The sequence below is a fragment of the Struthio camelus genome, chromosome Z (genome assembly GCF_040807025.1).
Source record: "Struthio camelus isolate bStrCam1 chromosome Z, bStrCam1.hap1, whole genome shotgun sequence".
Classification (NCBI taxonomy): domain Eukaryota; kingdom Metazoa; phylum Chordata; class Aves; order Struthioniformes; family Struthionidae; genus Struthio; species Struthio camelus.
In genome coordinates this window covers 33,462,149-33,750,506 of record NC_090982.1, presented here as the reverse complement: position 1 = coordinate 33,750,506, position 288,358 = coordinate 33,462,149, and the positions used below count along the sequence as shown (strand labels likewise).

At 39.2% G+C, this 288,358-nt stretch overlaps 3 protein-coding genes across 5 annotated transcripts; 2 read left to right on the top strand and 1 right to left on the bottom strand.

The window, feature by feature from the left end:
- Positions 1-73,579: 73,579 nt before the first annotated feature.
- LRRC2 (leucine rich repeat containing 2) lies at positions 73,580-263,638 on the bottom strand. 2 transcript variants are annotated; one of them, XM_068928708.1, is made up of 21 exons: positions 263,519-263,638; positions 259,949-260,067; positions 254,643-254,751; positions 224,567-224,698; positions 223,809-223,888; positions 217,520-218,181; positions 216,374-216,455; positions 198,395-198,440; positions 196,141-196,258; positions 184,744-184,937; positions 178,537-178,642; positions 178,353-178,448; positions 177,988-178,071; positions 122,258-122,403; positions 110,002-110,212; positions 101,920-102,076; positions 97,634-97,770; positions 80,509-80,654; positions 78,138-78,293; positions 76,965-77,101; positions 73,580-75,287 (listed from the first exon to the last, which is right to left on the bottom strand). In XM_068928708.1, the coding sequence occupies exons 14-21, from the start codon at positions 122,380-122,382 to the stop codon at positions 75,238-75,240; spliced, it is 1,119 nt and encodes a 372-aa protein (XP_068784809.1). In that variant the 5' UTR covers positions 122,383-122,403; positions 177,988-178,071; positions 178,353-178,448; positions 178,537-178,642; positions 184,744-184,937; positions 196,141-196,258; positions 198,395-198,440; positions 216,374-216,455; positions 217,520-218,181; positions 223,809-223,888; positions 224,567-224,698; positions 254,643-254,751; positions 259,949-260,067; positions 263,519-263,638; the 3' UTR covers positions 73,580-75,237. The 2 variants fall into 2 exon arrangements, with proteins under 2 accessions (XP_068784809.1, XP_068784810.1); XM_068928709.1 differs by lacking the exons at positions 177,988-178,071; positions 178,353-178,448; positions 178,537-178,642; ... (8 more) ...; positions 259,949-260,067; positions 263,519-263,638 and adding an exon at positions 122,552-122,884 and having other exon boundaries at positions 74,205-75,287; positions 110,002-110,247.
- Positions 170,657-175,636, top strand: LOC104148635 (cryptic protein). 2 transcript variants are annotated; one of them, XM_068927917.1, is made up of 6 exons: positions 170,657-170,925; positions 171,425-171,474; positions 171,576-171,752; positions 172,639-172,753; positions 172,864-172,973; positions 174,690-175,636. In XM_068927917.1, exons 1-6 carry the CDS (start codon positions 170,903-170,905, stop codon positions 174,812-174,814), a joined length of 600 nt encoding a protein of 199 aa, XP_068784018.1. In that variant the 5' UTR covers positions 170,657-170,902; the 3' UTR covers positions 174,815-175,636. The 2 variants fall into 2 exon arrangements, with proteins under 2 accessions (XP_068784018.1, XP_068784017.1); XM_068927916.1 differs by having other exon boundaries at positions 170,686-171,052; positions 174,690-175,635.
- Positions 244,869-247,844, top strand: LOC138064859 (protein FAM240B-like). Its single transcript, XM_068929092.1, has 2 exons — positions 244,869-245,014; positions 247,496-247,844. Exons 1-2 carry the CDS (start codon positions 244,869-244,871, stop codon positions 247,626-247,628), a joined length of 279 nt encoding a protein of 92 aa, XP_068785193.1. The 3' UTR covers positions 247,629-247,844.
- Positions 263,639-288,358: the final 24,720 nt, after the last annotated feature.

Sequence of the window (288,358 nt, the reverse complement as noted above, 5' to 3'; positions counted from 1 at the left end):
CTAAGCCATTTCTCTTCAAACCTTAATTTAATTCTGTGTCCCACAGATTTCTTGGTGCTCTGTTTCTTTATTCTATATCTTTTGTAAACATACTTGGAAAATGTGGTTCTACATGTCATCAAATAGGCCTTAGGCTACAAGCACCCACAGTCCGTGTGTAGGCTCAAGACTACAGACCACATCACATCATAGCTAAAATTCAGTCACAGGAAATGCACAAATAGACAGGTTTGCACTAAGTATTCAATTATTCCTTGAGAGCAAAATGAAGGTGCAAATCTTGCAGAAATAGAGAAGAGGCAAAGCTGCAAATCTTCATAAAATATCTGCTTTTCAAAAATACTAAAAACATTAAAAACCTGTTCTCCAGATCAATCATGTTGTTGCTCCTCCGTCCCCTCTTTATTCGTTCCTTTAAAAATGGATACTAGTCAAAGTTTTAGATCTAAACACAGTGATGTTTGATTGTGATTTTAACAGCTGATCTCTTCCTCAACGATCTAAAAATCACATTTGGTCCACATTTCTGTACCAGAGCACATATACATAATTTATTCTTTGCAGACTCCTAGCCAATACTTCTACTGATATGGATGCTTGCTTATGGATCCATTCTGCACCCTTTGCCAAGCTATCTTTGAAAGCCAAACTCCAAAAGAACAAATTCAGCTAAGTGAAAAATACCCTTGCTGTACAAACAGAAGCAGCATATTTTTCCACCAAACATTAAAAGCAGAATGTACTATTGCACTGATGTATACACATACTTTCTGCTGATGCATTTCAAGGGAATGATGTAATGGGATGTTGAGATATCCATATGCGTTTTCATTTAGTGGAAAGAGTTCTCCTCATCTCACAAGATCATACCATCAGCTCTGGAGCCAGAAGTCTCAAATAGCAGTGATCAAAATAAAGAATCTGTTTCATCAAAAACTACTAGATATTTATGAATATTAATTAAAGCATCTATATTGAGATTCAAGTTCCGAACTCTGGCCACCTGCAGGAGAAAATAATGGGCTCTAGCACACTGAAGTCACGTAAATGTCCTTAAGTTCTTAATATACAAGGAAGAACAATTGCATATCTGCATCCAGTATATTTCCACTTCTTGGGGAATTTCTATGGGAGGAAGCTTATGGGACAAGACATTCTTTTCCTACAGCATGTAATCACCTTTTGGTCCAGCATATTTATTTGGCTCAAAATATATTTGTCATTCCAAATTGATCCAGAAAGTAATAGCTGGATCAACATGGAATCGGACAGAGAGATGAAAGGTAGGTGGAAAGAGGAGACTGTTCTCTTTTCCATTCAGTCATTGAATCCAAACAACTGGGTACTCGTACAGTTCTTTTATACCAGATGTGGCCTCAAATTGATCCAGACAGGTACACTACTTCAACGGCAGCGGCCCAACCTGGGACTCCCTCATTTGACTTCATCCTTTCTTGAAACAACTCCAAAAGAATGAAAGTCTATTAATTAAAAACATTAAAACTGATACAAATCATATATTTTAAACTTCCTCTCAATCCAATTAGTTTTCCAAAGACAAAATAAAATGGACTTCTCACAGGCTAGGACTGAGGAAAGCTGGGAATACTGCTGTGCTCCTCCTTCCAGGTAGAAAGAAGCTTTCTCCCTGAATAGTTTGGTATAAGCCCTAATAAGCAGCTAGTTACTGATTACAGGCTAGCACTTAGCCATGAGTTTTTGAAAACACAGTCTTTAAAGTGTTTACCTATGGAACAGGCAAGACCAACATCATTTTTTGCTTGGAGGTTTACAAAATATATGTATTCAGCTCCTCACAGAAAAGTACAGAATCAATACTATAAGCAACTCTGTAGCAAGTTACATCTAGTAATATTTGATTTAAAGTTACGAAAAAATGATAATGACCTTTCAAAGACTATCATTTGTTTTACTGCCGTTCTCAGAACTAATAAAGGGGAGAGCGTGAAATGGTTGTATATGCATTGGCATTACTAGTACACTGCAGTTTTATGCTCCAGAAACTACTCTAAAGCAAAGATGTAGAGACCAGTGGAAGAGGATGATGTTACCAGTAAGTCTCCCTGAATATTATTATTGCTAGAAATACATCCAGAAATATCTTCTAATTAAGCAGTTGTTACTGGGATCTCAGCCAGTCACTTTGACTATTCAAGAGCCATAAGATAGTCCTAGAGACACTAGATCAGCAGTTATCAAAATGTTGTGCAGAATACTTTGTCCTTGCTTTGCCTGCAGGAACAACAGACTGCCTCCTCGTTTATCACATTAAGATATACCTCTCTGCGTTGTTTAGTTGCTTTAAAAGAAGCCCAAAATATCCAAGTTCCTTTTCCCATATGAGAAAAAATTTCAAAATAGATCCAATCTGGAACCAGATCTGTGGTCTGTATGTTAAATATGTTAAATATTAAGTCCACTATATTAAAACAAATTACTGAATAATTACATTTCTACTCTTTGACATTTGGCATCTGAGTAAAGGGTTCTCTCTAGATTTAGATTAAATCTAGATTTAATTTAAACTCCGGTCCTGCACCAGCTTACATGAAATCATCTTCACTAACAGCAGCTTCTAGAGAAATTTCAAGGTACCGAGACGCTAGAAGCCCGTGTTAGAAGCCTGTATCCCCAAAGCTATTTTCCAGACCTATTATTCTTTCCCTACTAGAGAATTCTTTTCCTCCATCAACAGTGTATTTTGTTAATTAATCAATTCTACACACAGGACTGATAAAATAATATCTTTTCCCAAAGCCTGAAATATACATTTACATTTTACATAACTGAAACAATGCTGTACAGAATTACAACCTGACACTTTTGTCTCACAGCTCTGTAAAGAAAGGATAATCACACGAGACCCAGAGAATTACGCCAGAGTGTTGACAGTAGAATGACAGGAGACTCCAGCTTCCAGGCATTTGGACCATTTCATATTTAGCCATCCACACGTATTTTAAAATTTCAAAGAATATAAACACAAGTGTAAAATATAGGTAGATATTATCAATAAATATCATTTCAGAATGTTGAGTTCACTACTTCATTGCTTTTTTCCAACTAATATTTATCCAGCTCCACAGCTGGTTTGAACTGGAGAAGCTCTACAAAAGAAACTGGCACAATTAAGCCAGAGGTAGATCCACATCAGTGGAAATGTCCTTTCATTCACATTCTATGCAACCCTGAACAAGTTCCTTAACCTTTGAGCACCTCTGCCATCACCTTCTGTGAAGCTGCAGTACTGCCAGCCAACTCCTTTTCGTTCAAATCTGAAAATCATTTGGGGTTCCTCAGATAAAAGGTGCAGTGGCAGTGCTAAGAAACAGTAGTAGTATAATTCATTTAGAAAGTCTCAGCTAAGCATTGCACAACCCAAAAGAAGTCAAAAAAAGAGAAGATGGCTGGAAGTCTAACAAGAAAATTGACAGTTAGGAACAGCATGATAATAATTAACAAAGGTTGTCTCCCATACAGAAATAAAATGCTGCAAATTAGGAAAGAAATTCATGGACTATTAATGCAACTAAGACGGACAGATCACAGCGCACAGAAAAACATAAGCCAGCCTCTATCCAAAACATGTCTGCACCAGATTGCTTCAATTGTGATAAGATTCTTCAATAAAATAAATAGCACAGATGCTATTCTGAAAGGTGCTGAACCCTGCAGTCCTAACCTAGCAACGTATTTCTGTACCTGCTTGATATTAAACATGTAAGTAATCTCAAAGACTCTACTGGAGCTACTAACATCCATAACGCCAAAAACATGCCTTTCATCAGAGCAGGACTAGGGCATTCAATACTTCCTGGCTGTATTTTTTTTTTTAAAACAAAATATGCCATATCTGAACACTAGGCGAGAGAGAGAGGGTGCAAACCTAGGTCCCTAGACATTAGGGAACCAGTGCTTGAAATGATTAAGCCAAGGGCTAAAAATAGACATATCCAGAGGTATTTTAACTTTAGAACATATCCAGCAACTATTACTGTAAATCTAGGGATTTTTTTTCTTGTTTCATTAAAAAAAAAAGCTAGCTGATTTATTGAGCTAAGAACTTGTTCTATTACACACAAACTACCTTTATTCAAATTAGCTTTACACAAAGGGAGTTCTAAAGTTTGCTTGAAAGCCTCAACTTTTACAGGTTCCTTATGCTCTCTTGCATGACAGAATCATATTATTCTGAAGGCTGCACAGTGACTCTTTGATCTTAAAGCTTGTACAGGCTGCTTCACATGCGCGTGTTCTAATATTTGCAGATAATCTGACTTGAACTTCAAGGCTTTAAGACCTTGGATCAGTGATTTGAAATTCAAGTGACTCAGGGGAAAAAAAGTTAGCTTATACTTATTAAGTGTTGTTGTAAAGCTATTACAGCCAGGTTTCTTAAGCAACTACCAAAGTTATGTCCAGGAATTTTACTCATACGCATACATACAGAAGGTCACCAATATCACTGCGGGCTCCCCTGGGTCTTTTTTTCCCTCTGTGCATAAGAAAGCTATTCAAGGTTTAGTATTTTGAATAGCTTTCACTCAAAAACACTAAAGTATGTTATCTAAGAAAATACGACAGAAAAATGTACTTCTCCAGCTGCACCCTGTAGCTCTGCCCCTTTATTACTATAAGACATTTTTCCTGGAAAAGAACTTGGGAACCTTCAGGCAAGGACTGTCATTATGTGGTGTGCTGTGCAGAAAAATAAAAGGGAAAATAGTCCTAAAAGCGCTTAAATTAAAGACATGAAATACTAAAAATCAATCCTGAACGTAGTGCAAGCCATGAAGTGACAGCTTCAAATTACCTGGGATTTGCTTGAGTAAATCCATCTGGCTCAGAAGCCAAGCCAGATCAACACAAGAGGTCCTCCGAGGCTCATCCCATCCAGCTGGGTATCAGGAGTGTTCTCAGAGCAAGGTGACTGCAGTGGGGGGCAAATTATATGCTGCCCCTAAGAAAACAGGAATGGGCCGAGTCCACAATTTCAAGCTCTGTAGAATAAAGTTATGCCAAAGCTCACTCAGGCTGACACACTATCATATTTTTTCTCTGCTTTTTCTCTGTCTCCTCTGGCCTGATATTTTACCTTGCTATCCCTTCTCATTCACAGCATGAAACTGTGAAGCCACTTCAGTTGATCAGTTTGCATTTAATCACTGTTCCTGCTTTATTTTAAAATTAGGAGTTTGCATCAGCAGTTTTTAGAACTACTGCCATGGGTGTGAGATTAAATATACCAACTTCTTGCAATTCATCTTCATGTTTCCCAGATAGCAACAACATATAAATTTGAACATTGCACTTGAAAGCAAATAATGGAATACAGGCAACAGTACTGAGTAAATACAAGGAAAACGACAAATGATGGTTATTATATGTTTTATAATATTCAACATTCCTATTTTCCTTTTCTTAAGTGCTCATCATAACAGTGCACTGAATGGAAGTAACATTCATCCAAAGGATATTGATAAGCAAATAAAAAGAATTCATTAGTTTTTGTGGTGCTCAGTCTAAAGAAAGAACAGACTAGAACCTCGAGGATCATGTGCAGCAAAAGGTCATTAACAATTTAAGACACTTCTGAGACATCAAATAGTAGCCTACTGTTACAACCTTTAATGTCACTAAGACTGGCCAAGACGAGTGCTAGGAATGGAAGACATACAACAGTAATTTAACAACTAAATCCTTCCTGTGTTTCAACAACAGAGTATTCATCGGAAATGAAAGCCTTACAAATACAGGATGCAACAAAAACCAATACAACAAACAATAAGATAAGACTACGGTTTGAATTAAAATCAGATTATAATGAGACTTTACGGTAAGAGGAGATTATATTGCTTCCTATTAGGTACAGACAATCAATAAACAAGCTACTTTCTATTTCTAAAGTAAGGTACTGATCACATATATCTCTATCTAGGTTTCTCAGATAGATAGCTGTACCTGGACTGATTTTTTTTTTCCTCTTCAGCAGCAATATCTTTTTGTACTAAGTGTTTTTAAGCTGAAAATCAGCCTGGGACTCTAAGCCCATCACAGCACAGGAATCAAGCAAGACGTTCAACCCTGAAGCTTGGCCTAACACCCCAGTCACACGTTCCTGCAGCATAGCTGGGGAACCAATTCCTCTCCCAGAGGTCTAGGAGAGCTTGTCTCCAGTAAAGCCTTTGATGCTCACTGTATCACAAACTGTACCCTACTGTTTAAAAGATCGGTTTCATTATTTGAGATAAGGTACATACATATTTGAAGATATAAAAGAACTGTACATTTTCTATACATTTTCTCTAAGGAGACCACCCAGGACAAAGGTCCTCAGCATGAAGCAAAGTCTGCAGAGGAGTTTGATATGAGAATATTAAATATGAAATCATATGATTAACAATTTTGCATGTGCATTACTGTAGGTAGGACTAGACCTTAAGATAGGTTCCATAACTTAAGGTAATTGCATTGTTCCATCATTGTTTTTTCACAGTTATTCAAATGGTCTCATAAGCATTTGGTACCCCCATATCTGAGATGTGTAAAAGCGAGACTTCTTTTTTCCTTTTCTTTTTCCTTTTCTGCTTTACTAACTCCATTCATTTTATCATTTGTCTATCAATTCAAGTGACCCCTGTACTTTCTATTTTTTTTGCCTTCTCTAGCTATTTCGTCTGTCATTTAAAATTACAGCTTCTTTAGAGTATGGACCAGGACCTAGATTCAACCATGATAAACCTTTGATCTTAGCTGGGTTTACACGACACTATGAAAATATTTAAAAAAAAAAAAAAAAAAGTAAGGTCCGGACAAGTAAGAGACACAAGCCTACAAGCTGCCTATAAGATCTAAAGGATAAAGGAATCCCATGTGCAGTAAGATACAGATTTGTACCTTAAATATGGAATGTAAACCCCTGCTTTTAATTCCATTTCATTTTCAATCAAAAGTTCACATACTCAAGTCAATTAATTTTATTTACTCTTCAGGGTCACGATAAGAAACAAACTTTGCGCTGTTCTAATACGGATTTGTCTAATGTGCGTATCTGCTGTCTTACAAGCCTCTTTCCTGCAAGGCACAAAAACTGAACATCTTATTCTCTGTAAAAGATAGCTGGAAGCTTTATGCATAACTGCTATGTGTACTAGAGATGAAATCCAAATTCAAATGTAATCAAGTGCTTGATACTTATGGAGACTACTGAATTCTTCTTCACACTAATTTTCATACTTTAAAAGTTAAATTTGTCTATATGCCAAAAAGCTAGCCATAAAAATGAAATTTTACTATTATACCATACAATGAATTTTTTTAAAGAAAAAAATATAAAATTATATACATCAACAGCCATTTCATTTATATATATTCTTATATTTGTCTTAGAGATTTGAATTTTATAGCACATATTAGAGCAGTTCTTCTTCACAGTTAATGTGTTTCAAGAGCAGGTCACATTAGACACAAGCTAGTTAATCATTTCTCTTTAGGATTCTGTTCTTGTTCATATAGCAACACAGCACATAGCAACACACAGAAAGTGACTAGACATTATTCGTAAAATGTATCAAATCTATAGGTACTAGAAAATATGAAAAGGGAGATTTTTTCCAATGTTACATTTTGCTGAAAAAGCGACATCTAACTTGAGTGCCCCCATTTATGGGTTAATTTCCCAATACACCAATTAAGAGAAATAAGTTTCTCCAGAAGATTTTTTTGTTAATGTAGGTATCTACATTTAGTTTCTTACGTTAGGAGGTACGAATATGACCTGCTACTAGTGATTTCCTAAGAGTCTTTTATTACACTCAGTTTATCAACTTACTCCATTCAAGATTATCTAGAACAAATTCTACGTACCTCCTACAGAAATGCAGGCACCTGCCAACTTCCCTCCTGTAAATTGTAAGGTAATATGATTTTAGGGTATGTTATGAACCCGACAATGCAGTCAGTGAGGAGACAGCAGCACTGCTTTGATTTCTCTAGTCCTCTCAGTGCCAGACACAGAAGAGCTGTTCCAAGCAAGGATCTCCACCAGAGCTAGTTAACCCCACACTGAGTTTTGCACTACCACCACTTGCTAAGATTCCTAGTACTTAATGATTCCTGGTTGCTAGTGCCTGGGCCCGCTCAGTCAGTCAGCTGAATAGCTGCAGTCTAAATTGCGCGCTGCTATATACAGAAACGATCACAACACAGGCCTTAGGACATCTAAAATGGCCTTAGACACTCATGTCTTCCTTACTCCCATTGTCTTTTGGGAACAGAAAAGGTCAGGCATCTTAAAGTGCATTTGACTTTTTCTCAATTCCGGTACCTACCTTCTAAGTTTGTGACCCTTTCAAACTATACAGTAACTGAATAGTCTGGCGGTTCATAAGCTAGCGCAGGAATAGCCACTTTGCAGGTCTGAGACTTTGTTCCCTCATCACTTGCCAAGGTGGTTTTAGTAGGGATTCTTCCAAAATCACTGTAAAAGGGCTTTGACAAATGGGGTCCCAAACCCCATACCTAGCATAATGGGACCTCTAGAATCATTGCTGTACTATAGCACTGTTTTTATGATCTCTAAACAGAAATAAAAAACTTGAGCAAAAATTTTTTTTTCAGTCTGTCTCATTCATTTTTCGTCCCTCTGTATTTTTCATTACGCAGATCAAAAGAAAATTAAACAGATCTAGAGGTTTGAATTTGGTATGCAAGGAAATAGTGAAATAGAAAGTAAAGGATGAAATGGCAAATTGATCAAAATACTTGTTCAGTTAGTATAGCTGGTGTCAGGTGATTTCATTTATAACATATGTCCTGATTAATGTGTTCCCTTCTTTCTCTCTTAAATGACAGTCATTCTGCAGTGAAACATCGGCACTGCAAAGTTTAATATACTATGGTAATTCCCAGCTGAGCATGAACTCTGACAAAATTCTTAGAAATTTTTTATGTTGTAAACTAAATGTGGTAATCATCTAACAACTAACACAGAGGAGAAGACTTAGAAGACATGAAAGGACATGAATTATTAGAGAAAGATACATAACCTATGTGCCTTGATAATATCTCAAGGCCATATATGAAATAAATTTCCTTGAATGTACCTGCAACAGCTGTCCACAACTGTTTTACCACATATATTTACAGTATGATTTTTCTAAACTGGCAATTCATGTTTTCCTAAGCCCACATTATTTAATGTATATATAAATTTTATCTTGGGAGATATTCTGTCTTTCTTAGGTAGTCAACTTTACTACAGATCCCAATGCTCTACAACGTTTACATGTTTTAAGAAGAATTGCTCTCCCACTAAGGCTAAGAGGATAACAGCTAGATCCACAGCATTACTTCAACACATAAAAATTCAAGTGCTTAAATCCACCTGCAAATTTTGACTCCTGCTTAACCCTAGCTAGCTAATGAATGTCTAAACGCCTTAGTACCTTAGCATTTACTTTCAGGTTTTCCACATGTTTAAAGTTCTGTCTCTGTGACCAGCATCTAGTAGTCAGTTCCGAGAGGACTTAGTGCCCCACTCCCATAACCACAAACTCTAAACTAGGCTATGGGTCAATGATTGCAAGCAACGGAGTTACCATGGTTTAACAACTTCCTGGTCGTTTGCTGAGAAATATGAGTTATCCTGTGCCAGACCACTGCAACTGCAACAGAAAACTTCATTTAAATACTTAACCGTGTGAAAGACATGTTCAGACTCTCAGACAAAGCTCAGCAGCTAGGTATCAGCTCTGTTTGAGTTTCCTTCACTTTTTTCCAATATAAAATTAAAAAAAATTGTAACAAGAAAGTATAATCAATCTATTCTAATTGAGACTGCTAGAATTCAGACCTCTTTGCCTACCAACAACTGATCATCAGTAATCATGAAATACTGCTAAAATATCTGGAAAGAAAATGAGATGAAGACAGAACAGAGACAAGGCTAGCATTGTAGTCTTAATTTCAGCCTCCGTTTTGAGAATATCCTTGATTATGTCCTTCTAAATAAACTGTAACCAGCATATTGGGTTGCACCTTTACTGCTAAGTATCTGGTTTTTAACAAAGCAAAAATCATGTTGAACAACATCTGCTTAAGTGAAAGCCTAAAGGATGCTGGTGTTTCCACAGCTTTTTCTGTCTCAACTGGTCAAACATCAGTAGAAGAAAGAATTACAAGGGGAAAAAGAGCAGAGGATTCTTGTCTCATACACAACCTGACCCTAAAGATTCAGAGAAGAAATAAGTTTTGTTGCCAGAAGACAAAGTATACAGATATTTCCTGTTTGCACATTGTGCCATAGGGATTGTGGTTGTGGACATGCATGCCTGCAGCACATTTGTTTCTAAAAGGAAGTTTCTGCCTTACTTCATCTGCCACCCGTTTCCAAAGGTAGCTACATGAGGGAATGAGTGGAGCTCTGGAAAAAGTACTAATCATGCCCATGCTATTGGGCATGCTTACTTTCAATACAAGAATATGATATTAAATTTCTACTGACTTACGAACATGTCCAGCGTCTACCAAACATTTCTGCAAATCCCATCTATCCCATCCCATTTCAATAATATTAATTCATATCACTGGTACAGCATCATCAACATTGTATCATAAGCTATATTATTTCCCTACCAATTTTTAGGCTGACACTCTGTAAGGGCTGCAGCTGAAATTCTTGTAGTAACAGCTCTTACTATTGGGTGTACTCAGTAGTGGCAAGTGCTTATGCCCTGTGGAAAGGGGTGTAGGTTATCCCACTAAGAGGGTTTTAAACCCCATCCTATCCCTTGCTGCTCAATGCTGCACATGGGCTTCTGGTCATGGCACAAGGATCCACCTAGCCAGCTGCACAGTCATCTCACACGGACTGAATTCATTGCAATGGTTGCAGAAGATATGAAATATTGACTAATATTCAAAACATAACACAATAAAACAATGGCTTATTCCAAAAAGCAATAGATTTCTGCTGTGCCCAACTCTGCTGTCCTGTGTATAAAACTCCCACGAGATTTCATGATAAGACACAAATATTTGTGGATTCTTGATGAGATATGAAAATCTAGGTAAGACTATACCCCTTCTAAAATGTCACTGCCACTAACATTGGCACCATTGGGTCCCAGATGGTCTTTTATACAGCCCGTTTAGAACTATGGCTCTGTACTGTGAAACCATCTTTTTACGCAGAAGACTAAAGCTTATTTTCTAAAGAATAGTAATATCATGGCCTTCTGAAGAGCAAACTGTCATTGCTGAAATATTTATCAGATCTCAAAAGTATTAAAAGTCAAAAGCTGCCCACCACTCATCCATACCCAGAGATACCTACTCTGAATTGAGTTCAGCGTTCTGAGTGGTATATGGCTATAAGTGAACACCAGTTTGAATGCAGTGGCAGTGATTTATGTTTTCTATCCAGAATCTTATTATTTATTTAAGAATATCTTCGGATCCAGAACTACTACTGAAATTGTTTCAGTTGTATTGATTGTCCTTACAGCACTGAGCACTTCTTATCTCTCCAACTCTCCTGTTCTGTAATTAGCCGCTCATCATGAGAAATGACGCACTTCAATTTAATTAGCTTTGAAAAACATCCGCATTCATCTGCTGATATTTTTCATGCAGAATGCCCACATAGACTTAGAGATATGTTACAAAGATATGCTTTTTACCTTTTTTTGTTTGTTTGTTTCTTTGTTTTCTGCATCACAAGGCTGGAGCAGAATCACAGTTGCTAACAGGTATTATTCAGTGCAAAAAGATTTTGCATAATTATTTAATGTCTTCCCAATTTAAGGAACCCATATTAATTATTTAATTAGCATTCTGCGATGATTAACTGAATGCTCACAAATCAATTAAAAGCTGCTTACCTTTTGCTAGCTCAGTAACTTCAAAGGAGCCTCCTGAGAAATGGTAAAATTTACATAGCTCAGAAAATCCCATCCTCACTTCAAAAGCTATGTTGGAAACACAGTATCCTGTCCTAGGCATTGCGCTGCAGTTCTGAGTAGCACAGCAGACAGCTTTCCAGCATTCTGATTTTACGGGCTCTCCTTTGTGAAACCAGTAATCACAGAAAATTCACTTGGCTTTCAGGCAGATGTTTCCTGCTCTTCCATGTTTATGCCATGATAATTACTCCCACTGAAGAAGAGAGAGGGCTCCAGTAACGGCTACTTTCTGATGTACCATGGATATTAGCATTTCAGACATTCTCCTTCTCCGTGTACATTTGAATACAGACAAATTTGGCCAAACACCCAGACCCACCAAAATTAAAAGCCAGTTAGGTGCAATATGGAGTAATTCTACAGTAAAATGGCTCATATTTCTCCGCAGATATTCACTACAGACCTACTGTCTGGCCTAGGATCTTGCAGTCCTTAAAAGCACAGAGACAATGAACCAGCCCTGTCATTAAAAAAATTCATGGGGTTTTGCATTAAAAAGACTTTTTAAAAATGAGTCTCTTTCCACTGCTTAGATTTTCATCAGCTGGGTCAGTAAGGAAAGCATTCATACACAACAGTTCTCAATCTATTGCAATTCTGTATTTTCCCCTCGAGCTGCCTACAAAAATGTAGGAAGAACTTGCCAAGCCTGCTAAGATTTTTGCTTTTGTAGCCCAGAAACAAGCAGAGGTGCCTTGGGACCTATTTGACAACAAACCTTTTCTTTTGAATTTAATGGGACTGACACTTACAGAAGCTTTTGCCAGTGATTTTAAGCTTTACTTTTGGAAAGAAATAAATTGAAGATACAAAATGAAAGGCAACCACTTTCATAAATGTTGATTAATTGCGAGTGTTGACAAAGGTCCAGGATGAGGGGAAATAATAAGCAGCATTTTTCATAAAAGCAAATTGGTTGATTTAACCATAGGCTTGATCCCAGGGATTGCTGCATTTGAGCTCCTAGGGGATCAGTAAAAGCAGAGGGCATTCACATTTTAAGAGCAATGCTCTCGGTCCAAATAACTAACTATATAACAAAGCAGCGTACTTCCCAACACAGGGATTTTGTCATGCTTTGGTAGAGTCACTATGATAAGCACTAGGTAAGACAATATATTCTACAAGGTATAAGCTCCTATAGCCATGCTGAACCTGATCCTAGCCCAACTTTTACTGCGCACTCATCCATATTTAAAAGTGTTCTGATATCCGGGAAGAACAGGAATATCAAGTGCCTGGTCCCATCATTTGGTAAAAGCTTCACTGCTCGGATTGAGTGTACCAATTTCTTCTAAGGAGAAAGAAATAATAAGGCTATCATTCTTGCTCAGGTCCCTTCAGCTAGAACTGGGACCCTTTGATAGGAAGAAATATGCTGAATGCAGTTGCTTAAAAAGTACACAGCAGCCAACGTATTAAAACTGTAGCACAACAAATTGCTTTTTCCCTCCTCATTTCTTTTGTATCTGATGTTGCATCTGATGATGCAAGGGTACTGTGACTGGAAAATAAATAACTCCTGTCTAAGATGAGAGATCCCTTTTGCTTCTTGGTGTATCATTTCTACTCAGGTAGAATGAAGTCAAAGAGGGAAGATACACAAGCTAGAAACATAGTGTTCATACACAGCATATGTTCTACCATGGGTTCAGTAATGTGCTATAGCTTGACAGAAAAGAGTGCATGGAAAAAATACAGGTTGCTCACGTTCTCAGGACAGCATGTTGCTCTAGAACTGTTCCCCATTATTAGGGTGCCAGGCTTCAGTCACATACTGTGGAAGATGATGAGCATAACCCTCAACCAAAAGCAGATGCAGTACTGTAAAGCAGACTATACTGTTGCTAAGAGATATCTGTGCACCTGAGAGAGGAAACAGCAGCAGAATCGATACAGAAATAGCAGAAGATGAGGGAGGAACAGCGCTTGGAGCATACCCGGGGGTACAGGGGTTACAATCACCCATTAGATGGGAGACAGTAAAGATATCTCTTTGGATTAGTAGTACTACCAGGAAAAAAGATTTAGAAATAAGGGCAAAAACCTGTCTCCTATTCTTTGATTCTTACTTGGGTTTCAGGAAACACGTACATCCTATTTGAATAAATAGTACTGCAAAAATATCTGGCCCTAACGTCAATCTGTCCTCCCAACAGAGACAACCTGATGTAAGAGGTCCAGCTGGTTCCTTCAGCCTGGTCCCCTGAACCAAACCGCCATATCCTAGACTTTCAGAGACTTCACAAACTACACCATTAGCGAGTTTAGCTTTTTGCCCCAATAAACCTTTTTTCTTCACTTTTCTAATGGTAGCAAACTAACTTCCAGATCACTTTAAGACCTGTTTATATCAGCCATCTACTAACATTACCCTTTCACCACAATAATTCTTCTCCCTCTTTTGTGCTTACCTTCTGACATATTTACAGGTATCTGTCATATCCCTCTCAACCTTTATTTTACAATACTAGACAAACCAAGCTCTTTAAAGCTATTGTCACGAACAAGCTCTCCATCCCCCTTATCTTTCTTGTAGTCCTTCTCCGGTAACATTCCAGGCCGAAATCCATCTTTTCTGAATGCAATCTGAACAGCAGGCAGCATTCTACACTTAAGTCTCACCAATACCTTATATAAAACATAGACTTTATTTCATCTCTTGAAGAAATATCTTCTCCTGATTCATCCTGGGAATACATACACATTTTACACTCTCATTACACTGGCAGTCACAGAATGACTCTGAACTGGTTAGTCAGCTAGGTTGTTCTCCGTGACCATCATTTCTAACTCATCAGGTTACAGCTGACTTATCATCAGCTTTGTAGTCATCCAGGTAACTTCTTTCCTCCCCAGCCTCATAAATACAGCCACTCACTATATTTGGTATTATAGGGTGCTCCTCTGTGGAAAAAATAAACATCCTACGGAAATAAGGCACAGTATTCACTTAATTTTAAGACATCATCTTAAATTGCTATCCTATTTCAGTGCACAGGGGCTTCCTTTCTTGTTTACTTTTTACATACACAACTTTTGCTTCTAGTTTTAATCGTTTGCAAGGTCTAATTCCATCGATCTGTAACAGCTCCCCGTTTTAGGGCTCATCTCTATTGCTTCTTGAACGAATACTGTTTTCAGGTGTGCACACTATGTACTTTTCTTTATTTCAACATTTTCCTGAGGAGGTTGTTTTATCAGATTTTGACAAGTCCTTTCCTACAGGTTTTTTTGCTCCTTGTTTGGAATATAGATGCTTGAGAGTATTAGTTCTTAATCTTTTAGAATTCTAGGGATTTTTGCTCTCAAATTCCCAAACTCCTAGTCTAAGGTACCTGTCCTAACCTAGTTCCTTTATCTAAATAATCAGTTTTAGTGAGAGTATTTCCACTGTTTCTCTTATCTTTTAAACTGAATTCAACTGTGATATTTTATTCAAAGTTATTATTCAAAGCCCATTCTTCTATAAAGTCCTGATCTCTTGCAAAAAATGAGCCCAAAGTAATAACACTTCTAACTGGCTCAGCCATTATTTGGTGAAGAAAAAGTAATCTCACTCAGGAATTTCAAGAACTACCAATATCAAAGCAGAATACATTTTCAAAAGTCTGTCTGGGAAGTTATAATATTAATGTAGCAATCAGTACCATTTATCCCTTGTGGCAGTTTGCATCACCATCAAATCTGAATTTGAAGGTCTATATTACAAAATGTCATTCACCAGAAATATTATTTCCATTTTTCCATGATTTTGACCAAAACTGATTTGTTCCTTTATGCCATCTGTGTTCACTTCATCATAGTCTATCAAAGCAAAACCATACAATGAACCTTCTTCCCTGAATTGTACCTTAGTGATGTCTTGCCTAGCAAGTACCTACCACAATGCACATTTTTCCACCACCAATACTGTATCACTGTGCTTCAGTTCTGCCTCTAATGTTACTGTCAACTCTAGCTGGCCACAGTGCTGGCCTTTGTGTACAAGTATTTCCATTATTTCTATTTTCTCAGCTATTTAACTAACCACATCATACACTTTACTGTCCTCAGCAGCACTCATCACTGGCCAGAAAAGGCAGAAAGAAAGTATATCAATGCCAAGTGCTTGTTCAGTAGCTTCTTCTTGTGATATGTTTTGAAAAAAAACAAACAAACAAACAGTTGCAGTGATACCTCATGACTGATTTGTCAGCCCAACCTCCCAGGCAACTGCAATCTGTTCCCAGATCTATCATTCAGGAAGAGTCCTCTCTTCAAGAATATATCCAACAGCTGAACAGCCCAAACCCATCCTTACAGCAACAGCTGGTATGATAACAAGGACTTTTGTATCTAAATAAATAAAGGGTTACCAATGAATGCACTAAAAGATAGTGTGTACTGCCAACAGTGAGCTGCTCTAAGACTCAAATTCTGCAGATGTTCCACACCAGTACTAGTTCACTAAGTGTAACACACTCGATTCTCACACAGGTCTCCCTCTTTAGTCAACCTGAAACAACATTCTTCAGCTGGACTTCCGATTCCTTTACAGTTGAACAGAGAGTAAGGTATATATATATTTTTTTTCCTATATATATTTTCCCAATAACATGTGAATTTGCCTACACCAAGAAATTCTCCATATACTACATAGCTGGCTATTACAGGTTTCTGTAAGGATCTCTTCAGGGAATCATCCTGGAGCCAAACTGGAACAGAACAGCTATAAGAGATTCATCTTTTCTACACTTAGAATGAACATTTAGTAGTATCACTCAGATTGTGTGGTTAGCTATTTGTTTTCCTGTCTATTGTTACTCTTTACAACCATTACAACAATAGCCGTACAGTTTGCCTTTAAAGTTTTGACGTTGTAAAACATGGTCTCAGTTGGTAAAACTACAAATATCACGGAACAGAATCTGGGTAAAGTAAAAAGCTATATGCAGATCCTATCAGTGGCAAAAGACACATGCCTCTGGGAAACGTCAGCCACTGTCAAATGAAACTAACAATAAATGATCTCTATATAATAAGTAAATACATAAACAGACACACACATAGCAAACCGAATTCCTAAAACTTTGCTAAACATTTAATTGGAAAATTTTTCAAAAAGAGAAGGACGCTAGTTTCAGCAAAGTATGTACCAGAGAACAAATGCAAGAATTTGCTATAGAAACACTAAGACAGTTTTGGTTTTTATGACCCTATGTTCTACAATAGTTTTGAACTGTCTCAAATCTCAAAGAAATTTATTCAAGAATCTGAGAATTATAATACTGAGAAAAGCATCCATCAATAAACTGTCTGATGGTCATGGGAAGAGAAAACCCTTTATCTGTTTACTACATTGATAGTCAAAAGCATGTCCTTGCTTAACTGACCTTTTCATTTTTGATACAACCAACCCTCATCTTCAAGACAGAGGCTTCAACTAAAAGGATTCATTTCAGCTTCCAGGAGGTAGATATTCTATTAGAGCTTGTATTTTTGAAAATGTCATTAACGCTGGCTTTCCAAGGGATCACTGTTTTCTTCCAGCAGGATCTGGAAAGAACTATATATTTATTATTTGTACTGCAATCATTCCCAGTGGCCACTGACACAGGGAAGAATCCCACTGTGCTAGACAGTGAACATGAATACCATAAAATAACTATCCTAGCATGGTCTATAACTCAGTGAGAAATTCCAGTTTCATTAGGTAGTACAAAAACATAGGACTGTATACAAGAGAGAAGAGTGGAACAGACAGACCATTTTTTTCATTCCTGTATTTTTTTATTATTAAGATGGGCTGGAAAAATGGCTGTTAGGTTCATAATGAGCGCATATTTTGAAACAAATCAAAAGACTCACTTCTGAATCCAAACCTAAAATCCAAGTGTATACAATACTTATGTTTGGCCTCATTTCTATGAACAAGGTTTGATGCGCACTCTAGATTTTGCAATAATTAAGTTTGCATTCCCATAATCAGATAGGTTAGCTGCCCAAGTAAACAGACAGAAGGCGGAATATATCATCTTTTATCTAAGTGTTTTTATGGATACCTACGTAAAGTATTCTACATTAAGTATTTTTTTCCACTTGTTTCCCCTGAGATGCTCAACAAGTATAGAAGAACTATTATAAAGTATGTAATCAAATTCATTGCTAACAATCACATGAATAAATGCAGTCAATTTTTATGCTGATAACAATGTCCTGCCTTGTGAGGAATGGTCACAAGGGAAATTTCTGCAGCTGCGCCACAGCATTCTGAATTTCACTTATTGATACAGATGAAAGTAACTTTAGTGTGCCAAATCAGATGATGCCAAGCTAAAAATGGGTGTCAAGGAAGAGAAGTGATGCCAGCAAATCCTAACGAAGAATCTCAGCCAAACATGTATTTAGTATCCAAGATAAGAAAACAAAACAGCATGGAAAACGTATGAAATGCAATTATTCAGAGCATATAATAAAGCTATGGTTACAGTATATGCACTTTTAAATGACCAGATGAGCAATCTCTCAAAGAAATTGCAGCACTCACTGGAGAAAGAAATAGACTAAATAATTCATCAAAGCATAAACTGAACTGCTTTTTATGTCCTATGCACTGAACATTTTGAAGGCCTCTGATAAACATTTTGCTCAGCTGCTGTGAGAAAGTAGTCAAAGTGGCTGTAGTCCCTGTCTCTTTGCAGTTATTTCTTTTCTGTTTTCTCTTTTCCATTTTTTAATGGAACAACATAGAAAACACTTTAAGAGCTTCCCACTAGAGCAACATCAAAAGGTAAAGATTTTCAAAGCCAGGGCCCAGAGGACAGTTGTCACAGTTCACTGACTTTTTTTCTTCCCTTTATCTCCATGAGGTTTATTCACTATAAGTTATATTCCACAGGAGTCTATACCATATACCAGTCAACACGCTGGTGTGCCTGAGAAAGTCCTGGGTTAGCTGATTATGGAAATCACTGCTATGACATAGAAATATGTCTAGCTGTCTAAAAAGTGTCTAAGAAAACTCACATGACCAAGGCTAGGACAGTTTCTGCCATGTTTAACACATTACTTGGATTATTTCTCCATCTCTACTCAGCTGCCACTGCAGCAATCTTGTTGATGCATTAGAGCTAGATACAGTACCTCAAGCTAACTCTGGAAGGACACACGCCAATTTCCATACCAGAGGCAAATTATCTTTAAATATAATACTGCTGCTAAATTGTGTCATAATACTATTTCCATGCAATGGTGTTAACTGTCATTACCATGTAGCTTATAACAATAAATTCCATCATAACTGGCTTCACTGACTTCTGTCATACTGTGTTGTATCATGCAGTGTGATTGGCATTTTCAGCAGCAGCTGCACACAAATACAGAAATAACCATACCTAACCACAAACCCTGAGGCACTTTCCATGCACTTGATTTTAAAATAGTTTTTCTAAGCACCAGTCTCAACATACATGCCTCAAAGTTTGCTAAACCATCCCTTAATTTTTTACGGTCAAGATTCTTCATGAATCTCCATTGTCACCAAGAATTACACCAATCCTCGACTGTATGTCAGGTTGCAATTTGCTCTCACACTCAGCAGAAGTTTCCCCATCCATATGAGTAATCTCCAATGAGTTTCCATTAATGTGATTATTTTCCCTTTGAAAGAGGAAGAAAACAAGTCAGGAAAAACAAAATCTATTTAAAACTGGAGGCCTAACCATGAAAATACTAGAAAAAAAAAGTATTGACACTATACAGATCATTGCAGATAGGTACTCTGCAAAAGAGTCAGGAGCTACATGGAGAAACCCACTGGCCCCCACTAACACACAGATTAAGTATGCTACTGTTCTTCTTGTGATTTGTCACACTATTTTTTCAGCATGGAACTAACATGCTAGAAGATTAAGCCCTTCTGTATATGGCATTATATATACCGACCAGTAGAAATACATAGAAAATTTAAAAAGAGACGTCCCAGTTAAGGAAAATATTTAGACACATACTTTTAACTATAACGATTAACATCAAGGCTGGACAAAAACGCTATTCATTACATCATGGCCTCTACTTCTCAGGCATGAAGTTTTCTAACATGTATTTGGGTCTGGATTTTGAATATTTCTGTAGCTAGAAGAGAGAGAGTCAGCAGTCAGTCATCTCAGTGTACCATCAGAGAATACTGTAATCCTTCCATCATCTAACAGGACAATTACTGAATAGCAATTTCACGAATAGCAGAGCTGCTCTTTTGAACTATTTGGAAACCTCAGGATTTGCTAGGAGAGTTCCCAGTGTGTAACTTGGCTCTATGGAGATTTTGTCAGAGTGGCTGGGTCACAGTCCCTGGCCCAGGAGAGTTTAGGGGATAGAAAAAGAAGCCAGGCAAATAATACACGAGTAACTTAAAAACAAAAACGTCAAGGAAATACAAACTACCAGTTTAAATTTGAAAATGATTTTTCCAGTATTTTTAGCATTCAGCTGCTATTCAAGCTGAGCTCCTCTCATTAAGCCAAAGTGAACAATTCTCACACCTTTACAAGGCTCCTAGAGACAGTGGCGATCTGTCTCGATGTAATGGTCATTCTCTGCTTTGGTTAGATGTTAGGCCTAACAGCTGCAGAAACTGGGAGGGGTTCTTGCAGGGCAGGTAGCGAGTCTTTGGTTTCCTTCTTCTTGTTTGAAATCCTTTAATATGCCACAATCCACACTTGCTACAAGAAAATATGTAATTTAGAAACACGCTTTTCTTCCCCTTGGTTTAGCAAGCAAAAAAACAATCACAAAGTTACAGAAATTGTATTTATCTTGCCTATTGCTAAGGACACAAAGTTGAAACGTATATAAATGTAAAGAAGAAGAAAAAAGAAGAAAAAAATTAAGATATAAAATCTTAATTGTCACAAAATCATGGCAAACATTTCATGCAATTTTAGAAATGCTTAGCCTCTACTCAAGAACGCAACAGAGAACTTTTCCGATCATTCCTCATTTTAGTTTGTCATTTGCAAGAGATTGCAAAGTCTTTTACCTGAAACAATAGATTTAGGTTAACCATTATCTTCAGGTCTTGACCAATACAGTACTAAGGGTCTAATCCTGGTTGTCTTTCTTTAACAGGCTTTAAATAAAGGGAGCAAGAGCTTTAGAGAGTCCAAATCTTGCAGAGTAATAGGGAAAAAGAATTCCTTTTCCTCAGCTATGAAAAGTCATTTCTCTGCGGCAGGGAAATAAGCATAAAGGATATGGATTTATGCGCCCACCAGCCTCTCACCTCTACCAGTTTGCAGTCATACCAACATACGAAGGGATTGAAGTGGCCGTTCCAAAAGCTCTTTAACTGCTCATCTGTCCCTAATTGGAAAAATTTATTTCCCAAAAACATGTGAAAAAGTTTCTCTGAGCAAGTAGCCTTAGTCTAGGAAAAGAGGAATCAAGGCAATGTTCTAATGTTCTGGTTCCTGCCTACCACACCTACCCCCTAGAAATATGTTGAACAAACATTGGGCATTTAGGGTTGTTTTTTTTCTTTAAATGAAAGCTTAATTGCAAGCAATGATCTCCACCTGCAGTAGCTACTCCTTCAGATTCCTGTCCAATAAAGCAGTAGCAATGTTTCTGGAAGCAAATATAAGTGAGGAGTGAAATTGCAAGAACTGTTCTCGAAGAAGGAAAGAAATGAGACATGAGTGCAAATGAAGACTGCGCCCAGTCTCTCGATTTTTCTTTTGTTGGCACAACAGTAGCCAGAGAAGGTCAAAGCATGAAGCAAAGCAGTTTCAGAAGAAAGTCGAGTCATCTGCAGGAAAAGTCCACAGGCACAAAGAGAAAGTGTTCGGTTTCACTCTTGGTGCCACAAAGTTTCCATTCAGTGTCAAGCAAGAGTTCTTGTGCCTACACAGCGGCTCCTCTGGCCAGAGCCTGTCCGAGCTGTGATTTGGGTTTTTTAAAGAAACTACCATGAAAAGTTTTCATGCTACAGGCTGTTTGCTTTCACTGCTTCCCAAACAGATTTTGTGATTAGGTCACCGATAAGTTTTCTGAGTAAAAGGATTTTAAAATGGGAGCATATCCAGCCATGACAAAGCAATCTGTGGCATTTACTAAACTTTTGCAACTTTGAAACCTTTTCACAAATTAAAAAAACAATCTCCAACTTTTTTGGAATATTTTCCTACACCTTTCTAAAATTAAAACACAATATAAGGCAAGATCAAACTAAAGCCTCCTACTTAAAACATTATCTGAGTACCACCTAGATAACAAGGGGTGAATTAATGTCAAGATGATGATCTTAAATAATTATTTGGAAAAAAAAGAAAAAACGCTTTTGCCCTGACCCACCAAACGGAATCCTTATTTATACCATTTCCTAAGTTAAAAAGTGGTCCCTCTATAACTATACCTTTACCAGTTTGAGTCCACAAGTTTCTCAGACAAACTCAGGAAAAAAAGATCCGCCTGAGAATGGCTGAATGGATAGCTCTATATATACACAGATCCTACACTGGTAGGATGCACTGGTACTCCACATCCCCCTAGGCTACTCTGTTCAGATCTGGCCCATTTTTAGAGCCAGTATGACGAAACAATATCAACTGAAAAAGGAAAACAGCAGGAAAATTACAAATCCCAGTGAAGCAAGCACCCTATCCCTTCTCTAATGCAAGCTGTGTTGCACTGTATCTCTGTAAAAAGGAAAGAGGATTAATTCAAACAGTTCCTACCATGCCCCAAGAACATTGCTCTGATGGCTGGACTGTCCTGGAATGAGCAGCCTTGTCAGAACAACTTATTTCTTAACACACATCTCTGCTAGAAACATGTCCAAGCTATCAGTATTTTTACTGCTCCAGACCACATGGGTGTCTAATGACAGATATCTTGCCTGAGAAACCTCATCAGTGAGATTTCAATAATAAAGGATAAATGGTTCCCTTAAGTAATGCCAAGAGAGGGGCAGTGCATAACCTCCAGGCAAGTGCAGACACAGTGTGTCTGAGAAAACTACAGTGCTCCAGGGATATGCCAAGACGTTATTTGTTCCTAAATACCCCAAACTTCTACATGGAGGCTAAAGGCCTCCATGCTCTCTTTCCTTCAGTACAAAGACTAAAAGAAAGAGGCTTACTGTAACCCATGAGCCCAGGCCCTCTCAGAGCATGAATACTTTATGTGGGTAATAAAAGGGAGAACAATAATTATTCCTTTCTCTCCGTGGAACAAGTGTTCCTCATCCCTTGCTAATCTCCACGCAACCACTCTGCCATCCCAAATTTTTCATCAACTAGTCATCTGAAGGCCAACAATTATTTTTATAGTCCACCCACAGTTGGTGAGGATTTCACATGCATCCTGCTCTTTAAATTTACATACTGCCAAAGCCCTCTGTCTAAACATCAAATAGCTTTCTTGGTAGAATGGAGCACTAGGAGCTGTGTTTTAGGTTAACTAAGAATGGCTGCAATAGAGATGATCGCTAGCAGGAGTAAGATGGTAATTAAGTTTATGAAATGTATAAAGTGCCAAATACATTTTATCACAAAAGACATTGAGAAAGATAACTTTTACTGCTGTGCAGCTCTTTAATAGGTCCATCAATTACAATTTTTGAATATCGTTGAGTGATAAATCACCATCTACCAGGAAAACCTCTGCGGCATTTTTACTGTGAATTTATGATCCTGAATGATTAAACATGAGAAAAGCTCTTGGATTTACCTCCTCCTTGTGCTTTCCCAGCTGGATTTTGCATTGACGTTTAACTGCTTAGCTAGTTCCTGACACCTTGTTCCACCTTCTTCTTTTTCTCCAGGGACAAAACAAGAACCGAGCATGGCTGTATGAGGACAGCCTGGTACATCTCCAGCATAAACGAGCGCTTAAGCTATTTCCAACTGCTGTACATGGCTATACGCATCCACTTCTCACATTAGACTGCACTCCCTAGGTGCAGCTGGCTCAGCACTTACAGTTCCTCACGGTCTGCTGCTCCTCCTTTATCGTAGAGCAGCAGTGCTGAGCTGCTCTGAATTTCGCAAGAGCTGATTCAAGTCTGGGTTGAGCCAAAGAGAGAAAACAGTTTTGAAGCTTCTTTCATGCTACCACTAACATTTTTGTCTCAAGCGCACGTCAGCTGAATTGAAGGCCTGACCCACCACGTACAGAATGGCTATAAGGGAATTGCATACTCCTCCAAAAGAATGAGAAAAAGGACTGTGCCTGCAAGATGCAATTACATATCTTTCCTCCTCTATTTCTTATACTGTGAATACGTCTTGTTCTGACAGCAACCCATAATGAATCCATCAAGACTTTAATGCAGCTAGTAGTTCTTTTCACTGTCTTTCCTCAGGACAGAATTCAATATATGGTCTTTATTACCCAGACTTTACTTCCTGACTAGGCCATTTTGCCGTATTTAAGAGAAGCCTAGCACTGAAAAGCTAAAAACGAGCACAGCACTTTCTTCCTTAGTGCCTGAAATTCACTCTCAAAAGAGATCAGCATCCCTTAGCTCTACTGCCTCAGACTGAATAGAAAAGTGTTGAAGCTTTGCACAAATCCAAGCCATTAAAGAAGCTCTATGTTTTGCTCTGGCTGAAAGCTGAACTTTCTTCTCCCACCTGTAAGCTCACCTACAGCTTTATTTCAGATTCTCCTTCTGACTAAAACTGATGCTCTTACTATTACACAATATACTAATTCCAGAAAACCCTTGTGCTGTTACAAGGCATACACAAGAAGTCATACAGACTGTGCAGTAGGTTCAGATACGACCTTACCCTACCTCCCTTTGCAGGCACAAGGGCTCCTTCCTGAAGCTCTTTATCAGCCCTGGTTGGGAGCTGAGCAGCCTCACTATACACTGCTTGCAGTTGGCCATGTATCCTATACCCACCCACAGGGAGTATGCTGGCTTCATTCCTGGAGACACTGTAATATACACATTTACAATGCCTCCAGCATTTCCAGGAAAGCATTTCCCAGACTTCTTCAATTTTAACTTCTTTAACACTTACCATATTTCTTCCCACATATCTTATAATGAATACCTACAAGCATTGTACTGTACTTAGGAAATATGAGAAAAACATGTTACCTAATATTAAAGTGCTAATTATTCTTCCAGTCTTGAATACGAGGGTAGCTACCCAAACAGTACGTTAAGGCCTTTTGATCAAACTAAGAATTCACTACTAAAATAGGGAGGAGAGAAGGGGGAGATTTTTCCCCTAGAGATCAGAATCCTTTAAAAAAAAAAAATTCCATTACACCACTGTAAAACTACAAAGAGAAACTGCCTGCTCAGGTGAGCAAGAAAAGGGTAGAGTTGTGGAATAACTCCACTCATATTTACCATGCTTAGTTCCTAGTTTAGACTTTCATCTAAAACTTGCATTTTAACAAGCCTTGCTACAGGCAATAGCCTGCTTTTATTAAATGGTTTTGCCAGTTGTCAAAACAGGATTTGAGATGTCAGTGCTTCAGGATGACTAGAACACGTGAAATGTAGAGCAACTTTGTCAGGTACAAAAGCAAATTGCTCTTTTTGAAATTCTGTCTTTATTACTATTAACTTGAAAGGACAGTGACAAGGACTTGTAATTAAATATATATAGACATACATACATACACACATATGTATTTCATATACCAGCCTGTGCACCTTCTGAAAGAATGGGTAAGTAAGCAACGCCCAACACTTCTTAACGAAAGATATTTTCACTAAAGAGAATTAGAAAAGAGGGCTCTTCCTAGTTTTAGAGCTGCTGCAAGTGATATGTGGAAATCCTTACTGCCGGAGCACCCTCAGGACAGAGGGTTATGGAGTGCACTGCAGGTATAAGCAACAGCTGCATGGGATGGGAGCATTAGGTCAGAAATGCAGACAGGAAGGTTTTCATAATTTCTGGCAATGTTAACTGCACCATACAGGCATTTCTGGCTAGAGCACTGCTCCTAGATGTTAGAAGGACTGCTGTGGGAGGATGCATGCTCTTATAATTAAAGAGGTGTAGCATAGGGAATCTTTCCTTCATTCCCCCATGGAGGAGCTTTGCCTTTGAAAGATACATGGTTGCCATGAACCCAGGCTCCAGCAGTGCAAATCCTTCCCCATCCCAGCATGGCTCAGTATTAGGAGAAGCATAATTGAGTACTCACACTATTAAAGGCAAAAAAAGTTCAGCTGGGATCTGATCCAAAACACACTGAAGTTAATGGAAAGAATCCCAATGATTCCAATGAGATTTTGTCAGGCCGCACTGCATTTAAACAAAATATTTTTTAGTTCTTTCTCTGCAGAATGTTCCATTTATAACAACAAAAGGCAGGAGAAGGAACTATGCAGAGATTAAGTAGTTTACAGGTTACCTTACTAATCCAGACACAATGGCATTAGAAGCTTGGTTTTCTAACATTTATGCTTATCCAGATTACAAACTAGTGGAGAAAATACATGAATCTTGTAACAATGATCTCTTTAGAGGACAAAAGAGTAATCAAGTGACTTAAAAACACAGCACTTGGCAAAAGAAACGGAGAAGGTGCCATGGGGAAGTTGTAAAAAGATCCCAGTTACTGGGCCATTGCAGAAGACCTGTCAAGCACTACAGTGTTTTCATAAATTGAGTGGATTTCTGAACTGGAAAAGAAGATGGAGATTCATATTTCATATTCTGTCTTCAAAATTATTCTGTATTTCTGCAGGCTGTGAATCTGTTTATGCAGCAAAGAACAAACACACAGCTAACCTGTGTCATCACAAAGCAAATGAAAATTTGGTATAAAAGGCTATTCAAGTCAGGACACACACCCAAATGCAACTGACTACCACAACGTACAGGGTAATGCTACGTTCTATTGAGAATATAACCTTTGTTTCCCTCTCAGTCCTCTCTCTTAGTCTTTCTGAAACTCACAGGTTTATAGTCACTCCTTGTGTTTGATAAATGACCATAACCGTATTCCTAAAACTCAGCGCACAGACTGTCCCTTAGCTCAGGCCAAGTTACTTCTTTCCACTAAGCCTCATCCGCTTGCCATTTTCAAGGACACACTCCTGGATGGCATAAAAAGAGCACCATAGTCAATGAAAGCAAAATTGAGAATCAATTCACCTCTGTCTTCTGATTTACCAACGCCTGACTAATCCAGCTACTGTATTGTTTCTGTGCATATTTAACAAGTACCATTCAAAAGCTCAAACTGCTCAGCTCTCGCATTGAGAAAAAGGGCCAATAAGGGCTTGGCACATAGAGTTTGAGGAGTTAGAAACATTTTAAAAATCACCCTTCTCAAAAAAACACATGGTAATAATGTTTCTAATAGATTTGATGAAACTGTTTCCTTTTTGCTTTAGCTTTACCTTTCAGATGACAATTATTCACAAGCGTATGTTCAATATAAAGCAGTCAACATTAAGATGAATGAATGCCTATACAAAGGCACAACATACGGAGAATCAGACACCCGCACTCCATGAACTTTCTGCGTGACCCTTCTTATTGCTAATCAGATGCACTCAAACAGTAACAGCAGAACTGCTTCTCTATTCCAAGTAATAACCATATCTGTATCCCCTTTGCTCAGCCTGATATGAGTATGCCCATATACAAATGAGCTATCTCATGAACAAGTATGGTGTTACATAACACTGCTTTTCATTGGTAGCAGCTTGCATATGTGCTCTGATCTCACAGCAGATGTTAACTAGCCTAGCCACACCTATCCTCAGGATGAACTACCTCACATTTACCAAGAAGTCAGAGTGGACATAAGCAGTTATCAGACACACTGCAAGTGCACTTCAGCTACTCCACAACAGCATGTTTGTATATATACACCTTCATGCAAGAGTAAGAACACACCTAAACGATCTCCCACTGAACAAAAAGTCATTTTCTCATGAAAATTGTAATGGTAACTGTGGTTCCAAGGAACCTTAATGGATCCAGAACCAAACTGACAGCCAATATATGACTAGAACAACACAAGCATTCTCTTATCACTCTAGCCTTCTAGAGAGGAAGGCCACCACATATCAAACCATTTATTTTGGACTGGCCTTCCAGGTGAACTGCAAGTGGAATGCATTGCAATTGTCCAATATGAAGGTGAAGAATAGGGGAATCACTATTGCCAGGCCTGCAACCAAGTGATAAGAGTTGCTAAGGGGTGGAAGCTGGTATTTTGGCTACCACTATATCCCGTGAATAAAGAAAAAAAAAAAGACTCTTACATTTACAGCACCCTCTCCTTTTCCATCTCTAATGAAGTGCTGCTGTGTCTAGAAACATCTCTCTCAGCCATAGTCCCCCTTGTATTAATTAGCAGCTCTTCCAACAGAAAATTTGAAGCAGTACAGAGTATTCAATCTCTCGTGGATGAAGTGAAACAAAAACTAGTATGTACACCTTTAAAGGAGAAGCAATAACAATTCCTTGTATTCTTGCAAGATTTTGTAGTGTAAGTTTTCAAAATTCCCTCAATAAAGCCAGGTCGCTAAGAGAAGTTGCTATAGCAGAAGAGTTTTTAAGACAATACATAGATAACAAAGCTATTGCTAAGCATAGGTTTACATCACAAGTAATATGGCAAGAGTTTCCAATGTCAGCCTTTGAGGCATTTTACACAAAACGCGTGGATGGGAAAGGAAGACAGATTTAAGGCTTTTTAGATTATGTAAATCACACAAAGTAATACCATCTGTTCTAGCACAATTACTAAATGCTATATTTGTTTGATCTAAGGTTCCTCTAAAAGGTCTCTGCACCTCCACCATCATAGTACAAATATTTAATCCTGAAGCAGGGTATCCCCTCCTCTGGAAGTTCATAAACTTCCCATGAGCACACTACCCTGCATCACACAGAGCTACGACACAGCAAGGCAGACTACAGGAAACAACTTCTTCCAATTAAAAAGAAAAACCACCCAGGAAATATCGCAGCCTGTAACACTCAGGTTGCATACATCCAGCGCAAGAATTTCCTTTTCTAAAAGCTTTAGAGAAAGTAATAACCGGACCAATGTCAGCCTAGCAAATGCAACCTTCGGTCTCTTCCTTTATCTGCCAGCTCATTCTTACATTAATTTGCATTTAATTTCTGGCTCCAAGTTTATCATTTATTTATCAGTCCTGACAACAAATAATCTCATTCTAAAATTGGTCCCTTGAAAATCTTAACCTTATTATTATTATTCATGATTTAAAAAAAGAGGCAGGTAACTCACAATTTTAAATTTTCCTTGTATTATTTACAGAATATATGAAAAAAACTGAAGTTCATCTCAGAAAAAATATCCTAAGCAGAAAGTAGGGGTGTGTAGGGAAAGAGTAGTGAAAGTTTGAGGTGACAGACCATAAACGACTTATTCTAATGCAGTGAAGAGTGGATATACCAAAAATCTTTACCATCATTTTACAACACTCTCCGAACCTCCAGTACTTCTCTTTAAATAAACCCAATACACCAAAAGAGACAATGCAATTATTTTTATGCTACAAAGTATACCTAACATGCCTAGTAACAGATGCTACAGAATTTTTTACAGAATTTTGTTCAGATCACAAAAAAATTACCATCACAACTGACACTAATTGGTGCCCTTACTGGCAGCCTGAGTAAAGAGACTGTGGTTCAGTCAAGCATAGGCACTAATTCTTGTCCCTGGGGAAAGTCTCTTCGGGTCAAGATTGATATATATTAATTGAACTGCATGGGCAGACTTGCACTGCTACTGCCTGCATTACAACTGTACTTCCAGTATGTTTCTCTCTTTCACTTACTTATTAAAGAGTATCTTTGTACCCCACTGAAAATGAAATCATGCCCTAGTTAGATAAGTTGTACTGAAGAGGAAGTGAACAGGAAGTGTCAAGGGGAGAACATATAGAAATATTAAATACTGTGCATACACCAAAAATCACCAAAACACTTTGCTGCAAACCAAGACAAGTCACAGACTACATTAACACATTGGAATAAGTCAGAGATGACAGAGAGCCACAGGAGGAAATCTGCCCACTGGCTGATTGGTAGGTACCAGTCAAGTTGCTGACATTTAATTCAATCAAAACATCTGAAAAAGTCTGCTCTCTTAGCAGTCCTTGAAACTATGATTTAAATAGGATAAGCTCAGTAACAATGATACAGACTACACCGTGTATGTCATTAGTCTTCCATACACTGAGATGTCAGCCCAAGACACTGCACAGCTCTTTCAAGAAGCTGCTTTATAATATACTTGTATTTCACCTTTCTGAACCTTTTTCCTCCAAATTCTTCAAATTCCAGGTAGAGGTAACCATCTTAGGAAACACTATAATCCTTCATTCCACGTTGAATGCAGCTGACTAAAATAAATCCACCTAAGAGAGCTGAAAAAAAATAGTCTGGGCCTTAGTAAGTCGTAGTAAGAGCAGATGCTATCCAAAGCTGATATACAGACTCTACCAAATTAACCTCGCCTCTAATTTACAAGAGCTCTAACAATCTCCTCTTGAGCCTCTGTTGAGATAAACTAGCTACGGAGGGGATGCTGCTTTTTAGCAGCTTAGCAAGACAGTACAAAATCCCACATCCCACTGAAGTCACTCCACCATTCCCACATCCTGCAGACATGTCTCACGTTGCAAGGCCAACATTAGTTTCTGTGTCCAGCACAACTGATAAAACATTTACTCAGTATAGTGAGAAACATCCTAATAAGTCTATTCTGCTTCTCATTATCTAAAAATATTTAATGATGGCATCCCAATTATCTTAAATATGCAACGGTGCCTACAGGGAATTTTAAATAATTGCTTTTCAGTTGTCCTTCCCCTCCACCAGCCCCTTATATTAAAGTTGCTTTAAGCATAGTTTTTATTAAGATATTTGCCAGAAAGTAAAAAGAGTTTTCTTGATTGGACAGCTTTCAACTACATTAAGCTTCCATAGTTTAGCACACAACTTTTATTAACAAAGATGCTGCAACTCAAAATGATTTGTGTATTTAGCCTTCTCAGACTCTAGCAGAGGACTCTGGCATTCTTGATTTGGGGGTTTTTTTTCCTCATTATTAAACAACACTTGCTCCATCTAGCGGTAGATCCTCAAGGAAGAAAAAACCCACACAACGGCAATAAGCATAAAATAGAGACTAGTAACAGAAGTCTCATCTCATATCAAAATCAGGAACGCTTCCATTCAGATAATATGACCTAATTCTTCGTCTTTTCCATTAATACCTACACAACAATAAAGCTAAAACATAGGATAACTTTTCATCCTTACCCCAAAATAAAAAGATAAAAGAATGCAGGGTGAAAATTCAGGTCGCTTTTCAAATAGCACCACTCGCAAATATATTAAAAATAATACTTCACGTTTTAACTCTACAAAGATGTATTGTACTTGTATTTAACATGCAGATTAGCTTCTTAAAATAACCTACTTCATCAACAAAATGTCTTACCTTGCCGACCCATCCAGCTCTAATTGGCAGGTGATGTCTATTTAGCTGGGCTTATTACCTGACAGCACTGCTTTTGGGTACACAAGGGAGAGGTTATTCTTAAACTAATTACACTGACTGCATGATGAGCAAAACCTCTTCTGGCCCAGTTTTGTCTCATGGCAGTCTCTTGGTAAGCAGCTGCCAGCAGATCTGTAAATTATTTTTTGATGGCAATAACCAAAGTGTTAATGAATGGAGATCAGTTTCAGCAATATTTCTGTTGATGACGTTGTTATTGTTAAAAACATCTTTCACATTAGTTAGACGATGTACTTGTTTTCCATCAGATAAGAAGTAGCCATTCGTACTGACAAAATCATAGGATACTTCAAACAGTCAATCTTTTTTGAATGTCTTCTGTGACAATGTGGTCTACTGAAACACAGGATTCATAATAGCATATCTGTACTCCTCTTAGCCCATTGATTCACTTTCTTCCTCCTTATCTGAAATCATGGAGAGGTATGGTCTACAACTCAGAACTTGAAATCAGATATTCTGTTTTCTATTTTGGCAGATTGGACAAGTCACTTAATTTCTCCATATCTGCTTCCCCATCTCTAACTTTTACAATGACTAGTGTGCATTAATGTTTGAAGAGCTATCGAAGATGACAAACGAAGAACAATACACTTAAAAGTTTTGCTATAGTAAGCCAGGCTACAAGTTTACCTAACTCAAAGTTTTAAAAAGGTTGGGAAAAGAAAACTACTGTCCCCATAAAAATGGGAATTTTCAAATTGATTTCAAGTAACATCATTTTAATTTCACTTGCTCATAAAACAGATTAAGCCAAAATGAAGACTACTCAGTTGAACAGACATACTATTGAGTATGGTGACCATAACATATCATAAACAATAAATCACTTTACAGACACGTTCAGATCCATCCCTGACCACTGCATCCAAAAGCAAAAGACAGTTTTCCTGTTTGCACGCTCTGCCATGCTCACTGAGTTTAGGAGAGACAAAACTGCAAAGGTACATTTCAGTGGATGCCTGACCAGCCGGCTCAGTTTAAGTGAGTGTCACTTCTCTGAAAATCCAATTAGAAAATAAATCCTTAAGTGCCCTTTGCCAAGGTGGCAATTATAACAACTCATGGTATAATATCCTGCCCCACTGAGTACCATGACACTTGTTAAAGTAAATGTTTCAAAAGTATAACTACCTTGCCAATCCAGGTTCAGTTACTGAAAGCTCACTGAGACAAAATTTTTATGCTTTGCTGTTTTGGGCATGTCAAATTCAGAGTATATTCACAGGTTATGAGAAATTCCAGAGTACTACAAGCACTACAAGCACCAAGGACAATCCTGGGTTTACTATTTGTAACCATTACAAACTCGTTTTCAAAGCCTCACACTTTTTTTATTATGTAACTGAATAACCAAGAAGCACAGTGACACAAAAAGAAAGATAAGAGTCAGAAGTTTGCAACCAAAATTCTTTTTCAAGTTTGCAGCTAAATGTTTGGGACTTAACACAATTTCTTTTTGTGCTCTGCTGACGTCAGAAAAGGAAGTTTCAAACTAAGAAAGGTAATATTTTGAACAAAAACAGAGGAAACCTACACCTTAAAAACTAAACATCAAGAAACTGATCTTCCAGTAACAAAACGGTAGTGGTAACTTTCCTCAGAACCAATATACGAGATGTGAATTTAGATCCCTCTTCCACCTGATTATCAGAAGACTCAGTTTTAAGTAGCTGTAAGATGGGATAGTGTCCCAGCCACAGGTTTAAAAAAATGAGATTTCTGCTGGAGATGATCCACTTTCCACAAATAACTATTTATTAGCAGAAAGACTGGAATTTAAGCATCCTCCATAACTATCAATGCTATAGGGAATGGACACAAGCACACAAACACATTCTCCTGTGTTGCAATGAAAATTTTACATAATGTGAAACTGTTAAGAAAGAGAAGCAAGAGACACCCCTGAAAACATTTTGCAGGAGCTAGCACGCAGGAGAGCCTTCTAGGAAGCAGGATCCCGGATGTCTATCTTTTTTCTTATCAGGAAATCTACATATCGCTCTAAGAGAAAAGGAGGGACAGCACTAACCTCTAATTTATGAATTGCCCACATCTCCTTTTTCAACCAGAGCCCCCAAATACCTACATTGAACTTGTGGGTTTTTTTTTATCATCTCAAAACTTTCAAAACCTTTTTTTTTTTCAGTTCAAAGTATCTGAATATTGACTGAAAACCACACCTTTGGCAAACAAGCAATCCAGTTTTTTAGAAGTACATTTTTAAAGCTTTGATGCCTAAATCTAAGCAAATCTATTAGTTTGAAAGGCACTTAAAGTATCTTTAATTTTGCAGTTATATGCTATTCAAAGAACTCTTTGGGAGCTGCAAGTAGTCTCTACCTCTGAGAAATTGATTTAATTGCTGAAATTAGCACAGATCTGTCTATCTTTCTGCCCATCTCTGTTTTTAAATGAGGATGTGTTTGTGAATTGCAAATAACCCAAGTAAGAGAAACTGATGGATTAACATGATTAAGCTGCATAGCAATTGTTCAGGCGGCTGTCAAAAAATTAGATACCAAAAAAATTCAGCAACCATTGCTTTTGATATGTAATTACTTTACCTCACTGAAACACATCAAGACAAAAAAAAACTCCTTTCTACCTAAGATAAACTAAAATCAGGTTTATACTTAGACAACTTTGGTTATTAAAAACATCCTCCTAGAGGGTAATGAAGATATAATACTCTGTCCCCTCAATCATTATGAGATTTACCTTAGATTACCCCTACTTTGTATCTTCTTAAGCGCTTACAATTTCTGTGTGATTGATCAGCAGCCTAATTACATTAGTCTTTTTTGACCGGATTAATCAAGCCAAACTGGAAAAGCCTATACATGGAGCTCACCATTAGGAGAACCCAGAGCAGTAAGGATCACTAGACCATTGAAACTGAATAGATGATCGCTCATTAAGTCTGTAAAAGAGAGACAAATGGTGTCTCACATCCACCTTGAAAAGTACATAATAATCCCATATCAACCCCCAGTTGGCACCAAACCAATAAAATTCCACTTTGCATTGCTATATACTAGAGTATACAAAGGACTGTTGTGTGCAGATGGCAGCAGGTTTAAAAGGAAAATAACGCTGTCACATACAGAGAAATCTGTAGCCTGCTTCTATCTTACATATGAATCTCCTAAAGCAAGCTTGCCTCGGGCACAATATCTAGCACCTCCTGTCCAAATTTCCACCATCTTGAGCTACCCACAGGCTCCACATTAGCTTCGACCCTGAACTTCTATTGCATTTCCAAAAACACTGAGAAAAGAATATGGTAACCTTCCTTTCTATCTCCTTCAGTTCACTGAAGGAACACAGCTACCCAACTGCATCCTTGGCTGAAAAATGCATTTCTATCCCTTTTCCATTTCAAAAGCTTGCAGTTTCCTAAAATTCTACTCCTTGGAAGTAGATGGGCGTATGGCAGCCCATTTCTACATACCTAAGGGCAGACTTTTGTTTCTCAATTCAGGATCCAATTTTCAATTACCTTCTACTGACTTTCAGCTATGCTCTTTGTCTTCTGCTCGCATATAACCCCTGACCTTTTGTGACAAGAATCACTGCTGCCTCATAAAATAACTATCTCTCATTATCATTTTATTTTCAAACTTATCTTAATACTTCTCTCCCTTGCTTTTATTGTAAGCATCTATCTTATTCAAGGTTGAATGATTTCGTTTATCCACTGAACAGTGCTTTTCTGCCATTTATCTGCAATTCATACCATGTTGTCAGCTGAACTGTTTTCTCCACACACACACTTTGACTATTTAAATGTGTTACTGTAAGGTCCCACCTTCATTTACCATTAAAGCTGAAAGGAGTTCATGATGATTTTTCTGCTACAACTTAAAAGACAGGTGCTTAAGTTTGGGATTTTTTTTTTCTTTTTTAGTTAGATTTGACAGTTGACCAATATAACCTCACTGGCAGTATGGCAGAACAGCTGGCTTCTCCAGCAGTACAACACTGTCAGCAAGCTGATGCAAGAGAAACTGGGAGTTCATCATTAGACTCTAGGTTACCATGCATTTGGATGGGAGTCACATAAACAGTACTTTTCGGAACCTCTCAGAAATGAAAGTGAAGCATTTTGCAGATGAGTTATCAGCAGTATTACAAAGCCCATGGAGGTGTCGTACTAGAGACTCCCATCCACACTGCAGGGATTGATATGCACTTAGAAAGAAAGCGCTCTCAAACTTTCCCATAGATCTTTTGTAACTATTAAAAGATTTTAGCACAAGGAACAAAAAAAAAAAAAAGATAGGTCAACAGATTCATTCAGATTTTAGAAAATCCTTGGTTCAAGTCCTGCACAAGAGGCTATGCAAAAGGCCTGATTGAGAGAAGCAATATTTTCTTATCATGGACTTCTTAGGAGACAGGCAGCAAAAGAAGAGGCTTAAAATGTCAATTTTTAAAATTGTTAAAAGTTAACAGTGCATTACTCAAGGGGCTCTTATGAGATCCTATGCTTTCAGTGACCTAGAAACAGGGGAAAAAAAAAAAAGAGAGATTTCTTTAAAACTGCAGGTAATAGAAAGCAATTTAGATTTGCTACAAACAGAAGATGCCATGAGAAACTTCAAGAGACAGCCTTACACAGGTTGGGTGAACACCTAAAAGCATGGCAAAAGAAATTCAATATTGACATATACAAATTATGCACACTAGAGGGAAAAAAAACAAACTATTCATACACCTCATCAACTCATAAAAAGCACCTTGCCACCTCTGCAGGCAGCACAATGAAAACCTTTCTTCAAGTGTTCCAGCTTCAACCCCCCAAAAAGCTAAATAAGATGCTAGTCTACATGGAATGAAACAGTGATAAAGCATTTTACGCTCATACATTGAAAGCAATGGTTCACAAAGCCATTTAAAAGAAATACTTTTGAAACATGATCTGTAATTAGCTGTAGAATGTTATTGACACAGCAAGTTGCAAAGGACAAGAATTTAAACACTAATGAAATGAATGAAAAGGGATTAGATATTCATTTGAACATCACAAATAGCCAGTGTTAGAAATGCAGGCTTTCTGCCAAGCACTGACTGGCAGCAACAAGGATTAGTCAGCTTTTAGGGGTCCTTATTAAATTGTGCAAGTAACAGTGGGTAAAGCTACCACCACAGGAGTGTGAATGTTTCCTAGGGTGTAAATTACACCACAGATAGTGTAATTTAAGGGTAGTACTTCTACACTCAAAGCCAGTGTTAAGCAGGCTTCAACATCCAAAAAAAGGATTTTATTTTCACTTGGAAGAGAACAAATACAATGTATTGATTTGAGCAACCCAAATTGTCCACAGAGAGCAAAAAATTCAGCTTCAAAATACATCTCCTCGTCCAGCAAAGGTGACTGACTGCAGGTAGCCAAGCCTAGGTTACTTTTTTTGCATAGCAGCCCAACCACATCACCTCAACCCTTCTGTTCTTCCCACTGGGTCTGCTGCGATCTCCTGGGCCACAGCAACCCTTCCCAGCATTTCAGTTCACAAGCGCAGTAACCTTCAGTATTCATGTGTGTCTTCCTTATCACAGAAAGGAGTAATCCCAATTTAGGGCTCTCTTTTCTTGTAAAACAACACTTACGCACACAAGAATATATTCCTAAACAATCTCCTCTCAAGAACATTTTCTTCATTCCAAGACTTCCCAGTTGGTAGGAGAAGGCAGATATGGCTGCTTTTCACAATGTAAATAGATAAATTAGAGAAAATAAAAGCTTAAATTGGCATAGAAACCACTCCTACTGTTTTTAACAGTCAATTCCTCCCCTTTCCAAAACCTCAAATCCTAAGTGCAAATTATGGCTGCATGGTCAGGTTCTCCACTCCAATTATTTGCTATCAGGGTCATTAAAACTGATGGGACCTTCATTTCCCTTCTCACAAAGAAGCTGCTATTCTCCTTGGGCTGCTGGTAAGCATAACTAAAGAGATATTGGAAAGGATATTCATCTTTTCATTCCTTAATGTCTAAGCCAACCTTTAACCAAAGCAGCCCACTAATTTTTGACTGAGACAGTTGCTGGAGAAAAGCGCCGGGTAGGAGGGGTCTGCACACCCTTGAAGCTGGACTGCTGCATGTTAAGCTGTTAAGAGGATAACCGTGAGACATATAAAGACCATCTTCCACTCAGAGAGGGCAAGGGCAATCGCACTGATAGAAAGCATTTAGAAACAGCAGCAAATGACAAAAAGAAATTACAGCAACAAAATTTTTAACACTCACAGTTCACCTAGGAAGGCCAATCAGCTGCATTACAGCAGTGAAATTTCTGCCTAACACTCCCACTTCACACAGGAAGGCTGAGCACTTGCATTTCTAACTATTAAATATTATCAAGAGTAAACCTAACATAACATCCTACTTTTGTCCAAGTTTCTTCCCACCTCCTGCCTTCCCCTGAGCACAGCTGCCCACACCACAGGAGTCAAGGCAGCAGACCAGACAGGGCCACTGGGTAAGGACTATAAGGAAGGGACCACTTTCCTTGAGTGACCAGCTACAAACTAATTTATATTTTCACGTATTTTTAAAGCACAGACCCAAATAACAAATCACAGAGAAGCAATAAAGCCTTTTCTATGAGAACTGTTTGATACTATCTCTGCATCATTATGCCGAGTCAACTTTTCTCAAAAATACTCCTACGTATGTGTGTATGTGTGCATATATATATATATATATATATATATGCATATATGGAATATATATCTTTTAAATATATATAATGCACACACGCACAGACATATGTATGCATCTCCGTGCTTCTCCCTTTCCTTCAGGTAAGAAGAAGGATTGCAGCAAAATTTATTTCATGTTATGTATTTTCCACTAAGATAGTACTCATTGCAAAATAGCTCCTACTCCTTTAGTCATCATTACATAAAATTTACCTACATTCAAATATTTTATTAATGATATTAAAAAAAAAGAGTTAACACAACATTTGTACAAAACAAAAGCTATCCAGTATTTCATGAAAGCAGACAATACATCGAAATACTAGAGCACAGATCAGGCATTAAGCTAAATGCAACTTTCACTACACATTCCTGGCATTCTTGAAACATATGAAATGTTCTTTTGTAAAATGATCCACATAAAAAGCGAAGGCATAAGGCCTGGCCCCAGATACAAGCACTGCATTTGCACGTTGCACAAAAAGGTAAACCACAGCACAGAGAGAAACGAGGATTAGTGGAAAAACTAAATGCTGCAAGTTCGTAAGAAAAATATAGAGCTCAGGAAATATATATATATATATAGGGTGTGGGGACGTGGCTGTGTATTTAATACTGACAAGAAAATATATTATATTTCTGCAGTTTGTTTCAACATTCCTTTGAAAGCTGTTGTAAATTTGTACCTTTAGATTACAGTAGAGCATCAGATTTGTCTCACTTTAATGTTTCCCAAGAGTTACATGCGGTATGAAAGCAGAAATTATCATATATCACATCTAGTTCAGTATTAAATGTTAATTAGGTTTTCTACCATGACTGTAAATATTTATTGGCTGAAGTTCACATTAGATCCATTTGAAAAAATGGGAAGAAGTTATACAGCTGTTCCTATTTCCAAAAAAATTACGCAGTAGCAGGAGCCAGTATTTTGGTATTCACAAGCGTGAAGTGTGTGTGAAAAGAAAGAATGCGCGAAAAGTTGGGGGAAAAAAAAGTGATCAATAAGAAGTACAAAGAAAGAATAAAGACGTCCAGGCCCTGATCCAGAGAAATGTCAATCCCTCTGCTGACATCTCAACTATTTTACAAGATGGATTGGTTCAACTGACTTTCACATAAACTGCAGACTGTGGCTAAAAGTTGAAAAAAATTTGGGAAAAAAAACTCTTAACTTAGAGTACCCTAACAAAACTCTAACTGCTCTTGAAATGGTGGATAGTTAATATGAGGCGTGTTTTGAAGTTCTGATAAGTGTGCAACATGCTTAAAACTGATTCTGAAGATTGTCAGAGATCAATTATGTCCAGAGAGACAACGGTTAACCAAAAAAAAAAAAAAACACATACAGGATTTCACTGAATAAATATTGCACTTTATTTGAACCATTTCTACTTTAATTTTCTTGTTAGGATTAAAAAAAAAGATAAGACTTGTTTTTAGTAATTCAGTGACTTATCCTCACACATAAACCTTAAAACATCACTGAAAAAGCATCTAGTCTGATAAACAGTGACATACATTGCAATCTTTTATAGGCACAAAGCTCTGAGCATCAACAGAACACAAAAAATTATTTCCTTCACCTATAGCATGTATGCAGCTTTGCGTTTCTAAAAATCAATGAATAAACTTCTCCTAATTTCATATTATGTTAATAAATTTAAAAATAATTACAGATAATATATAAAAAATAAAATAAATTAAATAAGTAAAAACATATTTATGTTCTATATAAATATAGAAATGTAATTAGAGTATTTAAATAATCACCTTTAGCTACCGAGCAATTTTGGTTGTTTCAATGAACTTTGATTTAATGGGAAGTGGACTAATTGTTCAGACAGCTCAAAGTCAGGCTCACGATCTCTTTTTCTTCCTTCAGATATTTCCAGCTGAATAGATACTGACCACTGATTCTTTGAACAAATTTTAAGTCTTTCTGTGTGCAGCCACTTTAGATTGAAGCTTCAGACGGAAATGTCAGGTACAGCCCTGGAACGCAGACATCACAGGTGGATTTCTTTGCCTGGATAACACAGGTCTTGAAAATACAATAAGACTACAGGAAAAAAATGCATCTCTTTTAGAAAAGAGATGTTAAACATTATTTAAACAAGTCAGTTTGTTAAAGATTCTCTTACAGCAAGAACGTCCTGTTCTCCAAACCATCTTCGCCCTAAATCCACTCTATATTTAAACAGATCTCCAGTTTTAAAGATGCAACTAATACCAACAAATTCAATGAAATGATGTGTTAAAAAAATTTAAGGTTCCAGGAGAACAGAGGTCTCTAACCGCATTTTCCCTGGATTGCGTAACAGACTTGCCAACAACAGAAGAGAGCAACCTAAAACAAGCTAACACAGAAATATATAGAAATGTTCAGGAATAGGAACGGGTTGGGATCTGAATGTTAGGGTGCACAGGTTGCTAGCCCTTTCCACACATTGTTAGGGAGTTCAGATAAAAAATTTTTTCAATCTAGTTCTGTTTCCAAAAAACTTACTTTACTGAGATTTGTATCATCTCAGGTAAAGTGATAGTGCCACAAAAATCTGAACTCATCTCAGTATTCCTCTGTACTTTGTCACCATAATAATTTCTTGTTCACATGAAACATAGAAAAAAGGCTTTTACATTTTGTGACTGCTTTTACATAAAATCAAGATCAAATACTAAACATGCTGAATAACTTTCTGTGTTAAGCTTTACATCACAGCAGCGACCCACAGACTGCTCACAAGTTGCTAGTTACCTGGACTGGTGAGTAACCTCACAATGAGTTTAACTGTATTGGCTTACGCTAGCACTACTGGCTAGAGTTAAAACGTTCAGTTCTCTCCAAGGAACGTTTCCATCCTTCTCCAAATATTTCATATCTAAATCAATTGCAGTGCTGCAACATCAAAATATTGAGGGAAGAATACTATTCAAGACAGAAAGTGCGGCTATCTGCAGAGAATTACTATTTTACAGTTGCCCTTTCTGCCACCTTGTCTCTTCCAGTTTTCTAAGTGATTCTAACATTTCCACGCTTCAGGCCAAAATATTAACGGTAAGAATACTTAGTGTTCATAATTGCTTTCTTTCTCTTCTGTAGCCAAGGAGAATGGGATTAAAAACAATACATAAAAATCTAAAATAAAACCCTACCTCAAGAAACCTAAATTGAGGAGCATTGTCTATAAACATCTCGTCACTTTCACTTTGCAAGCATCAGGACTTTGTTTCTAAGGCTAAGAAATCACTCTGCTTATTCTAAACAAAAAAACAATTGAAAATCCACATCCTATGAGCTTTACAAAGTAAACAAGCACAAGATTCTTTTCCACATGACAACAGATCATTGTCAATAATTGTCAATATTACTGACTCGGGGAACAAAGAAGTGTGAAAAAAATATTTTTTTCCTTGTATCATGAGAGGAACAGAAAAACTATCCAGAAGAGAACATAGCTTTACCAAATATTCCATTAAAACGTTAATTGTTCATGATACTAATTCACTGAGAATTTCTTCCATGGCTTTCAAAATACTCTAACCATATATATTCAGAAACCTGTGCATGCACCTATGTTTTTCTTCTGAAGACTCACATGCAAGAGGCATAATAGTGGCAATGTATACCTAACATGTTCCCTTTTCTGCTTAAGAAGTTGCTTTTCATTTCTACAGGCTTGCTTTACAGAGTCAGACAGGCATCTACACAGGCATTAAGGAGGTTACTTTGTAAACTAGAGCCACAGCAGGATCATTTTCCAACCAACTTAATTAATTCCAGCATGGAAATCACATTTTGCTTGGATGGCGCACCTTGATAAAACAAGTATATATCTTCTAATCTTCACTCTTCCCATACCCAGACCAGCACCAGCAAGCTCAGAGGCAGCTCAAGTACCTCCAGTGTGCGCAGCCCAGGACACCACCATTCGTGTTAACACCTTACTATACTACAAGTGAAGTATCTGTACCACTTAAAGTATTTTTTTTAATATTTTTAATACTTCTACTTCTTTCCCTTCCACATAAGATGAAAGGCAAACCACGGCTGACAGTCTTTCACCACAAAAAGCATCACCGGCTCCCTGTGCTCCTGCTGAAGCCAGTGTTAGAACTCCCACTAATCTCAGGAGTAGGTGGTAGAGCTAGGCCAACAGCAAGTGCTCTTGAAAACAACAGCCTTCATGTCCAGCATCTTGAAAACATGCACAAAAAGGATCAAGCTGCTGCCTTATGTGTGTCACAACATCTTCTGCAAGGGATGTCACTGATCCTTTCATTTAATAAGCTGTGACATTTGGTGGTGAAGTCAAACCTGTTGCTCTACACGTTTCTACCAGGTGAGCTCTGATGGAGCGAACAACTGAGGATTTAGATGGGATTTTTTTTTCTCATTCACACTACTGTACAAAAAAAAAAAAAAAAAAGATGGCATGCCCTTGCTTTCAAAGTTGCCTTTTCTTAAACATATATTTTATAGATAGACGGATAGACAGATTATCACCTCACACAAACCAGGAGCCCTACCTTCCTGCCTTCCCACAGGCTCTGGGGACCCCGCAGGCCAGCAGCCTCCGCGCCTGTGCTCCGGCTGCAGGCGGGCGACACGCCGCCGTTACCGCCGCCTCGACCTCGACCCCGCCCTCGCTGCTGCGGCCGCTGGGGGCGGCCGTTGGGGGCGGCCGTTGGGGGCGGTGCCGGCCCCGCCCCACAGCCGCGCTCGCTCCGCCTCCGCGGGCGGGGCGGTTTTTGCTGTTTTTCCACCGCGGCGTTGACGCTTCTGGGACTCGGCGTCGAGGGCGGCGGCGTGGGTGGTGGCAAGTAGGGGGAAGACAGGCTTTAAAAGCGCTGAGCGATATCAGTTCAGCTTCAAAACGCCTCAGAAATCCTGTCAAGAGGGAGAAAATAGAAGGCGCTCAGGGCACAAACAAAATAGGATTAGTTTAGCCTGATAGTTTATAATAAGAGGTGTGGACAGAGTTCGTTAGGGAAATTCACAGAGGGAAGTCTTAGGAGTTCATAGCTGAAGCAAAAAGGCTGCTGTGGAGTTTTCTCAGCTGATGAAAGACAACAGAAAATCATGCTCAGGACTACTGGGCAACAAAGAGGAAAAATAAGGTTTTTTGAAGGACAGGATTGTTTTTCGTATCTCCCATCTCATTTTGGAATGTTTCCTGGCACAAAAAAAGACAGACTCCTGGAAGGACGGACTGATAGTCAGTACAGCGCTCTCTGAAGCTTTATACTTCCAATACCTCAAAAAAAAAAAGGGGGGGGCAATTTTGTATTGGCTAGAAAATTTTAAATCTTCACAAAAAGGAAAAAAAAACCTTTCGTATGCCCAAAGATTACAAAGATACTATACACCTTTTCCCACTTCACCATATTTTAATTAGATCATTTACAAAACAGCAGCACAATAAAATTCAAACACGTGGTTTGAATGAGAAGACAGGTTGGCAGGGAAGGGCTTTTCTCTCTCGTGGTGGAGTGCTAGAGGCATTTGCTGATGAACTCAAGTTTACCTATGCAAAGCAAAGAAGCAAAAGCAAAAACACTGCGTTATCTAAACTAGGTTCTGTGTACTTCCACAGCTCACATCACTACACCAGCATATACTTTTTCCCTTCCCACAATCAGCTGAAATTTTATAATTCAAAAGAATGTTTATTGAATTTTAAATATTACTTGCGGAAGTGTGACAGCACTGCTGCAGGGAACAATCATGATTTTGAGAGTAAGGGCAGATTCTGCTTCCACTGAAATGCACAGGAAAACTCTTTTTGAATTTAGTGGCATGAGGATCAGATCTGCTAGTCTGTGTTTTTCACTTCAGCAAGACAAATTGCATGTGTCAGAGTACATCTGAAGTAGCCAATTTGCAATAGCAAAACATTTATATTAATATTGTTTCTACTGCCTAACCCTCCGGCTGTGTTACAGCACTGGGCTCATTATTTTTAATAGACTAAAAGTAAATGAATTATGTAGATAGTAACTCTAACTTAATAACTGGGTAAAATGAAGATTTCAGTAGGGAAAATTTGGGGATTAGTAAAGTATTTCTGCATGGTAAGGGAAAGATACAATTCTGTGGATCCCTCACACAAATGTCAGTAGGAGTATCAAACTGATACCTGATCATATGTTTTGCCTGCTTAGGCTTTTTTTGAAAATATTTGGTTAATAAACTACAATGGTACTACTGTTCATACCTTCCACCTCTGCGAAGTTTTTTCAGTAATAATTCAAATCTACAAATGGGAAGGCAACCAAATAAATACTGACATATTAGAACTGCTAAAGCAGTACAAATCTTTTGACATACAAGAAACATAAAAGTCCAGTAGAACACAACAAAGACCAGAAACAGATATTATTGACACTAGAAAAAGCCAAACCTTAGCTTCCCAGTGTGATGCAAATGTTCCTAGCAATGATCAACCATACAGCATGAGATAAACCCCCTCAAAAGCAAATTCTGCTCAGCATCAAACTAGGACTAATAATTCCTGATGATGCTAGAAGCTAAGAACAGGGACGTTCTGAGAACATTCCTTACCACAGACCTTCTTTGTTAGAAAAGGACAAAACACTTGAAAGGAATTCAGAGATTTTATTCTTCAAGTCTACAAAAATGACTCCAGCAGAGATGTATTAATCAGCAAATTGCAGAAAGGCAGAGAAAGGAACAACATGAATTTAACTGGCTGTATGGTTTTAGAAATTATACATTAAGTAAAAATAAGGCTTTCCCAGAGCAACATATAAATTGGCTCCTTGCTAAATTCCCAGAGTGGCTTCAGGAAAAAGCTATCTGCATTAAACCAGTACCCAGTTCTTAGAGTTCAGCTGACTTGTATAATCCAGCAAAAAGAAGTTATAATAAACTGGAGAGACACTCAGCATTTATAGAGGGAAGAAAACTAATAAGCAGAAAAATATCAGGTATGAATACTGACCATCTCCAAAGGATATATTCTGTCAAAATGAACATTAGCTGTCCATCCAAAATACAGGCTATCCATTTCGTACTAACACCGTTCATGTGTTAGCATGGATACATTCCATCAACTAATAAGTCAATAAAGAGAGTAAAGATGTTAAAAGTTAATAAGAACTTACAGAAAGAGAGAATACTGTAGAATAGATTCACAAGAAAAAAACTAGTGCTTATATATGGTGGTGTCTTGTAGCACGAGTGATTGTAGATAGAATATTAGTTTGCAGAGCGGTTGAACATTCAGAATAGGGAGAGACAGAAGAAGAGATAATTGGCTGAGTTGTCACAGAAACAGAAGAAAAATCACTACATAGTGGAAGCCAAGGCTATAATGGAAAAATGTATCCTAAAATAAGGGATCAAAAGCAAATCTTAAACATGCTTACCACGGTGATGCTTTATAATATATTTTAGTAGGAGTTTTAGGAATAGTAAATCAGAAAAGCCAGTTTCACTCAGTAGCCAAAAAAGATTCACCAAACCCACACATAACTATACACCGTTTATTGTTTAAAATTGTGTGATGTGTTTTTTTCACTTTATATTCTGCACAAGAAATGCAGGATACCCTGTAGAAACTTCACCTTTGAACTAAAACAAAACAAGGATTAGAAGACAAACATCCTTTTTACTCTTCTCTCAAAAAAGGGCTTCACTTCCTTTTCTACCATGCTAACACTAATAACACCTTGCACACTTTGCCTCCAGTTATGAAAGACAGACTTAAGAGAAAAGCATAGGTAGCATTCCTAATAGTTCCCATACTACCTTCAGAGGTGTGACTCTAGGATAAATTGTCCTTGAAAATAGTTAAAACTAATTTCAAGGTCAGAAACACCAGTTCTTTTCAGATAATGGTAATCCTATCATTTGTAAATCTATTATAAATTTTTCTCAACAAGATCAACACTTCTCAGGGTAAATTTATGTCATACTAGTCCTCTCAGAATGTAAGAGGTCTTCAGGTGACCTGCTATCACCCAAAAGAAAGGGTTCAATTAAATAACTTGAGTGGGCAGCAAAAGTCATTACACAGATCATCACACTTGCTGAAATCTAATTGTGACATTCCCATTTCTAAGACTTCAGGTTAAAAGAGTTTTGTGTAAAAAAATCACCCCTTCCTGAAATTACCCCTTCCCTGAAAACAGGGAGAACTTGTTGATATGAGAAGTTTTAAAATCATTTCTTCTAGAGGTAGAAGCATCTCCAATCTTTAAAGCCTTCAGATTCAGTATTTAAATGGTTTCTGAAACAGGCAGTGTATTTATGATTGTCTATAGCCCAAGATGACTCTAAACAGTTTCAAACCGAGCATGAACAATACCAGCCAAGATGTACATGTGATTTATTAGATGGAAGAAGGAGTTTGAAATTTAACAATATTAACTATAGGTAAGTGGAAGCATATAAAAATATCTGCTGTAAGAATAAGAAACAAAGATCTTCCGCATGCCTTAAACAAACGTATATCCTATATGGATCAACATATCAAAACCTTTATCTAAGCCAACATTTTGGCTGAATCATAATAGAGCCAGCCTTTGGATACAGCTGCTTTTAGTGTTAGAAATGATTTGTAACAAAGCCAAAAGAAAACAAAACAAAGCTACAGAAAAAGACAAGTCAGCCAGCTCTACTTGTGACAATTACAAGCTCTCGAGGACAATTATTTCAAAAATGCTCCTCCAGGATATTAAAGGTTAGATCCACAGAGGACCTTAGAGCAGTTAAATTTCCCTCACATTCAGAAACATAAGCTTAAAAACTCTTGCCCAAACTCATGAGTATTTATGGTTTTAAGAACCAGGTTCCCCAGACACCTGGGGCACATTGTTCAGGCACATTGTTAGAAGGGCTCCCATTTTGTTAGTGAACAGCCTACCAAGAATGACAAAATAGACACTTCCCGTCTGTGTCTCCCAAGACAGCAGATGCACTGAAAGCTGTCCAAACGCATGTTTGCTTTAACATAATCCAGAGTGGGTGGTTGTGTCATCACACTTCAGGATTTCTCCCTTTTATGTAAAGTTTGTCAGTAAGATCATCAATTTATGATGTAAATCACTGTGTTTTCTCCTCAGCCACAAGCATTTGAGCTCACAGTTCCCAGAAGAATAATCCCAAGCTGCAGACTATTGTAAAAGTCTTGGGAAGGAAAAAGGGAGGCCTTGGCCATCCCCTTCACCTTCAGCTACGTGCTAAAGACTTCTGAATCCCTTCAGCAGAGGAAGGACAGCTCTGCACCGTCCCAAGAGCAACTTCAGTGCCAGTTAGGGAATTAAAGGAACAAACTGCACTGTGCTATTTCAGCGATACAACAGAGTAATAAATCCAGCTCCATTCATTGTTTAAGTTCGGCTTGCAGCAAATACTTATTACTGTCAGGAACTCAATTTATATTGCAAGTTATTGAGGCTAGAAACTACCTCTTTCACTATATATTTTTGTGTGCAACACAAAAAGCTTCAGATTCAGAACAAAAAATGCCGCCAGAAGAGTGGACAGAGCCTACTAGTGAATCAGCTTGACATTTGCTTTAGCCAACTACTGGAGAGAACTTCTGTTTAACTTTGGGTCGTGTGATTAGATTCATAATAAGTATTTACAGAGCGAGCCTGCAGTGATTTTACATCATGGCTGGAAAAGATAAATGACAGCACTTTCCATATCAAACGGGCCAATGAAGTATTGTGCAGGCTTTGAAAGGATGGCGACAACAAGGGGAAAGAATAAAAACACCCCTTCCTGAACAATTTCTTCAGTCTTGCTTTTTTCTCCAGAGTTCAACATTTTCAAGTGTGGTAGGAGTTTCAAGGATGGTAGTAGTTTTGCTTCAGTCAGCAAAGCTGGTCTGGTAAGTCTAGCATTATGAAGAGCTAGAGAGTGCTTCACCTTATGGAGCTGTAAATCTCAATGTTATTCTTGCCCGCGTTTTCAAAAGTGAATGTTACATCTTTGTTTTTTATATGAAATATAAAACAATTTCAGATTGACTGGCAGGACAGGCTACAGGTCTAACCGCTTACAAAGTTTTCTGAAATATCAAATCAGAAATTAGTTTACTACACAAGCTATTTTCTTTCCTAGTGTAGGCAAAAATGTTCAAGCTTGAATAGAAGTCTTAGATCTCATTTTTATATGTAAATACATACATTCATATGTCAGGCGGTTCTGTATGTATTTTTTTAATATATATATATATATGTGTACACATATACATGTGAGACAGGGGCTTTGTGTGTACACACACAAACATAACTTTCCCAACACATACAGGGTTAAAAAAAAATCACTTTTTTTGAGGCAGCACTGAATCCTTCTAGGTTACTTCAGTGAGGATTCAGAGTGTGAAACAAACCCTTACCACCACCACCACATATTAGTGCTCAGATCTGCATTTTGATGTTTCAACCACGCTTCTGGCATCTCCTATGCTCTAACTAGCTATTTGTCAGCTTCCTGACTCAGCACCATTCCACAACTTCCAGGAAATTATTCTCAGGTTTTATCCTGTCATAAATCACTTAAGTCATGTCAGTAAATGATGAGTCTTTAGTCAGAATTGTTAGCACTGTCACACATTGCTCCGTGGATGAGGCTGTTTTTTTCTTTATAAATGCCTGCAAGTATTAGTAGCTGCAAAGCTTTTACAGAAAAAATCAGAAGGAAAGCACAGCTCCTTCTTCCAACAGCACATCTACTCAATTCCCAATCTTCCTTTCCCTGCCTAGCCTGTATTATTAAGGGACAGAATTTTTCTCTCTTCAGTTTTGTATATTAGGAGACCAGACACTTGAGAAAGATCTGCAGTTCATAAACTTTAACATAGTTTTCCAATCAGTTATGGCAACCGCAAAAAAACATGACGTTCCAAGTTCTCTCTTTTCCTTTTCCTTCTTTCTCCAATACAAAAATACAGAAAACATATGGAATTTGACAACTTAGGAAAAAAACCTCAAAGGGAAACTGTGGTCCATACAGATGTGGTCCATATAGGCAGCATACTGTAGCCTGGACCCAAAGCACGAGTACGTTTTGCCCAAATCTCTTAGAGGTGAGCAGAATCCCCCACATCCTTCAGGAAAACGATCTCTTTGCTTTCCTTCAGGCTCTCAGGGACCTACTCTCAGCTGTGCAGACACCATGTGGTATTTGTGGCACTTAAAAGAACTGCAGTTAGTAATCTGCTTCCTGCTGAGCAGGGTTCAGTAAAAGTTACTCCACAAATTGAGTCAGATGTTGGAAACAAGCAGGGGTCACTTGCACAGCCTGCTTTTCAAGACTTTTTAGTTGGGGGTGAGGATAAGGAAAAGAGGCCAACTAAAGCACCTGACTGCTTCCTCTTCTACAAAACAGACCAGTATGTCTTTATCCCAATACAATGCTTTGAAAGACTGGAAGTGGTAAGTAGTATATATGGTTTCACCTCATTAAACATATGTAGGAGGTCTTCAGGGAAATTAAAAGTCTATGTAGTCTGCTAGTTCTATGAAAAAATTCACTGCTGATAGAAAATCTTATATATAAGATTTCTCATATATATTTATTTCTCATATATATAAGATTTCTCATCACTAAGCATATGGAGGACAAGCAGGTGATCAGGAGTAGTCAGCATGGATTCACCAAGGGACAATCATGCTTGACCAATCTGATAGCCTTCCATGATGGGATGACTGGCTGGGTAGATGAGGGGAGGGCAGTGGATGTTGTCTCCCTGGACTTCAGCAAGGCTTCTGACAGTGACTCCCATCACATCCTCCTAGGTAAACTCAGGACGTGTGGGCTAGATGAGTGGACAGTGAGGTGGATTGAGAACTGGCTGGATGGCCGAGCTCAGAGGGTTGCGGTCAGTGGTGCAGAATCTAGTTGGAGACCTGTAGCTAGCGGCGTCCCCCAGGGGTCAGTCTTGGGTCCAGTCTTGTTCAATATATTCATCAGTGACCTGGAGGAAGGGACAGAGTGCACCCTCAGCAAGTTTGCTGATGATGCTAAACTGGGAGGAGTGGCTGACACCCCAGAAGGCTGTGCTGCCATTCAGAGGCTGGAGAGTTGGGTGGAGAGGAACCTCCTGAAGTTCAACAAAGGCAAGGGCAAGGTCCTGCACCTGGGGAGGAAGAACCCCCTGCACCAGGACAGGCTGGGGGCTGACCTGCTGGAAAGCAGTTCTGCGGAGGAGGACCTGGGAGTCGTGGTGGGCAACAAGTTAAGCATGAGCCAGCAATGTGTCCTTGTGGCCAAGAAGGCCAATGGCATCCTGAGGGTTGCATTAGGCAGAGTGTTGCCAGCAGGTGGAGGGAGGTGATCCTGCCCCTCTCTACTCAGCCCTGGTGAGGCCTCCCCTGGAGTCCTGTGTCCACTTCTGGGCTCCCCAGTACAAGAGAGACATGGCACTACTGGAGAGAGTCCAGCGGAGGGCTCCAAAGCTGATGAGGGGACTGGAGCATCTCTCCTCTGAAGAAAGGCTGAGAGAGCTGGGCCTGTTGAGCCTGGAGAAGAGAAGTCTGAGGTGATCTGATCAATGTGTACAGGTATCTGAAGGGGGAGTGTCAAGAGGATGAGGCCAGTCTCTTCTCCGTGGTGCCAAATGGCAGGACAAGAGGCAACGGGCAGAAACTGAACCACAGGAAGTTCCATCTGAACCTGAGGAAAAACTTCTTCACTGTGAGGGTGACAGAGCATTGGAACAGGTTGCCCAGAGAGGTGGTGGAGTCTCCTTCGCTGGAGATATTCAAAACTCGTCTGGATGTGATCCTGAGCAATCTGCTCCAGAGGACCCTGCTGGAGCAGGGGGGTTGGACTAGATGATCTCCAGAGGTCCCTTCCAACCTAAACAATTCTGTGATTCTGTGATAAGTAGAATCTTTTACTGAACATCTGCACCCACTGCTAACCTTGGCCACATTCACCAAGAATGATCATACTCACCTCATAAATATTTACATGACCTATAAAAACGTTTATAGACTCACTCTCAATTCCAGTAGCATCTTAGAATACATCCATTTAGTGCCCTGTAGCATAACAGTTAGCAGTGCAGATTCTTGCCAACTATAAAAAATGTGAAGTGGATAAACGATAATTGAGCAGTATAGTTGTGCCTGTCATCAGAAGAGCATAAAGGGTTTTATCCAGGTGATTTCTCTGCAGATACTGGCAGACATTTTGAAAGTCGTGATCTTACTGAAGAAATGCGCACACTCATATCATAATTTAGTTTCATCCGTTCAGAAATTGAATTATAACATGAAAATCCTTAGAAAAAAAATAACACAAGTAAAATACTATTTTCTTTAACTTTTGTAAAAATACAGCCAAGTGACGCAACTTCTAGCCTGCCTGCGTAAACCTGACCAACTTCCTTGGCTTCAGAGCTGCAGATTCAGTTCACTGTTCCAAAAAGGCTAACTCTACTCTTCTAGCACTACAATATCAATAAGTATGGGTCATCATAGATAGTAGTTTTGCTCCTGGAACTGCAGCCAAGAAATTTGCTAAGTAAACTCCAAATTCCTTGAATCAAGTCCTTCATTTTTTTACATGAAAATGTTGTGTCACCAGCAATTTGGGGAGAGAAGAGAATTAAGAAAACAAGGAGAAACTAGGACAAACAAAAGTTTTCAAAGCAGTTTATCACAAATCAGGCAATGGTATTTGAAAAAGAATGATCCTGGCATTATTGAAGTGAATTAACCGCATATTGTGGGAGCACCTGATGGTGAGGCAAGCCTATATAAGGCAAGTTAGAGATTGGCTTGCTGTCTTAAAGACAGATAAGGTTAAATATGTCGCCATTAGACAGAACTTGTTTTGCACAGGTGCAGCACTACTGGACACAATCTGGCTGTTGTGTACTTCATTTTCAAGAATAGTGGTATTACCTTTATTATTTTAATCACTAGAGGTCAAGTTAAGCATAAATGAACTAGAAGCTAAATAGTTAATTTACCTGTAATTTCTTCTAAAAAAATTGTAGCCAGAAGTCATAGCAAAGAAGAAGCATTTGTTCTCTTAGCCACAAAATGCCCACTCATGACTCGTCAAGAGGATGGAAAGATTATCCAGTCCTATAATCAAGAAGCACAGCAATTTCCCCTCTTTTCACATTTGGTAGAAGACATACTCCAGATGGGCTCAAAATTAATGAAACACTGGTTAATAAGTGTATGTCAACACGCCCTTCTAGGCCAGTTTCTTCATAATACTTCAGCCTGTTGCTATATTCCTGCACCTTTCACCACTGGGATGCATTTTCTTTTGTACAGCCTGTCAATATTATCTTAAGACTTTTCTTTCTGCTCTCAATATCATCCACAGCTTTACTTCAGTGCCATCTGCTGTACACCTTAGGACTCCCAATCAAAAGCCTTTTCCCTCAAAACAATCATTTGGAGGCATAAAATCCCCTACTGTGTTGGTATAATTTGGAAAGCATTATACAATCACAAATTTCATTTAATGTTTCTCCACTGACTATTTTACTTACATTTGTTCATCCATTTTTATTAGCATTTTGTGCCAAAGCATGCTAGATGGAATTATTCTCTGTTTTCCTGCTGATTTGAAAGTGATAAAACATAGAGAAGAAACAGCTTAAGGAGGGCATGTTAAATTTTCTGTTTTGATGGTACTCTGTTGTTTGGATATTTACGAAGAATGGTCACCTTTCTGGAAATCTTTGTCCTAAGTTCTCCAGATTTTAGGGACAGGAAAAGAGATAAGGATAATGTCTAGTGTTGAAGTGGCAACCAATTTACTGAATGAAGACAAGAATAAGTAAATTATTATTTCTTTGTGCACTCTGAAACAATATTTAGAAATATGCTAGGGTTTGATCAGCCTGAAATGGGTGACTTGTTTCAGTCATATCCCTCAAATTTGAAAGATATCTTTCCCAACCCTCCAAAATACTCTAAATGGAAGAAATAGAGTAGAGTCACATTTGTAAAGATACCTCAAAGGCAGCTTTACAGTGGCTCTGGGCCATGCAATATTAAGTCTCATGGAGCCAGAGGCTCAGCACCTGAGATGTGTGCACTTCAGATAGCATACAGGTACCTAAATTGTATCTAAACAAGTGAGTTTGTAGCAGACACATCTAGCAGTGACTGCACAAAGCTGCATATGATAAGCAGGTTAAAACAGCCTGCAAGCAGCTCCAGGCTGCCACAGGCATGATTACAGGATCTAAGGTAGCCCAGCTCCCTGTGTTTATTCAACAATCTGCACTGTAATCCATCCGTGGACAAACTGAGGACTTGAGAGCTTTGCTGAATTTTCATTAGTACCCAAAGTATAGTCTAATGTTGTATATGTGTGTATACAGAGTTTTCCCTGCTTCACAGTTCATCACAGCAAGAGCACAAATAGTCACTAGACCAGACAGCTTTGCTGCTAAATTAGCAGTCTTTCCAGCACATGGTACTTAACTGTGTCCCAATATCCCGTGCATCCACACAATTTCATTTTCTTTCATTTGCTTACATTTGCTTATTTATGCAGGAAATTATTAAAGGAAACATTAAATGAAAAATCAGCTCCAGCTCTGCTGAAAACATAACTGGATTCCTGATTTGTTGCACATTGTCAGTACTTTCTGTATATTAGAGCAAGTGAACAGCATGACATGATAATGAATTAATGCCCTGTTTGAGGAGGTATGACTGGCTAAACTGACCTAGTCTACCTGAAAATAACCAGAACAGTGGTAATTACCCAGCAAGCATTAGTCCAAAAAGCCAACAGCAATCAAACGCATTTGGACACACTATATATAAAATCATAATAGCATATTGTACATCAATGTTATACCAATATCAATAGATAAATTCAGTTTGACTGAAATAAGTCAATTAAATAAGACTCTATGAGTTGCTAAACAATGACTAAAACCTACAGCAATGTCAAACAGTTAGAATGACAAATTTATCTCACTTCGAAATGATTGTTCTAGATTTCCCCAGCTGTCATGGCCTAGAAATAGCAAAGATATTTCTGACCCCTTTTTTTTTTTTTTTCCCTTTTTTGGTTAGATTACTCTCTGCTATAACTTAGAGTTAAGATTTTTGCACCTGATCTTCATCTATACCATTCCTCATACATCTTGGAATTTTTGCATTAACTCCATAAATTTAAACACAAAGCCAAATTTGACTGGCTTAGACATACACACACAGAAGCATAGTATTCACCTCTTCCAGTTTTAAAGATTAGAAAGTCTTATATTTGCAGCTTTGTTTGATGGGAAAAGTAGCAAAACAAAGATCACCACTCAGTTGTTCAGTATCTTCCAATTTCTACACTCTCGTTCTTCTCAGTTTACTGTATGTATATACATCGACACTACGGGATTTCTGCCTTTTCCTCTTTTTGCTGAACAGACTGTTTCACATTACTGAACTTCCTTTTGTAGAGTTTGCAACATTTTTTCTTTTTTCAGTGTGACTGTATCTTTTAGCTTAATCTGTCCCGTTAAGTGTTGCAGCCCTCTTTGGAGCTTTCTGATATTTTCTCTATAAAACAGGAACATGGTGAATACAGACTTGCTTATTAGCAATATTTAGAAATTCTATGCAAGCATCTTAAGTTTCAGAAATTCTCCAGAAATAGATTTCAGAGTTACTTCAGGCTTTCCAGTTTGAAATTGTTCTTTTTGTTTTCTTTCCAGGAGATTCTTCAAATCTATTCTGAAAGGCAATTCTGAATTAATCACAGGGTAATGCCAATATCAGCTAAGGTTGAAATTTAACATTACTAGTGACTGAGAACTCAAAGGATCAGCAGTAGTAGATAAAGCACTTAACTCCTAGAGTTTTTTTTTTTAAACTTGTAAAATCCAAGTCAGCAGCAAGCCTGGAAAAGCTGCAAGAAAGTAATGTTTGTACTAAAAACACACAGGTAGTTTTCTGAAAATCCAGTCAATGTCCAAGGGAGAGCTCTGCTCTTAAGAGCCATAACTGAAATTCATATCCTTGTTGTAGTTTGAGCAACAAGTAGAGCTGGGCCTGCAGTAGTCTGAAAAGAGCAACGGAGAATGGCTAGCTCTAGAGTTTGGTCCTCCGTGAGAGTTAAGGTACTACAGCATGTTATGATCTATAGATGAAATTTGTATTAGCAGAGAGAAGTAGGAGAAAGAATTATTTCCAATTTCTTGTAGTTTTCAATAGAAGAGGAGAAATCAAACACTGCTACATTTTGGTTATTAATTTTTGCCTTTTGAAGTACTCTTGAAATATGATTTCCAGAAATATATAGGTATGCATAACTTCATATTCCACAGAAGTGCCGATCAGCTACCTAAGTATTGAGATATCATGACTTCTGAAAACTAGCTTCACTTCAGTAATAACATTTTTTGAAAGCTTCAGGATTTACTGGTTCGGCATCTCTTTTGAAGACTTTTGAGGCAGTAAGTTGTAGCCTTGTGCTCTTGGACAATTTCATAGACATCTGTGGTCCATAATCACCACTGGCTCTTTATCTTTCACTTCTTGTTCCAAGACAGTAATGTGCATCCTGTGTTGATTCCATAGCTTTTTCTTCTTGTGACACTCTGAGTCAGATTTTCTTTCTAAAGAGAAATACTTCTTGTTTAACCTTCTGATATTCCAATTAAATGAAGACACAGGCAGGAGACAGAGAAATAATGGAAGTGCTGGTTAAGAAGAATAGCAAAACAAATTCTCTTTGATGATTGCAGTTGAAAAGCATTCAGAAAAAGAGGGGGGAGGGGGGAGAAACAAAACAGAAAGCAGTTTGGTCTTCTTTATCCAAAGAATGAGCCTTTGAGAGTGTGCCTTACACCTACACTATTATCCGCTTAGAATTTTCCCATAATCCATCAACTTGTTTATGGTTCAGTGGGAACTTTGGACGAATTCATTCTACTTCCTAACATAGTGCCCAAAAGTGTAGGATGCTTCAACTCTATGACTCTGCAACTGCACCATTTTTTGGTACATTTATTACAGCTCCTAAGCAGAGGCTAAAACAGGTGGATGCAAGGTGTCAGTTAATGTTTTGTTTTTTTTTTTTAAATCTGTAAAACTTTCCTGAAAGTTCTTATCCTTAACATTTGGAAGTAACTGCTTAAGGTAAAGTTTCTGTTGAAGTCAATTTTCACTTATCAGAAAAGGAACGCATGTTAATCTTTTAATGAATTGAAACAGTTATGTTTTAGGTCATAATTCTCCCTTACCTCAGAAGTCAGCAGCACCCTGGTATGAATGGGAAACAAAAAAGCAGAGCCCTATTCAAAGGCAAGTCATCATGTTTACATGATAAGGTCAGGTGCCAGGCTTCCTACTAATGGAGATAGGAGGAGCTGGCTAGAAGTTGGAACCAGTTTGAAGAACATTTGGAAAATAAGAAAACCAAACAAAAACACAAACACAGAACACAGCAAAGTCACCCTGTGAGTATAATAATTTATGCTTTAAAACAGTAATTTCCTTGTTTGTTTTCTTTTTTGCCACTTTAAAAATATGGAAATCCTTTCTAAAAAGAGGGCCACCAACAGAGTAACCAATTTGTTTTACGGATGAATTCTGCTAAGAAAATAATAATAAAAATGGGAAACAGTTATTTCGTGTCAGCTTCAGAGTAAGTGTAATCTGCTCTGTCACGTGCCTTCGGTTAGACTGGCTCCTAGTACAAATAAGTGCTCGTTGAAATAGGAAAGAGAAGGAAAAAAGGAAACTCTTTCTAATTGCAAACATGTCTCTCTCTCTCTGCTCAATTAAAATTTAAACTAAGTGGAATAATTGTACATATGGCACGCATAATAATGACAGCGATAACATCCTGTTCAATTCACTGTAATGGAAATCTACTACTGCTGCTAATGGTATATAATAGCACCAAATTAAAAGAATTAAATGAAGTAGCAGGTAAAAAAAAAAATGGAGTTGCTCAAGAAGCCTCATGAGAGCAGTGAATCTGTACCTGGGAGGATTCAGCAAATAAGTTTGCCACTGTAAGATGGAATAAGATTTGGCAAATAAGAAGGAAACCGTTCTCTTCACTGCAGAGGCTTTAGTTTCCTGCTCTTTGCAGTAAAGCCTTCCCAACGTATAAGGCCCAGAATCCAATTGCAGCAGTGCTGGATTTCTAACCTGCACACACTCATAACTACAGCACAGTAGGAAAGTCAGATCTGGGGTCATGTCAGAGTACATAAAATGTCATGAGCTCTAGGATTAAAGGACACATAATTCAATACCGCAGCTCAGTTCAGGAAAATTTGACACCAAACTTTACTGCATCTCTTGCTGAGCAGCTAGCAAAAATAGTTCTGCTACCAATAGTACCATCCTAACATTTTTGATTGTTTAGAGCATCATACCTGTATAAAGTTGTTAGGCCTATTTTGCAAACCTGGCTGGTTCATTCCCCAACAAAAGACTTCTTTATTCAGGTCCTAGCCAATGAATATGCTCTAAACTCAGTCATTACTAAATTAATTGACCACAGCAATGAACATCTCGTTACTCAGTTTCTGGTTTGCTGACTAGTGTGATCGAGTATCCTACATCATTGCCTCCACCACCTCAATACTTTCCTCGTGTATGCCCATTCTCTCTAGTTTCTTGAAGCCTGGAAAAATTTTAGAACAAAAATGATTTTTATTTCCAAAAGCAGGTTGCAAGTGACTTAAAACCTACTTAACTCAATTTTTTTTAGTAGACAAAAATATTCCAAGCTACCAAGATGCTATCCCATTCACAAGACAAATGACAAACATGACTTTATTTTTAACCAGCTTTTAGTTCCATAGATAGATAGGTAGTCAAAAAAATGCTGTTTGTACAGCATTTTCATTACATTTTCTGTTCAGTTTTTGACAATATAATAAAAAAACATTTTTAACCTGGGTAGTGGTTTCAGTATTCAGACATCTAATCACATCCAAATTACAAACTTAGACTTCCATAAAGTAATATGATTAGGACTTTTACTTAGCTACCATCCATCCTGTAATCAATTGACTTCACAGGAAACCATATTTCATATTGATTATTAAATTCTAATTCTCTCTGTATAAAAAAAATTGTTGCCCTAAATTTGGCTTGATGACAACTTCTGTTTATTCTTATTACTTCTAATATCAAAGTTTGCCTTGGTCTCATGATTTTTCTTGTTTTATTCAAGCCTTTGTTTTTAGAAACCCATCAGATTTATTCAGATGTGCAACATGGTGCTCTGCACTTCCGGGTTCCAGGGAGGGAGGAATACGAGGAAGGGAAGGGAGAGAAGGAAGCAAAAGACATCAAGCAGTCAGTCTAAATTGATTAGGTTGCTGTCAAGGCTTCATTTCTTCTTCCACTTCTGAGGAAGTCATTTCTTCTTTAAATAAGTTGTATTTAAGTTTCCGAGGCAAAGAAAGGCATAGCAAGTATAAAAAAAAAGAAAGTTCTGGCATGGCAACAGAGGAAAGATGTTCTGATTGCTGTAGCTGGTTACAGTGGAAATATCTAATAGACACTTTATGGTTATTCAGAAATAACTATATAATAATTATGCAAATCAAGCCTTCCACAGTCAAAGTGCAGGGATTTGCATAATTGAGAAATAAATATACAATTATGGGTCAGTAGATGCACAGCATCAAGGCACATGGGAGGAAACCTTTCAGCATCAACTGTATTTAAATTAAAAATATGTAGTAATTGAAGGGAATAGATACAGTATGCCAAACCTGAATCTATAAAAATATGGCTGCTATGCAAAATGCCATTCTACATATCAGGGTAAAGAACCAAGTAATCTTCAGCTGTTGAGAGCCTACACAGCTCAGCTGCCTGAAAGGCCACCAATTTGTATAACATGACGTAGGTAGAATAGCCCAGTGTGCTATGCATTCAAGAAAATAATGATATGGGACCAGAACAATTTTCTCTTAGAGATTTACAGGATTTTTTGACTTCCTCTGCAGCAGGAAACTAGGTTTGCAGTTGGAATTACCTCTGATGTTACAGAGACTTTATTGAATCCCTACTGCTATGCAAGCTTCAAGCACTGACAGCATCCTGGCTCTCCCCAGCTCTCTTGTGGTGCACACCAGCATCCACAAGACTGAGGTGATTTAGGCTTAGAGGCAGGTATTTGGGCAAAACTTTTTTGCCTGCAGGAGACAAGATTAAATAATATAGTAAATGTCTTCTGGTATAATCTCTGTCCAGCTATAAAAGGTAAATGTCTGGCACATTTAGTTTGATTTGACATTTCATAAATGTTTAAAAAATGTTTTAAAGGTAAATATGACTTTTACCTGCATCACAATAGTCTATCATTTAAAAAAAAAAAAGAAAAAACCCACTAGATCTGCCCAACTGTTCATGGTGGAGTTGATGAAAACCTTGAATCTCAACACAGGAAAAAGGAATTAATGAACTCATGTAAACACATCAGATTTTACAGTCATGTTTTAAACCATTTAGTGAAAATTTAAAAAAGCATAGTAGCCTCAATATAACATTAATTAAAATACACTATATTTGCCCATTGGGGTAATCAGAAGGGAAGAGAAAAAGATTTCCCTGAGTGAAAGAACACAGGTTCACTTTCATTTTCAACTAATATATCATATCACAGATCATACTGGGATTTCCACCTTGACAGAAGTGGCTTTATGCTTACCTCTATAGCACTTTTCCCTTTTCTGCTGCGATTTCTTGAGTATACTTGTTAAACAATGAAAAGGAGCACGCTGTCCATTCATTTTGAAATTTATCTGGTTCCTTGCTCCTGCCTCACCTCCTCACAAAGCTAAAAATATCACAGGGTAATGTCTGTGCGTGTAGCTGTAGTATGTCTAAGGGACTCTTAGACATACCATTATCACATCAATTCACAATGTAGTGTCAGGTTAGCTTTGTTTAGTTATTTACCCTCTTGAAAAGACTGTTTCCTACCTGTGGGTCGCAATAAGTCTTTTCGAAAGTCCTTCTGCTCTGTGTAGTGTCTCCTCAAATACATTGCTTTCTAGCACACAAGCATTAAAAAAACTATAGTCATTAGACAATTCAGCTGAAATGTATGAATGCTTATTTGTCAATATATGAAACAAATATTTCACAATTATAAACTATTGGTTATGATACAGAATAACCAGTTACTTTACTCCTACATCAGTAGAAAAATAACTTTGTTTTATTTCATCATACTTGCTGAACAGCCAGATAATTAAAAATAAAGAATACGTAGGCCAGTAAGAGTTAACGACTGGAGAAACAGGAAAATGGACAGAGTTAAAAACAAACCTACGCACCATTTTTAGCGATTTTTTTTTTTTTTAAGAATCTCCTATTGAGATTTCCTTCCTTGTGGGCCTTTTTCTTCTACTACTTCTAGAGACATAAGAAACTTGCTCCATCTAATTCAAATCCACTCAGTGAACATAGATTTGTAAAGTATGCTAAGAAAGTAAAGCAAATTTAAAGCAAAGAGATGGTAGAAAGAGCCATAATAAAAAAGAGAATGTATAAATATACCATATAAGGTAGACATTATATCACTACTGATTTAGAAAAGTTTTTTTTTTAACTAGAAGGAAGCATTTAAATACAGGAAAGATATGTAATCCCATTATTTAGTTTTGTCATAGTATCTTCTTCTCCCACTGGCCTCATACTACCGTTTTCCAGTGCTGAAACTCATATTTTGATTAATCCTAAAAAGTAGAAAGCTACTATAATAAATTTAGCAGAAGTGCTAAAATCTGCATATACATTCATCTGAAAGCTATTATAAAACACAAGCCTGGTTTTTCTTTTATGTAAATGAATTTAAAAACTGAAAAAGCAGGAACAGAAGCAAAAAAAAATCCACCCTCTTCTTAGTTCCAAGACTTGCATCCAGTGAGACAGCAACCTTGCAGTTTGCATATTCACACTTCAAAAAGCCAACATAACACGACTTAGTTACTATACTAATCAAAAGTTTTAAAGTTTCTTCTCCTTTTACTCTTGAGATTGCAGCTGATTTTGCACATCTTAGTACAAAATTTCGTTGATAGTAACAGGTTGTCAAATGGAGTAACTTCCACAAATCGAACATTTGTAGCAGTCCAAACCTTGGCAGAACTACAGGAACAGCGAAAGGGCTGTCAGCTAATCCTAGTAGAAGCACTTTAAAATCAAACCTGTAAGCTTTTAAATGAGAAGGACAAGTTGCTTCCTGAGTTCACTGTCACTTCCTGGCTGACGTTTTAAATACTAGTGAGGTGTTTGAATGGATTGTCTTTTCGTTCATTTAAACATGCTTACACGCTATTCAAAATAGGCATGCTATAAGCTGAATTTAAAACCTAGATAAAAATAAAGATTAAAAGCACATAATGAAAAGCACTTAAAGCTATTAATGTTAAGATAGATCTCTGGAGACAGTGTGTTACATTTTAATAATCTGGCTATATGAAAAATAAATACTGGGTAAGGACAGTTTTGGCTGGCTAATATCATCCAAGCTACTGTTTGCCATGTACTATGCATTGGCTGACAGAAATATAACTGTAAGTATGAATTCTCAGGCCTGTAATTAGGAGTCTTTCTTATATTTTAGAAAATAAATACTAGCTCAAATCCAAATGAAGGCAAGGCAGGGTATTGAACATCACAGCACAACACTGTTGGCTCCACTGCCAGAGGCAGTGGCACCAGTACAGTATGCAGTTCCCACGTAGGAGACCTACAAGCCAGCTCTAACAAGCACACGAGGTTGTATGGAGCAATTCAGCAACAGCCAAAATGGTAGGAGCTTTCCTTCTGTGAAAGATCTTTCCTAACTTGAGATATTTTTATTTACTGTTAATTCAAGATCATTAGCACCTTTAGAAGATCTGTTCTTGACAATTACTAATCATGATGGGCCCTATCTAGCTGTCATATATATATATACATACACATATACACATATAAATATACATGCATACATACATACATATATATATATATAGGGCAGAAACTTTTGTTTATTAAATTAGCAAAAATAGGTCATCCATACCGGATTACAAACTTAGCTGGTAACTAAGAAAGAAGAGTTACAGAAGACTGATGGTAAAAGCAGATAATAATAAAAACCTTCAGTCTTTGGGTTTAAAGTAAAATCAGAATTATTCAGCATGAGGCAAAGAAAACAGCATTAGTTGCATTAGTTTGTAAGGTGCTCTCTCTAGGGACAGACATTGTAGGCAACCAACAAGAAACCTGCCCACTGCCAAAGGGGGAGAAAGGAAGGAACAAAACAGAAAGGTGGCTCAGAATATGAGAAGAGAAGGAAAGGCTAACATTGGTACGAAAGCAAACACGAATTGGCCAAGAATAAGGAAATAGAAGAAAGTTTCTAATTATGACAATAGCAAGGTTTGGCAACAGCACTTGAGAGCACTGATGACAAGTGCACTAGGGAAAAGAATAAGGAAAAAAAGCTCCTACAAAGATGGAGTATATCAGCTTACAAGAGGGAGTATTATGAGTAATGTAGGCCTGGAATTAAAAGCCTTGCCTTCCACATATCAAAATGCTATGCTGCCTGTAGCACAAAAATCAAAGGTATTATAAAATAACAAAACAAGACAGGATGGGATGCACTTCTCTCAGTTTGTAAAACAACTTACGATAGCTTACTTTGCTGTCTCTTAAAGGAGAAAAAAATATTTTACCTCTGGATTCTTCCTCTGTAATTACAAGTAAATACAAAAATAATGGATATTCATAATCTGTAATACACACAGCAAGTTCTTGTCAAACTTAGGCTTTACATATCCCGCATTGTACAGAGCAGCAGAGGCTCATATATGCAGTGAGAAAGAAACTCTCACTGAGAAAATACACTACAATCTGACCAAGAGATGCTTTAAATCACCTATCAGTTCCAGGTAAGAAGAAAAACATGTCATTGCAGTAATAAGGAGCACAGCAGGTAAACATTAAAAGAATAAATCTGAAAACATTTCTCAAAGATTGCAGGAATAGAGAGAAAAACATTTAAAAATATAGATTTTGTCTGTTGAATTGTGTCAATGCACCAAGATGTTAAGGTAGTTTACATTCTGCTTGGCTGAGGAAAACATACATTCATTGACTTTGGAAAAAAAGTCATAGCCACCAGAAGGCAGGCTGCTAAAACAATTTTTAACAATAAGACTTATATCAGCACTCCTGCAACAAAAGAAGTTTTGATTAAGAAGCATGGACACTAATATGTTAGCATAATGTAATGTGTACATGTGTAATGTGTACATGTATCACTATGAATCTGGATAATTTTATAATTATTGCAGGTGCCTTCTTAAAATTTTTAAAGATGCCACAAATGCCAAATATTTCAAAATGCTCAATAAGCAGCACTTTTTCAATGCTCGGTTAAAATGGAGGAATTAGTCTAGAGATGAGAGACCGTGTAGTTCAAACTTCACGGCACATTTTCTTAAGTTTGAGATGACATCTCAGGGGATACTGCAAAAAGTCTCCATTAGCATTTGGCATCAACACCTATACTGTCTTAAAAAAAAATGGCAACTGTTGACTTCAGAGAAGTAGGGCATTGTTTCTGCCATTCTCCCAATTCCTCCAGTTCTCAGGCTACTTTCTTTTTATATCTACAGAATTTGTCTTTACTAAATACATTAATAATATAATATTAATAATAAATCAAACCATTCTACAATTTCTGCAAAACTGTTTGCATAGTTTTTGAGAGTCAGTCTGGAGGAAGGGAAGGAGAGTCGCTTCTACAACCAGAAGTCTCAGCTTTGCAGTAAAGCCAGCAAGTTTCAGAGATCTTATGGCAAAGTCACTGAGATTGGTACTTCCAGTCTTAACAGTGGTAAGAGATACTCAGCAGAAACACAAAAGCACAGAGGATACTCATTTGTAGGATAGTGAGTCTGTAGGGTGGTGGTTTGACCAGAAAAATCAGTCACAGGATACTTATATGAGGAGCTAAATGCACTAGGAACCTAGGGACACCCTAAAGCTTGCAGCATACTCATATCCTACAAATCAGGAAATGATACCTTGTAGGACTGAGGGAGATAATACTGGCAAACACATAAGCTAGAGGGAAAGTGAAATGTTTGTCTGATAAGTTCTTCTGATGAGGTGCATCCGATGTAACCATGATACCGTGAATCTGCACTTAATTTTTATTTTGCCATTTTATAAGCATATTTGAGGGAAAAAGCCCTGCATTCCACCCACATAATGGCTTTGACAGTTTGTTTCACAATGATGGATGCTTCATCTAGATATCTTAAACTGTTAATTATACTACCAAATAACACCTTTCAATTAGTTTCATTGCTACAGTGTACTCACTGCTGTAGTCTTCTCCCTTTATGAGTCTTACTACAAACACCTGATTAAAAAATGTGAGTATAAAATTTATGCTATTTTCTTGAACTAAACTAATCTGGACAGATATTAAAATACAGGCTAGTGTCTAGCCTAAAGCTTGTTAATGGAAAATAAATTAATGTATATGACTAAATGTAATTTCCTGTCAATTTCTACTATAACTTCAAAAGCTGAAGTAGATCTTGAGAACCTTTCTCCATTGCCAAAGTGCCGCTAATTTCCAAAGCATGAGTTACATGGAATCGGAGTAATCACCGTGCTGCCTGAGAGCTTCCCTTCTGTTAAGCCTTTCCGCATCTAGAGCATGACACAGCCTTAAATTAAAAGGTAATCTTCAGTAGCAGTAATACTGGAGAGGAAAATATCTCCATTCTAACAGTGTACTTATTAAGCCTAATGATCAAAACCTGAAATAGTTGTGAAATAAGAGATAAAGTATACACCACATATTTGGAAAACTCTCCCACCTAATACAAATTCCAAGGATAAGACAAGCTGTGGTACTCATCATTCATGATGCACAAGACACTTTCCGGCGGGAGCTGCAGTTGCATATAGGACTGGGGCATAATTCCGTTTTCCAGCCAACCAAGACGTACGAAACGTCAATAAACTGATGTGCCAGCAACACGGTCTTCCCAGCCAGTGCTGCTCCCTATGTGTACTGCAGAGAAGCAGGAAAAATAGGGAGTTTAGCATTAACAGGAGGACTTGAGTTCTGCTTTGTGAATGTGGGGAGGGTGGCTAGGACAGGTAAATTGGCCTTCCGAGACAGTGCAGGGGACAGAGCAAGGTATGGGGACCAGATTTGAGAGCAGTCTGTATCCAGCTGAGCTGGAAATAGCTAGTACTCCTCACTCTGTCTACATGATTTCAGTACAGCTACATTAGTAAATGTGCTATTCACTTTCCAAAGGACAGAAGAGCTATGCTGATCCATGGAAATTTCTGCAGATAGGACCAATTTCCATACCTTCTACATACAAGCACAGCCTGCTGTAAAATTCAAAGGGAAACCTCTTTTCCATAAAGACAGAACCTTTCTTTCAGGATAGATTTCCCTTCCTGCTGCCTGAACTGTACTACTACTAATTACAAACATGTCTTGAAAGATAAAATGGCTAATTTCTATCTTAAAATGACATGAATGAAGAACAGGTAACAGCCTTCTGGGCTAAACAGCTGTTTAACACCTCAAAAGGAGAGCTCATGCACCTCTGAAGGTGTTTTTTTTAATTTATAAAGCATTAAGACACAACGTTAATAAAAGCTTCTTGAGCTGAATATAGAATTCAAGGTATCATCTCTAGAGCAGATGGCAGATACTTCTGTGAGAAAGAGAGAACCTATGCAACTGCAAAAAACATTGTCCTCAAAAGAGCACAGCTCCTGCAGCTTCTGCTGTCCCTGTGTTACAGTGCTTTTGCTAAATAATCATTTCCTGTTATTTGTCAACAGGTACTGAGATTTTGCCTACAGAAATAGCCAGATAAAAATCAAATTCTAATTAGCTGACTATATGTTCCATTTTGCTGCGGTTGTTGCTGCACCCAGCACTTCTAGCATGCTCGTTTGTCAGATTGAACAAGAAACACACTTGTCTTGGGAGCTGTTAAAGCAATAGTTTTATCTTGGATTTTGTTCTTGAAATATAGCTGTTGTTGCAGGTTAGAGATGAAAAAATTAAGGTACTCAACACAAAAACAAAATTCTCTTTCTTAAGTTCAAGGGTATTTTAAAGCTACACAATATGCTAGGAATAAAATAGTCATGGAGAAATGTGGGAGTGAGACAGGCAGAGAAGGTGAGGCTAAGAAAAAGAATATCTGATAAAGCTGTTTGACAAGGATTGATCTTGACTGAAATAGCCACCACAGCTTCCAAATAAAATAGTTCGTCTAGCCTGCATTTAGGTGTTGCCTTGGTTTTGTTGTTGCTTTTTCTAGCTTTTGCAAAAACTACTTCTGCTGGTAGGTTGAAAAAATATAAATTGCACTCTCATTTTATAAAGCCTTACATCAGAAATTAAGATAGAGAGCGAGAAAAATAATCCATTTCTAAATAGAAATTGGACAACTTTGCCTGAGCAATTATGGAGAGGAAAGAAGTGCATAAGTCATTCCCAAATTCTAGTGCACCTTTTAAATTAAAAAGCTTTTTGAGTTATTCCAGTGCAGGTTGAAAACCCTTTGGCCTTGGAGGTACACAACTATTTATGTATCAGAGTATTTGCAACCCTAATAAGAAGGAGAGCTCACAGACTCAGAAGCCTTCCAGCATTTTTCCAGCAACAGATCTCAGCACAATCTTCTCTTGTATTGGAATGAGGAGTAGACCATTTTCCCCACCTACTCAAGGAAGTTACATCCAAGGAGACAGAAAAAGGAAACAGTGCCAGCTACAGATGCTTGAACTGAAAGGGCAATTCTAGATAAAGACTTAAGTTTCTAATACTTCCCTAAATTCACCTCTTGCATTTACAGCCACTTAAAACCACTGTTGCCCACAAAACACAGTGAAAACTTTGAAGCACTAGAGCCATAGAACGTATTCATATAAGTTAAAACCTTTCCAAAATAAGGAAGCGTTTCCATAATATCTTCTATTCATACCTTCCAAATAATTCAAGGCAATTTATTTCATTCAAAAAACTCCACTTTTTTTTTCCAAATAAAGTGTTTTTTCCAAATAACCTGTTTTGAAGATTTTTATCTCCCAAAACCTCAGGTTTCTCCCTCCAGTCCCAACATTTGTCCTGCAAATACTTCACTTTGCATCTTAGAGATTTAGAAAATAAAACAGGAGAGAAATAGCATAAAATTGGAAGATCTTAAAAAACAGTAATAACCCTTTCACTTTGGAGTGCAGAAATGCACTGAAAACCTATTTGAAAGTACATATCAGCGTTTCCTTCCAATCAGCTGAACCATGATGCTCTACTCACAATTTAAGCCTTTAGCTCATCAGAAAAGCGGCAAGGACAAAAAAGTATTCACCAGTTTTCCCCGCACATCATCCACAAAATCAGTTCTGATTAAACTGAAGGCTGTGTTGGAAAACTGCTCCAGAAATGAGTTCATCTTTCTCTTAAGCAAGGAGAGTTCTAGGCACTCTATTCAAAGCTATCAGTACTTAAGGCAGTGAGTCTGCCTTGTTTGTGGGGGAGTCTTTTTTTTTTTTGTATTTTTCTATATGGTTTTAAATAGGTCATAGGGAATTGATTGGGAACTTCTGAGGAAAGGAAGAAAATCAATCGGATACAAAAGTTCTTGAAATTAAAAACTGCACAGAGTATGAGCAATAGAGTAATTCCCAAAATGCATCACAAGACACAAGTACCACAGATGTGCCTGAAACTTTGCTTTCCAGAGTTAACTTCTATTCTCTTATTATCAAGGTGCCAATTACAGTTATTATTCTGATAGTTCACAGCAGCATTTCCCTTGCCTATCTGTTAGATTGATTCTCACGACTTCAAGAGCCAAATCTAGCTAGATAACCTGGTACTCCTCTGTGCCCTGGCTGCTAATATGGCAAGGCTGCTGCAGTTTTGTGAACGTTTTTTTCAGGAGTCTTGGTGAAGTGTCTTTTCAGGAGAAATGCAATTCTCAGCCCCCTTCTAGTCCATACAGTGAAACAGAGTGAGGAACTGATCCACATTACAAATAAACCAGAAAAATCCTTAACCCATATCAGCTCCCTGAGAGAGCAGAAAGCAATACGAAGAGCTAACTATGCTGACATGGCCACGAAAAGGAATGACTGCCAAACAGTGACCAGGATAGCTTATTAATGCTTTCAGAGATTCCCTCTGAAATTGTTCTTCCCTTCAGTTAGCCTTTAAATTTAAAGTGACTTTACTGAGTCTGTCAGTGCTTCTCATATTTCAAATTGAATTTTAATTACATCCAAAAGGCTTTATTTTTACCAAAAGCCACAAACTCAGCTTCATGCAAAGATGATTCAGAGATGCTTCATGCAATCCAGAGATCACACCTTAGCTGGAAACACATTGCTGCTGGGAAGGGGACACAACACACACTAGATTCACCACCACGGCTTTCACAAATATACCATCCTTCTCTCCATGCAGCACCGTGAGGTACATGACTGAGGCCTGAAATGTTCCCAGAAGGGCATATTACTACAATATTATTGCAAATTCCTGCAGGATTTTCTTTGTGCTCACAAGTATTAATCTGGCAATCTGACACGCAGTACAGTGATACTGATGTCGGCAGCTATAGAGCACAGAGCAAATCACTCAGTTTGTTGAAATAGCTTGTAATATGCACAAATTATGATGAATGTCAAAAGTGTTCACTTATGACAAGATACTATTTCAGTCTAGTTCTCCTGAACGCATATCACATTATAGAAATATTCAGCCAGTTCCCCTAGATTTATACTCTGATGAGAGACTTAGGGAGCCAGAGATGTGCTTCAGTGACCATAGTTGACAAGACAGCAGGCAATGCTCTCCCATTAAACCTGCCCTGGTGAACCTGCTCCTAGGCTGTGCAAATGATGTTTCTGGGGTGCGCAAACTTAACAAGTGGAATAAGCTACATGGGGCAAGCCAGCTTTCAGGACATTTCTGTAAGATGATTGACACTAACACCAGGGGCTGGCTAGAAAAATTAAATCAGATCATTCTCCTTGCATCTGTGCCCAACTGCACAGTGACGACATGGCAAACACTCCGTTATTTTCTATTCATCGCACTTTCTTTCCCTGTTCAAGTCTGGCAATCTTCTGCTATATTTTAACTTATCAAGACCAAATAAGTCTGCCAACTCAAGAATCTAAAATCCCTCTAGTGTTTTCAACTGCATCATTCTTTTCAGGTTCATAATACACCATACTGTAAGTTGAATATTTATTGCTACAGCTGGGGTGAAATACAAAATTTCAGTGATTGATTAAGCAATCCAAACACACAGCTTGTGAAATGCCTTGGGATGAAACATGATACAGGCATTTAACAGACCAAGCACTGGTTAAATAGCAAATATTGGAGTGTTAATTTAACATCATACCTAGAACATCAAGCAACAGACAGGCAGGAAAGAACAGAAAAACAAGTGGGTTCTCTCAGCTAGGACATAATATTTCTCTGTTAAGTACTTTAACTAGCACACCAACAGTTGTTATACTCACAGCATGTGCCAAATGCTAACTATTCCAACTGATTTGGGGACATCCCAGTTTAGCAATTGATTTTCAGTACCAGTTAAGCAACAAACTCTTGAAAATTTAATGTCAAATATTTTTAAATTTTCAATTGCTAGATAAATAAGGGCCTGAAAAGCAAAGTAACAGTAGGAAAGGAAAAGACAGGCCAAAGAGAATCCTAATGTCTCCTTTTTACCCTGAGAGCTCCAGATAGGTTGGCTCTGCAAAATTTAACTTTACACTAGACCCAGAAGTATATTAGTGAGTAAAGCTATATCGCTGAATCTAAGAGGAAGGAGTAACCTGTATGGGAAAGCAATATCGGAATGGTTACAACTGCAAAAGATGGGAAAAGGGAAAGTACAGAACATCTGGCCAGAAGCTTTTCTTCAGCAAGATCTTCCAAAAAATTCAAAGCCTACTTATGACATAAAAGCAGATATATCTCAGTCACTTTCAACAATATCACAGTTTTTTCAGTGGTCATTTTATTGCAATTAAAATACTTGCTTTCTTTAAACCCTCACTCCTGAAATCATGGACTCCCTAAAAACACCATCCTCTTCTTGGACAAACAGGTCCTATAGCTGTAGCAAAAGGAACCTTGAAGATATGAACTCTTGTAAAATGTAAATACAAAAACCAGATTTACTTAAATAATCAAAAGGTCAATTTTCTTTAGGTGCCTGGGATGTTTCATATGATGCTTGCAGTTGCCAGTGTCTACACATTGGACTCACCTCCAATGAGCGTGCACTCAGAGGGTATAGCCCACCTGCTCCCATTTCCCTGGGGCCAGCATAGCATCACAAAGGAGTTGGGAGCAACTTATGTCAAATATTTTTTTTGGCAGAAAGTTATCTATATAACACAGGTGATATACCATTGCAGATTATAAACCAGCAAACATGCAATGAGAAAGAAGTATCAAATGACCTTTCATGCCATTCATAAACCTGTAGGAAGTCTGAATGAAACACGCCCTGGTGTTCCTCTGTGCAAAATGCAGTAAGTAGTGCCGCACAACAGATCTAACACATCCCAGGCACACTGCAGCTGCAGTACCTCTAAGGGGCAACACATATATTTAACCTATTAAGGCCATTCAGTGTAACACATTTCTTCTCATATTGTTTAATGACAATACACAGGGACAAAGGTTGACCAAGCCTCCACTGATTTGGACAAATTAAAACAATGTAAATGTAAATCTAGATTCAAACACTATTCTTGTAAATGCCTAAGACTTGATTTTAGTTCTCTAAACTGATATTCTTCCTTACAGACCTATCACCGTGCTTTGACAGCTAATTCAATTATTTTGTTGATTTTTTGGAAAAGTATGCAAGCATTAATGGGAAATACAAGATCTGAATATAGCAGAGGCAATATTTCAGATATAATTGCTTTTTAGATATAAAAAGCATTTTAGCAGCAAGTATTTTGCCAAAACTCATGTAATTAGGTTACAGATGGCACCACGAAAACAAAAGGTGCCAGAGAGAGGGGTAAGGGATTGTAAAGATCCTTTCACATTAACACACATCCACATAGAGTGAAATCCCCATTGGTATCCCCTATTTACACTCATACCTGTTAATGGAGTGAGGGAGAGAGCAAGCTTTAGGAATATGGTGTCATTGCAGCTGGAATCAGGCCAATTAAAAAATTCAGCTGATGAAGAGGCAGTGGAGACTCTTCATGAGCTGCCCAAACCCCTGTACATAGTACGGTTATCTAAGAGGTACATGACCATGCTGAGTTACCACGCTCTTCTTTGTATTAGCACTAGTCCAACTGAGGTCTCAAAATCAGAAGAAACTACTTTCGAGCCAGCTCCCATCCTCCATGGAGTAGGACCTAATCTATACTGAAATTCCCTGTCCACCATTTTGCTGGTTGTTTCCTTTCCAGAAAATGAACACAGTAAAACTACTCAGGTGGTGTTTAGATTTTTAAAGGAAAGTAAGGGATATGTTATCTCGTGTTCATTGATCTTTTTAAGGGAATCTGGTGCAAGACTGCATTATTCCTAGGTACTGAGTAATTAAATTTCACATTATTTGCTTCCATGATAAGTTTATCTTCCTTACTCAGCTGCCCTTACGAGCAAGACTAGAGTAATTCAGAACTAGGAAAAGCAACACAATAAAAACTAATTATCTGGTTTACTTTTGAACATTGCAACTGGTGATCATTTTATGAAGTATATTATAATTGCTCCCATTCTTGTCACTTCTGAATATTGGCTGCTTGCCAAGCAGAAGACAAATGCCAAATGTGAGGAAGTATAATATAGGGTGGCTGGTCATAGCCAATAAAAATGCTGTACACAACACATGCAGGTTGATCTCGCAGTTCAGAAGAACACACGCAGTACTTTCCTTTAGATACCTAGGTATCTAACATAAGTAACTTAAAAATAGCATAAATAATTGCCATTAGGATGTTAGAATTCTTTCCATTGACAAAATTATTCATTTTAAAAAATTTAAAAGAAGTACATGCTACCTGCCAGAAACACAATTCTCTTCTCTAGAAGTGTAATTTAAGTGAAAGATCATAGTGCAAAATAAAATTACTATTACACTGAACTGAATAGAAAACCAATAAAATTAGAACAAAGACAAGACACAGTATATTTTGACACATGCGTTTTATGCTGGGTTAGACTGACACTAATAAAATTATATTTAGCAGCCTGCAAAAAGTACGTTTTTGCAGTATTTTTGCTGAACAGGAAATCAAGGTAGAAGTGACCCACAGGTGTGCTAAAATTAGTGCAAGTTTCTGTTTTATCTGGCATTACCCACTGGACTTCTTAGGTATAATGGAGACAGTTGTATGTGAACACTATCTTCCCATTAGACATAGTTGCTTGACAAATTCTGTGACAAAAAATATCCTTTTTTCTATGTATAAAAATATAGGTAGTAATCTACACAAGAAGAAAACTAGAATCACAGAAGCCAGAAGTTAGCTTGGAGAACACTAGCCCAATACACTGTAGATATGGACCTTAGCATTTCCATGACTTAATTCTTGCCATAAATTTTTAAGGAAAACATTAACCTGACCTTGACGATTGCTAGTGATGGAGAATCTATCATAAATGTCCCAATGCTTACTTTTGCTGAAAAATAGGTATCTAGTTTCTAGTCTGAATTGTGCGAATACAAGTTTTGGTCATCTGCCTTGTATGTTTGTCTGCTGCAGTAAAGAAAATCCTTATTTCATGGCTGTGATTTTTCACTGATAAACTAAACAAATGGACTATTCATTCCATTGGCTTTCTTTTGAACATTCTCCACTTTATCAGCATGCTTCTTATCTGTGAACAGTAGAAGTGAGACAGTCTTCCAAGAAAGATTTAGGGCAATGCTAAATAGGTAGTAATACAACTTCTCTGTTCATTTATCTTCTGTCTACATACCCAGCACTTTTGACTCTAGAATTTGCACTGGAAACTCAAGTTTAGCTGGTATTTTTGGACATCTAGTCTTTTTATAGTTACAAAAGCTCAACTAATGGACATACCCGTGTAAATGTCTGATATTCTCCATTCCTGTGAGTTTCAGTAAATCATGTTAGAATATATTAGAAGTCCAGAAATAGATTTGTTTGCTTAGAGTTTCGTACTCCTTCTTCCAGATCATTGATAAAAACAGAACTGGATAACAAATCTCTAGAAACACCATACTCTGTTTGGTTGCCTAATCTTTTCAACATTGTAAGTCGGATTTGAACTAATACAAAATTAACTTAGCACATATTACTTTCATTTCCTGATCAAACTATCAGGCAATGCCAAATCAGATGTCTTACAGAAGTTTATTGCATCAACAGTGGTAGCTAATAAACCAAATTTTTAATTTCATCAAAAGAAAAATTAGTAGGGAAGTTTCAGATAAACTGTTTTCTACTAGCCCACCTTGATATCTACTATTTATCATACTTCAATTCTTTCTTAATAAAAACTCATTTAACCCATTTCAGATAGGTCATTGTTCTGTTTCAGATAAATGAAACTATCCCTATCTCTCTTCAAAAAAGGTGACACAGCATTAGTTTTCTTGTAATTTTTTTGGAACTTTCTCATTGTTCCAAGACTTACTAAAAATCAACATAAACACTTAGAGATTATCTCTGGAAAGTTTCATTCTGTGTAGCAATATGCAGGAGTTTGAATAGAATAAATAACACTCTTAGTTTTTACAGTTTCTCTTCTTTCAAAGAACTGATGCTAAAAAGTTAAAAAGGAATGAAAACATCAAAAGCAGTATTTTTCATATGAGATGAAGGGCGGAAGTCCTTTGTTTTGTTTTGTTTCTTAAATATGACTTCCTTTTAAGTGGCATTGTACTGCACAAGTTTGGGTACAGGTCATATTTACATCTTACCTTTTTCGTTACATGTCATTTTTCCTAACAGTTTCCTAACAGTTTAAGATGACTTAAATTGACAGTCTAAGTCTCAAGTCCTCTTAGATTAAAAAGTATTGATTTATTAAACAAAAAATGTGTAAAACTAAATTTCTGAAACTCCACAGTATACTAAATTTCTGAAACTCCATAGTATATACACTTACATAATTATATATAAACAGGTTATTAAATAGGAAACAAATAACTTTATATCCAGCAAACTCATTCTTAAACAACCTGGAAATTTCCAATCACACAAATATTCACAAAATCCTGTAATTTGGAACTATTAGTAGAAGACATTTTTCATCATTTTCCAGATGTTATTTGTTCAGATATTTTTTCCTTCAAAGCTTATTAAATTCACCACCATATTATAAGCCTGCTTAGCAAAGAAGTTTTCAGTTTTTAACCTGATTTGTAATCACTTAAAAGTTTATAATATGCTTGAAAAAAAGCAGCATTATTTCCATAGGTTCTACATAGAAAGTTACTGAAAATTATCTAAACTGAAAATCTCAAGGAGAACAGCATGCTTGAAGAACAGAAAGTAAACACAAACAACTGTAAGCCTATTTACCTTCTAAATATTGCAAAGAACTGTTGACTTATTTAGTTTTAAGAATAGATCACATGCATCTTCTAAATTAATTCTTCCCCTCTTACAAGATAAAATCTTTTTAAAGATGACTTATGTTCCACTGTTTAAACTACCACATACTCTGTCTTGATCCTGCAGGCAGCTATGCAACAAACACACTTTATTACTATGACTATTCACTTTTAACAGGACGATGTATAACTCAGTGCCTGTTGCTATGGGCCTGAAAATAAGTACATTGATTTAAGGGCTGAAACAGCATCTTATGAAGGCTCTTCTATTCTTTACTTTATCTGTAGTTACTGGGAGCAATTATAGCAAAAAATGAAAAAAGTCATGATTATTTTGAAGCGCTTCCATCAGTCTATGGCTTCAGTGTTTTCTTTTCAAGTAGCTAAAAACAGAATTATTCTGATATCCACTAGTGATTCAGAGATTTTTGATCTTCAGAGTTGAAGACTGAGTAAAACTTTCGTAGTGTAAGAAGGAGCAGAATCTGTAAGAGAAAACATACATCTCAGATTTCAGCTATATAATCAAGTACAAATAAATGGAGTCCTTGGCTAGAAAGAGCCGGGTCTAGTTTTGTTTCGGAGGTATCGTCCAAGTGATTTTTGTGCTACAAGCTATTTTTGTGCTAGCTTTCAGCTATTCTGTTGGTCCATATTATACGGCAGCTACTTCCTTCTTGATCTAGTTTTCAGAAGCTACTGTCAGCATCATCTATATCACGAGAGCTCAGACACAGGAAGTCCAAGAAGAATTCATGATCCAAACCGCCTCATAAATAGCACAGAGAAAAATTTTGTCTAGAAAGACAGGAAAGTATCACATTCTCTGAACTGCTTTGCCCCAGAGGAATATAAAGCTATCCTACACTTGACAGTGCCAACTGGGGTTTTTCACATAGCCTGGTAGCCATAACTGGGGACTCCACATTTTACGAGCACATTAATAAACTCCACCACCACATGTTTCGTGCACATCTCTAAAGCCAAATTACGATCTCAGATTTTCTCTCCTCCCTCTCTCCGTATTTTCGCCACTGTTGCTACTGTTACCAGAATGTGGAACTTTTCCTTTTGTAGTAGACTTGACTTTAGAAGCAGATGGCTAGAATAATAAAGCTCAGCTAAGAAACAAAAATCAAAACACAAGATCTTTTCAACAGCTACATCACAAACCCAGAGAACAGTTGGAGTCGGCAGGCACCTCTGGAAATAGTTTGGTGCAAGTCAAGCAGGGTCACCTCGAGCAGGCTGCTCATGACCATGTCCAGTCAGGTTTTGAATATCTCCAAGGATGAAGACTCCATAGTCTCTCTGAGCAACTCGGTCCAGTGTTTAATCACCCATAACCATATCATATGGTGTTTCTTTACGTTTCTCTGTTACCCTATTGTGTAGGACTACTGCACAGACCACTTATGCATAATGAAAGGAATGAAAAAACTTCATATAATTAAATCTACAAAAGTACACTCTCTCAAAAGAGATTTAAACAGACCCTTCATGGGTATTTTGGCTCACAGGGAATTTTTCCTTTGTTTCCTAACATATTTTACTAAACAAGACTAAAGACATTGCCATATTATACCACATATTTAAGATTATACCACATATAAGATAGAACACTGAAAGAAAGTAATATATAACCCTTCAGGTACTCTGTAATGAAGATAAAAGCAGTGGTTTTACTACACTAATTTTTCAATGGTTGAACAATTACTACATTGATACAAATAATTAATTAAAGAGTGCTGTATTAAGGCAAAGGGCATTTTATATAAACACACAGTGTTCCCTCTTGAGAGGAACAGCCTCTGCAGGAACTCAAAATCACTGAAGAGTAACTAATGCAAAACTCAAGACAGTTAAGCAAGTTAGGAGAATATGATTAATCATTGCAATAAATTATCACTGAATTAACATTAATGCATGTACAAACACACTATTAAGTTTGTATAGGTTTGTTCAGTTTCAAAGGTTCTAGAAATGGCCAAAACCTTCAACAAAACACATCTGAAATGTTTACTTTCAGTCTTATTTAGTACCATGAGAAACATTTAGTTTAAGGGCCTATTGTTGTACTCTCAAAAACTAATGCGCGCAGACTGCATATGTCTGCATTTATATCCAAGACAGCAGGAAGTTTACTGGAAGTTGACACATACCCCTTGCCTTTAGGTCTTCAATGTAAGCTTTCATAAATTCTTTCTCAAATTGTTCCCGTTCACGTTCACTTTCTATGATTTCTTCAGTGTCTTCACCTACAATAGTTTCAACTGGGCTGTCTTTGAGACTTATGAACCTGTAGAGAAAAATATTAACACACGTACATAAGCAACAAGCTTCCAAACGTCACTGGTCAACATGAATGTCACTTCAGAATTTGCTCCAGCAACCAGAAGGGGAAATCCAAGGAACATGTGCTTAAATTTTGCATTATAACTTCCTTAGGAGCCATCAATTATTAACCACATAAATATTTCAGATAGCACCTTCTCTATACTCCACTCTCCATAGAAAAATGATCAGATTCTCTCTCCTAGAGAGAGAATCTCTCTTAGCCGATGTACCTAAATCATTCTTTGCAATAGTTCATATATTTCTTTATTATGGACTTCTGACAAACCAATCTATTTCCACATTGGTTAATGATTAGTATAAACACCATCGTAACAAAATTGCCTTGCAATATGGAGTTTTGTCAGTATCTCTTAACTGATGATACATATCTCAGTTTTTTTGTTATGTTACTTCTCTGTTACGATGGATGTTTGGATGCGTATTATATCATATTTTTGAATTGCCTAAAGCCACATCTTGCAGGTAAAAAGCCAATGGTTACATAAACAACTCACACAATGGGTAAGTTAAATGTACAGAATTCTGAGAAATCTCTGATGGTATTATCACTCTAAGGAGAGAAAAAAAAATCAATAAAATGATTGTTACTTCCTTAAGGAAAATTGTTCCAATTAATCACATGGCTTGTTAAAATCTCAGTAATTGCTCTGTTAGTTCCAAATGGTTTCATACTCAAAGACTTAAATATCACCTGCAGAAGTGTAGGATCACTGTTATTGCAGACAAAAAGGCCTTTCAGTGTTCTACATGCAACAAGACACTGTTTCACAATGGAGAATACATGAATCGCAACTCATGTAACACCTATCCGTGAGATAATAAAGTTTCTCTAGAGCCTCTCTAGTGGCTCTGGTATGAGTGTGGTCAGAATTTAGCCACCAGGAATGGTAGAAATAGCTGTTTGTGAAACTATTTCTCTGTGGAATAGCTACCTCTTTTCTTAAGAATATATTCATTTCTCCCTTACTTTTACTTACTTTAAACCAGTGGTTGACTCGCAGACGGCTGTGGGTATCTCAACCAAGTCATCACCACTGACAACTAGTAAACTGAGTTTTGGCATATTGACCAGGGCTCGGGGAAGATAAGTCAACTTGTTTTTCTGTAGGAGAAGTGTCTGCAGTTGATCTAATCTATAAAAGTGTGAAAGATAAAGATAGCTTAAAGTACTTATTTCAGTCAGGAGCATACACCTAAAATAGCAAAACGAACTTAATCTTGTGGAGAAAAATAATAACATGCCCCATCTTTGGCTTCCCTAAAATTATGCACACCACTTTCACAAACATTTTAATAATCTTTAATAGACATTTTCAGTCATGATTCAACATCATAAGTATTAACAGCCGACCTGTTACGAGAACTCACAAGAACACCCAAGACAAAAGATTAAAAAAAATTATTGCAGACTTGCATACAGAAGATGTTGACACAATGTGACGTAAAGCCTCACCTTGGGTACCTCAGAAACTAATGGCAAACTTGGTCACCAGCTCACAACTTTGCCCAATGGTTGTTTTCTATGTATTAGATATGCCTGAGTTAGGTAGTATGTTCGTATCTATTGTTTTTTGCTAGTAATTAGTACTGTGGAGAGCAGAAGACACACCAAATCCTGGTCACACGGCTCCCACAAGTTGTCCCATTGAAATCAATTTAATGACAAAGCTTTGTGGAGTACGGCATCGCGCTGCTTTCGGCTTCATTTCCCCTGACTTCTCCTAATGAAATAGTAATTTATGGCTGCGAATGTATTCCTTGGCACAAATAGGAGACAAAAAGCATAGCAATTTGAAGAAATAAGTTTGTCCTCTTTTACCGGAAGGGTCTATTGCTAAAACAGTATCGCAGGCTATTGCTTAGCAGATCCATATGGTTTGTTTGCATTCCGGAAGGGAAATTAAGGAAGGATTCAGCTTACTGCTAACTTTTTTATTTATTTTTTTTATTATTATTGTTATCATCATCTGAGACCTCATGGTAATGATCAAAGTTCTTCAGTGCTGCAGAAAGTGTCATCCTGAGGCTGAATGAGAATCTCAATTTGGATAGCAGGGGGAAAACCTGACATTTCCTAATCTTCAGAGTGCACTTGAACACCAGAGCTTCCAAAATTCAGGAACCAAAAGATGGGAAAAAAATGTATATTATGGGGTAACATCATATGACTGTGATGTTTAATAGCAGGATTGGCAATTCCAAATGGAGAGGATGGGGTAGAAAAGAAATACTAGAGGTAAAGAAGCTTATACAGGTTACAGGTTATATGAAGAAAAAGATCCTTAAATTGAGTAGGTATCTTTCCATAAAATAAAAATACCATCTTAGAAGCTCTTTTAAGTTAATTAAATCTTTGCTCAAATTTTCTGGAAAAAAAATTGCCAATTTTACTCTATGGTGGCTAGAACACTTGTATAACTAATACAAATTAAGACTTCATTCCTGCTTTCAGAGAAATCTGTGATTGCACAATGTTCCAGAGAAGTCTCCTTTCCCAGCCACAAAGGTCCTGTGAATTTGAAGGATGAATGAGGTTTCCAAAAAGCCTCTTTCACTTCAGGGATCTCTATTCTCAGATCAACAGATAGTCTTTTTTGTTTATTTGTTTTTGCAAACACCAGTTAATGTGTGTTTTGGTTTACTTATGGCTAAAGCTTAGTAAACCAAGTTACAAGAGGAATTCAGAGTGAGCAAATAGGTCTGTTAGCAGACCTATTTGTAGCAATAAAAATGCTAGCAACACCCATTAAAAGGGATCAGCATGAACTTTTTGAAACTAATTCTAGTGGATCTCTGAATAGAAAGTGTGTGTGCACATATATGTTTCTGCATACAAGGGGAGGATTGTCAATGTTTCTTTTAATCTGACCAGGATTTTTTTGACTTCACTGCCAAAGTTGGTCAGGATCTTTCAGTAGCTTAAATGCCCTTTACTTCACATTTCCCTCTTTATCTCATCCACCCATCTAGGTCACTAGTGTGCTGCTGCCAATTCTGTACAGCGAGTCCCTTTTACTTAAACTAGGGGACAAGCATGGCTCATATACTTCCCAAAGAGCATTGCCTGGATATGAGGGCATATCATAACAAATGTATCAGAAAGTGTGATTAGTTAACTGCACAGTAGAGGCACTGACTGTGCAATCTATCAGTGAGCTAGAAAACGTAGGTTTTGTTCTGCAACCTATTCCAGCAATAACAGTGGTAAAGTTTACTTGCGACACTAATGCATTTCTGGATGTGAATTTTTCATGTGATTTTTCATTAAAAATGTCCGTTGGAAGCTTGTCACTTTGTAGGCTATCTTGCTAGTTCACAAGCATATCCATGAATTAAAACATAAAATACCTGTCTATGTCTTGTGGGAGATCTTTCAGGTTGTTGCTGCTAATATCCAACCACTGCAAATTAGACATCCGTAGTACACAGATTGGAATAGAAGGAAACTTGTTTGCCGACACATCCACAACCGTGACTTGTTTCAAATTACTTAGCTAGAAAGAAATGATGCTTTATTTTAGTTACATTTTGAAAACATAAGAAAACATTCCATTCTTCAAACATTCTTCAGAAAGAACTACCTAAGTGTTCATCACCTTTCTAATACCATCAGGAAAATGTTGAAAAGATGATACTGAATGACACTCTCATTCTAAGAAAACCTATAGTTTCAGACGCCACCAAGAATGGAACCAGTCAACGGCTCACTTCCTTCCTAGGTAATTTCTGAACTAAGTCCCAAAGTGCCAAATCATAGTTTTGATAATTAACAGATGTCAAGTTACTATTCTCAAAATCAGAGATTTTTTAACTCCCATCAAAAATACATAGATTTCCTTTGCTATAACCTTGTGTTATGCACTTAGAACATATTGCTCAGGGACTCTTACAAAATGAAACTGCCAGTTTAAGCCAACAGAAAATGTGGTTCAATATTTTTCCAAGTAAAAATTTAAAAAAAATACATCTTCCATGCTGCAAGCTAAATATATCATAAGGTGCACCAGAGCTTTTTATTTGAATACTTCTCAAAGGAATTATATTTTTAAGGAACTAACGTTTAGTGCAATGAAGGTTAACTACACATTTAAAATATACCTGTAAAAAAATAATTGTGTTAAAGCTCTGTGTACTGAATCAATTATTCACACTACCAGTGTTCATAAAACCGTGCAGCTAGCTAAAGTGACTGTCAAAGGAGCAAAAATGCACCTTGCTTTAAAAATGCTTTAGAGGGAAAATTATGTCTTCAAACTTCTAATCACATGTCAGCATCAAAACCTATCCCTATAGATCCTGATACTGAAGACAAAGTAGCAAAAAACTTCATAGGTCATTGATATAAGGTTGTTTAGAATGCAGAGAATAATTAGGAACCAAAACTCCAAAGCTAATATATTTTTAACTTCCAAAGTGAGTAAAATGCAAGCAACAGTATAAATTACAAAAAAATCGGAATGTTAGAAAATACATTCTGAACCCTTGAGAAGGATTTATTTTAGAATGAAGTTCTACTTTGTTATATTTTATGGCCAAACTTTAATTTACTGCAATGCTGCCAGAATTTCATCTGTGTTATTTAATTTGACCCTCCTCTCTTAAAATGCTCCCATTTGCAGCTTGGTGCTGTGTCAGAGCCCTGTCTTCTTTTCAGATGTAACCTCATATTGCTGCCAGAAGTTAGAATTTGGGGAAATCTGTTCAGGGAGATTTACTGAAGCTATCATATTGCAAAGGACTAAACAATTAAGTTTGCCTTTCAAAAACATAATAGGTAAGAGTCTCTCAAGTCAAAGAAACAGTGTTGAAATCTGCCCACTGCTGCATTAAAGCAGCTTTGGTGAGGCATGACAGCAGAAGTCTTTCACTCCCGGTTCAGAACCGGCAAGCACACATTTTACAGTGACACTTCTCACTTCCAAACCGTTTTATCATTTTGAGAATTGACTAGTAGTAATCAACGCTCACACTCCTGCTCTGTAAATTTTCCAGATACTGAATATCTTTTTCCAACAAAACAGAACCTTCCATTGCACATGGAGAGCAGAGGGACTACACTAGATAACAGCAATAATAGGATGCAGGAAACACTTGGCACCATCTCTGCATTGTATTTACATCAAATAACTTATTTTCATAACTCCAGAATCACAAGCAAATATTTCAAATTTCTCTACATTCAAGCAATTTGCTAAACTCTCAATGTATTTCTATCAAAGAAAGAACAAACGCTCCCCAAAAGGGATTCAGAAGGCACAGAATTAAAGCAATGGTCCTGGTACTTAGTTGCCACCCAAAAGGTTCCCAAACCATCCCCAGAGAAAAGACAGTGTCTAACCACCAAGAGGCAACGTGGAATATTGACATCACTGTTCACCTAAGTTTCTAAAAACTGTTTTCCCGGTCAGTCACCTACCATGCTGAAACAATTAGGTAAAATTAACACTCAGTGGTTAAAGGGAGCATCAATATAGCAGTATTATGTACCACTTATCATGCAGTCTTGAAACAAGATTGTTTTAAGACTTGATTAGATGAAAATTTATATTTTTCAGGAACTCCTCCCCCCGTGAAAATGTACCAACAAAACAAGGTGATGGACTGTCTTGATACAAAATTTGGTTCTGTATGCCACAGAGCATATGGAGTCATGATTATATTGCATAGGTTGCAAGTCCTCAGTGCTTGTTCTTTTAGGCTAATAATTAACAAAATCTATCTATTGTCTATACTATGTTGAAACTAATGCTGTTGATTTTTATTTAATCTCTCTCTGAAATGTTACCAACAAACCTCTGTGATATATGACACATTGGAAATTGCGCCATCTATCTATTATATTTCCTAGAGAAAACCCTGGGCTGATGGATTTTTGCACCTCTTATAACATTTCATTTTTAAATAAGTATGACTCCCTTATCTTTTTTACTTAAGCATTTATTTTTACTTGATGTTGATTTTTGCTATTTTCCGTTGTTATCTGACTTCAAATCCATCAGCATATAGGCTTTACGCAAGTTTCACTTTAACAAATAGCTACACTTGATAGTCTAGCTACCTGGACCCACTTATTGTGGTCCTTAGGTTTAATTGCAGCTGCTATCTTTATATGACAAACTACTCCTTTTTGCTTATCTTAATAATTTTACTCATAGCAATAAGCCAGATAACATTGTAGAACTCCACTGCTTCTCTTTCCCTCTGACAGTAAAAGTTTCAGTTGAAAGAAAAGGACACTATGTCCTGGGCTGAACCAGTAGTTTGATTAATGGATGTGTTTTTATTTCTGCTCTGCTTTTTGCCATGAAAGGGACATACTGGTAAGTTTGCATGCAAGTTTATCACAAGTTGCCTACTGCTAAGCATTAACAAATGAAGAGGTGTAAAGTCATGTCAAAGCTTTCCACAAAAATTCTGTTATTTTCTATTTATCTAAGCATGGTGTGACAGAAACAGCGTCTGATCAAAGTCAATATATAACAAGACATTATAACAGAGTATTAACCCAGAAATGCCTATCAGTACATTATAAACCTGCTTTTTCCCAGAAATTTCAGTCTCATTGAAATCAAAGGAAATTTGTACCATCTCAGTAGTTATAGCACATTTTATCTCCCCAAACATGGAGACTGGCACTCAGTACCTCAACAGCTTGGTGAAAGCACTACAGGGTATATGACAGAGAGCAGCCTAGGAGTGAACTTAGCAGTTGCCTCGTTAACTCATTGCGGCAACATATGAGTTGCCTCTCATATGTTCAAACCAAATCCCTAACTTTTATTTCACAAAGCTGTAGGTGCAAGCTCTTCTCTAATTTTATTAACATTCGTGGAGAAAAGCAGAACTAAGTGAAAGGTTACAAGAGAACCTTTAGAAGATCTTTCCTGCAAATATGCATGTATATCTAGAGTTCAGTTCACTGCTGGACTACCAAAATTGACTCTTAGCCTTAAGGAGGCAAAGGCATTTAACTAGCCATCCTTTCCCCTTCAGTACCCAGATGCTGTTTTATATATTTTGTGAGAAAAACCTGTCAAGCATAAAAGCGTGCAACTTCAGATCAGCCTTTAGCTTTTGTGTTACCACCAAGAGAAGTCCAAACAATGTAGGTAGAAGTAATTTTTCATCCAAATGACATTATTCTGATTTTGCAGTGCTCACATCCTAAACTTTTTGTGGAGTTAATCCACAGTCACAGTAATTTTGATGCCAGACTGTTTACTTACTGGTTTAACTTTATCCCTTTATCACTTAAACCCCTAATATTTCAAATATAATAGAATAATTATAGTTGTGATGATCTAAATATTAGAAGTTCATAGAAAGGAACAATTTCACAATTTTCACAAGCCTTTCATCAAGACTGCCAAGGGTAAGAAAGCTGGCTGCACGTATGATAGTCACAACAATATCAGGTACTGATCATTCACATATGATTGAAGAACCACACAGCAGTAAGAGCAGGACTATTCATACAGTTAAATTCCCTGAGAAACTGGATGATGTGTTTAGACTTAAGCATAGGAGTTGTTCTAAGCCGATAGATGAGGCACAGGCGTGAAATTACATACCTGATTAATTATTTTCTGGGCTGCAGCCATAACAAGCCTGCTGTCTCAAAAAATAAATTTATGTTGATTAGATTTGTATTAAATTTTCAGAGTACTACTACTGCAGCCACACGCAGTCTGCATACATTATTGCACTTTGCCATCATAAAGTCTTTTCTCCAAATATCCAAACTTTGAAAATTAAGAACACACATGAGGAGGGACTAGGCTCTACCAAAGTTAATGACAGGAGGCTCATCAACTGCAATGGATCCAGAAACCCACTTTGAGTGTGTATCCTCCATATCTTTTAATTAAAGCTGTTAGTTAGACCACCAATATCAGTAGCACACAAGCATTAAATGACCGCTCCAGAGTGCTCTTGTGGAAAGTGTCCTCTGGGTATCAAAAGACCCTTTTTGAAACATTTTCTGTTCCATCACCAAGTGATGACAAAAGTAGCTCACTTTGACAAGAGAACGGAGTCAAAGCTGACAATTATTTTCATTTTCTCTCCAAGAAGCAGCAGCAACCAAAGAAAAGATGCTATTCAAATGATGCATACTCGGTCATAATTTAAACATAGACAGCAATCCTGTTTTGCCATGACAATACACTGCAGCCTGTAAAGGTATTGTTTTAATTTAATAAAAGAAAAAAATTGAGCATGTTCATTTGAGCTTATTCGGAAATGCAAAGCAAATCAGTGTGTGCCAGAGGAGGAAATAGGAGAAGGGAAAAGAGAAAAATACCCAAAAGAGATGGAAAATTTAATTTATAGCTTCTCTAAATGGATATTATGGGCAAATACGACAACTGAAATAAAGAATTCTAAACCATGGGTTGATGGGTTTGTTCTACACTGATAGAATAGGAGCCATTCACTTTAAAGGAAAAGATATCAAAGGTATTTAAAGAGATAGTATCAGTAGAAAAGATCCAGGTAATGGCATAATATTGACAAAAGCAAAAAAAAAATCAAGAAAAATGATGAGAGAGAAACATTCAGCTGAAACTGAGAAAGGGATCCTATGTCTCCAACCTATTCGAGTAGCAACATTTTGACGATTGACATTGAAGAAATCATTTCACCTTATGCATACTGATGCTAGGCAGTGAACAATAGCTTTCTACACCAAACCGAACAAATGCAGCCTAATAAACTTTTGGAAACAAGACTTTAATGGAAAGTTTCTGGTCAGAAACCCGTTTGTCTATAAGAGTAAAGCTTATTCTAAAACAAAAAGCCCAACACATTATTTTTGTACTCATCTCTAGTGAGATTTTTGTAAAGGTAAAAATCATGTAGGAAGCAGAATACTAATGCTCCTGTCTTCAGCAGCAGAGGTCAAAAGATTTGAGGAGTGATTTGTCATCTGTCGGCTGTCTCACCTGATATCAGAAATAAAACTCCATTTTTTGCTTTACAAACAGAGTAGAACATTTTGCCTTGTTACGCAGTTACTTCATTAAAACGTGTGTTTCTTGGCTGTTGTGCTGCTGGGCACCATTAGTAGTTTGACAAATAGCACCAAGTGGACACCAAACAAGAGGACCCTGTAAGCCAGAATTCGATTTATCTATCCCTGAAGTAGATGTTTCATAACGAAAATCCCCAAATTCAGGAAAGACACAGAGATGAGTGTTTTGCACTCTGTGACATATCTGGTCTGGATTTAGACCTTCGTTAATTGAATAAAATGTTGCCAAAAGTCCATCACCAATATGGTGCTTGGGGGGCAGGGTTTAATGCCACAGATGATATGTACATGACACAGTACACAAACCTACAACGGACAACACAATTGTCACACAGATGTGACAATTCAGAGCTTTGTGGCTTGCCAGGATTACAGCAAAATTTCTCTCCATCCTCTTCTGCTTCCTCACAGCGCTCTTAGATACATACTTATATTTTTTCTGTACACACTTTGACACGATTGTAAACCTAGCAGGACATGCTGGAGCTCATTCATTCAAACTCAAAAGATTCTTTTCTTCCTACATTGTACCAATATTTGTAGGAGGGCTTACGTCCTGCTCTGCTACACAAACATAAAAATTGAAATGAAGCTAGTATTATTAAAAGACTCAGATATGGGGGAGATGCTTTTTTCCTGACCTGGACAAGAAAGCTGTTGACCTGAACAAGAAAGTTGAGAAACGGTGCATACATTGTAGTTGTGGTGGGGGTGGGGTTTGCACAAACCAACATGTGGCTGATTTCCAAGGACCTATTGCTGCATTAAAGAACACGAGGCCAAGTCTTCTTACAGTTTCTACTACTTCATTGCTATTCTACACTATCCAGCCAGGCTGCATCCAAGCAGCCCTCAGGAACAGATTAAATTATTATTGTTATTATTCAACGCTAATAAGAATATGAGTGAAACCTTATTCATATACTTACTTATAAAAGCTTATAATGAAGCTGAGCTTTCAAGACACCTTTTATAGGGAGGATTCCCCTGACCTGGAATTTGCCAAGACCTGGCACAGGCACTGGACAGTCTGCAGCCCTCCAGTAACACCACCCAGCCAAGTATACTTCTGCACTGCCCCACAACTGGGGATATGGCAAGCCTACAAGCTGCTGAGGAGACCTGATCTGTGTTTTACTGAAAATTCTTTAAAGAATATTTAACTTTTTTTTTTAATACAGACTAATGAAATACTTGCTGAAAATAGTATTTTCTAATAAAACTATCTGAACAGAAATTATCATGCCCAATCCCCAGTGTAGCCAAGAAGATCTTGTAATTCAGACAAGCTTCTAGGTCTAAATCAGTTAGGAGCTCTTTCATCAGCTTGGAGCACCTCAGGAAAGGCAGGCATAAACACAGCTGAATGCTCAGTGTATAATGCTCCTTGGATTGCTAAATTTTCTCCTCTGTCATTTAAACATATAGGGAAACTTTGTCTAAGAAAATCAGTCATGTTGTCCAGTCCAGCACAGTTACTCACCTGTGCATAATTAGGCCTCATTGTACTCAAACAATATAAACTCAAATACATTCTGTACTTTTTTTTTCTATGTCCTATAATCAAAAGAAGCAGCTTCCAAGTAAGTGTTTTACTACCCAGTCCCTTTCAGACCATATCCCAGGTCTTGTCATTGTATTTGCCTAGCTACACATTGCGGCTGGAGTCATATTCCCATAGTCATTTGCTTAACATTAGCTAATAGAAAATGTCTATGTATTCGTGTATACCCTTTACAGAGCCAGATAATATTTTCTGTGAACATGACATTTTAGAAATATCTACATAATGTTTTAAACATATAAAAACATAGATGGGAAACTGACTACTGAACAGACACCTAGATTGAGCAACATTTATTATTAACAGCATCCATCTAAGATGTCAAAATTTTCACAACTGAAAATAAAATCTAATGTGGAAATGTACAAGCTAATACAAGAAAAGTGAACCACGCACATTTTTTAAATCCACTGGCACCTGGGAAGAGATGGAAAAAGGCAATCGTATCCATCTCTGCTCAAAATACTGTAGTGGTCTAGAAAGTGGTTGGACATATGATACACAGTAATAATTTTGTAAATAACTTGCCATTACATAAATCAATTGTACACCTACATCCAGAACACCATAGGCACTTTTAATCAGTCTATCTCAAAGTACAAACTCAAAAAAAAGTACTCTCAAAGTACAACTGCTATCGATGTGACTCAAATCGGCAATGATCATTAAACAGAATGGACAGATTTGTATTATTTTTATTGATATTTGTCCACAATCATTCTGAAAGACCTAAATCAAGAGTAAGAAAGACTGCAAAGATTAGAACAGTTTAACCAGAAATGGTAAATACCTTGTTCTTTCTACTTTCACAATACAAGAGCAAGACAGCCGAAAGTAATGCAGTTCCTTATAAAGTGAAGGTTCTCCTTGAAAACAAGCTACAAAATCTGCAATAACAGCATATTTCTGAGTCTAAGAATTCTGCAGAATTCAGAAAGGATTTTGACATTTAGAGAAATAAGAAAACCATTTATTTCTAGAGTCACAATTCAAACAAGTCCAGTTTAAAATTTTTCAGCCTCAGAAGACAGCACAAGCACCTCACTGATGTTCTTCGGGGAAGAGCACCGAACGCTCTTGACATTCAGCTTACTTGTTTAGGTATTTCCAGTAGAAACTGCTAAAAGTTGAACTCTTTTGGAAAGTCAATGTACCATTGTATCCCAATATTATCATCATCTTTCTAGAAGAACCTAGAATTGCAGATAAAGCCAGGTGGTGCTATATTGCAGAAACACCTGTTGAGAGATCCCTGCTTTACAGAATTAACACCTTCACTAGTCCTGACAAGCAAATGGGAGAAAGGGAACAAAAATGGTGAGATGAAGTCATTTACCAAGGCCAACAATAAGGCAGAGAAAAGATGACACAGATTTCCTGATTTATAGTCTTGAGGTACTCGACCACTCCTCCAGATAGGTATTGTAATAACTGTCAGGCACCTGTCAAGACTTTCTTGGATTACAATAACGAGATTAATGGGAATTAAGAAAACCTATACTTTCACAACTTTCTTATTCCTTTTTTAAAAAAAAATTGTAATCCAAACTCCTACAGTCCGTAAGTGTCACATTAGGTCCTTGAATCAATTCAACCTTTTCATTGCCTCTAGCCCACATTTTAAAGTACATTTCGTATTACGCAGTAATCTGAAAAGTTGAAGCTAGCTTCTGAGAATGAAAAATCTTTCAATTATATTAAAAGCTGTCTTGGGTAACCTGATCTCCTCTTAACTACCTCCGTGCCCTGTAAGGAGTATATTCAAAAAGAAATAAAAAACTTAACAAAAGCAGGAACTGAGAACAGATCACGTCATGGTGATACCCACGTCTGACCCTGAAATACACATCTTCTAATTCATCCCATTCTCTGTACCACTGTGATCCCACAGGTCAGATGTGACTTTTCACTGACCAGCCCTGTATTTTGTGCCAAAATAAAATAGCAGCCTCAAGACAGGTTGATAGCCCATGTACCCCTCCTAAAAGGTTTGGCACAGGGAGTCATATTCATACATACAGTCATGCCTGCTCATCACACAGCTCCGCATGTAGGCAAGCGCTGGCCAGACTTATCTGGCATTCACACTGCCCATGCAGTCTGCTGACGAAGTCTCAAGTTTCAGGTTCAAGAAGTTTGAGACATCTGGATTAGCAGCATCAGTTCAGAGGGCTGTTGGCAGGAGTGGTTCAAATAAGGTAGGTGAGGGGGAAGCAACTAAAAACTGGGCCAATTAAAACCAGACAGACAGGAAGAACAGAATTTACAGAGATCAGTTTTGCAAAGTAAACAATGAGGGGAAAAAAATAAAATCTTATCCCTGCAAAGCTGTGTTTGCAGCATGAAGTTGCTTTAACTTTACCATCACCTCTGTTACTTTGTTACTTAAGTTTTTGTCGTTCATCAGCCATGACAAGCCATAGCAGTGAATTTCATGGACAGTCTAAATAGTAGGTGAGAAGAGGCTTTTTTCACATTTGTTCCCAAATTTCCAGCCATTATTTTCATAATCTGAAATACATTGAGCTTTGCACTGCAGTTCAGAAGCATGAAGGGACCCAGGTGCATGAGCTGAAGAGCACTTTGACAATAAAAGCAGAAAACACAGCACCACATCCTGAACTGATCCTGAGCTCCCATGTGTCTCCAGCAACCCTTCTGCTTCACGCGTACTGTATTTCTGCACTCTTTTACCCAGCACTAGTAAAACAGAAACCCTACCTTACTCATGCCTACAGGAGATTAAAAAAAAAAAATAGTATGGCATCTTCTTTGTACTGATAGGGCTGACTAGTCTTTAAGCTTTTCCCACTGACCAGTGGTGATGAATACAAAGTCACAGACAACCCTGTCAAGTATTGTTTACAGCTGTGAAGAGTTGATCAATCATGTAATTACCTATAATTAGTTAACAACTGAAAGGGATGCTTCAGTATTAATTAAATACATTAACTTCAGTTGGGATCTAAAGCCAGTTATGCTAACTTTATTCTTCTCGGAGAATAAAGAATAACTCTTAGTAGCTGCACTTTATGCAATAGCTTGCTTTTTCTCTCTCTCCGACTGCACCCCCCCTTTCTGGCTCCCACGCATCTACATATGTGGACATCAGAGACATCCTAATGTCTCCTTTAAGTTAAGATACGCAAATGTATGTATGTACTCCCTTTCCTGTTACATCTATTTAATGGTTATGTAAAATTTGCCTCATATTATCTGTGCTGATCGACAGAGAACACATATACTGGGATTTTGAAAAGCTCTGTTGCTATTGAACTCAGGGAGATTTTGAAATGTTTTCAGAGAAAGCAGAACTGGAAATGCTGGATAGACTTGCCTACTGTAAAAACATTCTTACAATTAGATTCACCTTTTGGAACAAAACACTCATGCTGTAGTGTTTGCATTATGCCGTCTTGCTCATTGGTAAGTCTGTAAAACCACTGCTCTGCCATCCCCTGCTATATAAAATTTTAGCCTGTGAAAGCTGGTATTACTTTCACTGAACTCAAGTGAAATGTAAAGGTCACTAGCACCAGGGTATGCAGGTAGACACTGATCACTTCTTTATTAAAGTGGGCAGTTATTATTAGCTGCTGACTTGCTCTGACAGCAGAGTGTTTTTGAAGTGATGCTGTATTAATCAGAAGACTTTCGAGGCACAGTGTCAAAACACTATCAACTGACACACTTTCCTGTCTAACCACATAGTCCCATTTCCCAACATAGAGTTGTGCCCCCTTGTCTATTAAAACATATAGGAGAGCTGCTGAAGCACTCAGGCCTCCCTGTATCTCCTCTGACACCTGACACTTTTGCACCTGCTCCTTCATTTTTCACACCCCTCCTGCTAATGTTTGATGTTACATTTTATACCACTTCCATAAAGCAGCTGTTTCTTAGCATGGATTGACAGCACTTTGGCGAACCGTGACAGAAAGCAACTTGCTAGAGTATCAAGCAAATCTGAAGAGAAAACAAGCACTGAGCAAAGAAAAGTGAGACAAAATTCCCTCCAACAGAAATGCATTTGAGCTAATCAGCTGCAAAAAACAGGACTTTTGCCAGCAATTTCAAAAGAACAGGAACTTCAACAGAGGTCAGCTTGCTGCTGGTGGCTTTGCAGTATCAAGTCAAGCAAGCAAGTCTATTACACCACTGCTCACAGCTCTGTGATCCTGAATTTATTCCAAAAGTAAAATTGCACAAATAAAATTCAGGAAGGAGCTAAGGGTGATGGTAAGCTCTCCCCATGCCTGGTTGGATGGTCAAACTTCTGGGAAATTACTGTCCTTCTGCTGATTTGGGGTTTTGATTTTATAACTGTTATACACAAAACAAAGAAATAGTAAGGCCAAAAAAAAGGCTTGAAGGTTGAGGGGTTTGAAGAATTACATGCTTTGTCTCTGCTCTTCCTGCTAAGTAGCATAAACATCTCCCTTTGCTGAATGGGACTGATCACAGCAAGACAAGCAGGCCAAAGGAAATCTGAAATCTCTCTGGCTGTTAAACCGCAGTTTAAAAATGTCTTCTGAAATTGTACCAATATCTAAAAGTTCTTTCTGTGTGTTTTGGATTCTGCTGTGTTTGAAAACATTAGGAAACTAACGTTAGCGCTAAATGAAGTGCTAACAGTTTTTCAGGGTCAGATATACTATCACTGTTGAAAGATGCAAGACAACTAACCGATACTGTATTCTTCAGGCAGCCATAAACAAAACAGAGACACTACACCAGCTGTAGCTCCAGTTACTCTCTGAATGTTTTGAAAGCTCCTCAACTCTCTACTTGCTGATATCAAGACTTAGCTGAAACCTCCTATGCATCAGAATTACAAAATAGGATTTTATTTGATCTGTTGAAAACATTGTGTGCCAAAACAGCCAGAAAGCATAACCTTGCCGTTTCGCTGAACTTCAAAGGTCAGCTTATATACGATTGACATGGAAACACTGGCAGACATACATACATATGCTCTTTCTTTGACAAAGGTTTTGTATGCTACGGCAGTCTCTATCGCATTTCTTTGCTTTGCACTCCGCAGACCTCATAAAAGAGAGGGAAAATACATACTGGTACTGAACATTGTTCAGCACAGAATAATTTTGCAATATTCCTTTTTTTTTTTTTTAATTTGATTTTGAACTTCTATCCTTAAACTATTTCTGGCTTGGTGCTGATGGTGTAAAGTAACTTCCCTGCCCTATGACTGTGGGCATGTGCTACACCAGATGGGACAGATGGAGGAAATGAGAATTTCCTCATCTTCTCTCCCTTCTCATTAAATGTCTTTTGGGTCACATCTATTGATACTCTTGGCTGATGCAGCATTACTAACAGAAGTTTACAGTATGGAAAAAGAACTGGCCCTTCAACACAGCAAAGTTATCTTTTTGAAATATCAACACAAAAGAGGTATTCTGCCATGCATAAGAAACTTTAATCAGGTGACGCAGTAAATAACTGTAGAAAGCAATAAGTTCTTAAGGAAGCGTACCTCAGATTAAGGCACCTATAGCTGAAGGTGTACCTAGTCTGTGACACTGTCTTTATTTCTAGAATAACATAACATATCAAAACAGCAGCAGAAGCTATATAACATACTAAAAATACTAGCATCTTGCCAATTCTTAATCTCACCTAAACACGCACAAGAAATACAAGAAAAACAAATGCTTCCCTTTCTCTGCAGCCCCAGCGCATCACTGCCAGTAAAATGCCGTTGTGCTAGGAGAGGGACTAGATACTAGATACCATACAGGGGATGCCTCTCCTGATCTGCTTAGCCACAGGGGCAATTTCAGCTCCACAGATGAGTCTTGTAAGCTATCTGTGTCCTCTCAGGGAAGACTGTGCCCTCAGCTCCACAGTTCAGCTTCCTCTACTGAGCCTAGTTTCTGTGATTCAGATGCATGTGTTACAAAGTGGTTGCATTAATGCAGCATCATGTAGGTTGCCTTGCCTAACATATACATTTGATTTCAATTCATGTTTTCACATATGGCTAGAGACAGACACTTTTAACTTACAAATAAGACCAAGACAGATGTGAATTCAACTGCAGATCCACAAACCTTTACTGCCAAAAGACTTACTTTGCAAGCAATCTAACCTTGAAGATAAATGGAACTTTTCAAATCTAAGAAGGCTGGAGATGCCAATAGTGCAAGAGAGAAAAAATAAATTTAAAACCAGACATTGAATCAACCTGCTCTTCCTTAGGCATAGTATGGTATACTATGAAATCCTTGAAGCCTTGCAAAACTGAAGGAGGACAGCATACACTCCCAAATTTTTCTAATGGAAAATCAGATCACTCCATTTAAAGACTAAGCGAGAAGAGGTACAGAGTGCAGGGGTGGCCTTTGGACATAGGGAAAGAGCATTTGCAAGAAATGAAAAGGCAAATGAACAGTGCATTTGTCTCCTGACTCTGCAGCACAAGGCTTACTGCTCAAGGTATGGCTACAGAGTGAAGCCAGACAGAAATACTCACAAACATCCAGCTACTGGGCACACATGTTCATCACAGGCTAGTTAGACACTCTATGAAACAGGTAGTACTAGCCCAAGCGTAATGCCATGCTTGAATTAAACCAGCTTTTGCACGATGAGAAAAGTGGACATATTGCTACCGCTATTGAACCTATTAACAGAGGATCCCTATCGTACTAGCACAGCTAGATCTTAGCACGCTTCAACTTAAAACAAAGGTGTTCTGTGTTGAAAAATGAAATCAGTAGATTAAAAAGGCAAAAAGTAATTATATGTTTAAATTATCTGAAAAGTAGTACAAGCTGGAGAAATAGATTCCTTTCTTGAACTGCCCCAAATTACCAAACTTATTAACAAGTTAACAGACTTAACAGGCTTCATAACAGTCTGTGAATTTCTTAGCTGGCTGACTGAGAAATCCACACGTGGAAACAACTGATACACAAGCAACAATTTGTGTGCAGGTAAGACAGTTATATCCCCAAATTAGGAAATCTAATTCAAAATGGATATCTGATGGCACCATATGATTTTGTACAGTGCACCTACATTCTCCCTCTGTTGTCTTGGGTAGCAATTACAGTCATGCGTTATGTGACCTATCTCCCTGAGATTGCACCCCTTAAATTAAGTCACCACATTGTATTTCATGTCCATTTAAAAATCTGTAATTCTATCCCCAAGAAAGCAAAAAAACCTAAATAATCAGATAAACTAAAAGCTTCTAGACTTCTCTATTTTCTGTACCTGTCATGAAGGAAACAGAAAGTGAGCAGGGAAACTGATTACTGACAATGTAATTCAGGCTCAGTTCTCATCATCTCATAAACCTTTACGGTGCTGTCAAAAACTCTTGACTGAATTATAAGCCTGTTATCAATCTTCTTCAATCCATTATCATATAAGTTATCAGTGTCTCTGTAGCCATTATTCTATGTACAAAACCAAGGTAAAATTACACTTTGATCATTTTGGCTGCATTGGAGTTTGCTTTTATTTCTGAAAAGTAAGTTTTACACAGGAGAATACGTTGCTTCTCTCATGCATTTCTTTACCTTTCCCAGAAGGAACTTTTAAAGATTTGAAAGTCCAAAAAAAAATTGAGCTTCCTAAAAGATGATAAGTAGGAAACAGTTTTACAAGTTCTCTAATTTATTTCATGCATCAGTTGTTACATTTTTTTTCCTAATATTGTAAAGGGATCCATCTACCAGAACAGAATTTCCATGTACTTGCACATTTGCACTCTCCAGTTCCCAGTACTCATACTGGAGAGGAGAACGACAAGCAATGAATATTTCACTGCATTAATAGATTTTAGAAATAAGTGTACTAGACAACTACATCTAATCCGTCTAACATGGAGTCACAAGCATTTCACAATGTCTCTCCACTTTCTCTTTTTCATCGCCTCAGACAGTTTAGATTAATTAATTAATTAATTAGTTTAGATGAGTTCTATACTTTTAATTCATGAAGTAGTTATTACCTGCCAGTGACTACCACCTTTTGTTCATCTGAGGACTGAACATCACATACCTCTTACATTGGTAAGGATACTGATGCAATTGCTCTGAATAACATCAGCCATATTGACCACACCGAAGGCCAGATGCCCGGTAGACTTTTAAATCATTTGATAAAAGGTGTTTGCTAAATTGTATGTGCAGCTTCTAAAGCTGCCCTTGAAACACTGATTCTGGGAAACTAATTTTATAAACTAAATCAGAAGAGTTTGTGTAGCCTGCCTCCTGGGTCACAGCAAAAATAAATTAAGTGCTGCCCTCCAGAGAAGCGAGGAAATAAAATAAACAATGCCAATATTTGTCTTTTTGACTTTGTAGACCACTCTAACATGATGTTGCTTCCAGTTTTCTACATGATACACAGCCATATACACATCTCAAAATTTTTCCCATCGTATGTAACTGAGCCATTACACAGTAGCCTACACAGTTTTATTGGCTTTCAAGCCAATTTGAATATGAAACTGCTAGAGGAGAACAAACAGCTTTCTAAGAGAAATACTGGCCTCTTGGGACTCAGGCCTGTAAAGATTTACACGTGCAGTTAGTTTTACACCCAAAGGCTACCCACAACATATAGCAATGGGTAAGCCTGTGCACTATAAGGCATTTAGAAACCACTGTGAAAATTCCCCTCGATTTTAACAGAACAATGATTGGGACTAAATACATTGATTTAGTCTTTGGGTTTGAATTCACTCACCTTTCTGGATCCTTAAATTTGACTCCTTTGCTTGTTCAGGATCTAAATCTTCCCAGTTCCATCCTGATTCCTTTTTACCTTTTACGTTCAACCTCTTTTTCAGCCCCCTACCTTTGCTATTCTGAAGGAGGAGGAAAGGAAAGAGGAGACCTGCCTCTGCGTTTTTTGTGCTGCAGTCAATGTTTCTACACAATGTCCACTCCTAGTGTGAAACTAATGTTTATCCTTATTTTGGTTTCCTTCACATCATTTCTGAACTGCTCCTCATCAAACAAACCGCCTTACAGTGAAAAGCTGGAGAGGGATTTAATTATTGTTTGCATTTCCTCAGAGCAGAACATGAACATGGCCAAACCAGATCTCACACAAGCGTAACCCACTTCAGCATTGCCTGGAAATCACCAGTAGCAGATGTTTGGCAGGGGGGGAAAGTAGAAATCAGCCAAGAAGAGCCTAACACTTCTCCCTAAATTTCCCTCCACCCATCCTCCAGTAATCAGCAGTTTAAGGACCTGGAAAACATTGATAGCATCTTAAACTGGTTAGGTTTAGCAGACTATTTTAATTTCTCTGTGAACAGCAAGTCTTGGAGCAGCCACCACACAGAGCAGCCAGTTATGCATCCAATATAAGAAACAATGTCATGCCTGGGAGTCCTTTCATGGGTCTTTAAAATACGTTCATATGGTGCTCCACACATAATATAGACCTACATTCCTGTCAGATAGTTATGACCATAGCAATATGCAGTGTTGTTCACAGACTTCCCCATACTCTTTTTACAGAAAAGCAGACAGTGGGACAAATTAAAGCTAGTATATGAATTTGACTGTCAAGATGCACTTTGCTTCCACTGAAAGTAGCAATTTGCAGCCTTCCACTTATCGCCACTGGGCAAAGTGCCTTTTGGGATCATGTCCTCCTTCACCTATCAGAATAAATATGAACAGAATTTAGTTAGTTACTTCAAAACTAAAACAGAGAAGCTTGGTCCTGTTAAACGGCTGTTAAGGTATTTTCAGTGATAGTACTCCTAGAACATTATTGCTAAAAACTGGCAGCAGTCTGATTTAATCTGTTGTGAGAATATTTTAATTCCATGATAAGACACCTTATAATCCAAACAAGAAAGTTACAATAAGCAGTTATCTTACTTCAAATGGAAGCTCTGTTATTTCCAGATTTCCAGACAAATCCAGTTTTTCCAGATTCTCGCAATCACCCAGTTCCGGAGGGACGGACTTCAAGTTATTAAAACTCACATTGAGCACTTTGAGGTTTTTTAAGCAGCCTGTTAGGGAAAGATATTTGAAATCAGTGCAACAAAACCACAAAGGGCAAATAAAAAGTACACTCAGTTTAGCAATGAAAAGCTTCTTCAACAGGATGGTGAATACGTCACGAATAAACACTTTCTGCAGCAGGCACTCATTACTGGGGGCAAAACTGCTGTGCTGCACTCCACACACAGCCTTCCTCTAGTCAGAAATGGGTCCAGCAAATCTTTGAGAGGAGGCAGCAAAGACTTGCAAAGACTTTAATTTTTCCAATTCCTATTGGAGAAGTTGGCTTTTGGTTCAGCCACTTCGGGAAGGACTTGCTCATCTTCTAACTGAGGAAGATCTTGAGGATCACTGCAGAGTGTGTTCGTGGTACACAGTTGCACCTACCAAACTTATTATTAAGAACTGCACCTGCTGCATCCAGTATCGCAGACTTTTGATTTAAATCCCAGTGATTTTAATAGTCAGGTCTGATTATAAAAGATAAGGGGTCTGTGCATTTGTTTCATTATTTACTTTACTACAGCCCGCCATCTTTGTCAGCTTAATTTTAGTGCCCACTGATATTTTAGGATATGTTTAGTTACATTGCACTTCCAGCTTCCTCTGTTTATAGCATTACATAATCTTCAGTAAAAACAGGTTTAGAAACATCATTAAAATGCAAAATACATGATACTGCAAAAATGCAAATTATACTGTGACATATTCAAAGGGGGAGGAAGTATGGCATTTAAACATACTGAATAGCTGATGTGTTAGCAAAGGATTCCTTAAACACAGGCATAACAAAAATGAGAGATTGTTCTGTGGACAGCTGTCCTACTATATTACATGGATGATCTTCCCCTCTCACCAGTGATCAAATACAGCATCATAGGGGAAAACAGCACCAAGAAACTTAAATGCAATTCAGCAGTTGGAAATAGCGGAGGGAACAGTGTCTTGTGTCAACAGGTTCTCAAAGCAGGCTACATATTGGCAAACTGAGTAAAGACATACAATAAGTGTTAATTTTTGTCTATAAAAGCACTCCATCATGTAAATTACCACTTAACTCATATTACAGATGCACAATTTCATATTATCTCATTGTCTTCTATTTATAATACAATTTTAAGAGAAAAGTCTGTTGTTTCATGGGATTTGAATAGCACTGTAGAGAATGAATGTCTCTACAGTGTATCGCAAGTGCTCAAAACAATGTCATAACAGTAAGCTTATCCTTAAGGTACTAATAGAAATTTGGTTAAACTCTCTCCAAAGCAGCTTTTCAGAGCTGCTCACCTTTTGCAATGTGTTAAAATCGTTACTGAAGGCCAGAACGTGCTTCTGCAGGAAAGAGCAGAGAAGAAATGTAGGGAAATGGAAGCCCTGCAATTTTGCTCTGAGAAACTGCTGTTGGCAGAAGCAACGCATAATTTGATGACTAATACTAGCAGTGCCCAAATCTCATGGGCCTGCAGCATTTTGCACAAACTTCAGGGATCCCCTTGGACACAGCATTTCTCTGAACCGCAACTATATCACCTAAATCTTTTTCCCAGGTGGCAGATAAGCCGAGCATGGGGAAAACTCTGCTGGATCAATCTCTGCAGATTGCAGGAGACAAAGTACACACAAGCTTCCACTCAGCTGAGTGAGCCTCCTTTCCCATCTATACCCCATCCTTCTGATTTAACACCCAATCCTCACTCCTTGCTTAGATAAAGCTCCCAAACTGAGCCCACATAGATTTTTTTCTGGGATAATTTAGCAGCTGGATTACTGAAGTCTGAGACTTTTCACAACTTGAAACATCATCCAAAAAATTCAAGGCATCACATTTTTTACAATAAGATCTTATTAAACTAATGACCACATCCAATACATGCTAATTTCTATGTGTGTGCACAGGCATATATAGTACCTGAAATAAAACCATGGCCATTCGGAAGCACACAACTTTATATGTCAACTGAGAGAGCATTGTTTGAGTTGAGAGAACCTCTCTATAATCTCTGCCATAACAAAGGCAGCTGTGCTGCTTTACTTACAAATGGTGTATCAACACAGGACATTGCCTAGGGCTGAAAATCATTAGGCAGTTTTAGCAAAAAAGCACTAAGTAGTTTGGCTACAGTACTGAGTCCAGGAGTAACTGTTTTTTTAAGCTACTGGATCTTTGTCTGGATAGACTAGAATTGCTGCTGAGATGTAGAACTATTGTATAAATTTCCTCTATCACTAAATAAACGTTTCATCCAGTTGCGTATAAACTTATACAGTGTCTCAAGAGGAAAGATTCAAACCCAGGTTTCTCCAAATGAGTGTTTAGCACAGTTATGCTCTCTCTCGTCTAATCAACCTTGAAAGTCTTTTCTGAACTAGAGTTCAACTTTAACAGGATAGTGGTGAGTGCTATAATACTGAGTATGGGGCAGTCCCACAGCAAACTGCTTTCTAATAGCCGCCGATGCTTCCAGTCAAAAGCTTAAATAAAAAAGCAGCAACAAAAACATTGAAAGGAAAAAAGCAACAGCTTCAGCAGGCACTAGAGGGATGAACATAGATTAGAGGGAAGACAGAGGAATGGGAGTAGCAGAAAAGCACCAGATGAGCAGAATTCATGTCATTTAAAAGGCAATTGAAAGAATGGTGGTTGCTATGAGACACATCTGAAATATTCTTCCTTTTTGCCCAAGAAAGGTCTGAAATGGCCTCTAAATTAACCTCTACGGGGAATAGGTTATGGTAGACTCATCTAACTTTATGCCTTCATTCTGAAAACAAACTTCATTACCATTCATAATCACCTTTTCTGTAGGACCATTTCCATTATTAGTGCTAAGTATTACAAGAGGAAAGAAAGAAAAAACCTTCCTTAGTCTCTACCCGCCTCAATAGTTAGATAGTGACCCCTTAAAACCTAATGTTTAATGGCCTAGCATAGCTGCTGGGGGGTACTCAAAGCTTCTCCTCCTCCGCGTGAAGCAAGGCATGAGAGTCCATTAAACCTGCTGACCCATCTGACTTCCGTGGTCAAAATGCTGACAAAACGGTTAGTGTTTATTTTATATCCATTTTCTCCTGCTTGTGTCTTGTTTATGATTTGCTAGTGTATTTGACTACCATGTTGAAACTATAAAATATATCTGGACGCCAGTGAGAAATTTTCTGTGTAAAATAAAATGTTAGTAAATAAATTACAAAATGTTAGTGTTAGTTTACTAAGTGGAAAAGCCTAGTGGTGACTTCTGTGTTTCAGGACATTTCTCTTCTTCCTGTTTCTCTTAGTTAAAATTATAATTGTGGAGATGGTTTTAGTCTTTATTCTTCATTTGAAAGATATTAACTCATTGGGTACTTAAGGAAATCCAGGCATAGAACAAACTTAGGACTGCTGAATTCAAAACCAAAGGCTGAGCTGTTAGGCAGCTATTATACCTCAGTGCATCGACCTGACTGGAGGAAGCCAAAAATCCCTCACAACACACAATTTCTTCAGCTCACTGCTTACAGCAACATCCCTCCTTGTAAGAGCAGCAACTCCCTCTCAAACTAGTACTCTTTTGAAAGAGCTTTTTATTTTGTAAGATCAGAAAGCCTCAGAAAAGCCAAATACATGAAAATTGTTATTATATAGCTCAAAATAGCAAAGACCAAAGTAGGTAAGAGTTAAGAATTACACTGTTTCTCTAAAAACTCTGTAGTCAAGTTGGAAATAGCACTTTGCACAGTGATCACTACTGAACTTGTTATAAAATTGAGAAGAAGGTTTCTTTCCAAGATTATATTTTGTGAATTTCCCTATTACTAGCATCTTATGCTTCCGTACATCTTGTCTGGATTTTATACTGTCCCTAACCTATAAGGAACATAAAACACTTCCCATTCTCAAGAAGGAGTCTCCATCCACTTGAATGTCTACAGCGACTGTTTGATGGTAAGACAACCAGAGTGTGTCAGTTTTATCACATCTGAGCCATATTTTACCCATGATATTGCATGCAATTCAGCAAATATAACTACAAAGCTATAGAAATTTACAAAGGACTGACTGGAAACAACTGAGACAATTATCAGTGAATGAATAAGAATAATCATGCACGCTTATGGTCCTGCATTATAGTTAAATAGCAAGAGTATAAATAGCTAAATAGTGTGAAACAACATACCAATTTCCACGGGAAGATGGGTGATTTGATTTTTTGATAACTCCAGTACTCTCAGATCCTGAAACAAGGCAATATAAGCTGGAATGGTTTGTATCAACGTATTGTTCACATGCCATTCTTTCAGATGGATCTGCTCCTTCAGAGAATCTGGGAATTCCTGCAAATTAAACGATATTTCATAAATAGAAAGCATCAGGTTGGAATTGGGTTCTACCATATTTCTAAAAAGAGTGGAGAAAATTCCATGGCCAAACCTCAACACTTTGTCTTAATTATCTTGATGCAGACAAGCAATTTGTTCAACAACCCATGTAGGAGCTTTTCTCCTCTGAAGATCATTGCAACTGTCTGTCACCACACAGGCAATTTTTAACTGCTGGCACAAACACTTTGCTCTAAAACTGAAATCTGTCTGTAGCACTCCACCGGTTTGGAGGCTCCACACACACAAACACACACACACACAAACACACACACACACAAACACACACACACACACAAACATCAGTGCTTTAATTCTCACATCAGGACATGGTAAAACTGCAACATGGGAATAGAAGAGCAGGTGTATGGAAGATATCAAAATGGACTTTGTCACACACAAAAAAGGTGTGACTATACTGTTAATACCTGCTACTGTTCTGAGATTTGTTTGCCCAGACTAAGAAGTAGATACATTTCAAGTAGGATACAAGTATATCACTTTCTGAAAGTCTTATTTTAAAAAAAGTGATTTAACTTCCTCAGTCATTCCAATATTTGAGAATTTTTGCTCAATTTCTTTATAGAATAGAAATATTGAATTTTTAAACCAGTCTAGAATTGCGAATAATTCTTGTCTGTCTTGCAGAAACTTCTTTAAAATTTCTGTGATTGTTCTAAATACACAACAAATAAGTTTGCTTCTGAGTAATTTTCACACACTATTCTGTTTGTCCAAAATCTTCCACATGTAATGGTTAGAGGGGGAAGGGTTCAGATCACAGAATCACAGAATCACAGAATCGTTTAGGTTGGAAGGGACCTCTGGAGATCATCTAGTCCAACCTCCCTGCTCAAGCAGGGTCACCTAGAGCATATTGCCCAGGATCACATCCAGACGGGTTTCGAATATCTCCAGCGAAGGAGACTCCACTACCTCTCTGGGCAACCTGTTCCAATGCTCTGTCACCCTCACAGTGAAGAAGTTTTTTCTCAGGTTCAGATGGAACTTCCTGTGGTTCAGTTTCTGCCCATTGCCTCTTGTCCTGTTGCTGGGCACCACGGAGAAGAGGCTGGCCTCATCCCCTTGACACTCCCCCTTCAGATACTTGTACACGTTGATGAGATCACTATAGTTAATTGGTATTCAGTTCAGACTTACACGTCTTTGTTTGAATTATGCAACCAAATTCCTTAAACTTGAATCAGATAAAAATCAATTGATAAAGTTGAAGGTCAGATCATTTAAACTACACTTTCTAAAGCAGCACATAATTTACCATTCTGTTCTTGATTTTATAGCACTGTGCATTGGTAACATCTGGAATAAATAATCTGGATGAGGTGCTATTACTGCCTCCGTTCCATAAAAAGAGATGTAATAGTTTCAACATTGAATTCCTTTATACCTTTTTTGCTGTGCATAAAGAATTGTACACAGTAGGAATTACTGCTTTTATACCGAGGACTCTGCCAAGTAATTTTTTTTCCCTCTGTATTTCATAGATCAATTAGAACATTAACAAGGCTGAGGCATTTTTATTGTTTCTTTTTAAAAACTTAGAATGGTGCTACTTAACCGTTAGCTAAATTAAAACATCTAATTGCAATTAAAGATATACTAAACTGTTGATCATGAACAGTGTTTTGTTTGGTTGTTGTCACCTCTAATTATAGTGCTTTTCAACTTATGCATGCAGACATTTAGCCTACATAGGTAGTTCTGTCTTGCCACCTGCCTTTCCATGTTTGATACGGATCATTTCATTTCTTGCTTCGTTTTCACAGTTGGTGTATATTGCATTGTGATCCATCTTATATATTTGTCAGTTTATGGCAGTTAAAAAATAAAATGCCTGAAATGGCTCAGGATTTGTATAAGAAATCTCTCCAACTTGCTAGACTGGGTTTCCACTCCTCCACCTTTGGTGGTGCACATTTTTCTGCAGCAAAATAAAACAATAAATACCAACTAGGAATTCAATTAGTATTGTTTTTCCCACCATTAGAGAACTGAAGATGCAGCACATAGGGTTAGCATTCAGCTGGAGATGCATAGATGTTGTTTTAAGGAAGAACTGTGATTCACAGAGAAAGCAGATGCATAATATAGTTATACCAGGGAAAAATGTCTAAGAATCATTCACCACTACTTTCCCCATTGTACCACCGTCCAAAAATCTTTCTGTTGACCTCCTGTTTCTTTCCACCTCACTATCACACCTGACCACCTCCAACTCCTTGCTGGCCCCAGGGGACACAGCAGGTAGCAGAGGCAAAGACTTGCCCCCGTGAAGCCAACAGCAGGACATTTCCCTGCACTGTAGGCGGGATCCCACAAACTTCTCAATACACAAGAAAAACAGTACAAAACACAAGGCACTCTCTCAGATAAAGATAAAAAAACTCAGCTCCTTTATAACTTCAGAAAAATGAGACAAAATGATTCATTTTTTCCCCATCACTTAGGACTGATGGAAAAGAGGTTAAAAAAAGTCTTTAAGGATTGCCTCAAGAGCATCAAGATATTCTAATGCAAGGATGGATGCAAAAAGATGGAAACTTCAAAAGAATGGAACGAGGTTTGAATTTGGGCTCTTCTACCAATTTCTTTGACTCACCTTTTTCCCTCAAGATTATTTCTTTACGTCTTTTAATCGCATTTACATTTTGCAAATGTAAGTTTACAAACACTGTGATATAACATGCTTTTTTTAAAAAAAAAAAGCATTTTCTGATTTTCTGTCTTATCATACATATGTGTTGCTGAAACATAAATTTTTACTTCATTTACAAACCAGTTAGGGATGGGAACAGAAATTTGCACAAGCTTTATGTTTGCTTTACTCTGATTCCCTTGTGCTCTTTTGTAATCTTCTGCTGTCACGCTAAAGCTGGTAGCCTGCTGATAAATTACTCCATGAAGACTGACACTTGGAGGATAGCCAGTCTTTTGCCTTTAACAGGAAAACAATACCTCAAACTCCTTTGATTTGGGGGAAAAAACACTATTAAAAAGCAATAAGTAGCAAAGCTACAACCCTTGCTAATTTTTCTATTTCTAATTAGGAGATTTACCTGCTAGACATAAGCCTGTGCTAAAACTATGATCAAAGCATTCAGCTCTGAGAAGTTTCAATTCTGTATCTTATCTCAGCTCCGTAATTTCATCTATCATGGGCCAAAAGGAAACACTGGATTCAAATCTATGATCTCTGAGAAAGTTTGGAGCCAGTTCCAAAACTATTAAGACTCAGGGCCATCTCTATTACCTGACTAGGTCAAGCATCTTATAAATTTTGGGGGGGGGGGGGGGCAACCTCTGGAAGAGAATAAGTGTGCAGCAGATTTTCTATCTGTTCAGCACAGTGATTCTGCTTGACCTATTGTGGCAAACTGATTCCTCACTGTCATTCACAGTTGCAAATAACAAATGGAAATTCTCTGCTCTCAGTGAAAAGAGAGCATGTTAGACGGTAAAACTGGGAGAATAAATACAAATGAGTAATTCCGTTAATTTACTGCCTTTTTCTGTTCATAAATGATATGCAATAAGGTCATGATTTTCTAGTAATAATTTTACAGTCACTCATCCATAAGTGTTGTGCACATCTGATATTAAAGTTTTTTAAAATAAGCATGGATCCAGATTCTCTGCTGCAGTAAAGCGACATAGCCAAGAACCAAGCCCTGCTCTGCCTTTGAGAGAACATTATCACTTTTCATTTACCAGCACTGACAGATTCAGAAGCCTACTTTTCCTGATTATTTTCTTAAAATCATTCTAAGTCTGCTGATCCACCAGAGAATAAACATTCATTAGTTAGGAGCAGGAAGCAAACATGCAGAGGGGAAAAAACAGAGTCAAAGTAAATTCATTTAAAAATTCAAATGAATATTCATGGCGTTATTTTGCTACAGATTTCATTCAGTTCTAATAGCACTGCTATCTCTCTGAAGAACTAATTTAATTTAGTAGGTACATGTTTACATGTACAAAGGATCTCAATTAAGAGTTTCATCAACTCTCTACCATTCTCTCCTAGGCAATGGATTTAAATTTACAATTCAGGAGCCCAAAGTCCTTATACAGCCTCTTTTTATGGTGGGTTTGCCTGGAAAACTCTTAGAGGAAGAAAGTTTTCTTAAACATACCTGGGGAACCTCAACTTACTTGTGGCACATTGCATCTTTCTCCTCCTGACAAGTCCCAAGGTTTTTACAAACACAACAGGATTGAAGAGACTTGCTGCAGAGGGGAATACCACTGGGTTCTGCCCTGTTTTTATAAAGTGAAAAGACAAGCCTGACTTCTTTCACACCATCACATTAAGAGACTAGCCCATTTGTTACCATAAGACCTCTTCTTTCCTAATGTTTTATTTCAGCTGCTAAATATAAATACTTGGCTTTCTTAATTCATTGCTGTCCACACGTTCCCAGCTGGCAGAGATGCACCACACAGAGATGCAGATCCTCAGTTCATAAATATTTGGTTGATACACAAAAGAGGTGTCAAGGACCACCAAACACTAAGGATGCCATCACATAATCTCTTCCAAGTGCAGCTCTGACTGAAAAAGATAAAATCATTTCATCGCTGCATTTATCAACCACTATCCTCAGCCAGAAGCTACCCACTCTGGAGAGGTACCATCAACTTAGTAAGCAAGTTACATGAAGAGTTTTTCAGATTCAGAGAGGTTCACTGAGCATAAGTTCAAGTGTAAAGGCCTGATACTGATCCTCCTTACACCACCGTAAGAAATCCCATTAAGTTGAGGCAATCACACAATTATAAAACCATTGATTTAAGATGTGTACAGGCTCACACTGCATGCCTCAAAAAACTGGCCTAAAAGTGAACCATAATGAGAAAGAATTAATGATCCACAAGGAATTATGGATCTGCACACACAGAATATATATACTAAAAATTCAGATACTATAAAACCAAGTCCTGCTTTCTCTAGCTAGTATTCTGTGCTTGTCTAGCTAACCTAAATTTCATTATCTGATCTTCACCTCTTCTCAGATACGTTAAAATAATTACTTTACAACTGAAAGGAATAGTGAGTGTCCGCTTAATGCAAACACATTATCAGTGACATCTGAGGTGAAACAAAAGTGGTAAAGAGGTCCTGAAGGAAGGAATTGCTATTAGCAATTCAAAATGTGTGATCCGCTCTGATTTCCCCCATTGCAAAAGGTTTTCAGAAGCAGATTCAAGACTATTTCCCCAAAAAATTACTGTCCAGTTGATTATCAAAATAGTTGTCCTGGCTATCTCAGTATACAACAGAAGGTTTTATGAAGCCCATTTTCAAACGTGTATTCAGCAAGTTGGAATCAACAGGCCGGATTCACTGCTATGCTGCACAGGTATGGAATATGAGACACTGGCATGTCTGTGATACCTCCAGTGAAACAACATTGGCACTGACGGGTCCCCAACATAAGCTACCTTTCTAACCGACTGCAGGTTCACAAACATCTCCATTAGTTCATTTGTGGAGTTAACGCATTTGCTACTGGAGAAAATGCCAAAAAGTGCCTGTGTGGAGACCTATCAATCAGAAGGATATTGTAAAGCCACTTATTCTGATCTTGCAAACTCCGTAAGCTGGGAATTACTCCTCTGTGAAACTTAACTTCACAGTGTGCAGGAAGAGAACTGGTAGAGGCCAGAAGCAGGCCCAATTCTTAAAATTAAATCTGTAAGTCATACCAGCAGCCTACTCAGATTTAGCTATCAACTGTCGAGATGATACATTATGGCTTCATTGATGAGAAGAAAGAGGAAATATAACAGAAACACTTATCAGCTAAAAGCAAGTAAGATAGTGGATTCAGCAGCCAGTTCCCAGACGGACACTTCACAGAGCTTTGCTGTTTGCTGCTGGCAAATATACAGGGCCAATGAGCAGAAAACCAAGCTGCAGTCAAACCAGTTTGACTGCACAGGCAACCGCAGTTCTGACATCTCCTAATGTCCAAGTGCTTGGTCTTCCCAACTTCCCCTCGTAGCGGTAGTTCCGTGCAAAGTTACCACAGCTCCTGACTACATAGCATACAGGAATTTCTAAGAAAACTGTCACATATCCACAGATTTTTTCACATGCTAATTATCAGCCTGTGCATCTTTTAATTCATTTGCTTATATAGTCTGCAAATACATTTTGCCTAAATGCATTCTCTTGAGAGAGTAGTGGGGGAGGAAAAAGAGTCATGGCTGATTCTGCCTTTGGTTTGCAAGTAGCAGTTGAGATAAATTGCAAAAAAGATGGTATGATTTGTATAACTAACACTATAATTTTTGTAAAATTTCTATAACGAGGGAAAACATACTTCCTGTAGAACTTTATTTTTAAAAATGTGAAAACGCACTTGACAATTTTCAGCTGTTTAGAGACTGCTAGCATTCTTTGACCTTGAGGAAGGGTGGGTCTTCTCCAAGTAAGGCATATGAATTAACTGCTTTGATTTTATCTTCATCCTCAAGCACCTGCGAACTACATGACCCTATTTCTTTGAAATGAGAAGCTCACTGTAATCAAGTTGTAGCTGAACAACAAGGCAAACCAACTGAGTACACCCATGACAGAGAAAGAACCATAGAGCACAGCTGGTAGGAATCTGCTGCTAAAGACCAGTGTCTCTTCAATGAGATCCTGCCCTCGATTTAATCTTTCAGTATGTCAATTTGAAATAAAGCAACAGAAAAGTTTTAGCTTTCAGCCCCCTCCTCCCCTCTGCACTGAAAATATTTGCAGGTGCTACAACATCAGTGTCTAAAGAGCTTTAAAATCTCGTTTTTTTCCTCCAAACATCCATACAAAGCTTACAATACAGGAAAGTGTACAGTATAAAACTACACAACTTTAGATAATTTTATTGCCAATATCAAAAGTTTCTGGAAGCTGAGAAGTGCTAGTTCTTCAGCAATCAATCCTACCACTTGGATGACTGGCATTAGTTGAAGAAATTATCTCCTTACTAAAGTTGGATGAGGGCCAGGGTTTTCTGTCTTCCAAAAAATTCCAATTATTTGGTTTATTCAGAAAAGGACTAAAGCTAAAAAAAAGCCACCTTTATGTGAGATGAAATTTGGAACAAAATTATTTCTCAGGTCAATCAAAATAATTGTCTTACTAAAATTGAGACACTTTGTTGATTGACCTTTTTTCCTTGCATTTTTTGTAATGAAAATGATCCCAAAAGACTATTTCAAAATGATAAATTACAAAAAAATCAAAATGATAATTTCACTTTTTCCTTAATAAAGTATCTTGTATTCAAAATACATTTAAGTGGAAGCTTTAACAGTCTAAAAAGCTTCAGACCAACTCTAACCTCCCTTTTGTGGAACTTCAAATGAGCTCACTTCTAAACTGGCATTTCATATAAAACACAACTAAGCACTTTTTTTTTTCTTTTTGCTAGTCCATTATGGATTGATGCAAATGTTACTTTTGATTTGAACAGAGCTTGAAAAAAAGAAAGTTATCACACCATTAGAGCAAGCCACCAGATCTTCAAGTAGTCGAAGACATCAACAAGCCAACGCTGAATATTACTTTCATCTTTTTCCATTCATCAGGGAATTTAAGTGAAAGAGATCTTGTTGCAATGTGATTGCTCACACCAGTAATTTTTGTAAGGGCTAAATTACATGTTTCAGGAGAGAATTTAAAATAAATATATTTGAAAACTAAACTATTAGTTCAAGGCACAATAAGAAATGCTTTTGTAACTTCTAACACTGGGAAAAACCATTAGTTTCATACCCATTGTTAAAATAAAATTTTGTGGAATTAAAAGTTACAGTGCTAAGCCACTCAAATTCTTTAACAATAAAAATGTATTTTCCATTATATTTACCATCCACTGCTCTCCAGAAAGCTGAAAAATAAACTTGCTTCTTTCCTTCTCTATTTCATCTGCCAAAGCACGCCGCTTCGGGAGCTGAGGAGTCTTTCCGTACTTATCCAAGATCTTCTCATCAGCATCTACAAAGCCATTCTTGAGGTATTTTGATTGCGGGATGCCTTTCTTCCGACACTCTACCATGAAGTTCCATTCCTGCTTTATTCTGAAACAGGGCCAAAAAGGGCTTTCAGGAATCAACTGAAACAATATGGTACAGGAGTCTTAAAACTGGTTCTTTGTTCCCACAAGAATTAAAAAATACAATCATGCATCTAATGTATTGACCACTTAAAAGAACTAATGCATTTGAGGAGTCATGCTTAGATTTACTGGGCTGACATATAGATGTGAGTAAGATTTCATTTAGTGACTGTAATATGGTGACACCCAGGAAATAACAGAAAAGCAGTGACTGAGCCCACTGTCACAGAAAGTGGTACGAGTTATGCCATTGATTTCAACAGGATAGGGAATAGATTGACATTGAACAAGTACAAAAAAAAGGACCTGGTGATATATGCAGAATTTTCCAATCTGAAAAGTTATTTTAGCAGCTCAGGTGTTAGAAACATTTCCTTTTTCCTTCCCTCTCTTATTCAAGGATAACAATCTATTTTCATTTTTTAAAATATTATCTTCTAATACCATCTTAGGGGGAAAAAGTTCAAAGTTATCACATGCCAACTAATTTCTATTCTGATTCCAGTATAACTTTAGGCTCACCTCCAGGATGAAGTTTCATCCATATAACTTCAGGTGCAAATTTAATTTGACATAATTAAGCAGTGCTAAAAGCATGTGCTTTAATTTGAGAGAGATTTCTTTCAGCTTAGTCAATTAAGGAACAAGCTGATTAACTGAAGCAAGCCTTACTTATACCAAAAATAAGACTCTGCAGAGGCTCTTGCCTCATAAATCTGATCTTACTCTTTGAATACTAGGTTCCTGTTGTACATGAGATTCAACTATACGATCCCCACCCTCTGGCAGAAATTTTAAGCAAAAGCCTTGAAGAAAACTGACAGACGCAGCAGGGCACAAAGTTCAGAATAATGTGCTGTTAGGGGAAATCATAAATGGTACATCCTAGAAAAGAGAATCAGATGCAAGTTTGCAAAGTTCCAGTAAGAAGTAACAAAATCAGTAAATATATTCCCAGCTAAGCATGGGAAGTTCTCTAAAATGCTATACTGTAAAAACTAAGACATATGAAACAATGTCTGGTTTTAAATCAGTCACAAACCTAGGTACAGGAAACCAGTTACAAACTTAGGTACAGGAAACATCTTCACAATATGGTGAAAATAAGTAAATCTTTGGACACTTGTGGAAAAGTAGAAGTCAGAAGCTGAAGAGCAGAATGTATTGATGGGCAATGATGGCATATATTATGTCATATTTGACTTTTGTGGAGTTTTGTGGAGTTTTGTGGAGTTTTGTGGAGTTTTGTGGAATTCAGGCTTCTGCAAGAAGGAAGCAGGGCACTAAGTAAGATCGCAACCCTGGCCTTCAGGAGAGCTAATTCTGGCCTCTTTAGGGACCTACTTGGAGGAATCTCATGGGGTAGGGCCCTAGAAGGAAGGGGCGTCCAGGAGAGCTGGTTAATATTCAAGTATCACTTCCTCCAGGCTCAAGACGGGTGCATCCCCCCTGAGTAGGAAGTCCAGCACAGTGGGCAGGAGACCTGCATGGATGAGCAAGGAACTCCTGGCAAAACTCCAACAGAAGAAGGAAGTACACAGAATGTGGAAAAGGGGACAGACTACGTGGGAGGAATATAGGGATGTTGTCAGAGTATGCAAGGATGTGACAAGGAAGGCTATTAAGGGCAAAAGGAAGGGCTTCTTCAAATACCTCATTAGCAAAAGGAAGACTAGGGAAAATGTGGGCCCGCTGCTGAACGGAGTGGGTGCCCTGGTAACAAAGGATACAGAGAAGGTAGAGATACTGAATGCCTTCTTTGCGTCAGCCTTTCCTGCTAAGGCCAGTCCTCAGGAATTCCAGACCCTGGGGACAGGAGAGGAAGGCTGGAGAAAGGAAGACTCTCCCTTGGTCAAGAAGGATCAGGTTAGAGATCATTTCGGCAAACTTGACAAGCACAAATCCATGGCCCTGATGGGGTGTACCCACAAGTGCTGAGGGAGCTGGCGGATGTCATTGCTAGGCCATTAACCATCATCTTTGAAAGGACACAGAGGACAGGAGAGGTGCCTGAGGCCTGGAAGAAAGCCAATGTCACCCCAGTCTTCAAAAAGGGCAAGAAGGAGGAGCCAGGAAACTCCAAGCCTGTCAGCCTCACCTCCGTCCCTGGAAAGGTGATGGAACAGCTCACCCTGGAGGTCCTCACTAAGCATGTGGAGGACAAGCGGGTGATGACAAGTAGTCAGCATGGATTCACCAAGGGACAATCATTCTTGACCTTCTAGCCTTCTAGGATAGCCTTCTAGGATGGGATGACTGGCTGGGTAGATGAAGGGAGGGCAGTGGATGTTGTCTCCCTGGACTTCAGCAAGGCTTCTGACAGTGACTCCCATCACATCCTCCTAGGTAAACTCAGGAAGTGTGGGCTAGATGAGTGGACAGTGAGGTGGATTGAGAACTGGCTGGATGGCCGAGCTCAGAGGGTTGTGGTCAGTGGTGCAGAATCTAGTCGGAGACCTGTAGCTAGCGGTGTCCCCCAGGGATCAGTCTTGGGTCCAGTCTTGTTCAATATATTCATCAATGACCTGGAGGAAGGGACAGAGTGCACCCTCAGCAAGTTTGCTGATGATACTAAACTGGGAGGAGCAGCTGACACCCCAGAAGGCTGTGCTGCCATTCAGAGGGACCTGGACGGGCTGGAGAGTTGGGTGGAGAGGAACCTCCTGAAGTTCAACAAAAGCCAAGTGCAGGGTCCTGCACCTAGGGAGGAAGAACCCCCTGCACCAGGACAGGCTGGGGGCTGACCTGCTGGACAGCAGCTCTGCTGAGGAGGACCTGGGAGTAGTGATGGGCAACAGGTTAAGCATGAGCCAGCAATGTGCCCTTGTGGCCAAGAAGGCCAATGGCATCCTGGGGTACATTAGGAAGAGCATGTTGCCAGCAGGCCGAGGGAGGTGATTCTCCCCCTCTATTCAGCCCTGGTGAGGCCTCACCTGGAGTCCTGTGTCCAATTCTGGGCTCCCCAGTACAAGAGAGACATGGCACTACTGGAGCAAATCTAGCGCAGAGCTACTAAGATGATGAAGGAGCTGGAGCATCTCTCCTCTGAAGAAAGGCTGAGAGAGCTGGGCCTGTTGAGCCTGCAGAAGAAAAGACTGAGAGGTGATCTAATCAATGTGTACAAGTATCTGAAGGGAGGACGTTGAGAGGATGGGGCCATACTTCTTCTCCGTGGTGCCAAATGACAGGACAAGAGGCAACAAGCAGAAACTGAAACACACGCAGTTACGTCTGAACATAAGGAAAAACTTCTTTCCTGTGAGGGTGACTGAGCACTGGCCCAGGTTGCCCAGAGAGGTTGTGGAGTCCCCTTCGCTGGAGATATTCAAAACTCGCCTGGATGTGATCCTGGGCAATGTGCTCTAGAGGACCTTGCTGGAGCATGGGAATTGTATTAGATGATCTCCAGAGGTCCCTTCCAACCCTGGCTGTTCTGTGTTTCTGTGACTCTGTGACTCTATATTATCATAATAAACTTTGATCTCTAGGGATCAAAACTGCATGCTTAAATAGGAAGAGTATTATGGAGAGAGCTGTAAACTGCCCAGTGAATTATGATGATTATAGAAACCTTAGGGAAATTGGAGATACTCAGAAGCGGAGAGCACAGCAACAGTGGGAGACTTCAGTTATCCATACACAAATCACATTTCAATATGATGCAGATACAACACTTTTGGAAATCATATACGGCTGTTTAGAGTCACTAGTCTGTAACTTGATTTAGTTTCTAGTGGCAAACCATACACGGTTCATCACAGCACTACAAAAGACCCCTTCTATATTAATGACTACATTGTATTCCTGTGCAGCACCCCTATAAAGAGAAAACAAGATAAAAGTCTTCTAAAATGCATTCAGTTTTAGAAGACAAACTGTATTTAAAAAGTTGGTAAGAAGTGCTGCTCACTGGGTAAAACACCAGCAGACTCCATGAAGACAACGCAATGTCAGAGTAAGTATTTTCTAACAAAACCATGACAAGGATCTCTTTCTCCCCTCGCTTCCAAAAAGTAGGAAAAGAAAAAAGAGAAAATGGCATTTATGTCCAAATGAAGAAATGAAAAGGCAGTGTAAGCTCTGACAAATTAAATGCAAAACCACAAAAAGCCAAGTGAAGAGAAGTCACTTATTGCAGATACACAAATGAATAGGAAAAAGGATTTCTAATGCAACAGAAGCAGGAAGCCTCTCAGAGATGGTGGGAATGATAGCTTATCAAGGTATGAAAGGAGTAGTAAAAGAAGTAAAAGAATGTTTTAAAAAGCTCTTCAGCTGCAGAAAAGTGACACTCATCCTTGGTTTCAGTATTCATTACAGAGATCAGTCTGCTCTTTACTGGTAAGCATTTGGAGGGCTTTCTTATACTTAGCGTCTAAAGAGGAAGCTTTAGAATAAAAAATATATATATCTGAAGAGTGGTAGATCTCCTAGTTTCTCCCGGTGCCTAACTGTGGACACCCTGATGTCATAGGAGTCTGAAATATAAATGATTTCAGGGAAAAAACAAGATTAGGCAGATCGTAAACAGGTTGAGCAAGCTTAGCTTTGGTCCCTAGAGGGGTACCAAAGCTAGGTGGCTTCAGTAACTAAGAGTAAAGGAGATGCTCACCACCAACCTGCAGCATCTTGATTTCTTTTCCTAAGCTATTTGATATAATAAAGACAAGAAAACAGGTTAGACCAGACAGCTGTTTAGCCCATTTCATGATCCTTCAACATGCCGCATCTAATACCAGGAGACAGATGGCAGAGCACCTGATTGCCCTTGACAGCCCTACCAAAGGGTATCCCCACCAGCTGCAGCTTGGAAGCCTGCATCAGATAACGGCATTTTCCATATTAGGAGCCATGAAAGTTGAAACACCTCTTTCAGCTGCTTTGACGCCTGAGCCAATTCAATTTATAGTGCTGAAGCTGCTTATTCAATCTGTCATCTGAACCCCAGACATCACTAGCACAATAGAGGGCAGACAATGCCATAGCAAGAGGTCACTAGGAAAAGCTAGAACATAACATTTTGATATAGTATAAGAAAACTAAATAAGCCCAAAACACCTACACATTGTTTTCTAAAACTCTTCTACCAAGGAGCATAGCTAATTAGCTATAAACGCTCTCTGTTACTGTAAGATGTAGGTGGGAAGTGAAGTGGGAGGGAAAAAAGTGAATTAAAATCCCCAAGGAAGAGAATAACAAAAGGATCTGAACCATTCAAAAGCATAAACTGAAAAGGACCGAAACCCTGGAGTTCCATTTTCTAAAATCTTATAAATAATCCTTTACATGCCACTACTGTACTGCTATTTCTCACATCCTCCTCCAGCCCTTCACATACTGCCTCTCTGTCCCTCTGTGAAGCTTAACTCTGCAGAACTGCCCTCTCATTTCTTAGAATTCCTTTATTCTCCACCAAAGAATTAAACATTTGATTTCAATGCATAATTCAATGCACTGGAAAAGCTTCACCCCAAGATGCTCTTTATATTCACCATTCTTCACCCGTCCAAAGAAATGAGTGAATCGTTCCTCGCAGTATAAGTTCCAAGAGCCTTAGAAAATTGAACAGACAGAAAGAAGAGGTCAAAAAGTCTAACTCTAGCCAAAAAGCAAGACATTGAGCTGCTGTACTACACCTCAGTGCTGGCTGTGTCAGGTAGACCCCAGGAACATGACATACACAGAGGGAAGGACTGAGATCTAAGTTTTTACTCTCTCCCAGCAGGGGATATGGAAAAGGGCAAGAAGGGAGGAATATTAAAGATGAAAAAATAAGCTGTACTCTGACACTTTATTGATAAAATGTACAAAATACAGGAGGCCATGATACATTGTTAGTCAAATAAGATAAAATACATATAAAAAACTACTAAGCAAATCAATCACTGAAATATTGATCCCAAAAGAAAGATATACATTGAAAATTAAATCTGGTGAGGAAGCCAACATGAATATCACACACTGATGTAAAAATCCTGTATCAGATTTTTTCTTTACTCATACATCAAATTACGGCAACGTGCTCTAAGCTTTTCAAGAATGCTCTCTTATGGTCACCAAGTACTACGTACAAGTACATTTTAAACAGCTGAGAAGTGAATTAATAACAGAGCAAAGATGCCTAATTGTGTATAGCACGTGTTAGAATAAAAACATGATATATCCCAAAGGCAGAGGGTCTAATCACTTGCTACAGCACTGTGTCCAGGGGGTACACACTAACCAGATGAATCGATATGAGGCTTCCTGACCGGGAAGCATGACTTATAAATCAGTGACTGGCTGTGTTGTCAGTATGTTCTTCTAATCTTATGCCAGTAGGAAAACGCTGAGACACTTGTGGTAGACAAGCTTATATAGACCATTAAACAAAGGTTACAAAGCTGTATCTTGCATGCTACAGTTGAGATCAAAGAAAAGGGATCTTTTCAGCCACATTTGTTGCTCAGCTCTTATCTACTCATTGCCATTGCATGGAACTGATGTTGCTTTTTTAAGTAATCCTATGAAAATGAAGACCATTACGTTTTCCTTTAGTTGTAATCCTCAAATAGAATAGGATTACCACCACAGTTTTGGTATGTAAAAGCTATTACGTGAGTCTTCAGGAAAGGCAGAAAAGACATCTAAAGCAGTGTGGCAAACTAGAAAAAATGTACATATAAAAGCAACCTTTGAATATGCTAATATTCTTCTAAAAAAGTTAATTTCTGGTCCTGGCACTTTAAAGGCCCCAGACGTTCCAGGAACATATTTTCACATATGAAAAATGAGTAGGCTGCAAAACCACAACCTTCCTGAAGTTTGTCTTTTTATAACCATTCAGCAGTAAAATAGTTTGATCTTTCTCCAGAGCTTGATTAAGCATATACAGGCTTATTAAAGAAAGAACTATCACTTTCAACAGTCAAGAAATAGGTTTCAGTCTAGTTAAGCCTAATGTAGGTGGGAATATGCATATGAAAAACATTTTTTCTGGATATGGCACCCAGATGAAATCTCATGTTCCAGTTCAGCTAACTATTTTAGTACTTCAACTTCAATCATGCAAATAGTCCTACTAATTTTAATAAGGCTGAGTACATCTGCTGATGTTTGTCCAACAAGGTATATGCCAAACAAGGTAACTTTATATCTTTAAGACAAATGTACACCTGCACAACTTCACCAAAATAGACCTTAAATGATGTAGAGCAAGCCAAGTATTTCTGCCAAGCTATTAAAATTTCACTAAAGCCCAATAAGTTGCTATTTTTCAGTAAGCTCTCAAGAAGGTATACTGCAGATATGGAGCAGGATCAGCAGGGAAAGAGTATTCAATTATTTCTGGTTTGGGCAGTGATGAACTTGTCTTCCAGTAATCTTTCCTCAAACCTTACATCACTATTGGAGTATATCTACAGCAAAGATATTTTAAAGCATATAACTAAGATTGGCTGTAAATCAGTACTTCCTTATGAGGATATGGGAGCTCCTTGCTTGTCCTTTTAGATTCTCCAACAATATCACAGATCTAATCAACCTGATGCAACTAATTACTGTAGGATAAATTCAGTGATTGTACCCTTCAAAGGAGTTACCAGCTTGGAAAACAAAAAGTTTATTAGTAAGGACTGAGTCATCCCTGAGGGAGTATTTGTGTTTCTTTGAAAGTATAAATAGCTCTTCCTTCTGCTTTGCTAAATGTCTGATCAGGAGGTCTTCAGGAAAAAGCTAAGCAGCTTAAGTAAGGGAATGAAGTTTCATTAGATGGCACTGTTTCCTCCAAATCAGGAGGGAAGAAATAACCAGGACGCTACTTGATGACATCAATTTAGTACTCCTGAGTGATGTTTAAATCAGAATCACAAGCCACACAGGATCAGTAATGCTACGGAAGTTTCAGAAGAGCAACATCGTTAAACTGGTGCATGGCCCAGACTAATATCAGTGACAGACTAATAATATTTCCCCCCAGTTTCAACTGCACTGATTCAATTTCAGCCCATCTGTCAGGCTCTTCCACGGGTTATAAGGGATTGTGGCTGAGCAGCAGCTCTTATCTTTCAGCCCACATGTATTCATTATATTAGAGGCAAGGTCTCTATGCACAAATGCATAAAACAAAAGGAAAATAACACAAGCAGTTACTAGTGCTGCAGAACTGCTGCCAGATTACACACCAACTTTGTTATGCATAATTTTTGTAATATTTGTGTTTGGGGCTAAGAGCTCCCAGGCTGAGATTTAGGCTTGCTCAGAAAAATTTCCAAATTGGGTTTTGATGAGGGGAATAAAGATAAACATCAGAAATAAAATCTTAGTTCAGCTACAAATATATTACAACACTAAAGTTTGACAGAGAAATAGAGACAAAGCTATTTTATTAAAAAAGACATAAACTCTCAAGGAAAAAAGTTATTCTCTGCCTATAAAATCAAACTTTTATTTGGACTTTTAACATTTAAGAAGTGCATAATTCATGAAAGTAACACGCACACATATAGTTAGCCAGCCCTCGAGAGGAAAGGTTTGGAGAAGAGACACATTGGAGCATGCAGCTGGAAGAACTGTTATTTTTCCTGTATGTTTGGTTAGCAGATAGGGAAGGCTGTGCCATTTCACAGCAAAGATTTAGACAGCTAATCCAGGCAAACGGTTGTGACATTCCCTTTACTGATTGCTTAATTGCTCAGCCCTAATTTTACCTTACCTGCCTTTCAAATAATAGGCAAACACATTTCAATCCTTCAACCCCCACCCTAAAAAAATCTAACAAATTGTAAGTTTTACCTTCCTTCTTCATCCAAAAAAAAAAAGTAGAGATGAAAAATTAATGGGGAAATTTAACATATCACCTCAAGTTAGCCTGAGAGCATGCAGGATATCAGGATGCAAGACTGTTAAGCACTACCAGAATCTAAAAGATGAAATGCAAAACTGCACTATAAGGAAACTTCTTTCTATAATGAGGACTTCCATATGCAGGTAAATTTGCACTGTTCTGGGGTTATTTTTGTAACAATGTGCTCATATCTTAAGAGGCAGATATGAGCGCCTTGCAATAGTCTCAGTACACTGTTCTCTAGAATCAGGTTTCACTGGCCAGCTGTTTAAACATCTGTTCTAGAAGCTGTAAATTCCCCAGATCTTTGCAAGGTCTCACTATTAATACAAATGAAGTTCAAGCTTTGCATTTATTTGTAAAGTTCAGTTAAAAAAGAGAAATTTCTTACATGTGACTGTTTACTGACCTCCATGAACTAAATTACCTTGCCACAAGACAAGCAAAATTCTCTGAAGACTAACTGGCAGTTTTTCCTCAAATAACACTTACTACCTTTTGCTGCACATTACCGGGTCATTTTACATTGCAATGGGACTGATGAGGAACTGCATGCTCTCAAGGGCATTAGTGAACTAGAGCCTTTTTGAGGAAAACAGGATTTTTGTTAAAAAGCCGCAGTCTCAGCAAGCCAGATTCCACACTCATCTGTTATACTAGTTGTATTTGCAGAGAAACCGTATTATAATTTCAGCCTTACTTGGGAATTCACTCCAGCTGCTGGCAAAGGTAAATATCTAGAATCTTAAATGCTATAACACAGTCCTCAATTTGGGAAGCTGCCTCTTTGAATATCTTTTTGGAATTATCATCTTGGGTTAGAATCCTTTCCAAAATACGTATTCATCATGAATTGACAGTGAGTACTAGCACTGATATCAGTGAACCTACTCAAGAGTGGTAAGATTTTAATCACTGAATAGGATACCATTATTTTCTCACACCTGCAACTCCATGAAATAATGAAATGCATTTCTACAGAGAGATATTGTATCTGCTACACATTTAATCATAATTACAAATTTCAGCTATACTTTCAAGTTAGCTAGTAGCAAAATCATATCCTACCTTCAAAAGCCCTGAGAAGTATCCAAGAAATAACTTGTGATCTGACCTTTAGGACCTAAAGGCTAGTGATAACTGCATACCTCAAAATAAATTTTGCACTTAATTACCAACATTTTTATGACTCTGATCATTATTCTACCAGGTTCATCTGTTATATGATGCCTACACCATCAGAATGAACATGAACTTTGCCATTAATTTCAGTGAGTGAAATACTAATCATTCATAGCCAAGACCAAAGTCTGGTGTACATCATCCTTTACGCCAGGAACCCTAAAAGAAATAAGAGTAACTGGAGAGGCACCTTATTGCTTAGCATGGAGAAGTGCAGCAAGACAAGGTACTGTATGCAAGTTGCAAGCTAAAGGAGGAAAAAAAATGCCTTTGTGAATGCTGAAAGCACACTTGCAACTTGATATTTCCCTGCCTCATATCCTGACCTCATTAACGGAATAAGGCGGAACAGGCCACCAAGCTTCATGCTTTTACCTAAAGGGGTGGCTAGAAATAAACTACCACAGATGAAAATGGCAGGGAGAATGTACTGTTTTTACAAAAAACACAGCTCAGGAGATAGTTATGAGTCTTAACCAATGCTACAGGCAAAAGACACGGGAGCTAGAAATAGCTACCTTGGAGCATATGACAGGCATAGGCTCCCTCCTGCAAACAGAAGATCCCTATGTACAGTATTTCTGTAGTAGTCATGTTAGAAGTCATGTCTGGTACCACTAGACCAACAAAAACATGGCAGAGACAAGCTGGCATTTGTAACCACCTCTGCTAGATTGCCTTTTCACACCTGCAGGTGCCCATGCACTGCTAGAAGCCATGCTTTCCTCCTAAAAGTATTTTTACAAAGGCGGCTGCACACCAAAAGCCACTAGCTGACACGGAGAAGGAATGCAGAGTCTTCTGCTTTATCTGCCACAAAATTAAACAAAGTCGCTTCTTAGCATTAGCTTCTGGGATAGCAAAAATCTTTTGGGGATCTGGTAAAACCATACCCAGTAATCCTTTTGCTTTTCTTTTCCATCATAAGGGTAACACTACAATAAACATTCTCTACCCCTCAGCCCTTATCAGAGGGAAAGCTTACCTCTACTAACAAATTTAATCTGAAGGAGAAAAGCTTCATTTTTCTTTCTTTTTGCTCAGATTATTTTTTAATGCAGGTTTAGGGTAGGGGAGGAGGGAATCAAAACTATGACATTAAATGTTTTAAAGGCAACGTAATAAAGGAGGTCAGACTTTATACTAACGCTAATCTCCCCTTAGCCCAGGAGCTCTGTTGCAAGGTCAGTGTATCTACGAGTGGGGTTCCCCAAGCCAGCCAAAGCACTGCACCCAGATTCAGTGCTGCCCTTCAGCCAGGGCAGCTGTTTAACCCTATGCACTTCAGTTTTAAAATAGAAAGTGTTTTCTTAATTACTTTGCTCTCTTCTCACAAACGAAAAACGGTAAGTCATATGTTTCTAACACTGCCAGCACGGTGTAATATTTCACTGTCTCTAATGGGGAGGAACATGAAGAAACCACAATACTGCTCAAACAAGCCATAAATAAAATATAATAAAAACAATAACATAGTAAGTGCAAGCATTATATTCAAGCTTCTCTAATATTTTGGGCAAGAGAAAACTCCTCTGATAGTTCTTTTGTTCTGCTTTCTTCTTCCTTTTTAAGGGCAATTGTATGTGTCTATTTCATTCCTTGCTGTTTCTCCCGTCAGCTCAATAAAAAACTTACAGTATTTCTTAGTACAGAATTTTGAGTATATTTTCATGAGTTACATAATAAGAAACAGTTCCATATTGCATATAAAAAGTGTAAGAGTACAAAGTACATTATTTTTGTCTTCAAATTAGATCTACACAGTAGAACAGTGAAAAACACCTTTAATATATCACAATCTGCACAGGAAAGTGTAGAGACTAATGGAATATAGGCATAGTTTCTGCCTCATTTCTCCTACAATAATTTGAGGAGAGGCAGCAAGAAATGAAGAAACCAAACCCAGTAAGTTAAAGTTTGAATCACCTGACTATACGCAGTGCTATTAACAGATTTGTTAACAGACTCGGTTAAAAAGAACAACAAAAAAAGCTGGCTTACCTCTCTAATGAGCTCTTTTCTAATCTTTCTTTCTCCTTCCTTTGACGTTCTTTGTTCTTCTTAACTCGAGTTTCCCACAGTCCTCTTATGAGAGAAAAGTCAAATATTATCACCTGATGTCCCATGCTGTCGACATTAAGTTTCTCCTGCAATAATAGGCCATCATGAGCACTTCAGTAAAGAAGTAATGAAGAAAATAAAGAGCTGAACACCATTACGTTTCATTAATCTTATCTGGGGAAAAAAAATCAAATTCATAAGAAATAATAACAAAATATATGCCTTCCATCTTACCCGATTTGTCCAAGTTTTTGTGCTTGCAGTAATAAACGTAGCATATGATTGGCTTCCACATAAAATCAATGGCAAAGGTTAAGCATTTGTTGAGCTTTACAGAGTCCATCCACTTTTCCCTTTCCAAGGTAAAGACACAGCCACAAAGAAATATGAACTTGGTTAAGAATCATTGATGAAAATAGCTCTGAGGACTTTATTTAAAAAAAAAAAAGAACTTTTAACAATTCACCTAACAGTACTAGTAAAATGAGACCTCAGAGTAACTATTCATCTTAAAGCACGCAAAAGCATTTAGTCTCACCATACTGGCCTTTAGGTATCCAAGCAATCCTGTTTCACTGGAATTGTCTGCATAAATAGGTGCTTATTCGTGAAAGGGGTTGAAAGACCAGCTCTATAACATACAGTGATAACTCACCTATTGCAGAGATAACGTTATAGGGTTTGTGAAACCCAGCTCCATTTGTTAGTATGTATAGTTACCTTCCAGCAATTGAAGGCTTACCAAAGTACTAGATGATCTTGAGCCTGTCTTTGCCATGCTGCCATGAACTGAGCTGTACCGAAGCCTAAGTCACCAAATTTCCTTTATCTACTTAAAGACACAAACTTCTTGCAGGTACTTTGCTTCTACTGAAGTCAGTGACAAAATTCCCATTCCCTTTAGCAGTAAACTATTAAGCTCAAACTTAAGCAGATGTGAGCGCTATCTTTTTACTTGAGAAAAAAAAAAAAAAGAAAACTGGTATCTTTAACAATCGCAAGAGGTGAAGACCTTGGATTTACATGTTGTGTGACTGTGTGCAGTAAGGTGTCCCTTAACCATCTGTGGCAATGCTTCAATACGAACAAAGGACGCAAACTACTTACTAGATTACTAACACAAGCACAGATATAAATCTTGATGCAACAGGTAAAAACTATACTCTTGGAGTCATTGGTGAAAATGTAGCTATTCTAACCCAATTTTTATCGTGAAATGCAGCTAGGTTATCCATATAGGACTTCTGTCATGTGCACGTCTTCATAAAATGATTCACTGAGAACCGGTTCACTTCACAAAGAAATCATACAAAACAGAAATATGAAGCCTTTTAAAAATAACTTCTCCCATCAAGAAAAAAAAAAGAGAAAAGGGAAATCATTTTAAGCCTAAGCTTTAAGATTTCATTAGATGCCACTTTTACTATACCATTTATTAGCTTAAAAAATGAGAAAGAAAAGAAGAAAGCCCCACTGGAATGTCAACAGATCATTGAAAAAGCAGTCTGCCTTGTTGGGTATTTTTAAGCTTTTAGCTCTTACTTTTCCCTCAGACCTTACTCTGATCATTTTTATCAAGTTCTGTATCCCTGCATTGGGGCCATTTATTATCTATTCTTCTGTCATAAGACAGAGGAGGAAGTTAACTGTCCTTTTCCTCCTCACATATAAATCTATCAAATACAACACAAAGGAATAATCCCTTCTGAGCAAGCAAAACACCCTCCTCTTCATCACCCCACAGACCGAATTAAAAATAATTATGCAGATGTACACCAAAGAAAAGGTTCCCACTTGTCCTCTTTATTTGTAATCTCATTAAGAAACATCCCAAATGCCTCTAAATACCGGCACTGAGACTGGTCTGAGACCAGTATTCTCCTGCAACAAAAATCTTCTATAACTTAGGACGGTTATATAAACTGCAGTCTTCACTGTTCATAAAGTGGCTTCCATTGCTTGTTTATCTTCACAAGCCCTAACAATGAGACTACAGATAGTTCCCAGCATACCTCAAGTCAGCTCTTGACAGCAGCAGAGTTAAAACCCCATTAATAGCAATATAATGAGAACAGTGACCTTACTTATGGTGGAGGAGCGTATCTGTAATCAGATGCACCATCCTGAAACTTAGTTCACCATTAATTTACAGGAAACTATTCACCATCTAAAATAAAACACTGTCCTCCACTGCCCAGGTAGAGAAACCCCATGGCAAGGACTGACCCCTCACAGTAGCTGCAGACCAGCAGGCGCTCTGTGGGACTTAATTCATTTTAATAGACCGATTCATAGCAACATGTTTTGGTAGAAGAGCTATTGCAGGAGCTGAATTGCTGAGAGACAGTGAAGTGGCAGCTGGATACTTGACCTCTATTGGAGCTTGATGGCCTTAATCAACAGAAAGTCTGAATAAAGTGTGAGAGTACTCCATTTCCTTGACTTGTTCCCTATCTTCCTGTCTCCCAGGTTAAGTCATCTGTTCTTTATTGAGACACTGATTTATTAGACACTGAGGATGGAAAAGTTTGTATGGCTTCTATCCATATATTGGATTAGACTGCATCAGGGTTTCCTCTTCAACTATAAAATCAGGCTTAAGAAGAACATGGGTGGGAGGTGAGAGGTATCCGTCATAACTTCTCAGGACTAATCTGTTCAGAGCAAATAGATCCACAAATCCTGATCAGACTACATGGCAGAGAAAGTATTAGAAGTCATTCAGCAGGACAAATATTAAAGTTTGTTGCCATCTACAACTCCAAAAAGGTCACCCAGAAAACCTCACAGGGCTGCTACTTCCTCATATCCTGGTCTGAAACAAAGGCAAGAAGAATCCAGCATGATGACAAAACCACCTTCCCTAAAGTTCAAATGCAAACATTTTCCTGATAAGATGTTGCCCTGGCAAGCAGGCTGTAATTAGACTAATCTGATCCTAAGTGTAGGTCCTTCAGGGTGCTTACTTATGCAGAGTGAGAATTTGGGACAGAGGAAGCAGTCACCAATGCTAATTTTAGTGTCTAGCAACACATAAGGCTATATTTGTTGAAGTTCACATACAGCAGTCAGCTCTTTTCATTCATCAGCTTCAGGCTGTGCAGGAAACCCAAAGTTATGATCTATCAGTCACAGGCAGAAGTTACATTTGGGTAGAGAAATGCCTCGTTATAGATTCCTTCCCAGCTTATTCCCTCCTTCCACTAGACTGATAGCCCACCCCTGACTTCCCTCCCACACTTAGGCTCCTCAAAGATTATCATCACTGCCAGCATCTTACCCATTATCATAAATCACAGACTTTTTGAGGTGGGAAGGGACCTCTGGAGGTCATCTCGTCTAGCCCCTCTGCTAACGTTTCACCTACGTCAGTCCTCTTCCTGCACTGACTTCCCCATTTACCCATCCTTAGTCGGCATTGCTCCTTTCACACCACATACTCACATCAGCTCATCAAGCTTTGGTCATACTTGTGAGTTTTAACCTAACCCACTGACAAAGCAGTAGGGAAAAAAAAAACAACACTGAATTTATTTCGAATCCAAGAAATAGGCCACCTTCTTTTTATTAAGGATAAGTCCTGACCACAGAAGCAAGCACCACCAGCATTTGCAAAGCCCTATTTTACAGCTACGCTGAGTTTGCAGCTTAATGCCATCTTCCCTGGGTGACATCTACATCTAAATTATGCTGTTAATCATCAGCACACCTTTCTTAGATGATGCATTGTTATAATGTTCATTCAATCTTATGAGTTATCAGTGAGATGGATCACGAAAGCAAGGCTCTTCAGTAACGTACGATAATGAAAGCACAGTGCTTTCCACGGAGAGAAGGATTCAGGAACATAAAGAGAAAGCAAAGATGCCTTTTACAAGAGAATTACTTGTGGAAAAAACATTTCTCTGTATGCCTGTCTATGGGAGCAGATAATCTTATCCCTAGCCATTTACACCTCCAGAGAAGTAATCTGCAAGACCTTAATCGATAGCCTTAAAAAGTAACATACTGGGAAGCCAGACTGATTTCTTATCTAACTCTTTCTTGCAATAGTTAGCTCAGAAGCAAAGTTGATTTAAAAAGTTTATCCTTAGTAAAGTATTGCAGATCTTCCCCTCAGAGAAAGGTACACATTATATATGAGGTTGTCTTTATAAGTAGTGCACATATTTAAGTAATTAATTTTAAAAGAAAAAGGGCTTTTTGATAGTAACAGCCAATAGGAATAAGCATTTGCACTGTTTGGCAAAGCAATATTAAAGCTTAAGATAGGGAAACTTCAACTAATTGTGAAGATACAGAAGTCCTCTTTCACTTCTCTCATTCTTTCTCTCCATATGTTACTCAAAAAAAATACACATATATATATAAAATAACAACAACCTACAACCCGTCAGCCCTATAGCCATTACAACACTTTCTCTTCCTCAGCTGACAGTCTAGCTCATCTGCAGCCTTGCCCCAGCTTTCATCAGTAAAATACAAGAATCCTTAACGCTTACCTTTCCTCTCTCTGCACCTTAAAGCAAGCAGCCATGAATTGATAGTCTCCACTCAGGACTGTACTTTCAGTCCTAGATACTACAATCTCTTCTCAGCTTCAGTGTTTATAACATCCAAAGCCTTCACTACCACACTTTCACAAGCCCCTCTTCTCACCAGCACTTCTAGTCTAGACCTACTGTAGCCTCCACCTCACCATTTAAACCCATCTTTACTTCCTTCTAGGTTAATTTAATAAACTACCACCTCCCCAGGCTAGCTGGGGTTGATAACAAGTGCTTGCTCACACATTACTATTGTTTTACTCTCAATATCTGGTTTTAGTTCTCTGATTTCCAGATGCTATCTCTATATGCATGGGAACAGATCAAATGCCTTTACAGACTTATTTTTACAGTCTTAAAAAGAGCACAACAGTATTTCTTCACAGTCTTGCAAACTTTTTATTCTTTTAACTGCACATATAAATAGGCCCATTAGAATCAAAGGGAGCTGTAATGTATATAAAGATACTCACGCACGTAAGCATTTGGAGGTTTTGGTGGCAAAAGAGCAAAATTTAAATGAAGATACTTATACGTTTTATTGAAATGATGGAACATTAATGCCAAATGTTACTGCTAGTAAAAGCATCTGCTTAAGTATCTGCATTGATTATTTTTATCCCATCCTTTATTTTATTTTATTGTGAAAATTCACCTAAAGGTACCCACACATCTCTAGCACCTACCTCAGACTTTCTTCTTTGCATGGTAAGCACACCAAGGAGCTCTCATGATATACAGGAACCTGTCGAGCAGGGTGCTGAAAAACTACGGACTGAAAAAGAAGGTATCTATCTACCGTGTAATGTCTACACTCTTTATTATTATTCATGTTCTTGCTACAAGCACATACTTACTTAAGATCACATCAACCCATTAGTAAGACTGGAGAGAGGTATTTAGCATCGTGCCTCCTAAGCTCCCTTGCTGCCTGCAGCCACCACCATCTCTGCCCCTTGGTTACAGCACTGCCACAGCTCCTCCCTGCTTACTGAAATTATCTCTGTCTTGGGAGGTCCTCTACAGTGGATTGAAGACAACTTGTCATAAGCTAACATTGTATTGCCTGTATCGTATTACATCCTAGCATCTTCTGAACATAGTTCTCATCCGTGCTACCATTGGCCATGTTGCTTGTACTCTGTGCCTTCAGTAGAGCAAGAGTTGTGTCTTCTCCTGAGTCTGGAAAATGTCCAGCAGAGATTTGATACTACTAATACAGCCAATTTTAGCGTGTTACAGCCCTCCAGAGCTTGTATGGAGCTTGGCTGCCCTCATTAACAGCACTCTGTACACTCCCCTTTGCTGCTTTGCAGGAGTTACCAAAAAATTAATGTTTTTGTTTCTTCAATTTTTTCAGCAGTCTTGCTAACTTGAGACTTTCTTCTTTCAGGTAGCCACCTTGGGAGACCTGCTGTGCTCTTATGAATACTACTGGCAGGATTGCATAGGGTGAAAATGTGGGTAACATGTTTCCTACCAATCTTACAAATAATTCCTTAGGAAATAAGCTCTCTCACGCAGTGCGTGATTTAGAATGATCAAGTCATTTATCTCAGCGTCTTTAAATAATTCGGAGGACATTTGGATAGCAGCAGAACACATTCTTTTTTGTGTTATTGAGGAAAGATTAAATTAAAGAAACACGCTGTGATTGAAAGAGCAACCGAAATGGTGACAACGTTCATAGTATACAACTCTATTGTGCTAACTGTGCACTGCTTGTAAGTGAGGCAGCGCATTACAGTGCCACTGTAGGAGGGGGAGAGGACATGCAAAGCAGGGAGCCATGCTTCCCTTTCTAGTTTTGCTCCCAGTAACAATTTCTTGTTGTTCTATGCCAGCAGGGGTTTATCTGCTCTGCTATTTTTGCTAGCTCACCTGTAGCTAGGCTTGCCAGATGTACAGATTCGCCAGGCAGCATTTCAGGTCAGGAATCCAAATCAGATGGTAACTCAGATCACGTATGCATGCGCTCTGGGTCCCAGGGAGCGTGTGTGTAAGACCGCAAGGGGTGCTCCCCTAAAGGTCTGGGTCTGCGCAGATCCGGCAAACGCCACTGCTGCACCACAGAGTAAATAGAAGAGGAAAGGAAGAGGCTGCTGCAGGGCTGGGGAGCGCAGTCCCGACACCTGGATGCGAGCCCAGATGGTTTGGGAGTTTGAAATGTTCCCTGCCACTCTCTCAAGAACACAGTCTCAGTCAGCCTGCTCCTAGATAAACAAACCCAGACAAACAATGACATTTTCAAGCTATTAATTAGTCTAGCTTTCACCGAAATTAATTTCAGAAATTAGTGCCTTTGTGTATCGCAGGGTTTAACCCTAAATGGTCTGATGAGCCAAGTTCTGTTTCAGTTTCCTGCTCATAGTCATTCTATAAAAGGAGCTTTTAAGAACAAAAGCTGGTCTCTTTCACACTCAAATAAATACCTTTTGCATTGTTTATATACCAATATTGTAAAGATTTCTTTTCTTAACCTACTCCTCATACTTCAGGTAGGAATAATTATAAGCATCAAAAATTTAAAAAGATGTGTGAATATAGACACGCAAAGCCTGAGCTTGGCTTCCACATATTTTTATGTGCACATTTCTCTTTGTCCAGTGCTGCAGCACAATGTCTTACTGACAGATTTCATTAGTCAGTTCTTACTGGAGATGTAAATTAACCAGCCTCCCAAACAAGACTCCCTTTTATCACTGCAGTCTTCACATCTTGATTTTTAGACATTTTTTCACAGGGTTATTCATTAATTAGGTCTTTAATTATGGATTAATTAGCAGCTGAATTACAATATTCCTTATACTTCCTCAACTCTTGTAGCCCTAATATGTTTGCTATCGAGCATGATAGATGTTACATATGCAAGGGGATTTATTACAGATGTATTCCCCTAGCCCTTCAGTGAGCTGAGTAATTATTCAAAGTGATTCTTCTGCTGACAATGTAGCTAATGAAACACCGGACTGATATTTGTGACATAATCCCAGGCTCTTTTTTTGCTCGGCATTACTGAAGAGAGGCCTAACTCTCATGAGATTGAAAGAAGCCTGATGTACGGAAAAGTATTTGAAACCGGGGCACATTTTAGGGCTGCTTCTTGTCAGAGGAAAAATGAGCACCTCAGAACTGCATTGCATGTTTTTAAAAACGGTTGAATCTATGAATGCAGCTGTAGTCTGCAGGCAAAAATAATTGTGACGGCAACAGAGGCATGGAAAGGCTAGAGTATGTGTTTACGCCTGATTAGAGAAACCCCAGTTATATAAAGACCCACGGCAAATAAAAACACATAGCGTCAGTGAACAAAAAATGGAGGCTTCTGACTACAATCAGATGATCTTAATTAAGCAGAAAATTAAGGCCTCAGGTTTCTCATACCTATTTTATGGCATCAGGTGTTTTTCGCAGAACATTTCATTGACTTGTTCTCACTCATCTTAAGGAGAGTGGACCCGGGCCATTGCCAGGTTCTGGGGCTGCCACTGTCACCTTTCTCTGTGATATCCAGAGGAGTTATCTGTATAAGTGACTGCATCCTAAAAATTATTTTGGGCTACCTGTCCTATTTGAGAATAGCCACAGTTCTGGTCACATGCTCTTCTTGGGCACATTTACCTCACAACGATCAGAGAAGAATCCAATCGCATCACCTGCATCTTCCTTTACTGCAGAAGCAGAGCAAAAACCTACATTTGACCTATGACATCAATCCTCATAGTCACTTCTGATCTTAGATACAAGATTATTTCACTCATATGGCAAGCAAAATGCTCACAGGTAGTTTCTAAGCAGTCAAATTCTGTGGTTTAAGAAGGATGCACTATTCAGATAAGCAAGGGAAGATGGTATTTTCAACTATTCCACTCCAGCAGCCAAATCAGCTGAGCTAGAGTGGTCCAAACCCCATTGTAAAGCCATAAGGTGGCAGATGTATTTCACCAGCCCTCCCGCCTGCCTGTGGCCTTAGCCTTCCCATGAAACCTGGGGAGGCACAAGCAGCATGGGGCAACATCTTCCAGCTAGAGATCCTCCTTGGGATAGTTCTCCATCTCCACCTGCTGTCGGAGAGGAGCCAAGTGGATGAAACTTGTAGGTAAGATCTGTCTCTTTGGGTAATGCATGCTGTCATCCATCTCTGATCCTTGCAAGAGTCCTGAGTAAATTACTACTGAGAGGAGGAGAGCTTCCTATTAGCCTTTTAGCCTGCAGAAAGTAACAAGTATCTTCATAACCCGGTGCTAGACAGACTATAAAGACCTGTAGTAGCAACAACAACAACAACAATGACAATATTTGACTGTAGATGATAGACTTTGATCACAAAAGATTTAGCAGGTTAGATTTCCTATACCACGCTAGATTAACTGTAAGTGGCCTTCAGAAGCTGAACTTCTATAACTCTTTTTAAATTCCACTCTAAATTTTGACAGATAACAAAGATAAACGACCAATGACTCCAAGCATTTTTTTATTGAAAATCATTCTCACACCAACAGATGTCCTTGAGATGTAATAGCAAGGGTTTATTATAACTGAGTCACTGGGCGAGCGAGTAGCTGGAGTCTTGATAGCTTTCCTACGTTACGAAGTTTGGACTTGTTATGAGTGTAAATGTATTTAGATTAGAAGAATTACACATGGGGTGAATCTGATTAACTATCTTTAGAGACAGCCAGCATACATGTCACTTTGGATTAATGCTCTATGTTTCAGCAATTTTTCCCATGTACATTAGTATTTAAACTCCCATAGTGCGATCGTGGCAACGAAGCCCTGATAACAACTCCTCACTTTCACTCCCACCTTGACCCGCCCTGAATCTGACTGAAGAAATGCAATAATCAGCAAAACTGTCACTTACCTACCACTAAAGCACACGAGTGTCCAGAGCTCCTGAGTGTACTCTGCGGTTATTTAATTTGGGACGCTGAGGTTGTTTATAGCAGCAACATAGCTTCTGGTGAGTCAGACCTGTTTGAACCCCGCAGCGTGACTAGCCTTCCAGATGTACTAATATGCTATATTTGTAAAGTGATAACATGATCCGTGGTCTTGCAGCCGAGGCATGTGCAGGATGAAATATCTCCACTGCATGACTCAACACCGGGGCCGAAACAGCAGCGCTAAGAGGACAGCATCCCGCTTGCACTACGGAAAGGGTGGCAGAGCTCGTGCTACTCAGGCTGAAAGAGTTTTTCCTTGGAAAAGGACGTGGATAATCAAACAAGAAAAGCAGTGTGTATTGCCGGGCACGGACCTTCTCTTCCTCCGCAGGCCTGCGTCCGTGACAAACGGACACAGGCGCTCAGACAAGCCTCTCTGCAGTTGCCCTGAGTGATCGGTTTAGGGCAAATTCGACTTTTATTTACCGGCGACAGCTGTTTTAACATCGGTAAATTACCTCTGTCGTGGTGCGGCAGGGGGTGCCGGGGGGCCTTCAGCTGGGGCCGGGACCAGGCAGGGGCCGGGCCACGGCGGGGCTGTAACGTGGCGGTGGGGCTGGGGAGCGCAGGGACAGGCCGGGCTGGCGGTGCCTGCAGGGCCCGCACAGTTTAGTACCAAAGACTGAGATTTTGGGATCCTGTTTTTAATTAAATGTGCCTATTAATTCTTAATTAGAGCATCTGACTTAGTCCCCAGAAATCTGATCTCCACCTAGCCATGGAAAGAAAGAAAACATTTTTAGTGACGGGTATGGAGTCTAATAGTTTTCAAAAAACAAAGTTTTGTGTCAGAAGCATTTTTGAAAACTGCTTTTAATTTCCTCCCCACTTCGGCTTTTCAATTAAAATATTATTTAATTTTCTGATTAAAAAGAACTGGCATTTTTCAACCATCTCTGTTTATTACTCATCACTGCCAGTAATAATAAGCATTAATTACAGCAGCTGAGCTGTAATTGTTGGCTCAAACTTCAGATATTAGTTTTACAGTGCGACGTTTTCAGTGCCTTCACTGTAATTGTACCACCCTGCTACCAACAGAAGGGAAAAATCAGGCAAAAGCATGAACTGCGGCTTTAAAAATTCACTTTTTCCTTCAAGCCTGAAAGAGTTAATATCAGGATTCAGCTGGGTCTTTTCCAATTTGATGTGTTTCCCCATCCTGGTGATGTGCCTGAGGAACCTGCTTCACAAGGTCTTAGGGTCTGGTCACCTTATTTTTCACAAAGAATGGTAAAAAAAAGTACATTGATCACCACAACCAGATTTGAGCTGCCTAAGATAACGTTTATCCTCTAGTAAAATCTGCCCACCAGCACGCACACTTTTGCCAAATAGCTCTCTGGGTTTGGACGCACATCCAACTTCAGCCACTGGCGCTAACTAAGCCGTTGGTAGGGGAGGCAAGACGCAGCAATCACATGGGGCGGAGGCAGTACATCCCTCTTCTGGTCAAAACCCCACTCCATACTTGTCCGTTCTTGTGCACTGCCTAGGAAAATATGTTTCCACATTTTTGTGTCTGGTACACTATAAAATTAAGTTATTTTTAATATTATTATACTAAGAAAGATATGATCTCCAGCTTGCTGTTTCAGAAGCCACCAGTTGCTATTTTTCCCAGGTACTCTTTTTGGATAGGTAGGGTAAGAGGTCTTGCAGCTTTAGGGCAAAAGGCCCATCCTCTAAAGGAGAAGATGCCAGAGGTGGAAGAATGTCTGAGGAAGGGCCTCAGGGATTATGGGGAGGTGTAAAAACTGACAGCAAAAAGTGAGAGAAACACAGAGAGAGAAAGAATATACAATACTTTTTAATGATGGATTTTAGTGTGCTTTACATAAAAGATCAAGGAAAAGGAAAACTATAGCTATAGTCTCTTCTTGGAGCTAATAGGGGAGGTGACCTACAGGAAAAAAAATGGGAAAAGCTTGGATACTTGGCATGAAGGATAGCAAAGTACACAGCACAGCTCAGTGGATAGGCAAAATTCTCTTTTGCATCCAGCCAAACTTATTGGCAGGCCCAACCCAATTTAAGGCTTGCTTGATTGACAAAGGCTATTCCCTCAAAGCCCCTGGGGCACCCTCCACATCATGCATCCTAGCACAGCAGCACCAGAGCTGACCTGGCCTTGGCAGACCCTTCGGCCCAACTAGGCACCACCTGTCATGGTGCCCCCAGGAAGCACTCCTCAGCCAGCCAGCACCGGACACCCAGCCCAGGTCTGCACGCTTCTGCGGCAGTGCTGCATTCAGCTGAACCACCTTCCTGGCCCAGGTACCGAGACAGCCGTTTCACAAAGAGGCAGGTCGATTTTGGCTGCTGGAGCTGATCAGCCCTGCTGGACCGGAGCTAACTCCAAATGGAGTGGGGGCCCGTGCCGAACTCCCCGGCATCCCAGTCCTGGGAACGGTGTGCAAAAATACCCAAGCTGTTGCTATGTGCAGCCAGCTGCTCCATGAGACAGCAGCTATACTGCTTCCAATGACGGGCTCTCTCTGAAAGCAATACAGCCACGGTCATGCATCACTGCGCTCATCTAATCCCACTGCCATCCTAAGATAGCACTCTACCTATGCCACTAATAAATCCACAACTCAGATAATCTAACTAGAGTAATTGAGAGTTGACTATTAACACACAGATCAAGGGATTTTTTTTCCACTTCTGTTCTAGCTGGAGCACAGACTCTGTACATTTTCTCTACCTGAACAATCTCTTCTGGCACGCCACCTGGCAGGTGGAAAACTCCTCACAAAGCAAAGGTCGACTAAAATATTAACAATGTAATCTACTGAATAAACAATTGCAATAGATATTTTCATTTTTTCTGGTCTCTCTTACCTGTCTGTTCTAATCCGGATAATAATATGCCGTTAAATTGAGGTCAGTAGAAGACTTCTGACATTCAGGTAAGTGTGCAGGTAACACAGGTTCCCTCATAGACCTAGCACGGGTAGAAGTGGGAAGAGCATTTCATGTAGACAAGGCACCCTCACAGTAACAATTAACACAACAAAGACTGACAACAGCATTGCTGCTTGTGTAACTGTCATGAAACCCTCTACCGTAAGAAAAGTATTAATACAAGTTCATGACAATTAACAGCTTATAAGTGACATGTTTCCCGTAAATATCCAACAAAGCTAATCCCATGAGAAGACTGACATGACACAAAGCCAGGCTAAAGAAAAGATAGAATTTGTGATATGGATTCAATTTATAACTCCGGCCAAAGCTACCGCCCAGAGATGGCTGCTCTAAAATGTGCCTGCAGCATTAGTACCATGAGCAAAGTCTCAGGTGATGTCTGTAATACAGGGCTATAAGTCACACTACCTTGTTTTCTCACCTGTGCTAGAAAGCCTCTCTTGCAGACTTAGCTATGTTAGCACAGAAGTGCTTCAGCAAACTCAGCTTATGGCTTTTGGGTGAAGTTGCATCACTCTGCTGAGAAAAGCCTTCCTTCTGCCACTGTGTTTGGAGACTTTGTCAGGGACCCTGTCAAAACCGTAGACAAGTCCTCAACAGTCACAGCTCCCAAGTGATCTGGGAATAAGCGACTCTCAGACACCATGAAATAACTAGATAGTTGTCCTCAGTATTTTTAAAATGTCTTAGAAATCATTTCAGCTTGTTGAAGCTGTTATTCTAGAGGTAAATCGCCCTCCAGTAAATGTGCAATGACCTTAAAATTATCAGAGAAAGAATGTCTAAGAGTTCCTGAAGGATTTTGCAGGCACTCTGAGCAAGAAATACAGCACTTAAAATCAAGAGTGGTACAAGACACTACAGCTTTTGCCACTTGCTGAGAAGGCAGCAAGGCTGTGACTGCGCAAGCTCTTCCGAGAAGGTTGTTAATAAGGTTATAAAAGATCACAGCTGGAACTGTATCAGTACCAATAATAATAATAGCATTAGCATTTCATGATCAGTCCTCTACATGAAAGATGCAGAGTGGAAGCCATGTTTTACTCAACCTTAGGCTCCTTTTAGAGCTACTTACACTTGTACGTGATTCGAACTGGATCACCTCATTTAAGAAGCGTTTTCTGAGCAAAAGAAAGGGCATGTTACCTATTGATCTCTCTCTTATTATATTTAATTGTATAACAAATCAAAGGCACAGGACCCCGCTGGTGCGAAGGAGCGGAGATGAGATATATGTTACATTTGATTGACCAGTAATTGCTGAGAATAGGAGGCTCTTTGATACGAGCTGGGCTCAGTAGACAGCATCATTAGATGCGTCATTAAAGGGAGTGAACCGTAGCCATCTGGCCACCCTGAGCAAGTCAGTGAAGCAGCACAAGCTCTTTCCAGGGGTGCACATCTTCATCAAGGCATAACGCAGCACTATCAATGGGTATGAACCTTTTTTTATTTTCCGAGGAAGATTAAACCCGGGGGAAGAAGAGAAAATACAGGAAAGCTCCGTTCCTTTTATGGTTGCCTTTGTCCACCCAGGGCACAAGGGCAAAGAGACCACTGGGCCACCACAAGCAGTAGCGTGCCATAGCAGCCTTTTCTGGGCACACGTCTGAGCTGCTGACGCAACTCACTGGCCCAGCAAAGACCATATCTCACCACTGATCCCCAAAGATTTATGGCTCGTGCCCCGTCGCACTCCACGGTGATGCACATTAAAAAGCAAAGAACCATTCCTACTCGGAGCCTGCTACGAAGCAGCATACACACAGTTGTCAGCCCTCTCCTGCAGAACTGCTGCATTACAAAATCACAGCAGAAGAGGCTGCTTTTAAGAACGAAACAAATGGTGCCATCTGCTGACCAAAGCACAAGTACACCTAGCTCCTTCACACACAGCAACGAACCCCGAGGTTTTCCTGCCTTCAGCAATATTGCTACACAGGGACAATTAAAAATATCTTTTTTTTCCTTCATCTCTATGCATTGTATGCAGGCTCAGAAAATGAGCAGTACTCCTTTGGCAGTATATTGTGCAGAATACGTGTACAAACAAGGAACTCGAATACGTAATTCTCTGCGGTGGGACTGCCCTGTTGCACTAGTCCCATAGTAGTCCCATACACAATATGTTGTGCATGTTACTAGGCTACCAATCAGTACTCTTGCTGGAGAAACAACGTGCTTGAGGATCAGCCAAAGAGAAGCAAAAGCTGTCTCTGCCTTCTAATCAAGCAGGGTATTATTATTTTTAATTTCTGACCTGCTGCTAGTAAGCTAAAGAGCTCTTCAATAAGCAACTTGTAATATTTAACCTTTCAGTAGGCACTCTAAAATGTGACAATTAGTGGGAACTAATTGTCACAAGAAGACAAAAAGGCAAATTAGAAACTAGAATTGCATTTTGCAGGGCCTAAAAATAAGGGCAATAAGCTTGAATTTGATAAAATAAAGGAATGAAGTCACCAAAGAATTAAAAAGAAGATTGACAAAAGATTATTGTAACTTCCTCATGAGAGCTGATGGAGCTGTCATATAAGTCAGGTCCATGCGTAAGGAAAAACCATGACATCAGAAAACAAATTTGCCCAGGAGTGCCAGGGAAAAAGTGTGATCTGACCTCAGACTGCCATTCTAACATGTGGCAGATAAAAGCAAGCTGAACTCTTATTGAAGATATGGCCGCTGCAGTTCACCACAGACCTGAAGGTCACTGCAGACATTGGAATTTTGACCCACAATGGTGGCTGGCCCCCACTGGGACAGCAGATGCCCTTTCGCTGCCTGTTACCTCCCCACACCGGCTGCATTCACAGCTCTGTAATGTGTGATGGAGCTCTGGAGCCCCTTTGCAGACAGCATTTGGAGGTCAGCTAGCACCAATTTCAATTTAGCTAAAAACATCAGGTTGTTTCGATGTTTTGGTGTCTCAGGAGCCAATACACGGGCTGTGCATGAGCCAGAAGAAAGGTGTAACCCAGGCAGCTTCAATGGAAAACTCATTTCAAGAGTTTATAAAACTTGCCTCTTGTCGATGTGCAGTCACCCCTTACCGCCAGTGGCTGCACAATATTTCTGAGCTTTTGCCAAATTCTTTTCATAACTTTATAAGGTAAGGCAGAGCCATGGGGGAAAGGAATTTTAATCCATACCTATAAACTATGAGCGGAGGGAGAGGGGACTTGAACACGATCTTCTCCAACAGGAGCAACTTTCAGATAAGCACAGGAAAAAAATTACTATGTGACTTCTCAACTCCGTGTCATTCTACTTATTACAGATTAAATTCAGATGACACTGGTGTGACGTAATAAACATGTCAGCAACAGTTCAGGTAGATTGCAGACACTTGAAGCCCAGACCTAGAGGGCTGTCAGACAAGGATAATTTCTACATCTAAAGTGCCACATAAGAAGCTAGCTCACATTAGGGCAATAAAGCTTGATCTAGGGTTAAAATGAAAAATTTGTGTTCACTGTAGTTCTTGTTCCATTAGACATGAGGCAATCCTGCAGTGCTTCTCACCTTGCCTTATATCCTGCTCTATACTACAGACAGAGCTGAAAGAAATTGCACTGAAGAAAAGTTCAGCCTCAAAAGATGCCAGTTTAACACTGTAAATATAAAGATCTTCAGGAAGAGCCCTGAAAGGAAGAAAAATAATGTAATTGTGCTAGTCTGATGGGTTGTTAATGGTTTTCATTCATACCAAGTGCTGGGTTTTAACTTGAAGGGAGAGAGGTACAAAGATCAAGAATGAGAAAGAAGGTCTGGAGGTGCAAAACGGAGGAGTTTTAACTTTATGAGCATTCTTAAGACACATTAATATGGATAAGGTAATTCACTCAGAAACAGTCAGGCATTTCCCTCTGCATACAACTCATGGGGTTGGTTAACAGAAGGTATGTCCACTGAATCAAATATTTAAGGGCAGTGGAATACAACCTGGCAAAAGAGGCTCTATTCTGCAAGGATGGAGTTGCCAATCTTCCTGATGCCCCAGCCTATAAGAATTCATCTGGCCTAGGCCCACGCAGTGCATATTCCATACCGTGGAGAGGTACGGAGCAGGAGAGCACTGGGGTTCGTGCACTGGCTGGAGAGGAGATCGCCTGGGACAGTGTCCACTACTCTGTGCAGCAGAAGCCAGATGGGTTTGGCAGGTCCTTGGGTTCGAGGGTAACTAACACTGGTCCTAACAGCCCTTTCAGGCTCTCCCCTTCCAGTTTGGTATGTCCATTATTTCTGTGCTCACAGAGCCTCACCATCAGTCACGTGCCTTAGCCTCAGGATGGGAGATGCTCTTGAAGATCATTCAGGACGTGCAGAGAGAAAGCTCCACGCCAGGCATTTCTGCACGAGCAGCACACTAACGAGAACATTACCAGTACAGCTCAAAGCAGCTGAGCTTCGTATTGTCGGCAACAGTAAATACTAAAGATGCTACAGCCATTAAATATATACTATCTTTCAGTCTGTCAGGTAAGCATTACAAGAGGGGGCAGTGGCAATTACACAAGGTAATTACAGGTGAAGACTACACAGTTTATCACGCAGATGACAAATTGCAAGGAAGGATGAAAGACCCTGGTTCTGTCTGGGCAATTCATATAGATTAAACAATAACTTTAAAATAATTAACCTAGCAGAATGTAATGATTTTTAAAAACAGTTTAAAGGGTGTTTAATTTGTTTAAATGAACTGTCCCATTAAAACCCACATCCATCATTTTGATTTGGAAGGGAAGTTTTAATAAGTCCAACCTTTAGCACAGTTTTAGTAACAGTATTACAGATTTATAGATAAATGTCTCAGGTGGAAAATATTCTAATATAATGAACTTGTAATTAGATCTGGTAAGAATTTCCCTGGAAGTTAAAAATCAGAGAAAATGGTAATAACTTTAATGGAAATATTTTGCTGTGTTTTCAGCTATTTATAATGATGGATAACTGTACATTTATACTAGCACTATCACTATTTATGACCTGCAGCAGCAAAATTACAGGCTTCTAACATGGAAAATAAACAAAAAAGACATGTAAAGTGCTCAGAGACCATAACGGAAATAATGAAAATACTGCAACAATAAGACGCAGTATCCAAGCAGCATCATGATAATAGATGCAGCGGCAAGAGCATCTTTTAAGAACGTTCTCACAACTCACGGCTCTTCTGAATCTGATCCCTAGCTATTGCTGGCACCAGTCAGACCGCAATTTTCACTGCCTGATCAAATTCAACAAACACAATTGAAAAAGTGGCTCCGGCAGCTCATTCCTTTGGAGACGAGGAGCCCTCTCCTCATGTCCAACCTGCACCCACTCTATGGAGCAAGCCTACTCATCTCTCCGCTGGAGCAGTCTGCTGGGTAGTGTGAAGGCTCACACAGCCCTAAGCACTATACTGTAGGAGCTGAATGAAGGAGCCAAATAACACAGGATGCCAGGGCTAAAAGTACTATGAAAAATACATAGTGGGTGGAAAACAGAGCAATTAAAAGTGCACATTCCTCTGTAAATGAGGAAAGAATTTAAATAGCACTTTATTCCGTATCCACAAGCAGTGGGTGCCAAAAAAAAAAAAAAAAAGAGTAAGGCTGATTTGTGACAGCCCCTGATTCTCAGGCAGTTTGTGTTTTAAACAGCTTTCAGTTAGCTCTGAGAAGGCTAACTGGAATACTATATTTCAGAGATTTGAGGAGATCTGCATTCCAAGCAAGCCACGAAGGAGCATGGAAAATAAATAAAAGGGAAAAAATTGTAAAGACACTTTGTGACTGATTCAGAGTTGGAGGGCCTGCTCTGCATTAGTGGAGGGCGAAGTGAGCCCCTTATGGGTTCCCCTTCTGGGAACCAGAAGAAGAAGCTGAGACAAAACACTCAGAAAATACAGGTATCTGCAGGCCTTATTTCTCTATGATGGCACGAAGTCCAAGTGTAAATGTAGGGTTTAAGACATGATTTCATGGGACAAAGTGAATCAACCTAATAGCTCCATCCCGTGGAAACGTGAGAGTTCTTGCTACCCCTTTTTGGGTCCTTTCCCTGCTCCTACCTGCATGCTCCCACCATTTACCTTGTGCCAGCTCTGGCAGTCATCAATTCCTCTCTGAGCTTCTTCCTTAACACAGAAGAAAGCTGTTCCAACAAAATATGTGGGTAATTTTCTGTGAGATGGAACAGTTTAGTATAGGGTTGTTGTGTCCAACAAGTACCAGCAGAGTGGACAAGGCTGGATAGCTCGTCTGGAAGTAGGAAGGAAAAAGCAGAGAGGCAGGGGGAGAAGACTTCCGCCATTAGTGGCAGTAGGTTGTCATATTCAGTTCAGCAGGATATGAAACTAGCTGAAAAAAAAAAAACAGAAAAAAAAGGAGATTGAAAGGAATGTCATAGCACCATTAGTTGAGTCCTCATTCCTACATGGTTGATACACTTTCAGAAGAGATGGTGTGCACTTCATCCTCCTGGAGTCGTGTTACTTCATTGTACAACTCAGCATCATTTTACAGTGTCCAAATCATCTTCTAGGATTTAAATGTATTTACAGTTACACAAGAGGAAAATTCACAGTAAATGTATTGATATAGATTATTTTGCCTGGATTTATACCCTGGTAATTGCAAATAGAACTGTGGCTAAGATAAGACTTAAATCTGCAGGATCTCTAAGTTGCTAAAAATCTCTGACACATTCACGGCACCCTGTCCAAACTGTTTCCTAAAGAAGACAGAGGATCTGCAGAGAAAAAGATAGTTTATCATATTCAAGCTTCCATTGCTGGGAACTTAACTTATGCAGCTCCACTGACTTCAGCACATAGCCATTTTTTAACATCTAGCAGGCTAATGTAGAATGCTAATATATCTTTAAAGATATGGGCCAAATAAAAACTGCTCCCTTAATACCAATTTACATAGTTGACTATGATCCATGTCTGTTGGCCTCATCCTTGTCCCAGTGTACTCAAGGGGCGCTTTTAACAATTGTGGACAGTTGTCCTATTGCAGATGAGTAGACACTATTTTGTTTCTGACCCAGTTTTTAGCTTCAAACACTCATATTTACATATTGAACCACCTCCATCCCCAAGATAAATTTCCATGGGATTGCAGAGCTAGTGCTTAGCTGACATGGAGCTTGCAGAGAGTGATGGGGAGGCCATGTCCCCACTCTCTTCTTCTCCACATCTCTTTTCTGCCCTGTTCTTGGCCAAAAAACACATATTCTGATGTTGGTTGAGCAAATTTAAGTCACAGACAGAAAAAAAAAAGAAGAAGAAGGAAAAAAAGAAACTTTTTCTTGAATGTCTTCTCTGCTGAGCTAGTCAGCCGAATTGTGTGAAGGAATGGGAGAAAGTGAGCAACCAGTGACTGGAAGCAGTTCACTGAACAGGAGCATCTCAGACATTCCCTCATTACAGAGCATGACTGCCCTGCCTAATTCAGAGAGAACCGCTTCACACCAATAGCAAAGAAAACAGAAGAAAAAAGGAAGAGAAGAAAAAGACCACCGCCATCACTTGCACACAGGCACCTTCAGCACCTCCAGCACTATATGAACGGTGCGCTTAATGTCCTGAAACAACACATTGGCTTCACTGCTCAGGTGCAGCCTCTTCTGCTTCTGACACAATGGTGAAATGGTGCAAACCTCATGCAATACAATATGCACTTGTCAGTCCCAGAACCTGCCTAGTCGTTTGCGATCACTGCTCACCATGGGAAAATTGGGTGCATTCAAATGCAAACTTCTGCAAAGGGTTATGGTTTGCAAGGACACACACAAATTGGTTCGTTTTGTATATACACATCTTAAAAACAACATTAATCCCTTGTTAATCAAACTTGGGAAGGTTCATGCAGCTGTAAAACTTAGGACATTTGCACCGAAGAGCTGATAACTGTTATCACTGTCTCCTCATTGAGGAGCTCCTCTTCAGTGGCAGCTTCACCCTTCTTGCAGTTCGGGAAGCATTGATTTAAAATGGCCTGTAACACTGCCAGCTCAATTTAACACCAAGAAGCTGAAGGTAGCAAAAGAAGAAGGGAGGGGAAAAATATGCAAAGAAAGTGCTACAAGGGAGTCTACAAATTGGAAATATTTCTCACTATATTCTGGAAAAAAACACTGCTGTTCTCTCTTCACTTTATGTGAAAACCAGGGAAATCTAGAAGCATTCTGGGACTTTTGATATCCAAAGCGAAATTTTAGTAATGAGCTATTTATATTTGACCTTGAAAGTTCCATTTTCCCAAGTTAGCTGGTAAGTCATTTTGCGTCTTGTTCACATAGCATTCTACACAAGAAAGAGAGATGTTTGTTTTTCCAATGACTGCACTATAATCACTGCGCTAAGAAAAGTGCACAGATTCTGTGAGATCATCCCAAATAGGAGTGGATGACAGTGTACTGAAAATATCAACTTCAGTTGCCCAAGGGGCCACCTTTAATTTTAAGACTAGTGCAACTGGCTCCTTTTTAGCCCCAGTAGGAAATGTCATTAATATTTCTTTAATGGAGGTATGGCATCTAGCCCGGTATTCTCTATTGCCTTGACCTTTTGTTGTGCTTTTGTGTTGCAAAATGAGTGCATAAATCCATGTTGTCATACCAGTTCTCTCAAAGGCCTGGTCCCTTTGACGTGAAAATTTATGTATAATTCCTAAAGCCAACAAAGCTCCAATGACTTGTGCTAGACTGTAAAAGGTCTTGGCCACCTGCCTGGCACTCATCTGATGATTTGTTCAATTTCAAACTTTGCAGGTGCAAATTTCCTTGAGGCAGCCTCCAGTCTGCACACAAGCAAGTCTCTCATACGAGATTCTCCATTTTGCATGGGACTGGCAAATCCATAAGTCTACCATAAGATACTGTGACCTCCTGAATCTTTGACAGGACTAAGGATTTGCCATTTTGAAGCAGCTTGCAGTGCCATGCCCAAATAGCAGCCAGGATCCCCACCGGGGGAAGAAGGAATCAGGCCATTCTCCAAAATTGTCTGTTACTGTATAACCCAATAAGTCCCATTTAGACATCCCAGACTTAATGTAATTAAGATTTCTCTTGAAGATGAGTTCAGAAGTCATTCAACTCAAGGCTGCAGCATTCCAATTTTTAAAACTAGGTATTTCTTACAATGTGTGTTTTTTGCACTCCCTGCTGGCTTTTCAACATGTTCCTGAGGCAATTTATGCCTATACAGATATAAATCAATCTTCATCCCACATATATCAATGAAAACACATCTGCCGCTAACACCCGCTGTACAGTAACATACAGCGTGCAGTTACTGTGCGCAGTAAGGGGGCAGCATATCCCGAAAAGAGGCATAGGCAGCCCATATCTGCTGTGACATAAGTTCACGCCAGTGAGCAGTAGTGGAAATATCCATACTGGGAGTGGGGGGTAGACAGGTGATAATTGCCTTTCAGGTGCTTATTGACTGACTTGCTAGGCAGGAAAGCAGAAGTAGCAGCTCTTAAGTCCTACAAGAAGCAACTTGGAAAGCAGCTTTGAGTTCTCACAGGGGATTTTTTCTTTAAACAAATGACAGTACGCAGTAGCTAGAGGGGCTTGCCAACAGAATACGTTATTATTTCTTCCTCCGTTTTGAAAGGATACAGGATAATGAGTAAGAGCCTCCCTACTAGGCTAGAAAGGTCAAGATCCTCTTTACAGCTCCCTCAGTGTTCTTGACTGATTTTCTACTAACCGAAGTGAAAAGATTGCCCCTGTTTTTCAGTGGGTAGAAACTAGTTAATGAGAACTTTCGCTGATCAGTTTGTTTTTGTAAACCAAGTATTTAGTTTCTTTGAGGGATTCTTCCCCCTTTCCCACCTAAGCAGCAACTTGGACTCTCCTTCACCCCTCTGCTGAGCCCCCTTCTCTGTTTTAGACTCCTTTGTGTTCTTTTATTCTCTGATACCTGGAAGCTGGGATTGGGAGGCTTTTTACTGTCAGCATGCAAGGAAAGACTTGAAAATATTCTCCTTTTTTTCTTATATCTTCCCTTATTAAAATTAAAGACAAGACAGAAGAAATCCAAAGAATTGGACAAGGGCAGTTGCTTTAGGAGCACAACCATTCCTGAGATATTTTGGACTCTAGCTAGAGTCACTTAATGGAACAAATATCTTTGCAAAGGTGTATTCTCAACTACCTTTCCTTGACCTCAAAGACAGCAAGTTTCTGTGCTATCCTATAATTAAGAAACATGCACTGAAGCAATCTTCCTGCTATCAGAATCTTGACAACAGAGTGAGCGAATAATTCAAACCAAATGCCTTAGTGACATTTGCCTCTCCCTCTTGTTTTGCTAAGTGTCTGGGAGCAGATCCCATTCCTCTTGAACTTGTTATTAAAGCACTAAATTCTCCTTCTGTATCTTGTTTCTAAATTTTTGCTTAGCTACCTTACCTACACTTTATGTTTCTACTCCTTAAATTAAATGACTTACTCTTATTTTAAAATCACATTTCTAATATGCATCCTAGGGACAAGCAGATTTTCAGGATCATTCCTGCTGCAAAATCTGATGTTTCTGCTGCCAGTTTTTTTTTTTTTTTTTTTCCACCAGGAAATCTTTAGAAAGCTCACAGTAAGGCAGGACCATCAGTAAAGGTAATTCAAATGTGTAACCTTGCTCCGTATTCACCAACCTCTACTTGAAGCTTTTAAAAGTCTTTCACACTGGAAGCCAAGGAGAGCTTGCTGTTGAAAAGATTCTATTTTCCGATCACCTGAAACACATATTTTTCAAAAAGGAGAAGTGGTGTGGGAAATGAACTATACATGTTATACCTTAAAAATATTCTTCACTGTATTATAAGAGACTTGGTCTTGATAAGGAGAGCCCAGTAATGGGTAAGCAAACCGGCATGCCTTTCTCACAGTCATGTTTTAAAACTTCGGCAAGATCCCAAACTTCTCTTTTCAAACCTATTTTTTCAGGTGCACTTTTACTTGAGAAGAGGCTTATGGATTTTGTAGCCTTGCCAAAGTGATGCTGGCAATAAATTAAAATGGCTCCCTGACTGCAGACTGGGAGGATTTTTTCACCAAAAATGGTTTTACAGACCCATTTCCTCCTTTTTCCCTGATTTCTATCTGCATTAGGCAATAACATGAGGAAAATATATTACTGAAGGACAATCTTGTTTCTCAGCTCCTACTGAAAGAATCTCAAGCAATTATAGTGCCACAAAAAACATGGGAGGCGAGACATGAAGAGGTCGTCTTACTGTCCTGCTGTGTGGCCCAGGACAGGTTAAAGAATATTCAAAAGCAACACAGTCATTGTGCAGCAGACATTTTTAATATTTGTTTTAAAATCTCTTCTTTCCTAGCCCACCATATCTCAATGCAGCTGAAGGAACATCTGCATTTATAACTGTCAGATGATGACAGGTGTAAAAACTTATGTATGTGTGAAGGTAGGATGTAGGAGTTTAACACTGCTTTTAACAAAATCTCACAGGCAAGGTGTTAAACACATTGCTGCAAAAATGGAAGAACTTGTATCCTGGGCAGTTTTTGTGAATGTCTGAAATCCTTCAGAGGCTGATAACTGTGACTTTAATGAATGGAAAAGGTAAAGGAAATTATTAAATGCAGTCTACTTTCTATTGGCTTACCAACTGGCTCATTTTAAAAGAGCTCTATTTTTCTACTCTTAACTGAGATTGTGATGCTGTTATCCACGGTATGGAAGAACTGCTTTCTATGCAAATGTTTTTATGGGACTCTGCATAGCTTCCCCACATATTTCAAGATGACTGCAGTAAGTGAATTAGCTTCAGCGACAGAGACAGCAGATATATTATCTGTTTTCTCACTAAGCAGGATCCTAAACTGTTAGGTTGCAGGAGAAGGCTGATGCCAACATTAGAACTAGGACATTAAACGTATCAAAAAGCATCCTGGATAAACCTGGTACCGCAGACAACACTGCAATTAATCGAGGGAAAACTGCCAGGTAATAGATGTGTGCTAATAAAATAAAATAAAATAAAAAGGCGGGGGGGTGGAAATCCAGGTCCATAAAAAGCTAGTTTCAGTTAACTACCTAGAAGTCCAGAAATCTGACTTTTGCCTCCCTTGTAAAGAACAAACTGCACAATTGCCTTAGCTTTTTTAGCTCCCACTAGCTTCTCTCTTCTGAATGCCACCGTTAGCAGCTATTCACAGCTCCTTTGAAATTTCCTGGGCTCCTGAGTGCCCGCCAGAAATGCATGCCAGAAACTCAAAAGGGTTTTTTGAATAGAAGGAAAAAATGTGCATGTGCGCAGCTGAAAGGAAGCCTCGTTTCACTTAGTCTTGCAGAGGAAAGCAAGTAGGAAGAGGAGGTTCTCAAAATACTCTCCCCAAGTGCAACCAGCAGAAAACTTCTGTTTTTTCGCACCGTTCATATTCTGACTTACAGGGTAAAATGAGGCCAGAACAATCCCACTTGTCTTTGTGCTCACAAGAGGGATTCTGTAGCTGATTTTTATTAACAGAAATATTTTGTAGAAGCTAACTAGTGATATCAGCTTCTACTAGCAGAAACCTCTGAAACTGAAGGAGATATTTCTTCTCAAGCTTTCTGTATGTGCAGTGATCTACTTCTGCCACCTGGAAAAGGTAACAGAGAAACCAAGGTATCAGGAGACCTGAGGTCACTATCAAGGGATCTGCATACTCCTTTCTTGGGGGGAAATCAGGGATGGTAGGGATTTTGTAATCTTCCACAGGATGTCAGTTTCTTCAAATGTATAGAAAAGATGATTGTTGCCTTAAACACACAGAGCTTTCATAGACTGCTAGAGAAAGATATTAGTTGCAGATCTGATTCCCCAAGTTATCTTCCTTGAGAGGAATGAAATTTTTTAAAGTTTTCTTTTTTTTCTCCCAAATGCTGCAAGGTAAAACGGAATAATTTTTCCATAGGAAAGACTCTAAGGATGTAATACATTAGTTTCAATAACTGACATGAAAGGTAAGATGGCAAATTAAATAATGCAGTACCCAATTAAATCATTTAAATAACTACAAATTAAACATTTTTTTCCTAGGAAAGTGAGTGACTTTTCCTATGACTATTCTTCAGATAGCTGAGGTGACTATTCCTCACACCTCGAAAGTGTTTCTATCTCTATCTCATCAAGAGGTTTAATTTGATTACTACTTAGCTTTGCTTTAGATTTCTCTGTGTATACCTGTCTCCCGCTATAGTTAGAAGCACTCCCAGCATTCATGTGCAAATACCTTGGAAGAATTACAAATTTAATTGTGCTATAAGCTGCTATTTTAGCTACCTCAATATTGTACTTCAATCATGGCAAACCAAACAAACCCCATATTGTTTTCCTAGGCTCTTCCTTAACTTAGGTTTATGTTTTATAAGAAGCTTAGATGTTTTCTAAAAGGTTTAGAGCCTTAAGTTTTTCCATCTGATATTCTTTGAACTGTTTACAATTTTCAGGTATCATATTTGTCTAAAGCTGATATCTTGTGCTGTAGGAATATTTTCTTTACAAAAGTAGTATAAGGTGTAGCATTTTTACAGCTTAAGATTAGTTGGTCTTTTCGCTGCGCTACAGACCTTTAAATGGTTGATTGATTTTGATCTCAGCGTGGCCATTTCCTGACTCACCTAGACCACCAGGCAGACATACTTTTCCATTGGTGTGCACAGGCAGTCTCTTCTGGCAATGGCTCTAATGGGCAATAGCTTTTCCTCACAACTGCTAACAGGTTGTGGTTTTCCATGAAAACCAAATTCCCTCCTGCTATGGAGCTCCACTCACAGGCCCTGCCTTTGCTTCAATCAAAGCAATGGTGAAATTTAACAACAAAGACCTATTGTGAGAGCTCTCTGATCCTCAGCCTCCAAAAATGTTCTGAACTGCTGACTAAAGAAGCGATTCCCTGCAATTAGCAGCTATGGCTTTCACCTGTGTGCTTTACAATAGTATCACCTTGTCCTAGGAGCAAGCCAGAGATCTCAGGAAGATAGGTACAATACAAAGACAGGGAGAAATAGAGGCTGCCATGGGGGAGTGGGGAATAATAGCTTAAATTAGGCAGGACAGAGTAGTTAGCAAGAAGTTAAACCTCATCCTCATTTTAGAGCTGCAAAATAGAGATCCAGAGACAAAATGACTGGAAAAAAATATACTTCTGGAGGAAGCAGCACCAGATTTTCTGAGGCCCAAAACAGCATCTCTGTCCTAGAGCAGACATGATCCTGGGGAGCAGCAGCTTCCCAAATTAGGAGCCTGAAGGAAATGTAATTGCTGAAGCAATCTTACATCTGAGAAGTCAGCAGTAAAAGTTTGGAAAGTACAGTTTTCAGGTCTTTGTAATCCAGAATAACTAGCTCTGCAGTGAACACAGAGCTCCCAAGAGCTACGGTTAGTCTGTGAGGAGGTATCACTAGGGAGTGATATCTCTTCTAATAATAATATCTTCTAATTATTTTGTATTATCTAGGCATTAGCCTCATTCCAAATCTAGCTATTACTTGACTGTCTTTACAGGATTACTTCACATCAGCTGGCCAGACTTGATGTATTTATGACTTGTGGGACAATATGACCCCTCTTTCTGGTACTTTCATCAAAAAAATTGTACCAAAATTTTAAACTACTTTTAAATTTCTTGCCTTCTCTTTCTCCCAGTTTCCTTTCTAGCTTCTAATCTCATTACTACTGTAGATACCATCTAAATAGGTTAATACACTGCTGCTGTGGAGCACTGAAAATCTGTCCAGGCAATTGTCGTTCTATTTAAAGCAGTCAAGTGAAGTTTAAATTAAAGATGGGGCCTGAATCAAAATGTTAGGTCTAAACACTTTTACCCTGTGGGACAGCCTGGATGCACAGTCATGCTTTGTGGCTCTTTTCTGAGCAGTTCGGTTATTTCAACTCTCATGCAGCCATCAGTGGGGATTTCTCACTTGCTGCTTGAATGTTTTTAACAAAAAAATAAGGATCCACACAGAGGTATATTAAACAGAAATGACCGCTGCTAATTAATTAATGCCAGACATAATCTTTTCAGCAGGTGAACTGAAAAGATTGACAGCCTACTCTTATGTAGGACATAGATAAGTAGGTCCAGATTTTCTTTGGCAATTGGGCACTGGTCCCCCTTCAGTTCAGGAGGAAAAGACATGTAAATTACCTTGGGTATCTGTGGCCCCCACAAATCATACTAAAGAATACAATAGGCCAAAAAACGTGAAATGAAAGGGTGCTTTGTGTCCCTAGTCAGTCCTAGATAGGTCTCTTGTGCACTGGACATCTCAGAAAGAATAGGCACACCCTGGTAGAGGGCCACTCACAGGCACTGTGGATTCAGAGCTCCCCTTCTAGAAGGGGATGGCAGCAGGTATCATCCAAGCTGTTTTGCACTGGAAACTGGGGGATGTGAGAGCTTTGAAAGGACCCAATTATCAGCACTCCTGATTTAAGCAGAAACAAAGCAGCTGCTGGTGACAGGCTGTTGGGAAGCAGTTCAACTTCTCCCAGGAATCCTGGCTATGACACATCTCATGAGAGTCTTGGCAGAAAAAAAATGGGAAAGAGCTTGGAGGAGCCATAACTAGTGCCACACACCAAATCTAGCCTCTATGGGCCCCAAATCTTACCAGAACAAAAATGGCTTAATGCCAAAGTCTGGGCCAAGGCCCACCTCTTGTCTTTGCACCTCTTGGAAGAGTATTACAGAGAAACATAATACTGACAGACGTGTAGAGATGGCAAACACACACATACACCCCCACACACAAAAAAAAAAACACAAAAAACACCACTTCTACTATAAATATGAATAAGTCACTGCAAGGACTTCCAACATTAGCATACTGTAGACCTCAAAGAGACTTTGATAGTACAGATCTAGTGAAACAAATCTTTCAAACGCTTCTTGTTCTGACCTACTCAATTCACTAGCTGTCAAAAAATTACCTTCAGCAGGACCCAGCAACTTTTCCACGATAACTCTGTCATGGATTCTTTATAGTCTTAATTCTACTAAGTAGCTGAAAGCAGTAAAAGTATGGGTTCTGCTGAGAGCCTCAAGGAAAAAAAAAGGAGTATTTTCCTGGTGTAGTTGTAGCTAGAGTAGGTTTTTCTCTTTTCTACATTTCTAACTAAGAAACAACTCTGTACCAGCAGAACTTCTCCACAGAGGGGAGGAGAGAGAGGAAGAGAGAAAACTTTGCAAGGCTTTGCTTTTTTTTATTTCTTGTCTGCTTATTTGTGGGGCTAGTACAAGTCAGAAAGAGCACCTTCAATGATGACTGTATGCCTGCCTTTTTGTTGTTGTTGACTTTTTTCAATCCCATTTCAGGATGGGTCTATATCTTCTTGACAAAGCCTGGCAGTAATATGTGTTCTACAAGGAGGGATGAGGAGAGATGCTGATCCTCTTTAGTGCAGTGTGAGTATATGCTGTAGTTTGGAAGGGAAATGCCTGCTGTGCACAGCAGGAGCTGGTGCCAGGGCTGCAAGCTTACAGGATGGTTTGCGACAAGATCTTTTTTTTTCCCATGTGTTTAAACTTAACCCCCTGCCTCCAGAATGTTTGTAACTGGCTTCCTTGTTCCAGTTTTTCATTGTCACTGAGTGACACCTAGTAATTATTTGTTGTCTCAGGGAGGGGTTGGTTTCCCCCTCCCCCTTCTAACAGGCAGGTACAATTCTTTTTTTTTTTTTTTTTTGTTAATACACACTTTTTCCAAAATAATTCTACAGGTACTATCATCCATCTTATGAGCTGATTGTGTCTTTGAAAAGATTGAGTGATCAGCTTGAACCACTGCTGCTGATGAAAAGCTTTAACATAAATTGTTTGCTTGACCTTTTTAAGACTGAAAGTCTTACATTTTCTTAAATTCATAGCAATGCATTTATTTTGTGAAGGGAGAGAAGGCTTCCCTGCCTATTCACTCTTTCCTCCAGAATGACAGAAAGGGATATACGATGAGGTTTTGTAAGCTATATCACTCTAAATACCTCATTATGGATCTGCTCAGGCTTTCCAAAAAAGCAGTCCCTCTTATGAGAGTCATTATCATTCATTCTCCAGTTTTCAAAGAGGTGCTATATTAACTAAATAGTACATATTTATGTGTTACCTAGATTGGCAGGCGAAAGCAGTGCAACTGACTTAAAGGAGATGAAGTTATTACAGCTTAAAAAGGGCTTATAATTACTCCTGAGCAGTTCTGTAGTATGAAGCATCCTTATTAGAGTATAAAACCGTATTCATTCATATTTTGTATCAGGAAATCACACCCCTTACCAAAGTGATTGTAATAAGATAACACTTAAAGTTCAGGTCAGCTATAACGATCTTGCCAAGGAATCTCATATGTATCTTCTCTCTTGGGAAGGTACTTATAATAGTATTAGAAGTCACTAGGTGTTACCCTATGCAGTAGCATTCACAATGTGGAAATGGTGTACCCCTCTCACTTAGGCTGATAGCAAGTCTATTGCTATTTTCCTTAAGATCTTATATCCTCCTTAGGATTGGAGGCAGAGGCAGGTAGATAGATCTATCCTGCGTACCGGTTGCAAAACTTACCCAGAACTAAAGAGCAAGCCAAATGGACCTCTATTATGTGCTAGTTTACTTGTCCTAGACTGGATGTCAAATTTCAATACTGAAAGAATTCCGCAGCTTGCCATGAACGTCTTGGTTGTTGTTAAACCTGGCAAAATGTGTGAAACCACAGTGATAGTCTTACTGCTCTATCATCCACATTTTATTTGTTCTTGGAATAACAAACTTAACAAGATTGGATAGGGGGGCGTCCAGGGGAAAACCCACATCCCAGCATGTGAGAGACCTGCTCTTAAATAACCATTTCCATTCGCGTTTTTATGTCAGTGTGTTCCAGCCAGTGTTTCCAAGGACTGAAGAAAATCTCTCACCCTATGTTTCCATAGCTTTGATTACCAGGATTACACCATTTATATGTCAAGTCTTGACAATGGATCTGTGGGTGGACTGGTTTTTGAATGAAGGAGCTATGACCTCTGAATATCACCCAGTTTCATGGAGGGGCACATGCACAAGACAAGGACTGTGGCAGCTGTACATTGATATATCTCAACTTCTTTAAACAGCTTGTAGCTAAAGATTAACATTTTTCAGATTAAATTGCCTTTCTGTTTCCTTTATATCTCCTGAACTTGGCAACAATCATACACATACCTACTGTAATACACTTAGTCCTTCTCCTTGACAGGCAGTGAAGGGAAACAGGCAGAGATTCAAATGCTGAACTCCGCTCCAACTAAAAGCCTTCTCTGTATCCCCTATAGATGTAAGCTAATTATAGATAATAAACTAGTTGGTTAGTTCATCCTTCCAATTGGTTTTTCAGAGCTGAGCTATTACATCAGCATAAATCCAGACATATGTCATTAATTTCAGCACTTAGGCTGGACACCCAGAAAATGGAAGCAGAATTTAGATCTTTAAATATCCATAATTCACACTGATTACAGTCTTAAGTTTTGACCTTGGTGGAACCTTGAAGTCTTAAACCCAGGGAATTAAGAAGCATTTCATAAATTACTACTGCTTCCTATGACGCTTTTTCATATTCCATGAACAGATCAAGAGTTTACTTATAAAGAGTTTGCTACTTATCTTCAAAAGGCAAGTAATAAGTAAAATCTCCAAAAAAGCTTAAGTCCATAGAAATGAATAAATGAGAAACTCAGAATTTCAGCTTTCTGTAACAGGATAAAGACAGTGTAATCTAGCTATGAGAAGTTACTGACTACCCAAGTGTATACATGTAAAACAACACATAAAATAAAAATTGGGAACTTTATCAGGGGGAGCAGTTCTCAAGTATGTTTCACTAATAATACCTATTAAAAAAATAAATAAAACAACTCATTTTGACCTGAAGTAAAGAGGAGAAAGATCTCTCCAAATGCCATTTCCTGATTGTTAGCCCCAAAAGGAGAAACAGCTGTTTCAGCAGGTGTATTCATTTGCACTGAGCTATATTTCCGCAGGTGCTTGGGTAAAAAATACTCATCCCACATCTTTCCCACTACTTGAAACCAATAATTGCTATAGAAGTCAATCAAGAGAGCTGAGACTGAGAGACGTCAGTTAGCAAGTGCTAGTTTCAAGCACAAGTGAAGAGAGAGACCTCTTTAGGAAGAGTGATCTACAGTGATACTATGGATATGGCAACCTTGGGCATTAAATAATGAAAGTGAAAAGTTAGGTGTAATGAAGAGAGTTCTTTACAATCCATGGTGCAAGTTTTCTGCTGATGACTTCCTTGTTATTATGCATAACCAAGTGTTACCCAGCTCAATACAAAATCTTGTTCTCAGTCTCCAGCTACCCCATCTGTGTGTGCATAGCTGACAGTGCAAGTGCACGTGGTCTTTAGGAATCAAGTTATCAGACCTCTTCTGCTGACTGAGTTACAAGTTTTCCAACTCTGAGCTGACACTCGTTTTTATGCAAACAGCCATTCATCTAGGAATAGAAAATCTGTTTTTCACCACAAGCAGCCCCCATTCATCTCCCTCCCTCACGAGCTGAGGGCCATAAGCACCAAGTTATCACGTAGGTGTCAGCAAGGGCAGCCCCCACTGCTGCTACTAATGCTGTGCCAGCACGCAAATGCACAGGTGGGATTCACTGGACCAGAGAGAAACCAGAGAGCTATATTCTTGATTTAGTCTGGCATTAAGGGCACTCATCTTCCAGGCAAAGATCCTGGCTACCAGTCTCCATTTACAGATTTCTTTCTAAATTACACAGAGACAGTTGGGGTAAAAATGCATATATTTGTCATTGTACAAGGAGTACAGACGTATGCGTCTTGTTCTTTCTAGCCCATGGATTTTTTGGTACACAGGGATATAGCTTCAAAAGAGCAGCGTACAAGTTTAGACCCTCTTTGTGCTATGAAGCTAGCCTGTAGTTTGGTGGCAAGGTCATTCTCTTCAGACGTAGGAGATCTGAGTTTGAATTGCCTCAGGCTGAGAAAAGGCTGGAATATGTCTCCAACCACATGCCCTCTACTGTCAGACAGAGGGTCTCAATCATATTCCTGTAGACACTAACAGGAGCACATTGCAGCCTTCAGATTGGTTAGAAAGAGAAGCTCAAAACAGAAATTTTGCCTTTTTGTGGCTTTTAATAACCCTGTAATGGCTCCTTTTCCTTGACACAACCCTGGCCTATCCCAGACCTGTTGATTCTTTTGCATTTGTAGCACAGATTTCTTTATTTTTGCAAGCATCTAACAGAAAGCCATTTGACTCTTTCCCTGTGTCAGGAAGTCTAGGTCTTCACAAGGCAAGGCAGTAGGGCAAGCTCTAGCAGGAGATGTGACTGAAGCCCCAACAGATGAGATGAGCTGCTGGGGGATGTTCAGCCAGAAGGGACATCCAAGCAGCACCCTTGCTGCTGAAGGCACAAACTGGTGATGCAGGCTTAGAGCATTTTACTGGGTATTTCATTACTAGCCCAGCTGGAGCAGTAGTGCCAACAGGACTCCTTGAGGTATGGAAGTCCTGAATAAGCACGCACACAGATGCATTACCCATGACAGGTACGCACTATAGCGAGCTTTTGTTCTGTATGTCTGGGATGCGCCGCGTAGATGGGCCAGTGTTTCCCAGGCATTTCATGTTCACTGTGCTTCTACTTGGGATATTGATTACCCACACCAAAATACGGGCACCCTGAACACAAAGCAACAAATAACCACTTGCCAGCTGTTTCACAGTAATCTTGCAGGTACTTTTTCTTATTCTGTGGTGAGATTATGATATTCACTGCCTTCTGGTGAAAAAAAAAGTCACAATATAGTTCATGCATGAACCTGTCTGCACCTCACAGTAAATGCTAGATAATCCAAGGTAATGTGCATTTTATAGCTATTTAATTTGAACAGATTTAGAAAAGAAATAGACCATTACTCTATCCTATTTTTCGTATCCTCATTTTCAGGGTAATCGTGGATTAGATGGTGAAGTACCTGACAAGGCATTGTCTGTACAGAGCTGTATGGGTAGAGTTTATACTGCCCAAGAGCCTGGTGAATTCATATTTTTTTAACTGAGTGCCCAAGGAGAGGCATGGAGACTATTACAACAGAACACAAGTTTTGCTAATAAGACTTTGTACCACTGATCAGGCTCAAGGGCCAAAAAATTAAAAAAGCCTCTACAAAAGCTACATGGGGTAGCACCTCTCCTGCTGTCCTCATCTCCTCTCTGTGTCCACATCAAGCTCCCTCTTAGCTCACACTGTCCCCTATGAGAAGCAGGGTCAGAGCTGAACGAGCAAGGAGAAAAGCCCAGCACAAGCTACTGCTCACTTCATCCTAGAGCCTGTCCCCATTGGTCAAAAACAGAGTTGGCTAGAAAACAACAGGCATGTTTCAAAGAAGTCTCGAAGCTTTGCAATGTCCTATTGCAAAGTTTTTATTGTACTACTTTCTTTCCCTGGTGAAAAATGAAGAGTCTCCTACACACTGCCAAGTACCGTATCAATTGTGGAAGTAAAGTTTGATCCACTGCTTGATTGGGCTTGAATACAAACTTTCCAAATTTCTAGTAAGATTCCCTAAGTTTCCCTCTTCTCCTCATCCTCAGTACTTGTCATTTTTTTGTTTTGTCCAAACCACACTTTAAAGGGAAAAAAAATTGAGATCAGAAATGCTGATCTTAAGGAAGACTTTTTTTTTTCCCTTCTTTCCCAAATATGCAATTTCAGATATGAACTGAACTTGGATTTCCAGCTTTTCTAAAGTTTATTTATTAATAGCAGTTAAGCTCCTTGAGCAAGTGTGCGCACACACTCCCAACCACCCCTCAAACTGTACAATGGAACACATGACAGATCTTTCACAATGGGAGCAAAGAAGCCTGGTGGTTGCAAAATAAACAAACTAATTAACAAGAGTTAGTCTTAAATCTTTATCCTTGGAAAGCAATATGACAGTAATAGAGATTACACTCCAGTCCTGGAGCCCTGCAGAGAGGGAAACAGATTAGACTTCATTTCATTGCCTGTGGGCTTTTTTTAAGCCTTTTTTCTAAATCTCCAACCAAATGCCATCCCTCATTTCCCTGGACAGCTTCTGTTGTTTTTCATGATTATTTCATCCTATATTTTATCATGGGGTTTCCAAAGCAAGTTCAAAGTTGTTTTTATTTTTCACAGTTTGTCATGTCCTGGTACATTGAGTAAAAACCTTAACTGCTCGAGCCACATATTCGAGCAGTAGCCTGTAAATTACAGTGCAGGCACCATTCTTGGCTGTCCCAAAACTACATACAAAGGCAGGGCCATATGCAGCCACAGCACAAATAGAAGCAAGACCTTGCCCATCATTTCCACATACAGAGACTACCTAAGAGAACTGCATATTCTTTAGATGCTGTGCTGCTCTACGGCTTACTTCTCTCCACCTCCCCACATCTGCACATGACTATTGGAAAAAAGAACGAGTGGCAATGCCAAACTGAGGACACCCAAAATTACCCTTCCCGCAAACCCACACCTAGACATGGCCTGGACTCATTCTGTATGGCTTATTACACCTACAAGGCACTACCTGCATCAAAACCCCTCACTTCTACCACACATAAGAATAAATTGACATGGTATTGCTAGCTATTAATGAGATAATTCCTCCTGACCTGCATTAGATAGTTCTACCAGAATGAAATAAGAAAAACAACAACAACAACAACAACAACAACAAACCATTTCTGCCCCTTTATTCTTTGACAAGAATAAACCAAGCAGACAAAAGCAGAGCTAAGTAAGAAGTTTTACTTATGGTGATCATGCAGAAGAAATAATGCACACAAGTTGCCACCCATGCTCTGCTGTGACAAGAAGCCCAGGAGTGGACCTCACAAGCCTGCATGCTGAGGGGCTGCCTTCCCCCCCAAACACCCTTAACTTCTGCAGCCCATCAGCAGAGGAGCTAATGCAAATGTAGCATTTGAAAAACAAAATCAAACTCAATGCAGAAATAATTGCAGTCAGCACAGCGCCTCTTGCTGGCTTTCCACTGTGTCCTGAATTCAAAATGGACATAGAGTCTTTTCTATGCTATTTTCTATGCTATTGTCTATTTTCTTTTCTATGCTGCCCCCTAATTCTCACTTTTTAGGCCACAGCAGATTTTTTTAGCCACCTAGTCGGAATACAACAGTGTAGAGAGCTAGAAAATGTTTGCAGCCAAGTGAAGAGCAAACATAGCCTTTGGGGACTGTGAAAAGAACAGGAACGGCTGGGATTTTTGCTGTGCAGACACTGAGGGCCCTTCTTCCTTCTCATTTTGGAACAGAAAAAAATTAGTTGATGGCCACCTGACAAGTGTTGTTTTCTACCAGTCTCTTTTCCTGCATCTATGCAATAACAAGCAGACATTGGTCAATAATAGGATCAATAATAAGAATTAAAGCTAAGGATATTAAAATTGCTATAATTACATTCCAGACAGAGCTAGGCAGAAAATTGATTCCCTGCTCTGCAAATGTTGAGATGTAGAACATCTCCCTGCTTTGCATCAGGACAAAGCCAAGGGTTTTTTTTCATATTTTTTTGCAAAAACAAAAAGAAAACCCACGACATACAAAAGAGGAAGGAGGCAGAAACAGATGAACAGAGATAGACTTCAAAATAAATGAAATACTTTTGGCTAGGACACTCAAATTAGATTTTTGTGAAAACCCAAGCCAGTTCCTTAGGCTAAATCAGAAAAACTAGGAATTCAAATCTGGGTCTTATAAATCCCCACTGAGAGCTACAACCGTCAAGTTATTCCACTTTTTTGAACGTGAGTACCTGTTCCTGAACAATGCTCTGTCAAAACGATACATTTCCACAACCTCTCATTTGGACATCAAGCCTTTTCCAATTTGTCAACATTTCTACCCAGCCATAGTTACAGGACTGCACCTTCGTTGTCAGCCTAGCAAAGTGGTTGCTTGAGGCTGCTTCTTTGCAAGCCCAGAAATTCAGCTTGGCATAAAGACAGAGCATTTTAATTGTTTTCTTTGCACCCATAGATAAGTCTTTTTGTTAAGTGGACACTTGGGAGCGGACACTTCCTGACATCGTATAAGCTTAACAGGATCAGCTTTACTGAAAGTAGGACTTTGCTTTTAAAATAATATAACTATCCGTGTATCTGAATTTTCAACTGCAAACCATTTTCCAATATAGTTGCAATTCTTTGCTCCCCCCTTCCTGACTAGCGGTTCAATTCCCCCACTAGGAGCAATAACAATTTACAGTATTCCCACCCCTCCATCCCCTTTCTCTAGTCTCCACTGCGAGGCGTGCCTCCCTCTCAGACAGGCTACTCAAGTGCTTGTGAGTCTTATACAGTAAACGAGATGGGGGATGTGATACAACCAAAAAATAAGCTCTGATGCAAAATCTTCTACACATCTACCTACCTTTTTTATACTAAATTACAGGCAGGTATCTACAAGACAGACTGTCAAGCTGGACTAGAAGGTAGGAGGTTGCTGTAGGTCATGATTTCACTGATCTCTAGGATGGAATTGTTTCATACTCGAGCTGGCCACCACTTTGCAGCACTGTAATGCTCAGATTCAATCCCTATTATGCAATAGTAGCATCATGCCAGCTAATTTAGCTTTCAGAATTGTATTGAAGCACAGTAAAACGCTGTGGTAAAATAAGCCTGTGGCATTAATGCCATCCATGCTAGCATTGCCCTGTGTGTGATTTGAGCACCATGCAACATCAAAAACAGAGGGGTGAACTGTAAGTAGTGTATATAACAGCAGGGTAAGTGGTGCATATTTTGTCACTCTGGCTGCTCCAGCCTCCCTTTTGTGGGATGTACAATATTTTCCATTTTTTTTTCTATGCTTCATTAAAGTGCCCCCCCTAAAAGGCGTTATTTCTTCATCAGGCGACATTTTTTGCCTAATATTGCAACTGATAGCTAACCGATAGTTTGTAGGGATATTCATTCTGAGATGGCAATTTATCCACACAGAATCTGTTCAAAGTCTGGGGAGAAGGGTAGTACGCAAAGCCTGTAGAGCAGCAGAAAAACCCTTAGGGAGAAGTCTCTAATATCACCTCCCAAAAATATGTTTTGAGTGACCTGCTTGGTATCCATGTCACGTTAATATATATATATAACTCTCCTGTTAGCAGCATGGTGACAGAGCGGATGGAAGGGAGCAGATGCAGCATGGCTCATCAAGAGGCCCCTGCTCCAGATAAAATGAGATATTGTTCTGGCCTTTTGATCTGCAGAGCAGAGGGTCAAAGGCTCTTCCCCAGAGCTCTTAATGCTGCAAAAGCATCAGCTCCTAATGAAGCTCCTAATGAGACTGACTCGCACTGGGGCAAGTCTGAGGGAGAAAGATGAACTGAAAGACTCAGCATAACAGAAGGCAAAACAACCAAACTGAACATCAGGCTTATTGAGCAGTAGAAGTCATTAGTAGATTAGCGCTTTGAAAGGCAGTTACTCACTTCCCTTTTTCATCTTAGTTAACTTAAAGCCATGAAGCTAGGAGTTAAGCTAAGCAACTAGTGAGCTTTATGGAGCAAAGACTCTTGTATTTTGTTGCACTGATCCCAACAGTGTGCTAGCCAAGGTTGGGGCCCTGGCAGACAGCCCTTAAATCAAGCAGAGGTAACAGCCAGGAGAAATGTAAAATGCAGAATGCGGCGACTGGTGCAGATGTTAGCTGCTGGACATCCTGATGAACTTTCAGCCACTGGGATAAATACCTGCCGGACTCCCGGCTCACTTACCGCATGAAGGGGTACAAAAGCAAAATGATCCCAATCTTGTGTTCACTCACGCACATGGAGCAAAGCAAACTTATGTTGATACTTAAAGTGCGTAGAAGGACTAGTTTCTGATCGCTGCACAGCGCTAACAAAAGGTTACAGTCCATCCCCACAGTGGATATTTACTCATGGCATCTTTAGGTAAAACATAAGAGACATTCCTGTCAGAGTAAAACCCTATTGAAAACAGGACACACACAAAAATTATTCTGATGTAGTCAGTCAAGGTCAGGTGAGCGTTTGATCAGACCACTATCAGGATGTTAAAACACTACACAGCCCAAAGAGCAGTGCTAGACTAATCATTAGTTCACGTAGCTCTGGTTCTGATTTGCAAAATTAACTTGCAAGGGGTTTTGCAGGAATTTATAGATGGCATTCATAAATTTGCTAAGAGCATATACGACACACAGCTGTGTACGCAAGTACAGCTTTATCACTGTGGGATCGACGGGGATCGAAGGGTAGATCCCTTCCATCGACAAGGAGCTGCCTGCATCGAAGTGCAGGTAGGAGCACTTCGGTGATGTTAACCCCACAGGCACAAACACCAGCACCAGACAATGCAACACTTCTGTATCAGAGGAGGTGTCATAATTACATGGCCCCCTTACCTAGCCCCGGGGATGCACTCATCTCCCACAAATGTTCCTTTTCCTCACAAGTAGAATCTATTCTGTGGAACAGATATAATCTGTTATGAATACACATACAGCCCTGGCTAGAACTGTGAAAGAAGGTTTACACTACTACGGAAACAGCAGGACAATTGGCTAATAGAAGAAAGTATTTTTTTTCTTGTCAATTTTTATGTGTAGAAATGAAGGGCAGTTTTGAAAATGATGAACTGTCATAGTCCCCCGGAAATCTGTGTCCCTGTAAAAATAGGAAGATTTAGCAGAGAAAATGGTGGCTTTTCACTTAAAGGGGAAGTTTATAAGTGTTCCCAAAACATCTATTAAGTGCCAGTTTAAATGAATTAAGCTAAGCCAAGTTTCACCATAAATGTTAAACATACATCTCCAGCCGCAAACTTCACCCAAATTTGCAAATATTTCCTCTACCGTCATTGGCAGGGATGAGGTATACTGCTCACTAGAATTCCCCAAATGTCTCTATTTCATCTTTAACCAAACAATATTGCATTAACAAAATACATATACACTGCGTTCTCATTTCATGCCTCTCTATCCCTTGGAGGCTCAAGACATAGTGGAAATCTATTAAATCGGTTCAATCCTTTTCTACCTCTTTAAAAGGGCTACAGCTGAACACTGCTGAAAAATCACAGGACTTACATCAGTTTACAATTTTATTCTTCAGTCATTCAGGTATATATACCGTATTCAGAGGTGATCCAGCACGCAGGCTAAGCACACAAGCAAATGTTTCATTTAAATGTAGTTATATTAGTTCAACTATTTGTGAGTCTGCCCACTATGTTTGATCTGCAAAATGACCAAATTTGAATGAAATAATTGGAGACCTGAATCTTTCCACTGTTCTGGTTTGAACGATGACGTGAATGATGCAGTCAGCATAACTAAGAAGACAGTAACCTGCAGGAGGAGAAGCAGGGCAAGAAGGTCATAAAAAATCAGCTTTTCCGCCAAAAAAGTGACATATGCATGCATATGGATACATATCTCACAATACGATGCCACTGCGTTTTATGCCCTTTACTGTAGTCTTTACTATCAGGTAAAACTTTGTGTTCCAGAGAAGTCTTCCTATCGATTTACCAATCGTGGCTTCTTCCTCAGGACATAATACTGTTGATGATAAAGCAGTCACACTATTAATATAAGTGCTCGCAATATGCTTTTTTACTTGACTCACACTATTTCTACCCTTTTGTCTTCAGGGAATTACTCTAAAAGCATCCCCACCGTAACCACCAGTTCCTGCAGTAGTTACTGTCCCACCAAGCTAGTGTTAATCATGTCTAACCTGCAGAGTGATCAGAGAAGAAATTATTAGGTTTCTACAATGTGTATCTGCTGTCCAAAAAAACAAACACCATTAAACAAAGTTTGTCATCATTTTCTCTCCAGTCATTTTACTAGCCACTGTTTCTTCTCTTCATCATATAGCCAAGCTTAAAAGCAAAGTTTTAGATACTTTAGTTACAGTTTTCAGACACTTAGCAGTTAACCAAATATATATCAGTGAACAGCTGAGAAGACTATTTAACTCACTGTTAAAAGACAGCATGCCTTAGACAGGCATATACTTTGTTCCTACAGATACTCCAACTGGATTCAATACAAATCCATTCACACACCAGAATATCTATATAAACCCACGGTTAAGCCTAGGACTCTGTTTAAATCAAATAGCCTAAAGGACTTTGTGTGACTCATAGCACACTAACTTTTACTGAGATATTCATGCAAGAAAAATCAATCAAGTGAGAAAGATCTGGGGGAAGCAGTTAGAGCAGGTCCTTTTTACCTGAAAAGTCATACTTCTATGGATTTCTGAAATGAGAGTCTGCTCATAGAGTAAACAGACTACACTTTGTGAAGATACTTCATCATGCTGACCTTAAAAGATTTCAGACGTACCACGTAACCATGTAAGCATAAACACAATTATAAGCTTGCTGCCCATTAATAAGCTCTGTGAAAAAAGATGGAAACAACACCAGTCACTTTTTCTTAATCTGTAATCACCCTACCTAAAACCAAAAGTGAAGAGTCATCTCACAGGGCTTATCCCCAGGTCAAGTATATGTGGAGATTTGCTCTTTCCCTAAGATGCTCTTACCCTGTCTGTAGAGATCCCGCTATTGCTTTTGCCATCCACCCCTTTAATCCTTTTGCTGGCACAGAGCCCTCCCACACGCCAAAGCCACCCATTGCTGAAAGAGCAATGGGCTCCTTTCATTTTGAAGTCCCAGGTCTGATTAACTACCTTAACAACCTGTATATTTCAGGCCTCACTTACAGGGTTTCTAGTTTGATCTCTTTACTGGGGGAATTTTTTGTATTCTCAGAGGCACTTCACAGACTGTCCCTAACACCCACAGGCTAAAAACTTTCAAAACTGTCTTTTGATATGGCACACTCCATTCTGAGTGCCTGGATTAAGATATCAAACATCAGCCTCTGTTGACAAATGCAGCTTTTCCCAAGCATCGTTCCAAAGGTGCTCACTCTAGTATACAGATGTATTTTAGAGGTGCCAACCTACACAGCTCCAGTTCAGTTCAAACAGCTCCCCAGCTAGCATGGAGCAGACCTTAAGCTACTGTAATGGCAGAAGTTCAGCTGGTCCTTCAATACACTCTTGGGGAAAAGCAACCTGGAGCACAAGCCATCTGCAAATGGTGGCACATACAGCACATTACTGGATGATTGGGCCAGGGCTGAGCTGGAAGCCAAAGCTTTGCTGCTTCTAAGTTGTGAGCTCAGCAGGATATTGCATCTTCTACCTTACACAGAGGCAAGGTACCACCAGCTAACAACATGCTACCTCTCTCTTCCAATCCCTAATGATTTTCAGCCGTCACACTTAATTTAGGAAAGATATTATAATCCACCACACTGCCCTTGAAGAGCTGCAAATCCTTGCTCAGTTTTCAATGTCTTGATAACTTACCCTCAGGCCATGGTTTTATTGTCACTTTAATCCTATATATAGCCACACTGCCATTAGAAGGAATGGGCTGGATCACCTCTGCCTCTCTTGGCTGTTTGCTCTTGCTCCCTCCCTGTGCAGCCATAGCGCTCTAGAGCCCATCTGGCTGAAAATTAATGCACCAAAAGTCATTTCTTCCCAATCTTACCAGTTCCCTAATCTAGGTCCCAGTATGGCTATGTGAACACCGATGCTGGCACAGGGGAAGAGGAGCGCTCAAGTAGAGACAAAGGGAAGGTCTGGACTACTTCTGTTGGAAGTACAAATTATTACATGGCATTATGTCTATATGTTATTTGTTATTGACATTTAATTATTGTTACAACAGATTAAAATAACTGCTAGATCTCTTATTTTTGCCTGCCACCTCCGCTGCCTACAGGGATTCCTCACCAAGAAATGTCATAACTGTTCTTACAGGTATCTCGTTACTAATATGCACTTTTGCAAAGTGCCTTTTTTATATATACACACTGCCTACTGCTTTGGATTTGAAGTTATGGATTTAAGGAAAAGAAATAAGAAGGGTGAAGTGAGACACTACAGCTTAGAGTAAACTAATAGCCCATAACACCTATAAAGGACACATCCTCCCTGTCTCTTTCCTTCAGCCCCTGGATCTGAGCCACCCATTCCCTCATCCCTCATGCCAGCTCTTGTGCTCACTGGACACCTTGTTGAGCTGATTCAATTCAGTAAGACAGAAAACTAACCCAGCAAAAAAACCAGCAGATGGGTTTATTCCAGATTAGCAAATGGATTCAGCTGAGTAAAGGGTCCGATGACACTGGAACAAGTGCAAGGGAGGGCATTCCTTAAGAAGAGGGAAACACAGCTCAGCTACAACACGTAGCTTCATCCTGAAGTAATGTAAGGGTCCTTGGCTAGTTTCAAGGGCAAAGACAAGATCTGTTCAGGGGATTCCATGCACAGCAGTCTGGGATATATATCCTAATCCCTGAGTTAGACTGTGGGACCACTACTTGATTTGGGTCTTTTCAAGGCTTTTATGAAATGCTTTGTTTATATCATGCCATACAAACCCTCTAAGTTTTCTGGGGTCATATCCTACTGCAGCGATGCTAACAACAGGCTATGTCACACTTCAATATTTCCAAGCAAAACTGAGAGAAGACACCTGACAACCATTCAACCTTTGAATTGCTTTTGTCTTTACTGTTAAGGTTGATCAACTGGTTGGGTTAAAATTTCACTCTTGTTTCAACTGACCACATCAAACAAGGCCAGGTCAAAATATACCATTAAACTCAAGCAATTGCATGTTATTTATGGAAAAGATAGTTTTTCAGACAGATAGATGCCTAAGATAATTTTGCAAGAAAGACATAGCTTTCCCCAATGGTACCTCAGTAAGACTACATGACTCTCTGTTGGCTCTATAAGAGCCCATTTCTAAAAATGAAATGCTCACACAGCTTCCCAAATGGTGGAAACTCACTTTATCGTGTAATGATGGAGGAGGAGAAGCGCATTTTGCCAAAAATGCAGTAAGAACACAGCACCACTGACCCTGTGAACATTAGGAGTCTCTACAGACTCCTGAGTGACTTGAAACATCATCTTTTCTTTTCAAACTTCAAATGAAACGATTGTGGAAAATTTTCTCTTCCCTCAATAGTCTCCTTTTTTCAATAAAAGATTAAAATTTATTTTTCTAAAAAAGAAAAAAAAAAGGTCTGAGCTTTGGAGTCTCTTGGCGTTCGGACTGGTTCATTTGCCGGAAGACTTCTTCCCTCAGAGGAGGACGGCCAAGGTCTCCTTATCACTTCCACCATGTACCAGCAGAACAATGAATTGTCTTTTGCAGTATCCAGAAGACATGAAACACATTCTTTTTCATTACAAAACAGTTCCACTATTATGTTGATCTTTTTCATTCAGTTTAATGACTAGCCACTAGACTCAGTAAAAGGAAAATCTACAGGATGCTCTGTTACAAGGCTGGTTTTATTCCATAAATATACATGGCAAGCAGTGACAAAGCATTGCTCAGGCATGACATCTTTGTACCACATCTGCATAAGGTTCCCTCTCCAACTGCTGTAGCTGTTTCCTCTCATTTAGTGATGAGAACCCAACTTGTTTGTACTAACCTTCATCCCTGTGTGGTCAGAGAGCTGCAGGATGACTCTTCTACTTCTCTGTATTAGTCAGTGCTAACATGATGACAGTATAGAAGGTGGCATCATTATCATGTGGATATATTGGCTGTGGTTTATTTCCTATGGAGGGGAATGCTACTTTGAATTTATGAACGGAAATCAATTTAAAAATTCCACAGGGGGTTTATTTTGGTATAACGCAGCTCTGGTGCTGAAAGGGGCTGCCTTTCACGTGTCCACGGCTGCTTACTCCTGCCTCCCCCTTCTGCCAGCACTAGCATTCATGTGGTAAACCGTTTCAGGGAAATAATCCAGCTGAAGACTAACCATTTTTTTGCCAGCTGAGTTTTAAGTCAGATAAACTCCCTGCTCCAATTCACTCTTGGTGCACAGACACTGCTGGCAGTGTGAGGGAAGCAGTGGAGCAGACAGCCCATGTTGTAAGGCAGAGGGGAACTCATGCTGTCAGCAGCAGCAGCTGTTCATCCCCGCTTAAACTGATCACGAACCTATAGATTAGTTAAACTGATGCCAATCACTGCATGGATTTTCTTATTTTCCTGTTACTCACTCCCTCAAGTCAATTATTGGCAGATTCAAACTAACCTGATGTAAGCCATTCTTAACCTGGAGTAAGAAAAGCTGCTCACGGCATTTATACCATTTATTTAAACTAGAGTAAATTCTTAAGCCTAGCTCTACACTTCATATGTACATTGAGAAGAAAGAGCAACAAAAGTAACCCCTATAGGAATCCCACAGAAAATTCCTTACAGTAAAAGAACCAGTCTGGCCAGCCTATCTTGAGAAAGTCCTGTGAGAACATAGCAGAACACTCAGTTAAGCGTTTCAAGTTTTACATAGCATGTAGAAATGATCAATTCCTGGGCAGCTATCAAAAATTGGAGTAGCAGCCACAGCCAGCAACAACAACAAAAAATCTGAGGCTGGCCTAATGTTAGGCCTTTCCATCCAGCATCCTCATCGTTAATGAGCTAAGCACCCTGAGAGCGCCCAGGTGGGAACACCTCGGCTCTCCCCTTTCTGCAGAGGGCTGAACTTTACCCAGGCTGCCAGCTTCCCTTCCCAGGATTCTCAAGCCGAAAATGGATGCCCAGGGGGATATGTGCTGTCCGTTGTTCCGTATTCTACATAAGTAATTTAACGTTGTGCCGCTCTGGTTAGAGATCTGGTCCTAGCCCTAAAGCAGAATGTGGGAACCTAAAGCTCTCAAGCTGGCAGATGCATTGGCTGCACCAGCCGTCATTCGATTTTCTGTAAGCCTGAGCAGGTTTTCTCATGCTGTTTCCAGAAAGCCAAGGACATGTGCATTTTCTTCTTCCTCATGTGTCTCTTTTCAGCTATGGCTCCCTCCTATCCTCAGACATCTGTTGATTTTGCAAAGTTCACAGAAACACCGAATATCAGCACATGAATACACCTGATAGGAAACACAAAGAGCAAAAATCAGCCCCTACTAACCATGCTTTATCTTTCAGCATAGCCCTCCACTCACACACTGGGCGTCAATGCCAGAAGACGGTAGGTTATGGAGCTATAACACCTGGATGAATACAAGAAGTATCATACACCCTTGTAAAGTATCCCTGTGTTTTCCTACCGCTTTTTTCCATATAGAACCCTTGCCCTAGCATAGCAACTAACAGCACTAAAGACTCCTAATCAGTACTTAACCAATACTTAACCATCTCTTATGCACACAGCACTTGCCCGAAATTTTCAGGGCCAGCACTTTAGCTGGCTCCACTCTTATCTTATTTAAAGCTGATAACAGAGGTGCGTCTCTCCTTACCACAGCTCCTCTCAAAATCTTGGGCAGAAGCAGGACACTTTCTGGCAGATTTGGTCAACAAGCAGCAGCAACACTTTTCCGCAGCATCATGCCAATCCCCTGTCTGTGGGCAGTCAGGCACCAGTGGCATCCTAGCAATTTTCCTCATCTCAGCTCATATGAGTGCCTTTTTGGAGAGGCTTTAGGAAGAAAGGAGCAAGGTATCACAGCAAGAAATGTTTACCAAGTGCTTTATGGCTCTCTGGGCTGTTAGCTCTTGCACTTACAGGGGTGACTTCTGATCTTAAACAAATGGCACAGGGTGTGAAAATTGATCAGTATTTCTTTACCGGCATCCCCGTTTGGAAAGCTACCCCTAGCACAGAGCTAGGAATCTGATACCCAGAAAAGCTCTTCAGTAGGGCTATATTGACACTGCATTTACCAAAAAATACAGCAGGCGTGATGTTCCTGTGTTTACTTATCTCTGTTTATTTTTTCTGCCTTCAGTCTATAGGGAGGAGAAAACCATCCACTAGATCCTAAATGACAGCGCTTCAGGTCTGAAGATTGTAACTTAAAGTTATACTACCAGCTGGACAAGGTTGAAAATGAATGTTGTCTTCCTCATACAATAACGTAAAAGAGTAACAAATGTAATTTAACTATGGCTGTTCTTTTTGAACTTCAAGCACTATATTTTACAGCTAAAGAGAACAGAGGCTTGAACTCAGATTAAAATAAATGTTGTTTGAATTGGAAGTGCTTGACTTAAAGAAACATTTTCATGTCCTCCGAAAACTCAAAACATACACATATTGTCAATACATGCAAACCTGACACCTCTGTCACTTTGTGTGAAACACATTACAGACCTAATTCAGGACAACCGTCTGTACTCATGACAGTACTTGAACACACTTGATAGGATTTAAGCAAGCACCCAAACCTTGACATATGTTTACTTAGCGGTCCTCATGAATCACAGCACATAGAGGCAGGCAGCATAATAGTGAAAGATTAACATGTCTCTCCAGAATGATTGCAGTTTAAGATAGAAGAAATAAAATGCCTTCCTGAGTTAACGTATTGCGATTTTTATCATGACACTCTTTGTATTAAATATCTTAACTACATGTGGAAGTTTATAAATTCTTCCAGTTCTTCCAATGAGGAGTTACCTGGTTATGCACAAATGTACATCAAAGACACTTAATTCCGAAAGATTTGCAACTTCAGTGCAAGCCTGGAACAAGAGTAACTTTAGGTAAATCATTTTAAATTGGTAACAAATATAAAGCAGACCATGAAACACGTTACCTTGAAGCTAAAGGAGTTTGCCTACATCTACCAGAAAATGGTTGAGCTTGTATCAGTTACAGTCAGCTGTTGCGCCCTCAGTGTGAATGGCACATCCACTAAAGCTAATGTAACACCGTAAGCACTTATTGCAGAAACACCACTTTCATATCTCCACCCACACACTTCTGTCCTCTCCAGAGGTAAGTGTTCCCGCAGGAGATGCGAGAGAATAAGCTCTCAGAGCACCCTCCCCATTGCAAAGCCACTTGACTTAGTCTGGACTGTTCTTACAAATTGCACCAACCTTTATACCAAACCGGATGAGGGGTGTTTGCAACATTCAAACCATTAGCTTAGAAGGGGCAAGGCAGACAAGTGTCAACCATGGGGAGTAAAAACGTCAATAGACTATAATGTCTTTAACCCCCACAGTGGTTTCTGTAGTGAGGGTCTGACCTATATCCCTGCTGCAGGCACAGCAATGCTAGCCCAGCTGCAATTTGTCCCTCCCTGATTTGCACAAGTTTAGCAGCTCAGGTAAAGGCAATGCACATTCTAGTGGAGCAGTTCAAGAAAAGGCTGCCCAAAGCTGCTTTTTTACCTCTCTCCAGCTGCAGGTCTTTATGCCCAAGCTGCTGAACTGTAGCAAGCTTGTGTGAGTGCTCCCTGTCCACTCAGGGTATGTAGTTGGTCTAATTTAGGTGTCTCAAGGAATATTTACTAATGGGTCTGCTGTGGGAAAAAAATCGAAAAGTTTTTTAAGAGCATATTAAAGGCTCTTGCAAGATACTTTGTCAAGATTCGTATACTGTTTTATGAAGTGCTGTTGGTAGAAATCTGCAATGCAAGCTCTATGTGAGGATTTTCTTCGCTGCAAAGCAAGTGATACAATCTTATAGTTAGAGCTGTCTATGGGAAACACTTTTGGAGACAAGACATTTAGGCAGGACTGGTGGGTTTTTTTTTCTTTTTTACTTCATTACACATATATATACCTCAGTTCTGCAGAAATTACAGTTTTCTTTTTCTATGAAGTATGTGATGTCCGTGTATTTTCTGACATTAACAAATAAACTTTGGAGCTGAGATCTCCTGGCTTGGGTTTTTTTGCAGTCATGGGCTCTTAAGTTTCCCCTAGCTGCTCCCATTTCGCTCCACCCTGCCAACAAGGCATGTAAATCAGGGGCAGGCCAGGGATCCCAGCCCAGAGAAATGGTCACTGCCTCCCAGGCCCTCAGTCAGGGCTCAGCCAGCAGTGTCGCTGGGGGCGATGTCTTTTCTCCATTGTCATAAGCTGGAAAGAAAGAGGAAAGTGTCCTCCAGCCTTATTTCTCCCTCCCTTGGTGACGCATAGGGTGCGAGAACGGCTACACGCAAGAGGCCACGGTGAGGGGCTTGGGACCCTCTGCACAAGCTGCCTGAGCGATCACACCAGCATTTCAGGCTGCAGGAAAATGCACCGGGGACAACACGTTAGGTAAGGCTCTCTGCCCTGCCAGGTACCTCCGCTGGCTAGGGAGGCCTTTCCTTTTAGCGGTGCTTTTTGGGGAGACAGCTAGGCCCAGAGACTGAATGGGACAAAGGTACCTGGAACTGCAGATCAGGTGAACCTTGACATTTTTCTTCTTGCCTTTGCTGCTTTTGTAATTCGCTGGTAACAAACTAGTTTTGTTTAAGGAATGCAGAAGGAGGCATTTGGGGCTGGCTGTCAACCAGCAAACATATGGAACCTGTGGCTTTGTGGAAGAAAATGTAATGCACGTGTCCTTGCGATTCTTTTTTTCCAAGATAATCTGAGATTTTTGATGTGCTAATCCATAAAATTTTGTGTGACAATGATGTGCTGACATAAAATTTTTATGATATACACTATATGAATAGTTGTTAATGCTTTGAAAAAGCATTTTCTCAATTTTTGTTTTGGCACATATGTCTTAGTCCCATATATCAATTCCATCTTTTTTTTTTTTTTTTAGAATTCTTTTTACTGTGACTCTGGTCTGGCAAGCCATTCATTTAGGAAAAGGTAAGGAAAATTTCATATTCCCGCACCTTTCTCTTGTACCTTTACAGTATGCATTGTTTCATTACAAGCTACCCTTCTCTTTCCTATTTGCACTTGTCAAGGCCGTGAAAAAGAAGAGCATGAAAAAGATGTGGAAAACATCAACGCCACAGCACAAAAGCAACAGCCTAAAAATGAAAGGACTGTTATAAATACTCTCAGTGACATGAATCAGAGTTATGAAAGCAGAAAGCAGCAGCATTCCAGGACACTTGTACCTTTCACTGGGATTACAGAGAGTGGGTAACATTTTTTATTTAAACAATGTCATAAAATTGCTTTTTTAAATATTATATCACAATAATGCTTTGACTGTACTCCTGAGCACTGACTTGGCTGGCAGATTTCAGCCTGTTGAATTTATACAGGAGCTAATTTAAACTATTCTCATGGCCACTTACAAAGTGGTGATAAAGATTTAAGGTAGAACTTTTATCTTTTAAACTACATCTTAAACTACTGTCTTTTAAGCTAGACCTTTTATCTGCAAACTGTTTAATGGTGATAACAGAAAATAGAGAAAGAATTTTAAAAAGGTGTTCCCTCGGGCTTGCACAGCATTTGGTAAAATTTGGTCTATTTCATGGTCGAAAGGTACATACTTAATTCGAAGGGGGAAAAAAAGGACAGTTTAATATCTGTAAGCAACAGTACTGTCAGAAAAAGCAAGGGCAAATTTTTGTTTCCTACCAGATACGCACGATTTAGATTGGTAGCTCTGCCCCAGACACTTGAGACACAGTTGAGAGAAAGTCTCCTTCCCTTCTCAAAAATAAGCAACACTTCCCAGTAACCCTGCCTTGTCTTGTAGTGTGACTGAAACCTGCCTCCGGCAAAGTGAAATATTTCACCCGAGTCCATGCTGCTTCTGCAGGACTTGCCAGGCGTTGCCTCTTGACCATCCTGTAATCCCTAGTAGTTTGCTTCTAATCCTTAACTAAACAAACTCGGCTTAACTGAGCAAACACTCCTAACAGGCAGCTAATTTTATTGTCTCTAAAGACAATAAAACTAGACATCCTTAAGATCCTTTGGCAACGGGAGAGACCCGAGAGAGCAAGTGAGGAAAAGGGGAGGACCGAAGCCCCCTGAATTCTCTGGAAAACAGGTCATATTGTCTTGCAGGTAAAAAACTGAACAGGCACTGCTGCCAAAATGGAGGGACCTGCATCCTGGGGACTTTCTGTGCCTGCCGAAAGCATTTCACTGGCAGATACTGTGAATATGATGAGCGGCAAAGGTAACAGCCAAGCCAAACCAAACCCAAGCAGAGGCAGACAGAGCCTCTCTGGGTGGTTATTTTTTGTGGGCGATTGGGGTTGTACCAAAAGTCTCCCTTGTCCTTGACAGCAACTGTGGCAGTGTTGCCCATGGCGCCTGGGTGCTGCAGGGCTGTCGGCTGTGCCGGTGCGGCTATGGTGCCCTGAACTGTCTCTCCGATGTCATGCATGGCAGCTGCGGTAAGGGATGGTGCATGCAGTCACCTTGTTTTATTTTGTGCTTAACAGAGCTGCCCTCTGCAAAGGTGGAGGACCATGCACGTGCTCTGTTTAAACTTAGGCAGGGGCCTACCTTGCTTCAGAGAATACATTAGTGAGACAGTAAACAACACAGCTGTTGCTTGCACAGTATGTCACATAAAATATTTCGAGATGCTTATAATATTTCTGCACAGTAGGAAACTAATTCCCCCATTTTAATTGAAAATTACAATGATAAATGTTTCTCCTGTTCTGCAAACTTGCCTATGTCCATGACTTCCCATTTTACCAGGACCATTTGTATCACTAAACTACATCAAAGCATAAAAAATGCTTAAATTGGGAGGGAGCTGGCCATACTTAAAAACTATTAGATTAAGCTGGTGAGGTAGAAGTACAAACCAGTACTAGACTAGCGAAATCAAAGCACTGAAAACTTATGTGATCTTGCATGAGCTACTTACCCCACAAATGGCAGAAAATGGGTCTGAATTCAGAGCTGTATCATAATCCCCAAAATATTTTTATATAGAGTTCTAACACTGATCACACTGCACAAAAACGTATAGCCATTGGCCCTGATTTGCGTCCAGCAGTAACGTCCATACTTTCATACTCCTAGGAGATGACTCTGATGAGTTTAACAGATCTCCAGGGGAAAAGCCAGTGCAAAATATTCCTGCCCTCCTCCATCGGTGGTGACTCATTCCCATCCTGTACTGTAACTTACATCTCCTTCAGTTGTGCTAATGTCACAGGTTAGCAGGGCAGGGAAACAACAAACCTAAATAGCTTCAAAGATTTACTTGCACCCCGAGAAACTATCAGGAACTTGTGCAGGAAAGGAAGAGGTCATCTGAACAGCAGTACATTGAATCTGTGACTCTTCAGCCTTGCCACCAACTTTGAATAAAACACAAATTTCCAAACTTGAGCCTCTCAGATCCCCAAGGAATGCCCTACTGCACAATAAGCATATAAGCCCAGTGAGGGGAAATGCTTAAAAAAGCAATTATTCCTATCTTTGCAACCACAGCCAAAAATACTTTTGCCTTGAAGTCTTCTCCGTTGACTACTTACATGTGGCAACTAAGCAGCTCTAGTTAAACCCTTCAGAGAGCTAAATGCTTTCTCGCCAAGTTTCTTTGAATGTTCAACTCTGAATCAACCCTACTGCTGCCTGTTACAGGAGCGAAAGATTTAATAGGCCTGGCCCTGCTCAGTAAAAGTAGTCTTACTGCTCCTGAGCTCAGCTTCAGAGGCAGTAACGGTGCCAGAGGGAATCAGCTGCTCACCCCCTACCTAGGTGAGGGCATTGCTTTCTGCTTGTGCTAATGGGCTATAAATGGAGGCCCTTCCTGTTTAGGGAAGGGTTAAAAGGCTCCGTGCAGCCTTGAGTGCATACCTCTTGTGAAGATCTTGCTCTTGCTTTTGCTGGGTATTTACTTTTGATTATTCTGAGATTAATTCCTGCAAGAGCTGATAAGTGCTATCAGTTGCTGCTCAAAGGATCATTGATGGGACATCTATTCACATCTCTCCCTTGAGAATAGCTTCTTTGATTGGCTTTAACAGTTGATACCTTTAACTTAAGTACCTGTAAGACACTGGAGAAGTTTCAAAGTATGTTGAACATCCTTATATTTTACACAGTTTGCATTTTACTCGTTAACTGTTTTATTGGTATTTTTGTAGATCTGAAAGCAGAAGAGGAGGAGATGCCCAGACTATATTCTAATGGCCTAAGATTACAGCAGACAGTGTTTGCACTCTTTTGTCTGCTCACCGTCCTCCTGGAGCTCTGCTGCTGGCAGCTGTGAAACTGTACAAAGGGAAATATCTCTGGGTTCATGTATCATGAGTCACATGCATTTTTTTTTTAATCCTGTACACTAGGTGATGCTTCCACCTACGTGCCGGAGGCGTATTAAGAAGTATTTAGTTAATGTTGAAATGCTTGGATTATTATAAACTCAGATTATATGAATGTGAAGTATTTATTATTATTTTATTATTTTATTACTACTGTTAATGTCAGATTCTAACAATTCTCTAGTTTTAAAACATTGTTCTTCCAGTGGAAGAAAAAACCCAATGTTCTATGCCTAAAGTATTACAAATTGTAGTCATTTCCTTTGTACATCATACAACTACTTTAACAAATAAAGTTAATTTTGTTTCAGAAGAGCTTTTATGTTTGACTCCTTCAAATATGAAAATTCTACCTACCGTTCGTCATTGTATTGTATCCAGTAACAAAATGGTTAGAAAAAGGCAGAGTAGAATGAACAGTCTGAAATTTTGAAAAGATAAGGAGGGTTTTAAGGGCATATTTCAAACCCTACAGAAGAACTCAAAGTTAGACAGTCTTTCAGCTTTTATTATTATTTCTTTTAGCTAAATGGCTTTTGTGCATAATCTTAGGCAGGAAGCAAATATTTCTGAAGAACACATGGTTGATATGTATTCTTCTTTTTTGATTTCAGTTTACATCCTAGAAATATGAGCCCTTCTTTTGTTTTTAAGTAGATGATAGTGAAGAGCAATCTCTTTACACTTTTCCTATAGGCAATCTATCTTGATTTATATACCACTTAAATGTTAGTATTTCCAGGCTGTAAAATAAAAATGTTTGGAACGTGTGACTGCATTTGTGATGCAAGTTTATAAGACATCAACAAAAAAAACTTCGTTAAAAAAAAATCTGCAAAAAGAAGCGTCAAAGGTACCTTCATTCTCTGAATGGGAAGCTACTGCATAGAAATAAATCAGCTTTATGATTTTATTGGCTCTCAAGCCATTAGTGTTCCCTTAATAGTTTTATAAATCATTAATGATTTTTAAAAGCTAAATAGTTTTAACTCTTTTAAATCTCTTCATTAATTTATTTAGTACCACAAACCAAGACAACAATTCAGTTACTAAGCAGGGAAAGACAACTTCATATGTTGGCTGCATTTGAATCTAGGGCTATTCAGTAATAGAAAATGATTCCCTAAAGACATATTCATATTAAACAGTGCAATTCGGATTGCCCCTTTCCACACCCTGAACTTTGATGAAAACAGAGTAAGGTTTCTTAACCTTTACATAAGATGCACTAGACCGAAAAGGATCCTTTCCTCATAACATTACTTCCCAGAAACTCGTCTGTGCTCATATGTCGGTGTTTCCTCAGATCTAAAAAAGTCAGATATCAAGACAATTAAGTACCAAGAAGAACAGGTTAGAGGAAAACAGCGATGCCTTTAATGGCATCTTAACAGAGATGCCATTAAGAAAACATCTTGGCTTGCCATAAAGCGTACCTGAGAAGTCTATAGGCAATGCAACTTGTAACGTTTCAAATACGCTTTACTTTTTGAGGAAAAGCAGCAGGATATGCAGAAGGTACACAGTATAGTAAAATCTTATTTGAAATATTACACATTATTTCTCATCCCTACAGAAAACAGACAGAGTCATTAGAGACAGCAATTAGCAAAAGGCGAAGAGTGGTCTAACAGGGTTTACAACTGAAGAGCTATATCTGAGCAATAACATTCGTAGCAGAGTTAATCAGAAAAAGCTGTTCTAGAGTAATTCCTTATGTAGATGAGCTTACATGCCTGCAGACTCGCCTTGATTGAGCTATACATTATTGGGACGGTATGACTTGAAGGATTAGAGCAATTGAAAAGTCTAGCAAAGCAGCATTTTGCTGCTGCACCAAAACATCAGTCCAAGACATCTAATTAGAAGCAGCAAGGTATGTTTTCAAAGCATTGCATGGGGAACTTAGCTGGGTAAGTGTTTCTAATTAATGTCAGTGTAAATCACTACTCACTCTAAATGCTAAGATTTCAAAAGTTATCCTGTGTACCTGGAAAATGTGACAGAGATGCTTTTCTTTTTTAATTTCCTCTTTTCTCTGTCTCATGCCTTTGCATCCTGGGTTACAGGAACATCTGAAAATGACTGCTTCGGGACTGCTTTACACCTACCATACTAGGGCAAAGCATATCCTCAATGATTATTAGTTCAGGAAAATGTTTGCCTGCTCTTTGTGTCAGGGCCTGGAAGTTGCCATCAGTAGCACAGAGCAGAGTAAAAAAGGCTGTTACTCTTGCATACCTAAGTAGCAAAATCAGCCGTGGGAGCTGAGTTTGAAGTGAAACAGATCTTAAGTTGAAAAAAAAAAAGAAGAAAAGAAAAAGTATTTGAAAGCTGTTGCATATATCGTTCTGTTCACAAATAAAAATATAAATAGGAAGGACAAAAACAGAAAGCACTGAGACACAAAGGAAAGCACACAGTCACGATCTTTGCTTAGGTTAAGACTGTCTCTGCTTTTATCTGTCTCCAGCTGTTTGAAAGAACAGATAAAAGAAAGCATTATTTTTCTCCCCTGCTACCACGTAGGCCTGGCCAACCTTCTCACACTGCAATTACAAGCACTTTAGTAAGGTTTGTTTATAGCAAACAGCGATGCTTACTCTTCAGCCTCATGCTAACTCCTTTTATGGGCCACTCCGTCAAACACGGCACGTCTCAGCAAACTAGACATCTGTTGCCACAAGTTGGTGCATGTGCCCTCTCTGTATGCGGTCGCGTTTGGGAAGAGAGAAGACCGTCAAAGAGAAATATTTATCAAACACTTCCCAGGTCCCGGAGCCATTAGACCTTCCGCTGCTCACAGTTGACTCCAAAACTAAAACAAATGGTGCAGCCCATGACTGGCCTCCGTGGCTTCACCCGTGTGAGCAGGGTGCCTGTTGCACCAATACAGGCCCAAAAGCACAGCAGCAGTGAGGCAGGGGCTGTCCCTGCACTAGCTGCAGTGGGCACCAAGAAAGTTTTAATATTGCAGCAAGCCACAAATTTGCAGGGGGTTGATGCCCTCCAATGCTCCACGTGTTGCATTCAGAAGGCAGTGATTTTATTTGAATAAATTCCATCTTGACTCAAATAACACATCAAGACTTTCTAATACAAGCCCATAAGACCACCTTACCTCTGCAGGCACGCGACACTAAGAAAGCGTCACTCATTCAGCACTTTGAGTAGCTGATGGTTCTCTCTCAAGGTGATTTTATTCCTAGTGAGGAAAGATGAATTTCTGTTGTCCCTGTGAAGCGCTAATGGTGCCCACAGGTGCCAAATCCTTCCCTCACCTATAACTGTGAAAAAGACTTTTTTTTCCAGCTGGCCAAAACAAAATCAGTAGTAGTTTCCCCTCACTTGTTTTTGCAGAGTTGCGGGGGTGGAGGGGGTTGGCATTTTAAGATGACTAACATCTACCTTCGCACATTTTGTTATTTGTCTTTTGCTGACTCTGAGTGTGTCAGCAAGCTGTGGTATTTGGATCATTACACCTACCTTTTTCATGTGCTTGAGCAAATATACAGCAATTTTGGCTCCCATTCATCAGAAGAGTAATACAGTACAACAGACTGGCTCATGTACTAGGCAGACCTGTAAATTGCAAGTTATAGGTGTATACCAAGTGGCAGACTGTCAAGTCACCCTGCAATCATTGCCTACAATTCACCGTCTTTCTCACCTTTCTCCACACAGTCAGGTAGGAGTATGGGAGGCTTATGACAACCACAGCAGCTGTATACATGTCCTCTGCAGAATTATCCAAGCATCATAAATATTTCTTGCAACTGTAAAGCACATCAGAAAGGACATTAAAACCTGTAATTCCCTCCATATTTGGCTAATCTCTAAAGTAACGATTTGTGGATGCTGGTAATAAAAATTCTAAGGCTGACCTTGTGCTCAGCTGGTGGTGCTGTGTGGGTGACTTCTTGTTAAGAGCACAAAGTCACCATATGCCATCAGAATAAAGCAAGATGCCTTTGCAAAGCTACAGTTTGTAAACCAACCTAAAGGCTTCAATTCAGATACCACGTGTACAATATCTGCATGAAATGCTGGGAAAGTACCACAAGTGCAGGAACATTCATAAAGGTTCAAAAGCAAACAGCCCAAAAGGCATCAGCATTATTGATCCATTATAGATCCACTAGTGAGGGGAGCCTTGTTATCCTGGGTGAGCCTCCTGCATCTGGCCTCACAGACTCAGCAGAACACTTTTTTTTTTTTTTTTTGCCAGCCAAGACACAACATTTCTCATTTCTCCATACATTCTGTGGAGCATATTTGGTTACTGTTACCTGGGGAGTGGAATCAGGCACACAACCTAAGAGGGCACAAGTCACCTTATTTATTGCCTAATATACACAGCAAAGGCTGGGGTAAGCATGCTACTAGTGAATATGCTGCTCTGCATGGTGCAGTACAGGCAAAGAAGTGGTTCAACACTGGAAATGCAGTCTTTGCAAGAACATCTTTAAACAGAACAACTCTCATGCTTTGCACATCAACCTTGTTCATTCAGCCACAACATTATGTCCTCTCACCCTCAAAGCTGTGCAATGCAGCACCAGCAATGCAGCTGCTCTGTTGCTTGGGCACTTCAAGGGGCAGGTGCTGCTGGTCAGCCCAGCCCATGGCTTCAGCATGTGGAGAATTAAGATCTGGAGCAACAGAGAGGACACTCCACCACTCAGCAGCACACACTAACACAGCTCAACAACTGAGAGACAGGCCTTCCCTCATCGTTCACACACATAATTCTATTAAAATCCACTTTAACCTTCTATTTAGAGGCTACTACCTCTAGATCTCCCTTGCTTACAAGAGGGTTTTTTGTTTTTGTTTTTTGGGAGAGCATAGAGATTGACTCTAGGAGGAACTTAAAATAAATAAATCTCTAGATAATACAAGAGGGCTCTCCATCTTCGCCTTGACTAGAAGCAACTCAGGACATCATTGAGGTCGAGGGCTCAGGGGAGTAGGAATCCTCAAGGAATCTAAGCAATGCATGGTAGGATAAGCCTACTTACAAATTTAGGTAAATATATCTCCTCTTTTTCACCTAAAATTTCTCCAAAGAGAGAAGATTCTAGATCTAAACCATACAATGATATAATTTTTCTAATTCATTTAAGAGTTCAAGGCTGAGTTCAGGAAGATGTATAATAAAGCTACTCAGTTTAGTGATCTTTCAGGATGGACGTCTCCTTCCATCTACATAACTACCTACAGTACTTCACACCATTTTGCAAAAACTAAAGATGCTGGGCAATTGCACAGTTTCACACAAAACTCTCATTCTTGGGCTGGATTAAAATTCTGCTCTGCCACTGCTTACTTCGTCTACAATGTTTGCACAAATAGTATAAGACTAACTGATATGCAGCATAAATGTAATGAATTTGTTTTAAATTTAGCAGACCAACGCAGACATAGTAGCAAGGAAAATAGAGCCCATTTTTCAGGAACATGTGGCTTTTACAAGCTGGCTTCAAAGCTAAGAACAATGTTTACCAATACTTAATCGGTTTTTCAATTGGATTTTCCTCTGTGTACTTCAAAACAATTTATCCAGATGTTAAAAACACAGTTAGTGTCCCAGCACTTTTAACATCAGTCTTTAGTAGATGAAGGACAGTACTGGAAGGAAATAAGAGAAATACATGGGAGCGTGCTCCCTTCTCTGTGTCTCTCCCTTCCACTGTTATTCACAGAAGCAATACCCCAGTTCCATCTGTGTGGAGATATGAATAACAACTAAGTGGAAGAAGATTTGCACTGAAATGCTGTGTAGTATCACATCTTCAGCAGGGCAATAATATGCTACAAAAGCCAATTCAGTGCATTCCTATGCCAGCATCTTGTTTCAGCTAAGCGCATCTTCTTAGTGATATGCCTGTCTTGGGTGATGCTAACCAAAAAAACCCACAAAAGTTAACAGTAAGCTGTCCTAAAACACCTGCAGACCCACCTCCAGTCCAACAGCTCCCACAGAGAATCATGTAGGCAGCTGCGACCTCAATATGCAAAGGAGAGGCCCAGTTCTGCACCTTTCTCATCAGCTTAAGGTGACATCAAAACCAGGCAGAGAAAGGGGAGAGCTCTTCCTTCAATGTATAGCTTCAGTTGCATGTGTCTACCACCCCCAGGGAGCCATCCTGTCAGCCAGCTCTGCTCACTGATCCATCTGAAATTCTTAAATTCTGATTTTACTGGTCTAGTTTTCAGCCAGACCATCCTCGCTGACATAGGAGTGTGGCAGAAATATGCAGCAAAGGTGATGGGGATCCCACAGTTCGTCAGGCCAAAACTGACTATAAAATCCCTCCCCTAATGTTAATAACTTAGTTAGTATGAAATAATGTAGGTGATATATCTGACAGAAGATACCAACCCGGAATGCAGAAACAGCAGAAAGAACTAAAGGACAATAAGCAGAGAACATGCTCATGCGGTCCCATTATGGTATAAAAGCCGTACAATGTCTCACAGGGACAAGAGGAATAATATAATTATATATTTGGCATTAGTGACACCATTACTGGAAAGTTATATGCCACTTTGTCACCTTCACTTTGTAAATGATACTGAAAAGTTGTACAAGATTCAGAAAAGAAAAGATACTGGGATCATTTAAGATCTGAAGTCACACACTACTATAAGAAGGGTAGGAAATTCAGTCCATCCATGAAGAAGAGACTAGCCAGTATCTTGAGCCCTGCTGGATCTCACAGGAACATGCTTGGTTCCTTGACTTTGTCAAACCAACAGTGTCTCTTTCACCATTTTGCACAGCGGTGCCTAGGATGCAGTCAGCATCACAGTGAGCCTTTCACCAGGACATAAAGATGCCATTCATCACCCAGTGTTAAAAATTTAGATTTGTCCAGTAATTGCAGAGCAGCTGCTTATAGGAAAAAAAAAATTCTATCGAGTCAACAAGCAGGTACAGTACCTACATTTGCATGTGTACACTTGTTCGTGCATGTGTGTGTGTACATGTGTGTGTGTGGGTGTGTGTGTGGGTGTGTGTGTAAAGACTATCCTGGAGCAGGCTTTGACTCAGCAATTGCTGAAGGTGCTACAAGTGAAGAGAAAGTCCAAAGAAATGAAGCAAGGAAGATCAGACATTATTACTAATCTGTCCACTGATTCATAGCAAACAATAACGTTAAAAGCCATGAACATGAGTTGCCAGTAAAATCACTGTGTTAAAACATGGCTATATCAGGAGAGTACCTACAAGCCCTGACCAAGATTGAGATTTTGCTGTGCTAGGCACTGTACAAATGCTTCGGAAGAGTGAGATGCCCTGAGGAACAAGTAAAATCTAATAGATTTTTTTTTTTCTGACGGTTAATAAAACATCTGTCACCACAGAGTCTGGCTCCAGCCTCTAAGGCAAAACCCTTAGCACATGTACACTCCTACTTTAGTCACGTATTCATCAGCCCTGGTGGCTTTGCTGTTTGTTCTCCGTCTTCTCAGTATCACTCTGAGATCACATCAGCACAGGCACCACTTGCCAGGAGATGGCATCACTAGAAGTCAATAATGCTGACTCCTAACTTTGCAGTTGGATATAAGTGTGAGACTGAATACAGTTAATGAATGACTTCCTGAGCCTCATACACCCAATAAAACCTAACATTATCTGAAGCAAACCATAGCAAGTATTTTAATACAAGGCATGGGTTTTTACTAATATAATTTCCAAAGGATGAAACCATTATTATGCATTTCTTTGGCTACAAACCATAAAGCTCCCTGTATTTATCAAGGCTGAGCATACTGTCAGCACTTAGCAATTACTGTTCTGATGTTTACTGCAGAATCAGTAAAAAGACAGTTTTACTTAAGCAATTAAGAGAAAGAAAATCTTTGCCTGGTTAAAAGAGCAAACAATTAGATAAAGATTATCACAGAACTCAAGTTATGAACAATAATATAGTATTTTTTCTAGTGGCTTTCATATCATCATTCTACTCATGTATTAAAATCAAACTCATAGAGAATGAATATGCATGATCCGACCCTACTGCAGGGAGGAGGAGAGATTGTTATATCATTGTGCAAAGGCTTACAGAAAGTGAAATAATTGCCTTTAATCTTACTGTTCTATCAAAGAGACCGAGGAACCCACTCGCCGGGTTAAGTATGTCAGAAAGACAAATTATACCAGCCCTGCGTGCACGGATTCTGAGGCACTGAATACTAATTTTAAAGGTGTTCTATCAGATAGCCAGATGAAAAGAAGTAACAGAGGCTTGTTACTTTTCAAGAGTATATGCTTTGCCTCTGCTGACAATTAAAGTTTGACAGCGTGCCAAGATACACATATAAAATAGGCTTGAAAATATTTGTTTTCAAAATTCACTATTTGGTATAAACATTCAGATCCAGGAACATTTTACAGAGTGAAGTTAGAAAATAGACTGTTGTATTTTGATCATGTTATCATTTGGAGCCACCATAAATAAGTAGATGAAGGTAGGTTAATTAAAGCACTTCACAGAACTCAGACTTATAGATTGATGCTAAAGAGGAAAATGTGTCAGTGCGTGAAATAACATTCCCAAGAGAAGAATTAGTTGTTTACTGTATTTATTGTTTTCCTTAACACTCTCATGCATTGACCTTGATAGTCGGCATATGTGATTATCTTAGCTACAATAAAAAAATTTCTTTAATAATTCAAAATATATTGAAATAGGTTCTATGGTATATGCTGTCTGGTCTCCTTTGCTATATCATTCTGCTCCTGAATACTGATGAGAACTGCTGCTAGGCAAACAAAAGGGTTGCTCTAACCTTAGGAAAAGCTACAGGTAAACAGCTCTGCCTCTGATAACATTCGCAGAAGTGAAGAGTTAAAAGACTGTGGTACTTTAGTCATTCGAACATTCCCCAAATTACAGAAGCACAGAGGTCAGGAAAAAGTGTCTGGTGTTCTGGCCAGTGAACTGCCCTTTCTTACTGACTTGGGGATAAGCTTATGTTGGATGGTCATTTTCCAACTTTGTTCAAAAACTTTACAGGCACAGGAACACACTAAACTTTTGCTGCCCTTAAACACAAAGGCAGTGAAAGCCTCAGTTACGTATCTCTTCCGCTGAGATAGCCCTCTCTGCACTGATATAATGCTGTCTCTCTATTCCCTTTCCTGTCATAATCATGAAACAGAAGCTACCACCAAGCCTACACAAGTGTATACTTGTGTTACCAAGTTGTTTATTTCCAAACAGCACAGTCGGCTCAGCTTCACTTTCACCTTATCACAATATTTCCTGCCCAATATGCCTCTAGCTGGCATATGGAGCAGGCAGGTTTTCACAGACCCATGGAAGACCACCTCCCACAGAGCCCACCATCTTCTACAACTTCAATTTAAAATCCAAGGATCCTATTTTTACACTGTGTGTAAAGAAAAGGCACCAACAAAAGCCAAGAGGGACAAGTTTCAGAAATAGCTTGAAGATCAAGGTATCTCTGATAGCCAGGTTATCAAACAAGAAAATTAAGTGACTTTTCTTTTTAAACTCCAAGGATGAGGCTAAGGAGCAGTGTGGGAAAGAAGAGATACAGGAGCGGTAACACATTTTACAGCCTTGTAAATGCCACTTCCCATCCTCAATATGATCAAGGAAAATGTAACATAACAGGAAACAATTTTTCAGTTATGGCTGATTATTGCTATAAATGATTATACATTATAGGGGGTAGGATTTCACTTCAGTTGAATGCTTCTCCCTACATTTTCTTACAGTGCAGTTCCTTGGGCCCCTTTTTCTTCTCTACCAACACCTGTGATTCAATATGGTGCTCAGGCACGAATAGCAGCCTAGAATATATGGCTAGTGATTTTTTAAATCATTTTTGCACTTACCTAGTTTTAAAAAAAAGAAGAAAAAGAAGAAGAAGAAGAAAATCTTCTCCGGAATAACAGGCTCAACAGCAAGCACAAGCCTGAAAATCTGTTCCAGGACATGGGTCTGAAAAGCAGAGGGCAGTTGTCCCACAGTATGTGATGAACTAACTCCTCGAGCAGCTCCTCCTGTTCCTTGGTGAGGTCGATGGAATCTGCACAAAGCATACTGACATATATCATTGGGACAGAAGTGGGATCACAAGATCTAGGCCATCTGTAACTTCAAGTAGAAATGATTAATATGTGTTTGATTTGCACATTTCATATATATCCATACAAGTTTTGCCCTCATCCATGCAATAGCCTGGTGTAGCTGGCTACAGGACCAGCCCAAGGACCCAGTCTCACAGAGCTGTCAGTAGACACCTTCTGTACCAGCTATCATGACAGCAAAGGAGGAAATGGTTGTATAAAAGCAGCCACCTTCCAAGGACATAATAGGGGCTAAGTGCAAAGAGAAGGTCTCCAATCTGATTCTCCAATACAGCTCATTCTGCATTGAAAATAAGTGGTCAACTCCCCTGAAAGTCTTCAAAAATATCAATTTAGAAACAATACCAGGACCACTGAAAGACGTACACAAAGGATAAACATCAACAAGATCTATTTTTGTGATGAGGATCATATGTGTCTCTTTACAGCCTACACAGCATCATGAACATGAAGTTAAATAGGGGCGTTATAAGAGATTTGAACTGTGTTCTTAGTGCTGGCAGCCTTCTTGCCAGGATCAGAGGAGTCATTGGTAGTGATTTCATGGGGCTTACATTATATTGAAGGAGGTTACTATTTCAGGCCCATTTCTTTTATAGGGCCATTGCTTTACATGGTTGCTGTAACACTGGCACGTAAGAAGTTCTTGCACTCCCTGCATCCACAGTCTGCTTCACCCATGTGGCCTTTTGCTTTCAGGAGCGTTAAGCACTTACGACTCAAAGCGTGTTCTGGCTGCCCAGGCCGAGGCCCCAAGAATATCAGCATGACTTGTGGCGCAGGCTGAACAATAGCAAGTGCTCAGACCAAGGTAATGGGAGGACAACCCAGTTAAGGACTTCTCACAAAGATTTCCCCACTTTCCAGTTGACACCTATTAATCCAAATCACTCAAATTAATGCACCTTCACTAGGAACGTCCACACTCATCCATTGCACTTGTCCATGGGCATCTATCAGACAAGAAAGTCAAGAGAGTCCAGATCTTCTAGTAGGTCAAAATTTATAATATTAATTGCTTTCAAAACCAAAAGGCATCCAATACATAATATAGGCCACTGGTGTCAAGTTATCTTGTCACTTTACACTAAACAGCTTCCCAGAACAGATATAGTAGATATGTATTCACCTATATAGCATAATGGCCAGAAATGCTGAGCAGTTAGCATTCAAGAACCACCTAGAGAGGATTATAAAAAAAAAAAAAAAAGAGAGAGGAGAGAGAAAGAGAGAGAGCGAGAGAGAGAGAGAAAGAGTTGCTCTGAACGTGAAGCAGGCAGGAAACATGATCATTACTGAATGGTGAAGCCCAGTGGGTATTGTGTTGTCCTGATGAGAAGTGACAGTCTTATGAGACCTGGAGAGAATATCTTTTCCTTCAGGACAAACAATCTCAAAATATAAGCGAAAGACAAAATGAATCTTGGCTCTCGTTGCCTCTTTTTTCCTGATTCAGACATAAGTATGCTTTGCGTAACTGAAAGTATCCAGTCTTGCTGCTTGACTTAATGAAGTTATTACTGCTTCTGCAAACCCTGCTCCTCTCTTATCCTCTGTTTTCAGATGGGATCCATCCAGACCCCCCATTCAGTAACTTGAGTAATAAAAGGCAGCCTGATCTCTTCTGTCAAAAGTACTCTTGGCCCACCTCCTGCCTTCTTTCACCTTTATCTGGACTGTGTGCTTCATCCATCAAGACTTAATCTCCACTACACAGACAGCAAGGTGCTCAGCTGCAGAGTAGCATTTTGAGAGGGAAACAGATACTGGTCAACCAAGGGGCATGCAGCAGTAGTGCTCCTGTCTGTCCATGAACCCCTTTGTACACATCAAACAGGAAGAGAGATGAAATGGTGCTCCGGGGCGCAGAGCTTGAGAAAGCCCAGGGCTGTGCTCTGAGAATATCCTGACACAATGGCATAATTGTGAAGTATTTTCCAAGCATATTCAGTCTTGGATTCAATTTCCTGCAAAGATAGATTTTAAATGCCTGCTCAGCTAAGATTATTTTCTGGATGATTCAGCTCTGAAGAAAATTGAACATAGGTTAAACTTATACTAAAGAGTTTTTACCTTCAAGTAAAAGAGGTCACCTAATGCATTTTGTGAAGGTCCTTTTGGTACTTGCTAAGGATATAATGGCTCCTTAGGTGAGTTTGACTGACATGTTTGACACATTAAACATTTAAAATTTTATCAGCAATCTATGTGTACACAGCAGGCCAGGCAAGAATTTATTCTGCTTCTCTGTAGAAAAACAGTCTTGGCCAATGCAAGATCTCGTTTCATTTTTTCTTCCATTTGAAATTACTGTGGTCCTCTCTAAAGAAATACAGATAAAAGTTCCAGCTTTTGCTATCTAACTTGACGCATTGTAATCTATATTTAGGAAGTGGACCAAGCAGTTTGATTATCCAAAGCATTTACGTTAGAAAGTGTTCACCTATACTAACCTGTAATAATTGTATGCATTGATGTAAAGGAAAAGTAACATAAAACCATTCCAATTTGCTTTCATCCCTCCTTCAAGTATTGTCTGTTTCACAGCTTACAGATCTGCATCTCTAGACAATTCACATGTCAGCTCTTGCAGCTATATAAGCAGAGCTTTGGCAGTGCTCAGGGTGCCTATGTCTGCTACTATGTAATGGCCCAGGCCACTCCTAACTCTCTTGTAAATATATGATCTTAATCTGCCATGACTTAATTTAACACATACCTGGTACCTTTGTAATCTCACCAGCAATCTTTGCTCACTGGGGATTGTTCTAGCCAGAGGCTTTTTAATGGGGAGCTTCTAAAAGCTAATGGTCAGTTTGGATCTCAGTGTTTACAGGAAACACGCTGGTGACAACCTTTCACATCCGACACTACTTTGCATTACTAAATTAAGTACAAGAGTTGAAAGTCAGATTTCTCTCCAGGACGCATATAGGAGACAGAGAGGGATGCCTCAGATCTCATATGCATGTTCCTGCAAGTTTCAGGTCCAGCTTGTACAAAGTCTGGGCTGTTTTTTTAATGCTGACTGATACAGTCCTAACAAGAGCTAAGAAGCAGCACAACATGCTCTGCTGCTCAGTTTGGTTAATTAGCCCAAGTAAACAACTGTAGGACAGCACAGTATGCCCCAAGATGTGATCCAGGCACATCCCTTCCCTCTGATACTCATTTTCTTGCTGCTGGTGTATCCCAGCTGCTGCACTGACTATTCTTGTTCCTATGTACAGTTCTAGTGCAGTTAAAGCAGTCATTCAGGCACACCATCCTTGAGATACTTGCACGGGAACTCCAGCTACCGAACTATTCATGACCATGAATTTTATTTTTTAAAGCAAGTAGGGATGATTAAGGCTCCTTCATCCCAGATAAAGCTGCTCAAACTCATCTGAAGGTGAATATTTGAAGACATTTGAAGACACAGCTTCCATTGAAGACATTTGCCTCTGTTACAGAGACAGAAGGGTTGGACATTTCAGATCTGGTAACTATTAAAAGATGATGAAAAGTTCTGGAATTAATTTACTACTTTATCTCTCCACTTCTCTGTCACCGAAATATCTGAGATCATGCCACAGCAATTAATGCCCAAGTCCCTACGAAACTTCATGAATTTTCTAGCAGCAAGTAGGAAACCTTTCACATTCCCAGTTCATCCCATTTAACTTTATCTAACTGAAGTGCCTAAAGCCTGGCTATGTGACATTGTAATAGACTTCCTATACCTATCAAGAAAGACGGAAGACTGCATTGCCCCAACTTGGTACTACTTTCTTTCCATGTACTACATAGGGATAGAATAGACACAGTCCCAGCTCAAAGAGCACGGGCACAGAAGCATGCTCTGCTTTAGCTGATTTTAACAGAGGATCAAAAACATCCTTACTGCACTCATTAAATTGATGCCTGAGGTTGTATAGAGAAAATGAGTTCCTAATTCTGGTGCCATAGTAAGATGGAAAAAATCCAGGTCAAATTTGCAGGCAAATTCAACTCGTCATCACAGAAGCCCTTCTGCACAGAATCCGATAGAAGTTCATTTAACATGGACCTTAAGGTAGTTTCAAACACATGGAGATGCTGAGAGAGAGCCCATGACACAAGCAGCCCTTTCTTTCCTTTGCAGCAGCCTTGCCCCCCATAGTGCAAGGAGCCAGGCTAATTACACTTCCACGCGAAAGCATCTGTGCATCCAGCAGCTCCAGCAGGTAAATTTTAGCCTGATGCAATTCAAACTGCTTGAAAACTTTACATTCGTGGAAAAACAGAATTAATTATGAAAAAGCTGCAGGCAGACAGCTAACAAGAGAATTGCTAAACGCTGCCAGCAGGTCTTATATATCTAATTTTTCTGGTCTCTGTCACAAAGGTAATATCATGATTGCAATGAGCACTAAACAACCTCTGTAAGTGTTTCAGATGTCATGTAAGCAGTGTCAATAAAAAGTTCGATGCAGCTAATAAAACATCTCAGCTCTTCAATCTGCTGCTTTACTGACCTTGAGATTGTCCTATAAGAGGTATTATAAAGAAAACAATTGTGTCTTAGGCATGGACGATGTGATATAAACACCATCCCAAGTGCTCTAAGAGGAAAAAAATCCAGTGTAAATAAAAGGCATTCTTGTGTGCAAGATGGAATTCCAGCCTCTACTTAATTCTCATTTTTCTGCTATTTAAACAAGTCCCTGCTGCTTTCATCTTGCCCACACCAGAGCTCTGCACAAAAGAGAAAACAACGGTTTTGAAAATGGGAGTGAAATTAATTGACCTGCTCAGTTGCTCAGTTATGACAATTTTTTTCATATTTTTTGATCCAAGATTTAGCCCTGCATCCAGCAGCCAGGACTAGAAGCTTCTACGTGGGCCTGTTTCCTCCAGATGCACTGCTGTGGCCTGTGCTGCTCCTGCAATAAGGAGAACAAAACCCAGGAATAACTGAAATGCCTCCTCACAACTTTCTGTCATCGCATCAATCAAGAATGAGAAGAAGGATATTAATATTATATGGTGAATTAAGGAGAAAAAAAAAAAAAAGGCCACCCAACAACATGGTACAGTACACGTTTGAAAAATCTTTCCTCTTTGGAGTTCATTTCTTCCTGCATCAAAGAGCATGAGATGCTTAATTAGCGAGTTCTTCTAGCTTTGGCATGATGTTGTCTCCTTTTGCCTCCTCCTCTTTAGCGTTAAGTCTTAAGAGCACATTCACAAAGGGGTCAGGCTGAAAGAATTAGAGTCTCATACCGCCCAAACTCAGTGGCACCACTTAAAAGGGTAAGAGACGATGGCTACTTTTATTTTCCACCTCTCCCACACAGCAGGAGCAGCACAGAGTCACAACAGGCAGAATTTGATCGCTACAGATAAGTAACACCTCGGCCCCTCCTAAGGTTTGCACTTTGTTACTCATTTTACAGATTCTTCTGAGGTCCCTGCCAGTGACAGTAAGCAGGTATTTATAAGTACTTTTGCAAACTACAGAAGAGAGCCGTCATACCAGCAGTTTATGGTAAGCTGCTTTGAGGAGATTTGCTTATGAAGTAAACAAAGATGGGGGTGCACAGATAGCCTAGATAATTTTCATTATATAAAAGCTTACTTGACAGCTCTATCACTTTCGAGGGTGAATGACTGCTTTCCCAGTCACCTGCCACCTGATAATTTCTTCAGTCTTTCTACCCATTTTCAGATATTGGGCAGCCCCACAGAGCACCACTTCTGTTTAGCATTTCTGGATGCTGACTCTCAAGAAATCCCATGCAAGGGGCTACTGTGAATATACAGATCAACTCGACATTGCAAGTACACCCTGCATGATTCACACTGACTGTATTTAACGCACTGCAGGTGACCTGAGCAAGTGCAATGTCTACCAAACTGTGGCCAGGCTACACTGAGTGTCTGATCTCTACAAGTGCAGGAAACATCAGCCCACCTAAGGCACATCAGACTGATACGCATGTTTTGGTCTGGTGGAACCTCGACACTAAAGTTCCTTCCTGAATTTAGATGCTTGCAGATATTTAGGAAAGGTCTTGCCTATATTGCACTGTTAAAAACAAAATGTAATTTATTACAAAGCCAGCTAGATTTATGTAGGGAAGGAAGTGAATGTGAGAAGAGGAAGTTAAAAGCTTGGGGTCAAACTGCAAGGAAGCAGTTATGCTGTTCTGCAGCACCAAAGCCATTATCAGCATCGCTGTATCAAGCCTGCGTGCCAGCCTGTCTCAGCTACACCATTCCTCCCTACAAGTTTAAAACAAACTCATCCAATCAGTGCAGTGTAGTCTTTGTGTCGATGTCATTAAGGGCAATGATAGGATCAAAGAAACCTACATTGTCTTGCATGTCCTTATAATTCTGTATTATTCTCATATCCACCTAGCAGATAGTATTTACTTGTGATTTCCAAAACCAGAGTTTGATCTTCTTTTCTGAAAATAAGATTTTGCACAATCAGCTTTAGCTATGACATGTTTGTCTTGAGCGCCATGTATATACCCAGGATCAAGAGCTCAGAGACTGCACTACCTTTGCTATCATGTGTGCAGAGGGAGAAATGACTTCTACGGTTTCATATGATATTAGATAAAGAAAGTTAACACTTTAAAAATATTAATGTATAAAAGTGACCAACATGGAATGAGCTGAAATTTTTTCTTTATGAAGAACAGCTGCAGTTGTTAGGCTTTGCTCAGGGTAAAGCAGTCTTCAGGAGAGGGAAGGGGGAAAAAAACCCATACATATAAGAGAACTACAGAAAACTTTGATCTAATGGCTGCTGCTTTTGCTACTTGAGGTCTGAAAAATGACAAGGAAGGTTAAAATAATCAGCAATGTTTTAAATACTACTTAAGCCAGCAGTCACATATGGTACATTAGCAATGTAGATGGATTTAATGAAAACTGAGATCAGGGCATACATCTGTCATCAGCCAAACCTACAAAATATTTTCCTCAGAAAATGAAATGTAATGATATAAGTGCTCATCTGTAATAGAGTTATAACAACTCCAAATGGTAAAACTAGTGCTGGTTTAATGCATTTTGTCAGCTAATGTTAACCAAACAGACAATCCTTATGACTATTGCTTTGAAGAGAACAGATTGTGCGATAGGTCATAATCAGGCGCGCATCCTTAGATTAACAGCTCCAAAGTACTGCATACTTCTCTAAGTCTGCCCGTAATGCAAAACCAAGTGTGATTTGTCACACCATATCAGCCTCCACTACAGCTAAGATAGTAGCGTGGAATTTTTCAAGCTTCACAGGAGGAATATTAAAACGGATAATACTAGCATGCATTTTAAAGAATAATTCCCAGCACTTGCCAAGTCACGCTCTCAAAGGTATCTGCCAGCGTGGGAGGGACGAGTGCTCAAGGGGGCCTGTGTTTCATGGCCATCTCAGGCAGGGGGCTGCAAAGTTCATTAAATGATCTTATCTCACTCTGGTTCTGTTCAAAATAGCCTTGATATGATGAAGGATTTATGTTACCCCCACTTCAAATAAAAAGTACCGAGGGATGCATTTCATTACTGCCCTGTGACACTGGAGAAGCCAGGGCTGCAGTTGTAATATTCCTCATTTGTTTGTGTCACACAGAAGATTTATTTGTAGGAAGAATCTACCTCCAAAGGTAAGTCAGAATTTGTTTTTCTTAGCAGTTTTATCATAATAATGTACCAAGAAATGCATTTGTTCTCTAACGTAAATTCTCACAAAATTATTTCTAGGAAAGATGAGAGTGTGAGGAAAATGCCAGGGAAGAGTGCCCAGTGTAGCATCATTCTAAGGAAGCTGAGTAGCATTGATACAGAAAAAATATTTCAGGGCATTTTCCATCTCACATCCCTGGACAAAACACCAGGAGATGTGGCCGTACATTGTCAACTGATGGGCTAAATGCTAGCCAGAGTTACACAGGCGCTCTTCCTGCAAAGATTTTAATGGTGATCTGCTACAGAGATGCTTTTTAATTTAAAAATAGAAGCCTTAGCATAAAGCAGGACCAGTTTCTCCCGCACAGCTTATGAGAACTGCATCCCCTAATGAAGAACATAAGCCCTAGGCAGGATTTATCTTCTTCTTTGATCCTAGAGCTTTAAGTTATCTTCTACCCTCCCCCCTCAAAGAAAGTTCAAGATTGTTGGTCTACTATGCATAAATATTAATTTATGCTATTTACTTACGGCCCTCAAGTCAGCAGTTCATAAGGTAGGCTTCAAATGCAGGAGAGAAAGGGGAAGAATGTAGCAATTACAAAAAATGTTTGACTAGAAACAATATTTGATCAAATAAATAAGCTACAGCTGCTTTAAATACGCCTTGAATGCTGAAAGTTAAGAGAAGTTGGTAATAATTGGACAGACATACGGAAAGCTCAGGAAAGGCATTTGGATATGCTGTACTGCATGATGCTTACGAGCGCCCGTTGATCTCATGCTTGTCTCTGTGCAACTGCTGCCACAGGGTGAGGAGCTCTGAAACAGCACCCAAACCCTGTTCAGGTGTCCAAACGGCCAGATGTGGAAAGCAAATAGAGCCAGAGAGCAGAGGGGAGCTAAAGAAATGCTCTAAGGAAAACTCAGCAACACTGGCATGAGTAGTTGAAGGGAAACGCAGGTCTAGCAGGAAGCAGAGCGAGCTTTTCCATAGGCAGCAGCCGAGCTGGGAAAATCAGAGCTTTTTGGGAAAAGGAGCAAGTCAGCCAGGCTGGGCTGGGACCCCTGAGCCGGGGGAGGCTGCCACTGGAGGAAGTGGTGCAGGGAGAAAAGCTCAGCAGGGAAAGGTAGAGAGATGAGGCGGCCTGGAGAAAGAGGTAGTGAAGGAGGCCTCTCATGGGAGCCCTCCGTTATGGGCTGGAGAAGAAGATTTGGCAAAAACAACTCTGGAACAGAAGAAGTTAAAAATTTTGTATATAAATTTCTATATAAATTGTATATATAGAGTATATATACATACACATTTAAAAAGCCACATAGATATAACAGATACAGATAATACCATATAGTTGCCAGGAGCCTTGTCATACTACATTTCTTTCACATAAAGGTATTATATGAGAAAAGGTTCATATTTTGTAACAGTTCAACGCATTTTGAGAACAGTTGTTCCCAGATCTGAGAAATAAGGTCAGACCTAATGGCATTTCACTGAAGAGCAATAACAAACTGTGGGAACTAAGAACAAGGAGAACAGCTGAACATGAGACTGCTGCATGGGGTCTGCATGTCAGCCTGCTCACCTTTCAATTTGCACGCTCCAGAATGGATTTGCTAGATGCACACAGGTAACTCATGCACACCAGTAACTCACATTAACTTTAACCAGCCACACATCGATATGGTTGTCATTCTCACACACAGAAAACTCCCACCGTATGCAGAAGTCCTATTAATTTAATTGTTTATACCCAGAGAATGAACCCATCACTAAGCACATGTCCAGATAAGAGCTTTCACTTTGAATTCTGCCAAATCAGAAAAGATTAATAGTGGAACAAGCTAGTTATCTAGAATTTCCTTACTTCATTGGAAACTGTGAATAATACTGTTTATAATTAGAGAAGCATATTTTGGTAATCTATAAAGCTCAAGCACAAATATAAAGGAAGTGGCATATACATGCCAAGCCACACATTTTTTGCTGATGAGATGCACTGCAACATAGACACAGGTGTATTTAAACCCCAGCATCAAACTCTAGCAACACGAATTTCAAAAGGTGAGCATGCTGCCAGGGCCCAGAGTGCACCAAGAGGCCCCTCAACTTCTTCCCCTCACTCAGGGATTTGGCTGCCCATGCTCAAGGCCAGCTCTGAGGTGCCACTGGGTAACCCAGGGTCAGCTAAGGTGTGAGAAAGAGCAGCAAGAAACCTCTCTCCAGTGCTCAACAGGTGCATTTCGGCACAGGCAGTTGCACCCTAAAGTTGCCCCTTCCCTTACAGAGCAGCATCAGAAGGATGGAGGGAATTAAACTGAAGTGCTTTCTTCTCTCCCTAAAGAGCTTTGCCCAGGGTTAAATTTGAAACTGAGAGGCTTCAGCACACAGCATCTCAAAGTAAACCTCCATCAGCCCTTTCAGATATGCAATGCTGCCAGCTGCAAAAGCAGAGGATAAAAATAAATTACATACCCAAGATCCAAGTAAGTACCAAAGTAAAGGAGGAAGTAATAGCTGTGATTACTAGTCCTATTTTCTAATTTTGAATGAGATTCCTTATTATTTTGGAGTTAAATGTTAGCATTAACGTAGACGGATTTTACTCTCCCATATCTCATTCCATTTTGTATACAGTGCATCTATAAAATAAAGGGCAATTACTAAGCAAGTTCCATACAGAGGTAAACGAAAACAATTTGGATTATTTCTAAGAGGATGCAAAATACCCTGAAAACCAATATAAAATAGGCAGCAGCAATTTCAATATGGCAAACGCAGAAGGATTTGTTACACCAAAGAGAAACAAGCAAGGAGCATGCAGCGTAGCTGATGGCTGTAAACACTCTCTGGGTACATTCTGCGCTGGTCTGCCAGAACTAGAAAATCTAAATACAGTACCACAGTGAACACCAACATCCTTCTTTCTTTTACTGCCCTCTGGCAGTGTCTGAAGTATGAACACTCAAGAGACGTTCATCAGAATCAACAGTCTGCATTTATCTCCCTGAATATGCATTAGGTCTTTTTGCTATAATGAAATCTAGGAAATGTCTTTCCAGAAGACAGAAGATGTCACCTGTAATCAGCAGTCAGACCCTATGAGTCCATTGGGCCCAGTGGTTTCAGAAGTACGAGGGCCATGCAGAAACACGCTTTCAATCTTGCTAAGGCTTAATGCAAGCCCAAACCTACCACTTGATGTTCCCACAGGAAATAATTTGAGGTGCTTTAGCTCAGAGATACCCAGATATAACTACTCTTCACTATAACTATTCAGGAGGTGGTGCATAAAGGAGGGGGAAGGTGAAGTAGAGAAACACCACACACAACACATTCTCATTTCCCTGGCTAATTTCCCTGGCTAAACCACTTTCCTGTATAGATACGCAGAAATTAAAAAAAAAAAAAAAAAAAAAAGGTGAAATAATAAGTTGTATTCTTCTGCAGGGAAAAAAAGAACTTTCTTTACATACCATTTTCTAGCAAAGCAGCTTGTGACTTCCAATTCTGCTCCATGAAATGGTGTATTTCTCTTGGTGGCAATGGCTTCTCACAGAATCAGTGGGTTCCAGCTACCGGCTACTGATTTTTCTAGTTACAGAAAAGTCAAGATGTCACATCTAATTGATCTTACATTCCTTTCTTTTGTTCTAACAACATTATTTTTCAGTTCCAGATAATATTTGCAGTACCATAGCTTCCCCACCCCTAGAAGGCCTCCTTTAGCAAGTTAAATCTAAATATTATCAACCTGATCTAAAATGATTACATCTAAAAAATAAACAGCCATGTTCGTTTTGTGTAGCATAAACCCCTCCTACAGTTCATCCAGTTATTCCTTTCATTTGTAAGCAGCTACGTTTGATCAGCAACTTTGCAACCAGCAACTGTCAAAGATGATTACCGTAAAGAAACTCTCATTACTGTCCTTTGGAAGGATTGTCACTAGAGACTTAAATAAAGCTTCATTTAGTCCTAGGTCTGACTGAAGCTGAAATAGCTAACTGCAATATCTATAAAAAGGCTACTTACAACCGTACATGCTTTAACAACATATTCTTGCCTACCTATTATATCATACAAGGGCTTTATTTGTTCAGGCTGCTTTGGGGTTTGCTTTCAACCTACCTTCCTCATTCTTCTCTTTATGTACTAAGGAGGTCCCTCTTGCTTCCTATTTTAAACGAAGCTCTGAGGTATGAAAACAAACTGTATCCCACTGATAGCTGCTGGTGCAAAGCCACAGTACAGGCTTATGACCTGATCCTTTCCCCTGAATAAAATTGAAACAGGAGGGGAAAAATAGAGAGTTTCTGTCGCCAGCAGATGATGCTAGCACAGAAACTGTACCTTGGGGATACTGATAGTGAGATCTTGACAGACCATGTTAGACACCCCGATCACTCACACAACGCTCAGGGTTTATGGCAGCAGTTTTGAAATGAATAGCAGGACACCGGTGAATTCAAGCACCTAAGCACAGGACGCATAAAGGCAAAAGGAATTATGCTAGTTATTTTAGCAGGGTTGTGGTGTGATTCCCACAGTCACTATGTGAATGGGCTCAAATAACGAGTTTGAAATAAGTGTAATACAGGGTAGGATGATTCTATAGTTCAGAGAAAAATAACGGCACGCTGGTGTTTCTCAAAGCCTTAATGTAGCTGTGTATAGGGCTCAGTAAGATGACAATGCATAAATTCAAAGTCCAGTTACTTTGATATATATTCAAGTGTTACCAAGTATTGGGAGGAAATAAAATAAAGAGGAAGATTAAGGGGAAAGAAGAGTAGGTAGAGAAAGAGTTAAGAGAAAAGTCAACACCAAGGTGTCTGGATGCAAACACAAAATAAAAGGTTAGGAAAGAAGGTCAGAGACAGGTTTGGACAAAGCTCTTAGCATACCTGAGCCAGCACACACACAAAATTTCACACATAATGCACTCACCGAAGCATTAGATTCCAAAAAACCCCAAACTTGTAGCGTATAGCACTATACAAATTTAGCAGTTTCTTCTGTATTCTAACATTCCTCTAAATATCGCTGCATATTTTACTGCTCTTTTACTGGGTTTAAAAATTTCACCTTGGGATTTTTTGTTGGGGGGGGAGGGGGGTGATGGAAAGAAGAAAAACATATATGTTTGAGCCATCACCAAGAACATATACAATCAAATCAGAAAGCAGAACATTTAAAACAGATAAGGGATATGTATATTTTGAAAGTATGTACTTGGGCTCAATTATGCCTTGTGGCAACAAGGTCCACAAATTCAGAGCTTAACATCATTCAGAGGAGGTATTTACTCTCACATATCGAGAAAAGAAGCATACATCGTACATTACACAGGAATTTAGAAGGACAAAAGTATTATGTCTCCAAATCATCTGTGATTAAGGAAACAAGGACAGATTACTTTCCGGCATGTCACTCTTATAATGTTTATTTTCAGCGTCAGGGATTTCAGGAAGCTTTGCTTGTTGATGCTTGGAGATACTGTTATTCTCAGAGATTAAATCCTGGACTGGAAGGTCCATTAATCTGACCCAGATGGTTATTGCTGTATTTTTTGTCATAAGTTTCTAGATTACTCCTGGGTGCACAGAAAGTACAGAGAGTAGTAATTGTTATCTGGGAAGAGAGATTTGTTTTGGCATTGCTATACATGTAAAGATTTATCAGATATGTATTTTATGAACACACGTTCACATTAAGAGAACTACTCACCCAGAACTGCTTGTCCCCGAGCACAACTGGAGCTGTTCAGTTGTACCTGCAATTCACATTAGAGACAGATGCCAACACTTACATTCAACTTTAATTTGCTCAGAGACAGGTTAAAAAAAAAACTCAGTTATTTTTCTTCTGCAAATCTTCAGCTAAAATACAATCCTTTTATCATCTGGAGGCCATGAGTTGGTGTACAAGGAAGGGAGAGGTTACAGGGAACCATAAGAGAGCTGCAGGGAAATCTCAAAGAAAGAAGCCTCTTTAAAAGAACTGCTTTTGTTCTCTGCTCATAGTCTCTTTATAATGTGTCTCACAGTTTCTCATAAAACAGCTGTATCTCCAAATGGAATTACACAAAGATTACCAGTTCCCAGTTTTGCTTTCCTTACTGCGCCTGGCAGAGGAATGGCAGCAGTTTCTTCAAGCTTTTCCAAGCTAGCCTGGAGGGACTTGTTTACTAGCTCTCTGTGGTTCTGATTAAAATAAATTATAAATAATTGCCACAAATTCAAACAAGGCATGAAAGAGCCCTAAATATTTTTCAAAAAAATTAAATGTTCTGGAAAAAAATTATAATGGTATGTTCAGGCAAAACCACACCGCAGTGCGGAGGGCACAATGTATATATTCATTTCCTGCTTAATGAAGTTTTGAAAATAATGATATGATTTTCTGGCTGTAAGGTGGGATACAAGGACTTGACTGTTAGCCCATGAAGAGTCATCCTGAGACAGATATTCTTCTCTTCTGATAAGATTTACTCTTAAACTTGTTTTTAAGATGACATCAAATGGCGGGAGGAAAGAACAAAACGGGCATCAGAAATACCTGTAATCACATAGACAAATATATTCAATAAAATTGTTCTATTTTGAAAGTTACAGGAGAGGGAGAAGCATTTAACAAGCAAAGTGGCTTCTGCAAGTTAGCATCTTATAAAGTCATATACACAATTATGTTTATATTTGTTTAAGCTTTCTCCATTCCCAAATAAAATTAAGGTAAGCATCATAACGTTTAACAGCAGATCACCAGAGCTCTTTGTCTTTATTGCTTTGGTCCTAATCCACAATAGTCATTTTATCATTTTACAGTCACAGAAACTGAAAAATTCCCACTAGTTCTGGGTATTTTTATATGTCCTCTCATTTATGAGTACAGCAAAAAGTATCCACTAAGCTGGAGAATGCAACAACACTGCCCTACATTGCGAGCTTAAAGGTCACAGCCACAGGCAGATGGAGGCGAGAGATATTTGAGGGGAACAGCTAGGAATCTGAATCTCTACAAACAATGGATCCCCAAGTGCCAGCATTCAGGATAAGAAGGTTAAAGCATGAGTCATGTGCATTGTGTCCTGGTCCTGCAAAAAAGAGACTTTGTATGAAGCGAATGCTGCAAAAAAACTGAAAGAGCAGTAACGGTATTTTAGCTATCAAACAGGTACAGGGTCAGTATCTTGTCATATGGTTGTTTCGACTTTCTACTTTACAGAAAATGAATAGTCAATACATACGTCATGAAGTACGGGGATGTGAAACTAGTGACCTGAGAAACTTCTGGGAAAAGACTATTGAACAACAAACTCGGTATCTGCAAATTGAGAAAGAACGTCAGCGAAGAAGCGCTCTGACAAAGTGCGTAGCTTCCATTTGGAAAGTTTGTACTGTCGTTCTTTAAATATAGGTAGCACTTTTACTTAAAGTCAGGCAATGAAAGCTGAAAACAGTCTTTATTTTTCTAGGATTTTTAGAAAACAATAAAGCTTCCCAAACTCGCATACTAATATGTCTAACCTATGGCTTCACAGCATAAGGGAATAAAATCTCCCCTGTTCACCAAATGGGCCTAAAATCTGGCACTTTGTGACGTTATTAGGACAACCTCTAGCAGTATAAGCTTGTCTTGAGGTTTGTGTCCACAGCAGAGCTAGCACAAACGTGTACCTGGCCCACCTTCGCTCTGTGGCCTTGTCTTCACAAGAAAGGAGTTAGTCTGAATTAATTCAGATGGGTTAATTTGCACATGGGACATATTTAACAAAGGAGAGTACTGACTGTACTAACTGGTCAAGGTAACCATAATTCATAGCCATATTTACCTCCAGTAGCCAAAAAGAAAAAAAACTAGTCTGCTGTAAAGTCAGTTCAGCTTTATTTAAAATAAAGTCTCCAGAAGACGTACAGGAAGATGGCTCCAGCTTAGGAAGATTCAAAAGGGAATCGTTGCACAAAATCCCTTCATACCTATCTTTAGATTAATTTTTAACAAAATAGGAGGAAGAACGGCCTTTCAGTAATAACCTTGCACCAAAGAGTCAGTCTCTGAGTCAGTCTCTCACATACTTTACCCATTTATAAGAACCTAATTCCAACACGTCGCAGCCCCTCAGCTGGCAGATTCCTGTCTTTTCTATTTGAGGCAGGGACTGCCTTTCTATAGTACCTAGGCACGACCATAAAGAAAAAGTGCTAGCTGTCACCTAAAACCATCTATTACAGGTCCAACAGCAGTTTCATTATGCTCAGCATTTCCAAGCCAATCGTGTCCAGGAACCTACAGTCCCTCTATGTGTCCATTTTTTTGTTAAAGTGAGTTTCTGGGGAGGAAGGAGAGCAGGGAGATGCCAGGTGACACTAGGTGGCAGCAGACAGTCTCCAGTGGAGGTGACAAAGAGCCTGAGCACACAGAGGTGCTTGAGAGGGGACACTGGAGATGAAGGTGGACCACGATGCTCAGGCAAGCCTGTGCCAGGATTTAAAAGTGAATCTCAAATTGCCTTAGAGTAAAGCACTCCAAGGTCACAGAACTTGCCAGCCTCCATGGCAACTGGGAAGATGCGCTAAAGTCGAAAGTGTGAAGATTATAAATCTGTTTCCTATAAAAACTGGGAACAACCTAGACTAATACCTGATCGTTGTTTCTGCTCCTAGGCTCAGAAACGAATGGATGGAGAGGCTGGAAAAACGGATAAAAATGTTGAGGACCCAACCTGAAGACCCATCTAGCTGAAGATCCAACGTTCATTACACGTTGGGAGCTAAAAACAAAAATTGTTTTGTAGGAGAAAATGATAGTGTGATGCAAAAGCTTAAGCTAGTTTTACTTCATGGCTTAAATGAGTTATAATTAATTAGCTGTCATTGTTAGAAATTTCATATGTGAAATATCTACTGCTGCTTTTAAGATTATTTATTTATCCCCTCACTTGATGAAAAGAGGTTAAAGCACTCCCAAGTGTTCAAGATTAATAAATCATGGTTCATTGAGCTATAGATGCCTGGAAGAAGAGTTTAGGAACACAGCAAGTGCTCCACAGAAGCATTTCCTGGATATTTAAGGTTTCTGTATAAATTGATGGTAATTTAATGAAGTAGGCTTTCATTCAGAGTTGTTTAATGAATAGTTGAGGTTTTTTTTTTAATGATGGCAGAGCCCAGCTCAGACTAAGGAAGAGAGAACATTGCACAGACATGCCACCATATTGCAGATCACTAGTGTTTCCCAACTTGGTTGGAGTTACAGATCTTAGCCACCATATTAAATGTCTGCAAAGCCACTAATACATATCCTGAGAAATAGACTTCAATATAGCCACAATGCATTGAGAACAAAAGTTGCTTAAGTAATGGTTAATCCACCTTGGCTAACATGAGTCACTATATCAGAGACAAAACTACTTGGATTTTTGTGAGGCAAACCAAATGCTACAATGCTGCTTCTCAGCAGGGTAAGTTACCCTGCACAGAGGTCAGCCACAGAGCCACAAATCAGCTGCTTCTGGTACCTCAACCAGCTTGTCCAGAGCTGGCCTCAGAGCTGTTTCACAGGCATGCATCTTTGCAGCCATCTGTCATGATGAGTTAAAAAAACAAACAAAGAAAAAAATCACAACCACACACACCCCAAAAACACTTCTTTCTCTAACCCGGGCATTCCCCCATATGTATTCCTTCACAACTGGTACCTTTAAAAACATGCCAGACTTCCTCTCCCACACTTGCCATTAGTCAAAAATATTTCTAGTTCCCTTTCTAATGCTTCATGCAGAGGTGACGTCCCCTGTAACAGTATCAAAGCATTTCCATAAGCTAATGTGAGAAAGCTGCTTCCTTTTCAGGGTGACTGCTTTGTTGCCACCAGAACACTTGAGGTAATGTACCACAAAATGGGTTGTTTTGAATACACTAAGAATCTCTTCCCTCACTTGCTTAAGCTTTCAGCCCCTTGTTATATGACCATGCCAGTAGTTCTCTGGTAATCCATATTGTTTCAGAGTAGAAAAGATTTGAACTGCCAATGGCAAGGGGAAAGAAAGAAAAAAAAGAAAGAGGAAGGGTTTGAAGGTTTAAATTATTTAGAACATCTATTCTTTTTAAAGAAAAATAAGAGTTGGAAATGCTGTTTGTTCTATTTTTATACATCACCTTTTGAATTCACTTTTCTGTATCCCAAGGTCAAATCAAATCTATTATGGGAGTTTAAACATGCAAATAATGTTTGGGAAGCCTGAAAAATCCATTAAAATCCATTAAAAAAGATGACCTTGGAACATGTGCTCAGAAATCAAGACATCAGCAGGTATGTCAAACGTGAACAGAGTTTGCCTGCTGGCTGAAAAAACTGTTAAACTAATGTTCATCAATCTGGTCTTTTCTTGAGAAAGTTTAAGCAACATCAACCAGAAACACACGTTCTTTTCCAATCCAGAGCATAATTACAATATAGCTGTACTTTAATAAAAAATCCCAAGGTAGGCACCCAAAATAATATCATGTTTTAACTAAAAGTTACATTTCTTTGAAAATGCCAGTTCACACAGTTCTGCTCTCCCACCATTTGCCTGTGCTTTGTGCTTACTGATGTGCTACTAGAACTCCAATCTGAAACAGCATTGATTTTTATACCATTTTGATTGAAAGTAAAGTTCAAACTGCAATAAGGGCAGTATTTTGCATCTGCTCTTCCATTGTGTAAGTGACTGCACAAAGTGCAAAATAGAGTTGGTATATCTTAAAAATGAACGCAGCACCCCAGAAAGAGCTTCTCCTTACATTTTACGTAATTTAGATTCTTCTTCTCCCATTCTCATGAAGTGAGTCAAAAGGAGGAAAATCCATTGGGAGCCAGGAAGAACAGTGCCAGGAAGTGCCTACTTTAAATTGTCGCATTTCCCCCAACCCCAGACACTCATTGCACATTTTGTGCAGTTATGTCATAGAATAACACTTTGGAGTATGTCCTTATCAAGCTAGGACACACCAAAACCATCTCTTTAAAATGATAAAAAGGACCTTATTCTGTTCAGACTATAGCTTTTCCAGCCCAAGGCCACAGCAGTTCTGAGAACATATTTCTAGAATTAAGTCACTTTTCTGAACTTAGCAATTTCACCTTTAGTGTCTAGATGAATTATTTCATGCTCAAGTTCCACTGTGTTAGATTCAGGACTTTGGGCATGTAATCTTTATTTATCCAGGTGCTAGCAACACATTTTGATTACAACCTCCATCACAGGGGTAATCTGCCTAGGAGTTTTATAAATTGCCACCAACAAAAGAATCCAGAGCAATAAATATAATCTAGAGTCAATCAATAAAAATAAAAGTGGGATAACATTAAAATTCAAGTCTAAATGTCAAGAAACAAACTTAATCAGAAACCGGAACAGATTGACATGAAAATGGTTCTGGCAGTTTGAAAACATAAAAATATAAATTTTTAATTTATCTTGAAGGTCATAACAGAAGTCAAAGGGAGGTAAAAAAGTAAACTGTAATTTCTGTGAGGCTCAGAAATGAGCCACAAAAAAAGGAGTAAATGAACCTGACTGCAGGACCGGAAAAGTCATCAACTAAAAAATTGATAAAATTGATAAAATCATCAGGGCTGTGCAGAAACAACATGGTTAAAAAGGACACCCAGATGCTCTTCAGACTATTTTCCATAAAAGTAACATGCAGTTTCAGAGGAGCATAATATTCAGTTAATCAGTTTAAACCTAATAACTCAAATATTTATAAACAGCTCCTCAAAGAAACACTTCATTTCCCTTGATTTTTTCTAGCCACACTTCCACATTGCTTTCAAGTGTAACAGCAAGAGATTGAGTCATGCCAATCGCTTCTTATTAACTTTGTAATTAAAATGTGATAGATACTTGCTTATCTTCCTAGCTTTCATTATTTTACCATTCTTTTCTTCATGCTGACACTGCATAGCAAGATATGTGACACTTCCTCATTACAAATGTATAGTACAGAACTGCTCAAAGAAAGCTCACAACATTGACCAAAAAAACCAAAAGTTGTGAAGTTTTACCACCTTCTAAAACAAACACTAAGTAATCTGGACCCAAATCCTTTTAAATGCTATTTCTGAGAAGTACCCTCTGCGCTAGCACAAGAGTGACAGATACTCCATTTTAGCTGTATTAATGGCCCTTCTAGCGTATGGATAAAGGCTGACAGCTGTGAAGAATGATTCTGTCAGCAACTTAACAGACCTCTTAGCAGTTTAGCCCAAACTGAGAGAGCTTAAATACAGTTCTTTACTCCATAGTCCTTCCTGACTGATGTCCTTCCCTAACCAAGGGACTAGTCTCTGCAGTTCTCTAATTAAAGAGCAAATGAGCATAACTCAGCCTCCAGGGCTGCACTATGAATTTCAGCGATCACTCAGCAGCTCACCTTCAACGTGACACCCCATATGCTCCTCATAGTGCCACCCCTTCTTGTCCATGCAATTACGAGTGTTTGGGCTTTGGGGAACGCTCAGAGAAGAAGAGGCTGATCCATACCACAGTTTTGAGGTGCTTAAAGTTCTCAATGCTTAAGGAAAACTACTATATGACAGCAGGTTCACCTATTACATTCAGTATTTAGTGTAGTATTAACTAAAAAGGAGTTACTTGCATTCTAGAAAAGCCTACAAGCTTCATCCAGGATTTGGATACCATGCTACACAAAGAATATGAAATAACACCTGCCACACGGGGTTCCCCATGTAAAAGGGAAAAGTTCCCCATGTAAAAGGTACTAAGACGTGGCCAATTGCTCCACACATTGGATAACAGGACCCGTGTACAAAATAACCAGCACCACAGCTAGAACTGAAATCCATCGTCTCCCTAAAAAATAAGTCTAAAAATAAAAGCATCCTGAATCCAATCCATGAGACGTGCCAAGGCAAATACACTGGGTGGCAAAGAAGTCACACCACCCATGCAATTGGACTCTCACCATAACAGAATCAGGAAGAGGAAGAGTCAGATGCCAGTGAGAAACTAGACTCATTAAAAGAACAGGGAGATAATTTAAGCTGGAAAAACAGGGTAGATATCTTTTGGGTGCGATTTTCACAGAAATTTCACAGAATGGTTGAGGTTGGAAGGGACCTCTGGAGATCATCTAGTCCAACCCACCTGCTCAAGCAGGGTCCTCTAGGGTGCATTGTCCAGGATCACGTCCAGGCGGGTCTTGAATATCTCCAGCAAAGAGCAACCTCTCTGGGCAACCTGTGCCAGTGCTCAGTCACCCTCACAGGAAAGAAGTTTTTCCTCATGTTCAGATGGAACTGCCTGTGTTTCAGTTTCTGCTCGTTGCCTCTTGTCCTGCCATTTGGCACCACGGAGAAGAGACTGGCCTCATCCTCTTGACACTCTCCCTTCAGATACTTATACGCATTGATGAGATCCCTTCTGGGCTAAACAGGCCCAGCTCTCTCAGCCTTTCTTCAGAGGAGAGATGCTCCAGTCCCCTCGTCATCTTTGGAGCCCTCCGCTGGACTCTCTCCAGTAGTGCCATGTCTCTCTTGTACTGGGGAGCCCAGAATTGGACACAGGACTCCAGGTGAGGCCTCACCAGGGCTGAGTAGAGAGGGAGGATCACCTCCCTCCACCTGCTGGCAACACTCTGCCTAATGCCACCCTCGGGATGCCATCGGCCTTCTTGGCCACAAGGACACATTGCTGGCTCATGCTTAACTTGTTGTCCCCAGGACTCTCAGGTCCTCCTCGGCAGAGCTGCTTTCCAGCAGGTCAGCCCCCAGCCTGTCCTGGTGCATGGGGTTATTCCTCCCTAGGTGCAGGACCTTGCACTTGCCTTTGTTGATTTTCCTGAGGTTCCTCTCCGCCCATTTCTCCAGCCTGTCCAGGTCCCTCTGAATGGCAGCACACCCCTTGGGTGTATCAGCTGCTCCTCCCAGTTTAGTATCATCAGCAAACTTGCTGAGAGTGCACTCTGTCCCATCGGGTCATTGATGAATACATTGAACAAGACTGGACCCAGTACTGACCCCCGGGGGACACCGCTAGCTAAAGAAGTTAAAGAGTGTGAAGAAGCAGTATGTTAAACTAAAAAGGTTTGAAAGGGGCACAGCTGAAGGCCTAAGATTTATCACAGGTTTTCCCACTTTGAGCTCATCCTGTCACCTTTCTGTATTAGACATGGAGCTTTTCCCAAACATCACTGCTCGTGTTAGCTCAGCTGCATACGCATACACACATGAGCTGCAACAGCTGCTCAGTGGAAGCTACATTTGAGTTAGGTTTGGAGCCTAAGTTATGGTGTTTTGCTGGGCTTTCTAGTTTCATAAAAGACATTTCCCCACACTGGAAGATGTGTCCACCCTCTTCTTGCATAAAGGGGACTCAACTTGGATCAAACCTCTATCTTAAAAGCAGGACTGGTAAGACAGTAGCAAAGTTTCAAAGTTGATGAGAGATCCTCACATCTTACGAGGAACATAATGAAGTATATTAACATACAGAAGTCTTTTAGAATGGGCTATGAATTTACAAACTTGGATTTATCTCCCATAAAATGATAATCCTGCTCAGAGCAGCACTATGAGGAGCATTGTCTGCAGCTGCTCATAGCCATTTGGAGAGTTAGCCCAGCACAGGGACAGTTTGTAGAGTACTGTCACAGAGACTTAAAGACAGAGACATTTATGTCTGTTTTGATTTATGCCTCTAATAATACAATCTGCTATATGCTAATGAGAAGATATAATATCTTCAGCCTGCCTACACATCTAAAATTCATCCTACCTTTTAGGATATGTATTACTAATACAAGCACCTCCAGAGTGCTCCTCATAAAGCCAGAAACCTCCTCATCTCTTCATCCTCCTCTGCAACTTTTTTCTTATTAGTGAAAATAGCATGCAGGATCTTAGCTGCTGTTGCCTTAAAAGCCCTGAACCTTTCCCAGAGATTTGCTTTTATTCCCACTGCCCTTCTTGCATATATTCCTTTTCTGATCTTGCTATTCTCTATCCCAGGGGATTGAATGGAGGCTGCTCCAGTGCCAGGGGTCACTGGTGAAGTTTACTCTGAGATCTGAGTGCTTCATATTCCTGACCCTTTGCCCCTTCTCTGCCTCCGAAAGGAAAAGAACAAATCCACTGAGTAGCCTAATAGCAACCTGCCAAAATTCACTGTAGAAAATAAAGCTGGTTTTGAATTGTAAAACTGGTAGAGAGTTTTCAGGAACCGACTCAAATGCTTTAAAACTCTCCTGCTATTTCCAAAATCAGGACACAATCATCAATAGTTTTTCTTCTCCTTACCATGGGATGAGATTTTAATACCAGATGCCATCCCAGAACAAATTTTTATGGACAAGTAAAAGTCCTTTGAAACTAGCGGCTTATAATAGAAATGCTGACACAGCCTTATCTGTGGACAGGAAAGAACAGTGCTAGTATAATTACTGAATACAACCTATAATCGTCATAGTGCTCCAAGTCAAAAGGAAAATGAGAGGCTTTACATAATGCTGCAAATCTATCAGGGCTTTGATGTTGCTCTAATCCTGCACTACCTAATTGTTCATTTAACGTCCAAGCAATATGAATGAAAGTTAATATGTCATTTAAGATTATTGTAATTAGAAAGGTTAGAGCAGAAACCAATTGGAAAGAAAAATATGCTCTGTTTGAGTTGATTTACCCAAATTATATGCTGTTTTCAGAACATCTAAGCAGTGTTTTATGATTTAGGTCATGTTTTTAAGGGAAGGTGTAGAAGATTATCAGGTAGCCCATTCATAAAGAAAAGCAAACAGAAATCATCTCATATAATCCATGTATTGTTTGCAGGTTATTAATAGGCAATGTTACACAGAAGACCAAATCCGGGGATAGCCTTTTTACTCTCAGAGAGCAGTTTCAAAGCTGAGGATCAGCTGTACCAAAAGCAGTGGGACACTGATTGCTCCCATGAACAATATCAGCCTCCCTCCTAAAAGGAGCGATGTAGATGGGCCCTCAGTGCATACCAAAACCATACTTGCATACTTGCACCTTGTTTAAATAACATGCTACCTAAAGCCCTAGGAATCTTTATCTATCCTTTGCAAGAAAACCCAACAGCCTAAAAGCAAGCAGCAGCCAGTGAGAGACACCAAGGGTCTTCTTCCAGCCCTTGGGGACCTGTGGCACTGTGGGGCTGAGAAGACTCTTCAGCCCAGCTGGGGCAGGTGCAGAGAGGAGCAGCTGCGCTCAAGCTGAGGCCTGCAGCAAACTCCAGCCCTTGACACGAGCCAGCCTGCTTGCTCCTAGTCCATCTCTCCAGCCCGACACCTTTCACTTACTGCCCAGCACTTGAGGAGAGCTTTGCTCTGATCTCTAGGGTTTCACTCAGCTGCACTGGAGATTTTGGAAGGCCAGGAGACAAGCCTTTTCCAGAGGCTTCCTCAACACAAGCTCGAATCTTGGCCTGCACTTTAACAAACAAGTTTAGGCAGCAGACACTAGTACTTCCTCCTAAACCTCCCTAACTCCCAGCCTTGAGCTGTGCCCTCATCTCTGCCTCCCCCCTCCATCTCTTTTCTTGTGCCAGCAGAGCTGCTGGGGAGGCTGCACACTGAAGCAGGTCAGAGAGGCCATCCAGCTGAAATAAACAGATATATACACATTTTTGCTTGAGTAGTTTTCAACTAGATCAGCTCCCCAGTCTGCTTCTCTCACTGTTCACGTACTTGTTGAAGAGACAGAGAGGTGCCAGCGGAGTGGCTGATGGAGAGCAGAGCTGCACAGCACACAATTCATCCTGGTTATTTAAGCCCAAACTTCAGGCAGGCTTCATTCAGACCATGTCCAAGCTATTTAACATGCTACCTCCCCAGTTTGAGTGCAAAAGCATTTCATTAAAGACTGCTCAAACTTTAAAAAAAAAAAAAAGTCCAAAGCATCAAACAAACAGTAGCACACACTTAAAACTTACAGTTAGTTTTATTAATAGGCCTCAAAGCATTTAAAGACAATACTTAATATCCCATTCTTTTCTTGAAGGGGAAGCTAAAGCAGGGGACTGTTGTGCAGTTTGTCTTGGGGCACATTCCTGGCCAGTACTAGAGCTTGGTCCTGCTCCCAGCCCTGTGCACCAGTTCAGTCTCCTATCTGCCAGGGAACATCACGTGCTTGCCAGGCGCAATCAAAATACACCCAAACAGGCCAAAATATTGTGACCATTTAGTGCTTATGGGCTTTGGCTCATTCATAACTCATACTGCATGCCTCAGCATTACCTATCGTTTACTCCATTTGTCCTTTTCCAGAAACTCATACTCAACACAATGACTAAATCTGTCCTGGATAAGTACTTATTGAAGCCATGTTTTGTTCTCATGCTCGTTGTTTTTCAGTCTATCTCCTCAAAAATATTTTGTGCAAAGTAACTAAAAAGGGAAAATCCAATATTTTCACAATGGGAAGTTTAACAGTGCGTTATGAAAATTGATCTGGGGTTGAATTTTGTCAAGATAATCTGTGGAATCATGTCTACAGAAACTCTTAATTTTGGGTGCCTTCTGTACAAAGGAGTCATTCATCCAACATGTTTACATTAAAATGTTTTTGTTATTCAAGACAGTGGCCATCTCAAGTCAGAGACTATTCCATTCAATCAAATAGTCCTCCTTTATGCATAAGTTATGAACACGACTAATTATTTTTATGATTATGATGACCTTGATCTCTTCTTTTACAATTTCATTAAGTTCAAGAGCAATATTATTCAAGTAAATGCAGAAGAAGCTCTCTCTGAACACAGTGGCTTTTTAGAGTAAAAGATGGCCTCCTGATTTAATATTTCTCCACTTTCATACCATGAAAGGAATCAGATAACACGTAGCTGAGCTGGAAGGAGGAGTAATTAGCTAAGGAGCTACTGCTTTTTCTTTCAGTGATTCAAATGCTCAAAATCATCTTGGAGTACCGTCTTGTTCAATTCAATCTGTTACTCTGAAAAAAGACTTAGGAGATCCAGCATGCTGAATCACAAAGGCCAGGTTTTGGCAGATAAACTCAAAAGACAGCAGCTACATAACTCTAGAGGAGCTATGAAGCTTAGACTTTCCAAAGCCTCTGTCATTTTAGCCTGGCTATTTCCCACAGCTCTGCTTCTGCGCTGCCCAGAGCTGGCCCAGCCTGAGCCATCGGGCACCTTACTCATGCCTCCTTCAAGTACCACCAGAGACAAGTCAGCAAACAAATGCTCCAACAGAGCCAGTGCGCTGGCACATTGCACACACACACACCAGAATCAGCTCTCCTGCAGAGCACAGTAGGGACAGAACAGAGGCTGATACAGAAAAAAAGGGGACAAAAAGTCCTCTCTATTTCATTACTTGAAGTACTTTGCCTAGTGGTTAGAGTATGTTCCCACAAAGGGGGAGAGGCAGATTCTCCTTAGCCCCAAACATTTTCTGGCTACATCCCAGTGAAAATATCTCAAATATTTCATATTATTTGATCTCAGTTCGAAAGAAAGAAATTCACTGACATAAAGCTGAACACCTATAAACAATATATGAACGGAAATCAGTTCTTTTAAACTGACTAGCTGCACACAAAATCTTCACATGAGTGTATAACACATACAGAATCACCGAATCACAGAATGGTTGAGGTTGGAAGGGACCTCTGGAAACCATCTAATCTAACTCCCCTGTTCAAGCAGAGTCACCCAAAGCACGTTGCCAAGGATCATGTCCAGGTGGGTTTTGAATATCTCCAGCAAAGGAAACTCCACAGCCTTTCTGGGCAACCTGTGCCAGTGCTCAGTCACCCTCACAGGAAAGAAGTTTTTCCTCATGTTCAGATGGAACTGCCTGTGTTTCAGTTTCTGCTCGTTGCCTCTTGTCCTGCCATTTGGCACCACGGAGAAGAGACTGGCCTCATCCTCTTGACACTCTCCCTTCAGATACTTATACGCATTGATGAGATCCCTTCTCAGTCTTCTCTTCTCCAGGCTGAACAGGCCCAGCTCTCTCAGCCTTTCTTCAGAGGAGAGATGCTCCAGTCCCCTCGTCATCTTTGGAGCCCTCCGCTGGACTCTCTCCAGTAGTGCCATGTCTCTCTTGTACTGGGGAGCCCAGAATTGGACACAGGACTCCAGGTGAGGCCTCACCAGGGCTGAGTAGAGAGGGAGGATCACCTCCCTCGTCCTGCTGGCAACACTCTGCCTAATGCCACCCTCGGGATGCCATCGGCCTTCTTGGCCACAAGGACACATTGCTGCCTTGTTGTCCCCCAGGACTCTCAGGTCCTCCTCAGCAGAGCTGCTTTCCAGCAGGTCAGCCCCCAGCCTGTCCTGGTGCATGGGGTTATTCCTCCCTAGGTGCAGGACCTTGCACTTGCCTTTGTTGATTTTCCTGAGGTTCCTCTCCGCCCATTTCTCCAGCCTGTCCAGGTCCCTCTGAATGGCAGCACACCCCTTGGGTGTATCAGCTGCTCCTCCCAGTTTAGTATCATCAGCAAACTTGCTGAGAGTGCACTCTGTCCCATCATCCAGGTCACTGATTAATAAGTTGAACAGGATTGGACCCAATACTGGGGACACTGCTAGCTACAGGCCTCCAACTAGACACTGTGCCACTGATCATAACCCTCTGAGCTCTGCCTCTACCAGTGAGGTTAGTCCACTCATCTAACCCACACTTCCTGAGCTTGCTTATGAGGATATTATGGAAGCCAGCGTCAAAAGCTGTGCTGAAGTCCAGGTAGACTAGTTGGAGATGTGAAGGTTGGAGGCAGCCTTGGCTGCAGTGACCATGAGATGGTGGAGTTCAGGATCCTACGAGGAGGGAGCAGGGCAATGAGTAGGATTGCAACGCTGGACTTCAGGAGAGCTGACTTTGGCCTCTTCAGGGACCTACTTAGGGGAATCTCCTGGGATAGGGCCCTAGAAGGAAGAGGGGTCCAAGAAAGCTCGTTAATATTCAAGCGTCACTTCCTCCAGGCTCAGGATCAGTGCGTCCCTCTGAGGAAGAAGTCCATCAAAGCGGGCAGGAGACCTGCATGGATGAGCAAGGAACTCCTGGCCAAACTCCAACAGAAGAAGGAAGTGTACAGAATGTGGAAAAGGGGACAGGCCACTTGGGAGGAATACAGGGACATTGTCAGAGCGTGCAGGGATGCGACAAGAAAGGCTAAGGCCCAGTTGGAATTAAATCTGGCAAGGGATGTCAAGGACAACAAGAAGGCCTTCTTCAAATACATCAATAGCAAAAGGAAGACTAGGGAAAATGTGGGCCCGCTGCTGAATGGGGCAGGTGCCCTGGTGACAAAAGATACAGAGAAGGCAGAGTTATTGAATGCTGCCTTTGTTTCAGTCTTCACTGCTAAGGCCAGTCCTGAGGAATTCCAGACCTTGGAGACAAGAGAGGAAAGCTGGAGAAAGGAAGACTCTCCCTTGGTTGAGGAGGATCAGGTTAGAGGTCTTTTGTCTAAACTTGACATCCACAAATCCATGGGCCCCGATGGGATGCACCCACGAATGCTGAGGGAGCTGGCGGATGTTATCGCTAGGCCACTCTCCATCATCTTTGAAAGGTCTTGGAGATCAGGAGAGGTGCCTGAGGACTGGAAGAAAGCCAATGTCACGCCAGTCTTCAAAAAGGGCAAGAAGGAGGAGCCAGGAAACTACAGGCCTGTCAGCCTCACCTCCGTCCCTGGAAAGGTGATGGAACAGCTCACCCTGGAGGTCCTCACTAAGCATATGGAGGACAAGAAGGTGATCAGGAGTAGTCAGCATGGATTCACCAAGGGACAATCATTCTTGACCAATCTGATAGCCTTCTATGACGGAATGACTGGCTGGGTAGATGAGGGCAGAGCAGTGGATGTTGTCTCCCTGGACTTCAGCAAGGCTTTTGACACTGTCTCCCATCACATCCTCCTAGGTAAGCTCAGGAAGTGTGGGCTAGATGAGTGGACGGTGAGGTGGCTTGAGAACTGGCTGGATGGCCGAGCTCAGAGGGTTGTGGTGAATGGCGCAGAGTCAAGTTGGAGGCCTGTGGCTAGTGGTGTCCCCCAGGGCTCAGTCCTGGGTCCAGTCTTGTTCAATATATTCATCAGTGACCTGGAGGAAGGGACAGAGTGCACCCTCAGCAAGTTTGCTGATGATACTAAACTGGGAGGAGTGGCTGACACACCAGAAGACTGTGCTGCCATTCAGAGGGACCTGGACGGGCTGGAGAGGTGGGCGGAGAGGAACCTCATGAAGTTCAACAAAGGCAAGTGCAAGGTCCTGCACCTAGGCAGGAATAATCCCATGCACCAGGACAGGCTGGGGGCTGACCTGCTGGAAAGTAGCTCTGCCGAGAAGGACCTGGGAGTGCTGGTGGACAACAAGTTAAACATGAGGCAGCAGTGTGCCCTTGTGGCCAAGAAGGCCAATGGTCTCCTGGGGTGCATTAGGCAGAGTGTTGCCAGCAGGACGAGGGAGGTGATCCTCCCTCTCTACTCAGCCCTGGTGAGGCCTCACCTGGAGTACTGTGTCCAGTTCTGGGCTCCCCAGTACAAGAGAGACGTGGCACTACTGGAGAGAGTCCAGCGGAGGGCTACAAAGATGATTAGAGGGCTGGAGCATCTCTCCTATGAAGAAAGATTGCAAGAGCTGGGCCTGTTCAGCCTGGAGAAGAGAAGACTGAGAGGCGATCTCATCAACATGTACAAGTATCTGAAGGAGGAGTGCCAAGAGGATGAGGCCAGCCTCTTCTCCGTGGTGTCCAGCAACAGGACAAGAGGCAATGGGCAGAAACTGAACCACAGGAAGTTCCATCTGAACCTGAGAAAAAACTTCTTCACTGTGAGGGTGACAGAGCATTGGAACAGGTTGCCCAGAGAGGTGGTGGAGTCTCCTTCGCTGGAGATATTCAAAAGCCGTCTGGATGTGATCCTGGGCAATATGCTCTAGGTGACCCTGCTTGAACAGGGAGGTTGGACTAGATGATCTCCAGAGGTCCCTTCCAACCTAAACGATTCTGTGATTCTGTGATTCTGTAGACAACATCCACTGCTCTCCCCTCATCTACCCAGCCAGTCATCCCATCATAGAAGGCAATCAGGTTGGCTAAGCATGATTGCCTTTTGGCGAATCCATACTTCAGGAAGCTGAAGGGAAGAGACCCTCCAGGGTCTCCCAGAAGCCTCACAGCCCTGCTTTGAAGCAGGGCTTCAGCAAGCTACTGCAGCCTTTTAGCCAAGGAGCCACATAATCCATCTTCCCTTACAAGCTCAACCCTACTGAGGATGACATGATAAAAACCCAAAAGAGGTACTTAAATTGTTCAAGAGGTTCAAGCTGACACCACAGAATATTAGTATTAACAGTCTATGACCAGAATATTTCAACTTTCAGAGGTTTTTTTCCTCATATTCTTTTTTTTCCTCTTCACAGAAGTTGTCAGCTCACCTTTGGCAGCTAATTTTAACTAACTTACACAGTAACTTTTAATCAAATAATTAATATACTATTCCCTGTGACAGTTTAGTAATAAGGAAGATGACACAGTATAATGTTCTGACATAATCTGCCTCCTTAGAAAACTCTAATCCCCATTAATTGCCTTGTTAAGCATGACTCAGAACTCAAACAGGCAATTAGTAAAGCACACCACAGTGACTGTGGAGAAGCTTCCTGTTACTACAGCCCAAATTACACCTCCCCCAGGTGTCAGACTGTGAGAGAGGACCTGCTACTACATGTCTATCCGTTTTGTGAGACACACTGAACAGGAACTGGCTAAACTGAATATGGTCCTGATCAGCACAAGAGCAAGACAGAAAGGAGTAACTGTAGCTCATTCACGCATTTTAGTCCCTTAGCAAGTTACACCATGCCTGTGGAAGGCAAAGACTGTTGCTCTGTCCTTGGGTCTCTACACAGGCCTTCTCCCTGATGGACTTTGAGGCATTTTCCTGATTCTACCTGAGCAGGCAAGTTCACCCTATCCCCATCTTCTAGTGGGAATCAGGGTCTGCTCTCCTTCACACTTCTGAATGTTTCCACTGTGTGGGGACCTTCTTCCCCTCACTGAAGTTTTCGTGTCTTGCATGTCCTGGTTTCTCATAGGAGATACTGATTTACAAATCAGTCTGATAACCAGGTAGTGTCACTAAGGCAATGTCTCCATAGCAGTATTATATTAATCTACCTTCCTCACTCTCCAGGAAGGAGCATAACTGTGTTAAGATGAGGAGCATCCACCACACCTTGTTAAACTACCATACATGATTTTCCTGTGAATCCTTTGCCTCTTCACAGTTCTGTCTTTGTTCATATTAATTGGTTTGAACTATGAGCAGATGTCTCACAAGACAAAAGTCCTCTCTTGCCATTTTTCTCCTCATGCATTGTAGAAAATCTACCAGAATCCATAAAAATTATATGAGGAGTAAAACTAACACATTACCCTGATTATCTTCTTGGCATTCATTATTTTTCCAGTGCCACTTCTGAACAGCTTCTCTGGCAGCAAAGAAGACCCAGTTCTGAATGATGTGATTTTGACAGCCTTTAATAAGAAACAGATGGCATGTATTTGCAGTGGTGCAGGTGGCTAGATTTGACTCTGCTCTTTCACAGGGATGCAGATGCTACTCTCATTCAAGTAATAGAGGAAAAAGAGGAGCAGGAGATTTAAATTTAATGTTTATTTTGGCAAACTATATATCTGGACCAACCTGACTTGGTGAAGTGCCACTTCAGGATGTTGTCATCTAGAACTGATATACAGAAAAGGGTAGTGATGCAGAACTGAAAGACCTGCAGAAACAGAAGAGCTTTTAGGTTACAAAGGCCAAGTGGAAACCTGCACCAAGCTCAGCCTGGAGGGGCAACAGCAGCAGAATGTTATCGTGAAATCTCTCCTTAAATGACATAGAGACAAGACAACTTTCTGGCTGTAAGCTGAGGTGGTACAACATGGCTGAAGGTGCACCAGAAAGAGCTTAGCCCCTTTTGGTGTTCTGGGGACCACAAGATATAATAATTACTTTGGGGTTGGGGTAACCAAGTTCCACGTGTCTCTAATAATGTGAGGGCTGTTTTGCAGGCAACTGAAGGGAAATTTTCTTTGCTTGGCAGAGAGGATGTCTTGCATGCCCTGGGTGAATCAGGAGAGCTGTGTGGGAATAACTAAAGGAACAGAATCTTTTGGGAAGATTTTCAGGTGGAAGTAGCCAAATCTGGTGGTGATGACTTGTCAAATCATTGAAAAACTCTGAAGATAGATAAGACTGATATGGAACAGGTTTGTGTGCCCTCAAGATGTGTAAAGGAATGAAAGAAAAAATAGCTGAATGAGCACTTCTGAAGAAAATGTTTTTCCTTGCTAAGCTGTGGAAAAATAGGGAATTATCTATACTTTCTGTACTTCTTTATGATACCAGTAGTCCAGCACTAATAAACAGAGCTCCTCTGTTACTGTTCCAAGCTGAAAATCTTCATAGAGGTATTGACTGAAGAAATTATCTTCGTGGGATCTTGTTTGCTGTAAAGGTTCTGTGCATTAATGATATTTGAGACCAATACACTTCTAAATTTATTTTCAAATCTATTTCTATGCCTGCTCATGCATTAAACATGATGTTAAGAGACATATTTCATTGTTAGACCATTAGTTGGCACTAATTTTCTGAACAAATGTGGGCAAGGGAGTAGTGCATGGGTTGGAGGTGCAAAAGCAGGTATGACAAGAAAGGGTTGGTGAAGGCAATAAGTCAATATGAGGTTGATATAACAGGGAAATAGGTTTAAATCTTTAAGCTGATTGTGGAGATATGTTCATCGTCGAGGGGAGGTTTAAACAATGAGACACAGGCTCTTACCTCTGTCTCTTACGGCACTGTATAATGAATCCTTGAAGGAAATAGATGAAAAACCCCATTAAAGTTGTATTGTAATATTGCACAGAGCATTTGAAGAGAAAAGATCCCTCTGTAACGTTTTCACAGTGGCTGCTAGCAAGCTCTTCTCCGTGCTGTTTTTTTCAGAATACCCAGACGGTTCTTGTGGATGGCCAGTATGGCATGTCCTACAAACTTGGAGAGACGCTCTTCCACATTTCCACCTAGTCAGCCCCACATATAGAGGTGGAGAGGGCAGTGGATGCATAGACATGTGGATGCTTTTCCGCTTTCTGCTGAAAACCAATGCTCTCTTCTGTCTCACTTGTAAGAAGAGACTCTGCTTAGAGAGACAAAGGCTATACACCGAGGTACCAGAAGGGGTCACCCCAAGTGTGGAGCTACACAGCATGGGACCATACGTGGGCCTTCTGTGAGTTCTCCAACAGCATCTTTCAAAAAATAAACTCCTTTTTGTCAAAAATTCTTGTCCTGAAGAGGATGAGTGCAACTCCAGGATGAAGTTAACAGCATACCTTGGTTTTGGCAAAGAAGTTGGACTATGAAACTTTCCTGCCTCCAGCAGTTCACTTCTAGCCCTGTGCCGCAGTTCAAAGCACCAATGCAAATACTTGGGGAATAAACTGTAATGCAGATCACAGAAATAATTTGTGTTAAAAACAACTCAGAAAAGTCTCTATATCTACACTTGCAAATACTAAATGATTTATTTTAAAAACAAAATGTGTGTGAGCCCAAAGAACTTTAAAAAGAGACATTTATTGACATTTCTGTGGTAAAATATGACTGTCTAGAAAAGTAAAAAGAAAAACAACTGATGTGCCTTCTCCACTTTCATCTACTTCTGCAGAGACTTAATTGAGTCCTAAGGCTATTGTTCTTTTGACATCTTTAACTCATTAACAGGAAATTAACTCTCCCTTTATTTGTGTCAGTACCATGCATGACCTCTCTTTGAATAGATAGCTCCTGAAAAGTAAGACATTATATTCTCGTCTTGAACTTGACTGGGAAATGGATTTTTCTAAATACCAATTAGTAAGTTTCCATTTCCACTTGTCTGACTGGACGCCACCAAAAAAAGATCAAGATACGTCTATTATGCTCATGGGATACATCTTGAGGAAACACATGGGGTTTGGCTGCTTTCGAAACAGACATACTCCAAGGAGAAAACACACTAAACGCATCCAATGGTCAGTTTTAAAAAGCGATGCCTTTTACAGATTGAACATACCCGTTCTTTTTATTGACTGATTTGTTTACTGACTTGCTTGCTGTTATTACAAAGAAAACCCAGTTAGTTCAAGGAATCACAATGTCTGATCAGCGTAGACAGACATTTGCACAGTGTGAGTGAAACCTGAAAAACAGTGAGATTACAAAGCATGCATACAGCAACTATATCTGTAATTAATCCTACTAAACACTGCAGATTTGTCCAATTTCCCCAGAAGTTGTCTGACAACATGAAGAGTGATAAGGGAGTGTTTAAAATATTAACGTAATTATGCATAATACAATTTTGCTTGTCTTTAATCTTAACATTTGATTTTTTGTTTGTTTTCTGATTATCTTGACCATGAACTTACCTCTCATATGCGACCCACATTTAGACAACCCCAACCTCTTAAAATCCCCTGCTCTGCTGCTGTTTAATCCTGCAAGTGTTTCAGGCATCTTAAAAGCCTTAATTTCTTCCCAAAAAGCACATACAGAAATGCCTACACAGTGGTGCTACTTGGCTGCTCAAATTGTGGAAGTGAGTCTGTGAATTATCAGTAGCCAAATGCAGAACATGAGACTGATATTTGACAACACTGACCCAGGGTAAGAATTCCATGAGCTTACGGAGAAGAGAGTTATATATCATCTTCACAAGATTCAGGAAGCTGCATTTTCCTCCTGAAATGTGTATATCAAAAAGATAAAAACCATAACCTTCGTAATTGTTTCAAAAATAGTTTTAACTATTAAATGGGCAGACTTGCTTTCTTGAAGCCATTTATATCACTACTTTCTCAGCAGTAGGTTTATGAACATCTTTTTGTAACTCATCACTTCACATATATGAATGAATATAGGCTTGTAACCCTCCTCATGCAAGGGAATACTTTTATCTGGGTTTTATAAATGGGGAACTGAACCACAGAGATATGAATCAACATGCAGGCGAGTGAACATTAGCACTTTCTGGATGATGTGTTTGGAAGAATTGTAATTTGCCAGCCTTACGTACCATATTTTCAAGTAGATAACTGGTTGTAGCATGTTGTGCTAAGTTGTGCTTAGAATGCAGCTAAAGAGTTTCTCACTACTGTGCTATGGGAATACATGGATTTGATAAGACTCTTGGCATAAATATACACAAATAGGAGAGAAACTGCGGAACTCATTTAAGAAGTGAATTAAGGTAATTGTAATTGACATTGATAGAACTGAAAAAAATAATGAATGAACTTACTATTGTGATCTAAAGTTCTTGAGATTTAATCTATGTTTCTAAGAAATCACACTGTTATCATAGTGCCAGGCAAATGGCAACATGATGATAAGACCCAGCATTGACAAAATTCAGCCCTCTCTGTGTTAACTGTCCTGCTATTTCCATGCGCCTCCCCCTCCTGCCCTCTGCACTCTGAACCATTAGGTTTTAAAGAGCTGCTAATTTTTATTGCACCTACCCCAAAGCCCTGGCTTTCAACATTTTGGCTTACAGAAGAATCAAACAGAAAGCCAAAAGGAAAGTAGAAAGTTGCAATTTTTGTTTTAACAAGGAAGCATCACAAAGCAAGGTAATCTCTGAGGTTTACTGCTATTTTTTGTTCAATTTTTAAAAAGATTACGCTTTAGAACAGGGATCAGTACTTCAATCTTCAGTAATTTGATTTTATATCAAGATATTTATAAGAAAATGGTCAAAATAAATTTGCTACTGATATACCTTCAAAAATCAAACATTAAAGAAGGGACAGAACATTAGAGAAAACAAATAGGCTTGGCTTCAAATAGCATAGCAAGGACTCTGAATATCCAAGGAATGAGCAGGAAGTTTGCAAGCTCATTTCACATTCAGTATTCCTTTGGTAACTCTGGACGCCTGAAGGCTCACTTCAGCAACTGCACATTTATCTTATTTTTTAATTAAATCTAATATAGTTATTGTATGTTGTAAACGACCAAAAAGGAAATGTTAGCATCTAAAAATCATTCATCTACCATCTGTGTTGCCAGAATTTTTATCTTGAAATGTGGAATGATGAAAGAATAATTCACATGATATAAATGTGATAGAGTGCACTGAACCACTTCCAGTGGGATTACTCACAGCACGCAAAAGTTTAACCCATGCTTAAGGCCCTAGATTTCAGCCACAAATCCTGTTCATTTGCTTTGGAATGAGTGGAACTGTTCAGCTAAATGACCTAGATTTACTGTAATCTTTGGAGAGCTTTCAATGAAAAGCTGTTCAAATATCAACTACTAACTATTATTTAGAATCATTAACCTAAATCAAAGTTGACAGAAATGAGCACCACTTCAATTTACAAGTCTTATTCTCCTTAAACTGTCCCAGGATGCTGAGGATGGTAATTGTTTTGAAGTTCTTTGTATGTTTGTATGTGGAAGGTATGGTGGAAAGAGATAGGATCAGCCTTAGGGAGTAAATCATTAAAAGAGGAATGAATTGCTCTGGGAGATTAGTGCAAGTTACTCCTCAGTCATTATGCCTTTCAAAGAGGCAATCTTTCCTGACTGAACTCCAAGGGCAATTTCAAATAAGTGGATAGGATTGTTAAACTCCTGCCCTGAAAGAAATTCCAGAGTCCAGCAAATCAATCTGAAAAGTAATAACAGTATATAAAGCATACATGCCTTTTTCCGCGTATGTCAATCTATTGTAAACCTAAACTCATGGCAGCACACCACTACATGACAATCCCAGCCTTCATTTGTAAAAATTCAGTAGTATTTGTGAGAGCAGAGTTTTTGAAAAAATGACACCTAAAATTATTTTCAAAACAATGGCGAGAAATAGATGGCAAACCAATAGAATGCCTGAGACCTCTGAACACAACCTTGTAGAGGGGTCAACCAGTTATTGCAGAAAAGCTGGTATTTCACAATACTGCAAACGATATATTAAAAGTATTCTTTGAGCATGAGTGTAATAGATTTCCTTCTGACTTTTTCCTCACAACCTTGCATGAATTTAGTGACATTTATTTAGTTAGAGCAAAGCAAATTCTAGAGAATAATTTTTTTTTAAATTAGATCACAATAAACTTGCTTCAAATTTAAAAAAGAACTTAGTTCATTAAACTTAGTTTAAATTCACGTATGAAATTCATATACAAAATTCTACACAATCACTCATTTTTATGAATGATTAATTTTCTAAATTAATAATAAATATATTATTGCATAGCTGTATGAGTATTCCTAGACTCACCTACCAAGACACTAACGGTATTGTTCAGATAAACCAATCAATCTTGACAATCAAGTTAAAAATATTACCTTTCAGATCAATTCCTTATTTATTATAGGGATTGTATTTTGTTGACCATATAGCTCTGAATTTAAGTCACTAACTGCTCCTGACTCATGACACTGCAAGTATATTTTACGATAATGTGAGAGCAGAGGGAGAGCAGAGGGAGAGCAGAGGGAGAGCAGAGGGAGAGCAGAGGGAGAGGAGCCCTCAAGTGAGAAATTTTTGCCCCAGAGAGCACTTCATAGCAGGGCCTGTGATAAATCCACCACCCAATGCCACGGTAAAGTGCTCAGTTAATGAAGAGAGGTCAAGCAGGGAAATGGAAGACAAGAGTAGAAAGGTGTTGATCGTCTGTAAATGACTTGCTGCAGGGTTAAAGCAGTGTTAAAACCCCGAAAGTGAGGTACACCAAATTTTTCTTGGTTGACGAGCAAAGGATTGGTTTTACTTTCAGTTCTGTATTTCACCAAAACACCTCTGTCAAGCTAATTCTTCTGTACATACATTGTAGCGTAAAAGTTCTAGCAAAGGAATTTCACTTACAAAGAAAGGTGTGAAATACAGGCAGACCAGAGGGGGAAAAATGAAGTTTATTAGGTAAGCAAAGACTTTTTTTTTAATAATAAAAACCCCAGTCTTGAGAATATTTGCTACTGCATATGGAAAATGAAATTTATGAATTTTGTTATATTCTTGTATTTTACACATTTCTTTTACATTTTTTTCCCAATAGTCATTTAAAAGTGGGGGATCTATTCTTCCATAATACTTGTGTTGCATGTAGGAACGGTTTTATTTCCTTTCCCCTCATATGATACAAAACAATGTGTAGTTATAATTAAGTTTCACTAACTTCATACTGTAATTTAATAAGCTTTTTGTGGGGTCATTATTCATATATCTTAATCTTTGTATTGTAGATTTCTTTTAAGTTTGGCATTACCTTTACAAGCACTGCAGTGTAAGAGTGGTAAGACATAGCCTTTATTTCCTGTTTTGACTTTTATGGGTGCTGGTTCTTTCAAGTAAAGAAAATCTTAAAGGCTCTTCCTTCTCCCTCCTCTAAATAACTAGTGTAAAAATAACTACATTAGCACTCTCAGCTTTCAGACACCTTTATGCATGAATGGAGTTACTCTTATGCCTAGCATTACCCATATGCTTGTAGGGTCACTTTGGCTTCTCTTACGGAGCCAGACTGTGGCATGATGAAGGATGCCTGAGATTCATATGGAGGTTCAGAGGGAGGGAGACCTGGTTATAGGGGTCCATCTGCTGTATGTTCAGGATCCAGAGCATAGGCCCTGATCTCTTCTAATTACTTTTCACGTAGATAACAAAATTAACATTACAAAGATTCCAGCGTTTTTTATTTTATCATTGCACCACCTCCTGAACCCTTTTAATAACAACTGGATTGAACAACAAAGCAGAAAAACAAATAGGTAACCTCAGCTATAAAACACCCTTCAGCATCTCTGTCGCTTTCTAAAATAACAACTTTGACACTTCTTACTTTCATGAGAAATAATTTTTCCTGTCAATTACTCTAGCTACTGTTATATGTTAATTCTGCCCTTTAGCTGTTCCCAGAAAGGTGTTACAATCCTTTCTTAATTGATATGTTAAAAGGATGTGAAGGGGGAAACAATTCCCTGATCCAGAAAAATTGGAGCACATCTTTAAACACTTTCAAGGAAATGAATAATCTCATTTCCAAGAGAAAACAAAGAATCCCCTCAGATGTCTTACCTTTCACCGGGTTAACACATGGTTAAGTCGTTCATCAGGGAAGGAAACAATTGATTCTCATGTCCACTATGAAGATGTATCTGCAGGAGAAAAAGGGCACCCAGGTTACATAATAACCTGTTTTCTTGAGGGTGCTTTCTGGTTCGATTTGCTATATGCACAATACTCTGCATTGTTACACACTGACGTACGTATTTTAAAAACATACACACACACACATACGCAACCCTCAACCTACTCAGGGAAACATGCAAACCTCATGACAAAATATTTCACACCAGAGTGTGGTTTCTTTAGCAGTTACTGGGGAGTCCTTGAAACTGTGAAACCTGATGAGTAGGTGTGCAGCCCTCGGCCACACAGCTAGCAAGATCATTTCATGACCACATGGACATTTGTGAGCTCCTAAAGACGTCACAGAAATGGCTGTTAAAATACCCTGCAAAGTACTTGAAACATGTTGGTGGAGAAATGGGAAGTGCTATGCCTTCATTTCTTTACTTAATGTTTGAATTGGTGCAGAAAGCTAAAAATGACTGATGATTAAAAATAAATAAATAAACAAACGTAGGTGTGGATCTGAGCTCAGAAGCTTGCGTCACATCCTTCTCCCTTCAAAGGTAATGTGACAGCTTCAAGGTGTGTCCAGTCAAACACTGAATAGTATATGATCAGAAAAAGACCTTTCGCCTCATGCTCATGATCTTTCAACACAAGGGCAGTTTCAGGAAGAAGCCCGCATATACAGAGCAACTCACTGTGTTTCATACACAGAGTCCAAAAGGCCACGGTCAGACCCTCCAGTCTGTGCCTTGGGAAATGTACTGTCCGAGCATTGCTTCTTGCTGCCTAGGAGTTCTCTTCTTCACCAAAGATGTTCGTTTTTGTTTCTAAAGGAAACAAAAAAAATTTGGCGGCAATAGAGATGTCTCTCTTAGCCTGCTCTCAGTGCTATTACCGAAGTCTGAGAACTTCACTTGCCACAGGAATATTAAGGGATCTGGGCTGAAAGCTATTGCCATGATTCAGAGAGAATTATTTCCTTTTACATTTCCTAACATTTCCTCCAGATGTCATGGAGAGTGAAAAGAACTGATACTTTTATACTTGATGTAAGACATGTGATACTCTCTTCAACTGCTGCTATACGTGCAGTGCCTTCTCACTAGATATATATGGTACCTGTTCCTCTTCACCGCCTAGAAGCATCTTCCTAAGCATTTCTAAAAATACAGGCTAGTAAAAAGTTTTCTCTTCTTTCCTGTGCAATCTTCCTACCTGTACTTTTTTACTGAGCATCCAGATCAACCTGTCCCAGGAAAATTCTAACGGAGATTATAGTCGCCTGTTTGGCCACTAGAATTTGCTTATCTTTTTCAGACTTTATATCCAGAAAATCAGCTCACAGCAGACCAGACTCTTTTGTAACTCTTGCTGTGTGTTTAAAGAATATACGAAAGGTACCTGGCTGAGTGCCCCTGCGAAGTTTAATCTCTGGTTAAGCTCAGAACAAAAACAAAAGCCTGCAGGCAATGGTATCTGTTACTGAAACAGTAATTAAAACCTAATTTAAGAGGATACTGTTTAATTCAATCCTTGACCTTTTTGAAGCTACTAACAAGTCAGGATAGCTGGGCAGATTCTTTGCCACAAGCAAACAAATCAAACCCAAAAGTATTATGTTTAAACGGGTGGCCCAGCTGTGCACAGCTAAAGCAGGTGTTTATTTGCTCAGCAGTGTGGTTCCTGGAAGAACTTTTTGTTTCTGACTCCAGCCCACAAACTGAACAGGAACTGCTGTCAGAATGGAGGAACCTGCTTCCTGGGGACATTCTGCACATGTCCAAAATATTTTACTGGTAGACACTGCAAATATGATAAACGGATCAGGTGACAGAACTATGGAATGGATTCTTTTCCCTAGAAATAATAAAAAGCTTAACTTTAAGTTACATAACTGGACTTCATAGGATTGTTTCCTAATAACGCAGACTTTGTGGCATGGTGAGGCACGGAGAGTGGACCAAGGACAGCTGTCTGTTCTGCCAGTGCCTCCCGGCCATCCTTCATTGCTTTCCTCACGGCCTGCAAGATGGCTGTGGTAAGAGACATCAGGGTACCCTGCATGACAGGACCCCTTAACCTAGCTCTCCAGTCTTGTTATTCGTGCCTCTGACTATCCCCGAGCCACTTCACCCGCCCAAAATGATGATGAAGTATTCACGGAGATCCCTTTCAGCTGCAGCGAAGGGTTAAATGTGCTTGGGCATCTAGCAAAACTTCCCCCAATCCTGTGATCCAAGGTCAGGTTGCTTCAAAACTGTCACTTATCCCTCCCCACAGAAAAAAGGTGCAAGGACAGGCTCTACTGGTCAGCACTGGTTCCACCAAAGGCCGGCCTGTCACTAGTTACCATAGGGGTTACGAGCTGACAGGCCTCTTCCACATTAGAAACTGTGATGTTTCACCTGTTGTAGTAGCAGATAAACTCTTCAGAAACAAGTGTAGCCTTTCCAGCCTACAGGTTACTCCTTTAGATGCAGGTGTGAGGCATATGCAGGGCATAGGTTATACAGTTTTTATTTACCATGTTGGCTTCAGAAAAAAAGTTGAGGTTTTTTTTTCACATTAAATTCAATGTGAAGCTTGAAAGGTTTGAGTAAATAATATTTGGAATTTGTGAAATTTATCCAAAGTGTGAAACTCACCCTCCACAGGAAAGTAAATGGAGAAGAATGCTTCAATTTTCCTACATTCCGTGGTGAGTGATTCTAATTTATCAGATCTGCCAGAAGTTTAAAAAGCGATCTAATGAGTAGACACGTGTGTGCATACATATATATATATATATATCCATATCTGTATTTATACGTACACACACCAATACACAGTTACATGTATATTTATCTATATATGGTATGCATTTATGCCATATGTTAAAATATAAAATCCACTGGCTTTCTATATCCACACAAAGTCATGTTGATGGCATTTGATTCATGAACAACTATGAACAGTTCTTTCAGGTTCTTTTCAATATAAATAAAAGTCTTCTAAAGGTATAAACTTATCTACGTTTGTCTGTGAAAAAAAAGTCTTTTCTTTGTTAAACGTTTACCATGTTAAGCTGTTAATGTGAGAACTAAGTAAATAAAAAGGGACAGCATTCTGATTACCAAATTTGCTAATTTACTTAATGGTTTGACCAGGTTAATTGGATTTTGTTAATCTCTTTAGAATGAGTTTTTCTGGTCAGGTTCCCTCCAGGACTTTACTTGCAAAGGGAAGAAAACGCTTGAGCACTTTAGTACTCTGACATTTTTGTTTTACACTAAAACAAATTCCTGAGCCTCTAGAGGGAACATTACCTCCAGCTACTTACTCCATATGCACTTGCAAAGAAAAATATGGCAGTACTTAAAATGCAACATTCTGGTGAATTTCTGAGATTTACATATGAATACTCAGATATTTTCTTTCCTAAGCACCATAAAATCTCATCAGTCATTTCTTAAATGTCCTGAGTGCTGCTGTTTGCTGCTTTTTCAGAACTGTGAACACTGTCTTTAAACACCCTCCACCACTACCTGTTCAGCTGAGGTAGCTTCTGGGAAGCCTGAAAGGAAGTAGTTTAGAGCAATAAAGGACTTGAAACAACCCAGGCAAATCATTCTTGTTTCTGCTTAATTTACAGCTATTTAAATGGAAGTTTTTTGTTTGTTCAGGTCCTACAAAAGAAAACCTGCCTGACTGGATGCAGGCTGGACCGAGGTCTGAAGGACTGAGCCTTCAGCATGAAGCCTACCTTCTTACTGCTCCACCCCTGCTCACTCTGCTTTGGCAGCTCCTCTACATGCACCAGAAAGAACCAAAGCAGTGATGTCCTTATTGACACGGGGGTCTGACTGAGGAGCTTCAGCAGGTCGGCTGCTCCAGAAATGACAGTCTGCAGGGGGTGGGAGGACTGCAGGATACAGCCCTGACTGCCCGCTGCATGACTGCAAGCGTTACAGGACTAGAGGGATGGCACATTTCCTGGGAACCCAAGGAAAGACCAAAAAACCATGTCCCTGTATCTCAAAGCAGCCCTGTTTCCACTGGAAATAGTCCAGTGGAAGAAGAAAATTTGTTTGTAAACATGCTAGATATCTTTATAATTTATTGTTAATTGTTTACCTATTTCAGCTACTGAAAAGATAAAACTGTTTTCATAGTGTTTTGTGCAAAGTGGGTTGATTTTTTTCCAGCTAACTTTCTCTTGAATCATGGTTTTAAAAGTTTGCATCTTCATTATTTTCTGGTTTTTTTTCAGATGTGCAACTATTTCACCTTTATAGTTACTATAGCCATGTGCAAATAAATTTATAGTTCAAAACTAATTCCATCTTTTAGCATGTACCATTTCTTACAGATGATAAGCATATTTATAGGGATTATTGTTCGCTGACCGAATTCTTTTGAAAACGCATCTCCCATATGTAGGGTATTGACACTTTAAAACAAAACTGTCTTCATTTTCAATGTGTACACTCATCGATTACTGTGGTAAACAACTAACTAATCTTCCACTTACTTTTCACTTTAAAGAGCTGCCTGTGTAACTGGAGCTGTGCCAAGAAGATGCACAATATTCAGTCTCATCTTTCTACACTTCGTATGGTTGATCCTCTAGGGAAGAGTCTGGAACTGCAGCAGAGTAGATTTATAACCATGCCCATCGTAACAGAGCTGTTACATCATTGAAGCCAAAGGCTAAAATACACATTCAACAATGGTCGATTGTCATTTATTTATTAAGCCTGGTGCCTTAAAAACAAGCACCAACAAAATGAAAACCTGATTTTTCTCTCAGTCCTAGGAACCTGCTTAGGATGTACATATCACTTTGGTAGAATTCATAATATTGATAGGTAGCTAGACCTTACAGAACATCCCAGGATTTTGATTGTTTTATTAATTCTTAACACATTCGGTGAATGTTTGAGAATCCAAATTCTGCAGATTCTGATTTCTTTACTCCTAAGAAGAGTTTTCCACATGCAAGAGTGGAATCAAGGGAATAATAAGGCCTGTTTGATTACCCTAACATAGGAAGTTTGAGGTATCCCTTTATGGTACCTTAGCTCACAATACACTTCTACACACAGAAGAGCTCCTGGTTTACTGGCCTGTACACAGTCAGCAAGATAGGTATATGAAAAACAGCATATGTTCATGCCCAGCAGGGATGTGTTGCACAAACAGTTGTTTCTCTTTCATATGTCTTCCCTGCGCTGGGAACTTAAGTCAACATAACTGCTTTTGTACAGACCACTGGTAACTCAGTCATTGCCCGCAGTAGGGAAAATGGATTGACATACAGCTCTACCTGCAGGACTGGAGATATTTTACTCCTAATGCAGCCTGGGACAATCTTGCTTAAAAACATGTTAACTAATAGCAATGAAGCTGATTTAATGTCCGTTAATATGAAGAAATCAAAAATATCTAAACCAACACTTTTTTTCCAAAGAATGTCTGGTTTCCTATATGGCCTAACAGTTTTTATCCGTCCTTCCATGAGGGCAGTCTAATTAAAATTCCTCTAGTCTTTCAAGAAAAGCCAAAGAATTAAGGCACCAGGAGTTCAGAAGTGCACTTTTTTTCCACCCAGTTAGATTTGTGATGGAGTTTCTAAGTATGGGATAGCTTCTGTTTTGAGTCAGCTCTTCAGAAACAGTGTATAAGGCTGCACTTGATTAATCTGCCAACCATACCTAGCTCTACACTTCCTTTTCTCACCTACACAAACACATAGCAATATCCCCAGTCTGACTGGCTTAATAACTAATCGGCTTTCCTCTAGCCTAGATAAATCACCCCATAAGTCAGCCCATAAACCCTCAGTTGGTCATCTCTGTTTTACTATGTTGTTGAAGCAGGATAATAAACTGAGACACAGTTCTGATAATGGCAGAAATGTGTGTTAATCTGTCAATAAGCCAATCTATCCCTTTTAGCCTCCAGACTTCATAGTAAGGCTCCAGCACTTAAGGGGATACATTTCATGTGCATTTTTTCTCATCCCTCCACAAATAAATTGAGAAAACAACCAGAACACTAATTCTCCACTTAGTATCCTTTATACGTAGATCTGGGGAAAGCCATCCAGTAGAGCCCAGTTTAATTCTGGTATTTCTCTCTTCACAAAAAGAAAATCAGAACTATCAAACAGATAGCGAGGAAAAGTGCTACCTATCTTAGTTATAATTAAATTAGATTAAACACGTTATTTCACTGTACACATTATCCCATTGCAGAAGTGATCATTAGTTTTCATTAGGTAGCGCAAGGGGAGATGGGACAGGAGTGCACAACACTGGGAAGTGTTAGTCAAAAGGCAGCAAATATTTGTACTTCTGCTTTTCTAATGAAATCTGCTCATTACTACTGCTCCTCACTAACATTTAAATTACTTGGGTGACTTTTTCCATTCTTTCAAAACACAGTTTCTTTCTTTTATTCATTAGCTCACTTTAAGTATTAACTATATTGAAATACAGCAGAGTTTTCATTTTCTCCCATCCTTATTCTTTTCCCTCTGCCCACCTTTACGGAACTGTGAGAAAACGTAAATTTCACTAAAGTAGTCATAATTAAAGACTTTTCTCCTTAGCCAGAAATAACTGACTCTTTTCTGCTTCTTTCTCAGGGAAGCACTGAGGACTTTTTGCTTCTGTAGCTCGCCATGCCCCTACACAGGGCTAGACAAACAGCAGACGCAAATCTGGATCTGGACGACGAATACACTTGCTTGCGCCTTGCCAAGGCCCTAGATATGTGCGGTCTCCTGCTTTCTCTAAGGAAGCTGTTGCAGCATGTTGCCATAATTTTCAGGCGCAAAGGTATCCTGAAGCACCTGGTTTGCTCAGTGGACCTAGCTCAGACACACTGCCAAATTGAGCTTGGTAAAATTATTCTGCAGCCTTCAGGAGAAATTAAATAGCCATGTTCAAGAGTCAGAGTGCTATCTGGTCAGACAGCATGCTCTGCATCACAGATGCTGCCTGGTTATGGATATGGTGCTGGCAACTGTACACAAGTCTGTGTGTTGCTGTCATGTATAGAGAGCTTCCTCTTCCCCGAAGGGAATAGGATCAGCTGCCAAGCAGCCTGAGGATGTTGTGAATCACCTGAATAGGGACAGAGTATTTCTGGCTGGGTCAAGCCCTTCTCCTAACGTTATAAACATATGAATTCATATCAGAAAATACACTGGAGCTATCATCAGACAAGCTGTCTAGATAGTGCCCATCCCAGCTGCCATACCGTGAAACAGCAGAAATTTTGGCCAAAAATAGTGCCACTGTGAGATAAAATGTGTAACACTTTCTTCTGTGAAAAGGGGTTGTGAACTAAAAGGTTCTTGGTGTCCTTTATGAACTTAACATTAAAGGCAGTCTGGGAAGGTCATCTGAAAAGCCACACTTAGAAGTCAGGTCTCCTATCAGATTTTTATTGCATGTCTGTTAACAGCTGCCAAGTGCTACAGCCCATCACATTTCAAACCCCCGTCTTCTGCAAGTCCAGCCATGAAGAGGGCAGCTAATTCCCTGTGCTGGGAGATACTTCATGTTTTTCTTTGTGTAGCTACACTTCTGATTTCAGAACGAATTCGCATGTTGTTGTAGTGCAGCTCAGGCAGGGCACTGATTTTTATGTTCAGCCTAAAATCACAGCCCAGCCACACAGTTTCCGTGCTCAAAATGTCTATGTCCTTCAGCAGGACTTTCACAAAGCGTTCTGTTACAGGCTTAGACCCTAGCAAATTGTACAGTGTTGCTATAGTTCATATAATGTCTGCACTGCTGTACCCTGTTATAGCCACCATGAACAGATGCTCAGGAAATTATTCAGTAGCATACAGCTGATCTTGCCATCTCATAGAAGGTTTCGAAATAGTGCTTATATTTCTTTTTCATACAATTACAGAAAACTATTTCATGTTTGTTCATGCTTGCTGAGAATAAAGAGGGCAATGAATCTGGATTACAGAGGAACCTGAGTACAGCTCACAGCAACAGTACCTTTTAAATGAAATATCTTATCGTTTGACTGAAATTACATTATTGCAACATTTCAAAGGCTTGAATGAACAATTATAGAAGTATTATTGTTGTAGCACCACAGATGGACAAGTTCTTTCAGAAGAGTAAAACCAAAACAAAACAACAGATAAATGTGCCTGGGAACCTTGTCCTGAAAGTATTGCATACATTTTCACATATCTCACAAAATCTCTGTATTTTATGCTTGAAGTGGGTCCAGAAGATCTCCTTACATATGACAATAAGTTTGAGCAGACAAGTGAGAAAAAATTTAGCAGTAAACATAGTCACCTGCAGTCAACAAAAATTACAAAATGTAGTATAAAAGTCTGTCCAGATAAATGTTATTAACCTACTTCACTGACACTAAATTTTGTGACACCTCTCATCTGTCCTCATGGACCTGTGACCACTGATTATTTTTGAATCATGGAAATGCCACCCTTTTTATACCAATTATCTTTGACCGATGGTGTTTATTATTAACCATTCGCCATGTCTTTCTGCTCTCCTGTCGAGCTTTGGTTGCTCAGTTAAACAACAGAAACACAATTATGGAACTTGGATGACCAGTCACACAAGAATATTAGTAAATAGAGGCAAACAATGGTAATATTTCACATACAATGGGCTGAAATCTATTCACAGAAACTGGGTGGATTTCTTCTTAAAAAACTAGCAGCACAGTCAGCCCCATTTTATTTTTCTTAGTCTTATTATACCTGTCTGAAAGCTAGCACATCCTGAGACAGTGAAGAGTGAATATGAAACGTGAAGGTTGCCAACAGCAGTGAGATAAAAGATCTTTTTCCCTGCCTGCAAATTGCCTCCAGAAAAGCTACTGCCACACACCACAATGTTGTAAGACACGTCAGCATTTCTCTGATCAAGAAATTATATATCCTCATATTGGTTTTCAGCACCTGCACTATTTACAATCATTTGAGTCTTCTCAACCTCGGCCACTAAGGACTATTATGCACTCTTATGACCTGTTAGCCATGAGGATTCATTTCTGTTGTCATGTTTTACTATAATTAAAGCTGGTTGTTCAGTCATTTATAGTAAGGCTGAAAATCCAGCTCAAAACAGAGGAGCAAGGAATGTAGCCTTTCCAAGTAGCACATGGACTACCCAGAGTGTATAAATAAAACACTCACTTCATTTTTTCCACGTTCATAGTTCTGTTTTCCTTCATCCCCTTGTTCCCTTTCTCTGTTCTTCCCACAGCTCAGATACAACTCTCTGCTCTTGTTCCTATATCCTAGATACTTGTCCTCCACAGAGGAGAAGGATGTTGCTCCTACCCCTGGTAAGCAGAGCCACAAAAGCTAGTTTCCTTTTTTTGTATAACATTCAGGCCAAATTCATTAACACGTCCAAATAGTACTAACCAATGAATCTGGACTAAACAAACAATTTTAATCATAATAAAACACGATGTTATGGTCCTGCTAGTCCTATGGATTTAGAGCCTTTAACAAACCTTTGTTTGCTTAGGAGAGGTCTGGCAAAGATCTATTTCCAAAGAAAATCAAGCAAAACAAAAAATTCACACAAACAAGATGAACAGTGGACTTGTGGACATCAGGCAAATAAATAAACTGACACTAACCACATGATAAAATGTGCAGGTCCTGTCTGGTATCAAGTCATGTCTTGTCAGAAATTTTTAATAGATTAAATGAATGTCTTTCATTGCGATATTTAGATTAAGACCTTTTGAACACTATCTGGAAATAAAAGACGATACCAAGAAAAAGGATCGAATGAGAATATGAGGACATGCTAATAGAAAAGCACAGAGTAAAACTGTAACTTTTTATGGTATGTCTGTAGAAGAAATAGGTAATAATCCATCAGTTCTTTTACACCCTGACTCCCCATGGTACAGCAGAGATAATGTCCCTTTCATAACACACAAGGGCGTTCACTAAAAACACATTAAAGGCTGTGAAGGCATTCAGAGATTATGATGAAAGTTTGGGGTTTTTTTCTCTTTAAAATAGACAGGCTATCAATGTCTAATTACGGCAATTCAGAAAATAGTCATATGAATGAGATTAAAAGATAGAGGAAGGAACAGACAGAAAAAGTGTTACTCACTGGTAACATAGCCACATTAGACTTATTTACAGACCTAGTGAGCTTCTACAGCACAAGCAGACTCTGAAAGATTCCTGATGCTTCCTGATTTTACCTGTGTTAGGAACCTAACAAACCCAGATTTTATCACAGCACTTCTTCACGCCCAAGAATGGCCCACAGAAAGCATGTTAAGATGAGAAAGGAGATGTGGAGGCAGTGAATAACTCAGCAAAAATTTCACTCTCCATCTGTAAGTATGGGCTAGGGTACATTCACTGCAGTTATATAACAAATGGATTCCTGGATCAGTTATAGAGTTGCTATGAACGAACCACTTTAGCCCTCAAAGCCTCATTCTTCCCATCTGTAAAATGGAACCACTAACACTTCTTTCTGTATAAAGTTTTTTGAGGTACACACGTAAAAAGCTCTGTACTTAAAGTGAGCATTCATCATTCTTCAGTTACTGATAGCTTTGCTGTCCTTGCTTTCTCCAAGTTTCTGAAAAAAGTTACATCTTTGATATTACCTCCTCAGTGTTTGCTTGTTGCTTTTTTAGGTTTATTGTTTATGATCCGACTGTAAAGGGCAAGTTCTGATCTGATGTACAGCGCCCTGCCTTCCAGGTCAACTGATTATACGTGCCCAACATTTTTCTTTCAACACTTCTAATATAATGGGAGGATTTTGGTGAATTCATTCATGTACAACTTGCAAATTATTCATCAGTCCAGTAATCACAGTCTCAGCAATGGAATAAAATATTATTACAATAAGCAATAGGTATATCACCTAAGTAATAAGTATAACATCAGTGCCAAGTTTTCTCACCTAAGATTCATAATTGCTATTTTTCAATAAAATGTACATTCCATACATACCAGTTCATAAACAAGCACAATTCCACTGATTCTAGCGCTTTTCAAAGGGGAGCAGAAGCTGATTTTATATTTTTTCCCCTCAGGAAGCCCTTATTTATATCCTTCAGAAACTGATATCCAAGTGCCTTCATAAGACGTTTCAGGACATAGCTTGATTGGCAGAAACACAACAGTTGAGAAATTGGGAATAGAATAATGTGAAATGCACAATAAACTATGCCTTATATGCTTTTACTGTTGAAGAAATAAAAGAGAAAAAAAAAACTCTTTCACTGTCAAAAGAAGTCTGACCTAACTTTTTAAATCTTAATCTGATTTGGTAAAAAAAGATTAATCAAGCTTTTTAAAGCTTTTCAATTCCGTAAAAAAATTACAGATTTTTTAATCCCTTAAACAAATCAGATGACAGACAGTTCAAAAGAAATGGTGTCTTTCCTACATAATGTTTAAAGTAAACTTGCACTTGTGTCTCAACAGATAGAAGATGAGATGCCCCTCTTTCTTATTTTGGGGTAACTCTTCAGTGACAGTGCAGTTATCTTAGATATATGATGGTTTCACTAAGATTAAAATTTGACCCTTTTTCTTGTATTTGTTTATATAAGACATGAAAAATGACATGTCTTTCAAGTAATTACTAATTGGGAGGCCAAAGTAATAATAAAAAGCTCATAAATTAAAATGTCAAGCAGGCTAACACAACATTTGATAAATGACTAGGCTGTTCCTCAGGATTACATTTTAATGTCATTCTAATAGCTTGATTATAAAAGACAATTACTGCATTTAAAATAGGCTGGGCATAACATAACTAGATCCAGATCTCATTTTAAACTAACCCGGATGTAAATTATCAGCAGAAATATAAGCTTAATTCAGCACAAGAAAACATCACATGAGAGCTATAAGCAGTTCTAAATCATTACAAAAGCAAAACTGCAACTATAAGAGCCATATTTAGAGAGGTACACTGCAGACTTTTCAGCTACTTAGGTGAAACTGTTAGGTTAGGCTTTAAGCCTCCCAAGGCACTATGGTATCTACATGCTTTTTAAAGTGGAAATAATTTCCTCAAAATATTGATTCGTATGACATGACTATAAAATAAATCTGTACAACTTTTGAAGTCACATAATATTCATGCAATTGACTCTGGACCACCTAAGGGCCTGTACAGACTATATTGATGATCAATATTAAGTATCAAATTGAATCTTGCATGCCAAGTCTCAGCCTGAAACATATCTCCATCATGAAAACCAGAGAGCTCTGAATATTTCCCTGTGTGTTTCGTAGTGGTCTAGTCCTCTGCCTATGGTTTCTTGTTCATTTTTGCCAGTGTGCACCACTGAAATTACAGAGCAGAACTGTTGGTGACTTCTCAGACAGGAAGAATTTGGGCAGCTTCAAACTTAGGACTACAAGCAGGGTTTTGAGATCTGTTTTAGCTCAATGTTGCACTGAAATCAATAATTTTCAAAAGACATTCCATGCAACTCTTTTGCTATGAAAAAACATATCTTAGAATAGCTGGTAGGCAATCTACCCAATATTACAGGAAAGTGCAAATACCTGCTCTGAGTCATACAGGGGATTAAAGAGGTATGTCATTGACTACGTCTCTCAAGCCCAAAGAGTATTTCATTGTTTATATGAAGTGAAGCAGCTCCAAGAGGAGAAATTGTGAGAGTCTGACCCCATCAGCAGCCTAGGATCCAGGATCACCCATCTGCTTTGTCTGACCTAGAGCAATGAATCGCAAGCCTCGTGTTACATTTCATGGCTACATTCCACTCACAGTGTGACACTTACTGAACAGTCAGATAGTAGAAAAATTAATTTCATCTAAACTAACTATGGAGTCAATAGGGATATTTAATGGCACATCGTAATCTTCCTCTCTCCTCCTTTCTTCCCGTTTGCCAATCTCTCTCTAACATTCACCAAGCAATAAATAACCTGTTTCTCTATTGTAAGAGCTCAGGTGACCCTGATCACCTTTCCTTTACTATTTTCTTATCTTTCCTCCAGAGGAACCAAATTTTCTCTCTGATGGTCTCACTGAGGTTTAGCAATTTAAACAGAGAGCACTTGTTCGAAGTTGGTATTTAGCTCTGAAGTTTGCTGTTTCTATTTCAGACCTTGTGCATTTTTCCCAGCTCTACCAGTTGATCTAAGAAAAGATATTACCCCACCTATGAATCTCATCCAAACTTTAGTCATTGACAGAGAAGTGGAATAAAACCTACTGTGTTATAGATGGAGCCATATTCTGTCACATTTCAAGCTGAGCCATTAGTTTGACCTTGCACCCCTTAATGCTTTCAGATAAACTCTGGCAGATCTAACAGTTAAAGCACTGAAGGCAAACGGGCTAATGCAAAGTCAGTTTGCCAAAGGTCAGTCATGGCACATTAACTCACTGCTTCTCTTGGATCAGATAAACATGGGCAGATAAACATGGGCCAGATAAACTGTCAACCTCAGTAAAATATTCAATACAGTGCCACACAGAAAATTACCAGCTAGGCTGAAAAAAAATACAATCTGATATAAGACATATAAGTGGATAAGAACTGGCTAAAATCAGATAACATCTCTTCTTTGATCTCTTCTTTCCTATTTGCAAGAAGATTCCAAGTGGAATTCCTTGGGAGCTATTTTACTACTTTTTGGAGTGGTGTTACTACAGTTTTGAGTGGTGATACTTGGTGACACAAAATAAAGGTGTATGTTAAAGAAATTTTCCAGATAACACAAAGTTGGGAGACTGTCATCAGCACAGGGAGTATCAGATACAAAAAAAAACAAGTGACTTGAAAGACTGAAATAGAGAAAACAAAAGGCAGGTCGTGAACTTAGGATCTAATTAACATTCTGTTATAAGCAGGAGCTTATCAGCTGGAAAAAATAAATGAGGAGACCTAGATGGGTGTGTTAGCTGATTAGAGAGTGCTTATGAGCATGATACATCTCTGGAAAAGATAAATGTGATTCTAGGACATATTAGATAGTTATTTCCAGTCAAAATAAAGAAGCAGTCACATCATGTTTAAGGTACTAGTACTCAGGTGGGATATCACATACAGTTCTCATTACCCATGTTCAATGAGACCAAATTAAAATCAGAGCAGGTGCAGAGAAAGGCCATGATACCTCTGAAGAGAATGGATATGGCAGGAGTCCAAAGGCCTTGATTGACTTATCTTAGCAAAATAAAGAATGAGAGGGGAGATGGTTTCTTCTATATATAACCTGGAGGAAAGCAGAGGAGAAATTCTCTCTTGAATAAATTTAGGATGGAAATTAAAATACAATATAAAATGCTTTGAGAAGGAAATTTCTAGAGCAATCTTTCAGTGGAAGTATCTGGAGCCAGAAATATAACTCTTTTCAAGACGGAACAGAGAGGTTATGCAGTCAGGTTGCCAATAACAGCTGAGAAAAGGAGGTCCCTCCCAATCTTTTCTCCTTTTGTCAGAATAAGTAGTACCTTACTCCTCTGTGTTTTTCTGTTCATCTCAGTGGTGCCAGTGGAGGGGGGAAGAATCCACCCAAGAAAGTGGAAGTGCTAAATTCTATAACAAATTATATATGCTATGATCCCAGCTAGCAAACAGCTGAGCTCAGATTCCTGTGCTATTCAGAGCATTAACAGCTTAGCTGGAATCCTGTCATGTAGCCTACCAGGTGCTCTTATAGAGCAACACTTCAAAAGGAGAAAAAAAATATATTTATCTGTTAGTCACGCAGTGACATAAGCCTGAAACAAGCTATGTTGTTCAACATGTTCTGTTCAGATCTACCCATTTTCTTGGAGGGGACAGTACCAAATTCTTGCAAGTCATATGGAAATTATGTTCCAGGGATCTGCACTTGTCAAAGAATAACTGTTTCTCCAGAGCCAACTTCTGACATCAGCAGCACCTGCCAAAAATTATAGCACAGATCAAAAGTGGTATTCAGAGTTTGTGCCCTGTAACTGTCTGGTCATTCCACTGTCTGACCACTCCACTTCACAAAGTAAGACTGTGGGTTTGGGTTTTTTTTTTTTTTGCCCTGCTGTTAAACCAATTCAAAATGGCAGATGTCACCACTTCCAAATAAAAATGAGTGATGGGTGAAAAGATTTCATCAGTTACTCCTGGCAGTTGGAGTCCTCTAGAAAAGGGGAACCCAGAGATAAAGCTGACACTATTCAGTAATCACTCAAGAAATCCATACTTTCACAGAAGAGGAAGCAACTATACTATCAAAGTAAGCATTTATTTTCTTGTATTTAGGCCAGAATAAGATTTTCTCTTCCTATCTTTATTATTAAACTCACCTAGATATACATGCACATACATTTATTTTTATTAGAAACTGTGAATTTGAACAGTGCTTTCTTCTCTTCCTTTCATGATCTTGAATTCTCTATATGACTGTATATTTTACTGGAAAATAATCTGATCCTGTCTGATTTATAAAATCTCAGAGGTATCCTGCCTCTATTTTGTTTCACTCTAATCTTAACTTCCATTATTAACCTGTCGTTTGCTCCTCTGTTGGTTTTGTGTACTGTTATTAGAGCTTGTACAGTTAGTTAAATGTACTTCAGCTGAAAGAAAGATATTAATTAAATGAACGTGCAAGAGGACATTAAACCTAATGATGCATCCTATAAGCAGAATTTAAAACATTTTAGAACATAAAGCTTTTTCAAAAAAAAAAACAGGTTTTGAGCACAGGCACTATACTGTGTAATACTGCAGCAATTCTGCAATGCTGGAAAATGTTCTATGTTTAGGCAAACAAATCCCAGTGAAGGGCAAAAGGAATAGGAGACTAATTAGTGGCCTGACAAAGATAAAATAGCTCAGGCCATGATATGACCTTAGGGACTGATCCCAATTGAAATCAAAGACGACCTTTCCACTGTTTACAATGGGATCCAAAAAACCCCTAAACAATTAGGGAACACATGAATGTTCATGTTCAACATTCAAAGTGGCTGAATGCTCAAACTCTTTGAAGGTGTTAAACTTTGCCCTATCTCCAGCTTTTACAAAGGAAATATTGTTTAAAATATGAACAATATCATACCTGTCAAAGATTCTATTATTCTATTATTTCAAAGAGTCTATTATTTCAAAACAAGCATTTTGGAAAGTGTAGAAATATTTAAATGTTGTTTCATCTTCATGGTTAAAATAATTTCCGATGAGAAAGAAAATATATGGCTAGTTTGTTTCTTTCTATTAGCCAAACCAATTGATTGCATTTTTTATTATGAACCATTTAGATTAAAAGCGACTTTGAGGTTTTCTCAAAATACATTTAGTTATCAACAGTTTTACTTGATAGAGTAAATCTCTCACCAAATACTAAAATATTTTCAGTGTTTCTCATTGCATACCTGAGCATTGCCTCTCAAAGACGGCTAAGTTAAGACTTTTTTCACAGAAAGACTGAAACTGGATAAAAAAAATCCTGAAGTTTCAAACATTTCCCCTTTTGCTTGTTCATTTTACCTAAAAGTTACTAGAATAGTACTTTTTCTTCAAAATAATAAGTTATTTCCAATTCTAAAAATTTCATCTGGCATATATTCCAAAGCAGAAATGCAGTTATAAAAGTTGGAGAAGAGAAATTATGTATCTGTTGAACTGTTTTAAGTATCTCAGTGAAGGCTGTATGAAATTATCATAATTCAAAATGTGCAATCCAAAAAAGGGCTAAGACCAGAGCATTTAGCAACATACTAATTAACACCTTTCCAAAGCACATTTGGCCTGTAGATCAGTTTAAAAGACAGAAGGTTGTACCACTGTCTGTTTCTACACTAATTTTGTGGGTGTGAAAAACTCTGTGCATATCCTATCTTCCAGCTAGAGGCAAAATTTCTTCTTCTTTGCACAGAAAAGACCTACTGCGGAAAATCTACTAACCACTCACACTTTGAATTTCCTTTAAACATGGTGTGGGGCAGTAGCTCAAAGAACTTAAACCAATACATTTTTGTATAGATGCTATCTGTGTATCATGAGTGATAGACTGTCTCCCAGATTACTGCATGGCCACAGGACTTATAATTTGATTACAACTGTAAGAGGTTTTTCTTTTGAAGACTGTAGTTTTATTTGCTATCATATTTTTTTGTGGATGTTCTCTATGAATTAACAATTTATGAACACATAAATTAATTCTTGTAAGTAACCAATACTGTAAAAATCCTCTCATACACCCATGGTCATATTTCTGACAGTTGAGTGTCATAAATACCTAACAGATATACTGCTTCAGCAAAAATCTAGTTATTTAAATGTTTATTTAAATGTTGTTTTATCAACTTCACTCACAGCAAAATTGGCCAGTTGTACTTCAAATGGGCAGGCAAGATCGCACAACTCATACAGAAATATTCTCTCCTCAACCATCTTACTTGAATGCATAATAAGGTACTTTGCCTGGCACCAGCATTACGCCCACATCAGTAGTCCCTCATAGGAAATACATTGCAGAAATTTTCATAACATAAACTTTCAGTCTGTAAACAACACTTACAGCCATTCAAGCCCTCTGAATGAGTCATTATGAGTCCATAGCAGTGTTACTGTTGCCTACTTTTATCTGCATATTTTATTTTTATATTGGTGAACAAATATGTTAAAACATCCTGCCATTAGCAGCCAGAAAGTTGCCTTCCCAACTTTCCTTCAATTTCTCTGGGACAATACCACTATCAGAAATAAAAATAAAGATGATGAAGAACCTTCCTGTACATGTTGATCACTTTCTGCTCAGGCAAAACTGGTAGAGTGATCCAAAGAAATAGTTATTACTTACAGAGGTACTTACTATCTTGGCAGTATCTGAACCCTGAGGTATGTATAGGCTATTAGGTAAAGGAATCACAAACAAACAAGTTTGCCATAATTAACTTAACAGTGTCAGTAACTTCAATTTATATTGTTGGGTCATCATAAAAGGAAGCAGAAACTCACCAATAAAAAAAGTTTTCTAGAGGAATAGTAAAAAAATTGTTTGTTCCAAATAAAACAAACTCAGAGAATTACTCAGAATTCCAAACCAAACTCCTAAACAGAATGCTTTGATTAGAAAAAAGAAGATATTATATAGTATACCTGAGCTCTAATCTTTCTGTACACAGACGTTCTAACGCCAGGCTCTCAGAAAGGATACTTTCACATGTCACAAGATGAAAACTGCCGACTAATAGTGCCAGAAACCATTATCTGCAAAAGTCCTGTATCAAGAATCTGCTTAGCAAGGATACTACAGTGATACCATGCGAAACACTCACTATCACTGACATTCCTGGGAATTATTATCAAGTCAAATCCTCTTGGCTTCCAAAGAATCCTAGAATCAAGCTAGACTAACACCTGCAGAAGTATCTCCCTCTTTTGGGTACCCAAATTGACTACAGCTTGTGCCTCTGAGTAGAGCAGCCAAAGGACAGAGGCACCCTAAAACCCCCAAAACCTCCCATAAAGACTGAAAGCCCTCTTCTGCACTGCTTGAAGAGATTCTAGAAGTGTAATAATCATAAAAGCTTTAGCATAAGTATAAAAGCTTAAGCATAAGCATAAAAGCTCATATGAAAGGTTAATGTGTTATGGCAGACTCCTACATGAGGCAAAGGATAATAGGGTTTGGAGGGCAACCTACTCAGACAGTTTGTCAGCAGGTTGCACTTCACTTCTAAGGCAACAGGATAATTATCTGAAGAGTGTCAAGTGGGCAGCTGCTACTGATAGAAGAGTCTTTAAATGATGCAGTGACCCGAATGACCTACTGGTCTAGGAAAGATGGTTATATGATTATATAATCATATTCCGTCACTCACTATAACAAGTTATTACCAGAGACTTTTTAACACTGTTCAGAGCCCGTAGAATTAAGATACAGAGAGGGCATATTCCAGTGCGTCCGTGACACACATATCTTTTTTGCAAGACGAAAACTTGAACACTACTGTTATCTCAGTGCCTCATAGTGACACAAAAGATTATTCAAAGATTACCTTTATTCCCATTTAGATGATACTATTAACATATAAAGTACATTTAGGAAAAGATGGTAGTTGAACTCCATAAGAGTAGCAACTTCCTCTCTACCCTGCTGTGCTACATCCATGGCATCCCAAAAACAAAGTAGGGGAAACATTAGACACCTGCTATTTGCCTCAGAGAAAAGGTCCACTTGTTCTGGTGGTATTACAGCTCTTGATGACTTTGCTGTAAAGAGGATCAGTATACTAACCACTCAGATGTATCTGATACTTCATCCAATAGGAGATTATATTACGTATACATATACCAGATCACACACTTACTGCTTGAGTTGGATTATGCTGGTCTTCAAGCGTCTGGACTTCTCTGTGGAAAAATGTTGCATCTGGAAGCAGTAGAGACTTTTCTTTTTGTTAAGCAAGTTTCCTAGTCTGATCAGACTTAGCATAGATTTTGAGCAAGTTATTTGTTATTTTGGGGCTTTCTCAAAAACAGTTTTGTGAAAACTATGGCAAATCCAAAATATCTTGGCTAGGAAGATAAATCATTCCCAAGATCTTTCTGATGTTTCCTTTTAAAACTTCTGGAGTTTAAAATACAGCATTGAATAGGAAGACATTATACAATGTGGCCTTTCTTGGGTCACATCTGACTCTCCCTTTCTACTTCTCTGGTCTTTTGCTATGAGCATTGCACGAAACAGCAGTTTACCCAAATTGGTCTACGTCGGCATAGTCTTAGTATTCTTAAGAACAGCTCATAAACTATGGCCCTGCCTACAAAGCAGACTCACAAGAACATATCAGGGTCTGTGAGGGACTAACCTCACCAGCAGTTCCAGTGCAGACAGTTGGCAAAAGTATCTAGTGACAGCCAGACTATGGACAAACACAAGAAAGCAAAGAAATTTCACAGGAGACCCAAAGTTATGTATTGATTTAGTTATAGAAAGCTCAGGAGCATGTTTTGTTTCTTCCTTCCATCATCCCATCCTCCCACCTGCAGGAGCAAGTTATTGTAGGAGACTGATATAGGAAATCCTGCTTCAGGCTTGAGGATCTTGAGGGTCGTGAGAGGTTGTTGGCACCTTATTTAATTTCGCATCAAAGCAATGTTTGGCCAGCAACAAATATAGCATACGATGCAATTTTTCTGTTAATTTCCTCTGGGAATAAACAACAGATCCTAACTTTTCAAGGTACCATTAAGGTCTGATAGCTGATGCACATTTGGTGGTATCAGCAATCACCTTAGACATGCTGGGAATTTCAATGCCCTCCACGTTTGAATATTACGCATTTAGCAAGGAGAAATTCCCCTCATTTCTGTCCTTTTCCTCCTCTATTGGATCTCATCTCTATGTTTTAACAAGCTCTACTTTTAACAGGATTTAAGCCAGAATTTTTGATAAATGAAAGAATAAGGCCATAACAAGCTCCCCAGTGCTTTGCACTCTGTGTGCTTCAATGTTAGAGTCATAATTCTCCTGCACAGTTTGTGCTTGATATCATTTGGAGTAGTAACAGGAATCATTTAAGAGCAACATATTTCCTTTGGATAACAACTATCTATGATCTCCTTTAAAACTACAGGAGGTAGAAAAAGGGAAAACTCTTCTGAACATCTCATCTAAACTCCAGCGAGGATGGCACAATATATGAAAGTATTTTTCCCAAGTTCTTGTAATCCATTTAAAATCTTTCTCATACTGAGGCCTCCACAATATTTCAGAGAACTATGCCCTTCCTAGTGATAACTCTGTACCACAAATACAGGTATGCTATTATATAACTATCATCCCAGGCCTGTTTCAATGCCTGATATTTGCTGCCAGGCCGAGTAAGCATCAGTTACCTATTCTTCTCAGATGGCACACTTTATTTTAATAGCACTCCAAGAGAAAGAAATTGCAAAGGGCTCAGCAACATAGTGTCTGCCTCAAGTTAGGCTCCTGACTGCTCTGACCTCCAAATCGTTTTTCAGACAATGAGCAAGCAGACCAGCTTCAAACACCACAAGACAGCTAGCTACGATGCAGAAGAGCTGAAGAGCTTCTGGGAAAAAATCATTCAAGAACAAACTAAGCAACGAGAAGGTGAAGAATCTAGATTAAGCAAAAGCGCCCTGAACAAGTAAGTGCCATTTTTCCTTTTACACAAGACAGCAGGCATGTTATCACATACTTTAAAATAAGGTAACCATTATTGTACTGCTTTATTCATAGTACAGATTGCGTTCTGGATCCTTGGCACTTTTCCTCTCGCAGCTGTTTGTCTCATGTTTCCATGGCTGTTCTTTATGGAAACTCAGACACCCCTCACCCCTGAACCTCATGAGCATTCTTCAAAGGCCTTGGAGTACAGCCACATTAAAATAAAGCACCTTGGCACTGTGGCTTGTGACAGCCAGAAAGTATCAGGATTTTTACCTGGAACCAGTACAGCAAATAAATAAAAATATATTATATTAAGGGGACACGAAAACCACTTATTTAATGTGGAGCATAAGGAAATCCATAGCACCGTTATCACATTTAACAGCACTTAAGCCCAGAGCTAGATATGATACAACATGGTTTTCCTATTCCATGGAACACATTTCAAAAACATTTCTGTTTTATAATAGATTAAAAACAAGGCTATTTGAATTTTTTTGCCAAAAAAGAGTAGAAAAACAGGCACCACCTAAAAAGAGCTCTAGTCTTGGTACAGATAGTCCACTGCAATGTGGGATACTGCTTCAAATACTTGCTCCACTTGCTGTACCCCAGAAGTTTGAATCAGGACCCCATACACACCAAATGAGTCCCCTGATCAACAGCTGAGGGGGCAAGAGAATGGAAAAGGTGTGTGTTTTTGTTTTTGATGATGGGATTTCCTTCTAAAGTTGACCAAGGTGTTTTCCTGCTTAAAGTTTTCTCAAAACTGGAACATTCATATGAATTAAATTGATTTCAACAAACTGGAATGTGCTGGCATAGGACTGTTTCTTTAAGCAAAAATTCCAGAAACTCTGTTTCTGGTGCCCGAGGAGAAAGCTAGGATAGTCATTTTAAAGAAGTAGAAACTAAGATCTCTGCAGGCCTCATGTCCCAGCGGAACCAGGTATAGAGAGCCCTGTTCTCAGGATCCTACTCCAGCTGGTCAATGACATTCCCAACTCCAAATCACCAAGTTGCTGGAAAGAAGACACAGTATTCAGCAAGTTTTCAGAAAGTGTTCAGTTGCACAGAAAATCTTTGTCACTGTAGTTCTACAGTAAGCTGCCCTAAAAAGACATCCCAAAGCAATTGCCATTGGAGGTATATTAACAGTATTTTTAACTTCACAAATATGTTTGTATATGGTCTTTTCTGAATAGAAAAAATGCACCAAAAGAACTTTGAATATGTCATAATTAGTTCAGGTCTCTACTGAAAGAGACCCAAGCAAGTTCCCTCAAGGCCACTTGACCAAAGCCCAGGTTGTTCACAAAGTGTTCTATAATTTGAAAAGAAGTACTTTTGGAAGGTTACTGACATTGTCATTACAAAATCTACAAGGTCACTATCTCATATAACTGGCACTTGGAAGAATTAGATGGCTCTAAGTATAAGCAAGTGCTCCCTCTGACCCTAAGATGCTAGCTAACAAGGAACAGGAGGGAAAAAGCAGTGCTTTGAATGGCAAATATTTCCTAACTAATTGCACTGATTTTTGGGGGCTTAACTCTGCTCACAAAAGAATAGTGAAGTTAAGGCAGGGCCTTCCAAATGGGAAAAGTTTAATATACAATTTGCAAACAAACTCAGAAGTAACACAGCAGTGTCTGTGTAAAACAGCTACAGCTAAGTTAGCCTCAGATCAAATTTTTAGCTGCTGTTCTTATTAGTACATCAAATGTAATGTATAAAAAAAAGCATGCATTCCATGATGCATTTGGCATTAACATGTGACATCTAATCCTATAGTATTGCCAGGTCAGATGTTTCATAACATGATTTTCTTTGGAAAATGACCCTGCCAACAAATATCTTATCGTGGTCCCTAGTGATTTTCTCTTCTGTCTGTACTATACTTATATCTTAAAGCTATGTGGATCCTCTTGCATGTGGCATCAATTCCTTTCATTAAACACACATAAGGTCTGCAGAGATTTTGGGTCCTAAATGCTTACGCTTTCTTTTTTTGTTTCTTGCTTCGAAATAAAACCAAGCAGATATAATTAAAATCCTGCTTTCTCTTCTCTAGAGCACCTTACAGTAAAGTTTGGGGAGTTTTAACTGTAACTTTTAATTTAAACATTGCATGACCTTACCAGGAAGGCAGTCCTTCTGTCTGGCTTTGAGAATACCCTAGAGGGAAAAAAGAGCACTTCACACTAATGACAGTATTTCAGCAGTTGTTTGACTCATTAGGAATCCAGCAATGTCACCCACTGATACCATCAGTGCTATCCCTTTCTCCCCTGCATTCCCAAACTAGTAAGCTAGAGAAATGTGGAGATGGTAAATAAATACGGGGCAAGTGCTACGGTGATGAAAGAGAGGAAAGCTTCAATACCGTTTGAAAAGCCCTAGATATATTTGAAGGATTTGGCTCTATGCTCACTAAGTGCTTGTTCTCTCTTTGCAGACTTCGCCATGAGTGGACTCAGAGGCTGGAAAGACGAGCAAAACAGGTCCAGGCACACATGAAAAGGCAGAAGGAACAGATGACACTGCTATCTATCGAGGCTCTTCCCTCAACAGATAAAACTGTTGCTTAAAGATACAGGAAAAACAGAGAAAGCATTGGGCCTGACCCTGACCTTCTGCCTACACCTGTGAACCAGCAGTTTCACTGATGCACAAGCAAGAGGTCAGAATCAGACCCTTTCCCAGACCAGCTGCAAGAGATACCAATAAAGTTCTGCTGAATTTCAGTGCAAGAATAGCCACAGCACATAATCTCCTAAAACCTGCTGAACGACGAATGAGAAGCAAGCACCTTTAATTCTGCATGATATATGGTTGCTCTGATGCTGCAGGACTTTGTTATGTAACTCTGCATCTTCAAGTGACAACAACATGCTCCTAGGAAAGATGATCACTTGTTTAATAGGTATAAAACTTTCAGATAGCTGAGTGCAAATTTGCACACTTCCATTTACAGAGCTCATACAAAGTCTGGCTTAATGCAGATGTGACCTGTCCTGCCTGTCTTGATGAGCTGCTAGTGAAGGCAGTTAAAATTAGTGTGATCAGCTGGCTGGAAGGAAAGTTGTTTTTTAATAGAATCAGGAAGAAAAAAAGAATGAGCTTTTCTGATTAACATGTATCTCCAGATCTTAATCATTAAATGAAGAGATGAAAGGATTTTGGCTTTTGTCGAGTAGGTAAGAAAAAGACTACTGAGGTTACTGTGAACTAGTTTGAGAAATGTCAGAGGAAGTGAGCATCAGAATTTGAAAGACAAGGCAGCAAATCAGTTCATCACAACAGCACAGGAATACTCTGCAAGGTATCACTTACCAGACCTGGTTTGCACTAATCCAAACATTTTTTTGTATTTCATCTTCTTCTAGATCAGGTGAAATATAAGAAGAAATAGCTAAGCACAGGGTAACAGAGTTTAACTTCTGTTTACCTACACCTCTCTATAGCTAAATATCATATATTTTGGATGCAAACATTTACTTATCTCTTCAATTCATTACTTTGATTCTCAAGAGAACGGTTATAAGTCTAGTGACCTTGAGCCAGACTCAATTTTACCTTGCATCTTTGTTAATACTGAGCAAGTACACAGGAATACATTTGATAAATTTCAAAACAAAACAAAAAGCAAAGTAAACCATTTTGACCTCACAGAAATGCTTTTTTATCCCTTTAAAACCACATTTCACTGAAATACACAGTTTTACAGGAGGTCCCCACTTTTACAAAGTGGTATTCTCCCATAGAAAAAAACTTTTTATCACAAAAAAGTTGCTGTTCCATAAAGGATTAAAAATATATACAAAATTCAATGGCTAATGAAAACTTAAGGGAATGTAGAATCAAACTCTTTCCACATAAGCCAGCCCATAACGCAAAATTGTTTTTTCCAGTGTTTTTTTCTCTTAGAAAAGCAAAGCTGAACAATAATAAAGATGTAGCTGCTTTTGCCTTTGCTGTACTGATCTCCTACTTCTGTGTTCACTTATTCCCCATAATTTTGTAAAAAGTTTTTACGCTGCCTTACTACTTAAGCACTAATCTCTCGTGAAGTGGGTCAAATAGGGTTTGAACTTGCTGCTCCTCGCATACAAAACAAAATACTACACGATCTCACAGCTGTAGCTAAAGGCCATAGGCAGAGACTATTAAAATGGAGACGTGCCAGATTCCCCACTTCTGAAAACCAGAGGCCTGAAAATCTACTAATTTAACCACTGCTTTACAGTGTTGTAATTCCATCTATAACAGTGCAGGCTACCTCCATTTTATGCTGCGGTGACAAGATAAAAAGGACTCAGAAAAACTGGTCCATAAGCATTTATTGTTCTTCTAAGTTTAATGGTAACATTTTTAATTACTAGGAACACTTTTATGACAGTGTATCTGATTGCTTGTTAAGTTATTGTTGATGTTATAAAAGGTAAAGGAAAAAGAGCGCAGAAGTATATGCAATCCAACTGCTCATTTTCAGCCCTCCCTAGAGAGCATCCAAGAATCACATTAGGTCCCTGAGCACCAGCTTTTTCCATTTGGAGCTCTAAGGAAGCTGAGAGACGTGTGAAATCACTTCCACTGCAAGCAGGCATCGTCCGATTGACTATACACCAGAGGAGTGTCACGGGCATTGTTTATCACAGCAAGTACATGGAAGCTATTTCAGTTGTGAATGCATTCCTGATACATTCACTGCAGAGGCGAGTTTATACATAACAAGTGTGAAAGACGAAAATCCTCCCACTCCTAGTGAAAAACAGCTCTTTGGGAGATGTTCAAGTGCATATGCATTAGTCATGCTTACCGATTCTAACACATATTTTACAGGACAGCAGTATCCTGGCAGCCCCATGATATCGGGTATCAGTTGCTTTTTGTTCCCAAATGCATATGTTCCTCCATTTTCACTGCTACTGCTCACACAATCAGACTGAGAAAAGAATCAAATACTAGAAATAATAAAGTCTAGCAGGCAGATGGAGCCAGATATGCTGCTTGCAAATTGCAAAGCTCAAGGCAGATAGTAAGGTGAAACATAACCTTATTTCCCTTTTGCCTCAGTTATTGAGTTGGTGAAATTCATGCCTGCATTTAGGCATTTCAGATATCCCTGAAAATGTGAAACCTGGCTTTCATTAAAAAAGTAAACAAACAAAACACACAACTTAAGTTGTATTGTTACATTGGAAAACATCTGCCACATGCGCAGCCCTCACTGGTAAAACAGAATATCCATTGAGCACAAGCTTCTGGGATACTTTAACTGAGCACAGCATTTTCCCTCCTTTGTCCCTGGTTCTTCCCACTTTCCCATAAAAAAGGAAAATTCAAATAAGAATTTAGGCTATCAGCTCCACCGCACTAGCTATACTAACAGCACCAGACTAGCCATTTGAGAGGAAAAAACAATTAACTAGCTTTTCTTTTTTTTTTTCCTGGAGTTTATTAATTTGTTTAATAGAAATAGACTTGGAATTGAACATCAGTTAGTCTGCATGGACAGACTAGTACCACCCTGAGCCTGCACTAGGAAGACATTACCATGTCCTACATCTGCAAGTAAGCTAATCTAGTACCAGGGAAGAACAATTAAAGTTGTAGTACAGGGCAGGGACTAAAATTTTGGTCATGGGACTTAACCCTTATGATATGTGACGCAATAGGTATGGATTATATTTATGAAGTAATGCAATTTAGTTGGCATACTGGTGTCAGATGCAGAACATCCACTAGCGTGTCCAAATTTATGGGTGTGGCAGCGTGGCAGATGGTGTAAGCACGTACTACGCTCATTCACATGGTTACTACGAAGCATGGCTTCTGATCCTGAAACCAAGAACTAGTGCTTGAGATACAGCGAGGAGTGCTTTCTTAAGCTGTCTGAGCAGTGGCTAGCTGTTTGGGCTGCATGCTCAAACAAAGGCAGTCAAAGGAGTGTATATCACAGAATCACAGAATCACAGAACAGTTGAGGTTGGAAGGGACCTCTGGAGATCATCTAGTTCAACCCACCTGCTCAAGCAGGGTCCTCTAGGGCACATTGACAGGGATCATGCATGTCCAGGCAGGCTCTGAATATCTCCAGGGAAGGAGACTCCACAACCTCTCTGGGCAACCTGTTCCAGTGCTCAGTCACCCTCACAGTGAAGGTTTTCCTCATGTTCAGATGGACCTTCCTGTGTTTCAGTTTATGCCCGTTGCCTCTTGTCCTGTCACTGGGCACCACAGAGAAGAGTCTGGTCCCATCCTCTTGACACCCTCCCTTCATATGAACCGTATTCAGCTGCAGTCCAGCTTTGTTCAGAGACTGCCCAGAAGCACTCACAGATATAAGGTGTTTAAAGAAACAGCAACCCACCACCTGCCAGCTGCTACACTGGGTTAGTACTTGGGGATGTCCAGTCCAAGGAATAAAATTACTTCCTTTCTGAAGTAAAGCCCTTAACTATGTACACCACAATATAGAGATGTCCGCACCGGCTGCTTTGAGCTAGTGAGCTGCTCATAATGTACTGAATCACTTGCTAATTTAGACTAGTCTACAAAACAGTACAGATGGGCTCAGTGCATATTCGTACACCGCATGCAGATCCAAAGGTAGTACCTTAGCAAATCTGATGCAGCTGAGCTCACGATCAATAATTTAATTATATAGTCATGCAGATGTGCCAGCCGGCATTACTATGTGCCTTGTTCTACTGACCTACTGGAACTAGATGTGTTAGAATAGAGAGTTTATCCACACTAATACAGCACCTTGGTATAGATCTGGCTTTTGAAACGATAAAACAGCTACCTGTGATTCAGTTCTACAATTAAATCATAGGATCATGAGGATAATTATCAATTTCCTAGACCAAATGTACTTCCTAATTACAAATTGGCTGTGTCTTGAGGGCTGGTGTTCACTGCTTAGCTATTAAACAGCACTTGATTGGAGTTTTACTCCCACAATGTGAATAAGGAATAGTAAATCACATAAAACTTGTACATAAAAAAATACTTGTGGATTGAAAAGGGCATCTGTAGATAAATGAAGATGAAAGGAAGAATAATTTTAGAAAATCTTATACTTCCTAGGGTTGCTTCTGTTCATAAACTAAGCACTGCTATACTATTTATGTCTAACAGAGGAGGTGGGCGTTATTCGTGATGTTACATTTGGGCCAAAATTCCACACAAAAAATTCAGTAGTAAGGGCAGCCAATACAAAAATCTCCCAATTTCTCCTACTTCTTATCTATTTCATCTGAGTGTATTTATAGTATCGTACTTTTTGCACAGTGCTTCAAAATTCATGCTAAAATCTGTGTATTCTCAGAAGCATTTGTCACTATTCAGAGAGTGGACTTTCAGACTTTTAAACATAGGTCAAGCTAAGATGGACACAAAGCAGGGAACATTCCAGCCCAGACAACGGCAATCTGACAAATTGCCTGAAAAGGGTTATGTTACCAGGGAAGCCAAACTGAATAATAGGTTGCTGTGCACTACCTCTATAATTAAGTGTCCTTGTGTGAAATGCCACTCCTTAAATGAAGCAACAGTTTCATACTAGTGACTATTGAAATGTGAGAGTCTACTAGCTTAATCTTTACCTGGTACTCAATGCCAGTTGTCAGCCTCTATGGGTCTACTCATGATAGTACGACCTTAGAGGTTCATAACCAGGATCACTTTTTCCACAGCAAAGAGCATCAGCATTAGTGACAGCTATAATTTCAAACTGTAGCAATAAAACAATATCTTGCCAATAGTCAAAGGGGAAACAAAGATGAAGTAGGAAATCTGAAAGACAACATTTAGCTTGGCTGTTTTCACAAATTGGTCAATTCTTTAAAGGATGGACCCTTCATTTGTTTTCCACAGTAATGATGCTGCACATCCAATCTGAGTATTGGTGCTACTTGCTCAGAACTGTAACTTCCCTATATATTTTGGCTGTTCAACTGTATACAGAAAGGAAAAAATAGACTTAATGGTGAAAAGTTCTTAATTCTATTAGCTTTAGTTATCTAAAACAAAGAAATCACACCTGCAAAATAATGATACAAGAAGCTTAACCTGTATTGCTTATTTGCAAGTAAGCTGCAGAGAAGCATGTTTATCTTATTTCCACCCCTCTAAACTTCTACAATAGTAATGCAATTGTTAACTAGAATTAGAGTTTGAGTTTGGAGTATATGTTACATGTGTAAGTAAGTAAGGAAAATGCGGTATTACTGGAGTGGTCAACAGTACATTTTAGACAAACCTTTTGAAAAAGGACCTGCATTTCCCCAGCCATCTTAATTTAATGTTTTCTGTGTGACGTTGATTTCACTGCAGCCTTTCAAAGGAAATTTATTCTGTAAGATGTGTATTAGCACCTTTGTATGTATTCTAATAAGTGAAAACATACACAATTGTTCATTTGTACGCATATAAAACTCCAAGTTACAATGCTTTCTCATTAACTACTGGATATTGTTGCAGAAGAGCTCTTACTAGAGTTTAATGATAAAGTGCTAACTAATGAATTGATACTTTGCAGCTTTTGGATAGTATATGAGTTTACTGATTTTGCTGATACTATCTTAATCATTACATATGTATTTATAATAACATGACTAACAGTTACCAGAAATAAGCCCTACAAGCAGTAAGGGCAGCCTAATGTAAAATATCAGAAACAGCAGCTACTATCCACCATCTCAAATGAACACTTAATAACCTGGAACTAAATCCCTTCAGGCTCCATTTATGATATGTAAACGCTTCTGTTGCAGTGATGACAAATACTCCATTTTCCCAGAACTAATTTTCCCCTCTGTAATACATACTAGGGGGCTGACAATTGTATAGACTGAGTCTGTCAACAAACCAACAGAGTGCAGCCATGTTTGAAAAGTTTTATGCCTAAACCATAGGCAAATTTCAGCAGTTCCAGCCCATAATAAGCCCCTGTGGAGCCATATCAAAATTCTCTAGCAAGCACTTGGTCAAGAGAGTTTCTGCATATGCTTTGTTTATTTTCAGTTTGGTTACCTTTGGCTGTTACAGACAATTAGGAGTAAAACATGAGAGTAACTAATATGTAACACTTCACTATGTTCTTACAAAATATTAGTGTCTCATGGGATGTTTTACTGCTTTAACTGTGGATTCACTAAAGGATATCATCTTTATCCCAAAATGCAAACATGTTTTTATTCCAAGATACCTCTGAAGAAGACTTCATATTAGGCACTGGTGTATCTTATCGCTTCACTGCAGTGATTTTGACAGCATTCGGTTAATTTATCGCTACAAAGATTAAGGATGCAAAAAATAAGTATAGCTTTCAATGCATTAACCGTGATATCTACAGTTTAACTTGGACACTGCAGCTACACACCCCAGAATCACCAGAGAAGATAGTAAGTTATGATGACAGACTAGCACCTCACCTAGCAAGCTAGTTTTCAAAAGTATAATACTGATTAGTCCAAATCCTGCTAGATTTGAACAACTGTTTTCCACAAGAGCTAGTAAAGTTGAGCATGTACGCTGCCTGCTTCCGTTAGTGGTCTCTTACCATTCTTTCAGGTACCATTCAACCCTCTTACCATTCAATATTCTTTTTCTCTTTTGGAAGGTTTGTGTCTTGACAGCAAAATCACAGTTATGTGTAAAATCATCTGTATTCAAGATACAGTTATCAAGCTGTCCTCTCTCCTAAAAAATAAACCAGAAAAAAACACCTATAAGTCAAACCTGGAATTTCTGGCAGACATTTGTAAGGGGTCTCATTCAAGTACAAATTCTCCTGGCTGCCTCAATGCACATTAGTAATGTCTGGTGTTTCCGCTGGCAAGCAGAAAACACAAATCCACAGCTAGGCTGAAGAGTTTTTGAATGGAGAAGCTTTATTTAAATTGTCAAGTGACAACAATAAAATATGAGTCAAGAGAAAACATGGTGTACTAGCATGAAATCTAATCTATGTGACAAGGCTTCTTGAGTTTTGCTTTACATCCAGCACATAATTACTGTGTATCTCTGACCAGCAAGCTATATCTCGAAGCTTTAGAGCAATTCCTGACTTGCACCATACCTTGTCTAAAAAGAAACTAGTATTTGAAAGACATGTCTGAGAAAATTAATTTTGAATCATGGAAAACAAAAGGCAATTATGCCTTGAAATGCTAGAAAATTACTCTAGACTAACATATCAATAAAAAAAAAAAAAGCTAAATACACACAAAGTAATTTTACCTGAGTGAGATAAAGCTTTTCTAGCTAGCAAACACTTGTTAAATTTAATCAGTTACAACTGAAACAACGAAAGCCTTCCATGTGGACACCTGGAATTACAGTTAAAGACAAGTTTTTCTGTTCCACTGAAAAGTACGTGCAGAAACAATATTCTAAATGCTTCGGTAATTCCAATTTCAAGTTTAAGAAAATATCAATTCATAATTCTCTGACTCCAATCTGGATGCAACATAGTGCTTTTTCTCCTGGTTTCTTAATATTTGGCGTTCTGCACAATTTCCCCTGGCTGTTTGCCAGTCAGAGGAAGATTAGATCACAAAACGCTGTGAAAAAACAGGAAAATCCTGCTAGGGAAGGTAACACTGATTCAGCGCAGCTGCAGTCACATGGGTTCTAGGATGTTCTCAACACAAAATAAAGCTGCTTCCAGAGCAAAAGTCCCTTTTTCTGCCTTCAGAGGAGCAAGGTGCAAGAAGGGACATACAAGTTCCTGTGACAGCACTGGCAAATCGAGCCCCTCGTCCCTCAGTCTGGAACCAAGCTCTGTCTTTTCCTACAGGACATGTTTTATACCTCTGTATCTTTGTCACTCAGGTGGGTCTCCACCACCTTCCCAAAGTGCCAAGGAGAGGGACATGCAGATCTGTGCAACAGGCACACCAGAGGGACAGCCACCCAGGCACCCAGGCAGCTGCCTCCACAGCCATCATTCTGCCAGCAGGACTGGGAGCCAAAGCTACAGCCTCATTCCTCATTCGCATCCTCTTTCACAGCCTCCTCGAGCTACTTAAAGCTGACTGCTAGTTATTAGCTGTCATAGCAATGACAGCCTGTGAGGTTTATGGGAGACAAGGTGGGAAGGGACTCTGAGGACAGGAATCAAGATACTCTCCATCTTTCTCTTCCCCATCACCCTCAGATCGCAGCTTTGCCTCACTGGGCTGACAGGGGCTACTTGAAAACTGCCTGCTGCTCTCATGTCAGGCCCTGAAGCAACCTGCTACTGTAGCGGAGTTGTCACAGGATGCACCGTAAGCAGCGTGTGTTGGGTCAGCTTTCTCCTTGGTGCTCCCTTGTAGTTACATCACAAGAGGAGCAGTGTGTAAGCAAGAGAGAGATGGACAAGAGAAATGAAGATTACGGCAATTGTGCCAGAGTACAGCACTAAGGAGAACAATGGATGTTCTGGAGCCAAATAGAAAAACTCTCCAAAAAGCTTTGAACTGCTTTTGTTCATTTCTCTACGCCAATAAAGGACTGTTCAGAAGAAAATTTTGCATGTATTCTTTGAAGTCTGCTTTCTCAAATGCCCTTTTTCCTATGCTAACATTTCTCAGAATTTTGTGTAGAGCTCTCTTTAGTGTCATGCAAATTTCTAACCAGAGCAGTACAAAAAAACAAGCACAGCTCATTATACGGTACTGTCAGTCTCTGGTATTCAAATATCATGGACTAACCTCCCAGAAACTCATAATACTGTTTAAAAAATCAAGAGGCTATTCACAGAAAATGCTGCGTTCCTATTATTCTTGAGTTGGCCTTTTCCTACAACTCTGCAGGCTACAAGCATTTTTCTGCATTTTGAGTCCCTAAATACTCTTAAAAATTTAACTTTTAGTCTTTTGTTCTCAAGTTCTAGAGGCTTTTATTAAAAGAGTACCAAACTTCCTGATATTGAGATACGATCTTAGAGTTGTCAATGCCAGTAAGCTGTCAATGCCAATGTCAATAAGTTAAAATAGCCACAATGTCAAAAGGTTAGAATAGCCACATTAAATGGTTACATTACAAACAAATTATGAGAAAAGACTATTTCTATCCTGACTCAGAGCCAAATTGCTCTATACGACTACTTTTATCTAAGAGAAGCTTGTGTTAGTTTCATCCTCTTGAGTTTTAGGTGACCCCTCAGTTTTAGAGCAAAGTTGCACAAAACAGTTGAGCTAATGTAACATTATTCAAGGCCACCAAAAAGGGACTTCATGCCCTGCTTGTGCCTGTTGCTTCTGTCTCTGCCTTCATGGGGCTGCAGTGTCCAGCACTTCACCAATGCAGTTCTCTAGCTTAGCAGAAACCTAACTGGATTTTCCTGGGTGAAGGAGAAGTGGCTTACTGAGGGGTTTGATGAACACTGGGGAAGGCACAAGGAAGTGACATATAGTGGAGCTGCAATGAGAATGAATTACCTTGCATAGCATTACCTTCAGATTGTCTAATGTCACACTTCACTTGGGTGGGGGATTAAACATGCAACACTCACACCGTACAACTACATTCCACATATAATAAATGCACGTGCACAAAATGTGTATTCAGTGGTTTTCTATATCTACAGCTACACCTAGAAGGTTCAGGCATACCTTTACTGTCTTTAGCCTTGCGTACTACGTATGTAGACCATTTACACACACTCTGGAAACACCCCAGGAAACTGAATTTTTGCAGAATATAGCTGCCTGTTTCCAGCTTGATGGTAATAAATGTTAACATACAGCATATTGCTCTCCATTTCAAGGTGAGGACTTTCAATGATTCTTGTCAGCTGTTATAAACTGTCATCTTTTGGCAAACTTTCTCCTTCTGTAGTCCTGACAAGGCTTTGCAAGTTGACAGAGAAGTCCTTGTTTTAGGGGGATTTAACACTGATACTCTACTTCTGACCATATTTAACAGTGAAAATCCAGCAAATTCATAATGAATCTCAATTGACCAATTGTGCCTTCTTCATCAAATAGCAGGACTGGTTGAGTCCTGTTTTTTTTTTAATTCTCTTCATTGGCAGCTTCTCAGAGTCCAGTACTAATAACCATCAAGTCGCACTACAAGTCATAAATATCTTAGTCAGCTAGCAGAGCAAAGGTGCCACAGAAATTAGTAAAATAATAATTCACTGTCTATGGAACTACTAGGAGTGCATGAAGAGAGACAAAGAGGAAAGACGTTCTCAGCAGCTTTATGTTTCCTCTAGATAAAATTCAAAAGATAGTTGGAGATCCTATTTACATGGAATTGAGATTTCAATAAAATTTGCATCCAGGGAATAAGTAAATGCAGAAAGTTATTCAGACAAAGCTAAAGGAGAAGCTGAGAAGAAGAGCAGTGACAACATTTAACATTTGCCTCCAAGGAGAAGAAGGATCATTAAAAGATGCAGCTCAGCTATTCTCAAGGGGGAAAAAAGTTTTACACAATATAATTCAGTTCCCAAAACTCAGGAGATTTTTGCTTCCTTAGTTAGGGATAAGTTAATATTCTCAGGTAACAGAACTGATGTTTTAATTATTAGTTTTAAATGAAATTTCCCCTAACTAACAGGTAATGTACTAACCTTAATTTACCTGCTGACTGAAAAAAGGTTTTGCTATGTCATAACACAAAATTCCAAGAGCATATGTGCTATTGCTTTTTTGAGAAAGTGCTAAAAAGCTTAACATTTCATATGAAATTGTATTTGTGAGAATTATGTATTTTAAACAATCTGTAGGAAAAAGCCCTTCTTTCTACAGCACAGAAAAAATTAATGCAGGAAATGCAAGATATGTTTCTTGTTAAAAATTAATTTTTACAGTCATAGACTATCTTAAGAATACCAATAAATTTGAACAAAGTAAAATACCAAGAAAAACAAGCAAAAATTAAAATATTATCAGCATATTCAATATAAAAAATATAATATATGGCATAAATATTTAATACAGCATATGTGTGTATATACAACATATTTTTTCAAAACTAAATAGTAAATTCATATTTTCCTCTCTTCTGAACAGCTTCTGCTGTATGGCTTGAAAACTAATTTGCCGGTGCAACATAAGGCGAAAGTTTAATTTTTAGCATTTCTTAGGGCTCCTGCAGAGAAGTTTTGGCAGACCTACTACTGCTGCACCCAACTGTCTGTCCCAGCTGCCTAACTCATCTGTTTCCCAGATTCCCAGCCCATAGGAGCTCCCAAGCACATTTTGGTGAACTAGCTTAAGCCAAGAATGAAGGTTTTGCATTAAGACCAATTGTCCTTGAGCTGGGACAACTGAGGTACGACTGCAATTTTCATTCTGTTATCCTTGCTATGAAAAGTGGTAACCTGCAGCTGATAAGCAGAAATGGGCAGGCGGTAGTAACATCCTAAACTCCTGCAGCTAAATCAGCCATAACTCATCTGTCAAAGTCCTAAAGCCCCAGATGAAGCTGTCACAGGGAGCTAGCCTATGCAAACCATCTTAATCAGCACCAAAGAAAAATCAGGGTTAGTATATCCAGCACAACCAACTGCTCTTCAGATTTATTAAAACAAGTAAATTACCAAGGAGGTAAATTTTAGTCTTTTTAGGATGGTGAATGAGCAAGAGGGATGAGCACATGAAGAAAAGGAGGAGATACATTTTGAACCCTTCGCCAGGAGGGCACAGTAAGAAAATCACTCCTCTGCCTAACGAATATGATTGCATTGCTTTGACATCTGAAACTAGGAAATGAGCAAGAATTTAACGTAAAAAATAGTTAGGCTCTTCAAACCTTCATAAGGCTGAGAGATGTACATGGAAGATATATGCTTTATGCTGCCTTTTAACATGCTTGTTTTCCCTATGGATTAATCAAGAATAAGAAAAGTGGAATAAAGGGAAGAATGTCACAACTTTTGAAATCCAATCTCTCTTACCTTATACTGCTAATTTGGGGATGGAAGAAATTATGTGGTTTGATTTACAATTAGGATTCCTCCATAATGATGCCTCTCCTCCACAGTTCTCACACAGGACACACATCTTTTCCAGAAATCTAAAAATAAAGTATATTGCACAATCCAGCTGTAGCGTTGTTTAACTTGGTGTGACAGATTGATCAGCACAAACATAGACAACCCAAAAAAGACCATGAGGTGCTTTGACCAAACACATGATTCAAAGGGCATGGCAAAGGAGGAATCTGAGCAGCTGTCAAAAGGGTAGGCTTTATACAATGTAGTCAATGTTCCAAAAAGTCCCCTCTTGTGTGCCTATAAGCAGCTCTTCACAATGAAGGAATGCAAGGGGATGCTCATACTGATGTTCACTCATCTGTTCAAAATTTAAAATAATACATTTAATAAAGGGTAAAGCTCTCTCTGAGTCAAGCAGATCTGCAGTGAAGGCAAATCCCTTGCCCTTTACTATAAAAATTAAACTATATTTACATAAAGCCAAAATTTGTTAATTAATATTACTTTTGGTTTTGGCTTACCAGATTACAAGTTTAGCTAAAAAATATTTCTACCCTTCAAGAATTTTGATTGCTACAACCATTAATCATGCCAAATGATTAAGGGATATCCCTTAGGAAATGGAACTAGCAGTTTGGATAATATTCTGTATGTTAACTCAGAAACAGATTTTACTTTCAAATTTGCCTCTTTTAGGGAGAGGAACGGCTGAATTGTTACTCAGAATGACAGGCTGAATGTCTAAAATAGCACCCACAAACTAAGAAATGACTAATGACATTATTTTTTCATTTTACAAAAGTTTCACTACACAAGATCAACCACCTCAAATAAAACCAAAGATCCTTGGGAAACACATATAATACCAGGAGCATAACAAGGTCTTAGCCATAATGCCACTGGCTGGCAGATCAAGCTCTTTTAGAATAAGAATAAAACGTAATGCCTTGAAAAATATATGCTCTTCTTTACTTGGCACACAGAATAACCTCACTGAGACATCAAATTAGCTTCACTTAAAGTGAAGCACATGCACATTTTTTTGCTAAAGCAGATTTAAAGACCATTTAGAACAAGTTCTGGTATTTCCCACAACTTGGCTACTCTTCATAGCACAGGTGATGGCCAAAGACGAATGGAGGCATAAGAGCCAGGAGGTGAAATCTCAGCCCCCTTTAAGCTAATGGAGTTTGAGTTTTGCCACTGTGTTCAGTAGTGTCAGGATTTCACCCAGGCCTGCATTCCTCAGCCACAGAATGACAGGGTGTTGCACCCAGCTTGGCTTCAGGAGCAAGCATATTGACCTGCTCAGAATCTCTTAATCTCTTACTGTGAATTTAGGTAAATCCAGCCGTACAGTTCCTTCTTTCGTCCTCCCATAGTCTGGTCTCTTTTTCTCCTCCGTTCTTTTGCTTTCTCTCTTACTGGCAGCAGCTCTTCTGAGAGCCAGAAAAAGCTCTCCTCTATCAAATAAAACACGAGAGCATGCCATGCCAGAGAGCAGCGTCCACATGGCAGGCACTCCAGGCTGCCTGGGCGAGAATTGTAGTAGTCTCAGGAGATGATTGGAGAATATTAAATGAAATTACTGTGATGCATTTTATAACACTTTACAAACCAACAATTCCGCAAATTTCTTTCTTCTCCTCCCCTGTTATTTCCCCAGTTTACAGCCTTCAACATATAATTCATAAACACATAAAATTTTGGTGTGATGTCTGAAATAAAAGAATTACAAATCAATTTTTCATTATTTGCCCAGACGTCTGCTTTTGCAAGAGTTCAGATTCAAATAACAGCACAGTATTTACAGAAATTGTTAGAGTGCCACCTATTGGAAATAAATGTACGAATGAAAAAGATCACAGTTAACCTACATAAAATGAGCATTTATTATCCAAGCATTGATTTTAACTATAACAAGTTAAAAGGCTTTAGAATGCATACACTTCATGCTCTGTTCATAATTAAGTCAAAATTTAGATCAATGTGTAGCTTTTACAAGTGAGCATCTCCAAGGGGTAAAACACAGGGAAGTGGTAGAGATTTATAGTCTTGAAGTGTCCCAGAGCAAAAATCGGAGACGATTCACTAGAAGAATCACCTGCTTAAAATCTGAGTCACATTGTTAAACTCCATATCCACCACTGGAGTAAGATTTACAATAGATCCTGGTTTGCACTCTGTAGAGATATATGTGCTATTTAGCATTCTTCCTTTAGTTATGTCTTAGAGAATTTGGATATAAATGAATAATTTTCACCAAGGAAAGCAAATGCTTTTTGATAAAACCTCTGTCGTCTCATGGAATACTTAAAAGTCACGAGGTTTGATTTCAGTCTTGGGATAGTGCAAACAATTTTTATAACAATGATCCTTAATTGTCATTACTGTTCAGACAAAACCTGGGCAATGCAATGAGTGAGTTCTCTCCTCTCTCTGTCCCCCACGAACAGATAAATTTTTCTTTTTCTTCAGTTCCTTCCCCAGAACTACACCTTCAGGCCTTCTAGATTCCTTGAAGTCAAAATGTGCTGATTTACACTTGAAATTAAACTACATTGCAAAGAGCTTAAGCCAGTAAAAAACTTGATCCAGTCTTCAGCCTTGAACTTTACGCTTGGGCTCTCTGCTCTCTCTCCTTCCTTACCGCCCAGCAAACAGCAGGATGGGAGCATCACGGCCTGAAGAGCACCACTACGGAAGTCCTCACACATCTGCTTCACCTCCTCTTGCCTTTACTATTGCAGCCTCTTCTTCCACAGCTTTACAAGCTCCCACACCCAAATACATTCTGTGTCACTAACCTTTTCCTGCCCAAACACCCCAGGCTTGACCTCAGAATCAGACCATTCCTCTTCCAAGTCCTTCTGTTAACTAGCCCAGCTCGTGATAGTGCTTTTATGCTTCTGCTAAAGAGAGTCACACAAATACATTGGAGCAGGTGCTTTTGTAGACGGATCTATTTTAAAAAATAAACCTGCAATTAACTATACCTGCTAGTATGATGTAGAAAAGCAAACAGGAAGACTAACAAAGCCCAGAAATGAAGTGCAGCAAAATATATTGAATGTAGGATAAAATGTACAATGCTATATATTTTTTTAATTATATAATGTATGTTTTATATATAATGTGTTATATTAAATATATATTATATTAAATATGTTTATTTAACATATTTAATCCTGACATTATTCCCAAGGTCAGCCATTCCGATCAGTGCAGTTATCCTCACTGGTCTAAAATTCCTGATCCAGATTTCTTTTGCTTGGTAATATTTTATAAGATGTTTACAAAAAATGACCTATGGAATGTGAGCATGGATTATTAAAATAGATGCTAGTCTTTCTTATCTGCAGTCACCTTTTTTACGCCTTTTTTATTCATATTGCTGATGAACTGATTTAGAAAGTGATCCTGTCACTAACTGTCTGGTTCTGTTCCTAGTCTATCACCCCCGTTACTTCCAGCAAGTATCTGGTATATATTGTCATTCTTCACAATCACTTCTTTTTCCTGTTAACTTACCTCATTCTACCACTGCACACTGTTTTATTCCTTAGTTTTATCTCTTCCTCCAGATCCCGTAGAGTATGCTCCAGGCTTCTCTGTGGTTTATAAAAGACCTTTTCTATTACGGCTTTCTCTTGAAACTGCAGTCATTCTCTACTTCCTCTTGGGGCATACTCTCACATATAATCTCCCTGCCTTAACGAGCACATTTCCTTATTCTATGGACATATTTATGGCAAAAGTTCAGGGAAATCAGAAGCAGCATTTCTTCAGTGCAGCAGTTTTGGACTCACATCTGAGAACAATGACATGATTCCTACACCCATTGTAATCTCTGCACTTGCATTGCATACTAAGAAGAAGGAAATATGAGGAGAATAATAACATTTGTGACAAAAATCTTGGTCAAGTCAACAGGACAAAATGCTTTTTCTGCTCCAGGTGTCACGCCATATTTCCTACTTCAAATATATACTTATGCCATAAACATTTCAGGTAGGAACTAGTATGGCTAAGGAGCAGAGCATTAACTTATCTGGTGTTCACAAAACTCTTGCAAGAGGTATTTGTGACCAGAACTTCGTGAGCCCAAATTCTGGGCTCCTCCTAGTCTTCTTTATCCTTTCAGCTGCAACTTCTTGGCAACTCCAGTAGCAGCGCACAAGGAACCTGCACCCATTTCCCAATCATTGCCTCTCAGAATGGCCATCAGGTGCTAGGCCCTTGTCCTAGCTATTAGGTCACCTTGCCATTCTCAGCATTCATTTACTTAAAGTGTGATTTTAGTAGCTTTAAAAAAAAAAAAATGACAGGGAAGGGGAACATACTCTGCTGACACTTTTTCTGGTGGACTACACGGAATGTAAATTAGGTCAAGTTAATCTCCACGTTGTTGTTTAGATAGCAGTGCTCATTCAGATGGGAAAGAAAAATTGAATATTTTAATTTTTATCCACAGCCTGGAAGAAACTACAGTTTCAACATGATCTTCAATTGTAGATAGCTTATTTCAATCACCTCCAAAAATTGAAGAGCAGTACAGAATATATGAAAACAGCAGTTTAGATGAACCTGTAAGCTGAAAGCAGGAAGGGCAGATTTAGGAGTACTCTTGGCCATGATATACAAGAAATCTGGGAAGGAGATAGTGTAAGTAACTGTGGATGGAAATGAAATGAATAGCCATATTTTCCATAAACAACCTAGCTGGATAAAAACAGAAAAAATAAGCAAGCAACCCTCTTTTCTCTCACCTTCCACACACACACAAACACACACACACACACACAAAACCCCTAAGCTTTGAAGCCTTCTTCAGTAGTTTTAGGATGTCACTGATCATATGATTTAACCGGGAATAGGTATACCAAATGAATGAGAGGATTTATAGTTTCCGCTTTATGGATTTCTCCCTTATGATATAAATGTCTGTAAAAAGTTCCCATGAGATGATGCCTTTAACCTTTGCATATATAATTTCAGATCAGCTTGGCATCATTTGACTAAGAATGAAACCATATGTCACCTAATGGCTCAGGGGCGATGCTGACATATGGAGCCTTTCAGGCTTTCACTGCCAGTTTGAATCCAGCCCAGATCAGTAACAACCAATATTGCTGCCATCTGAAGGTTGTTGGGTAATCTGTGTGAAATGAGTTGGCCATCGCACTTCAGATCCTACAGCAAAGTTGTCCACCAGAAAACTACCATTACAGATGGCTCAAACCGGCCCTTGTGTTGACAGTATCAGCAAGTCAGCCAAATATTAAATAATTAGAGTTTGTATGGAGCTTTCACTTTGGAGAAGCCACTCCCTCAAGTAAGGGACAAGAGATGTTCGCAGGCATGACAATTTTTCAAGGCAAAACCCTGTACTGGAACCAACAGCGCTCACCAGCTATCATGCGTTAGCATTACACCACCTCTTTCCAGCTCTTCCTCTATACGATTTTAATCCTTTAGACACATCAAGTTTTAATGCCGGCCTTAATTGCTCCACACACTACAGTAGTTCTTTGGGTAATGACAACTCCATCTTCTAAAATGAAGGTTCAGACTTGTAAGAAGTGTCTCTTTTTAAAAAGGAGAACATAGAATTAAACAGTGTCATGATAAGGAAAGGTTAAAACATGTAATCATTTTATGAAGGGTATAGGAAGGGTAAGAGAAGAAAATGCTATAGGATAACAAGCTGTTAACTCTTCCTGAAATAGTATTCTGGGAGTAAGAGAGAATTAAATTAATAATATCAATATGTGCATTGCATTAGAGAACACCGAAGGCCTAAAGAAAAGAAAGACTTTTTAAGGCCTCTTAGAAAAAAAATTACCATGGAGTCTTTTCGTAATTATCAACAGGAGAGATTTTCATCAGTACGACATCCAAGTTTTCCCTTTGCAGTAGTGAAAACATTACATGCCTATATTACTGGTTCTCAGTTAGGCTTTGAAAAGTAAGAATCTGTTTCTAATTCCTACTGGCAAATTTAAGAAGACAGATATTTTAATGCATAGTGTGACACTGATGTACTGCTGCGAAATGAAGGTAAACAAATTAATTGATAATGCAGTTCTTTATGCAGTCTTTGGGAGCTGTGTCACAGAGGAGGCTAACAGTAGGTGTTTACAAAGACATCAGAAACTGGGAGATGATTTTAAAAACAGGACTGCTTTTTCTGATCAGACTATATTCCACATATTGCCAGGTAACCAAAGAGCTTATGTGAAAGCATTAATGTTAGTGAGTCACTATTTCACTGGTATAACAACCCATATATACCTATTCATGCAGAGTTTTTGTGTTATTAGGCTTGATATTTTGCAGAGTTTTTTCCTGTCACAGCTTTGCGTTCCAAATATGCATATACCAGAAAGCAAGACACACCGTTTACACATTTCCCTTTTTCTACTACTGTAAATTATATTGTTATTTTAGAAAAGATACATATCATGTCAAACAACTGCTGAAAAGGATGCTATCAGATTCATTACATACTCCCCTGTGTCACTATAGTAACTAGACCATTATCTGTATCTCAGCTCTTCCTCCTGTGTCAGACTCAACTCAGTTCACATGCAAGGCTCCGCACTCCCTGTCTCCTGGAGTCTCTTTTTTGCACCTCTCCTATGCTGTTAAGTCTCCGAAGCAGAGCTGTAGCACAGGTGCCATGAGGGAGTACTACCCTGGCATTATGTGAGAAGATTTCAAATGAGGGCATATATGAGGGACAGCACTGGCTGCTGGTATGCAAGCAATGAGCTGAGCAGGCAGTAACAGCAGAAGATGAAGAAACAACTGGCCAACGGTGCGTCCCATGCAGAGGGCTCATATGCTCACTCCAAGGCTCTGAGGAGTGGAAAAGGGAAGTGCCAGTGTGGGGTAATACTCTAAAGATGCGCTACATTGCCCTCTCTGAAAAATGTTCAGCTAGAGCGAACTGATTATTTCTCCAGGTCCCCAAAGACATATTATCTTCACTTCTTCCTTAAAAGTTTCCCAACTATCTCAGTTTTTATAGCCGACTGTAGATCAGAGGTTGCTCTGATAAACCTCAGCGTTTGTTATAAACACAAGCCATTTCTTCCAAAGCATTCGCTTTCAAAGACAGTTCAGATTATTAAAATATGTTCAGACATACAATACCTATTAAATTCTTTTTTTCCTTCTTAATTGATAATTTTTCCCTTGGATTTCTATTAGGCACAGAGTTCAGACTCGTAGAGTTTTTTGAACATGGACTATAGACAAGTGGTGCTTTCCCCTTCTGTTTTCTTTGTCCTGGCAACAAGGTGTTTTCAAGTAGGCTGCATAAAATGTAGAGGACACTTTAAAGTGTACATATATTCATTAGCCTAAGACTTTTTAAAGATCAATAACAATACGCCCGTGATTGATTTGGAGGTTCAAAAAAAATCATACTGTGTAACCTAAGCAGGGTTCAGCAGTAATTTTTCAAAAGAACATACATGTTTCCATTTACCGACAGTAATGAATCATGAAAAAAACAATTGTCTCACTGGGCTAGGTAGTCTATCTAAACATTAGAAACAGCACCCAACTAAAAACACAACAAGGGTACTATCCTTATTGCAGTTAAATTGTTAACAGTTTGTAAAAGGTGGGGGGAAAACATTGTTCTACATAGTGGTTTGGTAGTATTCTGTTCAGTAGCACCATTGGTCTGGCTGAGGAAGAGGTACCATGTAACTGAGTTTGGCACGGAGGGCTGGGATATTTGAATTGGATACAGTAAAAGGGAATCAAGACACAGACTGATATTTGGACTAGAGAGATGGCTGGAAAAGACCTCCCTCCCTCCATTGTACTTAACTTCCCTCTTTTGTACTTCAAAAATGTAAAAAATTTCATAGCAGTTAGGTAAGCGGTTGACAAAATGCACATATTCATCACTAATTAAATAAATCACTGAACAGAAAAAGAACAGCCTGTCATCTCTTCTGTAGAGATGGACTGGTTAAGTATTTAGGCTGATTCCTTGTTAATGGCGAGACTCAAGCAAAATTTGGGTTTGGGGTATCTTTTCTTTGACGGGAAGGTTACTGCATCATGACACGACACACCTGTCCTTTTCTGAATCTTTAACAAGGGCATTATATTTTCCCTTTCCTTGGACCAGAAAAATTTAACTGCTTAAGTTATGTTTCACGTTTTTCTCATATGATATCCACTCAGATGGTGGCAACTAAGGAGGTGTATATTCTAACTCTAAACTTTTCAATGAGAAACAGCTAATAAACATATCATAAATATACACACAGACAGTAAAAGTTGTGAGGAGGGGGAGGAACACGAAACATATTTCTGGTAAAACGAGTCAGTGGATTGGACAAATGGATGATCCCAGAGACAGACCTAACTACCTGACCTGGGGAATAGAAAGGTCTTCGTGGGACAGCGAGCTGAGCAGGAGTCAGCAGCAAGCCTTGACAGCAAAGAGGGCCAACAGTGCCCCAGCCTACAGCAGTCAGGGCACAACCAGCAGCCTGAGGGCTGAGATTATTCCTCTAGGCACTTGTCCAGCCACATCTGCAATAATACATCATGTTTTCATTCCCTGGAGAGGTTCCAGCAGAGGACCACCCAGGTGGTTAGAGGACTGAAGAACTTGACACATGAGGAAAGGTGGAAGGAATCGGGTTCATTCAGCCTGGAGAAGAGAGGGCCCAGGGGAGATCTAATCACAGTCCCCCAGTACCTAAATGGTAATTACAGAAGAGATGAAGTGACTTTCTACATAAGGATGCACAGTGGAGAAGAAGTGATGGGCACAAGTTGACTCAAGGGAAATGCCATTTGGATATAGGGAAAAAATACTTCCCTCTAAGAACAAGAAATCCCTGGAAGTGGTGGAATCTCCCTCGCCGGAGATACTGAACACTTAGCTTAACAAGGCCCTGGATAATTTAAGCTAAGGCCCTGCTTTCAGTAGACTATTGGAACAGATGCTATCCAAGGGTCCCTTTCAATGCAGACTTTTCTATGATTCTATGAATTTCTAGTCCACTGGAAATTCAATTTTTTTTTGTATTTGATTGTAGTCAGACTGAAACAAAAAACAAAATATTAACCAAAATATTTATTACTTTGAAGTAGAAATTTTGCAAAAAAATGATTTGGAGCTATTCAGATACATTATTCTATCTCAGTTCAGCACAGAACTGTGCACACCCAGCTGCCACCCTGCCTTCATGGTTGTCCAAAGCCCTTGTGTCTCCTTTTTCTTCTATGGGCCAGATAACCAACCAGATGGCAAACCACTGCCATCACAGAAATTGTGGCCAAAGTTTGGTCAGACGAGAAAAATAAGAATATAAATTTTGCCCCCAAAAGATATTTCTGCATTCTAAAACTTAGATTGTGACATCATTATGTTGCAAAACAATTTTAAATGTTATCAAAAGTGCAGAAAATAGCATCTGCCTATTCATACTTTCAAAGCTGTAAAGACTACACTCTTTTCCAAAAGGACCCTTTCTCTTTTGTCAAAAACACTGTTCATACTGATTTGCTACACAGAAAACTCTGTTCATACATTTGCTACAACACTTGTGAGTGTTGCAGAGAAAAGACTAAGAATATTCACTGCTTTCTCTGCTTCCTCATCTCTTTCTCAGAGATCATTCATTTCTTTTAAAAGAATGATGCCAGGATGGGACTATGGGCCTATTACTTTGTTTTGAATGCTGTAGGATATCTTTGAGTAAAAGTCATTACAGATAATATTGCCTATGTTTTTGAAAATTATTACTGCCTTTTTTTTCAACAAAAAACATTTCTCTCTTTCACTTCAGGGCTTTTTTCTATTTGAAAATACCCTTTTGCAGTACATAATTACCCAATTTCCAGTACCTCCTCTACCTTTTTATTAGATATTACTCAGGTACTTGCTTCACCTATTTGATTCTGAACTCAGTGTTGCGCTCTTTCCCAGATAGTTACATACTTTTTTTCCTGTCATGATTGGTACTACTAATGCCATTCCTTTTAGGATGCCAAAGTCCAGTCTCAGTAATGCTCGTAAGAAACTGCAGTTCTTACACAATTTAGCATAAAGAGCTTGGTAATAGCAATAATACAACTTGTTTTCTCTATCATCTCTGCTATCGCATCCAGATAACCACTCTCATGTATTTGTTGCTTCCATAATTTTGCCATTTATCACATTTCCCAGTAAGTTTTCCAGACTAGAGATAAACCTGTATTAAATATTATTTGCTAAGAACACTACCAGCTTGAAATACTCCACTGATGTATACAGCTTGTTCCATCATTCTAAGTACGCCATAGATCAAGCTGCCTACCTGTGATGGTGAGCATATTAAATCACTTGAAGTCCCATTTGCATGATCATCTTTCTAAACACTCTTGCTGTGTTGCTGACTCAAGCACTTTGAAAGACTCACTTGAAATTACTGTTTAAAAAAATGCGAACATTGTCTCACCGAGTATGCAGGAAATGAAATGTGTTAGCTTTTATCCATTTCAAATTAGATTCAGCACGTAACTGTGTAAAGTGAGCACATCTAGGTGTAGTTTACATTTGTCTCTCCAGTAAGCTTCTTAATCAAAAGTAATTTAGTGTTAAGCATATTGAAAAGCCGTTCATTAGCCATGGATGGCACTTGATTTATTCATATGCTGCACAACATATGTTGCTGATGCTGTAGTCTATCACTTTGCCAATTTTAAATAAGTGTTTCAGGTTTTGGTTGATATTTTGTCAAAGTGCCAATTTGCAGTTTTGCACTGTGCAAGGCAGGAATGTTTAGTGCGCTCGTGGGGGCTGGTTTGCACTGGTGACTCAACCAGTGAACTAGTCATAGGACACCAGGTGGCAGATTAAAGGGGATTTTTTTCTGTTTGCTTGGGTCATGCTGGGTTTTATTTCTCCCAAAGTAGTTTCAGGCCATAGTTCCTATTTGCATACTGTTTTTGTAACAGTTGCAGTTACCTTCCTGTGGGGCCTTTGCAGAACCGAGATGCTGTGGAGAACTTTTCAAGTATGCAACAACCAAGGCCACAAGGCCTTATCCTGAATAAAGTATCTAACATAAGATATTTCAGCACACAAAGCTCAGTGGTAACAGAGCAGGGTTGTGTCAAGACATGACCGCTGGAAGGGGTTCAACGCCTACCTTTACCAACATGTCATCAGGAAATTCACACAGGACCAGATTTAGAGGTATTTAAGAAGTGGAGAGAAGCTCCCAAGAGTCCTGTTCCGTTTGGCTTGGCTTTAAACACAAGCATGTCTGGTATCTCCCAGTTACCCCTCTGCATCAGCTAAATACTTTCAAAAAGGCTCTCCCTAGCCTCTCCACACCTCAGTTTTCTACCTCCAGAGTGAAAAATAAAGAAAGTTTTGTTTCCTGCCTCCTTTTGTCTGCTTAATTTTAAGACCTCTAGAAAAATGAGCTTCTCATGTAACGTGGATGAAATACTGGCACCACTAAGGTGAGATTTTGTTGCAACTTCACTGAAGCCAAGATTTCACTTGTTTTTACACAGTGAGGATCAAGGAGGGTCACTTTGGGCTTGGATCAACTAGGTATTGCCAAAAGAATGAGAACCATACTGCCAGTCTCATATCAATATAGCACCAGTCACGCAGAAGCATGTAAAAACAGGCATTTTCCGCTGCTGCCTCAGATAACCCAACCACATGTTACCTTACAAATTTACATTACTCAAAGGCAGATATCTGAAATGCTCTTATGAAAATGCTGACGGCTTTTAACAAGTTGAAAATTGAGATGTTCCAATACATTTTAAAGGTCTTAGTGTCTAAACATCGAATACAGCTAGCGGGACGGCAGCAGCATCATGCGAATAGTTCTACTTCGCTGAAGTGAGTAGAATAAACTCAACAACATGCCAGAATGAAATCTTTAAAGATGCATGCTTACAGCTCAAGGATTTAGTTATGTGGAAGCAAATTCCCTCACTAGTGTGCACTCTTTCAGAGCTATCTTTATTACAGGAAAGTTGCTGACAGTGTCTGGTAAGAACCATTAAAATGCTCTAGCAGTGGAGATTAGCAGGCTCTTGTCAATTCAGGAGGCTTGAAGGAGGGTAAAAGGAGAGACAAGCAGCCCACCAGAATATAAAATCAAGTCCATTTCCATTCATCCTGAGAAGCACAATTCAAATGAATATCCATCACCCTAAATATTTGCATCTTTGTTAAAATACATGCTGTCTCATATGTGGCAGGAGATACAGTTCAGCCTCATTTCCTCAGTACTGACCTTTCTGTCTCCCAAGAGGTTAAGTTAAGGAATAGAAACTGAATTTTTACTCTGTTGGTCTCCCCACTGCCACCACAGGGGACAAAAGCATACTTATATATACTCTTGCTGTGTGCTCATATCTGAGTCTATTTCCGCCAGTTTCTTTCCCCTTCCTAGTTTTTGAACCTTATGGCCAATTTCAACCAAATAAGACACATAGGTCTCAAAGGAATTTGCTTGAAAATAGGCAGCCAGGGAAAGAAGAAAGACCACATTAGTGCCCTAAAGATGGAGAGGCTAAGGCATGCATTCTACATTATTAGACCACTGAGATACCCCATGGAAGAGAAATTTAGTGTTTCTCAATAGTCTCTGAATATTCCAATTTCCAGAAAAGATTGGTTTTGAGCTCACATCTTATTAGACCCCATAAGGCACAGGCAACCCCTAGGAACGTGGTTTTATTAGTTCTGCAGTTTCTAGAGCAACTTTTATTTTCCTTTCTCCCATAGCCCCGTTCTTCTTCCTTCATTGTCTCACAAATAAGCTTCATTTTTTGTGTGATGGACTGCTAAAAATTTGCTAACATGGTTTCCTTCAGCAACACCCATATGGCACTTTGCTTCTGTGGAAAATAGTCTCTTGGCCATGCAGCCTTTCTTCTCCCTGCGTATTTCTTCATCCACCTCTTTGGACTGACTGCATCTAGTTACCCATTGCTTCATATAAAGAAGGAAGGCACCAAAGCCCAACAGTAGTAAAGGAGTGAGGCATATCTTCTACGCTGACTGGAAAGGGAGTTATTCCCACCTTTCATCAATGGGAAAATATTTCCCGCCTATCTCTTCTGACAGGAGAGCTTCCCTCCTGCTCATCCTGCTACCCCACAAAGACCTCCCTAATCGATAGGGAACTCACTAGAAATTTAAAGTTTGCTTGTACAAGTTAGGATGCTCTCAAAAGCAAGCTTCAACTGAGCTAGAGCACAGTAGAGAGAGCGATACAAAGACAGACACAATTGACTTGCAATGTTTCCTTCACTAAAAAAGGGTATTATTTGAACTATGAATCGACATAATTACTTGTATTTGCGATGCAGACTCATCAGTCTCAATAAAATAATACTGTATGAGCAAAGATGTATTTTATAATAAGGAGTGGGGGAGCGAAAGAAACCCCATTAATTTTACAAAACAATTCTTTATACGCAGTAATATAGCAATAGTAAAACAGTACACGATAGCTTTAATTTAAACAAAATAATCAAGACTCTTTAATTAAATAATGTTTTTGTCATACGGATCTTTTTAATGTTTTATCCTAGCAAAATCTGCTGATGCACTTCGAAGGCAGCCCAGTAAAGCGGATAGAAACAGAACCTGGATAAACAGTGCCATCTAGTGGAGCTCTTTCCTACGGAGCCTGTTGCAGGGACGTCAAGACTCCCTCAGAAGCAAATTAGTCTGAGCTGGTATTAAGTTTTCCAGGATATACAAGCAGAAGAGCGCTTTAAATGCAAGCTGCACAATAGAATTAATGTTATGATTTAGGTTAATTGAATCTTGGCTGAGATATCTTGGGAACCAACGCACAAAACCTTTCACCATTAAAGGGCTGTTCTGAATCATAAGTAAAATAAATATTCTGTTCTGTTCTCTGAGAAGTACATCTGGCAGGTGAAGTGCTCCATTTCACATACAAGAACGACACTCAACAGACAAGGAGAATTAACTTTCATCCTGCTCACAGAGGTGTATCCTTTACAGCAGGTTTGACAGGGAATGTTGGGTCAATGTGGGGAAATCTGAAACACTCGTAAGATCTAGCAAACTAGACACAGACATTGTACCATTTTGTCAGCTTGGTAGCTTTCCCAAACATGAATTTAAAAATTGAGATGTTCAGCTCCAAGCTCAGACGAGTCAGCGAGTGATTTGGGGAGTGATTAATGAATGCTGAATAAAGAAAGCCACAAAGACATGAGTCATATCACCATAACACCAAAGCAGCAAGAGATACAGCACTCTTTAAAAGGAATATGCTATCCTCACACAAGTTTCATAATACTTCACCCAAATCAAGACTTTACTGAAGAGCCAGCTAAAGCTAAATCCAAATGAGAATAAAGTTGATGGGCAGCCACTGGGCAGGAGAGAAGACTAAACTAAATGTGAGAGGGAGGGTGAAAATCATCACTACACGGAGATGAAGCAAATGGGTTTCTAGGCAGAAATAGTCAGGATAGTCTTTCGGCTAAGCAAATAAATATGGCTGCACTGTGAGGAGGAAGGAGTAAAGATAACTTAGGTAAGTTGCAACTTGAAAAATGGCTTCAAGGTCACTCAGTGATGCCATCATATTTAAGTAAAGATAGAGATAGTTCATCCATTTTGGTCAGGCGACACAATTTATGCACTGCTCGGCCTACAGATCCCCCGTTAGATGTGATCTTTTTTGTAAACTACTGCCAGTGAAAAAAATAAAGTCAATTTTTGCTGCAAGATAATAGCATCAAAGATGTCAAGGTGGGATCACAGGTGCATACAGCAATACGCTGGGTAGGAATGACAGCATCAGTATCACTGTACAGTAAGCAGAGATAGAACTACAGATCTGGGCTGAAATGAAGTTGCAATTGCAGTGCTTTTGAAGAAGAGCTTGTGGGTTGCTTTCAGTACCAGAGACAGGCAAATAAGTGTTCACTGAGTGTTACTCATTTGCTTTCTTGTAAAGAAGAAGAAATAGCTCCACAAATGGAAATCCTAGGAGTGTATGCTAGTGGTGAGAAGTACCAGTGGAAAATATAGCAATGCACCTAAATTTCACCAAACCCCTAACTGAAACTACATCCACTGATTGCAATTTTGTACTAAACAGTTATATCTTGCATCACAAACTTTCTTCAATTTAATATTTTTCATTTGAATTTTTATCAGAGTTGCCTTTTCCTTACTCTTTGCCCCAAGGAGGGAGTCTCATAAACTTTCTGTCTCATATACTTTTAACAAGATTAGTGTCATTACCAAGAAGGATGGGGCCAATGAAGTCAGGAAAAAATGCTCAGATTTCAGATCCCAGGTGAGGTTGGCAGCTAGGGAAAAAAAAAAAAAAACTTTATAAACTGAACAAATTTGTTACCAGCATCATTGAAAGAACAAATAAGCTATCACAGAATGTCAGTGATTCCAAATGAAGTGTTATACATGCCGATTCTTATAAACTGTGGTGGCAGAGGTTAGAAAAATATCTTAGATCCTTTTTTCCAGGCACCGTATACAGCTTATTCGATATACTTCTCTAATTCCCAGAGCTGTATATAAAAATAAAACATCTCTGTTATACTCACAAAGCACTTCTTATAACCATCATACGTTTTACTCATGCAGCGAACTAGTCATCAAGGACAGCTGGCATTAAAGTTTTCTCCTTATTTACAGCCAATCTAGAAGTATTCTGTTTCTCTAAATATGATGGACTATGACATAAAGAACCTGGGCTTACACATGCTTCATTAAAATCATTTCTACTGGCAACAGACATACAGGAACAAACAAAAATCACTCACCCCAGTAACATTTTTGTGCATCTTAGCTTCCTTAGAATACTTCTCAACATAAAGTTAACCTTGAAACTTCTGTGGCTACAGGAAGACTTGTATTAATAGGATGTGAAATAAACTGAGCAAATTTGAAAGGAATAAACAGTCGCATAACTTAGGTTAAATAAAATAAAATTAAAATTAAAATTAAGGTATCAAACTACCTGACATACATCTCCCTTGTCGGTAGTGTCTTGTTCTGCAACATGAGAACTGGGCTTGGTTCTAGCACTCAGCCAGAAAATCTAGCAGAATATACACTGCAGGAAAAGAGCCTTCTGTTTCTAAGCTGAAGTACTCTAAGTATACAGGAAAACTACCACGCAATAATTTTAACTAGAATCCCAGCATTAGAGCCAAGAAAATCCAAGATGATGTAGCACTTGGAGTCAGAAGAGAAGAGAAACTCTCAGGGAAGCTGATGAGCGTAGAAGAATAGTGAAGATTAAGGATCAGAAGGTTACATGTAAATATCCCTTTTAAAATCAGAGAAGGCTGGCACACATTCCTTTTTCATTTCTTCCTAACCAGAGCCTCAGTGCAGTGTATTATTTAAAATCACCAAATTGAATTGAGACCATTCTACAAATACCCCTATAGGCCTGTAACATCATTAAGCACAGACCATCAGCCAAGCTCGGCAGCCAGAAACAAACAGTGGGCCTGATCTGCCTTCCACTACACTGGTGTAAACAAAGTATCTCCATTTGTAAAAGGATGCAATTGCTCCAGATTTTTATCAGTGTAATTGAGGGCTGATTTGGCCCAGCTTGTTCACTGGCCACCAGGGCCTACAACACACATGCAACGAGGTACAGATGTGCAGTGAAGTTTGAAAAACATGCTCTGCCTGTTTTTTGAAGTGTGTACAATGAATATTAAACAACCCCCTGAAGTTCCTGTTGCCACTTGCCAAGAATTGGCATCGTGATCCCTATTACATGCAGTGCTCTTCCAAATGCTGATGACTGTTTAAACTAACGCAGAGCAGACAGGTAGAGACAGGATAGCAACAGGGAAATGGCATTTAATAAGTGCAAGATTCTTCTGTAGCTTGATGTATTCCTTTTCTTTCTTCTTTATTTCAATCAGACTAGACATTTCATCCAAATTGGACTATTTCTGATAGCCTCAGAGGACGAAAAAATGATTTTCACATCCAAATGCTTAAGATGCCCACTGGCCAATTTTGATTGAGGGAAAAGGAAAGACTGCCAGCTACCAGAACGCTACATTAAAGACTGGGGTGACTAATTGAATCATAAAGGAAATGGATATGAAGCTTCACAAAAAGCATGGTATACGGAATTTCCCTGTAAGCCACAGTACTTCTGTAACCTTATACTTGTGTTGTAAGTATATTTACATTAGATTTCAAAGAATTACAGGACTAAAGTAGCAGGAAGCTTAAAAACATATTTTTAGTCAGGAGACAGCAAGCAAGTGATGTAAAAGCTAATTATTTACATAACTAGGAAGACTGTATACAAAACAACATACAATCCTCTAAGTTACTTCCTAATTAGTGTATGTCACCTTTTGCTTATATTTTCTGAAAAGTAGCACTGCTAATTAATATCTCCAGAGAAGGAGAAAATGCAAGTAAAGGACTTTACTTGCTAAAGATCACTGAGGCTTCCATTTAGTAACTCAAAAATGGGTTACTGTCACTTTTCATTGTTTATCTAACAGGGCTACTCATAGCTTGGAAGAATTAGCATTCAGATAGCAACCATCTTAGGCTATGGTAAATTAAAGCTAATATGATCTACTCTGTCTTCTATTTCTAAACCTATGTGCTCTCAAGGGTATCTTCCCGAAACAATTACTTCAATAAGTCCCAACCTGAACTTAACCCATTACTATATAAATGTATCTTCTGAGGAATGCTTCCCTGAATAGGCAGTCACAACTTAAATTTCATTTTTGTTGCAGATAGAATTTGTACAAAATGCAGATTGAAGTGTACTGAAACATTAGCAATGGATCCTCTCACATATATATGGGCGAAAAAAAAACAAAAAAAACCAGCACCTGAAGTACAAGTGACCATGTATGTAGATAACAACTGGGTATCCAGATCAAGTTACATGGTGTCAGATTAACTTCTGCTCTGTCAGAAAGAGAAGTCAGGACCTCTAAGACACCGTAATAGTTTCAAAGATGGGCTCAGGCTATTAAATTTAAAGATAAATACTGATTTTAAATATCCTAAAATGCCCTGACACTATGTTGTCAAATATGGCCCTGTATTTTAATTTGAGGCACTTGAATATGTAGCACATCATATTTCTCCCCAGAGCAAGTTCTTGACTAGAAATATGAATACTGCCCCACACTTCCATACTATGTAGCAAACACTACTCTCCACTCAGCTTATCAGGCCTGTTCCTTACTTTCTTCTTCATGCTCAGTACCTGTCACAAAGAAGTAGTGGCAGGGAAACTATGGCTACACCATAAACAAGTATTCTTCTGTTTTCCCCAGGACCCAGCTAGCAACTGTTGCTGCTATGGCCTTTGCAAAGTGCTATGGCCTTTGCAAGGCAGGAGGGATAGAGTTCAGTATCTTCCTGAACACTTGTGCGAAGGTTAGAAACAATCTAACACAGGAAGAAAATAAGCTCATTTAAATCCTTAAAAGCAACATTAAGTTGTCATCTAGCTGTCCTTGATGCTCTTAACTCAGATTATAGCATCCCTTTGCCTAATGAGAACAGAGGAGGTTTTGTTAATTTTTTAGAAGATGCATAACTTACTTCTAAACTCCTCTGCATAAATCATTTTAAGGTCTGAAAGCTCCTTTCAAAGGTATTCTTTCCAGCTGCAACTCTGGGAGCAAACTCTGAGCATAAAGACATCATCAGCAAGACTTATCTCTCCTTCAAACAACTCCTGCTGAATACATTCCAACAGGGTGCATTCCTACCAACATTTTAGCAAAACAAAATATGCAAATAAGGAGCAAGAAAAGGATGAGAGGAAATGAAAATTAATTATGAACACTGAAAGAGTAGAAAGCAGGAAAGAAAAAATAAGAATAAAAAATGAGGAGAGTGAGCCTTTTGCTGAAGTACCATCTTAAAAATAAACCTGCAAAATGATAGCCACAATCAGCATGATATTGACCTCACCATATCTGAGCAACACTGGGCTATACTTTCGTAATACCAAGTGGTTAATCTGTCAAGGTGAATTCTACTTATCTCTTGAACATGCTCCACGCTCAAGAGGAAGTTAAAAAGAAATTGTACTCAAAGGTGCTTCTAGACAATCCTCCTAAGCCCACCCTTGTTCATGTTACAAGTCCTAAGATGGCCTTTCATAAGAACGCCACAAAAAAAGTCAAGTATATTTTTTATATTTCACTCCATCCCTTTCACCTTTCAAATAAATTTTCATTTACTTGTATTCAAAGTAGTATGCAGAAGTCAGACCAAGCAATTAAAAAGATCTCATCTTACAGAAATCACACCTACAGTCTATGCAAACTAGTGAATACCTACACAATATTTTTCAAAAGAAACTCACAAACAGTAAAAGAGCCCCATCAGGGAGTTAAAAAGAAGTCTAACAGCAAACTGATTTATCTCCCTCCCTTACAGAAGTGAGTCAGAAATGAAAGTGTATGAAGGAAGAAGACTGTAAAAAACAAACGCACCAACACGATTGTGATTTTCTTCAGACTAATAGTTCCTCAAAGTTAATGATTCCTGGGATCCAGATGTCTTCAGACTCTCTCAGCAGTAAAAAATCTGCTATTGACTATGATCAGCATTCAGGAAACAAAAATCATACTTTCCTTTACAGTTCCAATAGCATAGTCTAACGAGTACACTTACGTTTATTTCTGCTTCTTGTAAGGCTGTCATCACCACAATTCCTATACATTTTCAAGTCATTAAAATATCCTATGAACTCTTCACATTGAACCCTGCTCTCCATCGCCCTGTTGGACAGTCAAGCCAAGCGCGTCCAAATTTTCATTTGCTTGCTCATTTCTTCCATTCCTGACCTTTCTGTTAATATAATTCTGTCTGAGATAATGTGGAGAACATTTTCCAAGCAGGTAGGCATTGCAAATGCAGTTTAAATTCAGTTTTACTTCATTCATTAGCTCCCACCACGCTCAGGCGAGCTCCTACCTTAACTGTCCTGAGCTTTTTAACTACATGGTTTCAGAAAGTACAGTTATGGTACCATGCTACAAATGAAGTAAAATAGATTAAGGATTGAATGGATATTAAAAGTAAAGCAAACTTCCAAAATTACCAAATCGAGACTGCATCCACCAGTATAGGATATAAAAGGCAGGGCTTTGGTAGCTGGGGCCTGCAGGGGTGTCCTTTGTGGGAGAAAGCCATAACCCACCCTGTGTTAGTCACAGCCACTTCCAGCTGATTCCAGAACTAGTGTGGACCTCCCCCTCACGCACTAAAGTTTAACCAGTCGCAAGAGCACATGGTGCTTCTATTCAGACATATTTAAGAAAAAGTGCCAGCCACTGGGGTAAGGGAAGGCGGGAGGAGAAACAGGAGACACATGTAAGGGGACATTGTCGAGGACATGGCTGGAGATACACTTTTAGAAGGAGATGCTCCACACTAGTGGAGGTACGCCTCTGAAGGGACTGTGGCCCATGGAGGACCCACCCTGGGGCTGGGACATCCCCAAAGGGACAGCAGCACATTGGTAAGTCACGCTGGAGCAGAGGAAAATGGGCAGAAAGCAAGAAGTGGCAGAAAGAAACTATTATGCATACAACTACAATCCCATTCCCCAAGAAGAGGCTGTTTGGCCTGTGACACCACCTCGGCCAGCCCTTGTGGAGTCCCACTGGGTTAAGATGCTCCTGCAAGCTCAGTGAAGGAAGACACCATACGGCACCCCGTATGGATCCTGGCACACCCAGAGATGCTGGGCTTGTTTCACTCACAGGTTTAGAGTTTCATAAACCCTTTTTTCCTCTGAGGAAATTGTACTGTACACTCTTATCCTCCAAAGACTATCACAAGTATGTTATACAAAATGTATGCCGTATACTTTCTTCCTTTTGAGGTCGGAAATAATTGCCACACAGCATCTGTTTCTAGGCAGGTATTGGGCATTATCACTGGTGACTCCATTGGTAGTATCCTTACCCCTAAGTTAGTATTACACTAATGTCCCAGCAGGATGTCAGGGTGAGCTGAATTATTGGAAGTGCTCTCTTTAAGATGCAGTATCTAAATCTAGATCTGCAGTATTTACAATCAGAGATCTCTACGGCGCCATGAATGAGGTTATATCTGGAGTTCTGACTAAATTACTTCTTTGCAACTGCATTCTGTCAGCCTAAATTTCCACTGCAGTTTTGTTCAGATACTGCATACTCCTTTGCCTCCTGTCTTAAACTCTTGTGAAGTATTTGTGTACACTTCTAGAAGCCAACATGTTTCTAAGCACTTGGAGAGGAAAACACAAGGTCTTGTAGCAGCTTCAAAAGGCAAACTGTTCTAGTTTAGGCTCATTATTTGAAATTTATTTCAGATGAGCAGAATTCAAATAAACACAGCCACATGTGGAGTTACTCAGCAATAGCCACAGAACTTGAATTTAAATCTACTTTAATCAGAATTAACTTCTGAGTGTGAACAAGCCCCTTGTTACCTTGTGGGAAACAGAGGTTGAAATTTAATGATCTATTTGGGACAGAGCTGCACAGACTTACAAAGGAAAATAATTAAAGATGTGAATTTTAGAAGTATCTTATTAAAGCCAGAGCTGTGGAATTCAAAAGTCATTGCGATAGGACACAGAGGTATAGGCCAAAGAAGCAGCATTCTATAAAGCCATGCATACACATATACCATGTGAAAATAGATGAAGTTAAAAAAAAAACAAAAAACCCACACACACACAAACACAAATGTATTTCCAAAGTGGACCAAGTGGCTCCCTGAAGAAGATACTTTTAGAGCAGGATAAGTACTTTCACAGACTGAGCTGATCAAAAGCCATTTGATGCACCTGTTAGAATATATATAATTTTTTTAAAAAATCCCTGCTTAAACTCATCTGCCTTGGCTATGAACCTACTAAGAAGTAGGAGGGAGGTAAAATGAGACCCATAGACAACATTAAGACAACTCTACTTTATTTAGTCCTGAGTTAGGGGGACTTTCCATTTAAGTGAGGCAACAGTGGTTATAACCACTCAGAAAAGGCCACACAAGTTACATTAGCTGTGACTAAAGAAGTGACTCCTACTGGTATGGCAATTCTAGACCCTGTGCTGATCCCATTTGGTCTGTCATCCAGATTTCATTCATTATCTCATACTTCGCAACAAACTCATTTTTTAAAGAATTTTCCTTTGTAGAATTAAGGGTAGCAGCACAGAAACAAATATGTTTTGCGGTGTAACTGTTATGACACCTGGCTAATTTATTTGTATAATCAAATCTATACAAGTCACTAGAGGTCTGTGTCACAAACTAGGAGACTGTGGCAGGACCACAGCCTGAAGGTTAACATATCTAATAATAATTTTTGAACAGTAGCTGTTGATCGTTTCTGAACCAATAGAGTAGATCAATTCAACCTGAATTGATTTGACCCCAGGATTATGCATTGCTGTGCAAAAATGACTGAAGCTGTTTTTTGCAAGTTGTTGATGCATGATAATCAGCATCAAGAAAACTAAGTGTAAGCTGTTGTGGACATTTTGTAGGAGAACAGTAAGGAAAACGAAAAAAAAAATTCTGTTAAGATTTTGAAGGGTGGAGTTGATGAGAAACAGAACTTAACTAGCCCTTTTTCATTCCCTTGCCATTCTCTTCCCTCGTTTTGTTTGTTTGTTTTTCATTCTTCAGCTCTTATGTGTGAAATCTTTGGATGCAGACAGAAGTTAAAAAAAAAAAAAAAAGAAAAACCACTCACACACAAACACAAATGCATTTCCAAAGTGGACCAAGTGGCTCCCTGAAGAAGGCAGAAGGCAGTTGCACATGTTAACTCATAAAATGAAAGACAACAGTACAAGGAAACAATAGTACCTAAATTGGAACTAATTTAAATGACCTTTCAGCCGTCTGCAAAAGTAGATAACATGGGATCATTTACAAATGATTCAGTTAGAGGAGTGTTTTAGCCAATACGTTAATACATTTTAATTTAAGATTTCCTGGAAGTAAAGTGTATTTGACATATTGTATTCTCCCCTTTTATTCTGTTCTTCACTTTTACTGTTACCTTTGTACATAAAGAAATAACTGCAACAGAAATGTGTGTGCAAAGAAGAAAGATACGAATGCAACTGAAAAATAAGGAAAAACAATAGCTAACTTCATTAAGAAGTGACAATCTTCTGAAGTAGATTAACATCTTTGTTAAAGCAAATAATGCAATTATGACGCAAACACCAGGCAAAAAAAATAGCTTTCATGTTTACACATTGGCATACTATTAACATACTGCAGAGGCCAGCATCTTTAGCCTTAACTTGAGGATCAGTTCTCAAAGCACCAAATACAGAATTCACACTGATGTCGATGCAAATTCCAGATTCAGAAAGCTTTAAGGAACAGGCCCACTGTCCCAGCTGTGGCATGAATATTACTAACAATGGTGGAAGTTTTCATCATCAGCAAACTAAACACATTATTTCCACTAAAGACATTTTAAAAGAGCCAGCTGAAGAATCCTATAGTTTAAAATTCCTGATGAACAATTCACATGACGGCCACCAGACAACATCTCAATTTCAGACTCCTTTTCTTTAAATCATTTCTTCAGGAAGGACTTAAAAGAAACCTATGGCCTACTTGGCCCAAGTCTGGCACATACATCATCTCAGCCAGACACACAATAATCAGAGATAATGAGGCAACCTATGTTAGTCATTTTCAATGGAAGGAGACTGTATGGGCCATGGACTTGTAGCCCTCAGGATACAAGCAGTCAGTCAAGCTTAAATGCTTGTGTGCATGCACACACATACAAGCTACCTGTACATGGGAGCTGGCCTGGCTTCCTGATTGATCCCTCTAGTGAAGAGGCACAGGAGATATATCTAATGTCAAAGTGATGCTACCCTTGACTATACGCCAAAACATAAACGAGATCTTTTCCACATCTGTGCTAGAAGTAGCTCAGGTTATTAATCCCTAGCAACTATATTATACCATTCACTGGCCTCAAAAAAGAAATTGCTAACTGTAGCTAAATGTCAAAGTTGCCGTATGTAACAGAGCCAGTTGAACAGAATCCACTTTTAAGTACACAACCAGCTCACTATGTACACAGAAAACAGAAACAGCAGCTGAAAAATATCTTCCTACAGTATGTTTTTTCAGCATAGGCAAAAAGTAGAATACTGCAGAAAACAAAGATTTAGATTGTTCTGCTAGAAATAAATGGTTTCTGTAAAAAAAAAAAAAGCTGCAGTATCTAAGATTTTCAAGAAAGCATTTGTTTACTAGTAAGACATTGTAAGAGTCTTATACAAGAAGGTTTACTTTGGCAGGAATACGGCATGTGGTAACCTCCACTTCTATTCTCATTCTTCATATCATAATCCCCTGATCTAGCTTACAGTATAATTTAAACATTACAGATAATTAGCTTACTTTCTAAGAGCCTTACTGATAACAAGATATATGACCCACTGCTTCATCTGGTTGGATTATAGCATATATTTTATTTACTTTTTGCCTATGCTTTATCTTTTTACATATTCACTTCTTTAGGTGAGAAACTTGCTTTCTCTTAGGTCTTCAAATCAGCACCAGAACAGTGTGTCCACACGTAACTTACTGTTCTTGATTCGTAGCTGGTTACCCTAGTTTTTCATTTACAGTACACAAGGTAGGTAACTGCAAAACAGAGATGGATCAGATATAGAGAACTTTGACTAAATACATTAAAGGGTCTGTTTATGCCTTGAGGCTACTTTAATATCCAGGTGGTGCACATTTCACTTAATATCATTACATTTTGTTTTGGAGTAAAATTTATAGTTAGTGCTCTCCCTGTAAGGTTTGTAAACACAACCAAATACACCCAACATATCATTGAGGGGCAGGGAGGGGTTCTTCATGTGTAAGCATGATCACTGCACTATGATAGTATTTCTTTCATTATCTTTTAAGTTATTTTCTTGTCATGAGATAACGGTTAATCAGCATACAACACATACTAGCACTGTCAACAGATTCACAAAGCCCTTAGTCCTATGAATAACCTTGAAAAACTAAAAGGACTGAAACTGCAAACTCTCCTCCCTCAGCAAGAAAAGGAAAGAAAAAGCAAAAAGGAACCACATCAGGAGATTAAGAGCACTCGCCAGGAAAAAAAAAAAAAACTGAGATGAAACCAAGAACTGCAACTTGACTCTTTTGAGGCTGTAAGCAGTTCTTTTTGCTGGTTAGAAGAATCAGTCCCATAACTACATGCCAGGAAGCCTAGTATATCTCCAGTATATCATTACACTGCGGATACAGTGGAAGATAGTCATAGAAGAAAGAGCTCTTATTTATGGACTTTTATTTTTTAATTAAAATTATTGTTTAAAAGCAATTCAATTTTAGCTAGCATATAGCATGATAAATTTGCATTTATAATTCCAGCGTTAAAAAGTCTTTTCAGTGATAGCTAATAGTTATGTTATCTCCAGCTAAAAAATACTTAGCCAAAAAAAATAAATATACTACCACTAAACATATAGTGCATCCTGTAGTAAGTTGATAATAACATGATGCTTTAAAAATAAATACTACATACCCTAAACAGGGTGGTATGCTACTTATATAGGCCGAGCTACTCTTATCAGATGTTTTGTTCAGCTGTTACAAATAAAAGGATTCAGGTTACATAATTACAGCTGGTATTTTGTTTCATTAGCCAATATGGAACAAATAATTATACTACATCTGTGTGTAATTATTTTCCTTCCTCTTGAGATGGCAGAAATCTGAATTTCTTATCCATAACACAAAGCAACTCAACTGTTAATTAAGTATTTATCTAAGTTTCTCTTTAAAAGTGTAAATGACACCGCTCTGAAGAAAGCGACACGAATCTTGACTGCTACATCATGATTAACAACGACAATGTACCAACTGATTCTCCTAAAAACATTAAAAAAGACATCACTTTGATGAGTACTATGTTTCCATGGTATAAATTCTGTATTTGAGGACTTACAAAGAAAGATGAGAAAGGGAAAGAAGAGAAAGTCTTCCTAATCACAGCTCACATTGTAGGACTTTATGGCTTTAGAGGATCATATTTGTAGACAGTCAGTACTGTGGGGAGTATCTGAAGCCAGCAGATATGGATTATTTCCAATTAAGTCAGTGGACTTTATGTCAGTATTTTTAATATGTATATACTTAAATGAACAGTTCTAAGCTTTCAAAAGTGAAGGCTAATTTTCAGTAATTCCTCTCTCAGAGAAAACGTCATTGTTAAACTTTCTTAGTCTCTCTTCCTTCTCTGTAAAATAGGGGATGATGACAATTTATGTTTGTATTCTAGTAATATTTGAAGAACCCTTCTTAAAAATTAGAACTGTATTGTTTTAGGGATTATTTTCTCTTCTTTAGAGAATCCTTTGACAACTAGTTTAAGGTGGTCAAACAGCATAAAAAAGAGACATCTGGAAGTATCTTTAATTGCCTTAGGTGGAAATGTTTACCAGCTCCAGAGGATAGGCTGGGCTCTTCAGAGACTTTATTTCAAGTCAAATGAGAATGAGCTCTCTGGAGTCTAAGCACAAGAACAACTACTTGCATACCACATCTATATTGTGTCCTGTGAGTACGTGACACCCTGCCTGAGTCTTTCCATGAGCAGATTCATCCCTCCCTGTAGTCCTGCACCGGATATTGTAGATAACGGCAGATCCCCTGAAGCAGCACCACCCCTTGTGCAGGCTCTAATTTCCAGCTGCAGAGACATCTAGGTGCTGAGCTGCTCCCCCTGCTCCTGCCCAACAACATCTATGTTACTCATAGATTTCACTGCAGCTATGAAACAGCAAGGTTATGTGGCTGGCCTGCCCACTTCAGTCTTGAGTATGCCAAGACCAATTGGCTCTCCTTGCTCTGCTGCATCCTGGGGTAGCAAAGGGTAAATAGGCTGCTCCCCACCACTATTGTTGAGGGGCCACAAAATGCTGCTGCACAGCCCAAATTTGACTCACAGCTGCTAGCTGAAGAGATCTGTTTGAGAGGATAAAATATATGTAACTGTTGAGTGAACAAAGAAGTTTGATAGCAACAACATGACATACTGCCCAAGTTCTCACCTAACAGAACATAATTTTCACAATATTCAGACATCCTTCACCAACTTGAGCTCACTATCTTTTAAATCAAAACCATTGTGAGGACATACTGGACCACAAGAATAGTCCTTGAAGTTCACAGCCACAGGCAAATATACAAAAAGTGCTTTAGTAACAGTCAAACTGTGATTTACTACCTCAGAAAAGTGCTATGATGATCACAATTAACCTGGCAAAGCCACTCTATACCATGAAATAAATGTCCATGACTGAAACAAGAGGGTTATACTAGTGGCAGGATAGTTTTGCCTGCATATATGCGCTAACAACTTGTACATGGCTATATCAGTCAGAGATCACTTCCTCTCATATTGTGATCTACACCGCAGTGCTGTTTCCCTCTTTGTTAATCTGGCATAAAGCATTGTAAGTGTCCTGACATCCTTTTTGCCAAGAATTTTTAAAACCGTTAGGGACTATTCCAACTGCAGTGTCAAATTACATTGTATCATCACGTGTAAATGTCCTACATAGAGCTAATTTGACCTTTCAGACATTCTGAAGTCAGAGAGAATTTCTTTCCCTGAATATTACCAGAGGAACGGCAGTAATGCACTCCCTGCTAGATAGAGAAGGCCTGTTGAAAAGAAGCTGGGGATTACAGAGGACCTCAGGCTGAATGTGAGTCAATAATGCTGTGCTGTTGCAAAAAAGATAATCACAGTGCCAGAATTTGTAAGTGGACGTACAGCCCCTGAGATATCTGAAGCAAACCTGCCACTTAGCTGAAATAATGTGTCTTATTTTAAGCTCTGAATTTCGGGAATAATGGAAACCATGTGGAAAGTCCAGAGGAAAATATAAAAAGTGTATTCTAGAAATTCTAGAAAATATGACCTATGAGAAGAAAGAGTTGAGAAAAAGTGGGATTGTCTGGTCTAGCAAACAAAAGATTGAGGGCAGCCTTGCAATAGCCTGCCCAGCAACAAAAACTTGATGCAACAAAGGGATCAGCTTTTTCCAGGTGCTCACTTCCAACAGTGTAAGAAGCAATGGGCTTAATCCAAAGCACAGGGGATTTGTCTTTGAGAGACATTAACAGTACAGATACTAGGTCACTTTGTCAACGGACACTCCAGAATTAACTACATCAAACGGCCTGAGAAAGGAGAATAAATTCTGGAGATCCCCCTCCAGTCTTGTTCCTTCTTATATTACTTTTTCTCTCTCTGCTAAGAA

What these genes read in the sequence shown, in the direction of transcription:
- LRRC2 (XM_068928708.1), bottom strand. Translation starts at nt 122,382, where the DNA reads ATGGGACATCAGGTGATAATATTTGACTTTTCTCTCATAAGAGGACTG. An exon ending in TTTCTGGAGAGCAGTGGATG is followed by an intron (nt 102,077 to 110,001) that starts GTAAATATAATG and finishes TTTAATTTGCAG; the next exon opens with GAATTCCCAGATTCTCTGAA. An exon ending in TAACAGAGCTTCCATTTGAA is followed by an intron (nt 80,655 to 97,633) that starts GTAAGATAACTG and finishes ATTTCTTTCTAG; the next exon opens with CTAAGTAATTTGAAACAAGT.
- LOC138064859 (XM_068929092.1), top strand. Translation starts at nt 244,869, where the DNA reads ATGAGCAAGCAGACCAGCTTCAAACACCACAAGACAGCTAGCTACGAT. An exon ending in AGCAAAAGCGCCCTGAACAA is followed by an intron (nt 245,015 to 247,495) that starts GTAAGTGCCATT and finishes CTCTCTTTGCAG; the next exon opens with ACTTCGCCATGAGTGGACTC.
- LOC104148635 (XM_068927916.1), top strand. Translation starts at nt 171,021, where the DNA reads ATGGGACAAAGGTACCTGGAACTGCAGATCAG. An exon ending in TACCTGGAACTGCAGATCAG is followed by an intron (nt 171,053 to 171,424) that starts GTGAACCTTGAC and finishes TTTTTTTTTTAG; the next exon opens with AATTCTTTTTACTGTGACTC. An exon ending in TGTCATGCATGGCAGCTGCG is followed by an intron (nt 172,974 to 174,689) that starts GTAAGGGATGGT and finishes GTATTTTTGTAG; the next exon opens with ATCTGAAAGCAGAAGAGGAG.